General features: G+C 50.7%; 3 long non-coding RNA genes and 1 other non-coding gene across 6 annotated transcripts; 2 read left to right on the forward strand and 2 right to left on the reverse strand.

Annotated features, from left to right (window-relative positions):
• Positions 1 to 5,515: 5,515 nt before the first annotated feature.
• On the reverse strand, positions 5,516 to 12,589 carry LOC122421360. The gene is made up of 3 exons (XR_006263475.1): positions 12,305 to 12,589; positions 10,186 to 12,219; positions 5,516 to 5,559 (listed from the first exon to the last, which is right to left on the reverse strand). It is a non-coding gene; the product is annotated as an uncharacterized LOC122421360 (long non-coding RNA).
• A 43,851-nt stretch (positions 12,590 to 56,440) lies between these two features.
• Positions 56,441 to 195,781, forward strand: LOC122421361. Of its 2 annotated transcripts, XR_006263476.1 has the most exons (6): positions 56,441 to 56,567; positions 58,320 to 58,382; positions 59,524 to 59,633; positions 64,655 to 64,800; positions 156,338 to 156,380; positions 195,615 to 195,781. It is a non-coding gene; the product is annotated as an uncharacterized LOC122421361 (long non-coding RNA). The 2 variants fall into 2 exon arrangements; XR_006263477.1 differs by lacking the exons at positions 156,338 to 156,380; positions 195,615 to 195,781 and adding an exon at positions 65,880 to 66,516.
• On the reverse strand, positions 90,619 to 96,031 carry LOC122421362. 2 transcript variants are annotated; one of them, XR_006263479.1, is made up of 3 exons: positions 95,959 to 96,031; positions 93,754 to 93,927; positions 90,619 to 91,550 (listed from the first exon to the last, which is right to left on the reverse strand). It is a non-coding gene; the product is annotated as an uncharacterized LOC122421362 (long non-coding RNA). The 2 variants fall into 2 exon arrangements; XR_006263478.1 differs by lacking the exon at positions 90,619 to 91,550 and adding an exon at positions 91,598 to 92,524.
• An 84,428-nt stretch (positions 195,782 to 280,209) lies between the features above and the next one.
• On the forward strand, positions 280,210 to 280,281 carry TRNAC-GCA. The gene has a single exon. It is a non-coding gene; the product is annotated as a tRNA-Cys (tRNA).
• Positions 280,282 to 286,432: the final 6,151 nt, after the last annotated feature.

Below are 286,432 nucleotides of genomic sequence, written 5' to 3' on the forward strand. Positions count from 1 at the left end.
ATATTACACTCACCTACATATTGTTTCTGTGTGTGTGTGTGTGCGCTCAGTCACTGAATCGTGTCCAACTCTTTGGGACCCTATGGTTTGTAGTCCCCCAGTCTCCTCTGTCTGTGGGATTCTCCAAGCAAGATTTCTGGAGTGAGTGGGTTGCCATTTCCTCCTCCAGGGCATCTTTGCCCAGGAGCCTAATGCATGCTTGTGGAACTGAATTTAAATTTCTTCCAAAGATTCCATGTCTTCTGCGCTGAAGGGGAAAGTATAGCCCTTCCTCTACCCTGCTCGCATCCCCACTATAGAAGTCAGATGTATTAGTGATCTATTGCTGAAACAGATTATCCCCAAACCTAGCTACTCAATACAACAATAAACATTTACTGTCTCACATGGTTTCTGAAGGTCAGGCATTCAGGAGCTGTTTGGCTGGCTCACGGTCTCCCATGAGGCTGTGATCAGGATGGTGGTGGGGCTGCTATCTTATCTGAAGACTTGGCTGGGACTGAAGGATCCAGTTCCAAGGTGGCTCCTTACTGGGCTTTAGGTAAGAGGCCTCAAGTCCTCTCCTTTCCATGGTGCTGGGCACTGTAGGTACTACGTTGCAGCAAATATAGATTCTGCATTGTATTTCAGAGAGTTGTTTCATTTTGGTTTCTTTGAAGTAACTTTCTTGGACTTGAACTGTGAAATCCATCTCCCCGGTAGTGTGTTAGCCCCCGCTGGCTCTGCTCAGACTCCCTTGATTCTTGCTTTTGTTTTTCAGCTTTACCTCCTAGTAGTCTCTGAGTGTCTGTCCAGCTCAGTGTTCAGCCAGTGAGATTGGCTGAGGTTGTGCGCAGAGCCTTGTACCCAAAGGCTTCCATTGTATGTGGGTGCATCTCTGTGGTTGAGGAGCACGGTCATAGCTCTGTCAATCCCCAAGCCTCCTTTGCTTTTGTTGTCTAGTAGGCTTCTTGGTTTCATTTCCCGGATAGACAAAGAGGAGGGCAGATCTTATCCTGTCCTTCTGTGCTGCTCTCATTTCCTGGATCCTGGGTCAACTTCTGGCTGCCTTGATGCTCCTCCTATGAGATTACAGCCTCCAGTTGTGGGAGCTGGGTGTTCCCCTGCATGTCTCCAGCTCACCTCTGTTAGCTCACCCCACCCCAAGTTGAGTGTGCCCTCTGGCAGCCCAGATGCTGGTTTCCAAAGCCAGCCCCATGCTGGTAAAGCCACATTTCTTGCTGACCAAGGGGACTGGGTTGGGAGGGGTGGGTGGTGGCAGCTTCAGGTGAGAAGACTGCAGATTCTCAGTAACTGTACCCCTTCCCAAGGCTGTTTTTCAAGAATAGGCTCTTCCCAGTTTGCTGTGTGCCTTTGTTCAATTTCCAGAGCCCTGGAAATTTTTTTACTTTTTTTTCAGTGTGAATATAGATTTTTTATTTCACTTGTGTAGATGACATTGAGCAGGATTGCTGAATCACATGATAAGTTTATGCTTAATTTATAGAAAACCATCAAACACTCCCAAGGGGCTGCCCCATTCTGCGTTGCTACGAGTGCTGTATAAGCTTCTGTTGTTACCAGCTTTGTTAGCACTTGCGATGATCTGTGATTTTTTAAAATTCTAGATGCTCTAAAAAGCATGTAGGGGACTTCCCTGGTGGTCCAGTGGTTAAGAATCCTCCTTACAATGCAGTGGATGCAGGTTTGATCCCTGGTTGGGGAATGACATTGTTGCTTTTAACAGTGTTATCAGTTTTATGCTTGCTTTTTCCAGGTAGAATTTGCCAGCCTCTTCTCCCTGCCATAGGTAGGTCCTTGGTCCACTCGTGTAGCAGCACTGGGCTACATGGATTCTAAGGCCGCTGACCTTTCCCAGCCTCTCATGGCTTTGGGGTTCATTCCTTCACGAGAGGTAGTATTAAATATTAGGACACTATTCCTAGTGGCAGCTGAGTGTTTGTGCTGTCGTGGTGTGCCTGGGACTCCATCCTGAAGGCCACGTGACAGGGCAAAGGCTGAGCCCTCTTGATGTGGAAAGGCAAGGTGAAGGCCCAGGAAGGGGTCAGGGGCTCTAGTGGCCGCTTCAGAGGTGAACGTGAGTGTCCTGGGGCTGCTGAGACAAGTGGCTACAAACCAGGGGCTTAAGCAGAAATGACTTGTGCATCAGATTCTGACCATTCTACCTCTGTGCTGGGGAGGGTGCCATCCTGACCACCGAGACTGCTGTAGCTGCCCACTCTTGCCTTTGTTTGCTCACCCTGGTTTTGGACTTGTGGGACTGCATACTTCCTTGAAACATGTTCTGGTCATTTCCAGAACCATTGCCACATTGCCACTGTCTGACTGGTTGCAGGTGGGAACCAGCGCTAGAGGCTGCTTTCCCGCTGGCCCTGGATGTCTCTGTGTTGTGATGCATGTCCTAGGTGCTCAGTGACATTTCCTGAATGCTGAAAGTTTGGAAGGTCAGAAAATACATGCTCTAGGGGCAAGTGTGGACCCAGCTGTGACCATTAGAGGGTCACCAGAAGAACTGTTCAAGCAAATACATACAAAGGTCAGTTTCCAGGGTATAAGATCAGGGTGAATGGGCTCGACTGTGAAAAAACCTGCCAACTCCTCAGAAATGAATAGCAAGATGCTGGAACATCACAAATGTCCTTGATCACACTGACGCCAGAGAAGATCAGTCTGTCTAAAGCCGAATTCTCTCAAGTACATGGATGATTGGTCCCCAAATGCCTATTAATATACAACTTCTGGGGCCAAATTAGCAGAGAAAACGCAACAGTCTCTGGTTCACATTCACAGTGCTCATCGTAAAGTCACTAGAAGGCCTGTGGAAGACACCAAGGACACGTGCAAATTGTGTTAAATCAGTTTAACCCAGTGTTGCCAAACTTCTTTGAGGTGGAGCCTTTTAGTGGCACGATGGCTGCAAGTGTCCCATGGGATGTACTTCCATGGAACCCACTTTGGAGAACACTCATTCGTAGGGATGACACTTTCAGGAGAGGTTTGGAGATCAGGTTGAGATGGTGGTTTGGGGCCAGGGTGTCCAGAGCCCAGATGGTGGAGGGCCAGGGTCTCGAATGCAAGGCAGGGGAGCCCTGTAGGTTTTGAGAAGGTAAGCCATGCTATCCACCTGTCAGCTTATAAGTGCGGCCTGCCTGGGTGTGAATTTGGGCCACATGAGAGTCAGGGGCACTCCAAGGGGGTCCATGCCTCATCTGGCCTCATTATCAGCCAGTGATCCCACAGAGCCTTTGTCACTCTTGGCTACAGCCTGGTCCCACGTGTTTGCAATTGCCCGGGTCGCAGCCAGGGAGTGGCAGGCAAGATGATTGTGTGCTCAGGGGGTGCTGGAAGGTGGGGCAGGGTGAGGCTGGAAGGAAGGGGGTGTCCATGGGCCGGGCTGGAGTGGGGCTGACTGCTCACACCCTCTGCCCTCGCTGCAGGGTCCCTGTAAACACCCTTGGCCTGGCTCCCTGCCATCAGGATGAGTACATGTGCGGACCCCTCCGCCCAGCCTCACATGCTGGGTCCACAGCAGGGTATGGAATGGCCATGTTTTGGGAAGCGGCAGGGGCCTGTGACTTCCCTGGGTCCCAGCTAGGGGCATGTCAGAGCCTGCTCATCCAGAGCCCAAGTAAACACAGTGCAGAGGATCACACAGCACACCAGCTGGAAGGAAGCCTAGAGACTCTTCTGGTGCAGAATTTCTCCTTTGGACAGTGGGGAGACTGAGGCTCAGAGTGGGGAAGGAATTGGCTGCTGCTGAGTTAGGCCTGGGACCTTGGGTCTGGATGTTGATTCCAGGGCTCCTTTGCCCACACTGGGGTGTCTCCAGAGCCCACTGCCTGCAAGTGGGGTGCTGGGCAAAGTCTACCTTCCTGTTTGAGGTGGTTTATGTTGCTGGGGGAGGAAGGGCAATAGGTTTGTTACTTAGAGTCCCCTCAACGGATGAAACAGAAGGAAAACAGTGACGATTCTTTCTTTCTTCAGTTTTTAAAACACAAAAATATTTTTCTAGATACTTTATCATCTTATTTGTGAATTACTTTTGTTTTTATTGCCTATAGTTTTTTTACAATTATTTTTTTTAAGGTTGCCTTTTAAAAATGTTTTATGGAAAATTTCAGACAAAGTACCAAAGTAAAACAAAGCTCTACATGCTCATAACCCATCGTTAACACTTATAAGTTTACCAATCTTAATTCCTTTGTTTCTACCCACTCTCCCCAAGTCAGGATTAATTTGAAGCAAATTCCTGATGCTGTATCTTTTCATCTACAATTATTTCAGTATGCATCTCCGATAGATAGGATCTCACTCATTTTTTAAATTAAAATTTTTCTGTTGAGATAGCTATGGATTTACTCACATTGTAGGAAGAAATGCAAAGAAATGACTTGTATAGTAAGGATGATTTCTCTTAAACACAATCATAATATTATTATCACACCAAAATATTTAATAATAATTACTTAATATCATCAATATCCAAACAATGTTTACATTTCCCAAGTGGCTTATATTTTTTCTTTTTTTAAGTTTGTTTGATTGACTTGCTTTAATTAACTAGTTATTCAAGTCAATCTTGTGTATCCAAGATAATTGTCCAAAAACTAGTGAATTAATTAAAAAATTTGAGCTGCTTTGAGATATATATACCATATGATTCACCCATTTAAAGCATACAATTCAGTGATTTTTTGGTAGCTTTTGATTTAAAAGGTAATGTGCATCTATTGTAGAAAACATTAACAGTACTTCAGTTCAGTCACTCAGTCGTGTCCAACTCTTTGTGACCCCATGAATCGCAACATGCCAGGCCTCCTTGTCCATCACCAGCTCCTGGAGTTCCCCCAAACCCATGTCCATCGAGTCGGTGATACCATCCAACCAGCTCATCCTCTATCGTCCCCTTCTCCTCCTGCCCTCAATATTTCCCAACATCAGGGTCTTTTCAAATGAGTCCGCTCTTCGCATCAGGAGGCCGAAGTATTGGAGTTTCAGCTTCAACATCGGTCCTTCCAATGGACATCCAGGACTGATCTCCTTTAGGATGGATTGGTTGGATCTCTTTGCAGTCCAAGGAACTTTCAAGAGTCTTCTCCAACACCACAGTTCAAAAGCATCAATTCTTCGGCGCTCAGCTTTCTTTATAGTCCAAATCTCACATCCATACATGACCACTGGAAAAACCATAGCCTTGACTAGATGGACCTTTGTTGGCAAAGTAATGTCTTTGCTTTTTAATATGCTGTCTAGGTTGGTCATAACTTTCCTTCCAAGGAGTAAGCATCTTTTAATTTCATGGCTGCAGTGATTCCAGTCAGCCACTGTTCCCACTGTTTCCCCATCTATTTGCCATGAAATGATGGGACTGGATGCCATGATGTTAGTGTTCAGAATGTTGAGCTTTAGGCCAACTTTTTCACTCTCCTCTTTCACTTTCATCAGAGGCTCTTTAGTTCTTCTTCACTTTCTGCCATAAGGGTGGTGTCATCTGCATGCCTGATGAACTATGGATGGAGGTTCGTGACATTGTACAGGAGACAGGAATCAAGACCATCCCTAAGAAAAAGAAATGCAAAAAAGCAAAATGGCTGTCTGACGAGGCCTTACAAATAGCTGTGAAAAGAAGGGAAGTGAAAAGCAAAGGAGAAAAGGAAAGATATACCCATTTGAATGCAGAGTTTCAAAGAATAGCAAGGAGAGATAAGAAAGCCTTCCTCAGTGATCAATGCAAAGAAATAGAGGAAAACAATAGAATCAGAAAGACTAGAGATCTTGTCAAGAAAATTAGAGATACCAAGGGAACATTTCATGCAAAGATGGGCACAATAAAAGACAGAAATGGTAGGGACCTAACAGAAGCAGAAGATATTAAGAAGAGATGGCAAGAATACACAGAAGAACTATACAAAAAAGATCTTCACGACCCAGATAATCTCAATGGTGTGATCACTCACCTAGAGCCAGACATCCTGGATTGTGAAGTCAAGTGGGCCTTAGGAAGCATCACTATGAACAAAGCTAGTGGAGGTGATGGAATACCAGTTGAACTATTTCAAATCCTAAAAGATGACGCTGTGAAAGTGCTGCACTCAATATGCCAACAAATTTGGAAAACTCAGCAGTGGCCACAGGACTGGAAAAGGTCAGTTTTCATTCCAGTCCCCAAGAAAGGCAATGCCAAAGAATGCTCAAACTACCGCACAAGTGCACTCATCTCACACGCTAGTAAAGTAATGCTTAAAATTCTCCAAGCCAGGCTTCAGCAATTTGTGAACCATGAACTTCCAGATGTTCAGGCTGGTTTTAGAAAAGGCAGAGGAACCAGAGATCAAATTGCCAACATCTGCTGGATCATTGAAAAAGCAAGAGAATTCCAGAAAAACATCTATTTCTGCTTTATTGACTATGCCAAAGCCTTTGACTGTGTGGATCACAATAAACTGTGGAAAATTCTGAAAGAGATGGGAATACCAGACCACTGTGACCTGCCTCTTGAGAAATCTGTACGCAGGTCAGGAAGCAACAGTTAGAACTGGACATGGAACAGCAGACTGGTTCCAAATAGGAAAAGGAGTACTTCAAGGCTGTATATTGTCACCCTGCTTATTTAACTTATATGCAGAATACATCATGAGAAATGCTGGGCTGGATGAAGCACAAGCTGGAATCAAGATTGCTGGGAGAAATGTCAGTAACCTCAGATATGCAGATAACAGTACTTATGTGCAGAATTTAATGTGAAAGCTCTCTGCAGTCATCTCTACCCAGTGAATGTCCTCTTTTATGAATTTTATATATATATATATATATATATATATATATATACTTATATATATATAAGTGATAGACTCAGGGGAAAAAATGACTAAATTCTGTATCTAAGCATAGCCACCAAAACTTTCAAAATTATCCCCCTGTTTGAGGGTGTTCTTTTTTTCCCAACATGAAATTTAGAATGTCTTACACTTCATGTACTGGCTTGAAGGTGCTGAAGGCTTGCCCTGGGTGTCTTCTCTTTGCTGACTGTCTGGGTGAGAACCAAGGGGCATCCGGGAGTGACTGTCATCGTGGTTGTCACTGGGGTTCCTCATTCCTAACCAAGCTATCTGTGGAGAGGATTCAGGGGACTGACAAACCTAGAGGAAAAAACATTATTATACATCCTTATTTTGCCTGACCTAAATGTAGCATTTCCTTCTGTTATGGTCAAAGGCAACAACCCAGTGGCACTAACAGAATCTGAGACCTCATCACCAGTGAAATCATAGATGTTCCCCATCATAGTACAGTCACAGCTACTATTTTGAAATGTAATTTGAGCTCGGTGCTCCTATGAGTCAAAGAAGCTGTTAGACTCTCTGTGAAATCTATGTTTCTAAAAAAGCCCATATATTGACTATATACAATTAAAAACAGTTTGATCACAGTATTTCAATATAATTGTTTCCTTGGTAATCCTGCAAATTTTTGTGTTTATGAACATTCCAAGAAGGGGCTCGTTAGTTTCATAAGACTTCCAAGGGGGCCCAAGTTCCTCTTAAGGTTAAGAACCTCGGGATTGGAGAGAAATGCTTTCTTTGTAAGTCACTGATGATTTACTTTTAATCTTTAACTTTTTAAAAATTCAGGGCCCCTTTACAGAGCTCCACTGCCTCTGGCTTCCCAGCTGTGCCCTTTCTCATTTTTCAGGGTTAAGTGTAAACCTGGCGCCAGGGTCCGGGGGAGAGAGGCAGCAGGAAGCAGAGGTTTTGGGATGTCTCTGCTGCAGAGGGAACTGGGCAGGGCTGTTTTCTGTGGCCGCCTGCCCTTTGCCTCGATGAGCACACAGCTGGTTTTGTAGCGCTGGGCCTGCCCTCCCAGAGGGATCGTTTCAGGAGACGATCCATCTCCGTGTCCACATGTCCTGTTGCCCTGGAGCACAAGTTAGATGAAGCATATGAGCAGCCGCTCCCAGATGGATGGGATGAGGAAAACCCACACTCCCCCATATTCAGCAGGAGATTCGACCAGCTCTGTGCAGCTGGTCAGGGGGAGCAGAAAGCCTCGGGGGCTCTGCAGGTTTACAGAGCAGTGGGTCAGAGAGGCATAGGGGAACAGACATGGCACTGCCACATACCCCTCCTTCCTGGGTGATCTCCACCGTACCCCACACAGGGTGTGTGCTGACTGGTGCCAGCGGAAATTCTAACCCCGGCCTTCTATCACTAGCCCCAAGCTCAGGGCTTCCTTATTGCAGCATAGCTGTTGATGTGCAGTACATCAGCCAGTCTGCATACCAGTGCCTTGCCTGGTGATCGAGGGATCTATGGCAAACCATGGAGGATCATTTCAGATGACAGCCATTGGCCCTCTGAGCAGGAATCAGACCCATGCTATTGACCACAGCCAAGCCTAGGTGATAAGGGTTTCTCGTGCACCAGAGCTGTGCTCCGTGTTCACACCTGTTGTCTCCTCCAGTCACCAGAGCCACTCTGTGGAGGCAGCCGCTGGGCACCAGCATGAACTCTGGGCTCCACCTCCTGGTGCACAGCCCCACTCTGCCATCTATTAGCTCTGGAACCAGGCAACAGCTTTGTCCCTCTGTGCCTCAGTTTCCTCGTCCATAAAATGGGGACACTGACATTCCCAAGTACAGGACTGCTTCAGGAATCAAATGGTATTCGTAGAGAAAGCACTGCCAGAGTGAGTTAGTGTCCTGTGACTGCTGTAACTAAGGATCATCACCCTGGTTTCTCAGAACACCAACCAATTCTCTTACTGTTCTGGAAATCTGAAGTCTAGTCTGATGTGGGTCTCACTGGGCTAAAGTCAGTGTCGCAGGGTTGTGTTCCTTTTGGAGGCCCCAGAGGAGAATGTTTCTTGGCCTTTTCCTGCTTCCAGAGGTGCCCACATGCCTTGCCTTGTGGCCCCTTCCTCCAGCCTCAAAGTCAGCAATGTTGCATCTCTCTGACCCTGCCTCTGTCATCTCAGCTCTTTTTCTGACTCCTCCACCTTCTCTCCCACATTCAGGTCCCTGTGATTACACTGCACCCACCTAGGGGAATCCAAAATGACCTCCCCATTTGAAGGTCAGCTGATTAGCAAACTTACTTCCGTCTGCAACTTTCATTCCCTTTTGTCTTGTGAGGTGATGTACTCACAATTCCCAGGGATTAGTAGTGGATGTCTTTGGGGGAGGGCATCAAGCCCCCAATCCTGTGTTGTCTTTGGGGTCCAGCTGCCACATGTGACAATGGTTATGCTTTAACTGTTTCCCATTTTCCTGGTGACCACTGGATATTCCCCTTGAAGGCAGAGAGCTTCAGAAAGTCAAAATCATTGTTCATTTGCTAAATATTGAGCCTCTGGGCACGGTTCCAAGCTCTAGGACTGTTTCAGTGAACAAAACAAACATGGTACCTGCCTCATGGGATTTCAAGTTAGTGTCGATTGGAGAGGAAATAAATAAAAACTTCACAACTGACTGTGATGACTGCTCTAGAGGAAACAGACAGGTGCTATGCTAGAAACTAATGGACAGGGAAGCTAGCTGGTCTGGGAAGGCCTCTCTGTGCAGGTGACATCTGAGCTGTCCCCTGAAGGATGACAAAGGTCCCAACACGAAGGAGAGATGGACTGGACTGGACATTTGCAGTCAGGGTTCAAAGCTTCTAGAAGGGCCCACAGGTGAGAAGCGACTTGGTGTGAGGAGAAGCCAGCACAGGGGCAGGCGAGGGTTAGGGACCAGGCCATGGAGTGGTCGGCCTTGGAGGCCACGGGGGCAAGTCTGCATTTTGTCCTAAGTTTTAAGTAGGTTGTGTCATAATCCAAGACAGAGAGCTGTGAGATGCTGTGGAAGGGTGGACGGTGAGCTTCTGGGATTCTTAGCTTGCACTAGCACTAAGCGCTGTGTAGGATTAGAAGGCTGTGGCTAGGGACAGTTTTCTCCTGGTGTTAGTGTAGGTACCCCCGCTCCCTAGCTGCATATGCTCTAGGTCTGTGATTCTTAGTGCTTGCAGTTGCCACTGCCTGGCCCTCCTGCCCTCAGCACCCTTCTTCCCAGTACATGCTGATGACCTTCCGCAGGTACCCCAGACTTCCCCTGACAGCTCCTCTCAGCCCACACCTGGGTAGAGCAGAGATACTGGGGGTCCTCAGTCTATGATGGACAGAGGTGGAGGATGAGTGCCCCAGACTCCTCACCTGTGGGGGGTGGGGCTAGGCTGAGGCAGGTCCTGCACCATCTCCTCAAGGTCTCCAGCAGGAATGAGCTGGTGAAAAAACAAGATTGTTCAGAATTTCAAGATGGCGACATCAGAGTATTGAACAGTCACAGGGCCCTTCTGAGCATGGGGCCCCAGGCCACTGTTCAGGATGCATTGAACTCCCCTCCATCTCTTCTTATAACCATTCTGCTCTTTTGCTCACTTTTATTCTTTTATTTTCGTATTCCTAGCTGAAGCTTGTGTGTGTTTTTGTAACAGAGACAGAAAGCTTTGAGAAGGCAGGAATGAGTGTGTTCAGAGGTTTTTTTCCTAGGTAGCAATGTTCCATCTCACTGGGACTGCTTGGAAGACAGATAGGGAGAGGGCCTCTTATGGTGGAAGGTCCAAGTTGCAAGACTTCACGTCAGTGGATCTACCTGGCCAGTTCTGTTTGGCCCAAGGCTCCACTGGCCCTGGCGCTGGCCTCTCCAGGCTCTACACAGTCCTGGCTTGGTTTCCATTTTATTGCTGTCATATGCATACCTTTCTAACAGGGAGAGATAGGTCCCAGGGAAGGCAGCATTTGGTCCAAAACCCAAGGTCAACCCCTCAAACAGCCATGCTCCGAAGTGCCATGCCAGGTACGTGCTTTCTCGCGTGATTTGGAGAAGACAGCCTGCACTCAGGGCAGTGGGCTGGAGCTTGGCTGCAGGCTGCCATACGAGGCCATGGGCCCATGTTTGGTGGTCAAAAGGGTGGAAAGTTATGGCCATAAATAACATAAGAGGGGGTTGAGGAGGTAAAAATCACCTGAGCCAAGCATGTATAGCCAAAGGGTTTTGTTTCATGCATAAACTCTGATCAATTGCTAGAGACTTTCTGGAGAGCCCATGGTTGACTAGTGGTGTCTGACCAGGATGGAGTGAGAGGAATGAATGACAAACAGGTGCCATCCTTGAAAGGCGTTTTCTCACTTGTACAACTGCCTCCCCTGCAGTGAACTTCTGGCAACATTTTCTGAGGCTGGGGAAGCGGGCCGGTGGATCTCACAGGAGAGCTCTGCACACAGGAAACAGGCACAGGAATAGTCTGCTTCCCAGCTCCTTGCTTTGGCCTTCCAGGCTCTCCCTTCTGCCTCTGCTCTGCACAGGCCTGACACGTCTTCCTCCTGCATGTCCATCTCTTGTATCCCATCTCTTCCTTCGGCTCCCAGCTCCTTTCCGCCCCTAGAAACCTCCACCAGTCCCCTTTGGTCAGTGACTGGCCCAGGCCCTTCAGATAAAGGGAAGGCATTCTGCATGGCCCTCTCCTTGATGTCATTTATCCAGTGCGATGACACACACATGGCTGTGATGACCCGTGCTGGGTGGTCGTAAGCCCGCGGCTGCACGCATCCCTTCTGAGACCCCTCACTGTGCCTCCCGCTGAGGGAGAGCCAGGGCTGCCATGAGCCGGCCAGGCTGCGTGGTCAGGACTGAGGAGGAGGCAGGCCTCATCACATGCAGACGAATACTGTATGCCTGATGCTGTCTGATAACTAATGTTGAGACAGTTAACGCAGCTTAGTACGATGTTTGACGCTAGTAAATGCTCAATAAACTGTTAGTAACAGTTACACTAATAAATAGTGATAGGTGGAGTATTTTCAGTTTGGCCTGCCCTGGGAAGTCGGGGTGGGTGGTCCCCAGGGACCCCCTCATTTTGAAGTTAATTTCCCAGGTAACAGGGGTCGATGAGGGAGAAGAGAGCCTTTTTGGTAACAGAAAAGACTGCAGTCCACCAGTCTTGCAAAGAGCCATCTGAGTGCTGGTAGCTAATCAGTCTGGTGGGGAGACCTCGGCCTGGGGAATGTTTTCTTTCAATCCATCTCTCGGAGACATTTTCTTGCCAATCAGGGCCCTGGGAAGGCGGGTGGGAACAATGGAACGCGTTGTCCTGCCTCCCGTTGACTCGCTGCCGACAGAGTTCACTCAGCGTGTAATCCTTGAGGCATGCAGAGCCCGCGGCCGCCAGTGAGGAGGATAAATCGCCCCTGTATCAGGGAATTGGAAACAGATTGCTGGATGGGCCAGTGTGTCCCCGCCAGCCCCGCCCCCCACGGGCATCACGGCTCTTACCTTCCCCGGGAGGTGTCCACCTGAGAGGACGCCCCCAGCTGTCAGGCTGGCGAGGACCATGGTGGCTTGATGGCGAGAGGACACGGGCACCCTCGTGGGGCACTCTCCTTCTCGTCTGTTTTTTTGTCTTGACTCTCCTGTTTGTAGCACAGGCTGCTCTCCGTGGCAGAGGGAGACAGCGCCGAGTGGGTCCAGGCTGGAGCTGAGAGCCTGGAGGAAGGGAAAGGAGGGCAGTGAGCTCTGTCAGTAAGCCAGGGGATGACCGTGGCCCCGGCACTCTGCCGCTCTGGGTCTCAGCCTCCTTGTCTGCAACATAAAAATGAGATACAAGAAGCCTGCCTGTGTTGCATTGAGGAGGCAGGGAGGGGCCTGCCTCCCCAGAGGTGATGGAGTGGCCAGAATGCTGGAAGGGAGGATGCATTTAGAGATCACTTAATCTGGTATTTCCCTCCCCCTGATGGCAGGGCTGAATCACCTAGGAGTTAAGATACTGGTTCTCAGGCTCCCTCCCAATCTGCTCAGGCAGAGTCTCTCTCAAGCTTGGGTCTGAGGGTGCCAGGCTAAGAGCCTCCCTCCAAGACTCTAAGGCACAGCGAGTGTGGGAGACCATTTCAACTTTTTACTCCACAACCAAGATGTTGTAACAATTTAATGTGACTCTGTCCACCCTCTGCACTGTCTGCTTCACCTTCTTCCCCGCTTACTCCTCGCTCTCTGCGTGGGGTTCTGCATCCAGGCACAGCCTCAGGTTGAGTCTGGGCTTGTCCACGTCCTAAGGCTGGGTGGGCCCTGTGCCCTGGTCTCTTCACCTGTAAGTTGGGCACACGCGGCAGCCTAACTCACTGGGTGGCCGCGTGACGAAACGAGTCAGTGTGTGCGGCTCTCAGTGCCTGGCAGGGCCCCGGCCACCCCGTCAACCTACTTCCTCAGTGTTTGCTGGACTCCTGCAGCCATTTTAAACAGAGATAGAGAGACAGAGTATTCTTGCCTGGAGAACCCCAGGGACAGAGGAGCCTGTTGGGCTGCCATCTATGGGGTCACACAGAGTCGGACACGACTGACATGACTTAGCAGCAGCAGCAGAGAGAGAAGGCGAGAGAAAAGCACCTGCTCACCTTTTTGAGAAGCCTTCAGCTGGCAGGTTGGGAGGGAGGGTGGTGGAGAGGGAGGGGCATGGGTTTCTACTCCCCCAGGAGAGGAATCTTGTGGGACACTGATGGGTTGGCCTCTGCTTGGCTATGGGAAGTTGGTCCCGAACTCCCTCAACTTTCGCAGGAGGGGATTAGCTTTATTGCTGTGGAGTTTGACTGACAGGGACTGCTTGTCATTAGTGGGCTTCCCAGGTGGCACTAGTGGTAAAGAACCCACCGGCCAAAGCAGGAGATATAAGAGATGTGGGTTTGATCCCTGGGTTGGGAAGATCCCCTGGACGAGGGCGAAGCAACCCACTCCAGTATTCTTGCGTGGAGAATCCCATGGACAGAGGAGCCTAACGGGCAACAGTCCATTGGGTTGCAAAGAGTTGGACATGACTGAAGTGACTTAGCACACACACATGCACTTGTTATTAGCAGTAATTATTATCATTTAATAATAATGATAGGGCTGCCCCTACGATGTGTGGGGCTCCAGGCAGATATTTTTTGCAGGACTCTTATCTTAATAAACAATCTGAATGACTCCAAAATAGAGTCTATTCGGTGGCCTAGGCTCATGTGACCCTGCATAAAATATACTATATCAGTCAGTGGTACCAGTGGCCACAGAACCCCAGATGACCCACAGACACAGGTCTCCAAACTCAGGGCATCTAGTCAACCTCTTGGAGACTCGAGGGGGAATGAGGACCAAAGCTCAGATGGGTCCCATCCTGAATTGGGGTGTCCTACCTGGATGGTACTGCCTACCTGTCTGGTTCCGGTCACCAGAGGCAGTTCAGAAAAATTTGAGGACTGTTAACCAAACTGTGGGCCCCCCCTGAGGTGTGAGCTCAAGGTGAAGTTCTAGGTCTAAGTGATAGAATGTTTTAACTGTACATCATTAAGCATAATAGTAATTATAATTAGAATGCTGATGTTTATGACACTGAGTAATATCTTTGTTATCTACTGGTCACTGTGCTACTTAGGATTAAACTCGGCTATGTGTGGTGCAAGTTGAAAAAGAGAACAGCTTAAAATGATAGACATTGACGTTGCTGTCAGGTAATGGGAGTCCTGAAGTGGGCTGTTTGGGGTGCGTGGGTGCCTCTGCTCCACAGAGTCTTCAGGGCTCAGGGCTCCTTCCCGCTCACTTCTCTGCCACTCGAGTGAGTGGCCCGAGGACCAGGGTGGGACAGCCACCGTGTTTGTGTTCAGGCAGCAGGGTGGAGGGAAATGGGCTTGTTCCACTGCCAGGGGCACCCTTTGCGCTTTCTCATTAAATGGCAGTTACCCTCGATCAAGTCCACCAAGTGAGGACCGGGGTCTGGTGTGGTCCCTGCATCTGAACACTCGTGGTAGCAGCTATCTTCAGGAGCATCTGCACTCCTGCTCCTGGCTCCAGCCTCAAGCTTCTAAATGCCATGGAGCCTCTCCCTCGTCCCCACACTCCCCGGCACCCTCTCTTCCCTCTCCCATTCTCTGACGCAGGCTCTTCTCTCCCTCGCCTCCTCCCTCTCTCTCTGAGGGAAAGTCGTGGTGGTGACCCTTCCACCTGGTGGGAAGAAGAGACCTGGGAGGGGCTCCAGTGGAAGGAAGAGAATGACGACAGGGTGGCCACCCAGCAGGCAGGAAGGGATGTCCCTCCTCAGCCCTGGACCTGCTCTCCCGCCTGTGGGCTTTCACATTTGGTTATGAACCTCAAGGGTGTGTGAGTCATACGCAGAGCTCACTGCTGACTCTTCTTCTCCTCGTCCAGCTCCCTGGCTGCTTTGAGGTCCAGCTCAATTCAACTGAGTGACTATTTATTTAGCAACTTCCCATATGAAGTATTGAGAATTATTTCCCTGGGGCAGTTGGCCAGAACAAATTAAATAGTCAGTGTCCAAGTGTGGTCAAAGCTCTTGGGACCGGTTGCCAATTTGCTTTCTATTCCCGTGGGTAGAGCACAAGGGTGTTGTTTTACCACATCCTTGCCAGCACTGGGTATTGCATTTTATTGTGTTTTAGAAGATAATTGTTTATCTCACAGGTGATTATCCTCCAAGATGAATAGACTGGACTCTCCCAGGTCATTGACACAGAGGTGATGTCAAATTAAGCAAGGTTTTTTTTTCTTTTTCTTTTACAAATATAGAATGTCATTGTATTTTTTAAAAAATGTATTTTAATGTACCTTACTCATGGAAGGTACATTAAAATCTTGTGAATTTTAACAGGCATGTGCCTATGAAATATCATAGCACACAGTATTGAATTTTTCATGCTCATTGTTACTTTGCAGGCTGATTGTGCTGATCCTAATTTATGTCTGTTATTTTATATATAGTTCAGGATTAGATTCAGGGTGGACAAAAAGCCTTTTAAAAACATTGTTGTATTCTCTTAAGTTTTATCCTTAAGACATCTGTCACTTTTGGAATCCACTCCAACTCTGGGGAGATTCATTCCAATGCCTATGAAATGGAATCTGAGATTTTAGTTTTAAAAGTGGGACTCTGGAAGATTCAATCCATGATTGCAAAATCGTTATTTCTTAATATTTTGGTTTTTCACAAACCAGTGTTTTCGAAAGAGATATTGTTCGTTGGGCTGTTTTACTTTTGATGTCATTTTTTTGGGGGGGCAATGATAAATTTGGGTCCAATTCAGTATTCAGGGTGTAGATCCATGTGATTGAGCACAGTTCTTTGTGGGGAAGCCAGAGGGCTTGAAAGGAAGGAAGGTAGAGTGTGGGAAAACAGGAACCCCTGTGCTCTGCCGGTTGGAGTGTAAACTGGTGCAAACCTTCTGAGGCTCAAACTGGTTCTTTCTACTTGCACAGATTGAGTCCACACACACTCAGTATGGTAGGCAGGATATCTCACTCCCCCAGAGATGCCCAATGATCCAAGAACCCATGACCATGTCAACCTACAGAGCGAAAGGGACTTTGCATATACGATTCACTTAAGGATCTCGAGATGGCCAGCCGTGTCCAGGCAGGTGGCCAGACCCCTCCCAGATGGATAGTGAGGTCCCGCGCAGGGTGGCAAGTCCAGTGTCCCCCAGAAAGCAGAAAGCAGTGGGACACTGTTGCTTTCTCCTTGCCAAGGCCACCTGCAGAGGAGGGACAGAGACTTCTCTTGGGAGGTGAAACATAAGTCCATTCAAAACCTTCAGCCTCAGCAGAGCCTCCGCGCCCTGCGAGATAAACACTGCTGTGTTTGAAGACTCCACAGGAAGTGTCTTGGCCTGGAGAGAGGGAAGGTTCCAGGCTTCATTCTGAGCTGAGTCCATTCCTGGGGCAAATTATAACCACTGTCCACGGTATCTTGGTCCTGCCACAGGAGGCAGCCCTTGACCTGGAGCTGCACTGGGGAGTCTGCAGTCTTCTCCTGGGATGTGGGGCTTCACAGAAGAATCAAGCCTAAGGGTACACAGAGGAAGTTCCAGGGTGTGCGCTGACACCAGCCTGGAAGGCAGCTGGTTACACTGGCTCTGTCCATCCTCTCCTGCTACCCTCTGTCCTGCCCTCCACTCCCTGACCTCTCTGTTCCTCCAAAAAAGAAAAAAGATCCTAATCACACTGAAGGCACGTCCAAACTGAACAGAGAGAACCCTACTTAGTCAGAAAAATGGCACAGCCTCAAGGGTGTGAAACTACAGGACCGTCACAGTATGCTCGCTGCTCGACACAAGGTACCTGTGCACCCAGACTGCACACAGTGCTTTCTGAGCTGCTGTCTTCTGAGCCCCATGAGGAGCTGCACTTATTTTCTTCTTCCCTGAGGCCCGGCCTCGTTGCAGCTCAGCGCACTGAGAGCACAGCTCCATGAGTCATTTCTCAGCATCCCCATCCCACACCCTGTGCACCCATCACCCATCTCAAGACACAGAGCATTGCAGAGCCCTCGGGGTCCCCTCGTCCTCCTTCCTGGTTGACACCCATCTCCCCAGCTTGTCGCCGTCCCGACCTGTATCACGGTGAGTTTTGTAGAACTTGAACTTCCTACCTGTGAATCACACCCTTTGCTTGTTATAGTGTCTGTACTTGCAATTGTAACATGCTCACCTCACAGATGGGGAAACTGAGGCATGACTTTTAGTGCTGAGTCCAAAGTCCCAGAGTAAGGAGCAGGGTTGAGATGCCAACGAGATCCAAGCTCCTAGAAAGAGGCAAGGCACTTCAGGAGCAAAGTGGCAGAGACGCCCAGGGGTGGAAGCACTGGAGATGGCCCAGGGCAAGGGCCACCCTCCTCCTCTTTGGCAGAGGGCCCCTCGACTGTCCCCCATCCCCATCCTCAGTTCAGTTCAGTTCAGTTGCTTAGTCGTGTCCGACTCTTTGTGACCCCATGGACTGCAGCACGCCAGGCTTCCCTATCCATCACCAACTCCCGGAGCTTGCTCAAACTCATGTCCATCAAGTTGGATGCCATCCAACCAGCTCATCGTCTGTTGTCCCCTTCTCCTCCTGCCTTCAATCTTTCCCAGCATCAGGGTCTTTTCCAAGGAGTCAGTTCTTCACATCAGGTGGCCAAAGTATTGGAGTTTCAGCTTCAGCATCAATCCTTCCAATGAATATTCAGGACTGATTTCCTTTGGGATGGACTGGTTTGATCATTTTGGTGTCTAAGGGACTCTCAAGAGTCTTCTCCAACACCACAGTTCAAAAGCATCAATTCTTCAATTCTTCAGCGCTCAGCTTTCTTTATAGTCCAGCTCTCACATCCATACATGACTACCAGAAAAACCATAGCTTTGACTAGATGGACTTTTGTCGGTAAAGTAATATCTCTGTTTTTTAATGTGCTGTCTAGGTTGGTCATAGCTTTTCTTCCAAGGAGCAAGCGTCTTTTAATTTCATGGCTGCAGTCACCATCTGCAGTGATTTTGGAACCCAAGAAAATAAAGTCTCTCACTGTTTCCATTGTTTCCCCATCTATTTGCCATGAAGTGATGGGACTGGATGACATGATCTTAGTTTTTTGAATGTTTAGTTTTAAACCAGCTTTTTTACTCTCCTCTTTGACTCTCATCAAGAGGCTCTTTAGTTCCTCTTCGCTGTTTCTTGGTGGGTTGGTCTGGAACATCCCCATCCTGTCTGTCTCCAGTCCCAAGCCTGGCTGTGTGCTTACTGCCTGAGGGAGCCCCCCTGACAGCTGTACTGATGTTCTGGGGAAAGCCCTGCAAATCTTGTGACAGACAGCTCTCATCTGGTGCTTAGCGTGGAGCCTGATGTCGGCACCGGTGAGGCAGGGTCCTGGCTCTGGGAAACCTGATTGGTGCCAAGCCTGTGAGTACGTGTCCAACCCTCACAGCTGGTCAGCCTGCTGACCCCCCACCAGGGCATGGTTGGAGGTTGGACAGCGTTCCTGTGGCCGTATGGGTCCCGTTTGCTGACCCCTGGGTGGATGTGAGCGGTAATGAGATAATCCATGCGAAACGCCAGCATTGCCCCGTGAATGTGAGTGGGCTCATTGTTCTTAATTGCCCACAGTTGGGACTCATGATCCCAACAGTCTGTCCCATAGGTCTCTTATCTGAATCCTTATCTCAGACCCTGGGAGCCGGATCTGTTTCAGAATTCAGAATTTGTTAGATTTCAGAACTTAATCAGTGCTTATGTTGTATATCATTAACAGCCCCGAGGGATCCTGGGCAGACTGGGTCATGAAATTTGCTGCAGTTTCTGCAGCAAACCGTATGGGCACATAGCCACACCCCCTTCACGGCTCCGTTCTGGGCTGGCTCTGCTGCCAAACCTCGGGAGGAAACGTGATGAGAGGCCTGGGTCCCCCTGCCTCCTCTCCTGCGTGGCCTTGGGCAACACACCCTCCTGGGAAATGGGACAGCAGAGTCCTCAGGGCTTCACGACACTGTGGTTGGATGAGTTTGTCTAGGAGAAGCGCTCAGACAGGGCCAGCTCTGGGTGAAGATGGGAAGCGCCCTCCATGACCACAGTCTTACTCTTACTGACTCTGGTGCTGCTGGTCGCTTGCTGGCTCTCACTGAGACGTGAGCTGGGGGCCTCACCGAAAGTGCCCCCGCATCTGCAGGTTCAACTGTATGCCCCAGCAGTGTGTGCACCCGCGTGCATCAGGTGTGTGTCCTGTGTGTCGGGTGCTGTGGGGTGGGACTGTAGCGCAGGAGCCGCTGACTCAGATTCGAGTCTGTTGGACTCTGTAGCCTATTCACAGCAAACCACCCAAACTTAGTGGATTACAACAACAGCATTTATTCATTTTTTGCTCAGGCACATGCAGTTTGGGCAGGACTCTGTGGGGACAGCTCTGCTCTGTTCTGTGTGGCGTTGGCTGCGGAGGCGTGGCGGCTGAGGACACCTGATGGCTGGGTTCTGGAACTCTCTGAAGGCTGGTTCACTCCCCTGTGTTTGGGGTGGGCTGAGCCTGGTGTTAACTGGCCTGTTAGCGGGCACCTCCACCAGAACCTCTGTGCTCAGGCATCCTCACAGTGTGGGGGCGGGGTTCTTTGTCTCATCTTGGCGGTCACTTCCCCCAGAGCTTCCTGGGTTGAGACAGGCATAGAGTCTCCCCAAGTGCTAGAGGAGAGGACACAGACCCCACCACTGGATGGGAGGAATATCAACTCTTTTTATACTTTATATATAATATCAATAAATATAATAATGTTTATAAATGTATAGTATATTTATATATAAAATGTTTGTAATAGTTACAAAATTTACCACTTTATTTAGTGGCAACATGGTGCATCTCATAAATATTAGAATTGTAATCATATTGGTATGTCTGTCTAAATGTTGGTTTTTCACAGGTGGTTTCAGGAAGAGCCACATCTCTTCCAGGAGGAAGCATTTTGGGGATAGTTCTGGGAGACATAGGCTTTATTTTCAGCAGAAAAAGGAAGAGTTATTAGCCAAGAAAAGGGAGAAATTGGAAGATCTGATACCCAAAGCTTCCCAGCTAGTGAGTTATTCTAGATCAGATCTATTTTTTTCTGGTTATGGGGGAAAAAGCAGCTAGAAAAAAAAAAAAAAAACAAACACTTTACACAGGCTCATGGATTGCTTAAGTTCAAGGGAACTATCTAACTTAATTTTTTAAAAAGTCTTGCGCTTCCAGAGCTGGAAGGAAACTTGGAGCTCAGGTAATCCTGTGCGTCTTAAATAGAGGGGTACATAACCCCAAGTGTAGACAGAACAAGAGAGAGAGAGTTACAGCATAAACATGGTGAACTTTGATTTTTCCTAGATGCCAAGTAATCCAAAACATTTCAATATTCAAACAAACGTCTATATTTTGGAGGAGAACATAAAATCTCTATAAATTTTTATGGCAAAACAGGAGACTTAAAAGAAATTCCACACTGTCAGCAGACTGGCTTGAGTGAAGAGTGAGAAACCTCCCTTCCACCCGCTCCGAGGTCCTAGCTTGGACTCCTGGGTCCTAACCCACTTTCCCTGCCATGGAGGGTGTTTGCGGGGGCAGCACCAGAAGCAGTGTGCTAGCTGGCAGTCCTCCTGGAAACTCTCTACAATACTAGTTCTCAGCAGGAAGTGCTAAGGAAAAAAAAAAAAGAAAGAAGGCAAAGGAAAAGGCCATGTCATGTCAGTTTCCACATGGAGTCAGAGCTGCTCTCTCCAATAAAGGAGCCACCAGTCACATGTGGCCATTGACTAGAGATACAGCTGGTCCAGGTTGTGATGTCCCTAGGAGGAAATACACACTGGCTTTCAAAGACTTACTATGAAAAAGAAGACTGCAAAGTATCTCATTATATATATTGATTACATAATGAAATGATGGTATCTGGGGCATATTGAGTTGAATAAATGCATTTTCTTTCTTTTTATTTCTTTAACATGTCTACTACAAAATTTTAAACTACTTAGATGGCTCACATTATTGATATTTTCACTGGATGCATTGGGCTAGAGTATAAGGTGTCTGCTAATGTAACATACCCCAGAACCCTGTCCTTCCTGTAACATCTTGAGTGACAAGTCTGGGGGTAAAACAGGCTGCTGAAAACATGCCTTTAGGTTGTTTGTCTCTTTACTGACCTCTAAGTAAACATTGGATTTCCCACCTCCACACTTTTGTTGACCCCGTTCTGCTGAGAATTCCTTCTTCTCTTGATCATTCCAGACCAACCCACCCTTTAACACATAGCTCAACTCTCTTAAGTGTCAAATGCATTCTTTACTCTGCATCCCCTGCCCAGCTTTACAGAGAATCCCTGCTTCTAAAAGTCTTAACAGGTTCACTTACTCATTAATTAATGAGATAAATCCATACTTCACTGCCCAATAATCTTTACTCTCTTTTTTATGTTGTGGAAAGTACAAATGACATGACTTTTTCTTGTTTCTTTGAGAGGTTGCTTGAAGCCTCTCCTAGTTTAGGGGGTGCTCAGAGGGGTGAGGTGCTTGCTATGGCTTGCACCAGAACTTAGTGGGAAGGCTGGGGGAACAGGGAAGTTGGGTTGTGCCACATTTCTCCTCAATTCCCAGTTCATTTGGATGCATAGGACTGAAGAGTCCCAATTTCTCACCACAGTCCAACACCCTATAGCAGAAACTATTGGTCAGCCACCCAAAGCCTGTGCCAATGCTTTTCTCTTGCTCCAAAGGCCTGGATGATCTACATATGTGCTGTCTCAGCCTCTCTTGCAGTCAGGGGTGCCAAGTGACCCTATTCTGGTCAATAAGCCGGAGGGAAGTCAACAGAGCTTTTATGGAAGGATTTCCTTCCATGATAAAGGAAAGCAAGTCGTGTAAAGGGTCACATGAAGAAATTCTTCTTTACTGTCCTCCCCCTTGCTCTGCTTCCTGCTACTGAATATGGTTGAAGAGGCTGGCATTGCAGCAACCACCTTGGGACCATGAGGTGATAACGTAGGGGAGAAAAGTTAAGGATGGAAGAGTAGAACAATGGAAAGGGCCTGGGCAAAGATGACTTGATTGAGTTGCCAAGCCAACTGCAGGACCACCTACTTAGACTTCCAAAAAATGTGATGCAGCTGTATATTTTTATCATCTATGCCATCCTTAGCTGGGCATTCGGTTCCTTACCCCAGAGCGCCTTCTAACTGATATATGTGTGCTGTGCTGTGCTTAGTTGGTCAGGCGTGTCCAACTCTTTGCTGACCCCATGAATTATAGCCCGCCAGGCTCCTCTGTCCATGGAATTCCTCAGGCAAGAATACTGGAGTGGGTTGCCATTCCCTCCTCCAGGGGATCTTCCCAACCCAGGGATTGAAGCCAGGTCTCCTGCATTGCAGACAGATTCTTTACTGTCTGAACCGCCAGGGAAGCCCAACTGATGCATACGCCACATAATCACGCAGGAAAAGAACTCATACCACAACCAAAATATGTGATATAAATGAAAACTACCGCTGAATTAGAAAGCAGCATTCTCACCTTAAAGCATCAACCACATCAGACTGATTAGTCATAGCAGGGACAGCTTCTTGCAGTGACAGGTCTAGTGACATTTCACCAGCAACATCTTATTTAAGCATCCTGACCACTCTGTGAGGCAGACATGGTTACTACCTCTGCGTTACAGAAGAGAAAACTGTGGCTTGGAGGGGGAAGTCATGTGTCCAGGGTCACTCAGAACAGAATGGTGTTGAGTTGTAGGAGTCTGAGTTTGAGCACAGACCTTAACAGCTGACTGCCCATCCTTCTGTGACCCAAACTCTCTGTGTGCCTTTGGTTTGTAATGAGGCCATCATATGCTCCCAGCCTAGATCCTCTCCAAGTGACTCCAGTGAGACTTAAAAAGAGGAGAGAGAGAGAGATACAGAGAGAGAGAAGACCTAATGTGCTATTTCTCAAATGACATGCCTGCTATCCACCCCCAGGAGGGCTACCTACGTTTATTTGGGGCTGCACAAAAAATGTCAGTGTTGTAAGTTTTTCTTTCCTGGAGGTAGGCAGTTTCTAATGGACAAATCACATTCTTGATCTGAAAATAACAAATGAAAGACATAAAGAGAAAAAATGTCCTGCAGGTTTACAATCTTTCCCTTATGTCAATAAATAGAGGAGGCAAGAATGTCATAGTAAAGACAAGGTGACCAACCTCCAGCGTAAAATATGCTCATCAGGAAAGCTGAAAAGTGTGCGTGAAAGGAACTTGGTTCTGCTCAAATGTAGCTCTGAATTAGTCTGCTTAAATTTAGTTGACCTGGGATAAACTTGTGGAATAAATCAGTCTTCTTGAGAGAGATGAGGTGAATTTGCTCTTCCAGAAAATAACCTAATCTTACAAATATCTCACAGTGTGTGGTCTCTGTGGAGAAACAGATAAGTGAAATGGAATATTTTCAACCAGTGTTTTTCAGCATTTATTTTCTGTTATTGCTGCAATCAGATGTCCCCCAAACTGTCTTCCCCAACATCTTAGGTTCCAAGCAGAGCCACTGATGAATTTCTTTAAATACTCTCAAAAAACAGAAGAACTGTGTATATAAGATGTGAGAAACAGTTTGAGTTTTCTGTGTTGTAGGATGAACATAACTTGCTTCCAGACTTTGAACACCGAGTATAACATTGTGCACTTTGACATGCTGACTACAGGCCAAGCATTGTGAAAAGTGCCACGTGGGCATTAGCTTATTCCATCCTCAAAACCCTTGTGAGGTGGCTCCAATATTATCCCCATTTTACAGATGGAGAAACTCAAGTCTAAATCCCTTGTCTGAGATCACACAGCTGGTATTGGAAGAACTTGAATTTAGTTTTAGGTCTGTCAGACTCCAGAACTTTTCCCCTAACTGCTAGTCTCTTCTGAAGTGAAGGGTCTTCCTTTGAGTCCCCAAAAGAGGAGACCCTGAGACAGAATTTGGAGGCCTTCATGTCTCATGCACACGTGCCTGTGAAGAGAATCGCTGGGTCACATGGCAGCTATACACTTAGCTTTATAGAAGATGACAAGCATTAGCCAAAATGGTGGCCCCATGTGCACTGGCAGCGCGTGAGAATCCAGTGGCCCCAGTTGGCATCATCAGCCGTTCTTGGGGCGTGTCACTGTGTTATCTCAGTGCTCATATTTTCCCAGTGAAATCTCCCCCTTGGCAACCACAAGTCTGATCACTTATGTCTGTGAGTCTGTTTGTGTTTTGTAGATAGGTTCATTTGTGCCATAGTTTAGATTCCGCTCACGAGTGATATCACGTGGTATTTGTCTTTCTCTTTCTGACTCACTCCATTTAGTATGATAATGTCTTGTGGCATCCTTGTCGCTGTACATGGCATTGTCTTGTTCTTTTTGTGGCTGAGTAGTATTCCACTGTATATATGTACCACATCTTCTTTTTTCCTTCCTCTGTTAATGGACCTGTGGGTTGTTTCCATGTTTTAGCTCTTGTGAAGGATGCTGCTATGAACATACAGGTACATGTATCTTTTTGAATTATAGTTTTGTCTTGGTATATGCCCAGGAAAGGGATGCTGGATCATATGGTAATTCTACTTTTAGTTTTCTGAGGACTGTCCATACTGTTCTCCATAGTGGCTGTTACCAATTTACATTCCCACCAACAGTGGAGGAGGATTCTCTTTTCTCCACACCCTCTCCAGCATTTGTTATTTGTGGACTTTTTGATGATGGCCATTCTGACTGGAGTGAGATGGTACCTCACTGTACGTTTGATATACTAAATTGTTATCTTTTGATGAACACAGGTATTTAATGTTGACAAAGTCCAATTTATCCTTTTTGGTTAGTGCTTTTTTGTGTGTCCTGTTTAAGAAATCCTATCTCTCCATTGATCTTTAAAGAAATGGCCCCCAGATGCCTCCACATTTTCCTTGGGGGTGCGAGTTCAATGTGAATTCATGAAGAATAGAATAGCTTACTTATTCCCTGACCCCAGCACTCATTCTGAGTTTCCAGCTTTCGCTTTCTCAGAGGGAGCTCTGCATCCCTGGGGCCTTGGGGAAGAGGTGTGGGTTTATGGGTTTTGGATGAGTGGGTGAGATTCCCACCTCCACTGGAAAGTAGATCCATTTGGATGCAAATTCTTTTGAAGGACGACTTTGCTTCATTTTCAGATATAAAAGTGGAAAGTAGTTAGGTTTCACTAGAAAAGTGTGTCTTTGAGCTACTGGAGTTTTCAGACACTGTGTCTCTGTTTGTAAAATAAACAGTAAAAAGACGAAAGGAGAGAATGAATTTTAATGTGGTCGTTTGCTGGAAGGGGGAAGCCAGCATTCTTTGTATCACACTGCTATGCCAAAATGAAGTACGGAAACTTAGAGCTGCCACCTTATGGAAAGTGACAGTTTTCAGATGGCAGCCCCCCACCCTCTGGCCAAGATTGTTCCAGTGACATTTTTAAAGGAGAAGAAAAATTTGCCATAGAAGAACCCCAAGTTCCTTAATTACAGAGCTGAAGACAGTAAAATACATGAAAAGATTCCCCTTTGACTATAGAAGTGTCCATCTTTCCTTCTCAGTGAACTGCACCCTCAGCCTCTAAAAGGGAAGAAAAAGTGAGAAGCTTTGTCAAAACCTTAGAAGCCATTTATTTTCTCCCGTTTGTCTCTCCTTCCTTATTTTTCTCTTTCCTTTTGCTTTTCCTGCCCATTCCTTTCTAACTCAGTTCCCTCCTTGGGCCCTAGGTCTTGGTTTTCTCACCCTTAGAATCAGGTAACACCATCATCTCATAAGCTTGCTGAAGGAGTCGGTGAGTTAGTGCATGAAGGGCTAAGTATTCAAGAAACGCCACCTGTTGTTGTCATTTCTGTTATGGCTTCACTTCAGAAGCAGTTAACTTTTAATCATGTCTTTTTTGGGAGGACCCTTTTCAAATTATACACTACAGTGATTTGACTCACTATGAGCAGATCAACCCTTTATCTTGGCGTTTTCTGGCTGGTCATGAGGCTGACCTTTGAATCGACATTTTTCTTTTTGATTCTTGGAACTACTTTTTATCTGTAGAAATGAACCAAAGCCACCTCCTTATGACTCTTTACACCTGTCAAATTGTTCTCCAAGAAACACCCACTTCCAGAGATAGGAAGAGTGTTGAGAAGTAGCAGTAATTTGGTGTCAACACCATGCAGATTGAGGCATGGGTAAAATTCCCATTTAGTAATATAAGCAAGAAAATTAGAGATACCAAGGGAACATTTCATGCAAAGATGGGCACAATAAAAGACAGAAATGGTAGGGACCTAACAGAAGCAGAAGATATTAAGAAGAGATGGCAAGAACACACAGAAGAACTGTACAAAAAAGATCTTCACGACCCAGATAATCTCAATGGTGTGATCACTCACCTAGAGCCAGACATCCTGGATTGTGAAGTCAAGTGGGCCTTAGGAAGCATCACTATGAACAAAGCTAGTGGAGGTGATGGAGTACCAGTTGAACTATTTCAAATCCTGAAAGATGACGCTGTGAAAGTGCTGCACTCAATATGCCAACAAATTTGGAAAACTCAGCAGTGGCCACAGGACTGGAAAAGGTCAATTTTCATTCCAGTCCCCAAGAAAGGCAATGCCAAAGAATGCTCAAACTACCGCACAAGTGCACTCATCTCACATGCTAGTAAAGTAATGCTTAAAATTCTCCAAGCCAGGCTTCAGCAATTTGTGAACCATGAACTTCCAGATGTTCAGGCTGGTTTTAGAAAAGGCAGAGGAACCAGAGATCAAATTGCCAACATCCGCTGGATCATTGAAAAAGCAAGAGAGTTCCAGAAAAACATCTATTTCTGCTTTATTGACTATGCCAAAGCCTTTGACTGTGTGGATTACAATAAACTGTGGAAAATTCTGAAAGAGATGGGAATACCAGACCACCATGACCTGCCTCTTGAGAAATCTGTATGCAGGTCAGGAAGCAACAGTTAGAACTGGACATGGAACAATAGACTGGTTCCAAATAGGAAAAGGAGTACTTCAAGGCTGTATATTGTCACCCTGCTTATTTAACTTATATGCAGAATACATCATGAGAAATGCTGGGCTGGATGAAGCACAAGCTGGAATCAAGATTACTGGGAGAAATATCAATAACCTCAGATATGCAGATGACACCACCCTTATGGCAGAAAGTGAAGAAAAACTTAGGAGCCTCTTGATGAAAGTGAAAGAGGAGAGTGAAAAGTTGGCTTAAAGCTCAACATTCAGAAAACTTAAGATCGTGGCATCCGGTCCCATCACTTCATGGTAAATAGATGGACAAACAGTGGAAACAGTGTCAGACTTTATTTTCTTGGGCTCCAAAATCACTGCAGATGGTGACTGCAGCCATGAAATAAAAAGACACTTCCTCCTTGGGAGAAAAGTTATGACCAACCTAGACAGCATGTTAAAAAGCAGAGATATTACTTTACCAACAAATGTCCGTTTAGTCAAGGCTATGGTTTTTCCAGTAGTCATGTATGGATGTGAGAGTTGGACTATAAAGAAAGCTGAACGTCGAAGAATTGATGCTTTTGAACTGTGGTGTTGGAGAAGACTCTTGAGAGTTTCTTGGACAGCAAGGAGATCCAACCAGTCCATCCTAAAGGAAATCAGTCCTGAATGTTCATTGGAAGGACTGATGTTGAAGCTGAAACTCCAATACTTTGGCCACCTGATGCGAAGAACTAACTCACTGGAAAAGACCGTGATTCTGGGAAAGATTGAAGGCAGGAGGAGAAGGGGACAACAGAGGATGAGATGGTTGGATGACATCACCGACTCAATGGACATGAGTTTGAATGAACTCTGGGAGTTGGTGATGGACAAGGAGGCCTGGCGTGCTGCAGTCCGTGGGGTTGCAAAGAGTCAGACACGACTGAGTGACTGAACTGAACTAATATAAGCCTAAATAATGTCCTCTTTTCAGTCCATTTTGTGGAATGCTATATAAAAAAAATCAGTAAAAGAGAAATGAAAAATTTAGCCAAGATATTTGTCTAGGACATTTTATATTTATGGTCTTTCTTGAGTATCAACATTAATATCTTCAGTTTATGGATAAGAAAACTGAACTCAAAGTAGCTATGTGACTTCCTGAAGGACCTGCAGCTGTTTTAGGATGGTGTGGTAAGAAGGTGCCAAAATATGGCAAAAGACTCTTTTACTTAAGTGAAACTAGAAACCAGATCTTGTGGAAGAGATCAGAATGAAATGTGGTCAGAGTGAATGCTCATTCCTCTTCCGGGGGTTTCAGGACCCTCCTGGGACTGGGGCAAGTCCAAAGCTCAGAGCTGGATTATCTTGGTCTCTCATTTGGGCCCCACTGGCATTTCTTCTTGTTCGGTAAAGGCATCCTGGTCTTCCCAGGGGAGAGCCTCTTCCCCAGTGTCCTCCCTTGTAGCTGGATTGGGCTGGCCTCACCCTTCCAGATCCAGGCTGGAACACTTTCTTAAGACCTATTGATGATTGCTGTTCACCCTCTGAACACACAGGACTACTCAGGGGTGGTAAGTGACCCAGGGTCCTGAGTCAGAGCTGGCTATAGCATTGTTGTTGGAGTTACTGGGGGTGTCACCAGGGCAGAGTCTTGAGGACATTATTGAGCCTCTGTCACTGGAAGGGCCCAGGCCAATGCAGAGTTTGACTTGAATAGTTGGACCAAAGTAAGAGGAACACTGTGCTGATATTCTGTCACTATCCACCCTGTAATAACTGAGTTATTAAAATTTAAAGTGTTCAGATAATGCCGTTCCCTAGGGAAAATCCAGGCACTGTGATCCAGGCAATGTGCGGTGGCCATCTCAGGAGGCTTGGCAGTGACAGGGGACAGCCCTAGGCTCTGACCCCAGGTCTGGCTCTCCTTTTTCCAGGTGAGACTCTAGTCCCCTTGCCAGAGCTGTTTCCTCAGCTGTGAAAGGGAGACCACAGCATGATCTAGTATACTCCTTGTTAGGATTGAATAACAATACATGGAAAGTTCATGGCTGTGAGGGCTGTGCAAATACGTGTGGGGAGGGGCTGATTAACACTGTTAGTCAGATTATTACTTCTACTAAAATGACAGCAGTGATAATGACTCTTACCAATTACTGAATTGTTACTGTATCAGTTAGCTCTTCAGTTCAGTTCAGTCACTCGCATGGGTCCACATTCTGCAAACCCTATATGATCATGGTGGTTTCTTCAGATTTGTAGGAAAGAGAAGATGGCGGGCTGTAGCACGCCAGGCTTCCCTGTCCATCACCAACTCCCGGAGCCTACTCAAATTCATTTCATCGTGTCGGTGATGCCATCCAACCATCTCATCCTCTGTCGTCCCCTTTGCCTCCCACCTTCAATTTTTCCCAGCATCAGGGAATGAGTCAGTTCGTCACATCAGGTGGCCAAAGTATTGGAGTTTCAGCTTCAGCATCAGTCCTTCCAATGAATGTTCAGGACTGATTTCCTTTAGGATGGACTGGTTGGATCTCTTTGCAGTTCAAGGGACTCTCAAGAGTCTTCTCCAACACCACAGTTCAAAAGCATCAATTCTTCGACACAGCTTTCTTTACAGTTCAACTCTCACATCCATACATGGCTACTGGAAAAACCATCGCTTTGACTAGACAAACCTTTGTTGGTAAAAGTAGTGTCTCTGCTTTTTAACATGCTGTCTACGTTGGTCATAACTTTTCTTCCAAGGAGCAAGTGTCTTTTAATTTCATGGCTGCAGTCACCATCTGTAGTGATTTTGGAGCCCAAAAAGACAAAGTCTGTCACTGTTCCCATTGTTTCCCCATCTATTTGCCATGAAGTGATGGGACCGGATGCTGTGATCTTAGTTTTCTGAGTGTTGAGTTTTAAGCCAACTTTTTCACTTAGAGTAAGTGTAAGTTAGCTCTTACTGCATCACAGATGATCCTGAAACACAGCAGCTTAAAATCCCACCAGTTGTTTAACTCAAGATTCTATGTAGAATTGGGGCTGGGCTCAGTGGGGAGGTTGTTTGGGTCCTGGAGGAGCTCATTTAGGTTTGTGTGGTTGTTGGCTGGGCCAGCGCTGGGCTAGCTGACCTGGGTCGGGGACTGCTTAGTGGGGTGGCTCGTCATTGCCTGTGTGGCCTCCTGTCTTTCAGAAGCTGGCTGGGCTTGCCCACAGGTCCATGCAGGGTTCTAGAGAGAGGGGGAGAGGACCAGACTCCCCTTGGATTCCAAATTGTTGTGCAACCGTGTTAGTACTATTGGCCAAAGCAAGTCACAAAGCAGCCCAGATTTAAGGGGCAGGGAAATAGACTTCACTTTATGATGGGTGAGCACATCTCGTTCCTGAGGCTGCAGAAACTTGGGCCTATTTTTTTTTCAGTCAGTCATATTTACCTTGGTCCACATGCTGTTTAATTCTTGCAGTGATCCTCTTAGATAGTTTTGTTATGGATGTTCTTGTTATTATTATCCCCACAGAATATGAGATCTCCAGGTGTGTTTGGGTGAGCATGGCTGGGTGGTAGGGACTGAGACGTGAACTCCAGTTCGGTAGCCAAGTCTCACCCTCCTCCAGCCCATGAGATCCTGCAAGTGGCCAGGACAGGTGTTGACAGCAGCCATGATTGGCTGAGGGCTCGCTGTGAGTCCTCACAGCAGAGTTACTAGTGCCAGGACCGCTCTCATCTCCATTTACGAGAGGAGGAGACTGAGGCACAGAGAGGTTAAGCCCCAAGTTAAGGGCCTACGTCTGGTCAGAGACAAAGACGAGCCCCCTGTATTGGGTGTCTCCCACTTGCCCTGGGGACCCCGTCTCTGCCTTCCCACCCTGGTCTGGGCCTCGGGAGCCTGATGTGCCTGGGCTGCACTAATGGCTTCCTTACTGTCCATCTCTTGCTTGGGTTTGGCCAGTGGGAGGCCTAGCTAGGACTATGGGCAGGGAGGAGATAGGGAGTGTGTGTCCCTTCAGCTTTCTTCCTGCCAAGCACCGAGGCCAGGGCTCTGGTCAGGGGCCCCCACTCTGTTGCTTCTGGTACCTGCCCCCTGCCCTTCCCTCTGCAACCCTGCAGTAGTACCACCCTTGCTCTTACTACCTGGGGCTTCTGTACTACCCCTTGTTGGTTTCCTAAATTCCGCCTACATCTTGGCAGTCCCTTTGTTAGACTATTCTCAAATTACCTGCTTTTAATGTACCATCTGATTCTTGCTGGGGCTCTGAATGAAACACCAACTGACTCAGCAGTTTCTATATTTAATATTTATTGAAAAGATGAGAAGATTAGAATACTAATGAGAAAAGTGCTAGGTGATACCCAAAGCTTAGCGCCTTGAATAATGAAATTGAAAGTCTTAAGATGAAAATGAGGCATAATAAGGTTGCCTCCATACTGGCCAAAGGCAGGAGGCCATGTTTCTGTCTGGAGGGACACCGAACATTGAATACTGTTTCTGTGTTATTTCCAAAGAGCTTGGATTGCATTTTAATTAATTTGCCTTGAAATTAACATACCCTGCTCTTTCTTGAGCCGGGCTCAAACTTTCCAGCATATCCTGTTGCAAGGAAATGCTTCCATAAATCAGGTTGAATGTGGCATTAGAGACTGAGAGGAGAGAGGGAGTTATTTATATATGGATGTTTTATATTCTGCTCTTGTGCAAAAGTTTATATATATATGTGCATATATATAGAGGCACTTTTCCAGACTGTGTGTGTGTGTTAGTCACTCAGTCGTGTCTGACTCCTTTGCGACCCCACGGACTGTAGCCCATCAGGCTTCTCTGTCCATAGGATTCTCCAGGCAAGAATACTGGAGTGGATTGCCATTCCCTTCTCCAGGGGATCTTTCCAGATTGGCAGCCAGTAAACCCCGAGGACGTTCTGGGTGGAGTTGTTCCTCTGTCTCCAAGGGATGTGTCACAGCCAGCCTGTTCATGCTGGACCATGGGCAGAGGGCAGGAAAGTCAGGTCAGGCCAGGTTCCGGTCCAAGCTCTGCTGCCTATTAGCCCTGTCAGCTTGGCTGTATCATTTAGACCATCCTTGCCTCAGTCTCCTCCTGTGTGAGCTAAACCAAAGGGAGGAAGACAAAGGGAGCACACTTCCCCAGAACTCTCAGGCGCCCCTTCTACACCCCAGCCACAGTGTTTCTCACCAGGTGGTGCCTGGTGGGGTCTCAGTGGCCACGGGGACCCCCGAACCCTCAGACCCACACTTTGCCTGGAAGGATCTGGAAGAGCTAAGGGCCGCCCTCAGAACTAGATCTTTTTTTTTTTTTTTTTTTTATTAGTTGGAGGCTAATTACTTCACAACATTTCAGTGGGTTTTGTCATACATTGATATGAATCAGCCATAGATTTACACGTATTCCCCATCCCGATCCCCCCTCCCACCTCCCTCTCCACCCGATTCCTCTGGGTCTTCCCAGTGCACCAGGCCCGAGCACTTGTCTCATGCATCCACCTGGGCTGGTGATCTGTTTCACCCTAGATAATATACATGTTTCGATGCTGTTCTCTCGAAACATCCCACCCTCGCCTTCTCCCACAGAGTCCAAAAGTCTGTTCTGTACATCTGTGTCTCTTTTTCTGTTTTGCATATAAGGTTATCATTACCATCTTTCTAAATTCCATATGTATGTGTTAGTATGCTGTAATGTTCTTTATCTTTCTGGCTTACTTCACTCTGTATAAGGGGCTCCAGTTTCATCCATCTCATTAGGACTGATTCAAATGAATTCTTTTTTAACTGGCTGATAATATTCCATGGTGTATATGTACCACAGCTGTCCTTATCCATATCATCTGCTGATGGGCATCTAGGTTGCTTCCATGTCCTGGCTATTATAAACAGTGCTGCGATGAACATTGGGGTGCACGTGTCTCTTTCAGATCTGGTTTCCTCAGTGTGTATGCCCAGAAGTGGGATTGCTGGGTCATATGGCAGTTCTATTCCAGTTTTTTAAGGAATCTCCACACTGTTCTCCATAGTGGCTGTACTAGTTTGCATTCCCACCAACAGTGTAAGAGGGTTCCCTTTTCTCCACACCCTCTCCAGCATTTATTGCTTGTAGACTTTTGGATAGCAGCCATCCTGACTGGTGTGTAATGGTACCTCATTGTGGTTTTGATTTGCATTTCTCTGATAATGAGTGATGTTGAGCATCTTTTCATGTGTTTGTTAGCCATCTGTATATCTTCTTTGGAGAAAGGTCTGTTTAGTTCTTTGGCCCATTTTTTGATTGGGTCATTTATTTTTCTGGAATTGAGCTTGCAGGAGTTGCTTGTATATTTTTGAGATTAATCCTTTGTCTGTTTCTTCATTTGCTATTATTTTCTCCCAATCTGAGGGCTGTCTTTTCACCTTACTTATAGTTTCCTTTGTAGTGCAAAAGCTTTTAAGTTTCATTAGGTCCCATTTGTTTAGTTTTGCTTTTATTTCCAATATTCTGGGAGGTGGGTCATAGAGGATCTTGCTGTGATTTATGTCGGAGAGTGTTTTGCCTATGTTCTCCTCTAGGAGTTTTATAGTTTCTGGTCTTACATTTAGATCTTTAATCCATTTTGAGTTTATTTTTGTGTATGGTGTTAGAAAGTGTTCTAGTTTCATTCTTTTACAAGTGGTTGACCAGTTTTCCCAGCACCACTTGTTAAAGAGGTTGTCTTTTTTCCATTGTATATCCTTGCCTCCTTTGTCGAAGATAAGGTGTCCATAGGTTCGTGGATTTATCTCTGGGCTTTCTATTCTGTTCCATTGATCTATATTTCTGTCTTTGTGCCAGTACCATACTGTCTTGATGACTGTGGCTTTGTAGTAGAGTCTGAAGTCAGGCAGGTTGATTCCTCCAGTTCCATTCTTCTTTCTCAAGATTACTTTGGCTATTCGAGGTTTTTTGTATTTCCATACAAATTGTGAAATTCTTTGGTCTAGTTCTGTGAAAAATACCGTTGGTAGCTTGATAGGGATTGCATTGAATCTATAGATTGCTTTGGGTAGAATAGCCATTTTGACAATATTGATTCTTCCAATCCATGAACACGGTATGTTTCTCCATCTGTTTGTGTCCTCTTTGATTTCTTTCATCAGTGTTTTATAGTTTTCTATGTATAGGTCTTTTGTTTCTTTAGGTAGATATACTCCTAAGTATTTTATTCTTTTTGTTGCAATGGTGAATGGTATTGTTTCCTTAATTTCTCTTTCTGTTTTTTCATTGTTAGTATATAGGAATGCAAGGGATTTCTGTGTGTTAATTTTATATCCTGCAACTTTACTATATTCATTGATTAGCTCTAGTAATTTTCTGGTAGAGTCTTTAGGGTTTTCTATGTAGAGGATCATGTCATCTGCAAACAGTGAGAGTTTCACTTCTTCTTTTCCTATCTGGATTCCTTTTACTTCTTTTTCTGCTCTGATTGCTGTGGCCAAAACTTCCAACACTATGTTGAATAGTAGTGGTGAGAGTGGGGCACCCTTGTCTTGTTCCCGATTTCAGGGGAAATGCTTTCAATTTTTCACCATTGAGGGTGATGCTTGCTGTGGGTTTGTCATATATAGCTTTTATTATGTTGAGGTATGTTCCTTCTATTCCTGCTTTTTGGAGAGTTTTAATCATAAATGAGTGTTGAATTTTGTCAAAGGCTTTCTCTGCATCTATTGAGATAATCATATGGTTTTTATCTTTCAATTTGTTAATGTGGTGTATTACATTGATTGATTTGCAGATATTAAAGAATCCTTGCATTCCGGGGATAAAGCCCACTTGGTCATGGTGTATGATTCAGAACTAGATCTTGTAAAAATGGTCAGGAAGTCTAATTTGCAGAAAGACTGAGTAGACACCTTGTAGAAGAGTGTGTTCAAACTTGGGTTCAAATCCTGGTTTTGTCACTTGTCAGCTCAGTGCCAGTGGGGAGGTGACCTCACTTCCCTGATGTTGCCTCTCCTGCACTGTGGAATGGGAGCCCTCTGTATTCCTCTCAGAAGGCTGGTGGGAAGGCTCCATGAGATTCAGTGCACATGTTGGCCTCAGCCAGTGCCAGGCACGAAGTAAGTGCTCAGAGCTTGGCAGCAAAGGGCAGACAGAAAGGGAAGAATCTGTGCTCATGTGCTCATAAGTACGTGCTGAGCGCCTGCCTGGTGTGTTCTTTGCTGCCTTGAGCAGGCAGTGGAGTGATGCATGAGGTCATTACTGTCTCTGCCTTTAGGAGAAGAAAGACATTATATCAATGATACAAATAGTTAAAGAATTACAGTTTTTAACAAGCCTCATAAGATGGAAACAAATAAGAGAGAGAATCAAGGGAAGATTCCTAATTTAGGAGGGCGTGATCAAGAAAGGAAGTGGTATTTAAATTGAGTGTTGTATTGGTTAAGGTGATGGCAGCTGCTTTCCACATAAACCCCAATCTCAGTGCCTAACACAATAGGAGTCTCTTTCTTGCTCATGCAAACACTTGATTATGGGTTTAGCAGGCATTTTCCACCTTGAGAAACTTAGGCTCCTTTGATCTTGAATTCAGCTGTTGTAATAGAACAGTTCAGCAGGTTTGCAGAATGTAAGATCAGTCTACAGAAATCAGTTGTGTGTTTATATACCAACAATGAAAAATTTGAAAGTGAAATTAGGAGAGCAGTTCCACTGACAATAGCATAAAGAATAAAATACTTAGGAATAAGGAAGTACAAAACTTATATAATGAAAACTAAAGAACATTATTGGAATATATTAAGTGAAGTCACTCAGTTGTGTCCAACTCTTTGCGACCCCATGGACTATAGCCTACCAGGCTCCTCTGTCCATGGGATTTTCCAGGCAAGGGTACTGGAGTGGGTTGCCATTTCCTTCTCCAGGGAATCTTCCCGACCCAGGGATACAAACCCAGGTCTCCCTCATTCTGTGTAGATGCTTTACCGTCTGAGCTACTAGGGAAGCCAGAATATATTAAAGACCTAAATAAATGGAAAGCCATCCTGTGTCTATATCCTGAATGTTTACAAAGAAGGTACATGTATGAAAAATAACTTCTAGACAATAGGATAATGTGAGGGGTATTTAAGTTCAGTTCAGTTGCTCAGTTGTGTCTGACTCTTTGCGACCCCATGGATTACAGCACACCAGGTTTCCCTGTCCATCACCAACTCCTGGAGCTTGTTCAAACTCATGTCTATGGAGTCAGTGATGCCATCCAAGCATCTCATTCTCTGTTGTTCCCTTCTCCTCCTGCCTTCAATCTTTCTTAGCATCAGGGTCTTTTCCAATGAGTCAGTTCTTCACATCAGGTGGCCAAAGTATTGGAGCTTCAGCATCAGTCCTTCCAATGAATTTTCTGGACTGATTTCCTTTAGAATTGACTGGTTTGATCTCCTTGCTGTCTCAAGAGTCTTCTCCAACATCACAGTTCAAAAGCATCAATTCTTTGGCATTCAGTTTTTTTATGGTTCAACTCTCACATCCATACATGACTACTGGAAAAACCATAGCTTTGACTAGACAGACCTTTGTTGGTAAAGCAAGGTCTCTGCTTTTTAATATGAGGGGTATTTAGTGATACAATATGTATCTGATCATATGTATACAATTAATATATATGAAAACTACTTCTTAGAACAGAGGACAGCTTGGGGAGGAATCAGTGATACAGTATAATATCTGAACACATAGAAATTTTGTATATATCCCTCCTCTCTCTCTCTCTCTCTCTCTCTCTCTCTCACACACACACACACACACACACACACACACACACACACACATACAACTCACATGTGCACTTCTCCCTACATCATAGGATGACTGGAGCTTCAGTAATACAATTTGAATCTGACTATATATATATATATATATATATATATGTTCAATGCATGTGTATGAAAACTGTTTCTTATGTCAAAAGTTAGCTAGAAGTTTTATTTTAAATTTTATTTTCTTGGGCTCCAAAATCACTGTGGACAGTGACTGTAGCCATGAAATTAAAAGATTCTTGCTCCTTGGAAGAAAAGCTATGACAAACCTAGACAGCATATTAAAAAGCAGAGACATCATGTTGCCGACAAAGGTCTGTACAGTCAAAGCTATGGTTTTCCATAGTTCCTTGCCCAAGGTCACCCAGCCTGTTACTGGCAGAGCCGGGACGAACCGAGTCAGTCTGACACGGCAGCTCTCGGCACCAACTGCAAGGTAGCGTGGCCGTCAACATGTGCTGTGCTCCCCACTCGAGCCCCCGGGGAAGGGAAAGTGCTGGCATCGGCTGGGGCTGTGGCACACAGAGCCGTCACCCCGCCCAGCTGTGGTCATGTGAGTGTGACGTGATGGTTTAGGTCCGCAGGGCCCCTGCCGTCTGTTCTGACTGCGGAGGTGAAAGTGACGCCAAGGTGAAAGTGACGCTGGCTGCTGGCGAAGCTCTGGGGCAGCCTGAAGGGTAACCTCCTGGGGCCTCGGCCGAGCCTGGGCTCTCCCTCAGGCACATGATGCCGGGACAGGGTGCCTGGAAGATTCCCCAGAGATCACCACACGGGGCTGTGCTAGAAACAAAAGGGAAGAGCCAAGCTCCAAACAGCTGTGGACCCGGGGGTGCAGCCTGCGTATTGTTCCCGCTTCCCCCTCCTGTGGGTTAAACTTGGGAGAAGCTCCTCCTGACAGCTTTCCCAGGGGCTCTAAGGCAGGGAGGGGGGCACTGCTCAGCTGGGTCCCTCCTCTCCACCTGCCCTGCCTGGGAGGCGGCCCCGGGGGTGAGAGTCTCCTGGCTGTGGATCTGGCTGTCCCACGGAGTGGCCTGGTACCCTGGCACACCTATTCACGTCTGTGGACCTCAGCACCCTCAGCTGCGATGGGGGGCTGACTGCCGTCTTGTCACCACGTGGCAGCCGTTCGGGTAGTTAAGTGAGATCCGGGGTGCTCTAAGAGGTTGGCGTGTGGTGGATGTCTGCTTAGTCAGTGCCTTTTCTTCCATGGTTAACACGTCTGCAAGAGGAAGTATGAGTGACCTTGGGGGAGTGCATTGGCCCCTCTGTGCTGTGGAACACGCTGGGCCTCACACCACAGGGGCTTCCCCGCCTTGTACTCTAGGACACACTCTCCCGCAGGCTGGAATTCTCCTCCCTGGTGCTCTAGAATGCAGTTGCCTCTGGGCTCTAGGACAGCGGTTCTCTATCTGGGTTCCCCCTGTGCAGCACTCCATGCTCTGCAGTAGTGACGAGCGGCCGTCTCAGAGCGGGTGGGGGAATGGGCAGGCAGGCTGACGCTTCCCACACCTGACAGAGCAGCTCTGTCTTAAAGTTCTCTTTCATACCCCGGGAGAGATTTTATTGGAAGAAAGTGACCCACTCCTGGGTTATAGACTGAGGCTGCAGGGCTAACAGGTTTTATGAGCACCAAGGCACGGAAGTTTGAGAATAAACAAGTTACAAGGACTAAGTTACTGAGAGGGAGTGAAACAGGGCAGATAAAATGGAAATCGAGTCCGTTTTTCATCCAGCCTGGAGCTGACAAGGGCTACAGAAGTTCACCGTGTGTGAGCCTGCCTTTGTAGCCAGGATCCACTGGAATCAAGTACTTCTGAAGTCTATTGTATTGTAAGAGGGGGATTAGATTATGAAACTATTCCTCAGGATCACTCCATTTGGAAGAAAAAGGGAGTTTGATGGAACTTAAAATGCAAGAATTCTGGCACACATGCGTTTTTATAAAATTGTTTCTGGGTGTTTCAGCCCAGGAATCACCTGCCATCACCTAACAGGTTTGGGAGGTCACTCTTCACTGATAGGCACATATGGTGTTTGGAGGGGTGTTGTAGGACAGAGCGCCCTTACCTTTGCCTCTTGGTGCTACAAAGTAGCCATTTGCAAGGTTAGTTCTTGCAGGATAGCACAGAGAAGGTCTTTGCTAGAGGCTAATGGGTTCTTTTAACAGCTCTCCAACAGGTGAGAATTTCTGCTTTCTAAGGGAGTAAGCCTCAGGTCAGAGTCCTAAGAAGGCAACTGTAGCTAACATTTTTCATTGTTTATATTTTCTTATTTTTGAAGAAAAAAATGATACTAGTGTTTTATTTATGGCGTGGGTTTTGTTTTCCTCTTAAATAACCAGTTAAGCAAAACGTTAGAGTCTATTTAGAGAAAACATCAAGGTGACTCAGGCAGAAATCATTGGTGGATATTAAAGCACTGGGCAGCCCATGTCCCCACAGATTACATTTTAATTACGAATGAAAGGAAAGGTGAATTTATGGTGGGGGACCCTGGAGGACCCCACCTTTACCCAAGTGATCAAAATTTACCTCATCATTAATGGACCACAAATGACATCATGGATCCCTGATATGATGCCTTCAGAAGGACACAGCATCACGTCTCAGGTATTCCTGCACCCCAAGTGCATAATCTGAATCTAACAATGAGGAAACATCAGGCTATCCCAAATTGAGGGAGATTCTTCAAGACAACTGGCCCATGCCTCCTAAATCGCCAGTGTCAGGAGGAAAGACTGAGGGATGTCCCGGGTGTAGGGAGACGGGTCACAGGGCAGCTGGTGCAGTGCACCTGGGGCTCGTGGGGAGTTTGTATCTGATGACAGCAGGGGTCAGTGATGCCTTCCTGAACTTCGATGTGTCACGGTTCTGTGAGAGAACTGGGTGGCTTTTAGGAGACACACACTCAAGTGTGTCTACTATCAAAAGATTCAGCAGTGGCAGTAATGTGTGTGAGTGTGTGCGTGTGATGGGGGGGAGTGGTGTGTTTATCTAGGGAAAGGCAGATGGTTTCTCACTTCACTTGTGATTTTTCTATAGGTTTGACGTTTTTCAAAATGAAATCTTTTTAAAAAGGAAGAAAATAGCTGGTAATGAGTGTAGGTGTGACACTCCAGTGTGAGGAGGTTACAGCATTCCCCAGGCTGGGGAAAAGAAATGAACAAACCTCTTAGGAATCCCCAGGTTTCACATCCAAGGGTGCCACGCCCATCAGCAAATAAACTGCACCCCTATATTCCACCAAATAAAGCACATTTATAATTTAGCTGGAAAATAAAACAAACCATGAGATGCAGCACAGGGGCCTATAAACGTGCAGGTTCCTCTCGTAAATAGAGTGCATGGAAACACATCTCGGCTTCCTCCTTCACCAAATGCTCTTGCAGCTTGCAAATCACTCTGACCCAATTCTTTTCTGTGTTCTCTTCTTCTCTGTCCCCCTCTCCCCGTCTCTGGTGAGTTTACTAGAGAGTTCTGTTTACTCTTTGCCATCCTGCAGTCAGAGTCTCTCCAAGTGCCCATTGTCCTGCTGGTGGCATAATTGTTATTTCTCCAGCAGAATAAACAGCCCCCTAGAGATGTCTGTTTAGTGTCCAAGGGGTTCCTGGTGAAAGGCAGAAATCCTGGCCACAGCCTGCAACCCGAGACCGCCAGGCAGTCCCAGAGCAGGCAAAACCTGTGTCGTGGGCCTTGGGACGAAGCCCAAGCACAGTGCTTTCAGCAGTGAGCACCCTCAAGTGACAGTCTTCTCTGCTCCCCAGTCTGGCCGTGAGACCAGCCCACCCCAGGGCAGCCACCAGGTTGCCTGTGAGCTCCCAGGCCCCACTGCATACTTGGAGGTACCTTAGGGGAGGGGTCTAGGCTGCCAGGGATGTAGACCTGGGAGGGCTGGGGTCCACGTCAGAAGCCCTCTTCCCAGGTGCACCAACCTCTGCTCTGCCCTCCTTGACTTCACTGAAACCCTCCCCCAGCCCTTCTTCAATAGAGAGGCCTGCTGAGTAGTCAGGTGTGGGGCTCCTGGGGAAGTCAGCTTCTGCTGTGTATGGGGCAAAGGCGCACCCTACGTCGGCCTCCTTGCTATACCTGAAGGATGTGGTGGAAGCTAGGATTGGAGGTGTCTGCCACCAGGAGAATGGCTTCTGTTTCTCTGTTGAGTTTGCCAAGGAAAACAGACTTGGGGCTTCCCTAGGATCAGTTTAGCCACTTAGTCTGTGCCCTGCACAAGCTGCCTGGTCTCTGGCCTCTGCAAACTAGGGGTTGAACTGAACTGGTGGCCTGGCCCACTGTGTCCTGTGGAGCAGGGAGACGTTATATGATGGAATATCACACACCCATGATGGGCTGTTGCAGGATAGCTCCTGTTCTCCAGCAATACACGGAGGCTTTTTAGAAGTTGCTTGAATATGGATAGTAGTTTTAAGGGAGTAAACTTCCACAGACTTGATCTTGCTTGCTTTCCTCTTCTCCCTTTTGAGAATTCTGAACAAGTGATTACATTCTTAAGAACATATTGAAACATTGTTTTTATGCATAGACTCAGATGGATTCATATAATTATGAGTAAGATTTTAAACTTCACAACTGTCCAGAAGATTTTAAACTTCACAACTGTCCGGGGTACCTTTGAGGATTCTGTGGGACACAGGATGGTATATCACTGTAAACTGCTAAATTCGCAGCTAATTTGCAGCAATAAGATCTAAGACCCCTGCCATGCAATGACTCTAAAGCAATTGTTTATCAACATAATGGAATGCTTTGGGTGCCCTTTACTTGGTGCATACAGTATGCATGCATACTTGGTGCATGCAGCTTGGGAGGTCAGCGAGCCAGCAAGTTGTAGAAACCACTTCTTCTATTTTGCCCAGCTTCGCTGAGATATAATTGACAGATGACACTATGTCGTTTAAGGCGTACCAAATGATGATCTGATATGTGCATATATAGTGAAATGATCAGTATAAGGTTAGTTAACGCTTCCACCACCTCACGTAGTTACCTTTTTTTTTGTACATCTGGTGAGAACTTTTAAGGTCTACTCTCAGCAGCTTTCAAGTACATAGTGCAGTGTTGTGCATTAGCCCCCAGAACTTGCTCATCTTCCAAATGGAAGTCTGTGCCCTTTGACCAATATCTCCTCATTTCTTGCACCCCCAGCTGGTGTCACCACCATCTACTCTCATTTGGCAAAACCCACTTCTAACACTGGGGAATCCAGGGCCCTGAGGGAGACGCTATTTCCACACACCTCAAGCATTTCACCACAAAACATAGCTGCTGTGGCTTACGACAGGGCCCTAGGCCGAGTCCAATCAAACCCAACTTTCCAATCAGGTTTAATAGGCAGGAAAAATGAGCGCTCCCTGAGATTGGGAGGGAGGATACTTTGTCAGTAATAATAAGCTGTGCGCAGACAGGATGCTGCACAGGCAGGCCTGATCGGAACCACATGTGTTCTCAGGGACTGTCTCCAAAGTGCCCGGGCCATTTGTGTGTCTGCTGCCCCTGGGGGCCCAGGTGCTGGGGACTCTGCCATCCTGTGTGCCGGTGGGGTTTGCCGCTTTCCTCACACGTGCAGCGCCAGGCTTGCCAGAGCAGAGCCTCACGCAGACACAGTGCGCACTGTTCCCTGGCCCTTCTACGTGGTGCTGGCCACACTCCAAGGCAGGGGACCTCCCTGGAGAGCAGACGTTTTAGAAGGAGCCTGGCTTAACCCTGTGCGTGACAGAAGCCTAACTTGAGGCGAGGAGCTGGTCAAGAGACATTCCTGATGTGGACATGGAGAAGTTGGAGCGCTCACACATCACTGGTGGCGATGTCAAAGGGTGCAGCTGCCATGCATTCAGTAGCTTCAACATAGAGCTACCCTATGATCCTGCAGTTCCACTCCTGGATTTATACCCAGAAGAATGAAAATGGGTATTCAAACAAACACTTGTACACAAACGTTTGTAGCAGCATTGTTCACGATGGGTAAAAGGTGCAGACAAGCCAAATATTTAATGACAGATGAATGGAAAAGCAAATATGGCCTATTCATACAGGAATATAATTCAGCCTTCAAAAGGAAGGATGCACTGATGTATGCCACAGTGTGGCTGAGCCTTGAAAACATTGTGCTGAGTTTAAAACGTCAGTCATCAAAGGCCCTTGCTGTAACATTCCATTTATAGGAAATGTCTAGAATAGATGCACCCTTACCTTAGAGGCAGAAAGCAGATTAGTGGTTGCCAGGAGCTGGGAAGAAGAATTGGGGTGATTGCAACAGTTACAGGTTTCCTTTCAGGTAATGAAGTAACCATTACCTGATATGATTAGATAGTGGCGATTTAGTTGTACTAAATTATGCTAGTGATCAATTTTCATGTGTGTTTTGTGAAATTGAAGACAATTGAAAAGGAACAGCTGTAATCACAGCGGGGACTGAAAAAGAGCATTTCCCACTCACAGGTGCATGGTTTGGACTTACCTGCTATTGGTATCACTGCAGACAGCTGCGTTCCTCAGACTTAAAAGGAGGGTGTTGGGGGCACCCCAAGTGAGCAGAGGAAGCACTCATCATGGAGAGTGAACCCTGATTACACAGGTGCTACAGGCCAGGTGTAGGTTACATATTTACACACACACACACTCTTTTATCCCATGCAGCTGCTCAGAAGGAACCCAAGGCGCAGAGAGGTAAAACAGCCCTTCCGAGGTCCCAGAGCCTGTGATTTGCACAGCTGGGATTTGAACCAGAAGTTCACTCAGCAAAGATCTGTTGAAGTGTGACTGTTGTTGAGGACACTGAATGCCTGGCAAGGTCCAGGATTGGGGCTCCCACAGCCCAATGATGCTGGCAAGAAACCGTCACCTTTGGGACAATGGGAAGGTCTTGTAGCTGTTGTGCTATGGACCCACAGACACCAACTGTTCTCTGAGATGAAAAGCCTGGGTCTGAGAAAACCAGGGACCAAGATAGGGGCTCTGGGGGAGGACAGGCAGGGGAAGAGAGGTGACTCGTCCTGCTCATTCATTTTTCCCACAGATCCAAGAGCAGGCATGGGCACTGTTCCTGTCTGTGGCATAGGAACAAAGGCTCAGAGGGATAGCATCCCTTGCCACTCCTGGGTGGAGTGTCTGCACTTGGAACCCAAAATGTAGCTCTCCTGGCTCTCCCAGTGATACTTCGTGTCCTGTTTCCCCTGCTACACTAACATATGCTCCTGTGGAAAACATAAAAGTACAGAAAGAAAACCCCATATGGAATAAAATAGAAACCTTTCATCATGCTACCATCCAGAGAAATCTACCATTGCCCCTCTGATATATGGCTATTTTTGTCTACTTTGAAGCATAAACAAACACGTTTATATATCCTTATAAAATTGTGATTATGCTAAATATACAGTTGTTTCATACTTATGTAATATTTTTCTTATATTTTCTATTGATTCATTATGAGAAAACTTATTGATTGATTTTTAGTATCTACACAGTCTCCCATCACCCAGATCTTCCAGAATATCATTAACTAATGTTCGACTGTAGCTGGTTTCCCAACTATTGTTCATAAAATCAACACTGTTATGATGGTCCTTTAATGCAATTGTTGTATTTGAAACATAGTAGGTGCTCAATATTTATGAATTAATTAATGATGGATGAATGAGTGGATTTCTTTAGGATGGGTCTTGGATGTAGACTTATTTTGTCTAAAGTAGATGGTCCATATCTCTGGTTGGCCCACTTAGTCCCTGTTTTCTTCTGATATGGTTAGTAATAGTGCTTGTTTTTATTCTCAAATGTCCTGATTTGGGTGATAAATTGTAAGGTCACTCTAATCAAATGGCATGAATCCTTTTGAAGTTCTTGATACACATTTCTCTATGGCTCTATAGATGATTTGTACCAATTTACATCTAACCTGTAACCTATTCTTAAAGAAGAGGGATTGATGAAAAATGAGTTAATAAAAAATTTGGGAAATAGAATTATTCTTGAAAATGGATTGGTTTTGTAAAAATTGAACTGACTTTGCAAAATTGAATAATGACTCAAGTTGCTTTCCCCTCTAAGTTCTCATGTTCTTAGAATCCACCTTGGTCACATGTTAAGCTTAATTATTGTTTATAAAGCATTTTAATAAAAATATACTCATTCTGAATGATTATAGCTTTTTGATGGGAACAGTCTTGATCTGAAAGCTCTTTGGGTTTGAATCCCAACTGTATCACTTGCCACCAGCTGTGAAACTTTGAACAAGTCCCATAACTGAAAGTCAATTTCTTCCTCTGCAAAAATGAAAAGGATATTCCCTCATTTCAGAAAGTCATGAGGATTGCAAACATCAGTATGCAAACCAAGAAAGCCAATTTCATGCCGACTTTACTCCAATCCATTCTTAGCCTACCAAGCCATTCACCCCCCCTATTTAGCAGCAGCACCTGGCCCTTTCTAGTTTTCCACATGTATACTGACTTTCCATTCTCATAAGATTCTGACTTGCTCCCAGAGCCTGAACGAGTTGCTCTACTAGGTTACCTTGTTGGAGGACTAGTTAGGCACATGATAGTGGTAAATGGCTCCCTGCTTCAAAATGCATTTGATGTGCAGATTGTCAAGTTAAGACCAAGAGGACGGCATTATTAAGAACTTGGTTGCCTAGGAATTGTGGGCGTGGCATATCCTGTGATTGACTTATTCTGTAGCTAATTGATGTCATATTTAGGGATCTGTTGTAACTCCTGTTTTCTCACCTTTACGGGATAGTAGTCCTGGGAAACGGAATCTAGTCAGGATCAGCTGTGTTGTTGTTATTCAGTCACTAAGTCGTGTCCAACTCTTTGCAAGCCCATAGACTGCAGCACACCAGGCTTCCCTGTCCTTCACCATCTCCCAGAGTTTGCTCAAACTTATGTCCATTGAGTCAGCGATGCCATCCAACCATCTCATCCTCTGTCATGCCCTTCTCTTCCTGCCTTCAACCTTTTCCAGCAACAGGATCTTTTCCAGTGAGTTGGTTCTTCACATCAGGTGGCCAAAGTACTGGAGCTTCAGCTTCAGCATCTGTCCTTTCAACAAATACTTGTGGTTGATTTCCTTTAGGATTGACTGGTTTGTTCTTCTTGCTGTTCAAGGGACTCTCAAGAGTCTTCTCCAGCACCACAGTTTGAAAGCATCAATTCTTCAGTGCTCAGCCTTCTTTATGGTCCAAATCTCACATCTGTATATGACTACTGGAAAAACCATAGCTTTGACTAGATGGACCTTTGTTGACAAAGTGATGTCTCTGCTTTTAAATATGCTGTCTAGATTTGTCATAGCTTTTCTTCCAAGGAGCAAGCGTCTTTTAATTTCATGTCTGCAGTCATCATCTGCAGTGATTTTTGAACCCAAGAAAGTAAAATCTGTCCCTGTTTCCATTGTTTCCCTATCTATTTGCCATGAAGTGATGGGACCGTGACGTGATGGATGCCGTGAAGTGATCTCAGTTTTTTGAATGTTGAGTTTTAAGCTAGCTTTTTCACTCTCCTCTTTCACCCTCCTCAAGAGGTTCTTTAGTTCCTCTTCACTTTGTGCCATTAGAGTGGTATCATGGGCATATCTAGGGTTGTTGATATTCTCCTGGAAATCTTGATACCAGCTTGTGATTCATCCAACCTGGCATTTCACATGATGTGCTCTGCATATAAGTTAAATAAGCAGAGTGATGATATACAGCCTTGACATACTCCTTTACCAATTTGGAACCAGTCTGTTGTTCCATGTTTGGTTCTAACTTTTGCTTCTTGACCTGCATACAGCTTTCTCAGGAGACAGATAAGGTAGTCTGGTATTCCCATCTTTTTAAGAATTTTCCACAGTTTGTTGTGATCCACACAGTCAAAGGCCTTGGTATAGTCAATAAAGCAGAAGTAGATGTTTTTCTGGAATTCCCTTGCTTTTTCTATGATCCAGCAAATGTTGATAATTTGATCTCTGGTTCCTCTGCCTCTTCTAAATCCAGCTTGAACATCTGGAAGTTCTCAGTTCACATACTGCTGAAGCCTAGCTTGAAGGATTTTGAGCATTACCCTGCTAGCAGGTGAAATAAGCACATTTGTGCGGTAGTTTGAGCATTCTTTGTCATTGCCTTTCTTAGGGACTGGAATGAATATTGACCTTTTCCAGTCCTGTGGCCACTGCTGGGTTTTCCAAATTTGCTGGCATGAGTGCAGCACTTTCACAGCATCATATTTTAGGATTTTAAATAGCTTGACTGGAATTCCATCACCTCCACTAGCTTTGTTCCTGGTGATGCTTCCTAAGGCCCACTTGACTTCACACTCCAGGATGTCTGGCTCTAGGTGAGTGACCACACCATTGTGGTTATCCGGGTCATTAAGACCTTTTTTTGTATAATTCTTTTGTGTATTCTTGGCACCTCTTCTTAATCTCTTCTGTTTCTGTTAGGTCCTCCTTGCCATTTCTGTCCTTTATTGTGCCCATCTTTGTATGAAATGTTCCCTTGATATCGCAGGTTTTCTTGAGGAGATCTCTAGTCCTTCCCATTCTATTGTTTCCCTCTATTTCCTTGCATCCTTCACTTAAGAAAGCTTTGATCAGTAAGAGATGTGAATTTTGAGATGATCCCTTGACTGGCTTTCAGATATTAGAGGGCAGGGCATTTGCTAATGCCTGGGTAAGGTCTGGATGGTGGTTTTAGTGGGTGGGGAAGACTAGTGGACTCTCCTTCCTAATCCAAGGAAGGGGAGGAAATTTGACTATTCGAGAGAAATCAGCGGAGTTTGACTGTTCCATGTTGGCTGCAGTCCCTTGTGTTTTGGTCTGTGTTGGCCCCAGGAGCCTTCATTATAGCTGAGCTGAATCAGGAGCTCTGAAGTCAAATGCAGGTCATGCCCACGGGAGCAAACCCATGTTCTTTTGGAGGCTTGTATGTGCTGGCTTCCTAAGGGCAGTTTCCTGGGACAGTTATACACAAGCTTATGGGCAAAATAAGATCTTCCTTTCTGATCACAGTATCTGACCACAAGTGATGGCTTAGCCACTTCTCACTTGCCTGGCTTGGTCCCAGAATGGGCCTGTGAGGCCAGTCATTGCTGAGTTATACAGACTTCCATAGCTTTTGACATGACCATTTGCTCTCCTTGAAAAACAGGAGTTTTTCCTTTATCTAAATTAAAGACTGACTGAGCCCTTGGCCAGAAGCATTTGCCCTGGTCGAAAGAGGAAGAGTGGCTCAGTCCCCCAGAAAGGAGCTCAGGACCCTCTTCCAGCAGCCGAACCCACAGAACCTGGCCAGGCTCCAGGGCTCTCAGCAGAATCCCATCCTTTAGAACTTGGACTGGGGATAGAATTCAGCTGGCATAGAATACGTCCTGGCTCAAAGGGGAGGACTTGAAGAGCCTAGAGATTTAAATGAAGTGAACTGAAACCTGGCATGAATTTCTCTTGGGTACCACAGCACCCCAAAATGTTAAGGATGTGGACTGAATGAGCACAGAGTGCATTTGGCTATAAGAAAAATGTTCCAAAGCAGCCTTTGGAACCCTCTAGCAAGACCCAAGCTGGGGCAGGTCAGATGCAAGTGTGGACAGAATCCTCAGCTCTCCAAATTTCCCAATGTCCATTTGCCCTGTGGAGAAGGCAATGGCACCCCACTCCAGTACTCTTGCCTAGAAAATCCCAGGGACGGGTGAGCCTGGTGGGCTGCAGTCCATGGGGTCACTAAGAGTCAGACATGACTGAAGCAACTTAGCAGCAGCAGAAGCAGCATTTGCCCCAAGCGTAACCTGGCTAACTTGCTCTCTGTTATGAGACAGAAAAAGTTACCTTGGTGATTGCATAGGGGTAGGTATCTCCTACTTCAAAAACTTCATGTGAAAACTTAATTCCACTGGGTCTTTATGTTTCTTAAATAAATCAGGGAAACTATGGTGAGAGCATATCTTTTCCTCCCGCTCCACTCCACAGTCACTATGTGCTGTGTGTTTATAGCATAAAGGACTAACACGCATAATAAGAGGAAGCACAATATGAGGGAGGAATTGGGAGTGTACCACGTGTGAATCCATATAGTATTATTTCAAGGCAAACTCAGATCCAATAAAGATATATTTTACAAACCCCAGAGTAACTACTAAATTTTTACAAAATATGTCTATACATGACCAGGTCTCTCTCATTAAGAAAAGATAAATACACATCAGCCCCACATGGTCCTCCATCTGCCACTTGCTTACTGCCCTCTCCTTTCTTCTCTTGTTTCTCAGGAGTATGGTCTGTACTTACTCTTTTCATTCTCTAATCTTCTATCAATTATTATCTGGCTTCTACTTCCATTGTTCTCATCAAACAGCTTTTGCCAAATTCACCAATGACCTTGACATAACCATATCCAGTTAGACAACTGTTGGACCTAACATGCCCTTTCCTCAGTTCTCAGTTGGAGAAGCTGTGGTTCCTCACTTGCTCAGTGAGCTAATAAACCCAACTTGGTTGCCTGCAACCATAGGTCTAGTGAGCATGGGCTGGGGTCTGTAATATGATAAGGCACAAAATGGGTAATAGTGGCTCTGACCGTAAAGAATCTACCTGCAGTGCAGGAGACCTGGGTTCGATCCCTGGGTCAGGAAGATTTCCTGGAAAAGGGAATGGCTACCCACTCCAGTATTCTTGCCTGGAGAATCCCATGGACACAAGAGGCTGGTGGGCTGAAGACCATGGGTTGCAAAGAGTTGGATACTACTGAGCAACTAACACTCCACTTTTTTTTTTTAATGATATAATTCCAGCCACCCTTGTGATGACTTCCTTTACTTCTGTCACCCTGGTTTCTTTGGTCCTCAAACCTGCCATGTTCCCTCCCTCCTGCCTCCTGAGCTCTCGTGGGCTCCTTGCTCTAACATGCTTTACAGGTTGAACAGTTGCCATCTCCTCCTTTGATTCGCCTGTTTGACATCACTTGCTCGGCCAGCATCATTTCCCAGTTGGGGAGCCGCCCTGGAGTTCTACTGCAGGCTCATGACACCCCAGCCACTTGACTTCCTAAGGTTCATTATTCTGTGTGCTGGTTTGGCTAATGGCTATCTGTCACTGGACGGAGCTCCAGAGCTCCAGGAGGTTGCACATGGGTGTGTGGAGTAGTAAAGCAAACACGTGAGCACCAACCAGGAGCCCAAAAGCCAGGGGTGCTGCCTGGAGCACCGCTAGCAGAGGCTTCCACAGGGAGATGTCTCAGAGCCCCTGCCATCACGAATCCCTGAGAGTGTTGGAGGAAGCATTTCCCAAATTTAGCTAAGTAAGAAGCATTTTATTTAAGGCGTAACATTCATATCTTGGGGAGTCCTGTTTGAGAAGTACTAACTTATGGCATAGTTGATTATCTTTCCTCTATGTGTGCACACGTACATTTATTCACAGGTCATGCCTCCCTTGTGTGTGTGGTGGGTGGGTTTCGCCCCTTACTGTCCTATTACCTCTAACGGTTTTATTGAGGACAAATGGCCCAGGTGTGGCCAGAGCCAACTCATGGTTGGACTTGTGGGTTTGGAGGCAGGTGAAAGGGCCTCAGAAGATGAGTCCAATTGCTTTAAGTCCCTGTGGAATGAGGGGTGTGGAAAACAGCTAAACACACACGGGTCAACATAAGGTCCTATCCAGGAGCCCTGTGATGGCCACTGGGCTCCTCCAGACGTGACCTGAAAGGGAACTGGGACCACAATTAGTCCAAGGAGCAACAAGTGCTTCCTCTGGGCTCAGCTGTGAGAAAGACGTGCATTGGGGGTGATTCTGATGTAAAGTCATAAAGATGAGTGACTCCTTGCTGCTGTCCTGTTGCGGGCGGTCACCGTCGGGTCACCATGGGCTGCTTCTCCAGAGGCAGCAGGCTGGGGGAAGGTGGGACACCTGGCATTGTTCTGGAAATTTGGACCACACACACGATTGGACCCTGGGGCCCTACTTGGAGCGCCTGAGGTACGCAGGTGTGCTGACGCTGGAGGAAGGTTACCCCAGTCCTAGTAGGGACTGAGTCCTGGGACCACAGGGTCTTTATCACTGAGGGGCATGGTCGTGGAGGCACAAGCGCATCCCACCCCCGACCTGACACGAGCCGCGTGAGCAGCCCCGCCTGAGCCGAGGCAGCATATGTGCGGGTGCTTCAGTGACCCGGTGGCTGCTGCTGAGTCCTTCGGAACAAGGAACACAAGACCTGGATGGGTGGGAAATGTCAGAAGAAGTGGGGCTAGAGGTGGGGTCAGTGAAGAGACAGAAGTACCACAGGTTGGGGGAGAGGCAAGGAAATGCTTATTCCTATAAAAGACGGAGAAGAATCCAGGTTACAGTCCAGTGAAGTTGTTTTATTGCTGATCACATTCATTTGGTTGATAATTTGAGGGGAAAAGGAAATTTGATTCTCTGTTGTCTGCCCCTAGTCCTGCAGGACTGAGGCCCTAGGAGTGTCGATTCTGTCCCTTCAGACCCTCTGGGGTCAGAGCAGTAAGGGACCTCCTCCCACAGTGTCAGCAGACGTGGGCAGTCTGCCTGCCCCATCATTCAAGAGGCAAAGTCCGAGCTCAGCCAGGGGCTGGTGACTCCCAGTTTCCTCCCCAGCAATTTGGAGTTGATTTGATTGTGGTCTCGTCCTCAATGTCTGGGCCTCAGGTTTTCCATCTGTGAATTTGCTTTTGGTGCTAGGGTGCCTTTTTTGTTATTGTTTTGCTTTTTGTTTGTCTGTGGTGGTTATTTTTGGTCCCATGATTCTAGCAGGGGCCCTGCCATGTGAGGGACGGAAGATGAAGCCAGGCCTGCCAGCGCATGCTGGGCTCCACCCTCAGGACCAGAGAAGCTTGAACAAAGCCATGCAACATGGAGGCCCCAGACCCGCCCCGGCTCTGGCTGTCACTCACACAGGTTGCAGTGTGCGCTTGAATGTTATCCCCGACGTGTTCACCCAACACGCTAGGACACTGTGCACAAATGGAGCAGCTGTGTTGTTGTTTATAACTGCAAAAAAGGAGAAAGAAAGCCTTGGGGAAGCATGGATGTTCCACGGCAAGGGGAGTGTGGACTGGGTCTGGTTGGGGCAGATGGCAGCTACCAGCCTGAGGCTGTGTAGCTTTCCTCCTCCTAACCCAGACCCCTGTCTCAGCTCTCCCAGGGGCCAGGATGGGAGATCTGAGCTCTGTACATGGTACATGGGGCCTTGATCATCACCGACCATGTGGGAAATGAGTGTCGTTCAGGAGAAAAAGGCATCTATTTTCCTCTAAGCTGCATTTCTTTATCTTTTCCTAATTTCCTTTATTTATTACCCAAGTAGTTAAAACATTAAACATCATGGATTGAAAAAGAGTTATTGGTAATCTTATCGTCTAAACATCATCACCTAAACAGAGTTAGACATTTTGGTGTCCTGGCCTTTGTCTGAGCATTTGGATATTTTACAAAATTTTTTATTTGTTTTGTGCAGCCAGCATTTTATTATATGAATGGTCAATTGCAGGCTGCTGAGTAGTCAGGATAAAAGCCCGATGGGTCAGTAGGACCTTGTGGAGGGGACATGTTGCCAAGACCCCAGGGTGGGTGCTCATTGCTAAGGCCGTGTGAAGGGAACCGCGAGCCTGGTGACCTGGCCTTGCCGGGCGCTTCCCCCCACCTGATGCTGGATGGCACACGAGGACCCACAGACCAGGTGTGATGATCCCCATTTTGCAGGTGAAAGAGTTGAGGCTCTGCAAGGTCAAGCACTTCACCCCAAAGCAAGGGGAAGAGCTCAGACACCCAAACCAGGCGCTTCTGCCCCAAGTTCTGTGTGCTCACCCCTGCCTCATTTTGCACAACTTCTCGTTGGTTTGCTGGAAAGTTGTTCATTCTCTGGTGAATTATGCACATGGAGGGGTGACAACCTCCTGGGACCGCCAGTTCCAGGCTCCTCAGGATGGCTGATGCCAGGAAACGGCTCCCAAGGCAAGTGCATCTAGGAGCCGGCTTGTCCTGATCCTGCCTGGTGCCCACACAGGGCTGTTGGCCCAGCTGAGTCCCTTTTAATTAGAGTCTCCTCTGGTTTCAGTACTTCTCCTTGGGCTTTCTGTTTCCTGAAACAGCTCTGATGGGGAAGCAAATGGGGTGAAATCTGTTTCCTTCCCTCCCGGTTTTCATAACCGGCCTTGGAGCGGGCAGCCCCTCACGTCACCTGGGTTGACACAGGCAGGAGAGATGGGGCCTGGCTGCGGGCTCTGGAGCCAGCTCAGCCACTTGGGGGTGACGCGGCTCCCGTGCCTCTGCTTTCTGGTCTGCAGAATGGGTGTGCCAGCAGCGCCTCTGCAGAAGGGCTGGTGGAGCCTGTCAACAGGCGTCAGGTTCTGAGCTTGGCCTGTTGGAGACACCCTATAAATGTCAGCTCTGACAATTACTGCTTGTTTATGAGTAGTGCTCGCTGAGGTTTATTTTCAATGCCAACCACCAGTTAAGAAGTGCCATGAAAACATCTGTGGCTTGGTCTAAAGAGGAACACTGAGGAAGGATGGCGATGAAGGAGAGGGGGTGAGGCACACCTGGGCATTCCCCTTCCTGCCTTTGCCTGGTTCTTTCCCCCCTAATGCCCACAGCCTCGCCGAATGCTAAAAAGGCTCTTCTTTCCTGGAGTGTGTTTCTTGCTAGATATACTCTATTTTCCCCACCCTCTCAACCCTGTGAAGCAGGTATAATTTTAAGCCAGGTTTAGAGGCTTGCAAACGGGCTCTGAGCCCACCAAGGGCAGGAGAGAGGCTGCAGTCCCACTGCTGGGGGCTAACGCTCCCAAGCCCAGAGCTCGGGACTCATTGTTGCTGCCCTCCTTTGAGGACACCCGATCAGGTTTGCTCCTGGTGCTGGATTTAGGCCGCGCGTCGGGGTCATGCTGCCCTGGAGTCGGCTCCAGGCCGAATGGAACCAGTGGTGGTTCGGGTGTTCCCCTCTGCGTGTGCACACACAGTGTGTGAACTCATGGGCCCACCCAGGAGTCCAGAGCAGACCAGCTCTGAGCAGACCGGAGGGCAGGAATTCAAGTCTGTGCTTTCGCCACCTGGTGGCGCCACCGAGGCTGCAGGACGGAGCCACCTCTGCAGGGGGCCTGAGGCTCTGGGCGGACAGCCTGGGGGTGCAGGCCCCGTGCAAGTGTGTAAATGCAGCACGGCCCGCGTCCGCTCACAGTGGTCAGGGCTGCAGAAGTCAGCTCCCGGAGAGGAGGAGGGGTGGAGGAATTCTCTGACCCCCCTGGTTCTGTCTCTGTTTCTTTCTGTCCCAGTCTGTCTGTCTCTCTGCTCCCTCCCCTCGCCTCTCCCTCTCTGTCTCACTGTCTCTGTCTCTCTCCAGGAGGGACAGGGCCCATCTTTCCCTGCAGTGAGGCCCCACTGGGGCAGGAAGCTCCCCAGGCCAACTTTCCTCCTGGGGGTCTACATCCCAAGGTGGCTTCTCCTGCCTAACCCGTGCCAGGCTTGTGGGCTCACAGGCAGGCTCAGAACCCTTCTCTTTGACCTCAAAGGATAGGGGCAGAATGACCCTGGTAATCCTAGTTGATGGTCTGACATTTGACTGTAAATTGGATGGAACCAGCTGCGAAATGAAAGCAAGATTCCAGTTTATTTAACAGTGATCGTGTCACTGCGCTCAGCGCCATGGGACGTTAGAATAAAAATAAAAAATAAATGAGAATACTGTTCAAGTAACCTGGCTTTTATCACTGTCGCTACCACAGAGGCAGCAGGCCACCTCTGTCTGCGGAAACCAGTCTTGGAAAGCGTCCTCTGAGACTAGACCAGGCACAGGATGGCCTCGAATGGGGTGGATGGAAGAGCTGTGCGCTGGTAGGGTTTCTGTTCTATTTTGAACTTTTCTACTTTCTGAACATCCTTTCCCAGGAAATACCACACAGGGAAGAGAACAGCAAAGGAAAATTCCTAATGTCACTTTAGCAATGAGGTTTCTTTTATTAGTAGACTTCATTTTTTAGAGCAGGTTTAGGTTTACAGAAAAACCAAGCAGGAAGACCAGTCCCCATCTCCCTCCTGCACCCCACCTCAGTTTCCCTTGTTGCTAACGTCTGGCACGCATGCTGTGCATTTGGTGCAGTTGATGGGGCAGTATCGATGTATCATTAAATCTGTAGTTGGTGCTGTTCGTTCTGTGGATTTTCATAAATGGTGATGTCATATATACCACTATTACACTATCATCCAGAAGAGTTCAACTGCCCTAGAAATCCCCTGTAGTAATGAAATGTTAAAGCAACGTAAAAAAAAACAAAAAACAAAGATCCCGACTTTCAGAGTTGCACAAATACCGTAGGAGTTGGATAGCGGGAGCATGTGTAAATGAGATCCTGTTATTTGTGCACAGGGCCGGGGTGTGTGTATGTGTGTGTGTGTGTGTTAGAGGCTGGGACTGGGCCAGCGAGGACTGGACAGTATTCGTGCACATGTAGAGTGCTGGTAGTGTGTGTACATGTGTTATTAAGACAAGAGGAAGGGCCGTGGGAAGGCGGGAGTTGGCCCGCTGAGTAGGACTAGGAGATGGGGTTTTGGGCAGGGGCTTGTTGATTCTGGCCGATGGACACGTTGCCTGTTCACAAGGCCGGCTCGGAGCCTAATGGGGAATCGGGAGGAGGTGACTTTTCCCCCTCTGCCCCGTCCTCCTGAAGCATCTCCTGCTGAAACACATCCTCCCTCTGCGGGGGTGCCTGGTGAACACAGGCTGGCTGCAGCCGGGCCTCCGGGACCCAGGGAAGTAAAGCCGCCTTGCTTCCTGGGAGTGAGCAGCGGCTTGACCAGATCCCTGAGTAGAGCGGGCTATCGGGTCCACCAAGATGGCCTGAGCAGCACCAGAAGCCTGGGCTTGCGCTGGCCTCTGTCTGAGAAGGAACCCTCACCCTCCCATGTCCAAGTTGAGGGTCCCTGGAGGCATTTGTGGATAACATAGACCCTGTCACGTCTGCCTGCACTCGGCCTTCTGAAGTTTGTTGCAGGAACTCTCCCCTGTGAGGCTGCAGCCCTGCCCTTGGGTGCGATGGCATTCCTGAGGCCTCAGCCAATGTCCCTTTCTTTCTCTGAAACCCTTGTTTGCCCCCAAAGACGTTTCTTTGCCATTTCCCCCCTCTCTCCCTCCTGGGCTTTGTCATTAAATGTGATGAAAAACCCCTGGCTTCTTGGTTCTCAGGACCGTGGAGACAACGCATCCCTGGGTGTCCTAGGCCGCCGTGGCTAGTGGATAGCCAGTTGGCTGAAATCTGACGTTAGGAATGTGGGGTCTTATGGGGAACTGCCCTCAGCTGCCAAAATGGTTCTAAATACATGAAAAGTAGGTTAACTTGCTATGCTCCTTGCGTTTATTCTTCCAGCTGAAATTTTCTTGATTTTTTTTCCCTTTCATTTTATTAGGTTAATAAAACTTGGTTTTCGAGCGTTTCCCTGCCCCAGGAGGGCGGTGGGCCCCATGTCCAATTCATCAAGTGCCTAATGAGTGGCCTCGGAGGTCCCGGCCCATCCATTCCAGGAGCTCTCTCTGCCTCGTAAAGGTGAGGCCTACGGGCTGCTCTGTATATTTTGTCTGTTGGTTTCCCAAATTCTCCTACCAGCTCAACTGTCACTTTTCAGGATTTATACGAGGCCGACGGCACCACGGGGCAGCGGCCCTCCACAGCAGAACACCCCCTCCTCTGCCCGTTCTTCACACGCACCACACACCCCGCGCCATAAAACAGCGTTTCTGCAATAAAATGAAATAGAAATGTGTCGATGCTAGCATTTTAGCACATTCCAGCCAGAGGGCTGTGGGAAATGCCTTCCTCTACATGAAGTAGGGAAGTTCTGTGAAAGCCGGGGATAAAGCAGCATGAGAAAAGGCCTTTGGTGAGAAGAAATAGTCTGGTGTTTAAAATAAATAAATTAAAAATAAAATATGTGCATGTGTGTGAGTGTGTGCATGCACTGACTAAATTCTTTATACACATACATTTATGCGGCCCTGGTTTGTGTTTTGGTTTCAGAGAAAGAACAGTGAGGGGGAAAAGTGGATGTTGCTTGCCTCCTGGGCCCAGCATGTGGCTCTGTCTCCTTCTAGAACATTCTTGCCTTTCCTCTCCCTGCACTCTTTTGCCTTTGCCAAGTTGTCGGGACCCTGTGAGCTCCAGGCTAGGGTGGCGTCTCCCCCCAACATGGAGGGGAAGCTAGAATCTGGGCGCCAGGAACTCAAGGTACACACATCACCTCAGTGTCCGGGAACCCAAGAGATCCAGCGAAGGTTGAGAGAGTGGGGCAGTGGCTGGGTTGTGGGGTCCCCGGGGCCAGAGGACCCCCAAATTTCCATGCAGCAGCCTGGCTGGGTCTGGGTTCCTCCTCTCTGGACTGAGCCTCCAGATATCACCCGGCCTCTAACTAAGCACTCCAGCGGGGCGTGCACGGATGCTAAGAAGTGACTCCGCGTGACCTGTGGCTTTCTCTCCCCTTCCTTCCTTCCCGTGGCTTCCTGAGCACGGAGGAAGGAGTGTGGAGGGGAGCTCAGCTTGCTCTGCTGGCGGTGGGAGGGAGCTGGAGAGTGGCCTCAGAGGGCTCCCGGCATTCTATCACCACCGGCCCAAAGCCAGGACACAGGCCTGTCCACAGAGCTGGCTGGGGTGGGGGACTTCTTTCAGTGCCTGGGGTGTGCAGAGGTGAGACACTCCCAGGCTGTGGGGCAGAGGTGAGGACGATGGCCCCTCATCTGCAGGCTCTTTCTGTGGAGGAGGAGGATTCGGGACGGTCTCTGAGGCCGGGCCGGGCCAGTGCGGGGTGGGGCGGGGGTGGACATCCATGGCTGGCTCACCCCCGGGTGAGTGGCACTGGCCAGCACCCCCTCCCTCCACGTGGGGAACACACACTCGCATGGCTCTCAGCAGGGACCTCCATCACCAGGCCTTGCACACCCGCATATTCCCCAAGGGCTGAAGAATATCACATGGCTTAGGGAACCCACAGGGGAGGGAGGCCGTGAGCAGCCCGTTTGTTCTGATGGGGCTTGGGGAGCGGGTCCAGTTCATGCCTTGTGAAGACCCTCAGCCCAGGACTGGCCTTTCTCAGTTGGCCCCTGACCCAGCCCGAGGCGGCTGGAGCACTGCTCTGAAGCAGGATTTCCCATGAGGAGCTGGCCTTCTCCCCCGCACACCCCTCTTACCTACCGGGCGCTCATTGTGCATTAGATTATCTTCTGAAAATATACTTTGAAGGGTTTTTGTTTTGTTTTGTTTTTCCTACTTGACACTCTTGAATCAAGTAGGCCATTTATCTTTTAGGCAGAAGAATTTCAACAGTTACACTGCACACTTGCTGGAGCATCACAGGCTCAAAGTAAAGAGGTAGTTTAAAAATTTTTTTCATCATGGGTTTATTCTTGTCTTGGCTCCCCCCCCTAAACTTTGCAGCTTTCCTCCCCTCCAACTAATCCTCCCAACTGCTGCCCACCACCACCCCCCTCATGGATCCAACCCACCTCAAGCTACTCAAACTGAAAGGAGCATTCATACCCAGGCCATCTGTTTGTTTAAACTCACCCTGTGTTAGTCCGTGTTAAATGCAACAGAATGGAGAAAAAATGTAATTCTCTGTCGGCTTTTGATCAAAGAGAGTTTTTTTTTTAAAATTCAAGATGGATTTCTGAAGGGCAATGTTATACACATTCTGTGTGTTTCTGAGTTTCAGTGTTTAGTTGATTTCGGGGAAAATATTTTTTCCCTTTTTGATCCCAGGGAGAAAACACACACAAACACATCTCAGCGCCACAAACATTGCAAGACAGGCCCTTTTCTGTGGACGTCTCAACTGAAGAGTGGAAAGGGATGCCTTTAACTTATCAACACAGCAAGAGAATTTGAAATGCGGGGCGACTGCTGCATGCAAACCCTTTCCAGCTTCTGTGGGAACTCAGGCGAGGTCACTCTTGTCTGGGCAAATTCAGGGCCCAGCACACTCCACACCCCTCACCCCCCACCAGCTCAGAAACACACAGGTCCATGCTCACTCCACCCTCTGATTTCTGATTTTCACCACCAGTCATTAGAAGTACATTTCTCCCCTCACTCCCTCAGCTTCGGAGCAAATGCAAATAAAAAGTGCTTAAAATGGTTAACATTTCCTGTCACCGAAGGCTTTCGTTAGGGGTGGGGGTCGCTGAGTTTTAAAGTGTATTTTCATAGGAAAACTCATTTCAGGTTTGCGGCAGGAACTCGGGCCGTTTTGCACGGCGAATTTCAGGGTTTGCGATAAGCCTGTGTCCTTTACAGGCGGTTGAATAATGCTTTATATTACGCGGGTCAGGAGAGCAGTATCCAGATTCACACTGAGATTAACCTGGGGCCCAGCTCAGGTCACAGGAAAAAAAATTTAAATATGTCCTTTTCTGCCACCTTCCCCTCTGCTGCTCACTTTCTTTTCCTTTATTGGAGAAAAAACCCAAATTTGGTACTTTAATTTGTTGTGTTTCTTCTATTGATTGTTTAGCTAGTGATTTTGCCAACTTCCTGGATGTTCACTCGGGTTCTGCACAAAGAGCCACATTTCCTTCTGGAACCAGCACCGGGACCCGGACAGAGGAGCGGACGCTGGAAACTGTGAGTACTCCAGCCTGTCCTGCGGCTCTGGCCCTGATCATCCCCTCCCGTCAGGCCTCCCCTTTCTTTCTCTAGCGGTTAACTTTCTACGGGGCTCCCCGACTGAACCCGCTCTGTCGGCCCTCAGCACCATTCTCAACTTTTAGGAAAAGAGACTCTACAATTTCTACACAAACATCAGATAGGAAGGGGAGGGGGAGTGTGCTTACCGATGGCAGTGACTTCAATTTTCATTTTGAGGCTCCGAAAGATGGAGAAAGTAAACAGAAGCAGGCTGGTTTATTTCAGGGGCTAACAGGGAGTCCCTGCTGAATTTACCTAATAAAATGAATTTTTTAAATTTTCATTTTCTCATTTCATTGCAGCAGAAAATGAGTTCGCCTTTATAATATCCAGATCTTTCAAACTCTATTGAGTGAGAAATTAAGTTACAAATGTAAATATCTTGGTATTTATATATATATATATGAAATGAATATATATATATACGAAATGAAGTAATTTGTGACTGTAATGCAATAGCAAACCTGACTTTAAGGCTCTTAGGACACTTAAAGTTTTTTTTTATGATGCGTAATAAAGGAAAATAAAATTCAGTAAAAATGTTTCTCTTTTAAAATGGTGAATTGTGATATTTAACAAATTTAATTGTAATTTTCATTTAACATAAGTTATCTTTTAAAAAATTTATTTTTCTGAACATCTTGTCAAATGTTGGGAAGATGGTAAAGAAAATATATGTTAATATTCTAGGTCACAACTGACTTCTTTCCTTTCCATGAAACTTTTCCAAGGAGTATGGGAAATTGTAAAACAATGTTGTTCTCTCATGAAAAGAATACCCTGGCTTTAATTACCAAGAGAAAGTAATTAATGCTCAAATTTCAAGCCCAATCCAGTGATCAGTTAGGAGCAGGAAGAAGGGGGGAAGCAAGACTGTTACTTGCATAAGGAAATCCAGAAATCGACATCATGCAGATGTATAATCGGAATGTGATTGTATTTATAAGGAAAAGTTATATAAACTTCAAAAATGGTAGTTGTTTTGCTTAAGTGCCTGAAAAAAGAGTTTAGAATAATATTTGGGTTATCCCAGTTTTGTGCTCTTGTGTTCCCGAAGCCTTGTTAGATTAAAGAACTCCAAAGGAATTGTGTGTGTGTGTGTGTGTGTGTGTGTAAGTGCACGCGTGTGCATGTGTGCTCACCTCCCCCCACAGTTCCAGCACTGAGAAAGTGTGGAGAGACAAAGGTGGGGGCTGACTGGTGACCAAACAAACAAACAAACAAGCAAAAAAACTTTCATTCTAGAAATTCATAACTCTTAGAAATTAAAAATGGCAATTGTCTTTCTTTTTTCACCTTCTCTGGGGGTTGTTGCCTGGGAAAGGGGATCAAGAAGAACCAGTTTTCAAAACTGCTACAGACCAGTTTGTGCAAAATGGATATTGCCACTTTCCTGCACTTTTTATTATTTTGTTCTTGCTGTCCTGTCTCCAAAGTGGTGGCCTTGTACATGTTAAACACATTTTGTAAGTGGTCTAGCGTGGATTGTCGAAACAGAAAACCTTCCCCCTCTTAGGGAGGTTCCTTTGGTGTCCAGCAGATGGCGATGTTACTTCTAGAGTGACCCACGGGGTGGGGGTGGGGAAGATAGAGACTGAGATTTAGTTCCAGTTGTGTCAGGACCCCCTTCCCCTCTCCGGAGCCCATCCAGTGATCTCTAAAAGTAAGAAGAACAACTTTGTTGTGGCCTGGCCTGAAATGTGCCAAGCCATCCGAGAGTATTAAAGTGTTAAGGCAACTGTTAATTACCAAGTGTCTCACCTTCCCGAAATGGTCTGAGGCACCACCCAGCTAGAGCGCAAACACCTTCTGGAAATGTTCAGAATGAAAATGGAAGACAGTTAGCAGCTATTTCAATATTTTATCTGTTGCCCATCTATGTTTTATCAAGTAGAAGATCTCCTCATGGTTCTCCTGTAATGTTCATGAAGAATGCACTTGTTACAGTATTGCATAGACTCATATGTGTACCAGTTAAAATCGGGCATGTACAGATAGTGATACCAGAGTCTCACCTTCTCGAGAAAGTCTTTTCCTTTTGAAAGTGATGAATGCATGTGGGACTCCCATCCTGGACACTGTATTTTATTATATCAGCACCTGCTAAATGGTATCACCAGCTTCTTAAAGCTTTTAAACCTCCATCTCCCATAAATGAAACTCCTCTTCTCCCATTGGAAAAGTTTCTACTTTATTCCAAAAACAAGCAAACATATTTCTCTCCCCACTTCTTTGCTAGAGAGAATTTCAATAACGATGAGCATGTCCTTTAACATATTTAACGTTAAAATGACTTTAAAATATTTTGGGGAAATTTCAGTGTTTTGATTCTTCGTGGGACAACATGATTCCTTAATTTGTTTTATATAATAATTCGCCATATCTTATTTTAATTTAAAAAGAAATAGGATGTGTGTTGACAATTATTTTAAACAAATTGGAATTCAACAATAGCAACAAAAAGATTTATTTATTTTCCTAAAAATGATGTTATCATTTGTCGTTGATGGGGAGATAGGCAGGAATTCATTTCACTCCAAGTGTGAAATGCTATTTAAAGACATAGAAATATGTAAATGTAGCAGAGTACAATGACTTCATCCTACTGGTAGCAATTAATCATGTGTTGCTCTTTAAAAATTTAATTGAATGATATGCCAGCTTTTATACCTGTATGTATTTACAAACTGAGCAAGTTACCAACTATTCATGACTTCAATCTATGTATTAATAAAATGATTGTGCAAAAAACCAGCTGTTTAAATAAACTCTGTTCCGCTTTAAAGATGTTGCCCTTTGGGGAGAAAGTCATTTAAGTATTGAGTGGCAGAGGCCAGCGAACAATATAGTTAAAATGAAAATAAATCTTCATGAAACTTAGTTCTAATTTTCTTGAGCAAGATACTAAACCATAAAAAATAAACATTGTTTATGGAGCCAGGTTTGTATCAAGTGAACCTCTGTAAAATGATACGAGAAAATATGGGCTTGTCTGTCTCAAGAACTTTGGTTAGCTAGCAGAACAGAGAGAGCTATTTGATACGTAGAAACCGAAGAAAATAAAATTAGTGATTCTGGAGAGAAGTCCATTCAGATTTGTGCAGGCCCAGGGAGGTGACTGTATTAGAATTCACACACAAAAAGCTGTGTCACTTGGCACCTTGGCTTAAGGGATAATTTAATTACACCACCTATTAACGCTGACTTACGTTTCTGCTCCGGCCAGCCTACTTACGATCTTGTTTATTTCCAGAAATCACGTTTGTGACAGCTCTAATAGGCCATTCAACAGCAAACATTTTCTCATTTAGCTGAAAATATTTCAGGTTTCAGACACCCAACAAGAAAAGCACTTTTAGACTTCATGAAAATGAACAAACTTGTTCGGGGCAAGACTTTAAGAAAATGAATTCAGCAAACCTATGTGATAAACTTCAGCCTAAAATATTATGTTTCAGTTTGCCAGCCAGGCTGATAGGGCCTCAGCTGATGCAAAGATCATTACCTCTTCTGGGCTTTCTTTTTTGTTTTTTTTCTGGCAGACGGGCAGAAAGTGACCCTGGTACCATCTTTGCATGTGGGTTTACAGAAAGAGCATGGGAGGCCTGGTTGCCGGCAAGCATGTCGGGTTACACACATCCCTGACTTGGAGTGATGGCGCATTGTTGCAGATTCTGAGTCCTGTATTTGTAAACTTTCCACTTTTTGTTTTTTGAGAAATTCACGTTTGATCTCTGCCAGCAAACGGGGGGTGGGGGGTGGGGGGGAGATGTACCTCCCTCTTCACAGCTGAAGGCAATCAAAATGCTTATCTTGTGTTTTAGTTAAAAGGTAAAAGAGAGGAGAAAAAGACACCCAAATAAACCAGCAGACAGAGTTGGCATGGAGTCGTCAACCCAAAACTGGCAGTGCCAGGAATAAGCCCGCAGGACACAATGCATTTTACCCCCCTTCCACCCCCTGCCCTGAAATTTTCTTGGAGGGAGCTGGGGCATCATGGGGATTCCATTTAAGGGTCAACTAACGTGTTTAAGCTGCACGTCAGGAGAAAGACGGCTGAAATCCTTTGTGCAAACAAGCGCCAGAAACTCAAATCCCTGCCTGTCTTCTCAGAAACAAACTTGCCCAGCGTCTTCTGTGTGGTTTGGTGAAATGAGGTTGGAGGCCACTTTTCAGTGGCCTTGCATCACCACCTCTGCACGGAGGTGTCCAGGCAGGAGTGACGGGAGGCCCCAAACATTCCAGGCTGCTCTCCCCAGGTCTGTTCCCAGCCCGTGGTGGAGGCTGGCTTGGTAAGGAGACGGGACACGCTCTAGTCTGGGAGAGCTGAGACCAGTCCACAAAGCAGGCGGCCTCCTGGGCACCCAGTCCCATGGGGCTGGGCAACTTCTCGGATAGTGCAGTCGGTGCTGCTGTTCATTTCATTGCACACGTTTTCTTGGAATTCTAAGAAAATTGGACTTGCAATCAGATGACAGATTCTGTTTTGATAATTTGTGAGTTGTGTCTCCCCACCAGAATCTAAACGGCGTGATCGTTGTGTATCTATCTAGAGTTAGAACATGCCAGGATCGCACAGGATAATTGGATGGTGCCTCCCAACGTGATGATGCGATCGGGAATGTCCTCGTCCCTTCTTGACGAGGAAACCGAGTGGGGTTCCCAGGAGGGCCAGCGTGTGTGCAGGGCTAGGCAGGAGTGAGATCTGAATCCAGCCGGGGGGATCACAGTCCCCACCTTCCAAAGCAGGACCCCATGGGCCCTGCGAGTTCAGTATTGTAGAATGACGGTGGTTGAGTGTGAGAGGCAGGGCTGGGGGCTGAGCAGAGGGTTCAGGCAGGTTTGGGTTCCCGCAGGGCTCTGCTCTCCTTCCCTGGGGACTCTTGGTGAAGTGTTTAAGTTTCCAGAGTCTAGGTTTCCTCTTACTTAAAATGGAGCTGGTGATCTTTCTTTTTCAGGTCCTGAGGATCTGAGACTGTGAATGAGAAGGCTGGACCTCGCATGTGTGGGATGGAGGACTGGCTCATGGCCGTCTGTGGGATGGTTCCCAGAGCCCAGGAGCAAACCGGCAGAGAGAGGGGCCGCCTGGGAACGGGTGACCCTGGTGAGTCTCTTGAATTGCTGGCGTTGATTTTCCCTCCGGCTGCCATTCCTGCCTCAGAGGCTGTAAGAAGGGAAAGCCCAGCCGCAGTAGGCACTGACCGAGTGTCCTCTGGGTGTCTCCCTGTAGGCGTTCGTTCCTCGCGGGTGCTGCCTCAGGAGCAGCCTGGGCCTCCCTGGGAGCCTGCTTTGGGCATGCAGAGTCTCCCCTACCCAGCCCTCCTGGGTTCAAACCAGGGCTCTGCTTGTGTGCACTGGCTTGGAACCCGGGGAGCCAGAGGCAGCTTGTCCCCAGGAGGCTCCCTCTGTGCCCTCAGCCTGCCCCTCAGCCCTTCTGTGCTGCGGGCTGAGGGGCTACATTATTCCCCTGGCTCCCCGCTGGGTCCCCAGGCTCCCCGCTGGATCTGGCTGGTGAGAGGTGCTAGTGAGAGCTGGGAGGGAGGGCTGCAGAAGGGAGAAGCCGGCACCCCCCCTCCTCCTCCTTGCCCCCACCTCTCCCCCTCTCCCTCCGTCTGGGCTGCCCTATCAGCAGTGTGCTGCTGCAGAGGCAGGCTCTTGCCAGCTGGGGCCCCTCTCTGTCCCTCCAGCCCCAGGGTGCCAGCACTTCCTGCCCATGCGATGTGTATCTCCCAGCTCCACTGGTTGGCTTCTCCGTTTTCCATCGTCAGAGCAACCAGCTCCACATATTGAATTCTCTGTTTTAAATACTCAGCGAAGTTTCTGTTTTTCTTGGTTGGACCTAGTGATCCACCCAGGCTCACACCTTAAGGGGAAGGGGTCTTGGAGTCAGAGGGCTTGGACAAAGGCTCTAGCTCCCCCACTGCCTCCTGCTGGACCCTGGACAAGTCACTCTTTGCCCGGGGGAGGACCCAGGCTCAGAGAGACCCCTATCTCCCCCCATCCCCAGCGCCTCCTCTGGCCCTGCTCTGGGCCTTTCTTACCTGTGCAGGTGGGATGCATGCATAAGTGGCCTCAGGGCTTCAGCCTTTACTGAGGGCTTTGTAGCTCCTTCTGTTAAGTGGTGGGTAGATTTCCCTATCCCTGGAAGCTGGGTTTCACTCTGAGACTTGCTTTGGCCAATAGGGTGCTAGCAGATGTCACTCAGGCAGAAGCTTGGAGGCACACTTACCTGCCTCCACTAGTACTTGGGTGCCTCTGCCGTCTGTGTGAGCAGGGCCTGAGCTGCTGAACTGAGGAAGGACAGGAGACGCTCATTCACCCCAGCAGAACTTCAGATGTGTAAGTAGCCCAGCCAGTGTCAGCAGGGATGCCTAGCTGACCACCTCAGACGCAGGGTGTAAATGCCCCAGGTTGTGTGCTTTGGTTACACAGCAGGATGTGCTGGCTGATCCATATCACCAGGTGACTGAGCAGCTCTCTCCACTTTGCCCAAGGACAGGGGTTGTGGTGTAAATGGGCCTTGGGAATGATGTTTGTGGAGCCAGGAGCTGGGCTGAGATTCTAGCTCTGCTCCTTCTTGTTGGGTGTCCTGTGAAAGTCAGTTTGATTCTCTGGGCCTCAGGTTTGTCTTCTAAAGATGGGGATAATTGTAAGGGCTACCTCCTGGGGGTTGGAGGGAATGAGATGGTGGATGCAAAGTACCAGGAACATAGTTGGTGCTGGACAGACATTGTCATTATAATAAACAGAGTTAATCATAACCTCATGCTATAAAAACCAACAACCACTGCCGTCTAGCCTCAGTCCTCCTCGCTGTGCTCCCTGACACGCCCACGACGCTCATTCCTCAAAGGCCTCAGTGCTTTGCACCTGCTCTTCCCTCTCCTCCACTGTGGTTCCCTGTCCTCCAACAAGCGACTCACCTCCTTGCCCCAAGGCTGATGTGCAGGGGAGAACTGAAGGGGATTCTGGGAATCTCATGTCTCCCTCCTGTCCTTCTGGGCTGCTCTAGGTGACCTGGGGTGAGCAACTCTCCCATCACGACACCTGGGCCCACATGATGAGATGGCCCTCAGCCTTTCCCCAAGCTTGGGAGGTGTAAGGTCGTGGCGTGTGGGAGAGAAAACGCAGGCCTGGCAAAATGAGGCTTTGCTGTCCCCCTCGGCCCTCCACTGCAGCCACTGTGAAATGACTATGTCCCCCCTCTTGGTCAACAGGCAGTCGTTCCAGGGGCAGGATGTGTCTGTGGAGCCCGACTCTGTGCCCAGCACTGGGGTGGTTCTGGGTTTACAGCTGTGAGCAACAGGCAAGGTGGTCTCTGTTTCAGCCCACAGTCCACAGGGAGGCCAGGCATGTGCTGGACAGCTGCGGGCTTTGGGGGAGCGTTGGATGGGGCACTGGCGTGTAGGTAAGGGGTTTGGGGGGAGCCCTAAGATGGGCTTCTGAGTGGAGACGTGAGGGCTTAGCCTGTGGTGGGGACGGGGCGGCAGCGTCCCTGGCACTGGCCTGGGCAAAGGGAGCATGAGGACGGAACGGGAAACAGGGTGGACGAGGGGGGACGTGATCAGAGACCACAGCCTTGTCCAGATCACTGAGGTCGGGGCAGGTAGCTGCTTTCGGCTCAGTTCCACGTTCCCAGGGCCGAGCAGGCGCCATCTGGGCATCCCCGCTGCACAGAGAGAGATGCCAAGACCCTCTCCTGAGCGCCCAGCTCCCTCTGTCACTACCCCGGGAGGAGGCAACAGCTCAGGGGTGCCGCGGTCTGTGTCATGTTGTGTGTTGGGAAACCTGAAGGCTGGTTTCACTGAGAAAATTAATAGATGAACAAGCCCAAATAAATAAAATACTTATGTCAGTGAATAGAGGCACCTACTTTTCAGTGTCCCAAAGAAGACAGAGAACATTGTGATTGAATGGTATTGATGTCAATCCTCTCTGCTAGACACGAGGGAGGTGTGAGTTATTTCCATGGAGATGGCCTGTCTAACTTCTATTGTGTTTACTTTCAAAGATGAGGTCCTAGTATTCAGGTACATGTGGGTCAGCTGCTGATAGCAGAGGGGTGTTGTCCCAGGCGGGGGAGGCAGGAGTGGCGGACTGGACGGGGACCCTGGTTCTCTCTATCTTCGGGGCTCTGGAGGCGAATGGCACGCCTCTGAGACTCATGGCGTTTCAGGAACGATAAAGGGCCAGAGAGACGCTGCTCTGTCTTGTCCTCTGGAAGGGGCCCCCTCTGGGCCGCTCACCTCCGTCGCCCGGCTGGGACCATGTCACCTGACCACTCACTGCAAAGGAGTCTGGGAAACTGCATATTTTTAGTCGGGTCCCTTGCCAAACCAAACAAAACCAGAATCCTGTCAACAGGGAGGAATGGGGTGGGGAACAGATGCGGTTGGGCGACCAGCAGAGGGCCGAGGTGGTGCAGGTCACATCTGACGATTACGTGACGCTCTCCTGATGTGAAGCGGAAAGAGACACTTTTCTGTACAGAAACCCTTCTGATGAGATGTTTATCTCTTCACATTCTGGATATCTCACTCATGGCTTCTTTCAAAATAAAGTGAATTAATATGTCTCTACCAGTCAGGAAAATAAAGGATTGTTGTTTGGGGCCAAGGCTTCCCTTAAAAGCAGGGGGTTTCTTTTATGACTTTCAATTCACAGGGAAGGAATTCGAGGCACAGAGAGGTTGGGGGTTTGCCTAGAGTCACATAGTGTCAGAACCAGAGAGGGGTCCAACCTGCAAGACTCTCCCCAGGTGCCAGGACCCCAGCCCCAAGGCTCAGGGCTGCTGCTGGGGCTTTGGGAAGGTCTCCCCAAGGTGGGCGGAGGTGGTGTGTGGGCCAGCCTGGGGGGAGGGCAGCCTGGCCTCTGTGGTCACAGCCTGGGAGGCCCTTGAGATGGGTCTTGGGATGTCCACTGCTTCCTTTCTCTGTTTCCACACATCTCTTGGGTTCCTGGTCAGTCTGGGATTGTCTGTGAGTCGGGACCCTGAGCTCAGAGCCAGGCCCTGGGAGGGGCCTCTCTCTGCTCCTGCCTGACAGCTTGCTCCACCTCGCTGCACTCTGGGGCCAGGGGAAGGCTCTGCTGTAGCCAGTGGGGCTGCGATGTCACAGGTCAGAGCCCAGAAAGTGCCATCAGGCTGCCTGCATTCACACCTGTCTCCATGCATCTCAGAATGGTGGGTAGCACAAGGCCTTTCGCAGGGCTGTCACGAGAGGCAACGAGGAAGGTGGGTACCACGGTGAGGGGGTGCATCTGGTGGGGGCGGAGAGCAGTCACTCTCCTGCTGTCACGGAACCCTGCTCAGCCTCCGATTCCTGGCCTGGAGTGTGGGAATTCTCTCCAGACTTACCTCAAGAGCTGCCAGGAGTGCCGGAGAGAAAGGCATTTCAATAGTTAACATTTGCTGAGCGCTGGTCACCTGCCGGGCCTCTGCTAGACCTTTCACTGGACGTCTCTTTCATCCATAACCCGGTCAGGCCACGCTGAGCAGGAGCAGTGAATATCAAATGTCTGCCCACTCTGGCGCCAAGCGGCCCTCTCCGGAGTCCTGGCTCCCCTGCACCCAGCACAGAGGCGGCAGGTCCCCGACAAATGTCCCTTCCCGACTCGCAGGCTCTGTGTGTGTCACGGACAAGCAACGGCACCTTCCCACAGCCCGCTCCTTGAAACCCAGTTGTAAAGTGAGTGATAACATAGGTTAGCAAATGCAATTCAGAAATTACAATACAGAAAAGTTGTATTTCTGAAAAGGGCTCTCTGTCAGCGAGGTCACATCAATGATGAACAGTCTGCCATAGAAGTAAGACACAAGAAACCCTGTCCTGAGCAGCCATTAAATTGGAGAAATTGCATGCAGTCCTCTCAGGGGGGCCATTATGAACACGGGGACCCTGCCATGGAGTGGCCACAACGCCCAGACAAGGTCACTCTTCTATTTATTGCAGTCAGCTTTTTCATCTTAGGTCCACTTTATGGTTCAACAAACATTTAATTAACATTCCGTTTCTCATTTTAGAATGTTGAGGGCTTTAGGGTGTTACATGGAGGGAAAATTTTCTGAAGAGAGTTGCTCAGGGAACTCTGATAGCACTATACCTTCCTTTCTCCAGAAAGGTCCCAGGGCCACCCAGCATTCATTGTCAGACCTTGGGGTGCTGTCCTGGGGGTTCAAGTCACATTGTTAGCTGGCAATGCTGTTTCCTTCTCACAGAAGGAATTTTGAGATGAAAGCTTCCCTAGCTGACACAAATGCCAGTTAGAAATGTGTTAAGCTTCACATCACAAATAGTCCACCTTGAAGTGCCTTAAGCCAGCCTGGAGTCATTCTCCTCACACAACAAGACATCTGGAGGAAGGCAGCTGCTGGCCTTGGTTCATTTGCTCGACAAAGGCAAGCCAGCATCTCATATGGCTTGTGTCAGGGTCCTGGGGCTGCTGTGACAAATGACCACAGACTTGGCCACTTAAACCAACCCAGATGTTTTCGCTCAGAGTTCTAGGGGGCAGAAGTCTGACCTGGATCTCATGGGGCTCTGTTCCTCCTGGAACCCACTTCCTGGCCTATTCCTGCACCCCTTGGCTCCTGGCTCCTTCCTCCATTTTCCAGACCAGCTGTACTGCATCCCCACCTTTCTTTCGTCATCACAGCTCTTCTCTGACTTCTTCTTCCTTCATTTCACCCTCTTAAGAACCCTGTTATTACATTGGGCTCATGTGGGGGAATCCAGGACGTCCTCCCCATTTCAAGGTCAGCTGATTAGAAACCTTAATTCCCCTTTGCCATATTGCCTAACATTTTGGCAGATTCTGGGGATTAGGATGTGAGTATTTCTTGTGGGGGTATCATTCTGTCTGCCACATTTCCATTACCTGTCCTGTTAACAGTCTCAAGATGACTGTTGTATCTCCAGACATCACATCCATATTTGAGGGGGGTGGGGTGGAGCAGGTTTCCGGGACTGCACCAGCAGGGTCTCTGTCTTTTTTACCAGGAAAGCAGAAGGTTTCCCAGAAGTGTCCCAATAGATTCTTTTGACATGTCATGGGTCAGAAGTGGGTCACTGACTGAGTCTAGCTGCAAGGGAGGCTGGTAAGGTACATGGTTGGGAGAAGGTGGGCATCAGAGACTGTGGGAAGCACACCCACAAGGTCTGCCTCAGCCCCCTTCCCACGTTCCTGTTTATCTCAGCAGCTCCTCCCAGGGAGGGCACCAGGAGGGAGGAAGTGGTGGCTTCCAGGGCAGGGCTTCTAAACTTCCCAGTGGGATGTGGTTCACAGGAACTCTCAGAGCTCTAAACAGAGACCTAAAACCTCCCCTTGGAACTGTGAAGAAGGCTCTGGGCTTTGGAGTTGGCTTTCATGGGTTCCAGAACCTTCTAGACTTGGGAACAAGAGAGGAGATGCAACTCATGGGGCTCCTGGAGGTTCTCAGAGCTCAAGTGCCCCGGGGCATGTGCAGCGTGTCAGAGAGGCAGGCCCTCTTGGGGCATCAGCCTGGCAGAGGCAAGTGTGACTCCCCCGCACCCGCTCCCCACCCCAGGCTTCCGTTTCACGGGGTCAGCTCTGTCCTGACTCAAGGACCAGGTGGCCCCACTAGGGTTCTGAGGGTGTCAGTGCCTCCACTCTGTCTGGAGAGCAGAGACAGGTTCTGGGCTCCTAGCTGGGCTCTTCCTCTGACCCCTTATTATTGAGTTTCCCCCCAAGACACACTGGCTCTGCCCCCGGCTCATTCATTGTACCTGGCAGGAAGGAAGCAGACCTTGTAGGCAGCATGGGTCCCTCCAGAGGCGGGAGCCTCGACCTCCACAAGCATGGAGCTGCATCCTGCCTATTCTGGATAGCACATGCTCAGAACCACCTGGGAAATAAAATCTGAGTCAATTAGACTTTTGCTTTCTAACCACCCATCAACTAGTTGCTGTGCTGGCATGCTTTGGGGACACAGAGGGGAACAGGGGAAGGGAATTCCCAGAGAGGTCCTGAGGGCTGGGTCCCTGCACTGTGGAGGCACATATTCCCCTGATGACCGCTGGGTGATGCTGCACAGATGACTTGACCTCTCTGAATGTCGATGGCCTCGACTGTTGGGGGTCAGATGACAGAACCACCCTCCCAGGGCATCGTATGGAAAGTGTGTTGTAAGTACTGGCTTTCAGGCTTGTGGTATTTTTTTTTTTTTACATCATTTTTGACCTGTGCAAGCAAATACTCAGCATTTGGATTAAGCTGAGCTGCGATTGGCCGAGGGCGGGACCAGGTGACACAGGAAAGTGTTGAGGACGTGAACACACCATTGATCACCCCAAAACCTGGGGGGGGAACGGCAGTAGGCCCCACCTATAGCCCCATTTTGCAGGTGGGGAAATGGGGAACAGAGAGGCAAAGCCACTTGCCCAGTGCCCCACAACCAGCCAGAGGCAGGGTGTGCTTGGAGATTAGTCAGTCTGAGGGCTGACTTCAGGGATGAGCAAGGGGTGAGAGATGCAAGGTGAGAGGTGCGAGGAACAGGGTGAGGGGTGAGAGGTGAGGGGTGCAGGGTGAGAGGTTAGAGATGAGAAGAACAGGGTGAGAGGTGAGATGTGCAGGGTGCAGAGTGCCGTGTGGAGCTTCTGGCAGTGTTGGCCTCGGGCATCTTTCTCACGTTCCTCCAAGCTCCCTGCCAGCTCTTTTGTCCCCAGGGAGAGGCTGGGCAGTGAGAACCTGGGAATTCTCTTATCTCTGCCGAGCAGGATGCGTCCTGTATTGTGTCCCCACCGAGGTTTCCAGGCACCGTGATGAGCTTGCAGATTTTGGCGGGCGATTGCTTTGGGGGGGCTGTGTTTTGTTTGCCAGGCCCCCGCGCGCGGCCGGCTCCCGTCCCTGGCCTTTTCAGCTCCTCTTCGGGCCCTCCCCAGCGGAGCGCTGTGAAATGGCAGGGGTGAGTTCCTGCCTGCGGCCGTTTCCGCCCATTCTTTCTGTAGGGGCAGCGGGTGGGTTCCCTGCAGAGGGGGCTGGGGTCGCAGTGCCCCGCACAGCCCTTGGGGGCGCTGTGCAGGGCTGGGCGAGGGCCTGCCTGCCTGGCCTGGGCTCGGTTTTCGTCCTCCCACCTCGCATAAGTGGTAACATCTGAAAGATGCTCTTATCAAGCCACAGAACATGCATGGAAGTGGTAATTAATCTAGTTCTGTGATGGAGTTGGTCAGTACTGTTTGTTTGAAGATGCAAAACCTCAGGCTGCAGGTTTCAGAATCAGACTCATTCAAGTGGGCTGGGATCCACCATACATAGTTTACACCAGGCCCCAGGCAATTCTTCTGACCTGGAACAGGTGGGGAAAGGCTGGCCTGGCAGCTTGGGCAGGCTCTGGAGTCAGATAGGCTGAGATTCGTCTCTCCTGCTACCCCCCTGGTCATCCTGAGTCTGGGAGCCTCTCAGAACCTCAGTCTCCTCCACTGACTTGGGGATGATGTTATCAGTCTTACAGGGCAGTCGGGAGACATCCTAGGGTGCTCTGCACACAGCCAGCACAGACAGTGGGTTCAGGAAAGGATTAACTCCCACTGCCCATAGTGATGTTCAGCGACAAAACCTTCCTCACAAAGCTTCTGATAACCATAAACACAGGGCAGACCACTGAGCTCAGAGGGCTGGAGTCAAAAGCTGAGACGGGCTGTTTTGAGCACCTTCTGAGGCCTCATTTTAGAAGCCAGAGCTCTTTGCATTGGGACTTTCCAAATATCGACAGTAGTACAACAGACTCAAGTCCTTGCTGTTCTCTGGGGCCCTGAATTGAGAAGCGTGGAGTGAGCCTGGGAGTCTCAGAGCTGATGTGTTGGGGCCAGAGAGAGAATGGCCCCTCTTAGGACACAGCAAGTTAACAAAGTGAGTGAAGTGTCATACTCAGTCGTGTCTGACTCAGAAGAGACCAGGCAAATGCTCGTGTTTCCCTTACACGAGGAAACCTTACAACAGGGAGGACGAAATCCTGCCAGACCTGTCTGCGGCACTCCCATCAGATGGGGGCAACGAGCCCCTCCTGGGAACATGGGTGGCAGCAGAGAAGTGCCCGGGAGAGCCTTCTGAGGCAGCCTGCGTTCCAGGGCTGACTCAGCACCTCGCAGTCCCGCCGCATTCCTCCGGTGCCCCGGGTCCTCCTGCGTGAGGCGAGGCTCTAGTCCTGACGTCACCGGTCCCCGAGGAGCCAGTACAGTCTGATGCAGAGGCCCGCAGGCGGAACCAGGGGTGGTGACAGTGGTGGTGGTCCGGCTTTTCCGCAGCTAGAAAAGCTGCAGGGGCCAGGAGGGATTCCTCACTCGCACCAGGACCTCGTGATGTGTGGTGGGGCTGGGATTTGAATTTGGGCCTTTGGGAGATCTGCACCGCCATCCAGTCTGTGAAAAGACAGGCATGGAGCTGGCAGAAGAGGCCGGAGCTGGCGGCCTGACCGTCTGGCAGAGTCAGTAGGCTCTTGGGCGGTGGGGAGGTGGCGGGGGCGGGGGTGGGCGCCTCGGGCAGCCTCACTCCCTGTCTGTCCAGCTCCTGTGCCCTTTTCTGAGAGTCAGCAGGAAGGGGAGCCCAGTGGAGTCCTCAGAGTTTGGGTCCTTGTCTTTTATGAACTTTCTGCTTTGTTGTCAGAATCTCACAGTAATCTGTCATCCCAGGGTTTCTGTTAACCAAAGCAGAAAGCTGCAGGCCCTGAGCTGGGCCTTTCACGTTTATTGGCTATGTTTTCCCAAAGCAGGGGTGCAATAAAACGTGAAATATGGTGGCTGACCAAATGGTCTCATGCTGTCTTCCTGAGACTTTTTTCTCTTGAAGAGGAACACACACACTCACACGCACATACACGTATTCAATCACATCCACACACTTGGACACATAACACACACACACCCATGCACATGCACACCTGTGCATACCAGCACACATGCAGACACACCCTGGATGGTGAGGTGGGTCCACCACTGATGTCCCGTTTGTGAACACCTAGTTGGGCCAGGAGGGTTCTGAGACAGATTGGCCTTTTGCATGTGTCTCATAGCGGTGGCTTCGGAGTCCTAATGCTGTGGCCAGGAACCCCCCAGCTCACGCTGGAGTAAGTTTGTGACCTGCCAGGTGATGTCACCCCTGGAATGAACCACTTACATAATGTAGGCTTCCTCAAAGTTTTCTGTCCCAGAATCTGAACAGAAGAGACTCCTCTTCCCAGCAGTGTGGACCAAGAGCACAGCCTGGCCAGGCATGGTCCTTGGGTGTCTGCTCACCTCAAGTCACGTCATCTTTGCCCTACATTCCGTGCTGTTTGCAGAGACATTTTAAAAAGCCATTGTGTCCCTCCCATTATTTTAGCAAAAATGATGACTTTTCCATGCATCATGTTTGTCTTGAGTCTTCTCAAAGTGTCTTTATTTGAAAAGCCAAATTGACCTTAAGGTGGTAATCTGAACTGCAATCTTGTTTTCCTAAATGTCAGTCATTCACATCTTAGTAAGAATAGCAGTACAGTCTTAAGAGTAGGTTTTTGATGCCAACTTGAGATGGGACCATTAAAACCCAGGATGCCTGTGAGGGGAACGTTGATGCCCTAGAAAGAGTCAAATGCATTGAGGGAGTCAGAACAAAGACATTTTGCATTTTCCCTTTGGGCTTTGGCCTCCCCTGATTCTCTGAGGTCTGCGGGAACCAGACCTGGCAAAGGTTGGGGACAAGATTGTCCCACAGAAACCTCTCTCCCTGGCCAAGAGCTCAAGTGTCTGGCTCCTCTCCGGTTGCCCTCTGCGCCAACCCATCACAACGAAAGCTTCTGATTTGCTCTTTTCTTTCAATCTACCTGTTTTCTCGGGTTTGGCAGAGCACCGAGATTATCAGTGTGGGGGCTCTTCTTGGGCTATTTGCCATTTTCTAAACCTCTGCAGAAATCCTTAAACTTTAAAACATGTAGCTTGTTTTCCTATAGACATAACAATGACATATTAACTATTACTTGTTTACGCAAATGGGATTGTAGTTGTGTGCATTCGTGATGTCTGCCTGGGCTCAAATCCGGTTCCTGCCACTCCCTAACTGTGTGACCTTGGGCAGATTACTTACCCTCTCTGTAGTTTTCTAATCTGTAAATGGAGGATAAAAGCAGCACCTAGGTTGTTTGAGGATTAGATGAGTCACTGTGCGTGAAGCCCCGGGATTGGCGCTGGGTGTGGGCCTATCAGCTGTGTGTGCACCAGAGCAGTGTATTCCACGCTGGGGAAGAATAACTGACTTCTCAAAATGACAGCGAAATGTGACTCTTCAGTGCACGGTCGTGGAAAGCTTCACTCTGGAGTTACTCAGGCTCGAGGTATTCGAAGGGGCAGCATTGTGGCAGCAGGTGTCTCCCATGCTGGGCTCCCCCTTGATGGGGTGGCAGCATTGGAAGCAGTTCCTCCCTGATGGGCTGCCTGCGGCTTCAGAGGAGATGGCCAGGCTCAAGCCTCTGGTTTGCCAGAACTCAGCTCTTGAAACAGCTTGCCGGGGAGCTGCCTGGCCCCCTCAGGGTCTCTGTGATCTCCCCAGCAGGCCTCTGGGGGCCGTGCACAGGGGCCCTCCGTTTGTGGTGGGACACATGCCATTTGTCAGTGGCATGGGGTGACTCTCTGGGCGCCCCTTGAAGAGGGCTTGCAGAGTTCAAGGCTGGTGGCCTGGGCACTCATTATCTGATCTAATTGTGCGCTCGGATTTCACAAACCGGGGGGTGTGCAGGTGGAGCACAAGCTGCCAAGGTCACGCCTAAAAGCTTATTAAACTGCTGGTGTGAAAGGCGAGACCATCTGGATGCCATTTGACAACTTCAGTGGTAATTACACCATTTGGCGCAGGAATTAGTGAGAGCGGTGGCTTCCACTGTGGCCGGGACCACTGTGGCGGGAGTGGGGTGGTCTGGGGCCAGTCCGTTCTGCCATCTTGTGGTCCTCACGCCGACTCTGGCTTCTAGGTTTCCCGCGAGCTCTTGGGGTGGACGGTTGAATCGGCAGTCACGGTGGGCAGCCTCCTCCCTCCCCAGCCCTGCGGCCTCCATAACCAGGAACACCTGCCTCCTCAGTGCTCTCTGTCCAGGGAGGGGAGTGGGGGCAGCTTCCAGCGCATTCCACCCGAGCAATATGGAAGTGTTTAAGCGGGGTTTGCACCAGGCAGGGTAGCTGAGATCTGAACCTTTAAATTATAGCCATTCTCGGGCTGAGGAAAAGTAAATAAACAGTTCACAGCTGCAGCCAACTCAGCACAGAGCCAGCTATCTCTTCTGATTGCAGGACAAGTAATTAAGTGGGAAATGTGAGCCCTCAACGTCAGGGTGAGATGATAAAGGTCCGGGGGGCGGTAAATCCCCCCAACTCCAGAGACCTTTGGATTAACCCTCGGAGGGCTGGCAGGGGCAAAGCCCAGATCGGGAACCCAGGCTCAGAAATTGTCAAATGCTCTCAAGTGAGAACCACCCACCTCGTGGTGTGAGATTCTGGATTCTTAGCTGTGTGCCCAAGAAAGCCCTTCAGGACAGGTTCTGTCCATGTTCTGGGCTAAACTGTAACACCCTCCCCTCCCCCCGCCCCGAAAGTTCATGTATTGGAGCCCTAGCCCTGGGACCTCAGGATTGACTGTATTTGGAGACGGGGCCTCCGCAGAGGTACTGAGTTAAAATGAGCTCTGATCCACTGTGACCAGTGTCCTCATAAGGAGAGGGGACACAGACACACAGAGGGACGCCCGCAGGAGGACACGGGGCGAAGACGGCCGTCTACACGCCAGGGAGGCCTTGATCTCAGTCTTCTAGCCTCTGAACTGTTAGAGGATCAATCCGTGGATTGATCAAGCCCCTGTCTGTGGTGCTTTGTATGGCTGCCCGAGCAGACTGGTGCCAAGAGCTCCTGTGCTTTGTGATAGGAGCCGGCAGTGTGTGGCAGGCCCCTGCCGGCTGTGCGCACGTGAGGCTCCTTGCAGTCACCAAAGCCACAGTGTCCCTATTCCCCAGATGTGGAGGCTAAGGCCAAGAGGCTAAGCACATAGCTCAGGGTTGCATCGCATGTGTGCGGTGAGCCTCTTTCCAAGAGCTGAGGCTCTCCAATCTGGCGGCATGGTGGGGTCACCTGGGAAGTCTTAAAGAGTACTGATTCCTGGGCCCCACCCCAGGCCAAGTGGATTGGAACCTGTTGGAAATATTTAAAAAAATTTGCTGGCTTAGCAGGAGCTAGTGACCTATGTGTCACTTCCTACCTTCCCGTATTTCCAACATGGTCCTCACATCCTAATCAATCAGCCTGTGCTTATGCAACTACCAGCGAAGGCTCTGGAGCCCAGATATCTGATTTGGAATCTAGGCTGTACCATTAAGTCACTGTGTTACTTCAGGCAAGTCCCTTGACATCTCTGGGCCTCAGTTTTCTCATCTGTAAGATGCAATGAGTAAGAGTACTTACCTCTAAGGTTGTTATTAACGGAGTTAATGCTTGTAAAGTCCTTAGAACAGTGCCTAGCACCTGGAGAGTGCTTGAAAAATGTTATCTTAGAGACAAATGAACTGCCTAGGGTATTTACTCCTAGGTAGTACGGTGCCTAGGGGTGGGGGCAGGAATCAGAGACAGAAGCCAGACTGAGCCACTCTGTATCCCTCCAGGACAGAGGGCCCTTGGGAAGTGCTCTTGGGAGGGGTGGGGCGTCCCCCAACACCGTGCTTGCCAAGCACACACGGCCCCATGAGGGGCGCAGTGACAGCTGACTCCTGTTCCCCTGTAAACCGTGACACCCAAGGTCCGGGAGTCTCTGATGGACACACACAGCCCCTGGTGTCTGTCCCTATGGGGAGGGGCCACGTCCACCACCCTCTGTGTGTCGTCCCCGTGGCTTGGAGCATACACTCAGTGCATACACCCGCACAACTCAGGAGGATGAACCCCACGCTTTCTGGCAGAGAGGGGAGCCCGGTGGTTTCAAAGAGTGGAACTCAGCCCTTTGTGGGAGAAAACCAAATTCTACAAACAGCTCATCTCAGATACTGATGTCCTGGTTTCTGTTTAGTACAGTGAAGCCAGCTTGTAGCGTGGTGCAGGCTCTCATGGAGGGGCACAGCCGCCGGGGTCCCCCCCGACCCCGTCCCCGCTGTCCGGCGTGATTTGGGGAGTGACTCCTGGCCACTGCGCCCCTCATCCTGCTCTCCAGTGGTGGAGAGAATGTGAGCCACGCGTCCTCTTAAGTTGCCTTTTTCCCCTCTTCCAGCCCAGGGAGCTTCGGCTATGGGGGAAGTAATACCCCGTGTGATGCAGCCTTCCGGTGGGAATGCACCCTGTGCTGTTTCTCCTGAGAGCCTGGCCTGTGGACAGGGCGAAAAGCAGCACAGGAGACCCTTTCGGGCGGGGACCTCGTGGTGCACTTACTGGGATCTCTGGGACACTTCCGACCTGATCCTGGAGGACCCAGGCAGTAGCAGGACCCACAGACACTCAGAGGGCAGTCGCTGACTTCATGGACTGTTTGCTCACTGCGTCTTCAGGCCAGGGCTCCCACCACAGCGGCGGGCAGACACCAGCTCTCGGTGGGAGAGGGGCACAGCTTTTGGACAGTCCCCCCTTGAATCTGGTCCGAGGACTGGCCCAGAAGCAGCTGACTTCTGGTTCTGGGTTCCCAAGCGGTGGCCCCACCCAGCACGGTGACGCCACGCCACGGAGTCCCTTGACATCAGCGTGATGGCAGCCTTTGTGGGGCAGAGGCGGGGCAGTGGAGACTGCAGGGCAGAGGTCCCCCTGTGGCCGGGCTCCTCCCGTGCCCACCGTCTCACCAGAGCAGGCCGGGCCGCCAGGACCGGGGGCCGCGCCGACAGCACTCTTGTGCCACGGACTCGCTGGGCGCCACGGGCATGGCGGCACCTCGCCACTCAGCGCCAACGGAACTTCCGGGTTAAGTCTTGTTAGGGTAATAAACGGGATGAAAAAACAGTATTTCGCTGTATTTTTTCCTGGGGTGTCATGACAGATTGAGGGCCTATGGCTCGAGGCAAGCTGGCCTGTTCCAGCTGCTGTGACCCCGAGGCAGGGGAACAAATGGGCATGTCGCAGACTTCCCCTGCCTCTGCCGGGCCTGACTCCAGGCCCCCTGGCTCCGGCTCGCCGGCTGTCCTGCCAGCGGCGCCTGTGGGAATGTCTGTTCCTCTTGCCCTGACGGCCTGCTGGGCCTCGTGGGCCCCCAGGGAGCACGCCATGCTGATGGTGGGGGGGCTGCCCAGCCCCTGCCTGGCCGTGAAACAGACTGGTCACTACACTCGCATCCACCATCGACACTCTCACTGTTCCGACTCAGAAGCTGATCAGTTCAGGTAATGGGCCACTTGTGGCCATAATAAACATGACACTAGTGCTCACTCCTGGGCCCCGGTCTGTATATAATATGTAATATGTGTATTATCTGAGCAAGTTCCCAGAAGCTCCATGTAATAATAGTATTAGAAAACACACCATGCTTGCTATGTGCCTGTTCCAGTAACCTAGTGGAGTGAGTCTTTAAATCCTAACAACAACCCTATAAAGTAGGTACTTCAGTCATCCCTACTTTGTGTATGAGGAAATGAGGTTCAGAGGGGTTGAGTGACTTGCCTAAGCTGACATAGCTGGTTAGTGTCCAGAGCTCGAATTTTATTTTGTCAGTCTTCCTCTGGAGTTCATGCTTTTAACCAGTAACCTTTACTATGTCTGTGGCACTTAAGCAGTATTTGGGGCAAGAACATACATGGATCTTATCACTAGAGGCTGGTGCTCCAAGAGGAAAGGAGTAGATTCTCCAGGGAGTTTCCTGGAACCAACGGGTGAGATGGTAAAAACCACAGAGACCAACCTCTAGGTTTAAGAAAAAGCAAGTAAAATAACTGAAAAAGCAATCCTCCAGTGAGACCATCAGATGACATTTATGGATTTATATTCTACTACATAATGTGTTGTTGTTCAGTTGCTAAGTTGTGTTAGACTCTTTGTGACCCCTTGGACTGCAGCATGCCAGGCCTCCTCCCTGTCTCTCACTATCTCCAGAGTTTGCCGAAGTCTAGTCCACTGAGTTGGTGATGCCATCCAACCGTCTCATGATGTACCTGGGGCTTATCCAGCACTGTCCTGTGTGGGTTTTGTGCTCCACACTTCATGGTGCCTGTTTCACGGGAGGTGAGTTCACTTGTGCAGAGCTGTTTTCGTAGATACTTTCGATGTGTTCAAGAATCAAACCCAAGAGGTCTCTGAGCAGCCCCCCACCGACCCCATAGAGGGTCGGTCAGCCTGGAGATGGGCTCCCTGTGAGCAGGAAGAGGCCCCCTGAGACCCCTGTGGTGTGATTGGCGGGCAGATCCCCGCCCAAAAAGCTCTTCCCTGGAGCTGGCCATCCTATGGCCAGAGCTTCCTCCGCAGCAGAGAGATGAGCTGCAGGCCCTCCCCACCTCCCATCTCAGAGGCGGAGAGAGCCCTGCTCTTCTACTTGGAGACACGGCCACCACCACAGCTCAGCCTCCATAGCCCAGCCTCCCTTGGGGTTGGCTGTGGCCGTGGACTGACCCGCAGCGCCAGTGATGCACTGAAGAGGTCCCAGACACAGAGGGAAGCGCCCCGGTTACTGGGGAGCAGAGCTCTCCTCCCACACGCTGGGCTCGGATGTGAGCAAGGAAGTGGGTCTGCTGAGCCAAGACTCGGAGCTGGTATAGCTCCTAGTCTGTCCCAGGGAGGACTCCGCCCGGCCCCTGGGCCAAAGCGAGGAGGAGCTTGAGACCCTCCCCCAGCTGGAGAGGCTGTGTCATTTGGCTTTGTGGATCCTATCGCAAAGTCAAGAAAGCGGAGCAGGGGTTACCCTCCAGCATCTCAGCCCGCCTCTCCCAGCTCATTCTCTGACGGCACGGCCTCCTCTTAGACCCCTGGCCAGACGACTGCTCTGTCCTGCCTCAGGTTCTTTACACTTTCCGTCTGCTTGGCACACCCTCCTCCCTCACCCACCCTGCCTCTGCAGCTCATCCTTTGGATCCCCTCTGAACACCCCTTCCTCGGGGATAATTTCCCTGACCTGCAGAATGGGGTCCGCTCACCAGTTTTGTATTGCACTGTATTGGGCACACTTGTGGGTTGTAGCCCCTGGAAGGCAAGGACCATGGCTGCCCAACTGATGAATCTGTTAACATGTGGGTACTTCATATTTGTTTAATGATTAATAAATCAGTGCATAAAGACCTGATTTTTGCCTGTCTCGGCCTAAGAAGAGCCCCCAGTTTGTGCCTGGAGTAGAGCCTGTGGTGTTGCTGTGTCTATAGCTCTTTTAATTATTATATACCATAATATATAATAATTATATTATATAATTTAAATTACATAATGCAACAATTTAATTGCCTCCCATTGAACTCCATCCTGGAGCAATGAACTCTGCTCTCACTGTAGGCTGACTGCATGAAGTTTAGCCATGGGGCACTTCTCATAGCAGGTAGCTATGAGCTATCAGGTGCCTTTCACAAGCTCTCTGCTCAAAAGCCCTGTTGGCTGTATTGGTCTGATTGAGCAACCGCAACGAAGTGCCACAGTCTGGGTGGCTCAAAGGACATTTACGTTCTCTGAGTTCTGAAGGCAGGGAAGACAGATCACGTGTCGGCAGGGTGGTGCCTCCTGAGGCCTCTCTCCTCGGCGTATCAGGGTCATCTACTCCCTGTGTCCTCACCTGGTCTGTGCGCGCCTGTGCCGTAACCTCCACTTCTCACAAGGACACCAGTCCTATTGGATCAGGCCCCGCCCCAGTGACCGCATTTTGACTCCATCACCTCTCTAAAGACCTGTCTCCAAATACAGCCATGCTTGGAGGTGCTGGGGTTAGGACTGCTGCACGGGAATTTGGGGAGCACACAGTCTAGCATCTGCTTCCTCTTTGTTCCTCCTCCCCATGGGGACCTGCCATGAAGCTACTCATCTGATGTTTTAATAACAAGGAGACGTCTGTCTTGGAAACAGTCAAATCGTTTGACATCAAATTTTGTCTCCCTTCAAACAAATTGAGCCATTCTATTTGGGTGTGTGGCTGTGGTGTGGTTAAATCCATCTGCAGAGCTGGTTGTAGAACCACTTTGACAATGTTTTTGTGTCCACTGCCTGTTTGACCACCAAGTATCTGAAAGCATGCGTAGCGTTTCCCCTGTAAAGAGAAGATTGTGTTAACATGTCTCCTTCTGGCACACGCACACACACACACACACACACCCCAGTGTTTTCCAAAATGCGTGTGAAGCACATTCTATGAGAGGAATTGATGCATATCTCATGGGGGGAAAATGTTTTTATTTTAATCAAATATGCTTATGAAATACTATGCTAAGCAAAGTGGAATAGATTTCCTTGCTGTTGAATTTCTTGGAGTCTCTAGTGTGCTGATGTGATTTGTGAATCTCTGAGATGGCTTTCGAGCAGGGTCAGCAAATCATAGCTCTAAAGTACCAGCTAGTAAATATTTGAGGCTTCGCAGGTCACATGGTCTCTGTTGTGCCTATTCAGCTCTGCTGTTGTCACCTAAGAGCACCATAGATGATATGGAAATGGATGGGCATGGCCCTGTGCCCATAAAACTTTATAAAAACAAGTGGCAGGCCAGACTTGGCCCTTGAGCTGTAGTTTGCTGGCTCCTGTCTTAGAGTGTGAAGTGTTTTCCAAACGTATTAGGTCACGGGGCTCTTTTTCAAGGTGTGCTCATGTTCCTCAGACCACACTCTTCCTGCAGCCAGCTCTGGACCCTCAGCCAGCCGGCAGCTCCTCACTGCGCACCGTCCATTCTGTGTGCACTCAGGTCCTGACACTGTTTTATGAGGCTCATCCGTGAACTGGGCTAAATCATCTCAACCTCAGTTTAGACTTTATCCTAAGTAATCCAAACTGCTTTGGCTGGAAACTTAGCCAGGGGCCCACATGTGAGGTTGTTCAGCACCTTCAGACTCTTGAGATACCTTACCAGGTATGTTATCACAGTATTTAGTAACTCAGGGAAATTGTATGCTATGGAAAGGCTGTTTTTTTCTTCATTCAGATTAGCCATTTCCCCCATCCCACTGGCCTCTGTTTGGGTGCCTGTGCATTTGAGGAGGGTATGAGGGGAGATATGGAGGAATGGTTAAATTGCACCGGGTAGGGGGTATTTAATACAGGTTTGCAGTCATCAGCTACTTTCACTTACATTTAGAAAGTGTTTAGTCTTTGTCTTCAAGTCGATGGCTCTGGCTTCATTTTGGATGGAGAGTTTTGTGAAAGGGGGGGACTGTTTGTATTAAGACGGACGTGGATATAATCTTTCAAGGTATGAAATTTGTGCTGACTTGGTCCAAAACACAACCGCATCTGGTTATGTCTGGTCTCCACTACTCCAAAAATGTCCTGAATTCCAGACAACCTCTTGGGCTTAGAAATAAAAGTCATTAATCCTGCATTTGAATTTAATATTTGAAATTTTATCCTAATCTTTTTTTTTCTTCCACATGAATTAACTTTTGAAAAGTTGGAAAGAAACATGAGGGTTTTTTTTTTTTTTTAAAGGGAACATTCTTAACAAAAGGGTATAAAATTAAACTAGGTTTGACCTTTTGAGTTTAGCAGATTTTCCACCTGGTCTGAGCAGGAAATGGGCTTTGCAGTAGGAAAGCTTCTTTTCCTACTTTTGGAAAGGAGTACTGTATGCATTCTGGGAGTGGTACCTCTCTTGGCTGAGCAGGAATGTGGGTTCTTCATTGACAGTTAATTGATAAGTTGTGAGATGGAGCGTCTGGGTGGAGGGCCCATTCAGAGAAAGGTTCCTGCCAGCCCTGGTCCGGTCCCATCAGAAATATTTAAGCCCCCCTCTCCCCACCAAAAAATGCACATAATTCTGCAGGAATCTCACACGTGGGTGGACAGATCTATCTTGGGTTTCATCCACTCAGGGCCAACTTCTTTCTGGCACAGAGGGTGCAAGCTTGGGGCACAGACCCAGCCACACAGATATTTCAAGTGATCTGGTAAAAGAGAAAGTCTGGGAAGGAGGGGGGTCTGGGAGTCTGACGGTGGGTGGGAGGTGGGGAGCAAGAGGCCCATGGAAGGAAGGGGCCCCCGCTTGGAGGAATGGGGGTTTGGGGTGTTGGAACTCTTGGAGTCAGGGGTTTGGGGAACACACATCTGACCTCTGGCCCAGATTACTGGGGGCTTCTGACAGGCAGAGACGGTGGCACTTCTTCAGTTGGAGTTCTTGCCAGTCTGTTCAAGAGGGTCTGTGTAGGCGGCCACCTGAGCCTGAATCCTGATTCCATTTTCTGTTGAGGGAGAGACTTTGGGCAAATTACATAACTTCTCTTAGCCTCAGTCTCCTTGTGTATAAAATGGAAATGAAATAGCACCTTCCTCGGAGGGCTTAAATGAGGCGATGTGTCTCACGGGCAGCCTGGACCTGGCACCCAGGCCTGAGCTTAAAACAACACCCTTATAACCTGGAGAATTCTTCCTTCTTGAGCTGACTGTGTTCACCAAGGCAAAGGAGGGCTGGCTTCTCCCCTCCTACTACCCCCTGCCCTCTTTGTGACTTGTTTTTCCTTTCAGGGGTGGTCTCTGTGCTGTGATGTCACTGCCTAAAAATGCCGGGCGCAGGCGTGGGGAGGCGGAAGGGGCACTTGCTGTGACTTCTTCCCGCCAGGCTCGCACTCCCCAGGGGCCTCCCTGGCCATGGCTCAGGAGCTCCAGGCTCCTTCCCAGTGGAATTTATGATTCCCTCCTTGGCCAGAGATGGTTGGCTCCTCCAGGCATGAAGCAAAGCTGGCAGAAAGCTGAGGCCACAGCCCTGACTTCCTTTTTCATCCTCAATTCATCAGGCAATGGAGGGGCTGGGTGGAGGGTGGTGCTCGTCAGACCTGGGCCCTGGCTGGCGTTGCTTTCAGATGGCTGTGGGCCCTGGGCTTGGACACAAGGGATTTGGACCAGAAGACTCACAAAAGCTCATCTGTGTCACTGGTTCTATTTTAGGCAGGTGAAGTGAGTGTTTCTGACTGTGCAGGATGAAGGGGAGCTTAGGTGATACACGCCTGCGGATCTTAAAGCTTTGTTTAAATGATAATGCAGAGAAGGGGCTGAGGGAGGCAGATGAAGCATGAGCCATGGGTGCAAAATTTGAGGAGGCTCCAAACAAGCCAGTCATCAAGATAAATACGACTTGAATGCAGCACTTGAAAAATAAAAATGCAAAAAATAATGCAAGATGAACAAAACGAGGGCAGGATCAGTATTTTTGCCTCAGGCCCTAATGTGGCTGACACGTGCTTTTGCATTGTAAAAACATTTCTCACAGATCAAACTCACATTAAGGTTTAAAAAGTGAGTTTCTTAACAAAAGAAACTAGACGTTTTCCTGTGTGTGTGGTTGTGGTGTGCAGACGGCAAAGACTGCCCGATGGGAAGAGGTCCCAGTTGAGGTGGTGGAGGGTAGGCCAGGGGCTAGCAGGTGGGTGGGTGGGCATAGTGGGCCCCTGTGGCCCTTGAACACCTGCCCCCATGCCTGGGAAGTCATACTCATGCTATGAGTGTCCACCCCTTTGGCCAGAGGCTCCCAACTGGAGCCTCCTTGGGCCCCCCAGACTGGGCTGGTGTCCTCCCTGGGGACACTAGTGTCTTCTTTCTGCCTGAAAGGTGTGGAGTCAGCCCCTCCCCAGGGAAGATCTGGCTTAGCAGATGGATCTGGCTCCTTGGTTCTGCAGGGCTCTCTTCCTGTCCCTCTGTGGTGACCGTCACCTGGACACACTGCTCTTTCTGGACCATCTCCCCACTGCTCACCCACTGGAAGCCCTCCAGCCTGGAGGGTAGGTGGGCCTTTGCAAGATGCCTGGTTGGGCCCAAAGCCATCCTTCATGGTGCCTGGGAGGTCATCCTCGGTTCCATGCAAGCCCTCCAGATCCCACGGACAGTCTTTGCTGGAGCTCCTTGAGCACTCCAGCTGTCCTTGGGCTCTGATTTATCTCAGAATCTCTGCCATTCACAGTGGATTCGGTGGCCTCAGATGGGGCCTTTAGTTGGAATGAGAGTGATCTTGTTTTTTGCATGATGTGGGAGGGGGCATGTCTGGCATCGTTTCCTTTGGAGCTGACATTTTATTCCACAGTAATCTGTGTGTCTCAGGTAAGCCTGGCCCTGCTTCCTGGCCCTTGGATGGGGTGTGCCCTGGGCCCGACCACTCTGGGCACCCTATGCCCCTCGCCTCCCACAACAAGGGCTACAGAGATGGACATGGGGCAATCCCAAGCCAACCCTTGTCCTCCCAAGGCCTTTCCCAGCACCGTTGGGAGGCATGGCTCCCTTCTCAGGGACCCCCATTTCATGGACCAATAAGACCTGATGTTGCTGGGGTTCTTTTCTACTCAAGAACAAGATTAAGACACCTGGTGTCAAAGAAGGAAAGGGACAGACTCCCAACAGCTTCCAGTCCAAGTGTGACTGAGGCCAGACCTACCCTGTCAGTCCTCCTAAAGTTAGGAGGGTCAGTGAATAGCTTTTGGGGTTTCTGGCATTCACATCTAGGAGTCTGGCTAAATTTCTAAACAGGAGTGAAAAACAAGAACAAGGTTTAGCAGAAGGATACTTGAGACTCAAAAGAAGAACTAAACATTCAGACTCTGGGAAGGAGGAACCAGCCGGCAGCGGGCATCTTTGTACCCGGAACCAGGCATTCCAGGTGCCTAGGGAAGCATTCGTGTGTTGGCTCCATGCTGTCCACTCCCACACAGAATTCCAGGAAGATATCACCTGAGTGGTCCAATCTGCGGCCAGGGAGCTGGGTGGACAGATCCCCAGGGTCCTCCGGTCCCGGGGGAGAGGTGTCCTAGGGTGAAGAGGAGGCTGGGCACCACATGTCCAGGTGCCTGTGCAGCCTGGGACACAGCGGCAGACAACGTGAGAGTCGTTTTCTCTCTGTCTGGACTTGAATACCCTTGAAAGCTCAAAGGCCCAGCAGAGGGGCTACCCTGCAGCAGAAGGGATGTGGGGCTGGGGTCAGACGTTCCTGGTCCATCTTGGACGTGGGTGTCCTTCCACCAAGGGCATTTCTAACCAGTAGCTGAGACCATGATGGTGCCACCCTCTCAGGGCTCCTGGGGTGACTGTGTGAGATCAGGGCTCAGTAAAGCTGTTAACTTGGGCGTAAGCCTAGTCCTCGAAAGTACCTGTTTCCACCCAAACTGCAGGCGTGCCCCTTGGGAGCGTCCCTCTCGTCCTGACAGAGGGTGCAAGGCCATGTCAGGGAAGATGTGCTGAAGCCCAGGCTCCCCTATGACAAACGTGAAGACCTGTCTCTCCTGTGACATTAACTGAAATTCAGATACTCTGATAAAACCAATCAAAAATATGGCTGAAGGAGTCTTTGTAGTCAAGCTGCAACTGACATCCATGGGAATCCCAGTATGCAATCATCTTCTTGAATTGTTCTATAATAATTCGGAAAGCTAATTTTTGACTAAAAAAAAGAAAACACACTCCTCTCAATTAAAAAAATGATTTATCTATGCTTGGCTGTGCTGTCTTTGTTGCTGCGTGTGGGCTTTCTCTGGTTGTGGTGAGCGGGGGCTACTTTTACTGCAGTCGCTTCTCCTGTTGCAGAGCTCAGCCTCTAGGGCACTTGGGCTTCAGCAGTCTCAGTACGTGGTCTCAGTAGTTACAGCCCCAGGCTCTAGAGCATGGACTCAGTAGTTGTCGTGCACAGGCTTAGTTGCTTTGTGGCCTGTGGGATCTTCCCAGGCCAGAGATTGACCCCATGTCCCCTGCACTGGCAGACAGATTCTTAACCTCTGGACTGCCAGAGAAGCCCTCCCTCGACTTTTAAGTGTAATGGAAAGAGTAATGGAAGTGTTGGCATCTGACTCTCTCGGCTTGGAGATTAGACTTCATCATTGGCAATTATTTTCTGAGCAACTTTGGATAACTCCCTTTACCTTTTGAGCCTCAGTTTTCCCATCTATAAAATGGGAATAATAATAGCCTGGCTTCATGAAATTAAATGAGTTAATGCATTTAAAGTGACTAGAATAGGTTGGCATGTAGGAAGTAAGCAATAACTCTTAGCTGTTATTACTGCTCCCAGTTAGTAAAGATTTGGACATGTCTAGCACTTTAAATGCCTAAATGGTGTGTGCTCTCTCAGGAGTAAGCTACATCCTGAATATAAAAAGGTCCCCATGCCTAGGTCTGAGCCATTTATAGCAATTCCTGTTTCCACTGTGGATTTCAGTTTTGCTGATATGGGGGGAAAATTTCAGGCCCTCTGCTGTATAAATTTAGTTAACATTTTATTGCTCGTGACTCTTTTATCACATGACTTTTGTTTCTCATTAAGTCAGTGAATGAGATTTACAAATAAGCCAAGTGAAATCTAATTAGGGTAGGGGCTCTTTCCTGAGGAATTAGTTCTCCTGCCGACCCACAGATGTTGGGAATTCAGGGAGAGCAATGCAGAGTACCCTTCGCTGCCTGGAAATGCTGAACCTGCACGCACTCACTTTGCATGTTGCACAAAAGCTGGTATAATTTTCATAGGTTTGTTTCCTGAAAATGAATATTAGTTGCCTCAAGGATCAAAACCAAAAATAGATATAAAAGACAATGGAATTGCCCTGGCAACGAAATGCCTGTATTAAATGCAGCTTGGCAATCCATGCTCGATGGGTCTATTATGAAAAAAAAAAAGAAGAGGTTTTTAAGATTAAAGTTAGGGTTTTCATTTCCTTTTTGCTTATTGAAATGTTCTGCTTCCAAAGCATGAGAAAAATTAATTTATCTCAATCAAGTACCCACATATTGTTTACACCTGTCCAGGTGTGTGTTCACATACACACACATATGTATACTTGTTGGGACTAAAATTACTGTTGTGTGTTTCCACAACTGGCCTTTCCCTGACCGCTGGAGGGACTTCTGATTTTTTTCTCCTTAGGTTCTCTCTCTGTTGCCACTCTGTTTTGATCTTAGCAACCATTGGTACCTAATGCCTTTCCATTAATTCATGAGGGGCTGCACAATAATGATGTTCTGATAATGTTATTTTGTTTTCATTTATTAGCTGGAGTAAGTTTATACAGAGATGCTTCCCCTTGTCTTCCATTTGGTTACCCAGTGATGTGGTTCACACAGGAAAGAGGATACATGATTTAGTCTTTCATTTCGTTTACCTAGTTCCCAAGTTGATAAATTGCTTGCAGTTCTCAAAAAGTAATCAATTTGAATTTTAAAAAATGATTATGAATTTGCAGAGTTAAATATAAATAGTGAATTTCAACGTACTGCAATTCAATGACTTCGGACCCAGCTTTGGGTCTACATGAGCTTATGCATCCACGGGCCCATCATAACCTCCCCAAGCCCCAGTTTTCACTTCTGTGAAGTGGGACTGATAAGACTCACCCTCTAACATAATTGTTTGAAATGTGGCAATGTCTATGAGTATTTAACAGAAAGCCTGGCGTACAGTAAATGCTATATAAATACATATTTTTGTCATTGTCATCACTGAGATAGAAAGGCTAGGCACCCTTAGAGCAATTATTCATGCAATTGTTTTATTATCTTTCTCCCCTACCAAGCTGCCAGTTCCATCGGGCCATAAATTGTGTCTGTTTTGGACGAAGATGAAAGAGCAGCTTTCCCGCTGGTGGTGGACAGAATAATGGCCCCCACGACGTCCGTGTGCTAATCCCCACACCTGTGGATCTGCGACCTGACCTGGCAGAAGGGCCTTTGCAGATGTGATTAAGTTAAGGACCTTGAGATGGCAGAGCACCCTGGATTACCCGGAGGGGGGTGCGTGTATAAATAATTCCAGGGAGCACAGGGTTGACAGCAAGGGACACGGGGAGAGGGTCTAACAAGGAGATTAACCCAGTCTAGGGCTCAGACAGGCAGCCCTGAGAGTCAGGTTCAAGGTAAGACTCACAGGATGATGGAGTTGGCCCTTGAGAGAAGGGAAGGAGGAGCATGCCAGGCAGGCAGACCAGAGCGCAAACCCCAGTCTGATTCTCAGAACAGACGGTGCGGTGGTGTCAGTTCCTCATTATGCAGAGGGGAAGCCCGTGTCTCCGAAAGAGGCTGCCCACCAGCCCAGGCAGCACTGCACACCCTCAGAGGCTCCGGAAGGAAACTCTGGGGGTTTACACAAATCGTGTGTGTCTGTTTCCAGCCAGCCCAGATCCAGAAGTATTGGGGTCCAGTCTTTGAGTGCCATCACCCCAAAGCCACAGAGTCCAGCAGGGGACGATGTAGGCGGGGCGTGGATAATAAGGCCTGAGGAGCTGGTATGAGCAGGCAGACACCGCCCGGCCCAGGCCCAGCCTCGTCACCTGCAGCCACAGCGCTGAGCTCCTAAACGGGCCTCCGAAGAGGAAACATTCTCCCAGCTGCTTCAGCCACGCGAGACGTTTGTCCGTCTGTATTTTCCTTGCAGTTACTGAAATCCTCTGGCTCATGTTTAATGCTGGTTCCAGCTCGATTTTCCTTAAAATGTTGAAACCTCACTTTTTGCTGAGCGATTTTCAGTTTGAGGCCAGTGTCAAATTAGAGGCCTCCCCCCCACCCTCGGCAGGGCCCGGCAATGGGGACTCACACCTACTCAGGACATTCAATCCACTTTGTTCTGCTCAGTACAAGCAGCGCAGTCAAAAAATCCTGATTTACGGTGCTGCTCAGGCTTCCTGTTACTTTAAACCGCGAGCGTTTCAAGCCGCACCCTGTGTTCCTGGCCAGCGCAGCTGCCTCCCGCCGCCTCCCTTGTATCGCCAGCCTTGCACTTATATAATGTCAGGAGTAGGATAATGGACTTTCCAGGGCTTCGGGTCATCCCGAACTGCATCCTCCCTTTCTTGAAAAAAATGGAGGTTAATTCACATAACATCAAATAACTCCTCTAAAGTGAACAATTCAGTGGCAATGTAGTGTGTTTAACTCAATCAGCTCCTCTATCTCGTTCTAGAATATTTCTCTCACCCCAAAAGGAGACCCTGTGCCCATCGGCTGTCACTCCCCACCCCATCCCCACTTCATGTAAGTGGAATCCTGCAATACATGGCCTTCGGTATCTGGCTTCTTTCATTTAGCCTGTTTTTGCGGTTCAATTCTTTTTTATGGCTGAATAATATTCCACTGTATTGTGACTACAGTTTGCTTATTCGTTCATCCATTGGTGGACATTTGTGCCGTTTCTGTCTTTTTGGTTATTATGGAAAGTGTGGCTATGAACATTCATGTACAGATTTTTTGCTTGAGAACCTGTTTTACCTCTCTTGGATTTGTACCTGGGAGTGGAATGGAAGGGTCATATGCTGAGTCTGTGTTTGATTTTCTGAGGAACCTGCAGGCTGTGGAGTCTGGGAGGGCTTCCCGGGGCGGGCGGGTGAGGTCTAAGTTAGGACCGAGGGAAGAGCAGGCATCACCGGAGGTGGTGTGGGTGGACCGTGCCGCTCAGGGGTGGTGGCAGCAGCACCCAGCCCTAGAGGTTTGTCCCTGACCTCTGGGCTGCCCACGCCTCTCCCTCCAGTGCCAAGGGCACCTGGGTCTGACCACTTTTGGCCCCCGGCAGGACCCGCTCCAGGGAGGTCTTGGCATCCGCACGGAGGGAGGCCTCTCCCTGGCAGGGCGTCGGGCCTTCGGGGGTTCCCTGCAGCCGGCAGATGAGGGTTCCCGCTCTGCTGCATCATGTCCGCCCACCCAGTCCCAAGCTGGAACGGGAGGGACTGTGGAGCCCACGGGTTTGGCTTCCAGCCATGGCTTCGCCATCTCCTGAGCTGTGCGGCCTCAAGCCAGTGTTTCTGCCACTCTGACCCTGGGTGTCTTCATCTGGAAAAAGAAGAGAGTCACACCAGGGGGGGAGAGCTTGCCTAGCGGGGACCCGCCTGAGCTCTCGCAGACAGCGATGGCTCATTAATCCCGTGGCACGGGGAGGCTGTGCTGGTGTTGTCCACACCTCACGGGTGAGCACACCGAACCGCAGAAAGGTTAGGTCGCTGCCCAGGGCCTCACCCCTTGAAAAATGGCAGAGCCGGGCTCTGAGCCCTCATCCCCTGACTCTCATGCTGGGCATCTTCACCGAGGCTGTTAGCATTTGCTGTCATGATTCCTTATGAGACGTGTACTCAGAGGCAGACAGAACAGGATAATAAATGTGTTTATCACGCCCCACCCCGCCAAGCCCCAGAAACCCTCCTCCCATGCCAGTCCTGCCCCTCACACACGTCCAACCGCTTCCCTCTCTCTTGGTTCCTTTTGAAGCAAAGCCCAGACATCCTATCACATCATTGGTAAATACTTCAGTGTCTCTGAAAGGCGACTGCATTTCTGAGTGCGTGTCTTCCCCTCTGCTGTGTGTTCTTTCCTCCTCTGAGACCTGGAGCGCAGGCTTGGTCCAGAGGGCACTTGCCAAGTGTTGTTGAAGGGTGAGCGGGTGAAGGCGTGAATGAACCAGGGCCAGGAGTGATCGCTGTGGGTCCTCATGATGGGAGTCACTCTTACCTCCCCCGTGAGATAATCAGGAGGCCTCGCTTCCCTACTCCTGGGGAAGCGGAGACCTCCCTGGATCACTGGCCTGGAATCCCTCAGGGAAAGTAGGTGACAATTTATGACACGGATAAACGCTCATAAGCCTCAAAGAAAAACACTGTGTGTGTACCCAGAGCGTCATGTCCAGCCTGGTCGGAGGCCCTGCGCACAAGGCTTGGGAACCTGCTGCCCAACCGACTGGGGCCAACTTGGACCGAGGTGCAGGGGGCGGGGTGGTGGAGAACCAGCCCACGCACTCCCCAACCCCTGTGGCCCGCATGTGTTGGGGAGTGTGCTGGTGCAGCCCCTGTGTCTGTGTGGAGGAGCAGCCGCTTGTGAGACCTGAGTGGTCCCGCCAGACCGTGTCCCCACTTAGCGGCTGGTCAGGAGCTTGTGGTCCTGCCTCCCGCAGGGATGTATGAACTTGCAGTAGAGGGCAGATTGAGGGAGAGTGTGCATCTTCCAGCCCAAATATCTGCTGTGTCTCTGTTCTCTTAAATGCCCTGATCCCCTGTGCAAACACCAGATACCTCTGCCGCTGGCTTTGGCCACTGTCTCCAAGATGCATCTCTGCTTTGCTCCATGTCTTTCATCCTGTCCGCTTCTATCACCCATATTGGCTCCTGCTACTCAGGTTAGGCTAGAACTTCCAGATCCTCAGCAGATATTAATCTTTGGGATTCAGGAACAACATATCAAAGTTCCTGGGAAAATACAAGAATTTCTGAAATTGTAAATTACTTTACATTCTACGGTGCTTATAGTGTCTTGAATAACAGTGAAAGACCATAATAGTAAATGGTAAATCATTTTCTGGGGTTGGATTATATGAGAAGTTTCAGTTTTTTTAAAGTAAAAAATGCAATGGTAAAGCATAGGTTATTACTGTTTTAAATCAATATATTTTGCCAATATTATGTATTCAATAATAGCATTTCACATTAATTTGCACCTGATTCAGATGTCTGATAATAGAAAATATTAAAAGAAAGACATATTAACACAAAATAAAATGTCAAATAAAATCTTTAAACAATTGTGGCACCACACATATTTATTAATTAAAACTTTGTGGTCTTGATGTTGAAATCTTAAAAGCACAGTCTACTAATGGCCCTATCTGAAGATTTTGATGTTCATTTTTTCACAGATAATCCAGACTTAGAAAGTTTTCCTTGACCTGGTATCTACGTTGGTTGAATGGCTAAGACTGCATCCAAAAGCATTTGCAGTCTGGGCCTTAAGTGCATACTGCTTTATATAAATTAAATTCCCTTTTTTAGCACTGAAAAAGTTTTATCCACTGGCCTGACTGTGGTTTGCTGTTGCAATGGGCTTAGGTGCATCATGGAAGGTCAGCTTCTGATTTCACTTAGAGTGTCTGCAGTGACACCCCCCACTTCTGCTGGCATTTCTTCTGTTGAAGCATTTACAAAGATAGGTGCCCTGCCACAAAAACCCATGTACCAGAAATACTTCCAAATCCAGCTCGTCCAAATCCAACTTGTCTAGAAACGTTAGCAGCTCTGCACAGAATCATGTCAGTTACCACGTTAAGGCCTTGCTTTGCTTCCATAAATTGTTACTTCTTGGAACACCACTCATGCGACTTGAACATATATAAACTTACTGATATTTATGTAATTTGCAAGGACACCCGGAGCTCCCAGTTCGGACAGGACAGGGTGGGGCACCTCCTCTCCCCTTGCCTTCCTGCCGCAGTCCCCGGGAACACTGGCTTTACCTCCAGGGCTGCCCCTGGTGCGCGCCCGACACCTCACGCCTGGCTCCTGGTCACAGCCTCCTGGCCTCCTGCCTGCCCCTCCCCCGCCCAGCCCTACCCTTTCCCCAGCAGCCGGGTCCTGCTGGATCAAACCCCATAGTCTTCACACCCAGGAGACGCCAACAGTGACCAGATGGGTCTGCTCCACCCTGCAAAGTTCCCAGCCTTCTCAGTGGCGTAGCTGTCTCTGTCTCTCTCCCTTCTCCCTCCTACCCAGGACCCATTCCTTCCTTTTAAATTAATAGAGTTTAATTTTTAGTGTAGTTTTAAGTCTGCAGAAAGTTGAGTAGTGCAGGGAGTTCTCATACACAGTTTTCCTTACCATTAACATCTTGCATTTGTGTGATCATTTGTAACAGGTGATGAAGTAACCCTGATAGGTTATAACTAACAGAAGTCCGTAGGGTTCACTGTTGGTGCTGGATGTTCTGCGAGTTATCTGCTTACAGCCTCATACAGAAAGCTGCTGCTGTTGCTGCTAAGTCGCTTCAGTTGTGCCCGACTCTCTGCGACCCCATAGGCAGCCCACCAGGCTCCCCTGTCCCTGGGATTCTCTAGGCAAGAACACTGGAGTGGGTTGCCATTTCCTTCTCCAATGCATGAAAGTGGAAAGTGAAAGTGAAGTCGCTCAGTCGTGTCCGACTCTTATCAACCCCATGGACTGCAGCCTACCAGGATCCTCCGTCCATGGAATTTTACAGGCAAGAGTACTGGAGTGGGTTGCCATTGCCTTCTCTGCATACAGAAAGCTTCACCTCCCTAAACATCCCCTTTAGAAAGGTGGGAGGACCTTTTAAAACAGGCCATCTGTCCGTAAACATCCTAGCACAGCGCCCGGCATTCAGCAGACACTTATGGACATCTGGCAGCCCCTTCCTAATGCGGATGAGCCCTCCCAGGTTCTCGACCCACACAGGACCCACTCTGTCCGCTGGATTACTCTGTCCCCTACCTGGGCCTTGTCAGCAGGAAAAGGCCACGCAAAACGGCATTCTTACTGCTCAGATGCCACTGGGGAGCGGCCGCTGTGACTCCTCCCATGAAAGGGCGGCTTGTGTGGGTTGTTGACTTTGGGTTGGTCATTAACTACTGCCCCACCGGGTCCCAACATCGCAGCTCCCAGGCCGGGCAGCTCGGGCAGAAATCTGCCACCGATGATGGGGGCATAGAAAACAAGGAGTGACAACCGGGCCGTTGAGCTCTAGCAGCTCAAATAGCATCAACGGTGTCGGTTCTTGGTGGCTGCTCCTCCAGAAGGTAGCTGGAGTCTGGCCGTCCCCACTCCTGCATTCCTTTCCGAGGGAATCAGCCTGGAGCGGAGTTGATGGCATCTGCGGCCAGGCTGTCACGATTCCCAGTGCAGAGGTGGATAAAGAGGCAGGTGCCCGGGGCTGCAGGGAGTGGTGGACACCTGTTGATTGCCACTGCTGCCTAACGAGCCATCCCAGTTTAGTGGCTTTGGACAATGACCTTGTGTTTCTTACTATTCTGTGGTGCCCAGTGGTTCCGCAGCCCGCGTGGTATGTCGGGGTCACTGGCGGGATGTGTGCAGTGGATTAGACTTTGCAGGACCTGGCCGCGGTCGTGCCTGGGACTCCTCTGGATGGGCTGCTGCAGGGTGCCACGTCGGGCAGGCTGGGACTCGCTGCCTCAACGAGCAGCCCGCAGCCTGTCCCCCGCTGGGCGCCGGCTGGCCCGCGGGGCCTCGTTTCTTACACCCTGGTAGTCAAAGGCACGTCCGTCACCCGTGGTGTCGGGATGGGGTCGCTTGTCACTTGACAGCCCAGGAATGTAAGTGATAGATCAAAGCTTCTTCCCACCTGAGCTGAGGACACTGGCAAGAGAATAGAGTCTTTGTTTAAAAGGAGCATCGGAGCTGGTGTTGTGCAGAATCATGTGTCGTTTGAGAAATGCAAGCTCGCCGCCCCACGTGGTGGCCCAGGGAGGCGGCCCCGGTGCTCTGCTCTTTGCCTTCCCTTGAGGCATCCCTTGGAGGGAGCTCAGGGCAGGGGACTGTCCCTCCTTGGGCCCACACAGCTTGTGAGGCCACCTGTGTGTCAAATAGGAGTCCGGAACCACTGGGATTCATCACGTATGCCCCCGTGGGTGCATCACGCACCTCCCCAAACCTCAGGTCCCTCATCTGTCAGATGGCGTATGCACACGGCCCCTGCCTTGTGTGGTGTGCGGGGCTCTCTGTCAGACTGTCCGCTCTGGAGGGCAGGCACCCCTCTGTCTCGCCCGTCACTGTTCTCCCAGCTCAGTAAGTGTCCAGTAGTCAGGAGGCTGCTGTAACAGGGCACTGGTCCTCAGCATTTATCATCACCCTCATCATTACCTCGGTTATTACTCTTTCCTGTTCGCCGAGGACCTCATGTGGTGGTGGTTTAGTCGCTCAGTTGTGTCTGATCTTGTGACCCCATGGACTGTAGCCCGCCAGGCTCCTCTGTCCTTGGGATTCTCCAGGCAAGAATACTGGAGTGGGTTGCCATTTCCTTCTCCAGGGAGGACCTCAGACACCCTTCAAATCCATGAAGCCACTTGGTGTTCTCTGGCGGGGGGCCAGCAAGCCAGTGCCTGTGAGCCACAGGCAAGCCCCCGCTTGCTTTTGTGAATAAAGCTTTATTGGAGCCCCACTGCACGCATTCATTTCTCCGGTGTCCGTGGTTGGTTTCGTACTGCAACGGCAGAGACCACGGCCCTCAGAGTCTAAACTGTTTACTCTCTGGGGCTTTCTAGAAGAAGCCTGATGGCCCTGGTCTAGGGCCTGTGGCCAGGAAGGGGCGGTGAGCGCAGCCTCTCTGGTCCTGTTTTGATGAGACAGTGTTAGCCCCGAGGGCCGGCTGGGAGGAGGGGGGAGGGAGAGCAGGTTGGTGGGGAGCAGAGGGCTGCGTGGAACGCACCCAGAGCAGGATTCATGCCCCCTCCGCCTGCTGAGGACGCTGCAGAGCTGCCTGGAAGGTTCTCTCAGCTCCATTTAGTTGTTTTCATATGTGGTGTGTGCAGCTTTATCTAGAAGAAATACCAGGGAAACGCCAGGAGAGCTGTCCCTACTCTGTTCCACCCCTGAGCGCCTCTGCTCTCCACTGGCCTGTGTGGGCAGGTCAGCCACCCACCTGTGGGGGAATGGATGGACTCACCAGCCTCTCCCAGGCCCCGTGGGCTCTGGGCCTCCAGCCCCAGCTCAGCAGGCTGGGAACTCCTCCTCTCTCCCCGCTTCAGATGAAATATTAAGGAGGGAGGCTGTGATTGCTGTCACTGGGGGAGAAGACCGAGCTTGGCTCAGGGACATGCTCGTCCCAGCCCTCCCGGGGTCTCTGCCAGCTGCCCAGAGCTGCTACCTCGGTTTACCTGCCCCCACCTGCCACCGGGGGGTTGGGGGTGGGGGAGTGGCCGGGTTCCTGGCGCTCTCCTGGATTTTCCTCTCTCATGCTCTCCCTCCTGGAAGTCTTCCACGCTGTGCCTCCCCTGCCAAGTGGAATGCTGCTTCTGGCCGGCTGCGGGGTCAGCTTCTCCTCCGGCTGGCCAGTTCACAGACTGCTGTCTCTGCCGAGCCACCCACCACGATCCCGACACACAGGAGCTCGGACGTGTCATGTAAAATAAGAAATATAAGCCACGGTGACCCCTTCTCCCGAGGAGACGGGGAGAGAAAGCCCACAGTCCAGGAAACAAGAGCCAACAGCATTTCCAGCTGGAGTCTTACAGTCTGACAGCTTTAGGTGCTCTGCGGAGGGGAGGCCACAGGGCCGGGCGGGGTAGTGAGGCCCTGGAGGTGGGTCACTGACACGGGGGGGAATATGAGGGAGTGAGGAGCTGGTAGGATGTGGTGTCATGGAGATATGGGGTGGCTGAGGGGTTGGGGGCATGTTGACAGAGGTGGGGTGGTTGCATCGACCCAGGAGTGGAGGCTGGGAGTCCCTGGGCATGAGGATGGCAGGCATCCGGCGGCCGAGTCCTTATTTCTCTGGTGGACCCAGCATTTCATTTGCTGACTCAGGTTAGCATAGCTACAGACACTCACGGAATCTGTGATGACTAAAGGGGTGCAGAGTACAGATCATAATGGAAAAGACACTCGACTGGAAGTCAGGAGCTCTGAGTCCACACTCTGGCACTGAATTCCATGCACCAGTTACTTCCAATTAATTGCTGAAATAATTGAGGCTCAGAGAGGGCAAGTGTCTTGCTTAAGGTCACAGAGCTTACAGGGCGGTAAGGGGGATCTGAACATAAGATGGGCTCTTGGGATTAAACGAAACTCAAAAGATCCCTTATCAGGGTCTCTGACCTCCAACCACCCCGTCACCTCCTTGCTGGAGAGAACAGAGTTTCTCAGCTTCTCTGGGTCTGACCCTGCAGGAAAGGTCGTGAAGAGTGTTTCTTGCTGCCCATGGAGTTGAGGATGGAGACCTTGAGTCTTTCTTACTAAACTCAGGCATCCTGAGAATCTTTAAAACAACTTTACAGTTACCTATTTTACATACCATTCAACCATTTCAGATGTATGATTCAGTGATTTTAGTAACTTCACTAAAAAATGTGGTGCAGCCATCACCGATGGTGAACATTTAGAACACTAAATGGTGAGTTTACAACATTTAGACATTTTTGTACCTCAACCCACTCCAGTATCCTTGCCCAGAGAATCCCATGGACGGAGGAGCCCGATAGGCTACAGTCCATGGGGTCGCAAAGATTTGGACACGACTGAGTGACTTCACTTCACTTCACTTCAAACATTTTAGAATCTGCTTGTCAATGTCTGTTAAAAAACAAAACAAAAACAAAAACTGGCATTTTGATGGGATTACATTGACTCGACAGATCAGTTTGATAGAACAGTCATTTTAACAGTGGTGAGTCTCCTAACCTGTGAGCCTGGACCGTCTCTCTATAGGTCTTCTCTCACTTCCTTCTGTAGTTTTATAATTTTCACTCTCCAAGTCTTGTACTTAAAAAAAAAATTATTCTTCAGTATTTTATTCTTGTCATCTATTAGTAAAGTTAATTTTACTTCTTCCTTCCAATCCGGATGCTTTTTATTTCCTTTCCTGTTGATGGCGTACCCCTGGGAATTTGCCGTTGCACCTCAGAGAGGTGTGACCACTCAGTCTCCCCCTGGTCATTTGCTCCTCCTCCTGCAGCCTAATATTCACACTGAGGTTGCCAGCTGCACCCTCTGCCACCCTCAGGAGGCTGGGGAGTGGCTGGGTGTGCACCCTGGCATGATCATTTGCTGGCTGTGCGACCTCAGGAAAGCTGCTAACCTCTCTGTGTTCCAGCCTCCCGCCCCAGGCACAGCGGTGCCTGGCGCACAAGCACCCCTTGTCGCATGTGGGCTGTTTTCATCACCCTGTGGGCTCACAGCAGGTCGAGCTCACTGCTGATTTAGAATCCTGTCATCTCAGCACTTCTCACTCTGTACGTGAAGAAGCTGAGACAGAGAGGACGTGTCCGAGGCCCCTGCCTTCCTGACGGTCCTGAGCCCACCCTGGTGACTGCAGGGTGGCCCACTCTTCCCTGAGTACTTTTCGGATTTCACTCCTGATCTCCTGTCCAGCACCCCTGTCCGCCCATATTTAAAATGGATTACGCGGCAACACATAAACACAATTAAATTATAGCCGTCTGGGTACCTTTCCGTCCAAACAGGGGCTCGTTGTCTGCTGTGAAAGCCATCACCGCCTGCCTGACTGCGTTCTGGCTCACGTCTCCTGAGATACCGCTCCGCGATAAATCACTGGTTTGGCCCTTTTCCCTAAAGGAAGGCTTGCAGCCTCCTCCCGCCCTGGCCGCAGGCCTCCTTTGGCCCCGCGCAGGGTCCTGACTCTCACGCAGAACCCCAGTGGCCTCAGGAGAGTCGATTCATGCCCAGAGCCTCACTCAGGGCCCGCTCTTGCCAGCAGGTGAAGAGACGCCCTCCGCTCATATCCCTGGGCCTCAGGCAGGGTTTGGTGTGTGGTGGATGTTAAACAAACATTTGTTAATGGAAGGGAAACAAATTATTTTTAGACCTTCACTTCCCTGAAATTGCAATTTCAAGTAGGGTAGTCGGGAAGGCCACTGGAGACCATGTACATTAAGGTAGGATGCGAAGAGGGTGACAGAGGGAGCTACATGGGTTTCTGGGGGAGGTGATGGGGATAGACCTTTTAGGATGAGTCCCCACACTGGGATCCTCAGCCAACCAAAAGTGAGAGGTTTCACCCCCAGAGTGTCTCAAGGCAGTTGTTCTGGGCAAGGGTAGATGGAGAAGGATCCCAGGGGGCTCTGCCAGGGGTCTCGTGTGAAGAACAGCAGTGCCCGCTCAGTTGCGTCTCAGGGGGCCTCAAGCATCAGGAATCGAAAGAGGATGTGGGGCAAGCTCGGGCCTGGTCTGGCTTCTCTCCAGAGGCAGAGAACATAGAGCCAGCAGTTTCTAATAACGTGATAAGGGTGTGCACATCTGTGACACCCAAGGCGTGGCCTGCCCTTGCCTTATGGATGCCCAGGTGGGGACAGGTGTGTGGGGGTCCCTCTCACTCTAGGCAGCAGCTGAAGGGGCACGAGAGGCCTCCAGGGAGGAGAGCCGTGTGCAGCCTCAGCTTCACTCTGAGCCGGCAGGAGAGTTCAAAGTCAGGCCTGCTGGAAGCCCCGAGTGGGGCCCATGGTGCCTGCCGGGCACCTGCTGGTGCTCAGCCACCTCCCAGAAGAGGGGGTGCAGTTCCCATCCCGGCGTGGGAGCCTTCACGTGGGTGTTGCCATCCTCGTCAGGTGGTTGCGTTGCCCCCGAAAGGAAGAGAAGGCGATTTCTGACCCACCAGGGGTCTCTTCTTTGTCTCTCCTGGGCCTGCAAGTCAGCACCCGGCTTGGCTCAGGTCAGCTTGGCCCTGGACCCCGTTGGCCACTGGGAGGAGCTGCCAGGAAAGCGTAAGCGCTCGCTGAGGTGGAGTGTTCTTGGCCTGGGCACTTTCTGAGGCCCGTTTGTGGGGAGAGGAAGCCGGTGGCTGGCTGAAACCAGAGCCAGGGCAGCTGGGCGGTGGGAAGCAGACTTGTCAGGCACACAGGCCCTCAGTGTGGGCGAGGCCGGTGCCTCGGTGCCAAACGCCCTCCTGTTGGGTCGGGGCCTGGCGGCCTGGGTGGGGGTGTTCAGGTGGTTACAGGGCTGGGCCGGGAAGGAGACCGCTGGCGCTGACGACATGTCACTTTGGGGAGCGGGTGGGGCCGTGGAAAAGGACTCCTTTGGTGTCCCAGGAATAAAGAGGTTTTTGTGCGAGGGCTGACGACAGATGTTGATTCCCCGTCAGGTGGAAGGACACCCGCCTGCCCCTCGAGTCCAGGCTCGGTCAGAAGGTGTGGATTTGGGTCCCCTAGCTACTTCTGGACAGGTCCAGAGTTAAGGCCACAGCCCCTGGTGACCTAACCAGGACCCGCACCTCACAGGACTGTGGCCTCCAGCAGCAGGGCCATCACACTGTCGGGGTGGGTGGTTACGGCATCGAGGCCTTCTCTGGAAATGCAGAACATCAGACCAGGACACCCGCCTCCTCTCACCCACACCCAACATCAGCCGTAATTGTAAGACCCAAACACCTGGGGTTCATCTTTTCTTTTTAAAAAATACATTCTTTTTTAGTGGACTTTTATTATTATTAATTTTTTTTGAGAAGTTTTAGGTTTATAGACAGTTGGTGGAGAGAACAGAGTGTGTTTGGACCCTCCTTCAGTGCCCCTGTGCTGATGCCTTCATCAGTGGGTGCGTCTGTTACATGCTTTCTGGCTTTGCACACTTGATAGACGCCTAACATTGTGTGAGTGCCAGGTGTACCATGTGGGGGTTTGATGCATGTGTGTATTGCACAGTGATCACCACAGTAAGGTTAGTTGGCACTTCCATCACCTCCCACGGCTACCACTTCCTTCCCGTGGTAAGAACGTTTAAGATTCACTCTCTCAGCCGCTTTCGAGCATATCATGCAGTGTGGTCAACTGTAGGCCCCGTGCTGTGTGTTGGACCCTGGAACGCACCTCCTTCCAACTGAAGTTTGTACCCTTTGACCAGCATCTCCTCATTTCCCCCTCCCCCTAGCCCCTGACACCACATCCCACTGTTTGCTTCTCTGCATTGGGCTTTTTGAGATTCCATGTATGTGTGATGTCATACAGTATTTATCTGTCTTATTTCACTTAGCAGAATGCCCTCCGAGTCCATCCATGTTGCTGCAAAGGACACCATTCTTTTTCATGGCTTAGTACTATTCCATTGTGTATGTACGCACCACATCTTCTTTATCCATTCCTCCACCCGTGGACTCAGGCTGTTTCCATGTCTTGCCTGTTGTGAATTGGGCTGCTATGAATATGGGGTGCAGTATCACACTGGGATCCTGATTTCATTTCCTTTGCATGTATATGGTGGGTTCATTTTACATGTTAATGCTTTTCCAACCCCCAGGGAACGACTGGATAAAATTCATCTAGGTCGGTTGTTATACACAAGCCATCTCAGAGTCACATTTATAAATTAAATGAAAAAAGAGACTTAAGTGCTGCTAAGTCTTAAGCATGTTCTTTGTCAAGCAACAGTCTGCCTGGGGAAATTGCCTACATGTTTCTTATATGCTTTTATTTTAAAAAAAGAAAGGGGAGGATTGAAAAACAGAATTCAGAAATACCTAGTGAATTCCAGGTCAGTAATTTAGTGTCAAATATGAAGCCATTTTCCTATGGACTCTGGTCTGCCATGCTGGTTCTCTCCAGAGGACAGACAGTGGGCGATTCTGGCCAGACCTGGAACCTCTCCTTTCTGGCGACTTCCCCTGGAGGTTCATCACTCTGCCTGCAGCGGGTTCTGTTAGGGCCTGCGTGCTCGTGGAGAATTGTTTTGATCAGTTGCACTGCAAATGCAGTCCAGGGGAGACATTGATACTTTCTGTGCAATTCATTGCAGACAGTGGCGTCAGGACTGGACTCCTTACAGTGTGTTTTAAGGGCTATATCATTTTTTTTTCTTTATTTTTTTCATCTATTTTTATTAGTTGGAGGCTAATTACTTCACAACATTGCAGTGCATTTTTTTTCTAGATGAATGTGAGCAAGCAGATGAAAATAAAAATAAGGCAAATTAGAAGCTTGTGGCCTGAGCTGCCCCCTTAAATTCCAGGAGTGAGAAGGCCATGTCCAGAGAGGCCGATAAGTGAGTAGCACACGGACAGAATCCAAGGGTTCACCTGGAGCATGAGGTGGGGTCAGCCTGGAACCACTGATGGTAGAGACTTGGGACAGGCCAGCCTGAGGCTGTGGAGGGGGGCAGGGTAGAAGTGGCCATTTCTCTAATCCATGCTGTTTGTCCCCGAGTTGGGCACCAGTGTCTTCTCCATGGAGCCGAAGGTGCACAACTGCTGTCTCTGAGCATTTCCTCCAGGCCTTCCCCATCTCACGGGACCCTCTCAACAACCGCGCAGCCCAAGGAGGCTGTGGTTTGATCCTCCCGCTGCGGAGATGGGTAAACTGAGGTCAGAGCGCTCAGTGACCTGATCAAGGACACACAGCTTAGAGAGCTGTCCATGAGCGCACTCGAGGCTCTGAAGAGTCTCTGAAGAGCCCTGGGCAAGCCAATGGCGCACCCCGCGTAGAGGGCTGGAATCCAGCATCTCCCATGAGAGCTGCGTGCAGACGAAGTGCAGGCGGAGGCCAGTGTAGACTCACAGCCTCTGGACGGGGCCACTCGCCTGAAGGACAGTCTGAGGCGTCGGGGCCGGGTGGGGGCACTGGAGACGCCGCCTCTGAGGCCCTCAGTGCCAGGCCGCCTGTGCCTTCAGCCTTGCTGTGTCCCTCGCCGCCCTCCGCGGGCTGCTGTTTGCGCAGCGTTTATCACGGGGCCTCCGCGTCTGAGCTCCCGTCATGCAGCTGGCAGTGCTGCGGGCAGTCACGATCTCGGCCGCTTTGCCGAGGGGGACACTGAGGGCCAGCGATGCTGAGGAGGGTGCCCAGGGCCACACAGCTGGCCGGTGGGATTTGGACCTGGGCCGAGCAGGACATCTCGGCTGGATGAGCGGCGAGTTCCGTGCTCACTGCCTCCGCCACGGAGTCATTACTGGGCAGTCATTACCCCAGGACAAATCGCAGCCGGCGGTCCAGCTGTCAGCCTCGTGCACTCCAGAGAGGCCAGGCCAGGCCTGACTAAAATCCATTTAAGAAAATTAACCCTCGGCTCTCGCCCTATTTTCAGCTCGGGGGTGGCAGGAGCTGCAAAGTTCTTAAAAGGTGCGAGGGCAGATTAATGGGGTCCATATGCCTGGAACTGAGAGTATCTTTGTGCTGGGTGGGCTTATCGTCAAGCCTCTTAGGATAACAAAGGTGGGACAGTTCAAAGGCCTGGCTCTCCGGACGCGGAGCTCTTTCGGGGCCTCCATTCCGGCCCCGCTGAACAAATATTGTCATCTTGCTTCTCCACTTGGAGCCCAGGCCTCTGTCTCCCCTCCTTGTTTCTTTCCCTTTTTACTCTGACAGTGAGGCAGACATTCTGTGGGAACCATCCCCACAAAGGGACTGATTTATAAGTCCTCTTGGGAGTAAAATGATCTCTGATGATCCATCCCTGGGCCCGTGAGGGCCGCGGGATGAGCAGGGCAGGGGCACGTGGAGCCTGACAGCTCAAAGCTGACAGCCCAGCCTGCCTTGTCTACATAGCCCTGCCGGGGACAGACCAGTGGCTGGAACCTGGGCCAGGACAAGGTTCTCCCCCCAAACCCCCCACCCCAACAAGGCCCAAGTGATAGAAACTGCTGCTCACTGGCTTGTTCCGTGAGAGACCCATGAGTGGTTGTGTGCAGATGCCCCAGGGGGAGCACGCTTGTCCAGGTTAGATGTCTGTGGTGCGTGAAGATCAGACATCTGCCACTTCCCTGTTTGGGGCTGCTCACCTTCTTCTAGCTGGTGCCTGAGCTGTGGTCTGCGCAAGATGGCTACTTGACAACGCACCTGTCTTGCGGATCCTCCCGCCTTGGAGAATGAGCACTTAAAGACCCCCGCAGAGCCAGAGCCTGACTAGGGCTCACAGATGCCTACCAGACACCAGGCTTTCCGCTGGGCGGCGGGCAGTCATACCGGTCATAAAGATGATAACGATGTTGCGTATTTGCATTGGATTCTGACAAAGGGTCCGTGTTTGGAGGTGGACCCACCTCCTCCAGGAAGCCTTCTCGGTGCATGCTGACCTCTGAGTCAGCTTTCCTCTCCTCTTTGCCCAATATCCAATGGTCATCCAGTCCTGCAGCTTCTTCCACCAGAACATTGTGAGGGTGGGAAGTCGCCCAGTTCGGAGGAAGTGTGCCTCTCTGAGCCTTGGTTTCCAAACCCATGAAGTCAAGGCAGTAGTAAAAGTCTCTGCAGAGCTTGGAAATAGAGGGAAAGAAGCTTAGGTAGGTTGTGGCCCTGAGGAAGCCTGGTGACACTTGGCTTTTGTCATGAGCTGCTTTGGCTGATGTTTCTCTGTGGAGCAACATTCGCTTAGAAGTTTTATTTTCTGGGTCTGTTGCAAAACCCTTCAGAGATCTTTTCCCCAGATCTCTCTAGCCTTTTGCCCCTCTGGGCTCCTTTCATACATTCCTGGCCTTATCTTGGGTGTCCCCCGAGCTGCACCCTTGGGATCTGGTGGTTGATTTGGGAGGTGGTGTAGGGTGCAGGAGTGATAGAGCGGGGGAGGGAAGGGTGTCAGGTTGAGGTCCCTGGGGGCAGCGGGGGCTCCTAAGACGTCAGGACATCCCAAGGCGCTCACAGAACACCTCCCAGAACTGTCTGTCCCCCAAATGGGGGCAGGGGTCCCCCTTTATTCATTGGTCCCCTTCTCTCGTTGGTCAACTCCTAACTCCCAGACAGAGCCCCAGGAGGTTGGACGGATCCCCTCTGCAGCCTCTGTGTCAGAGTGAGGCCCTGCAGCCTCTGAGGCACGAGGTGGTCAGCAGGAAGGGTCAGCAGGAAGGGGCTGTGTGGATGCTCCACCCAGCGTGGGCAGAGGAGGAGCTGAGCAGCACAGGCATGGCATCCCTCCCAGGGGCTGATCACCTCGGGGCTCTGGTCAGGTCCCCTCCTGCTTGTAAATCTGCTGGTACCCCCTTCATAGCAGTGCTAGACCCAACAAGGCTGAGAAATGCTGTGTTAAGCAAGTGTGGCCTGGATTCTCTACTGTAGGAATTCTCAGAGCCTCTGTCTATTCACGAGCCTGGGATTTGTTCAGAGGGAGGCAGGCGATTAAGCTGTCCTGCAGTTTCCTGATTACAGAACTCTCACCTTACAGCTGCAGCTCAGGGGATGGGCAGAGTTTCCTGGGAGAAGTGCCGTTAGAAGAACCGAATCCAAAACCCTTCATGTTCATGGGGCCAGTGGTTTCTTCTAGCCTGAATTTCTGTCACCTCCTTCTGATGTCCTTAACTCTGACAAAACTGGCTCTGCTTCATACTCCTTAATTTCTTGCCTCGGATCCTTCATTCATGCTGTTCCTTCTACCTGGAATAGCATTTAATCTCCAAGCTCAAGCTTTCCTTCCAGTCTCTACTCGGTTACCATGGCCTCGCTGAGGCCGACTGAGATCTGGCAAAGCACAGAGCTGCCACAGAATGGTATTTACAGCCCTTAAGGTGCTCAACTCGCCCATTCTGGTTACTCGCACACACGTCTGGTCTCCCTGCTAAGCTGCGTATGCTCTGGGGAAGCGCTCATATCTGCTTTGTCAGTCCTTGGTCAGTCCTCTACCTGCTCTGCCACGCCGCAGTAACAAATAGCTCCCGGCTCTCAGTGACATAGCTCAGTGAAGACCCACCTCCCACTCCTGCCAAGCCCAGTGCACCTTCCTGGGCAACTGCCCTCCATGCGGTGACTCAGCGATCCAGGCCGATTCCATCTTATTGCCCCATCCTTCCAACGGGGGCTTTCCATCTGCCGCGGAGGGGAAGTGGGCACATGGCAGTTGGGTAAGGATCCCCTCCCACCCTGCTCTTTACAGATGTGGCCTGGGAATCACCCACGTCACTGCAGCTCATGGGCCTGCTAGAACCAGGCACAGGCTGCCCTCCCCAGGGGCGGGAGGGCAGTTTTCCTCGTGCCACCTATGGTGTCTGACACACCCACCTCCTGTCCCTCGCCTGCACCCCACTCCAGCAGAAAGCTCACGGCCCTGCACTAGAAGGCGCCCTCAACCCGTTTATGCAGTGGTGCATAACTGCAAGGTGACCTCTCCCTGTCTCTGGAATTCAGGGCCCACACAGCTGGAACCACTTACTGGGCATTTAAACACATGTTGTCTTGGCAGAGCCCTTGGAATGCCGTGTGTGGTTCAAATCTAGAACCGAAATGTGTCCCAGGAGATGCTTCACAAAAAGATGTTTCCTTCCCCAAATAACTGGGGAAACCCAGCTCTCCTCTATTTTCTTGGAGATGCACAGTGCACATCAGCATATTCAAGGCTCTGAAAAGTCCTGCGGTTAAACAGCACGGAAACCTGTATCAGTTTCCTTAAGCCAGTACTTCCCAAACCTCTGCCAGCCTCGTGGGGTGGTGGTGCTGGGGATCGTGATAAAGTGCAGTTAGCACCGTGCCTGGCAACTCACAGGTCTTCAGTGGATGACAGTAGCACCTCAAGCTCCCCGCTGGCCTCAGCTTTCCCACCTGTAGAGTGGGAGAGTTAGATGTGTGCCCCTGTGATTCTTCGCCTCTGACACCGCAGCACATGTGTTTGCTTTCATGTCTTGGGGCTCAAGTCGTTCTGGGGCAGGGGTTTCTTGCTCGAGTGCTTGTATTTCTTCTTCTCTCGTGGATGATCATATTTGAATTAGACTCGAGGTTTTGGTCATAGATTGACTTGCTGCGTGTCTTGCATAAACCACTTTCCTTTCTGGGCCTCGTTTTCTCCATACCTGAAATTGTGGGCTTGACCTCTAACATCCTTTCTGTTCCTAAAAGTTGCGATGCCGTGACTCTGTTCAGCAGTCCCTAACCAGTTTGATTTCTGAGTTATTAGCATACTTCCTTGTTTCCATTCCAGATTCTCTCTGCTTACTCGCTGAGCTCTCTCAAGAATCTCACTGTTCAATGAGGAATTCAGTCCCCGGGAGAGAAAATGCATTGTCGAAAATTCTTGCTGGAGTATAAATGCCCGATAAAGAAAAATCTGGCCAGAAGGCCATGTGATGGGGAGCAGAGGGTTCGAGTGGGGGAATGGCAGGGGGCTAGGCTGGGGCCAGGCCGGCCCCTGAGGGCTGCAGGTGGGATCTGCTAGTGTCAGTTAGAGTAAGTGTAGTTTATTCATTTGGGGATGGAAAAGTAGGAGGCAGTTCAGCATTGGTGATGGGGAGCCCCGAGCCAGGAGTGGGCAGTTTGGAATTAATGAACACTCCAAGCCTTTGGAAGTGGGCCTGGCGTGTTTTCTGCCAGCCTTACCACTACAGAAGAGCAATTAGAAAATGCAGAGGAAGCAGACAACGAAAGTGAGTTTTCTTGATAAGCCACTGCTGACACTGAATGTGTGTCTGCTTTATGTTTTACCTGGTACCTGTAGGAATAGGATGCTATGTGCGGTTGCACGGGGTGTGCACTGCACAGCTCTGTTCAGAGAGGTGGGGTTGAAGTGGCTCGCCCTGGAGGTGTACAACACATGAGCAGCAGTGCTAACAGCCTTGTCCCACTTTCTCAGCTGCGCTGTGAGCAGTTCTGTATTTCATTGCACACACAAGAGGTTGTAGGGCTACTTGGGGCCACGGGGCTTCTCTGGGTCTCCCCACCTCGGTTACCTCCAGGCCAGGGTTCTGGAAGAGCAGAGTTGAAAGGGATTTGTGATTATTCTGCCCAATGAGTCCTCTGATTAAAGGTTTAGAAGGTTTAAAAAGACAGGCATGAGGTGGGGAGCAGGAGGAAGAAGAGAGAGAGCAGGGCTGTGTTTATGGAGCAATAAAAGGAACGTTATACTCCGAGGCTCAGCTGAGCGTCTCCACAGAAGCTGATCCTCTTGCCAGCTAATTCAGGGCGTAATAAATACTAATCCTACAAAGGGGGCCCCTGGAAGCCATCGGAGCCCTATCTCCTTGTAATCAGAGCTCCATTAAACGCCCATCTTCCTGCACTCAGCGGCCTGGCCGACAGCCCCGCTGCAGGCCCCGCGCGGATGTGTGGCAGCCTCGGAGCTGACCCGGCTGGCCCTGCCTACGCCTTCCCGTCCCCCTTGCTGCCTGGCTGCAGCCCCGTGGGCCACCCGTCTCTGGGACACCCTTGTGAGGCCCAGGTGGCAGGCTGGCCCTCTGCCTCTGTCGCTGGGCACTCCAGCGCCAGGCTGGGGTGCAGGGTGTCACATGCACCCTGTGGAGCGTGGTGGCTCCAGGAGCTGTGCTAGGTCTGTCACCGTGGCCCCCATTCTCCCCACTGTTGGGGACAGAATCTCCATTTCACAACCCAGACAGCCGAGTGTACGTAAGCCAGCTGTCTTGGGATCACAGTGGAAGTGATGAGTGGGGTTTGGACCCAGGGCCCCTCTTTGCCCCTCAGCCACCCGCCCTGGAAGCTCCTCTTTGGAGAAGCCAGCACTCCCTGCTGCTATAGTGCATTCCATAATCGTGCATCAAAATGTGTTATTTTTCCACTCCACAGGCATCTGAGCCCCCAGATAGTCTCAGACATAAGTCTCCTATGGCCCAGGGGTCTGGAAGCTCCTTGCATAGAGCCCCTTCTTCACGCTGTACCTCAGTTTCCCCAGTTCTGAGGTGGGCTGGTGTGGCCCCACCCACAGGGCTGCAGTGAGGAGTAAGCGGGAGGGGACGAGTACTAGATCACAGCTGTTGCTCGGCCCTGCAACCCTCAGGCAGGCCTGGGTGGGCATTCTCTGGATGCCCGCCCACGAGCTCCTTCCTTCTCCACCATCTGCTTTGCCCCCAGCCATCCTGTGCCACGATGAAGTCGTGGCCCTCAGGGCTAAAAGTAGCAGCGGGCTATCTTGTCCTGAGGACCTTCGGGGTCTGGTCGAGGGTATGAGGTGTTCCTAAGCTAATTAGCCTGGCCTCTGACCCCTACACACTTGGATTTGGGTTCAAGGTGGGTGAGTGAGGTTCTGCTCCCTGAACAGCCAGACAGATGCAGCGGTTGACCTGGCACTGCTTTCTGCTCTGCTGGCCGGGGCACTCCGCTCAGAGCCCCTGCCTGGAAGCCCGGGGGTGAGGGGCAGGGAAGACGGCTCCACACATTGGGGCTCTCTCCCGCCCTTTCGCTTGGCACTGCAGGTGTCTCACCAAGGTGGTACAGGCCCACCTCTGTGCTGCCTCTCCTGGGGGTAGGGGAAGGCCGCCAGGGAGGTGACAGGCACCGTGATGTTGACGGGTCGAGACGGCATAAGTCAGAGCCCTCCCCAGCATCTGCTCAGGTTCAGTGCAGGGTCCTGGGGCCGAGACAGCCAGTGTGCATGCCAGGCGCTTACAACAGCAGAGGTGTCCTTTCCCAGGTCCGGAGGCCAAGGGGTGGGTGGGGCCGTGGGCCCTCTGGAGGCTCTGGGGAGGGTCCTTCCTGCCCCTCCAGCTTCCGGTGGTTCCAGGCGTCCCTTGACTTGCGGTCACATCACTCCGAGCTTGGCCCCCGTCTTCCCATGGCCTGCTTCCCCATGTCTCTCTGTGTCCCCTCGTCCTGTAAGGGCACAGTTCCTGTGTTTAGAGCCGCCCTCATCCAGTGTGACCTCATCCTAACTACTTACAGCTCACAGACCCTAATTCCAAATAAGGTCATGCTATGAGGTTCCAGACCCACTCCAGTGTTCTTGCCTGGAGAATCCCAGGGACGGCGGAGCCTGGTGGGCTGCCGTCTATGGGGTCTCACAGAGTCGGACACGACTGAAGTGACTTAGCAGCAGCAGCATGAGGTTCCAGAAGCATGTGAATTTGGGGGTGCACCATTCTACTCCCATACGCCTTTCTTCTATACGACTTTATTCCCACTTCCCAGAGGAGAAAACTGAGGTTTAGACTGGTAAAGCAATCATCAGGCCAAAGTGATGCTTCCTGCTCTCAGCCTGCACGTGTTCCATGGGCCCCACAGTGGAGCTTTCTGGTGGTTTGACCCCTGGAACCAGAGTTCCTGGAGGTGTCAGCAGCCAACAAAATGGCAAGGTCCTGGGTGGGCAGGAGGAAGCGCAAGAAAGAGAAGGGAAGGCCCAGCCAGCCTGGGGGTGGGGGGTGTCTCAGGCCAAAACCTGGGAATGTGAGCCTTTCTCAGCAAAGTTCAGGTTCAAAAGTTCAAGCCTGCCACTCTCCAGAAGGCAAAACAGAGGCCACAGACCCTGCAGCCGCTGTGGCCGACCCCCACCCCGCCCCCCGATTCTGACAACAGCAGACACTGCCTTTTTTCAGAGAGGGCTCGAGCAGGGGTGACTATCAGGACGATTCTCCTCCTGCCATTTCACAAAACGTTAGCCACTGAAATGGCACAAGGATCTTTTCTGTTTGTGAAATTCCGAAAGTAACCTGGGCTCACCACGCCTGTCTGCCATTCCCTCTGAGCACACTCGCCAGGGCCGCACTTCAGGGCTTTGGAATAAAACACCAGGCAGCTCTGTCAGTGCATGTGCTTGTTCACCATCGACTGAGCACCTACTGTGTAACTGACATGGTTCTAGAACCTGGGGATACAGCGATCAACAGCCAGTGACCCCTGCCCTGTGGCGCTTGTGATTTAGTGACGGGTCCTGTTACTTCCACTGGGTGCAGAGACCTCGTTGTGGGGGTGCCCCATGCAGAGCACTGGAGCAGGGCCCGGGAGGTGCTCTTAGAGGGGAGCCCAGTCCTTTACGTGCATCCCTGGGGCTCGTCTGATGAAGACGCAGGTCTTCCTTCTGTGGCGGGGGTGGGGGTCTGCATTTCCCCCTGCTGTGAGTGCCGCTGGTGCACAGACCACACCTACAGCACCCCCGCCCCCGACCTTGGTCCACAGGGAGGTCTTCCCCAGGGTGGCAAGGGCAAGCAGGCCTAGAGGAGGTTTCCTGAAGTCTGGTGTGAGCACGGGACCTGGGAGCACGGAGACCCTGTTTCTCCACACCCTGAAGCAGCGCATGTGCCCTTCTGAGGTGCCTGTGTGTCCTGTGGGCCGACGTTTCAGAGATTTTCCAGAAAGCCTTTGGGGTTTGGAGTGACCAATCGCCTGCATGGGCCAGCCAGGCTGCCTCCCAGGCTCACCCCTCAGGAACCCGCTTACATTCCAAAGGAAGGAGGTCTTTCTGCCCAAGGCATTTATTGCTGAGCAATTTGTAACTAATTAGCCAGTGTGCAGTGATTAGACGCTTGCATAATAATTGCAGGTAATTGCCTCTTGACACCATGAGCATCCACTGACCAGCTCAGAATGTCTTTTCCAATTAGCTCAACTACTCGGGAGGCCCTTGGAGGGAGGGAGCAAGCAGCTCCGTCCCGGTCTCTGACACTTACGGGTGAAGTCCTGCCTGGGGGATCATCGAGTGGGTGCCAGGCTCTGACAGCGACTCCAGCCCTCCTCAATTGGTTCCAGATGCAGCCACCCAGCGGGCCTCCAGTTCTATAAATAGCTCCCCCAGTCTGGGCGCCGACACAGAGATGGACAGCTCTGCCATTCCCCGGGGCCTGCACCAGGGGCCACACACTGGTGCCGTTTTCTCCTCCCCCTCCTCCTGCACGGGGCACACCTGAATTCTGGCTCCCCAGCAATCAGCAGTTTGCCTTTCCAGCTGCCTCTGGGGTGTTTTCTCTGGAGCTAGGAGAAGGGGGAGTTGTAAAGCGTCGGACGGAACAGAAACCACGGTGCCTGGCTCCAGACAGCATCCCTGGGTCCACAACCGACCCCACAAAGACGTCCTGTTGGAGAATTATCCCCCAGAGGAAAGAGCGGGGACAGCCAGCGTCCCCCACACCTCCTCTGTCTCTGGAGGTGACTCGGGGTGGCGGTCAGCCTTCTGGCACGTTCTCCGACTGCCTGTGTGCTGAGTGGGAGGAGGGCCGTTGGAAGCTGCAGCGGGGAGGCCCGAGCCAGGTCTGGCTGTCGAGAGGTGGGGATGAAGCCGCCTTATCCCCGGCCGGCCCCGCTCTGTTTTCTGGCCATGTTTTGAAGACAGCCAGGGCCTGGGTGGTACATGTGGCAGACATCAACTCTGGGGCCTGCTTTTGTAGAAATCGTTCGGAATGGGTGGTTTCCCTCATTTTCCTGCAGTGGTTTGCATGGAGCGGGGGTGGGGGGACCCAGAATGCTTTGAGTCGCTTCTCCCCTCACCGCTCCCCCCGCCCGTCGGATACGTGGATCCATAAACACGTCAGGAGGACAGTTGTAAAAGAGATGGATTTTGCTTCCCAACTGTATCCCCATCGGTCTGCCGCCAGATAATTCACGGCTGCTTTTATGGTCAAGGTCCCCGGCTATACGTCCAGCACCGTGTGACCCAGGGGTGAGGGCACGGCTCACTGGCAGCTCCGTGGCTTGGAGCAAACTTACTGCATCTTGCAGTGTCCCTGCAAGCAGAAGGGGGATGAGAGACAGAATGTCTGTGAGAGGGGTCTGTGGTGCAGGCTCTCAGTCTGGCTTCCTTGTTATCCGTTAGATGGAGACAGTTTGTAGAACAGGCAGGGTCCACACACGCTGGAGGCATCTGGAACCTGGCAGGCCTTGCAGGGAGCGAGGGAGGTAGGTGGCTGCAAATAAGGATGGGGTAAAGCTTCCCAACGTCGATCTTTTTATATTCGGGGCCACGTAAATGAACTTCCTCTAGGCGTTATAACTATCCTCTAAAGCCATCATCCTCCAATATGCATCATAGGATAGAGCCATCTTACTTCTTGTTGGGGTCGACATGTATTCAGTAATGGAAACACATTTAAGTGTACCTCTCAGTGCATTTTTCCTTGGCATGCACACACCATGTAATCATCACCCAGACCAACATCTGGAACTTTTCCAGCCCCCAGCAGGCACCTCCCTCCCCATGCCCACTACAGCCAATATAGCCCCCTTCCACAGAGAGGAAACTGCTGTCTGATTCCACACTCTGCGCGAGCCGTGTTGGTTCTTTCCTCTCCTTTCCCTCTCTCTCCCCCCTCACTTCTCCCCCGCTCTCTTCAATATATATTTTATTGTAGTGTAGTTGATTTATAATGTTGTGTTAGTTTCAGGTATATAGCACAATGATTCAGTTAAACACACACACATATTTCCAGACTCTTTCCCCTTGTAGGTTATTACAAAATACTGAGTTTAATTCCCTGTGCTCTACAGTAGGTCCTCGTTGGTTATTTGGTAACCATAAATTTATTTTCTGTGTCTGTAGGTCTATTTCTGTTTTAGAAATAAGTTCATTTGTGTCTTTTAAAGAAGACTCCACATACAAGTGATAGCATATAATATTTAGCTTTCTCCGACTTACTTCACTTAGTATAATAATCTCTAGGTCCCTCCGTGTTGCTGCAGACGGCATTATTTCCATCTTTTTATGACTGAGTAGTATTCCATTGTCTATATGTATCACACTTTATCTCTCCCTCTGTTGATAGACATTTAGGTTGCTTCTGTGTCTTGGCTATTGTGACTAAAGCTGCTGTGAACATTCTTGCCGTAGAGTCTGACGTGAGCCCCACAGGACTGACTTGCCGCCTCCACCATGGAGGGGCATCGAGGGGTCCAGCCGGGGCACGTTTGGGATGTGCGGGCCGTGTCTGGCGGGGGTGCACCCCGGAGTAGAGTTATGGCACAGGGCACACAGTCTGCATCACTAGAACGTGTTACTGCTCCGAATCCTCCTGCCAACCCTGAGAAGGGTTTCATGTGTCACTGGGTGTTGTTTACACTCGAGGACCCCGGGGCGCAGGCGGGTGAAAGCCATGGCCCAGGTTCACTCTCGTAAGTCAAGGAGCAGGGTTGCATCTCAGGCCGTCAGATCCCAGACTCCAGGGCTGAACTTTTAACCACCTCGATACGCTGGGACAGACTCACTGGCCCCACTCAAAGGGGAGACCCGGGTCACTCTTACTCTGAAAGCCTTGATCGTATCTTAAACTCACAACTTCCTCTCATGAAGGGGGTCACTCTCTAAGGACACAGCCCTTTTGTAGGAGAAAAAAATATTTTTAGCACACACACCCGGGATCAGATTTTGGCTCAGCGAGCCAGTAGCTGTGTGACCTTAGCAGCCTTGTGTGAGCAGATAAAGAGATAAACCACACACTCGGAGGCTGTGCGCAGGGCTCCTTTTGATACTCTCCTCAGATCCCACATAAAGAGAATCTCCTTATGGTTAAGGGAAAGCTCCTGAACCACTGGGAGCAAGCCAAGGTTTGTCATCTTTTTTTTTTGCTTTCTTCTTTTTGCATTTATTTGCGAAAATTGTTCCTGTAAGACTGCAATGAACAGCCAAACAGCATGAATGTAATAGAACGTGGTATTAACTGATCTGCCTAATGTTTTCGGTGTTCTTAACCTTTAATACCCTGAAACTATCTCCCTTCTCCCTCACAAGAGTTAGTATTTAAACTGATGAAAATGAACATGGCAAAATGGAATTCACTGTGGAAAAATTAGTCTTGCAGGTAACTTTTTCACGAGTGAGGCTTGAGGCTCTCTTGCTTGATTTCACACCAGGAAAGAGGGGGTGCAGAGTCCACCCGAACTGGGGGCACAGACTCTTAAGGATCCTGTGCAGGAAAATATGGGTGCAAGTCTAGCCTTGACACTGAAGGACAGGTGGGATACAGATAGCCAGGCATGAGAAAGAACAGCAATAGTGATGGAGATAAATTAAATCATCTGCTTATATCAGGACTATTCATGTGTTCATTCATTCATTCACTCAGTCCATCCATCCATCCATCCGTCCATTCATCCATCATATAGCCTCCCCCTCTCTCCCTTCCCTTCCATCCACCCATCATCCATTCATCCATCCTTCCTGTCTCCCACCCAATCATCTATATGACTCACTCCCTCACTGCTTTTAGGTTTATACACAAAGATCATCTTCTCAGAAAGCCCTTCTCAGTCCACTCTGTAGAATTTTCAACTCTCCTGGCCCCCAAATTTCATGTGTTTCTCCTCAGCTTTCTATTTTCTTCCTTTTTAAGTTGAAGCATACTTGACTTAAAATATTACTTTAGCTTCATGTGTACACTGTTGTGTCTGTTTTTTTACATTATACACTGTAAAATGTTATTACAGTATTATTGATTATATATCCCCTGTGATACACTACATCCCTGTGACTCACTTGTTTTATAACTGGTAGTTTGTACCTCTTAACTCCCTTCACCTATTTCGCTCATCCCTCCACTTTCCTCCTGTCTGGCAACCAGTAGTTTCTTCTCTTTATCTGTGAGTCTGTTTTTATTTTTTGAATATTTGCTCATTTATTTTATTTTTTAGATTTCATATACAAGTGAAAACATACAGTATTTGCCTTTCACTATCTGACTTACTTCACTTCTCATAATAACCTCCAGGTCTGTCCATGTTGTTGCAAAAGGCAAGGTTTCGTTCTTTTTATGGCTGCATACTGTTTCACTGTTAGTCTCTTTATACACCAATAGCAGTCTATCTATATCACATGTTCTTATCCATTCATTTTCAATGGACACTTAGCTTCTTTCCATATCTTGGCTATTTTAAAGAATGCTGAAATGAACACTGATGTGCATGTATCTTTTTGGATTGTTGTTATTCATTGTTGTTCAGTCACTAAGCTCTGCTTGACTCTTTGCAACCCCATAAACTGCAGCTCACCAGGCTTCCCTGTCCTTTACCATCTCCTGGCGTTTGCTCAAACCCATGTCCACTGAGTCGGTGATGCCATCCAGCTATCTCATCTTCTGGCATCCTCTTCTCATTTTGTCTTCAATCTTTCCCACCATCAGGATCTTTTCTAATGAGTTGGCTTTTCGCATCAGGTGGCCAAAGTACTAGAGCTTCAGCTTCAGCATCAATCCTTCCAAAGGATATTCAGGGTTGATTTCCTTTAGGATTGACTGGGTTGATTTCCTTGCTTTCCAAGGGACTCTCAAGAGTCCAGCATACAATTCAAAAGCATCAATCCTTCAGAGCTCAGCCTTCTTTATGGTCCAACTCTTACATCCATACATGACTACTGGAAAAACCATAGCTTTGACTATACAGACCTTTGTCAGCGAAATGATATGTTTTCTTTAATAAACTGTCTAGGTTTGTTATAGCTTTCCTTCCATGGAGCAGGTGTCTTTTAATTTCATGGCTACAGTCACTGTCCACAGTGATTTTGGAGCACAAGAAAATGAATCTGTTACTGTTCCCACTTTTTCCCTTACTAATTGCCATGAAGTGATGTAACTAGATGCCATGATCTTAGTTTTCTGAATGTTGAGTTTTAAGCCAGCTTTTTCACTCTCCTCTTTCACCATCATCAAGAGCTCTTAGTTCCTCTTTGTTTTCTTCCATTAGAATGGTATCATCTGTTTTTATATTCTTCAGATAAATACCCAGAAGTGGAATTGTTGGATTGTACAATAGTTCTGTTTTTAGCTTTTTGAGGAAATTCCACTCTTCCATAGTGACTGCACCAAGTTACACTCCTACCAACAGTGCACAAGGGTTCCATTTTCTCCACCGATACTTATTGTTTCTTGTCTTTTTGATGATAGCCATTCTGACAGGCATGAGGTGATCTCTCATTGTGGTTTTGATTTGTATTTCCCTGATGACTAGTGATGTTGCGTTAGTGGAGGCCAGACCTAGAGCACTGAGGGGCTCAGACTGACCACGGTTGATCTTACAAACAGGACAGAAACGTGTGGAGAAGGCAGGGGTGGGCGCTGTGAGCAGGAACCGCTCCAGCGGAGCTCCCTGACCTCGGCTCCCGCCCGCCCCCACCTCTGGCTCAGAAGCAGGTGTGGCTCCAGGTGTCCCTGCCTCCTTGGCTGGGCTTGTCCACGCAGCACACATGCCTCGGGCCCCTTTCCGAGGCCTCTCGTTTGTGCCTGCTTCCTGCTTCCGCTGCGCTTCCAGAGGCCTTCTGTCCTCAGTCCAAACTGCCCAGAGGCTGCCAAACAGCTGGGATGTGGCTGCTGACAGCCAGAGCCAGGATCAAGCCGGGAGCCATGGCCGTATTCACCAAGCACGTCTCCTGTGCTAAGATTGTGGCTGTTATTCCCAGCACCGTCCACTAGCGATAAATGAGATTACTCCCCCATCTTGAAGATGGGGAGGTTTAGCTCCGAGGAGTTAGGTAAGTGTCCCAAGTTCACCCCTGGTCAGTGGCAGAGGTCACGCTCCAGTGTGGCGGGCCACCCTGATGAGCCCTTGGCCATTGTGCCGTGTTGCCTCCTCCCCTTGGTGGGGCCTTGGGCCCAGCCCACCACAGCCCATGTTTCATGGGTGTCGGGTCCTGATGATTCCTTGCCTCCTGCTGAAGGCAGCAGGTCCACCTGGAGCCGGGCTCCTCAGCACATCCGGCGCTGGGAGCGGATGTGTGGCAGCGGGGGCGGTGGGTGCCTGCCGTGCTGCTGGACCAGACGGGCCTCCTCCTGCTGCCCCTCGCTGTCGGCTCCTGGCTACAGGGGAAGTGCATCCCTGCCCAGCCAGCGGGGCTGCTGCAGAGATGGGAAGGTTGCTGCAGAGAGGCCTGCGCTTGGCAGGAGTGTTCTGTGCCTGCCCGGCCCTCCCAGAAAAGGGCTCCCTCAGAGCCAGGCCTCCCGCACAAATTACCCTCATCCCGGGCAGGTCAGGGGCCTCCCCTGCCATCATCTCTGCTCACAGTTTTGTGTCTGGAGGAAGGACGTCTAACACAGACTTTTCTGAAGAGGCAGCTACATGCCAGGCTCCGGTCACCAGGCTGACACGTCCCTGTCCTCGGGGCTGGGTGGGCCTGTCTGTGCAGATGACCCTGCGTCACTTGTCCTGCAGTGTCCTGGGCTGCACACACTGGGGGCTTGAAGCCACACACACTTACTGTCCCACAGTCCTGGAGGCTGGAGCCTGGAATCAGGGCGTCAGGGCCGTGTCCTGCTGGAGGCTCTCAGGGAGGAACCCCCTGCCTCCCCCAGCTCCAGGTGCCCCAGGTATCCTTGGTTTGTGGCCGCTTCACTCTCTCTTCTTGTGAGGACACCTGTCATAATGGGTTTAGAGGTCATCCTGATCCACTGTGACCATCGGCTCCCCCTTCGTGGGCGCTCACACTCCCTGTCTCTGAGATGAGGACATTGGGTCAGGTTCAGGGCTATGTCCCTGGATGTCCATCCCAGTCCTCTGAGAGCATTTGAAAAATACAAATGCCTGGCGCCTCATCACTCCAGATCTACTGAGTCAGGAAGCCCTGGAGCTCTAGGAGGAGTGGGGCGGATCATATACCCGGAGGAGCAAGAGTCTCCCAGGTGACTGCAGAGCATCCAGTGTAAGGACCACTGTTGGAGAACTGCTGGTGCAGGTCTCCTCCAGGAATCTTTTCAACTCAGACCCTGGAACTCCATGGCATGCGTGTCTCTCACACCAGACCAGGCAGTTGGTATAAGTCCCGAGCCTGGAAACTGGATCCAGACTGTCCAGTATCCTGAATCCAGAATCTTTAAAGAAATGCTAGAATTTCAATAGGAAACACACACATCCAGCACAATGTCAAAGAATTTTTGATGTAACCAAAAAGTCAAAATTTGCTTTAAATTTCAGTCAGTTTGGCATGAAAACCACTGGCAAGATGTTAGACATGTTTCTTAAAACAATGTGACTACTGTGCTGGTATTTATACAATGTCTTTGGCTGAGGTCTTCTCTGTGGCAAAGGACCATTCATAGGGTGTACAAGTGATGTCACTACGGCTCTCCGAAGTACGAATAGCATTGGGCCCTACAGCAAAATGACAGTAATTGACCCCAAATATACTAATAATGAAAAAGTATATTTTTAATTTTTTATACAAATTCCATCAGTCACTTCAGTCACTTGATCGTGTCTGAGTCTTTGCGACCCATGGACTGCAGCACACCAGGCTTCCCTATCCATCGCCAACTCTCGGAGCTTGTTCAAACTCATGTCCATTGAGACGGTGATGCCGTCCAACCATCTCATTCTCTGTCATCCCCTTCTCCTCCTGTCTTCAATCTTTCCCAGCATCAGGGTCTTTTCCAGTGAGTCAGTTTTTTACATCAGGTGGCCAAAGTTTTGGAGTTTCAGCTTCAGCATCAGTCCTTCCAATGAATATTCAGGACTGATTTCCTTTAGGATGGAATGGTTTGACTCCTTGCAGTCCAAGGGACTCTCAAGAGTCTTCTCCATCACCACAGTTCAAACGCATCAATTCTTCAGCACTCAGCTTTCTTTATGGTCCAACTCTCACAACCATACATGACTACTGGAAAAACCATAGCTTTGACTAGACAGAACTTTGTTGGCAAAGTAATGTCTCTACTTTTTAATGTGTTATCTAGGTTTGTCATAGCTTTTCTTCCAAGGAGCAAGCGTCTTTTTATTTCATGGCTGCAGTCATCATCTGCAGTGATTTTGGAGCCCAAGAAAACAAAGTCTGTCACTATTTCCATTGTTTCCCCATCTATTTGCCATGAAGTGATGGGACCAGGTGCCATGATCTTAGTTTTTGAATGCTGAGTTTTAAGCCAAAATTTTCACTCTCTTCTTTCACTTTGATCCAGAGGCTCTTTAGTTCTTCTTCACTTTCTGCCATAAGGGTAGTGTCATCTGCGTATCTGCGGTTATTGCTATTTCTCCTGGCAATCTTGATTCCAGCTTGTGCTTCATCCAGCCTGGCATTTCACATGATGTACTCTGTATATAAGTTAAATAAGCAGGGTGATAATATACAGCCTTGACATACTCCTCTCCCAATTTGGAACCAGTCCATTGTTCCATGTTTGGTTCTAACTATTGCTTCTTGACCTGCATGCAGGTTTCTCAGGAGGCAGGTAACGTGGTCTGGTATTCCCATCTCTTTAAGAATTTTCCACAGTTTGCTGTGATCCACACAGTCAAAGGCTTTGGCATAGTCAATAAAGCAGAAATAGATGTTTTTCTGGAACTCTTTTGCTTTTTCGATGATCCAACGGATGTTGGCAATTTGATCTCTGGTTCCTCTGCTCTTTCTAAATCCAGCTTGAACATCTGGAAGTTCACGGTTCACATACTGTTGAAGCCTGGCTTGGAGAATTTTGAGCATTCCTTTGCTAGCGGGTGAGATGAGTGCAATTGTGTGGTAGTTTGAACATTCTTTGGCATTGCCTTTCTTTGGGACTGGAATGAAAACTGACCTTTTCCAGTCCTGTGGCCACTGCTGAGTTCTCCAAATTTGCTGGCATGTTGTGTGGCATGCTAATAGCATCATCTTTTAGGATTTGAAATAGCTCAACTATTCAATAGGATTTGAATTAGGATTCAATAGAATTTTAATTCAAATAGAATTTGAAACTGCTCAACTGGAATTCCATCACCTCCACTAGCTTTGTTTGTAGTGATGATTTCTAAGGCCCACTTGACTTTGCATTTCAGGATGTTTGGCTCTAGGTGAGTACCATTGTGGTAATCTGGGCCATGAAGATCTTTTTTGTATAGTTCTTCTGTGTATTCTTGGCATCTTCTCTTCATATCTTCTGCTTCTGTTAGGTCCATGCCATTTCTGTCCTTTATTGTGCCCATCTCTGCAGTCCATGGGGTCGCAAAGAGTTGAACACAACTGAATGACTGAACTGAACTTGCATGAAATGTTCCTTTGGTATCTCTAATTTTCTTGAAGAGATTCTAGTCTTTCCCATTCTATTATTTTTTTCTATTTCTTTGCACTGATCACTGAGTAAGGCTTTCTTATTTCTCCTTGCTATTCTTTGGAACTCTGCATTCAGATGGGTATATCTTTCCTTTTCTTCTTTGCCTTTAGCTTCTCTTCTTTTCTCATCTATTTGTAAGGCCTCCTGAGACATCCATTTTGCCTTCTTGCATTTCTTTTTCTTGGGAATGATCTTGATCACTGCCTCTTGTACAATGTCATGAACCTCCATCCATCATTCTTCAGGCACTCTATCAGGTCTAATCTCTTGAATCTTACTTGTCACTTCCACTGTATAATCATAAGGGATTTGATTTAGGTCATACCTGAATGGTCTAGTGGTTTTCCCTACTTTCTTCAGTTTAAGTCTGAATTTTGCAATAAGGAGTTCATGATCTGAGCCACAGTCAGCTCCTGGTCTTGTTTTTGCTGACTGTATAGAGCTTCTCCATCTTTGGCTGCAAAGAATATAATCCATCAGCTCCTGGTCTTGTTTTTGCTGACTGTATAGAGCTTCTCCATCTTTGGCTGCAAAGAATATAATCCATCTGATTTCGGTATTGACCATCTGGTGATGTCCATGTGTAGAGTCATCTCTTGTATTGCTGGAAGAGGGTGTTTGCTATGACCAGGGTGTTCTCTTGGCAAAACTCTGTTAGCCTTTGCCCTGCTTCATTTTGTACTCCAGTGCCAAACTTGCCTGTTACTCCAGGTGTCTCTGACTTCCTACTTTTGCATTCCAGTCTGCCATAATGAAAAGGACAGAGTTTGTTTATTATAACTCTCTGGATGTCAGAGAGTTACACTTAAATATTTAAGTTTTTAATCTCTTATTCAAAAGAGAGCAACACCTGGGATTGTGGCCACTGAGAAGAACTGCCTCTGCTGAGCCGTCAAGCACATGGTATCCCAGTCCTGGCGCGGCCATTCGGCCAGGCCCCCAGGCTGGCTGTCCAGGCTCCTTCGGCACCCCTCCCTCCCCGACATCTGTTTTAGCTCCACCACTGATCTGTCTTTCCTGAGTCAGGCCCTCGTGATGGATTGTACCACGTGTCCAGCCGTCAATCACCAGGCTGCCGGTGGGCTCGCGCAGGGCAACTGTAACTGGGCCGTCTTGAGGCTCCAAGTAACTTACCAGGTCTGGCTCTCTCCTCCGTTGAGTACCAAGTGGAAAAGCAATTTGCAGTGGGGTCAGCCGTGTAACAGGCTCCTCAGAGGACATCTGGGCAAGTCCCTCTAACAGAGAAGGCGTCCTGAGGTCTATTTAGATTCCATACCTCTTGCTCCTGTACCATCATCATCATTGTAATGTTGATTCTGTTAAATAGCAGAATATTCACTCTCACCCCTTGTCTTGGCACAGTTTCTGGTGTCTACTCCCCAGATTCTTATGTTGAAGCCATCACCTCCAACATGGTGGCATTTAGGGACAGGGCCTTTGGGAAGGACTTAGAAAGCTCATGAGGGTAGGGCTCTCTTGATGGGATTAGTGTGTCCTTGTAGGAAGAGGAAGAGACCCAGTGAGAAAGTAGCCATTCACGAGTCAGGAGTGGGGCTCTCACTAGAAGAGCCACCCTGATCATGGCCTTCCCTCTAGAATCATAAAGTAAATGTCTGTTGATTAAAGCGCTGGTCTCTGGTGTTTTGCTGCAGCAGCCCAAGCAGACTAAGACGCTATTTTTTTAAAACAGTTTTTAATTGAATGATAATTGCTTTACAATAACTATATTATGTTGGTTTCTGCCATACATCAACATGAATCTGCCTGCAATGCAGGAGATGCGGGTTCAATTCCTGGGTCGGGAAGATCCCCTGGAAGAGGGCATGATAACCCACTCCAGTATTCTTGCCTGGGAAATCCCATGGACAGAGGAGCCTGGCAGGCTACAGTCCATGAGGTTGCATAGAGCTGGACCCGGCTGAGTGACTAGCACCCTGTACATATGTCCCCTCCCTCTTGAACCTCCCTCCACCTCCCACCCCTTCCCACATCCTCTAGGTTGCCACAGAGCACCAGTTTGAGTTCCCTGAATCATACATCAAGTTCTCACGGGCTCTCTCTTTTACACATGGTAGTATATATGTTCCCATGCTACTCTCTGCATTCGTCCCACCCTCGCCTTCCTCCCCCCATCCCCGCCCATGTCGTAAATCTGTTCTCCATGTCTGCGGAAGACGTCGCTCTTTCAAGTAGACTCAGCTGGGTGTGTGAGCTGCTGCTCTCTCCGTCTCTGTGCCCAGCCGTCAGCAGGGGAGCTGGCAGAGCAGAGCATCGAGGCCCCCTGCGAAGGCTCTGATGTACCTGAGAAAAGCCCATGTAGCAACAAAGACCCAGAACAGCCAAAAATAAGTAAATGAATAAAATTATAAAAATAATTCATAGCATTTTAACAAAAGAACACAGCTACCAGTCATTGAAACGGGACAAGATATGGGACTTGTCCATCTGACCCGATGGACATGAGTCTGAGCAAGCTCTGGGAGCTGGTGATGGAACGGGAAGCCTGGCGTGCTGCAGTCCATGGGGTCACAAAGAGTCAGACACGACTGAGCGACTGAACTGACCTGAACTGGAGGTATGGGACTGGCAAACCCTGGCTCGGCTGTTCACGCCCAGGCGCCTCTTTGAGCCTTACTGTCCTCGTCACCAGCAGAGCAGACCTTATTCTCTGTGCTCTGTAGGAGTTTCATGTGGATTATATGGGTTGCAGCAGTCGTATTTTATCATCAGATTTTAAGTTTCTAGAGGGCAGAGAAAAATGTCTTTGTTTTTCTATATGACTACCTTGTCTGCCTACCTGGAAAGATGCCTTAATATTTGTTGAGTCAGTGAACACACGAAAGGACTAGCCCAATGTGGCATGTTCTCAGATTATTAATGCACTGAAATTACTTCATCTTCCAATGATGGATTTTCAGACAAAGGAAACAGGAGAGTGTACTGAAACGGACACAGGTTCTGGAGTCAGGTGGCAGTCGGCTTAATCTCTACTCCACCTCTGGCAAAATTAAATAACTCACTTAGTTTTTCTCATCAGTAAAATGGGTTTGTAGATGCTTTTCCATTTGGAGAGGAGGTGAGAGCCTTAAAGTAGATCACATATAGTAAGTACTTCACATATAGTACTTATTTGTTAAATAAATTTTCCAGGCACAGGGCTTGATAAACCAGAGGACCAAAATCAAATATTAATTTTTGTCCTTAGCAGTAGTAGCCACTTTATTTGGGCCAATGGCAAAGCACTTTTTTCACCCTGTATGTGTGCATGTAATATACAGAAAAAATGCCCCTCCCCCTGAAAAAAGACATTGCACCAAGTCCCTAGAACCTGTAGTGCAGTCTCAAAATAGAGAGGAGATCCATTTCTGGAGACGTTGTATGAATCCTGGAGCAAGCCTTGCCTGAAACTCCTAAACTACTCTTGGGCTGCTCTGATATATAAGCCAGTAAGTTTCTTTTGCAGAAGAACAGATAAGACTGTTGTCATTGCTCAAAACACATGGCAGGACAGACCTCAGAGCATGGGCTGGGGCCCAGATGTGAGGCTGGGGCTCACTCACCTCTTTGCCCCCGACTTTGCTAACTCCTGTGGTTAACGTAGCTTCCACCTGCCCACCCTCTGTGGAATCTTGCCCACCCTGGGGATGGGGCACCTAGATTAGAATCAGCAGCACAGCCCCTCATTGTCAGACCATCTCCTGGAGCCCAGGGATGGGGGTGGGGGTGGCACAGGCATTGGCTTCCAATCAGATAAGTCACCCCCTTCACGGGGCACGGCAGGTCAGGTTTCACAGGCTGGACACATTTATAACAGCACAGTCTCCGTGCGGAGAGTGGAGGGAGGGCAGGCAAAGGCCGGCAGGAGATTTATCTCCTTAATAGTGGCTCTGACAGGCCTTGGAGTGAGATGTCATGGTCCATGGGGGATGCGAGTGGGTATGGGGCGGGAGCTGATCTGAAACATAAATTTGGGGGAAGCCGCTCAGGGACAGCTGGCCCAGGTCTGCGGAGCCTCGAGCTGCCCTTGGAAATGACAAGAGCCGACGCGGCTCTGGGCGCCACGAGAAGCGTGTTGTTGGCGTTGATGTGTTTAACGCGCCTGCGTCCTCAGCGGCGGGTGCTGCTGTCAGGCCTGTTGTACACGTGAAGGGACTGTGGCACGGAGAGGTTGAGGGACTTGCCCCAGGCCACACAGCTACAAGTGGCACAGCTGGGTCGAGAGCACGGGTCTGTCTCATCCTGAGCTGTTCTCGAATCTGCCGCAGGAAGGTTGCTGCCATTCGGTGAAGCATGTCCCATAACTGCCTGTAACAGACCAGCGCTGGCAGCTCTGGCTTTCCCAGACAGCGTCGTCCGGGGAACCTGAGCCTCCATGGAGCTGACCGAGCCTAGGTTTGAGTGCTCCCCCATCCCCCGCCCCTGCTTGGCTGGGCAGCACTGAGTAAGTGAAGCTGCCTCTCTGAATCTTGGACCATACCCCCACACAGCGTTTAGGGTTGTGAGGTGAAAACCCAAAGAGCACAGAGTACTAATTTGGAAAACTGGTTCTCAGAGCTCAGCCCTGGGCCCTGCCCTGGGTGCTCGTCCTCCACGATGCAGACTAGAGCGCGGTGGTCCTGACTCCACTTTGCAGAGACAGTCTGTTGCTAAGGGCAGGGCATGAACCAGGAGGAGGGGACCTCAGCCGCAGGCTGCCCGTGCCTGCAGGTGACCATGGGCCTCTCTCTCCTGCTTCGGAGCCTCAGCTTCCCCACGTGCGACGGGCCAGGGCAGCAGCTCATGAGTCCGGCCCTGCCATCCCCCACCTCCCCTTACACATCCTGCTTTCCTTGATCCAGGCGTGGCAGGGCTTTGATGTGTTAGTTTAAATTAGGGGTTGAATTGTGTCCCTGCAAACAGATTGAAGTCTCGCCCCGTCAGTACCTGTGAAGGTGACCTTAATGCAAACAGTGTCCTCATCAGCAGATGAAGATCCAGTTAAGGCCAAATTAAGATCAGGGTGGGCTGAATCCTCTATGGCTTACAGGTGTCCTTATGAAACGGACACTCACAGGGAGACACCGCTGTGCAAGAATGAGGCCAGAGATCAGGTGATGCTGGGGACAGGCCTGGCGGGGCGTCCTCACAGACCCAGAAGGAAGCGGCCCTGATCTCAGACTCTGGGCCTCCAGACTGCGGGAGAGGACGTTTCTGTTGTTCAGGCCACCCGGCGTGTGATCCTTTGTCCGGGCCGCCTGGGACACACTCCCCAGGTGGTTCCAATGTGCTGGCTTATTGGAAACAGAAAACAGCAGGGTTCCTCCTCACTGGTGAATGTTCACATCCCTGGGGCTCTTTCTTGGAAGTTACAGGGTTCTGGAGCACTCGGGACAGCGCTAGATTCTAACAGAGGACAGGTCTTTTTGGGGTGACCCTCTGGAAGGCCCGGGTGAAGGGAGGGGCCTTGATCTTGGGTGCAGACAGGTGGGCGTGGGAAAGGTCACCGCGGGCCTCACCTCACAACAGATGCTGTGGCCGCCTGCTGATAACCACCGCAGGGCAGGGGGACAGGAGGCAATACTGGTGCAAAGCTCTCAGATAAGAGATGCAAACAGGGCCCGGCTGTCATTCCTGGCAGGCCATCAAAGCCCGTCACCCACCAGGGAGCGGGTGTTCCGGGAACCCGTCCCGGTGTGCATCTGGTCACGTGGCACAGTCACAGCCGTCCTGCCCCAGCACCCACCGTCCACACTGCTGGACACAGGAGGGGTGTCGAGCGTTCCGAGAGCACAGCTGCAGGCACCGAGGGGGCGTTGGGGGTACAGCTGGGGGCGTGCGGGGCCCCAGGGTGAAGAGCCCAGGGTGGGAGGCGCCTGTCCACACAGCAGCTCCTGTGCTACGCCGGGCCGTGATGGCCATCCTCCAGGACGGGGTTCCCACGGGCGACTACCCCAGACAGTGTGGCTGTTACAACCGGGGGCGGGGTGCTACTGGAGCTTAGTGTGAGGGCCAGGGGTGCTGCTCAGCACCCCACAGTGCACGGGACAGGCCCCCACAATCACCCGGCCCCAAATGCCAACGGTGCCGAGGGAGGGGAGCCCTGATCGCAGCCCGACTTCCCGTAAGATGCTCTGAGATGGGGCTGTTCACTGGTGGTTTCAGGGGCTGTGCTGCTCCTTGTGGGCACAGGGATGGGGTGTACGATTCCGTGTGATTCCCAAGAGGCCGAGTGTGGTCTGTGGGCCCTCCCCGTCCTCAGAGGTGGGGTTCTGCCCAGATGGGGTGCCGGGGCCAGAGGCAGGATTCGAGCTTCACCCAGAGCGGAATCACAAGCCACGCCTCCCACCTGTTCAGAGCCTCCACCGAGCACCTGCTTATTCCTCCTTGGACTCTACTGTCTGCTCACCATCCAGGGTGACCCCGTTGAAGGCAAATCCGCCTCTATCACTTGTTGCTGGAAACCTTCCAGCAGCTTCTGTGCGCAGTTAGGGAAAATTTCACAACCCCTCCCAGGGTTCCTTAGCCCCTGCCTGGTCGACCCCTGACCCCTGGGCCTCCCCGCTGCTCTACCGACTCCAGGTCTCCTGCAGGGCCCTTGCACGGCACTGCCCTCTGCCTGCAAAGACCCCGGCCATCCTCAGGACTCCCTTCTCAGCTCTGTAGCTCGGTTGTCAGTCATCAAGACCTCCAGTGAGCCTCTGTCTAAAGAGGCCCTCTTGCTCCTTCATTCTCCATCTTCACCCTGGTGTATTTTTTTTTTTTTTTGGTAGTGTTTAATCACCATATGATGTGTTTATTTATCCATTTATTCTCATGGTTGTTTACAGTCTATCTCCTCCACCGGCCTGAAGCTCAAAGGAGGCCGGGCACTGGTTGGCTGTGGTCTGTACTGTGTGCTCAGCGCTAAGCATGGGGCGGGTGGAGGACCAGGGTCTCCTTAAGGTGCAGACCTGAGACCACAGCGTGGGCCCCCCACCACCCGCCAGCCCAGTTCTTCTCAGGAACAGACCTGGGAGGTGATGGGCCTTTGTGCACTTGCTCCAAAGAAAGAAGAAAACTCACTGTAGCGGGGTGAATGGTGGTCCCTGCTCCCCCAGAAGATACGGCCATGTCCTAATCCTCAGAGCCTGTGGCTGTGACCTTATTTAGCAATGGCATCTCTGCAGACATGATTAGACTGAGCCTCGTGAGATCAGCCCAGATTGCCTGGTCAGGCGCAGAATCCAGTGACAGATTTCTTACATGAGACATAGGAGAGAAGCACAGGGAGAGGCCATGTGAAGACGCGGGCAGAGGTCAGAGGGACGCGGCCACAAGCCAAGGGTGCCTGGAGCCACCGGAGCTGGGAGAGGCAGGAAGGACCCTCTCAGAGGCCTTCCAGAGAGACTGCAACCCTGCCCACACTCTGACTTCACATTTCTGGCCTCCAGGACTGCGAAACAAGCAATTTCTGTTGAGGCAACTTCTTGCAGCCGCCTGGGAAACTCATATACCTGCCCCGGCAGATGCTCAGAAGTCTGCCTGTGCTCCAGTCGCACTGTAATCCGTGAGGTGCACCGGCTAGGGGGGGATGTTGGCTCCCAGCCTGTGTCTGCGAGAGGTGAGGGAGTTGCTGAGAAATCAGCCAGCATCACCTTCCTGCAGTGGAGGGCAGTGAGAGTGGAGGGGTCGAGATGGGGAGCAGATTGCCTTGTAATCAAACCCAGAAGCTGCCTCGTAAACCTCATTCCCAGAGACCCTCCGGGTCCTGTGCTTGGGCAGCCCAGCGGTGGGTTTGATTCCTTCAAGCAGGCAGATTCCTGGGGCCCGGCCATCCGGTGATTCTGGCTGAGGACGGCAGGGAGGATTCCAGGCATGTCACTGAAGCAGTGTCGTCTCCCTGGGGCCAGAGCTATCGGCGGGCCGTAGTCATTCTCTGTGCTGGGGGCCCTGTAGAAAGAGCGGGCCATGCGCTCTGATGGAAGGGCTGGGAGCCGCTCCTTGTTAACCCTCTGGGGGATATCAGAAGAGGGAGGGTGACCCCTAACTGTGCACTTGCCCCATAGTCACAGTGACCCCAACTGTGACTATGACAGTCCCATGAAATGCTGGGACAGAACCCCACATCCTGTGCTGGGCAGAGCAGATGGATGCGGGAACAGGGCCTGGTTGAGTCCTGATGGCTCACCGCTGGTGTTTCGGGTGCTTGGCTGTGTCCTTTGTCCTCTCTGAGTCCCAGTTTCTCCATCTATGTTGGGGGAAGGGGACAAAGAAGGCCACAGCTGAGGGAATAAGAGCCGGGAGTGAGGCCTGGGTTTGAACCAGACTCTGCCACGCGCTGACTCCGAGTGGCGCTGAGGATGTCACCGACTCCTCCAAGCCTCAGGTACTTTGCTGTAAGCAGGAACCCATCGTAGGGCCTGCCGATGGGGCTGTTGCGAGGTTCACAGAGAAAATGTGTGTCCAGCTTTTAGCATCTTGGTGTAGCCCACTCCCCGACAAAAAGGAAAGATTTTGTCACTCACATCACAGGAGTCTGGGTGTGGAATGATTTGAGTTCCAAATAGTCATTACGGCTAGCAGCTGTGTGACTTTGGCTAGTTCACTTACGCTGTCTGGTTTTCCAGTTTGCTTTTCTGGAAAACGACCGTTAGAGGACCCATCTCATGAAGGATAAAGTGAGATTTCGGCCTCGCACAGTGCTCAGCACCCAGGCGGTGGCCCGTACCTGTCGTCTGTCGTTATGGTGGTGCCCTGCCCCCAGTCACAGTGACCTTCTCTGCGTGTGGCCACCTGGCCAGGTGCTCTGTCGGTGGCAGTCTCAGACCCATTCCTCTTGGGTTCTTCTCCCTCTCCTCCCTATTCATCCCTGGCTCCCTCCAGGCCGTGTGGCCTCCCGTCCAGGCACTCCATGCTGGGCAGGCAAGAGCTTCTCTCCGCCCAGTCCCCGGACCTCTGCAGGCCTCCCTGATTGTCCATGAGGACCCAATGCCCAGCTTCTGGACAGCCACCGAGGGACCATCGTGTTCTACATCCCTGCTCCTTCTCCAAACACTCAATATGAGACGTGCTTTTTAAATTCTTCAACAGAATGCTTTTTACAGGGCCGAAGGGCTGATAAATCTCCCCCACGTCCTGGCCGCTGGGCCTCCGGGAAGTCTCAGTGGGAGCAAGCGGGCTGGGGGCAGCTGCTGTTTTCTCCTGGAGCCTGTAGGGGAGCTGAGAGGTGGGGTGCCGGGGCCCCTGTGGTCTCAGGAGAGCTGTGTTACCTGTCTAGAATCTCTCTGGAGGAGCCTCGAAGCTCCAGGGTGGGACCCCAGGGCTGGGGTGGGGCGCAGAGCAGTGCTGGACGGCGGGGGGTCTGTTCTGGGGGGTCCTTCCCTGGGGGTCCTGCTCTGGGTGGGGTGCAGTGCAGCTGGGAGACACACACTTGTCTTGCACACCATGGAAAACCTTGCCTGCCTGCGGGAGCCCCTGCGATGCCCCTGGGCTCTTCTGGTTGGGGGGTTGCCCTGTGAAGGAAGTGGGCTGACGTGAGTGAACAGGAGCAGGGCTTGTGGGGGGACAGAAGGAAAGTACCTTCATGAGAATGTGGGACAAACAACAGGCTTAGCTCACTCTACCGTCTGTGTTCATACTCCCCTGGACGTTGTCACGGGCCTGCTTAGGTGGCAGAAAGCCACTGAGCTGTACATTTATGCTGTTGTTGTTCAGTCGCTCAGTCGTGTCCTACTCTGTGACCCCATGGACTGTGGCACACTAGGCTTCCCTGTCCTTCACCACCTCCCGGAGTTTTCTGACTCGTGTCCCTGGAATTGGTGTACACTTATGAGGGTGAGTTTTCCCCTGTATTCATATTCAGTAAAAAGTTCAAAAAGCGTTTGTTGCCCAAAACATCTGAAATCGTACCAGCATGTTGAAAATGTGTGTCACTTGTGGGTGCTGGGATTCCATGGAATTTGCCCGCTCCCCTACCCCCATGTCTCCCGACCTCATTCCTTTAGTCTGTATTTGCTGTTTTACAATGAATATATGGTACATTAAGTGTTTAAAGATGGACACTCACACCCCTGGGGGAAGTCTGTCAGCTTGTCACACCTCATGTCCAGGTGCGGCTTCTCATCCGAGACCTGGGATTAGCATCCCTGGATGCAGGGCCTTCCATCGCATGCAGACAGCACCCTGATCTCAGTGGCTTTCTGCAGCAGAGCCTGGCAGACCTTCCTAAGACAGTGCTGGGGAGGCAGAGGCTGGGGGGGAAGGCAGGGTGATGTCACTGGTCAGGAAGCCCCTCAGTGCAGAGGCGGGGACGGGCATTGTCTGGCCCAGCCCCTTCCTTTAGAACTCAAGATCAATTGCTGGGCCTGTGGCCTGTGCATTCCTTCATTCGGCAGATACTGGCTGCACATCCACTCAGGGCCAGATCTTGTTCCAGGTGTCGGGGACACAGCTGTGAACGAGGTCCTCTCTTCCATGAAAGAACAGATATTGAGCCTCTTGAGAGCAAACCCCAGAATTCTGACCTCTGTTGTGTTTACCTTGGGTGGTTCTGTGCTTGTGAGTCCCAGCAGGGAGGACAATCTCCCCTCTCTTTCCTCTCGCATGCTTTGCTTACTGATGGAGAAAGTGGAATCAGACAAATTGAGTCTGAATCCGAGCTCTGGTGGTTGTGGCTATGCCCGTGGACACCTCACTCTGTGTCTCTGATCTCGTCTCTAGAGGGCTGTTGATGTCACCTAAATCACGAGACAGTGGGGAGGATGGAAGGGAAACCCATGTGAAAATTCCCGACACCCGCAGAACTCAGGCATGACTTCCTGGCCTCCTTGCTTGGTTTCCTTCTTAGAAGCTTTTGTGGATTTGGGTGGAGACGTGGGCTGCCACTTCCCTCCCTCGCTGTCTCTGTCTGCAAAGTCACATGACCCCCAGTCAGTGTGATCACCCTCCCCACAGCCCTGGCCTCAGCACTTTCCTCAGATGCAGCTCAGGCGAGTCGGTCCCCAGGTTCTTGCTAAGAGAGACTCAGCTGGGGTGGGAGCTCCTCACCGTGGCTTGTCAGCATCAGATGCCCTCTCCCCAGATGGCACAGTGGGGTCAGCCTTGCAGGTCTGCTGCAGTCAGCTGATGCTGCGTAACAAACTGCTCCAAAGCCGTGGCTCATGAGTATGGGGGTGCCTGGGCACTCCAGGCGGCTCTCACTCAGGCTTTCTCATGTGGCTGCAGGGAGCTGGGCCTGGGCTCATCTCAAAGCTGGAGCTACCTGGCCAACTCTCTCCCTATGTGGTCCCTCCAGGGTGGTCCCTGAGGGCAGCCAGACTCCTAAGTGCTTTACATGCCTGACTCACTGGTCCACTGTGTGATGATCACATGGAAAAGAATTCTGGGCAGAAGGAACAGCAGCTGCAAAACCTCTAAGCTGGGAAGTGTCACTTCAGTTTCCCTCTCTGAGATGAAAATGGTAATTCCTTGTGGGTGATGCTATTGGGTGAACGTGGGAGATGAAGCAGCTGAGGTCCCACGCAAGGATTGGGAAGCTCCCCCACCACAAAAGGCACACCTTCCCAGGGCTCTGAGAGGCTGCTCCCAAGGAGATTTACACACAGAGGGACCCCATTCTGCACACAGCTCGTCACCAGGGATGCCATGCGCCGACTCAGAGGCCTGGTCAGACTGGAATCTGGACGTGGCGACGTCTGTCACCAGATGTGGGCATTTCTTCTGTCCCTAACACCAGCGTTATGAATGGCTCTAGTGTGCTTCGCCGACACCAAAAACAGCCCTCCACGTGGTGCCCGTCAATAACGCTGTAGTTTTAGTGGCAGCCTGCACTGGGGAAGCTGAAAACCTGAGCTTGAAAGCACAGGCAAGACCTTGCAGCTGCCTGGACAGGGACGCGGGAGCCTGGATTTGGGGGCAGGTCAGAGTGAGCTGGAGGTCAGAGGACTGGTCACATTTGTTTCTCAGGGCAAGACACCAGGCCCAGTCTCTGGGGGTGGCCTGTCATTTGGAGGTGGGAGTCTGACCTGTGGTCCTGGTGTCTATGTCCCCGTCCAACCACTGCCCAACCGGGGCCTGCTTGGTGACTGCGAAGCCCGGGAGGTCAGCTTGTGGACGCAGCTGCTGGCAGACGAGGCTCAGGCTCTCCCTGAGGCTTGGCCCTGGCATCCTGAGAGCACCTGGCCCCTTACTGGGCAGCGGGGGCCTCTCTGGTCTCATGTTCGCCACTCCTGGTCTGGGGGCTCCGTGAGGGCTGTGACTGCCAAAGGGAAGACAGCCCCAGGGCAGGGGGCCCATAAGAGCTAGTCTTCCTCCTAGTAGGGCGAGGAAGCATCTAGAACCCGTGGACGGGGAGGGACTCAGAAGCCATCCCACCCACATGCCAGGGAGACAGGTGGGAGACAGGGAGACACACCCACTCCTCCCCAAGGCCCCTCTGCTCCTGGCTTCACTGGCAGGAGACTTAGAGGCGATCGTCAGTGAGTGTTACACTCCTTAGATCAAAGCAGTTTTGCCATAAGAAAGTGGTAGATGCTCATTAAACATTTTTTAAATAGTACAGAACAGTCTGAAGGGGGGAAAAAAAACAAACTGTTGCTATCAATCTGAAAGCACCCCTCTTTCACCATTTAGTACTTACAGTTGCAGACCTTTATGTATTTTGATTATTATTTCTTTCACTAGTCGTGTGTGTTTCTTAAACAGGCAGAGACTGTAATTCTGATTGGTGCTCTCCCTTTCTTGTCCTTCTGCCTGTTCCCAGGCCTGTCTCCCCTCTCCCGCCCTGGCCCCGCTCAGAATTTTGCCGAATTTCCCCGAGCGAGCCTTCGGCCGGGAGAACACCAGGAGAGGGAGGCAGCGGTGGGGGAGGCCGCAGGACAATGGTGCCTTGTTTCCCGTGCGAGGCCGAAATCCTGCTGGACCCCACTGGCTAGCGCGCTGGCTCCTTGCGGAGTCAGCATTCCGCCCCAGGAGTGAGGGAGAGGCTAATTAAGAGGGCTCGCTCCTGCGTGAGCGCTGGCCGCACATCAGAGGGCCCAGGGTGATGACTGTTTTGCTCAGGAAGCTGGGGACATTGTCGTAGGGGAGGACAAGCCAGGGCACACTGCCCTTTATCAGTTTCCTCCTCCCCCCAGCTGCAAACAAAAGGCCGCAGGTACCTGGGGGCCGGGGAGACACCGTGACACAGGATGTTCCCAGCATTTTGGATGTTTCCTCCGCCGTCTGACTGATACGTCCTAGAGAAAGCACTGGGGTTCTCCAGGGAGCAAGGGGCTGTAAAAACTCCAAAACACGGTAATAACAAAGCCATAAATCTGGGCCTGCCACAGCGGCTCCAGGCCCAGGGCGACCAGCCCAGGCCACACAGTGTGGCCACAGGAGGCCCAGGGACTCAGAAACGGTCAGAGTCCAAGGGACAGAAGGGGGCACGAGCGACGTTCCCCATGGGGGTTGGGGGGTGGCTGGGGCTGGTCTCCATCAGGTGCGCGAGCTCTTCCTGCAAGGCACGAATGGGAGGTGGCTGGGGCCGGGACTGGGGGCAGCTCTGGGGTCTGGTGTCCAGAAGAGAAGGTGTGGATCACATCTCTGTTCTGTCCGACCAGCAAGCTGCTTAGCCTTACATGCTTGACTTCCTTCCTCGTAAAATGGGGCTAATAAAGGCACCCACTTTCAGAGTTTTCCCGTGAGGGCGAAGTGAGCTGGCACCCGTTAGGCACGTAGGGTGATGCCACGGAGATGGTCTGTATGCACCGCACATCTGCCCTCCCTCCCGCCTGTTCTTCTCTTGAGCACCACATCCCTTCCACAAACAGCAGTCTCTCCAGGTGTTTTACAGAGAGGATTTAATCCAGTGGCATGGGTTAGTAGGTGGTGGTTGAGTGGAGACTTCAAGTAGGGACAGTGAGGTGCTTACCTGGATTAGCAAGAGCAGAAAGCCACCAGCACTTCCCGGGCTGGAGGAGGGGATGGTGTCACGGAACCCAGGAGCCAGGGCCACCTGGTGAAGGTTGGTGGGAACAGGGACCTTGGAAGGAGGGACATTCCCACAGGGGAGGAGCAGAGAGAGAAAGAAGGAGAAATACTCCAGGAATGACATAAGCTCTGTGCTGAAGGTGGCTTTTGGAGGGAGGGAAACAGGTTGAGGGCATCTCTCCCGTCACCCACATTCCTCAGGGATTAGAAAATCATTAGCTAATGGAGACATTCACCAATGGCCGCTGGTCATTGGAAATGCGGGCATAGCCCTGCTTCTCATTTCCCCACCCAGGGATCCGAGTGTTCCTGACACCCTGGCACAGCCTGTTGGTGTGACTTCTCATGCTGGTTGAGTACACTCTGAGCTCACAAGTGGGAAGAAAATGTTCCATTTCTGAATGGGGGCCTCCAAAGTGACTTCTTCACTTTCTGGGCAGATCCTGAGGGAGGCCACAGAGTGAGTAATTCTCACCACACCCTGGCCGACCAGCCAGTGGGGATCTCTGTTGCAGAGATGGGGCGATGGTGTCATGAAAATCTGCCCACCTGCTCCAGACTGCATGGCAGGACCCCTAGGAATCAGAGCATGTGAGGCACTGGCCCTTCTCTGGGCCTCCTGCCTGGGTCATGCTACTGACAAAGTGGGCTAGCTAAGCCGAACATGCTGGGGAACTGGGGAAAGCCAGATTTCAGATGTGTTTCATGTTGCTTCCCAACTGGCTCTAAGCTGAGCTGCAGAATCTGATGTGAGATAAACATCTGTCTCAGCAAAGTGTCCACAGAGAATGTGATGATGGTGTTGATGGTGATGATGGGGATGATGGTGGTGGTAGTGGTGATGTTGGTATTGGTGGTGGTGATGATAATTGTCATTTTTGGAGTGTTTGCTGTCAGCCCAGCACTATGCTAAGTGCCAGATACATTCCATTTAATCCTCCTCAGAGTCCAGTGACCCAGATGAAGACACTGAGGCTCAGAGGAGTGAGGTAAGCTGCCTGTGGTCACACCACCGACAGGTGACCAGGTCCAGAAGTAGCAGGTCTGTCTGATGCCAAAGTCCACATGCACCTGTCCTACGTGCTGGCCCCACGTAGGTGCACTGCTAAGCCTGCGGATGCTGTGGCCAGCAAGGTGCAGGCGAGTGAGACCTGGAACATGTGGTCCTGGCGCAGTGAAACCAGACTTGCTAAGGAGCAGACTACTGTCCCGGCAAAGCCGCCAGGGCCGTCAGACTCCGGGTACCACCCCCACCAAGGGCGGAGAGCATACACTGGCATCTTGGGCGGAGAGGAGCGGGGAGGCAGCCCTTCCCCTGGCGTCTCCTCACACCTTATCAGAGGGCGGCTGGGAGCTGAGTGGAGCCAGGGCCTGGCAGGGAAGAGGGGAGGAAGAGACACCAGCTTGGGTGTGTTGGGAGATGCGTTTGCTGGATTGGAAGGTGAGGACAGAGAAACATGGGATCCTGACTGCCAGCCCGGGAGGCGTGTGCACAGACCTGTGTGATGTGGGCTGCAGGGACTCAGGATTCCAGAACCTTCTCTCCCAGGACTTTGGACAGGAGACTGCTGTCTCCTAGCCTCGTTTCCTCGCTTTCGTCTGTACCCAGGTACTGACAGATAACTGCTCCTAGAGGCATTGGAGGTGTGAGTGAACCAGTGCCCAGGAAGCTTCAGAACAAGTCAGCTGCATCGGGGTGGGGGCCTTCCCTCCTCTGACAGGTCCGGAAGCAGGCTCAGAAAGGTCAGGTCTAAGAGGCAGGGCCAAGGCAATAACTCAAGGACCCTGAGGCCTATCCCGCAGCTTCCGCACAAGGCTCAGGCCTTTACCACCCCTGGGTCCTTGTGCAATCACCTGTTGTCCTCAACTCCAGCATCACCTCTTCATTTAAATGGAAAACACAGGCATCATGCGTGTGTGCATGCTAAGTCACTTCAGTCGTGTCCGACTCTTTGCGACCCCATGGACTGTAGCCCATTAGGCTCCTCTGTTCATGGGATTCTCCAGGCAAAAATACTGGAGTGGGTTGCCATGCCATTGTCCTGGGATCTTCCCGACCCAGGGATCAAACCCGTATCTCTTGCATCTCCTGCATTGGCAGGCAGGTTCTTTACCACTAGTGCCACCTGGGAAGCCTGCCAACACTATAGGTTTATGATTTATTATAATATCACTGATGTAAAGAGAATTGAGTTCTCTTTTGGTGTGGGAACTGCATAATGCCTTGTAAGATGGTTGGGGACCCCCCAGTGGGCTGTGACACCGAGTAGGGACGTGCTGGCCCAGCTGCCCATCTGTTCTTGAAGAAGCATTTGGTTTTAAGAACCATGGCAAGAAGAGCCAGTGCTCGGGGCAGGGGGCCACCGGCAAGCTGGAGGGCTTCCACCACCCTGCTGTAGAGCCCGTCCTATGACACCTGCACACCGCAGGTGAGAGAGGGCAGCTCAGGTGGGCCATGCTCCAGGATCACCGCTGAGGGGCCGGGATTCCCCTCCTGCTCCGACTCTGGGGCTCCTGGCTCGATTCCAGGCTGCCGCTCGAGAGATAAGAGTCCTGAGTGCAAAACCCAGCTCATCCTGTGGGATAGGAAGGAAAGACTCCAGACATAATTAGAAGTGCTTCGGAGGGAGTGGAACGTTCTCAGGAAATGTATTCTCATTAGAGCTGGCCCCTTGCCTCCCGAGAGAGTGCCGGCGTGCTGATTGAGCCCGCCCTCACCTCCCCACCGGCTACATGACATCCTCTTCATCGAGAATGGAGCCAAAAATCACGGTTGCTCCCCTGCATGGGCCTTTCTTTCTGCTGCAGGTCCGAAGAGAATCTGAGAGGCTTCCAGCTCCCCAAGGAGGGGATGTAGGTTCCCCTGGTTTAGGGCATTCTCATCGTAGCTCAGTTGGTAAAGAATCTGCTGCAATGCAGGAGACCCTGGTTCGATTCCTGGGTTGTGAAGATCCGCTGGAGAAGGGATAGGCTACCCACTCCAGTATTCTTGGGCTTCCCTGGTAGCTTAGCTGGTAAAGAATCCACCTGCAATGTGGGAGACCTGGGTTTGATTCCTGGGTTGGGAAGATCCCCTGGAGAAGGGAAAGGCCACCTACTCCAGTATCCTGGCCTGGAGAATTCCACGGACTGTATAGTCCACGGGGTCGCAAAGAATCAGACATGACTGAGTGACTTTCACTTCACATCACCCACTGGATTCAGAAACGTCGCCTACTTTGTTCTGTGCCTCAGTTTCCCTGTTGTCAGGTGGCCTGAGAACGAACAGAGGAGGGTATTGCGTGGCAGGCCTCCAAGGTCCTTGCTGGGCCCCCAGACTCCTCCTCCTGAGAAGAAAACCGAGAGAGGGCAGAGATGCCTTGTGGCGGGAAGCGGGGCTCTAGAGTGAGGCCGCTGGCTCTGAGGTTCTGAGTGCTGATCAAGGGGCATCGCTGTGGTCAGAGGTCACCGAAGAGCCTCAGCAAGGATGGGACATATGTCCCTGTATGCGTCTCCTCTGTATCTCACGCTTCGAAGTCCTCCTGGTCACACTCAGATGCGTATTCCAGGTCTGGGTCCCGTGAGACTCAGCGCTTCACTGACTATGACACGCCTTCCCACATGCTGATGGCAGAGGTGAGGTGGCGCTGGGAGCCTCGGGGTGCTTTCTCCCTCTCGCTGGCCCATGGCCGCAGCCGGTCTTGGTGCCGATGTCCAAGGAGACAGGCCCACGTCTTGTCGAGGCTTCTCCTGGAGGCTCTGCCTGGCCCGGGCTGAGCGGGCTGCGGCATCAGTGCCCAGTGTCGGTGGCAGTGCTGCCCATCGCGGGTGCTTGTGCGGCACGGGGAGGGGAGACCTTGAGCAAACTCCAGGAAGAAGAAGCCCCGTTCTCCCTGCTTTCCCAGAACCCAAGGGCTTCCACTTCGGGAACGTGTTGATTTTGAACCTGAGCCCGTCGTGGACCTGGACACGGATCAAAGAGGGTGTATTGTTTTTCCTAAAAGTGTTGGGACACATCAGATCAGCAGAATTTCAGGTGCTGTGACTCAGCGTTTCCTCTGCGGCTACCACCTTCCCCGCCCACCCCTCGAGGAGGAGGAATGCAGCTCTCTGCCTCAGGGAGGCGCCCAGTGTGGCACTCAAGGTCATGCGACTTGGCTTCCGCAGAACAGGTTTGAATGTGCCTTTACCAGCTGCTCAGACGACCACGGGCAAGCGCCTCTGCTTCCCTGGACTCCGGCGTCTCTTATTGACAGTGAGGGTAAGCGTGGGTGTTCCTCACAGCGTGCTGTGTTCAGGATTAGTGAGAAAATGGGAAATGCATGCAGGTCCCTCGCAAGGAATTTGGCACAGAGTGGCTGCTCGGTTAGTGACCACGTCCTTCTGTCGGCCCCTCCAGAGGTCGCCTCACACCCCAGTGCGTCGTCCTGACCTCCCCTCTGTAAACACCTGCTTCTCTTCTCTGAGTGCGCTCTTGGCGTGGAGATGGAGTGGGGCCGTGCAGGGGGTCAGTGCCCCCAGTGCACCCCTCCCGTGTAAGAACTGGGAGAAGGTGGGCAAAAGCCCAGCCCTTCTGTCCCTCAGGGCAATGATTCCAAGGTGTCTTCCACGGCTGCCCAAGCATCCCCAGCAGGCCAGCACCCTCTCCCCGCCCCCCACAACCTTTCTCATTATGCCCCCAGGCTGGTTCCTCCCTCCCGTTCGCATCCCCCAATCCCCTCCAGGCGCTTCCTGCATGCACCTCCAAAACAGCTCATTGTCCCCACTTGTGCTTGCGGGGATGGGGGGACCTGACCAAGACAGCACTGGTGTCTCTACAGTGCTGGATGCAGGTCTGGATGCTGGATGCTGGATGCAAGTACTCATGTACTTGCCGTGCAGACTTTCCTACAGGAGCTCAGAGGCATGCGGAGCGGGATGGGGAGCGAGGGGCCTGGAGGCCCACGGCAGCACCGGGCCTGGGCTCCACCCTGGAATGCTGGGCGCCATGGGTGTTTGGGGTGGGAGGCAGTAGAGCTTTAAAACTCACACCTGAGTTTTAGCTTCAGAGTCTGGAATCCAGGCATCAAGGTGTTGTCTGGACTTCCTCGTCTTTCTGGAAGGTGGACACATGGCTTTTGCAATAAAGAAAAAAGATATTTGGAAGCCCTAAGAGTGGCGTGACACAGAGACTTGTGCTGGTAGATGGGCGTTGTGGAGTCAGGCCAGCTTAGGGCAGAGAGGTCAGGCTTCGGGATTCCTGTAGAACCTGGTGAAGCTGATGGATTTTGGTGGCAGGAGAGTGGATTCCCGCATGGGATTCCGCACCTGGTGCAGGTGGGCTCACAGAACCACAGAGCAGATGTGGGCCCAGTGATCACTCAGCTTGGATGAGTTTTCTAACAACTCAGGCAGGACGTTCTGAGGACGTTGGAGCTGAATGCTCAAGCCTTGATGCTGGGGATGGGCTGCCAACCCACTCCAGGGAGAGCCTGAGAGAGTAGAGGCCTTTCTCAGCACGCGGGGCCCACAGAGGCTGGGCGAGCAGGGACACAGGCAGGACCTTTATTGCAGGTTGCCGCTTAGATTTGGGAAGAGCTTTGGAACCTGGGTACAACACTGGCATGCGGGCGAGTCGTCGTCAGCAACGCTGGGTGGCAAGGCCAGCCCTCTGATCCCCAGGCTGGCACTGGGTGGGGGGAGCTGGGGGTCTGTCCCTGCTCTGGCCGCCTCAAGCCACCACAAGCCACCACCCAGCCTGACTCCGGGGACACCGAGCGCCTTGTGCAGGAACATTCGAAGGCCCTAGAGTCTGCTGTTGATTTTTGAACTGCAAACAAGAATGTATTCATTCCCCGGGCTTCGCCATAGCCTTACATTATCCACTTAGAGTCACGTTACAAAAATAGCTTTCAACAGTCTTGCTTGAAATATTGGACACATCCACTCACTGACAGGGAGGTTTCGTTTGGTCGTCTAGCTGGGCTTCAGGGCATAACTTTTCACGCTGATGGTATACACACCCGTCACTTTGACACGAAAGGGGATGTTGGTATTTATTTTTCCCTTGAGAAAATGATGGGGGAACAGGCGGAATAAAAAGAATTTCCAGAACGGCCCGCACCAACCCTCACCATGACTCTGCGGGCGTGGAATTTTCCCGGGCCTTGAATTCCTTTGGTTTGAGAAAGAGCCCCTTTTCCACCCTAAAGAGCGGGGGCCTCCTGGCGATGTGAGCTCCTCTCACCCTGGCTGCCCACACTCCCAACATTTGGGGAGGCTTAAAAAAATGCCAGTACCGGAGCCCCACCTAAAGTCCATTCAGTCTTCATTCATCCCTGATGGCGCCGATGGGCGGCCAGTTTGAGAAGCCCTGCGTCAGCCAGCCCTGCCCTTGGGTTGGAGAACGAGGAGGTCGCAGTGGCTCAGAGTCGTGCGTGACCAGGGGTGCGTCTGTGTGATCACTGCCCGGGATCCCAGTCCTCCTGTTGCTGCCCCACCCAGGGCTCCCCCATCTCCCACTTGGTGACCCCCTCTTCTTCTGCCACCCTCACCCAGGGTGCCCCCAACTCCCACTTGGTGACCCCCCTTCTTATTTTATTTATTTTTATTTTTTATGACATTCAATTCAGTTTTATTTAAAAAACAAAGCAAAACTTTTAACTAGGAGGTAACCGTAGATTCACATGCAGTTGTAAGAAGTAATAGAGCGCGACCCCTGATACCCTCATCCAGGTCCCCCATAGCAGCCCCTGCATCCCCACAGTGTGGCAACACCAGCAGGAAACCCACCCCACCATGACCCCTCCGCCCCGTTCAGATTTCACCGGAGTTCACTCATTCGTGAGTGTGTGTGTGTGTGTGTGTGTGTGTGGTTTGTCCTGTGCAGTTTTGTGACACTGGTCCACTCATCCAGTCAGTACGCAGGACAGCTCCGTCACACCCCAAAGATCCCTCATACCCCATTCTGTAGCCTCCGTCTCTCCCTCCACTCCCCAGCAGACGCCAGCCCATTCTCCACCTCTGTCATTTTGTCATGTCAGCAGTGTTGAACAGATGGAATCACACCGTGTGTAACCTTTTGGGACAGGATTTTTTCGCTCAGTGTCATTTTCTTGCACTTCATCCGTGTTGTCTGATGTGTCTGCGACTTTCCATCACTGTGAGGTTCTCCCCACGGCCTTGCACCACTCCCTGTGTGATGCTCACCGTGGGAAAGACACTGGGTTTGTGTCAGCTGTTCTCTGCTTTGAACAAAACCGCATTCACAAGTTTTTATGTGACATAAATCTTCATTAAACATGAAAATTTTCATGACTTTCAGTGAAAATTTATGTGAACCCCATCTTCTCATCGGTCTTCCTGCTCAGCCGCTCATGCCTGGGAGCTCACAAGAATGAGCTTCTCATGTTCCCTTCACGACGCAAGCCTGACCCTTGAGAGTGTCGGGTGTGCTGTTCAGAGCCCAGACTCTGTCACCCCTTGGCTGGGTGCAAGCCTGCTCCTCACTCCCAGGCCGAGGGCTGTCAATTCCTTTCTCTCTCTCTCTGCTGGAGCATCCCCACCTGGAGAATACAAATAAGAATAGCGCCCACCTCCCAGACTGCCGTGGGGATGACGCAACTGCATGTGTGTAGTGCTCTCAGCTCCGTGCCTAGCACATGGTAAACATCCGATAAGCGTTAGCTGTTGCTGTCCCCACCTGCCGGGCCCTGTCCCTCCCTGAACTCCCGTCAGCTCTGCTCTTCTTCCATCCGCCAAGCTCGCTGTGCTCCCTCTGAGGCTCTAGTTCATGCCACCCTCTCTTCATGGGATGCTCTTCCTTTCCTCTCTTTCCTGGGTTAATATCACTTCCTCTAGGAAGCCTTCCCTGACTCACTGGCCAGGTCAAGGGTCTTTGAAATTCACTGGGGCACCTACTCTGTTTTCAGGTCACTCACCACAATTGCTAATCATCTGTGTGTCTTTCTAGACCCAGCTCCTACAAGGGAAAGAATCGGGTCTTCCTCGTCTGCTAAATGGTGGCACATGGGTCTAACAGGTGCGCAGTTGGTGCTGTCTCACGGATGAGTGAGTGAGACTCTCAGCGTTGGCACAGCGGGCAGCACTCTCAGGCCACTGCCTCTCAGTGCCTGCCCCTTTGGGCGGGGCCGTGTGGTCCACACCCACACGCCAGGCACATGGGCAAGAACAAGCCTGGACTCCTCGGCAGCATATTGACTCTGCCTCTGAGCGGGCCTGGGTGGACGTCCCTGCTCAGGGTGGACATTGCCTATTCCTACTCAGGGCCCTCCTCTGTGCTGTGGTACATAGACCTTGGCATCTCTGTAGCTTTTTCTGTGTAGCAGCCTCTTCCCTTTTCTTTCTTTCTGTTTGTTGACATGAAGTTCACATAATATAAAATTAACTTTAAAGCAGACAATTCCGTGGCATTTAGTGCGTTTACTGTGCCGTACAATCACCTCCTCTAACCGGGTCCAAATGTTCTAGTCACCCAAAAGGAGACCTGGTACCCAAGGTGACACCCCTCCTCCTGCCCTCCTCCATCCCTGGAAACCACCATCTTCTCTCTCTGTCTCTGTGGATGTACAGGTCCTGGACATTTCATACAGACAGACTCATAAATACGTGGTCTTCTCTGATGGGCTTTGTTCCCTCAGTGTGGTTCTCGTGAGGTCCTTCCGTGTTGTAACGTGTCAGAACTTCACCCCTTTCAGTGATTCAGCAGTGTTCCGTTTGTATGGAGCGGCTACACCTGTGTTTATCCACCATCAATGGGCGTTTGGGTCATTTCCACCTTCGTGGGTTCTGTGAATGGTGCAGGCAAGAACACAGGTGTATAGGTCGTTGAACACCTGCTCTCCGCTGTAGGGGCCATACCTCGGAGTGGGAATGCCGGGTCGTATGCTGATTCTGTGTTAACCTTCTGAGGAGCTGGCAGACGGTTGTCCGCTGTGGCTGCCCTGTGCTACATTCCTTCTGTGTGTATTTCTCTCCTGGTTTCTCCAAAGTGTGTCTGCTCTGGATGTTGCCCCCGGCCCGTGGCCCCAGCCGTCCTCCGGCCGTCCTCCCTGCCCCACCCCTGCTTCCCTTCCCCATGTGGACACCGAGGGGCTGCTTGTCTTGGTTGGAATCCTGGCCCGCTGCACGCAAGTTGGATGCTGCTGGGGCAGTCACAGCCTTCCTGAGCCTCCGTCTCAGCCTATAAAGCAGGGGTGATGGAGTTGTCACGAGGATGCAGTGAGCTGTGATATAGGCAGTACTGGCAGGGGGACTGCTCATCGTAACTGTGACCACGAGCTGTCCCTCCTTCACATGATCCCCCAGGAGGAGAGCCCGGCATGGCCCCTGCCCCGGGCCTTATAAGCAGTTGGAGAGACAAGGCTCCTCCACAGGGCCTAACCTTTGGAAGGTACTTGGTTACCACTTACTGGTTCTGAAAATGACATGAAATAGCAGTATAATGAATCCATGCTGGATTTTATGGTGCAGATGGAAAATGAGCTATTTGAGAAGCACTTGTAGTCCATTAGTTTGTGGTACAGTTACCTTTATAACGTGGACAGCTGCAGTACTGACCTAACCGTTCATGTAACTCATTTTACCTTCTCCACACCCCTCCAAGGTAGCCTTTGTTGTCCCATTTGGCCGAGAGGTAAACTGAAGCTCTGAGAGGGAAGGAATCCAGTTAAGTGGGGGCAGCAGGAATGGGATGCAGGTTCGCCTGGCTCAGAAGTCCCTCTCTGCATGCTCTGAGTTCTTTCTCACACACTCTTCCAGCCCCAAGACAGTCTCATGTCTTTCCATGAACAGAGGGGACCCCCCCTCCGCACCCCTTGGGAAAATGGACACTGCAGAGAGCTGTAAATCTCCTGGGTCCCAAAGTTCTGTTGGGCTGTCTGAAATGCTCCAGCCCCTGCACAGTATTTGTTTTTGCCCTCCTGCGAGTATTTCCATTTGCTTTGGATGGAAAAACAAACCTTTCTGTTGTTGTGAACATTTCAAAGGGACCCGCCAGGCCACAAGATATCCGCTGGAACGCCGTACCAGGAACCGTGCGTTGATTCAGATGTATTGATTTTTATCAGCTTTTGACCCTATTTATTTATGAAAAATATCTAGCTCCCAAATATGGTTGCTTTGAAGGCATAAGTGATAAGAGGATGACTGTGTCCCCAAAGTGACAAGGCTCTTCCATGCCCACGTTGGGTGCAACGAGGCTAGAGCACCGACTTGAGTCCAGGAATTGAGTGAAGTCAGAGTCTGCCATATCCACACCATGTAGTCTAGGGAAACTGGGATGTGGAAGCCATTCTGGTGTCTGTGATGCCCTGGGGTGCTGAAAGTGGGGGTGGGAAGTTCTGTGTCAGGAGAGGAAGGCTGTGAAATGGACCTAAGCTCAGGTAGGGTCCATCAGAACCATAAGCCTGGACTCTGTGCCCGGGACATTGCAGTGAGGAAATGGCTAGGCACCTGGGATGCTTCAGAGGGATGACCTCTGAACTGACAGGGGAGCTGTCAGGGTCCACGGAGGGAGAGTGGCCAGTACTGCAGCGCCATCAGGCAGGGCCCTCGCCATCTGGACACTGGGGGGCGGGCACCTTACTCTGCCTACCTATGGTGTTATTGGCAGCTGGGGCCTCCATGTAGAAAATATCGTTAGTGTAGGCAGGCATTGTGCCCTTTCACGAGTGCTCAGAGAAGTCAACTTCTGGAACCCGACTGGGCAGCACACCCAGTGAAAGCACTCAGAACACCTGAATCTCAGGACCATACTCTCACCTCAAGTCTAGAATCGGTGCACCAATGAGAAAACGCACCAGATGAATAAAGCAGGGTCCATCCGCACAGCGCAGTGTTACTCACCAAGAAAGGAGTGAAGCGCTGACACAGCCATTACCACATGGATGGGCCTTGGAAACACTGTGCTGAGTGAAGAAAGTCAGATGCCAGAGACCACATGTTGGACGAATCCACTTGTCGGGACATGCCCATAGCAGGCCCATCTGCAGAGCAGAAAGCAGACTAGTGGTGGCCAAGAGCTTGGGGAGATGGGGTTCAGGGGCGGTGGCTAACGGGTACTCAGTTTCTTTAGGGGTGACAAAAAATGTTATAAAATCGATTGTGGTGATGGTTGCCCAACTCTGTGAATAGATTAAAACCCATTGAATTGTATACTTTAAATGGGTGGATGGTCTGATGTATGAATGACTTCTCAATAAAGTGTTGAAAAGATTGAGGGGTGGGTGTTCCTGAGACCAAGTACTTTAGTCCAATGAGACTTCCCAAGAGGATGTTGTCGGCAACCCTCCCCAAACTCTCAGCCTGCTGACCTGTGTGCCTATGTGTGTGTGTGTGCATGGATATATGTGAATGTGTCCACATGTGTGTCTGTTGTATATGTGTGCACATGTGTGTATGGATGTGTGTGCACATGCATGTGTATAAGCACACATGTGCCTGTGTGCATGGATGCATGTGTGCACCTGCATGTGCGTACATACATGTATGTCAGCATGTGTTTATGTGTCTGTGCACGTGTGCATTTGTCTGCATGTGTGTGTGCGAGCACATGTGTGTAAACACATGTATGAGCCTATGTTTGTGCACGGATGTATGTGTGTCTGCATGTGTACACCTGCACATGTGCGTACACATGAGTACACCAGCATGTGTCTGTGCTCGTGTGTATATGCAAGCACGTGTGTGTAAACACATGAGTGTGCTTGTGTTTTCATGGATGTGTATGTGCATGTCTGCAACTGCACATGTGTGCACACATGTGTATATCAACACTTGTGTGTGTGGGTATGTGTGTGTATGTGTATGAGTGCACATGTGTCTGTGCACATTTGTGTGCATGTGTGTATATAAGCACATGTTTGTGAATGTGTGTGTGTGGTGCAGGGACATAACCTGGGCCTGCTGTTCTGAGGCACACACTGGTAAACCTTGAATAGGGAACTGGCCAACAGCTTCTTTTCTCTGAGTTTTTTGTGCTGAAATGGACGTCAGGCATGTGTGGAGCTGAACTCACACATTTGCGAAGTTTGCATCTCTTTGGGGGTGGTTCCCGCGCCCTCCTCCCTGGTCTGAGAACGTCTTTGCCATTTCCTGTCTTTGCTTACGGACACTGCATAAAACCCTGCTTCCTTGTTCCCCTGACTCTAAGCACAGTCTCTGATAACCTGTGACCCAGAGCAAATCCACCTGTGATGACCCTCAGAGCTCCCCAAAGTCCTCAGGTTACAAGTTAACCTCCCCGTCGCCTTTGCAGGCTGCCCGGGCTAAATGTGCTCTGCCCTTCCCGGTGCCCATGTCTGTGCACAAGCACGCAGTGTCGGGGGCAGGCACCCAGGCTGGGTTGCTGTACTGGAGGCTGTACCCCAGGCAGCTCTCTGCGTGGGGGTTCCGCCCGACCCTCTGCCCCCAGCTCTGCGTCTGTGCCCCCGGCGGTGTGGAGCGGTGCAGGGGTGGTTAGTCACGATGGACTTCTCTCTGGACACTTACTGACTTTTGGGTAAACCGCCTCTCAGGGTCGGTCCTCGTTTCCATGTTGTGCATTTAAAAGCAGCCAAAGGCCACCCTCCCCCCCACCCCTCCCCTGTGGGAAGTGGGTCCCTCCTCCTGTGTCCACTCTGTACCCGCTCCACTCCTGCAGGAAGTGGGTTCCTCATATGCCCACTGTGTACCGCTCCGCTTCTGCAGGAAGTGGGGTCCCTCCTCATGTGTCCACTCTGTCCTGCACCACTCCTACAGGAAGTGGGGTCCCTCATCCCGTGTCCACTGCGTACCTGCACCGCTCCCACAGGAAATGTGCACTCCTCTCCAGGGCGACAGTACCAACTGTAAAACTCAACCCCCCGCCCCCACAGAGCTCTCCTGGCGCTCACACCTCACAAACCGCAGGGCACCCCGTGCACCCATGCAGCCCCGCCTCATCCATACCACACAGCCTGTCGTCTCCACACGGGCTGCCCTCTGCCCCAAGCCCACATCAGCCCACGTTCTCTGTCCACGTCTCTTGGAGGGAAATGATGAGAGGAGGAGATTGCACAGGAAATCCATGATAAATTTAGACATTATCTGCTGTGTCCCCCTTAGAGTCTCATGCTGAAATCCGATTGTCCAGGATGGTGGTATTGGGAGGTGGGGCCTCTGGGAGGTGAGAAGTCACAGGGCTGGAGACTCGTGAAGGGGTTAGTGCCCTCATAAAAGAGACCCTGCAGGCCCCCTCCCTGCGAGAGTCTGTGACCTGGAAGGAGGCTCTCACTCAACTGAACTTCCGGCCTCCAGGTCTGTGAGAAAGGGACCTCTGTTGTCTATCAGCTGCTCAGTCTGTGGCGTTTGGGATAGCATCCCGAGGGGCTCAGACAGCAGCCTGATAATCACAAGACTTCACCCAGCCCTCCCAGGTACCCAGTAAGAGAGGTGTGTGGACATCACTTGAGAGGTGTATTGAGTGCAGTTCAGAGAGGCTGAGTGTCTTATCTAAGGGCACACAGCGGGAAGCAGCAGAACCAGGCCCTCGACCCTAGGAAGAGGGGCATGGTCAGCACAGTGGTCCCAGCAGACCCCAAGCTCCTCCCTCTAGCCCCAGGGATGCAGGTGGACCAGCCAGGACCCCAAACTGGCTGTTGTGCCCCCAAGCAGGGCAGGCCTGGGCCCACAGCGATCTTAGATACGAATCCACCTGCTCACTCCTCCGGGAGGGACGGTGCAGGATACCCATCCTGACTGGTCTGGGCTGCTCTTCAGCCTCCGGGCTCACAGTTTGTCTCCATGTAGCACAGACCCTTTAAACACTGTAGCATTGCTAGGAGAATCAGGATCGATTCTGGCCAAGACCTGACTCACCCATTGTTCCTGCTCACTGTCATTTTAGGAAATCCTTCCCAAGGGGGTCTCCTGTGGGTTTGGGCAGAGGGGCCTCACAGTGACCCTCTTGCCATGTGTCTGGTCACCCCTCACCTCCTGGGGAGGCACACTTTCCAGAATTCATCAGAACAAGCTGGTCTTTCCTGGAAGGATCCCGGCTCTCCCAACACTTCCTGGATTCGCAGGTTCCCGAATTCACCAGTGTTCTTTCTCAACCTTTATTTATTTATCTCACTTTATTATTTTTGGATTAATGTAAATGAAGCCTGTCTTTGGCTTGCTAAAATGGATGAAAGGTTTGCTAGGGTCGGAAGCTTCAAAGTGGGTTTTGATGGAAGAAAACTGATAAAAGAGTCTCTGCAGTGTTTTTTAACCCTCACCCCGTGTTGGTATGAGATGAGGAGCATGGGGAGGTGAAGATGGGAAGAGACTTGCTCCCATCTTGACCCACACAGTGGGATGAGGGCACCTATGGGCACCTGTCTGGGGCGGGACGTCACTGTGCCCCCATCCCACTGGCCGGAACATAGACGAGGGCGCGCACCTGCCTGAGACTCTGAGCCTTTAGTAAGAACAGACTCCAGGATGGTGGGCCTTTGGGAAGGACAGTCATGCCTAGTTGCAGTTAGTATTATCAGCTGAGAGGAGAATGGATATTGGTGAGCACTATTAATAGCAACCTCTGCCTTGACACCCGCCCATCAAGCTGGTTTTAATCTGGAGACCTGGGTTCTATCTGAGGCACCCAGGGAATTCAGCTCCTACAGGGTCAGCCCTTCAGGGTTCTGCTAACACGTATCTCCTCCTCCCGTCTCTCTGTGCTGCGAGTTATACCCTCCTATTGTCTTGGTTTGGATCCACAGCCCCCTACCCCAGGCAGACCAGGGTCAAGGTTGGGTGCGAGGGGTCTGTTTGAGAGGCGACCTCAGGGGACATCAGGAAAGGAGAGTGGGAAGAGAGGGGGCCAGTGCCTGGTGCTTTCTTGGCCCTGTGACCGTGGTGGGAGCTCGAGGGGACCGCGGATCACCCCTCGGAGTTTCTCAGCTGCTCAGCCAGGGCGCCGGGATGTTGCCCACCAACTCTCCCTGGTTGAGAACCGCTCCCAAGGACAGTGGTTCCTGGCAGTTCTGGCTTGCCTGTCTGCGCTCAGGCTGTGCTTGTGCCCGTAGCGGAGATCGCTCCCATGAGAGGCTGCAGGCGCCAGAGGAAGCCACAACTGTGTCCAGGATGACGCCTGCCGAGGCCGGGCACCAATAGTGATGCTACAGCCCGTGTCCTGAGCTGACAAACCCCTGGTCTCCACGGAGTCACTCCCCCCACCCCCCCACCAGCTGTGAGCTGCTGACATGACAGCTTCGTGGCTTGGATAACTCCACGGAAGCTCTGCTGCCGGGAGCCTGAGGGGCCGCTTATAATTTAGGGGTGACCTCTTTCCTGAGGTCCCCAGGCACTCCTGCGCCTGGCCCTGTCCTTCAGGAAGGTGGCTGTGTATTAGTTTGCTGGGGTTGCAGAAAACAAAGCGCCACTCACTGGGGCTTCGACAGCAGAAACGTCTCCCACGGTCAGGAGGCCCCACGTCTGAGACCAAGGTGTGGGCGGGGTGGCTCCACCTGAGGCTGTGAGCAGGAACTGCTCGGAGCCACCCCCACTCCCTGTAGGGAGGGTTCCCTGGCCACCTCATGCTCCCTGTAGACGTGTCCCCACCATCTCCACCCCGCGTGCCCTCTGTGCCCACAGTCCCCCTTTTATCCAGACACCGTTGTAGTCAGTTGGAGGCCCACCCTCGCCAGTGTGACCTCATCTTGACTAACACCATATTTCCAAATAAGGGCGCATTCTGAGGTGCTGGGTGTTGGGACTCCTGCATGGGGATTTGGGGAGGACACAGTTCAGCACGCAAAGGGTGGGAGAAGACGGCAAAGGGGCTGCCACACAGCGTGCGAGAGGATCTGATTCAGATCAGCGGAGCCCCCAGGCAGGTGGAGGTGTGTGCTAAGGTCACCCTCCTGGCAGGGCACAAGCACTTCTTCTGAGACACTTGGGGTCGGAATGAACGGGCTCTGTCCATGCATCGTGTGGCTTCACCACCGCCCTTGTGTTTTTGAACTCGAGTGCCCTTTGGGCTTCATCCAGCTCTGCTGAGGCAGCCCCGAGGGTCCTCCCTGAACCAGGACCGGGGGGGGGGGGGGGGGGGGGGGGGGGGGGGGGGGGTCCCACTGACCGCCGGGTGGAGCAGACCCTGCGGCCTGCAGCTCTTCGTTGTCTGCTTTCAACCTCCGGGCAGTGGGGGTGGGGGAGCAGGCAGAGGGAGTCGGAAAGTGGTCCGGTCCCCAGAGCGGTCACTGGCCATCCTCCACCCCCTGGAGAATAATCCATTTAAAACTTCTGAGCTGTCTAGACTTGTTATCTGGCCCCTAATTCCTGAGAGCCCGGAGCGGGCAGCAGCGGGACTGCCGAGATAGCAAGAGGGTGAAGTCATTGGCGTAAATCCTGCGGCAGGAAGTCGGCTCCAGGAACGATGGACGAGCGTGGGCCGGTGCCCGCACGGGGGGCAAGATAACGCGTCTAGACTCCGCTGGCCATTTCCTCCTCTTCCTCTAGGTGTCCTATCGGCCGCCCCGTGGCCTTCCTGCTCGCTCTTCCCGTGCCCCGCAGGAGAAACCCTCTCAGGAAGACCTCACTTCATTTTCGGTGTGAGGGGCTGGGCGTGGGTGCCTTCTCTATGCCACGGCGACAGCGGGGAAAGCCAGGCTGGCCTCCGCCACCCTGTCATTTCTGAGAGTTCAACGGGTTAGGGGAAAAATGACGTTTTCTCGCCAGCATCCAAAGGTCAATGGAAGGTCATTGGTGGGATCAGGAGGACACAAGTTGATGTCAAACAGACCCAGAGATTTCCACAAGTCCTGGGGAGAAAAGAGCCTGGAGCAAGGCTTATCTGAAAGCCCCTGGGAGCTGTGGAACGCTGCTCAAGCTGCATAACCTCCCATTTCCGGAAAGAGTGGCTCATTTCATTGGCCCCTGTGCATGCTGGGTGATCCTGAACCCTGAAGTTAGGGTGGGGAGTGAGGTCAAAAGGTCATTTGGTTCACTCCCCTGCCTCCAGGCAGGATTCTCCCAGCAAAGAGTCATCGTGTGTGTTCCATCAAGCAAGGCTGCAAGTGGGGGCCTGGGGAGGAAACAGGCCTGTGAGCACCTGCGAGCAATGATGACCTGGTAATCCCCACCAGCTGTCTGAGTCTGCGAGCCCCGCCAGTGCCTTGGGGTTTGAACAACTGCACTGAGACCTGTGGGGGGACATCAGTGGGGAAGAGCGCAGTGTGTCCGGAGATCAGCCAGCACCACTAGGGCAACAACCAGGGAACATCAATGACAACAACAGAAGCGAAAATGTCTTGAGCACTTGCCATTCGCCGGGTTATGTGGAGTGGCTAAGTGCTTGCACTTCATCTCTTGAATCATCACGTAAGCCTCTAAGCCCACAAGGGGGTCCTGTTGTAATTGTCCAAACTGAGGCTCAGAGACGGAACATGCCTGCCCAAGGTACCCTATTCTGTAAGAAGCAGAGGTAGAATTTGGACCAGCTGGAGCTGACTTCAGAGCCCAGGACTGAACAGCTAAACGCTCCTGCCATGTGAATGTACCACATGTGTTCTGTTCTGATGGACAGGTGGGGAAGGCTGAGGGTGGCCCAGGTTAATAAATGGGGCAACTGGGGTGCCCACCCGCAACCTTTAGATCCCAAATCCTCTATTGCTTCACTGGGCACCGCACCCCCTTCTCACCGCGTGCAGTGCCTTCTTACAAAACCAGTTGCTCTTTTATCACCCGTGGGGCAGGTAGAGAGGGAGTCGCTCCACTAGGACTTATCTTTCCTGCCCTCCTTTAAATGAGGACGATCCCGCACCTACCATGCTCCTGTCATAGATGTAAGGGAAAGCTATGCTATGTGAAAGGAGGTCAAAATCAGCAAGAAGAGTGCATCTAAAGATGTAGAAGGATCTTGAGTCTCACCCTGGAGCCTCAAGCTGGAGTTGGACCCCACCAAGGTGGCTGCAGAGATTGTGAGGAGGAAAAAGACCAGACTGAGAGTGACCGGGAGTCCCAGGTTGCCACAGCAGGGGAGCTGCCTAATACCTGAGTCCATGGGAAATGTGACGTTTACCATTAAGGCCCTATCAGTAGGGGGCTAGTTAAATAAACAGACAATGAATGGGCCACCTGATGGAATAGTATGCAGCCTTCAAAAGGAATGCAAGGCTCTTTATGTAATGATGTTGAATGATCACCAAAGTAGTTGAATGAAAAGCCACTCGATTTTATGTGAGTGTGTGTGTACTTACATGTGTAAGTGTATGTACTCATATGCTTACATGCACATAATGATATGTTTATATTCCTGAAAGATCTCTAAATACTAGTAGGCCTAGAAAGGTGACTGTGGGAAATGTTGGGAGGGAGATGCTTGCTTATATATTGAATTTTTGACCTTGTGACTATCTGACCTTAAAAAGAAAGAAAAAAAATTTAAAAAGACCCATCCTGTCCTCTAAACTTGGGTGGTCTCTTGAATAATAAGTGACTCCCCTTTGTGCCCAAGGGCTCTTGATCTCTCACATGGGTGTCACAGAGGTACATGAGGGGTGCATTTTCGGGCTGTGAGAGTGAGCTCTGGTGAGAGGTGCTAGTGCATGCCTATTCCCGCCCGGTCCATGGGCGGCCCTGCCCAGCTTGGTACAGGATGGAATTCTGCAGCACAGGAGTTCAGAACCTGCAAAGAAGCCAGTGCCCTCAGCTCCACGAGTGCCCAGGTGGCCTCCCGCAGGCATAGAAAATGCCTTCTCCCAGGCAGGGGCCAGAATCCTGAGAGGGCAACACAGGATTTATGGGCCTTCACCGGGCTCAGACTTGCTGATGGCCCATGAGACAGGCGAGGGGTCAGGGGTTATCGCCGGGTGGGCAGCTGGGGGCTGCCTGGGGCCCCCTCCCTCCCTCGGCATCTGCTAGAACCATCAAGGGGTCCGTCCCTTCTTGTGCCCGGCTCAGGTTTCTGACCTCGGAGCAGCCCATACACTGTGCAGACCTCAGTGGGGTGAAATGGACGTTTTGAGAGTAAAATGAAGAGGAACAGTGGGCCAGAGGGACAGATGGGTAGAGGAACAAGGGAGGACAGTCCCCTGTGGAGATAAACGTGAGGCCCCTGGAACGTGAGGCTGTGGGGGCCATGGGAGGGTGAGGGGACCTTTGTTCCTGCCGCTGAGGGCTGGAGTCAGTCCTAACAAATGGTAGCATGAAGTCTGAAGGAGAGGTCCTAGGACCCGCCCATGAGAAGGCAGAGACAGGCCACGGGATTTCCAATTCCCTATTCAGGCTGCCAGAAGGCAGTGTGGTGAGGGGCGGGTGGTCCCCACTGGGGAGCATTGGAGGAGTGAGGCTGTGTTCTGGGCCTCTGTTTTCACATCTGTAAAATGGGACTATAATAATTCTTCTTTCTTGAGAGTATACAGTGGCCCCATCTGAGATGCTGCTGGTCAAATGCATGGCCACATACATTTGTAGCAGCCGGGCTCCCCCCAAAGTGCTTTGTCCAGGTGGCCCAGGCAATCCCCACAAGAATACCATTCTGGGGATGGGGTTGGGGGTGTCCAGATAAAGCAACTGAAGCAGAGAAATTGAGGGCCTCACCCAATGTCTCAGAGCTGGATTCCAACCCAAGCCCAAGTCCAAGCCCACGCTGGCTGGTCTTTACCCATCACAGACTGCAGCCAGGCCTCTCGCCCAGCATGTCACTAACCCAGGGCCCTTTTCCTCTTGTTTCAGGCCCACGTTTGAGCCAGCAGGTTCCTGTGTGGCTCAAGTGCAGGTAAGCTTTGATTTAACGTCCGCGGTGGTTTCTCAGACTCCAGTGAACCTGGAGGATGCCCTTTCTCAAGGCCCAGTGAGGGAGGAATCCATCCTTTCTGCAGTCCCCAGAGAGATTTATGCTGCTGGCGGGCCGGCCACGCATTATTACATTTCCTTCTCTTTCATTAATCATCCCCCGGCCCTCAGTCCTCCTGACAGCCAGGAGCAGCGGCCTGCGAGCCCCAAGTCCTGCCGATTAGGACGCTGCCGGGCAGGCGGCGCTTATCTCTGGGAGAGAGCCCAGAGTTGCCTCGACGGAAGCGCAGTGGCTGTGCCCTCGGCTCCCCCATCACCACCCCTCCAGGAAGGAAGCCCACCCTCCCCAGGAGCCAGGTGCTGACGGAATGGCTCAGCACGCTCGATCGGCGCAGGAACAAGCGCTGATGCTCGGGGCAGCTGGTCCAGATGCATGCCGGGACAACCACAGTCACTCTCTTCTTGTTGGTTTTCTTATTCAGTCTTGAGAATTCCCCAGGGTTCTGTGTCAAGTACTTCCCTCCATCCCCTCATGTTTTGATTGTCTCAGCATGCTCTAAGGAGCGTACAGCTCATCACCCTTCCTGCATGAGGAAACGGGGGTCCAGGGAGGTGAGAGGACAGGTCCCCGTCAGCGAGCAGGGCGCCTGGCTGTCCTGCCCTCCTCTGCCATCCATCCTGACAGGTCATGGGTTTCTGTTTTCAAGACTTTTTTTTTTTAAAAAACAGCTTCATGGGGGTATAATTCATGGCGTTACAAGTCACCCGTGTGAAGTGTATAATTCAGTGGTTTTTCTTTTTTTTCATAACTCCATCCCCCCCGCCCCCCAGGAGAAGAGTGAGATTCAGTGGTTTTTCAAATATTTGCAGATGTGTGCAGCCTCCCCCAGTAAATTTCAGGACAGTTTCGTCACTTAAAATCATACCTCTACCCTTCACCCCAGGCCTCTCCTTCCTGAGACCTATGACCCTCAAGTTGCTCCCCATTTCCATCCAGTTAATAGATAGCCGTGGACTGGACCCCAGCTGCCACCCTCATGCGCCCCCTGGGTCCTGGTTCTGAGTCATTACTCTTTCCAAAGCCCCTTGGTGTGCTTGGCTAGCCCAGGTGGGGTGTGTGTCTGAGCCCTGGGGGCCACTCTTGCTGGCATTCTGGCTGGCACTAGTGTCCTGGCAGATGGGACCCTGAGATAAGTGATGGAAGGGGCAGAGGCCCTCAGGGAGCCTAAGGCCCAGTGCGGGTGGGAAGGACAGGGGTGACATGGGCCCGTGGGCAGTGAGGAGGCAGGCAGACCACAGGCACACACCATATGTTTGAGCTGAAACTTGAGGTTAAGTGGGAGTTGGGGTCCATGCGAGGGGAAATGGCTGAGGTCAGAGAACAGAGTCCCTCTGCTAACTGCAGGGAACTCAGTGTGAAGCCCAGGAGGACCGGGTTGGGGTGGGAGGAGGGCAGGAAAGCAGGCAGGCAGCCTGGAGGCAGGACCGGAAATGGGGGGCCCGGGGCTCAGAGGGGAAGGGGTTTCCTGTGAGCCCTTCAGTTACAGAACATGCTTCTCTGTGCTCTTAGGTCCTGCTGCAGAGCTGTCAGGGCAGAGAGGCCTGCCTGCTCCTCTCAGTAAATCCTACCAGTCTTCATCCACTCCAATGACTTTTGATACTTAGAAATCAGGAGAAGTCCAGATTTGTCTTCCTTCTCAATGAGCTGAGTCCCTCCTGGCAACCACTGGAGTGTGTGCCCTTGGTGGGCATGTCCCTACAACACTCCCTCTTGCCCCTGACTCCAGGCCAAGGGTGCCTTTTCTCCCCCCTGCCCTGCCCCACTCAGCTGTGTCACCTCCCGGGCTTAGGGAGCTCAGAACTCCAGAGCTTTGTCCTTCATTTGAAAGTGTTTAGAGCAGACATTTAACACCTGGTTAAATGTGTTAGGGCTTCCCTGGTGGCTCAGATGGTAAAGAATCTGCCAGCAATGGAGGAGACCTGGGTTTGGTCCCTGAGTTGGGAAGATCCCCTGGAGAAGGGAATGGCTACCCACTCCAGTATTCTTATCTGGAGAATCCCATGGACAGAGGAGCCTGCTGGGTGACAGCCCATGGGGTTGCAAAGAGTCGGACACAACTGAGTGACTAATACTTTAACAACACTGAAATGTGTTAGAGAACCTGCCAGCACGATAGTACCTTTGTGCAAAATATAAATGGACAGATGGTTCCAAGATGCCCCCTCTGGGCAGATGGATTCTGAAAAAGTGCGCCCTCCCTGGGAGCAGGGTGCAGGGCAGGGCGAGCAGAGCTTGTGTGTGTGGAGCAGCAGCCCCCCCCCACCACCACCCCAGCAGCCCCTCTCTAGTGGGTAGACAAGTCCAGGAGCTGAGCTGAGAAAAGACAACAGCACTTATTAAGCTCCTACAGTGTGATACCAGCATGAAGGCCAGGGGATGAGGATGGAGCTGGTTGCCTTCCAGCATTCCAGCGTGGAGGGGGAGAACAAACGTTGCCCTGGCCCCTCGCGGGCTGGATTTCCTGCCTGGCGCTGGGGAGCCGAGAAGGGGTGGGCGGGTAAGGCTCCCTCTGCCCCCTTCCCCCACTGGCTCCCAAACCATCCATCAGCCCACGGCTCACCTGTGAAACCCAAGGCTGGGAACTGCAGCGCTATTCCGTTACACAGTCAAGATTTATCGGAACATGACAGGCCTGCAGGGCTTTTATGACGCGCATGGCGCCAATCCCTCCTGTTAACCTGCCTGTCCCCGGTCGGGGCGGAGGCGTTTTACGACTGCCGACACCACTCCATCTGCTCCTGAGCTTGCGGCCTTCTGACAGTGAGGACAAAACGTCCAGCTTTGTCCAGGCCCCGCGGGCTGGATTATCACTTCAGCACTTGAGAGCTCAGCCCGCTTCCCCCTGGAGCGAGAACCCCCGGGCGGGCAGGATCCGCGCCCCCACCCCTCCCCGGGCCTGGTGTGAATGAAATTCAAATCGCGCTCTGACAGTCCCGTGAATTATCTGTTTTCCAACCTGCCTCCCTGGCTCTTTCATCTCCACAGCAGAAGCCACGTTGGGGTGTAAAGGAGGGGGGCAGGGGTGTTCTTCCCGTGAAGTAATCCATTGACGTCTCTACAAAGGCCCCCGTGACACCCAAATTGCCCAAGTCTCAGGAAAGAAAGATGCGATGAGGGGACCGTTTGGAACCTCTTTAAAAAGGAGCTCAGCACCTCCCAGGGACACGGGCAAATTGCCATCCACCGAGGTGGGAGGCAGTCCGGGCCCAAGACACTGGGCCAGCGCTTTTAATGACCTGGTTAAAAGTTAAGCCATGTTCACGAGAAACGGAACCCCCAGCTGGAAGCTCGCAATGTGCTGAGCGTCTTCCTTGCCCAGCACGTCCCACTGGTTCTGTCCAGACCGAGGACGAGGATGGATTCTTCCAGTGCTGCTCACTCTTCCTCAGCTGGTACCTGGCTCCTGGCTCTGGGACTGGGCAGCTGACAGGTGTTTGATGTTCAGCAGAGGAGGTCGAAAAGGGCTTCTCATGACGGGGTGCAAAGGGCAGCCCCCCTCAAAGCTCACTTCCCACTGAGGAGGATCCCGCCAGCGGAACTGGTCTCTGTCCACTCTAATATTCTGGGCTCTCTGTGCCTGGGCCTGGGCTGGCCTGCTGATGAGGCCGCTAAGTCACTAACTCACCAGTGAAATGAAGATGGGGCTGGGGGGTCCTGGAGCAGGAGCTCGACTGGTGCCAAATGCACATTCCCAGGTAGAAACAGTTCTGGCTGCTAATAACCAGGTCTTATTCAAGTGCCCCACTTTCCAGGTGACTCAGCCATAAAGAATCCGCCGGTCAATGCAGGACACACAGGTTCGATCCCTGGGTCAGGAAGATCCCCTGGAGGAAGAAATGGCAACCCACTCCAGTATTCTTGCCTGGAGAATCCCATCGTTAGAAGAGCCTGGTGGGCTACAGTCCATGGGGTTGCAAAAGAGTTGGACACAACTGAGCAACTAAACAACAATTCAAGCGCCCCGGCTTCATTTGCCGCCTCCTTACATCGGGTTAATGACATCTGCCTTACAAGGTTTTAAGTCTAAATGCGAGAAGGTGCATAAATGTACTGTATGCAGTAGGCACTCAACAGATGTTCATGGACTCCAGTGTGTTGTGAGCCCTTCTGTCAAAGAAACCTAGGTCTGAACCGGCCTTCACAGCCCGTGATCCCAGGCAGGTCACAGGACCCCTCCCAGCCTCAGGTTCTGTGTCTGTAACAGCACCTGGGTCTCAGGGCAGCTCGGAGGCCAGGCAAAGCATGCCGTAAGCACTCAATACACATTTGCCCCGATGGTGGCGAGGACCACCATCACTGCTGCTCTTCTGTAGGTCTGTCCCCACCTGGGAAGTACCTCCTGGGCCCTCAAGGGCAGGCCTCCCCTGGACCCTAAAGAGCAGGCCTCCTGTGGGCCTGGCTGCCCGAACCCTGGGATTGGCAGGTGCCCCTGTGTCCTGGGCCCCAGGGGCCTGCTTATACCGGGGTCACGGTGTACAGCACAGGAGGGGCCAGCCCACCGAGCAGCCCAGAGGTGGCCCTGCCTGCTGGCCTCGGATGGCCCGATTGTTTTCATTTGCAAATGAAAAATAAGAAACACTCGCCCAGGCCAGAGCAGCATGATTTCTTCCTCGGTGCCTCCTCCTGCCCGCCCCCGCCCCCAACTCCCGCCCCCGTCGGGAGGCCGGCAGGACATGGATGCCTGAAGCTGCTTAAATCACTGAACTGGCCGTGACCTGGGCTGCAGTCGCAAGGGGGTCTGCTGGGGCAGCTGCCCAGAGGCATAGAGCGCCATCTACCCCCAGGAACGTCTCAGCCAGCCTGTGCAGCCAGAGAGAGCAGAAATCGGGGTGGGGTTGACTTCTCCCCCCAGCCCCCACCCTCAGGCAGGAATGATGTGTGGACAGACTCCCACAGAGGGGCCCCTGTGTAGGGCAGGGATGATCATAGCTCACCTGTGTGGGTGCCACCTGTATACCCACCCCATGCCGTGCCCTTCCTGGAAGGAGGTATTACTAACAGTAATAACGGTGGGGAGGCAAATGGTGCAGATGTTCGGAGGACAGCCTGGCAGTTCCTTCCAAGGCTGAGTATACTCTTATCACGTGATCCAGCAATCATGCTCCTCGGTATTTCTCCAAAGGATCGAAAACTTGTGTTCACACAAAAACCTGCGCATAGATGTTGGCAGGAGCTTTCTTCATAATCGCCAAAAAACTTGGAAGCAGCCAAGATGCCCTCATGTAGGCGAGTGGGTAAAACAGTGGCATATCCAGATGATGGAATATTACTTGGCACTGAACAGAAATGAGCTGTCCAGGCCTAAAATGACATGGAGGGGCTGTCAGGGCTGAGGCATGGAACAGCACTTAGCACACTGCTAAAAGGCAGGAGCCCATCTGGAAAGGATACATCCTGTATGATTCCAGCTCCCAGCTGCCTTTCCTAGGGGTCATCCCTGGGCTTCTGGACTTGTCCGGCCAGCCCAACCCATCGCTGCACCAGTTCTTGAGCTGTGTCTTCTTATCTGTCTCCCTCTGGTCCTGTTTCTCTGGTGTGGTAGATGGATATAGTCACATCATGGCTGTGATGTCTAGGGCATGTTGTCTAAGTTCTCTGCCTCAGTTTGCTCATCTGTAACATGGGGCTGATAAGAGCGCCCGCCTCCGCAGACAGGCGCTAAGTCACCTCGTGGGTGGCAGTGATACTGGCTGGCACAGGGCAGGTGTGACGAGCAATGCGTGCTGTGCTGAGAAAGCGATGGAGTCGGGAAAGTCCTGTTACCCACCCGGGGCACCACAGCCCAGGGCAGGAAGGCAGGGCCAGCGAGGGACGCAGCACCCGTGGCCCAGCCCCGCTCACACGGCCTCCGCTCGCAGGCGGTTCTGATGGCAGCTGTGCGTGGAGGGGCCTGGACGACCTGTGTATTCTGCACTCTCTGCAAAAAGAGCAAACAGGCTCGCAAAAGTCAGTGCCTGTTAGTAGTCACAACAGCCCTTCAGATGCAGGGAGGGTGACTGGCCCATCACATGGCACCTCGTGGCCCGGCCAGGAGACGGAGGTTGGAGAAGCCCAAACCTTGCCCAGGCCCCCAGCGCCCAAGGCCTCCAGCGGGTGCACTGTCTTCCCAGGGGCCTCGGAGAGCTTCCCATGGGTTTTTATTAGAAACAATTGAAGGATCCAGCTGCCCTTCAGACACTTCGAGCTGCACATTTTCCACATTCCTCCTCGACCTGGCACGGCCGGGACACCGTCATTAAAAAAAAAAAAAACAACAAATCTGGTATTTGAAATTAAAAAAAAAAAATCACAGCCTTCCTTTCTTTGACTCATTTCCTGTGGTGTTTCCCTGGCCTAATGGAAACCTGACAGGCTTCGTGGCAAAGGAAGCCAGGCCCCCCCTGCGCAGGGGCAGAGTGCAGCGTGGAGAACGGTGCTTTTGTTCAGGGGGTGGGAAGAGGTGATGGCGAGGGGCCTTCCCCTGCCGAAACCGAGAAGCAGGGCAGAGGCCTGCAAGGGAAACATCCTCCTCTGTGCACTCAACGCGGCCCTCAGAATCAGGCTTGAGATTTGAGCCGGCAGCATCGGGGTGGGGTGAGGGGCTCTGGGCCTGGTCTGTGCCAGGGCTCCTCCTGGGCTTTGCGGGGACCACCGAAGCCCTTGGAGAGGAGTGCGGGGCCCACGGGGGCCCCTCCCAGCGGTGGGCAGGAGCAGTGTTCTCACTAACTCTCGGCATCCACGGAGCTGGGTGAGAATAAGAGACTCTGGGCAGCGACATGGAGCCCAGAATTCAGGGGGTGGGTAGTAAGCATTACGGAGCACTTGCCACACCAGAAAGCGATCAAGCTGGCAATACCTGCTTTACTGGTGTTTTCATGCCAACGCCGACATCATCACTGGCTTGCATGGGGCACTTACTGTTCTGCTTGCCGTACAGATATCACTGTGTTTTCTCCCAAGACCACCTTGGAGGGCAGAGGACATGGTGGCTGCTGCCCTCTACAGAGGCAGAGTTTGGGGGGAAGCAGAGCATCTGAAATATCACCCCGCTGTGGAAGGAGCCACATTCCCAGAGCATTGTGTTCTGCTCATTTCAGGGGGCAGCTGGCAGAGAGAGGGGGGCTCATATGGAGGTCACCTGGGATGTTCAGCAAATGTTCACAAATAGGCATCAAGGAGCTTTTGAAAAGAAAGAAGATGTGGCTTTAATCCCAAGAGACTAAAGGGTTAAAACCAGCTATGGATGCCTTGTCTTCAGATACCTTGGAAAACCAGGCGGCAGTACCTTTAAAACTAAGCATCCGCTTATTCTATGACCTAACGCATACTCCCAGGAGAAATGAATCTGTGCACCCACCAAAGACACATGCAGGACAAGAATGCTCACAGCAGCTTTATTCAGAAGAACCGCGAGTGAGAAAAAACCAAATGTGTTTCAGTTGCAGAACAGATTAATAAACTAAACCACATCCACAGAAATGATTCCACAGCAGTAGGAAAGAACAGAAGTCTGCACACACGTGAGCGATCTCACAAGCCAACAACCAGGGAAGGAAGTTCACAAGAGTACACCGTGTGGGGCCCTGCTCCTCTGAGCCTGCAGATCAGGCAGCGCTGATGGTCTCCATGGTGAATGGGGCGCCTTTGAAGATGTTGGTGGGGACGCAGCACGGGAAAGACTTCTGCTGTGAAAATACTCTGTATCTTGATCTGGATGGTAGCTACACGAGGGTTTACCTACTTAAAAATTCATTCAGCTGTTGCACACTTCACTGTATATTTTTGACACCTGAGTTAAAATTCAGGAAAAAGCACAGGCCTTGTCCTCAGCCCACTTACAGCCTGGTTTGGGCGACAGTTCTCTCCAGGGAGTGCAAAGAAGAAATGCCTCTGTAGAGACGGACCTGGGGCAGAATGGTGACATCGAAGCCAGAGTTAGACAACTTCAGAGTCTCTTTCAGACCCTGGTTGAGGGTTGTCTCTCCTATATGTGTTGTTTTCAAGGTGCATGTCCATGTGTATGCATACACACGTGAATATCTCTTTATGTGTGTGTGTCTGATTTGAACTTTTATATACTTGCACCAAATGCAAAAAGTTTAAACCAACAATATCATTGGCATTGTTACCACCTGTGATCTAAGGATGAGAGGCAATTATTCATTGGTTCTTGTTTCTCCTAAACACCTAAACCTCCAGTTTGGCCTCTGACCCTGTCCGTGTATATTTAGGCAGAGGGCAGAAGCGGGAACTCCCACCTGTCCTGGGATGAGGGTTAGTGAAGGCAGCCACTGGGTGCTGTCACTTTGACAGTCACACTGCAGTTGTCACACACATGTGACAACCCTTAGTAAGGGTCCTGAGCATGCCACTGCCCCCGCCCCCGAAGCCCCTCTTCCCAGTTAGCTATCTCAAGAGCCCTTTGCAAAATAATAAAATATTGCCACAGAGAAGTGTGAGTGGTGGGTTGATTACTCGGCAGACCCAGGATGGCCAGTCCTTAACTGCTCAGAGCAAGGCAGACAAGAAATGGAAAGCTGTCAAGTGTGGGAGAATACTGGAGAAAATAAAAACAGAAGGTGGCCTCCATTGTCTTTCTAAATGAAAGTTCTGTGTGTGTCTAAACCTAAGGTTGATTCTTGAGGGAAGATGGTCATCACTGGAGAACTCTACAGCAAGCTCATGTCATCCTGTTTGGACTACAAGAAAAAATGACTCCACAAATTCAAATGGTTTGGTTGTCAGAGTTACTGCATAGAACTCACATTGATAATTAATGTTGAGAGAACTCGGTTAAATCAAAGCTTTTCAAATCCACATTTAGTGAGAACCTGCTACATCCTGTGTTCTGTGTTTAGCATTGTTGGTCATGAATGAAAATGTCCCAATTGTGCCCTGAAGGAGCTCTCGGTTGTATTAAAATGTCTCAGCGATGCAGTCCTCTTACCCAGTAAGGCACGGTGGCCAGCTGACGCAGCAGTTGGGGCTTGGATGTTCTGAATCATGACTGTGGACACTAGTATCTTCATACTGTATACACACAGAACCAGCCAAGGGAGCTCCTTGTGGCCGGAAGGTGACAAGTTCACACATGTGAACTCATGAGTGGATGCCATGCTGGTGGGTGGATGTCACTGAAGAGGCTGGAATCCACGTGCATAATTCAGGAAATGTCTTAGAGACAAAGGCAGTGGCTTATCTGTTTGTGTCCCATGTGCACCTTCGGTCCACCTGAATTATGGAAACTATAGAATTATATTGCATTTATTTATTTGATTTTTAAACTTTTTATTTTATATTGGAATATAGCTGATTGACAATGTTGTCATAGTTTCAGGTGGACACAGCAAAGGGACTCAGCCATAAGTGTACATGCATCCATTCTCCCCCGAACTCCCCTCCTACCCAGGCTGCCGCGTAACATTGAGCAGAGTTTCCCATGCTATACAGCAGGTCCTTGTTGGTTATCCATTTTAAATATAACAGTGTGTACATGTCAGCACCAAACTCCCAAACTACCCATACCCACCATCCTTCTCCTCTGGTAACCATAAGTTCTAGAATTATATTACATTTATTGATATGCATGACTATTCAACCAAATGATGAAACTCTTGAAAGCCATGACCATCAATCAGTTCTGGAACCCCAGGCCTGTCACCTGGTAGATGTGTGTGTGTGTGTGTGCGCTGTCACTTCAGTCGTGTCTAACTCTTTGCGACCCCAAGGACTATAGCCCACCAGGCTCCTCTGTCCATGGGATGCTCCACAAAAATACTGGAGTGGGTTGCCCATGCCCTTCTCCAGGGGATCTTCCCAGCCCAGGGGTCGAAACTGCATCTCCTGCAACTCCTGGATTGCAGGTGGGTTCTTCATTGCTGAGCCACTGGGGAAGCCCCACCTCGTGGATGCTTAATGCTTATTGAAAGACTCAAGGGATGATGGAGGGTGAGAGATTGAATGTGCCCTTGGGGAAATTAGCATTTCCAAGATTTCCTTTCTCATTTGAAAAAGGAGACAGCGATGGCACCAGCTCTCCATTGTGGGGTCATTGGGAGGGCCAGGTGAGATGATGCAGGTGGTGACGGCAGCAGTGACAGCAATCCTGGGGGAGGAGGGTGGGAGGGAGAAGGGCCAGAGCAAAGGAGTTTTCTTCACTAATCGTTGGAATTCCTTGTCCAGCCCTGACTTGGGAGCACTTTCTCTAGAAGCAGAAGACAAATGAGGGACCTGCGCTCCCGCCTTGGAACTCCACGTGAACTCCCCCTCGTGGGCCGGGGTCAAACTCTGGGCAGTGGATTGGCTCATTAAACAAATGACCTAATTTAGTACTTAAGACACCCAAAATTTACTAGACTAATTTGTCAAGTCATCCAGAACAACCAAACCACAGACGGCCTTGTAGGTTTTAATGGAATTATAGACAAAATTCAGATTGACTACTCAATAAAAGTTTCCGTGAAAGCAGGACTGACAGTTTAGTCTACGGAACACTGAGGAGACTTTTATGGGCCGGCGTAAATCTTTTGACAGACCCTTTCATCTCATCCTTTCCATTTTTACCGCCTCTGAAGGAGAATCATTTTTGGAACTGAGGGGCAGGAAGCAGGAAGTAGGAAACAGGAAGTAGAAATGTTCTATTTGGCTGCTGATAAGCAGGTTAAGGCTTGGTGCCCTGGGCGAGCTGCTGGTGGTGGGACTGAGCAAGTCTGTCCACCACCCAGCATCAGAGGTTGTCTATAGAAATGTGAAGGCATTGAGAAAAGAATGGCTGCCACAGAAACCTGTTCCTTTAATTAAGGCTTAAAAACCAAACCTCTTAATGACACCTTCTCCCACAACCGAGGCAGTGTGTGTCCTTTTTCAGCAGAACAACCAGAGAGGACTTGGACAGACGCTTTCCGTTCCGCTGTTCCCAGAAGGACAATGGAAGTGGTTACTAATGCCCGTATTCTTGGGGACACTTTCACCCCTTACATCCTCCGGACAGCTGTCTATTTACATGGTGAGAGCTGCAAAGCTTCCACTTTAAAGATCCATCTGGTTCTTACATCAGGCTAAGCCTTGATCTTAAGGCGCAAGCCCAAACACACTGGGGAGATGCGAAAATTTAGGAATGAGCGTGTTTATATTGTATTTGCATTAATGCTTCCTAAAGTTTATTTTCAAAGTGAAGAAAGAACAATGCATAGTAGGCTATTAAACCCAAACACGATCAGTTTAAAGTTAGGGGCGTGCTCCGACGAATATTTTTCTCCTGTTTTGAAGGGTCCACTTGAGGAGGGAGTGGGGGACTGGGGTTGGGAAGGCAGGCAGGGGCGGAGGAGGGGCTGTTGTGAATTCTCCGCAGGGCTGGGCCTCCCCTGCGGGCCACTGCTGTTTGTCATATGGAATGGATTAGGCCTTCTCTCTCACACTGTCAACTTGGGTGTTCTGTGCACAGCCTGTTTTGCTGGGGTCTTGGTTTTGCTTTTTATAACGGCAGGAAGTGCCCCTCTCGGACCACATGTGAAACCGTGTGGGAACAGTTGGGAGGGGGTGGGGGACCGAGAGGCGGGCGAGTGGGGCGTGCAGATGAAAAAGCCTCCCCTGAAATGTTCGGCGGTTGGGGGGGGGGGCCCGGGGGGTGGGGCGGAGATGCGCCCTGGCCAATTTAACTTTATGGGGCCTGGCTGGCAGGAGGATGAGGAGGTGGAGGCTTCCTTGATGAAACCCTCCTGTCCCTAATAGACCTGCCCCTAATATTTTACAATACCGCACAGAGTCGTGGAGGGATCATTAAAGCATGAGGGATCGCAGCTGCTGTTTAATTTGTTCTAAATTTCCTGCCGGCCTCACCAGACGTGTACAGGAAATGGGCGGTAAATGTTTAATAGGTCATACCTAACCAGACAATTAACAGGTGCTGTCATTTAGAAAATCTCAACCTGTGTGCATACCCAGGGCCGAATCAAGCCCCTGGTTTTGTTTTTCCTTCTGCACAAAGGCTCGCTCTGATGTTACAGGGAGGGGCTTGCAGGGGTGTCGTAAGAAACCACTCAGTCGTGGGGATGACCCCGCGGGCTCACCTGCGGCCCGCCCTGCCCGTCTGGGTCTGGGGACGCTGCCAGTGGAGCCCGAGCCTGGGGCTGACCTGCATGGGGGGAGGCTGGTAGCTGGGGTTCTGGGCTCACCAAGAAGTTGCTTCCCTGCCACCGCCTACCACCTGCTCCCTCTGGCTGGGGAGGGGGTGGAGGGACAGACAGAAGCAAGGAGGGCAAGGCCCTGTGATGGCACCCACCTCTCAGACAGGACTGGGGCCCAGTTGAGCTTGATTTGTGTGTGTGGGTGTGTGGGGGGGTGGGTGGGTGCCTGCAGTGCCTGAGCGGGTATTGAGGAGGGGTCTGAGCCCCCCGTGTTTGTCCTGGCCATGGGTCCTTGCAGCTCCCCAACAGTTCCTAGGCCACTTAGCTCCTGCAGCCCTTCCCCAGACCCCTCCTCCAACCCTAGGGTGGGCGGTGCCACCCCCATATCACAGAGGGGAAACAGGCTCAAGGTGGGGGGCTCAGCCCTTGCCCAGGGCCACAGAACTAGTTGGTGGTGGCGCTGGGATTTGAGCCCAGAAATATGCGTTCTGTTGACTATGTCACCGAAGGACAAGTTAGAAGACAAAATACCGGCCCCATACCCAGCATCATCAACCTGTTAGGACCAGGCTGCTCCTGAGGTGTGTTTGCTGCTGAGCTGTGACAATGAGAGGGGCCCTCATGTTCCCTGGTCTGGTGGGAGTTTAAAAGTCAGAGCTGCAAATGAGGTGGCTGAGCACTGGGTGTGCCTGGGACCACGAGGATTCCCGAGACGTGGGCCTTTCAGTGACGAGACCAGGAGGGTCCCAAGCACACCCGGATGCAGGTCATCTCAGCCTCGCTGTCACAGTCGCCGGTGCGATGCGCCTGACTACAGAGAAACGTGCTGAAGCCTGGAGGTGCTCTGGAATTCCTCTCGCTCCCGTAGCTGGTTAGACATTGTCCTGAACGCACCCACAGGTCTCCAGACCCCAGGCACCAAGCCTCGAAAAACCCATGCAGGTGTTGATGGAGATGGTTGCAGTGGCTGCCAGGCGACCCTCAGGTCCCACTTGCTCTGATATTACCTGCGTGAAGTTCATGTCTGACGGGGTTCAGAAGATAGTTTGAAAACAACATCTGAAACATCTTCTAATAGTCCATGACTAATGGGCTGGACTGGGCTGTCCAATAAATTGTCTGCTCTATGGAGCAGTTACCGTGATGGGCCTCAGACGCCCTTATCAGCACTCGGCGCTCGTGTAAACCGACTCTCGTTAATGACAGGATGGGAACGGCGACACTGTGCAGGCCTCTGCCTGCTGTCCTCATCACGCTTTGAAGCCCAGCTGCGAATAGCCCTGCAGAGCGCGGACGTGAAGGCGGGCGGCAGGTTGCACAGACATGCCTCATTTCGAGCAGTTGATGTTGGTTGTCATTTCGGCCAGAGGCTCCTCCTGCTGTTCTTGGCCACGACAGAGCAGGCCTCGTGGGCCTGGCACACGGCTCAGGGGCACAGTGACACCCCCGCCGAGGGATTTTTATATTCTGAAGCAGAGGGTGTAAGTAGTAGCTTGAGGGCTGAATCAGTTAGTAGACATATTTAAATCTTTTAAAACTCCTTCATAAATGCTTAAAAACAGAATATCTTATTTGAAAACCTAACTCTCTGGCTTTTCTTGATGATTTGGAAAACCCAGCTCTAGTTGGGTGTGGCAGTGATTGCCTGGGTTTGGGGGACTCTGCGTCCCCTGTGGACGAAGCTGTGCTTGTCCACGTGCCCCAACCCCACCGCCCCCTGGCGACTTGGGCTCAGCCCCAAATCTGGTCATTTAAAGCACATGCCTGGCTGCTGTAGGCATTTGAACCTGTGATCCTGTGTCAGGGTCTCTCATTTTATCCTTTACGCATCCTTGAAAGGCTAGAAGAGGTGGGTTGCGAGGGTACAAGAAATGAAGAAAGGACTCCTGAGCGGCAGTCAGGCATTGTGGTTTGTGCCTGGGCTCTGCTGACCCAGCTCGGGGTTGCAGGTCTGTCTGATGCTCGTGTCGCGGTAGGGCTGGCAAAGCCACCGCGGGAGCCCTACCAGTGCTTGGTCCTTCCGGTACCGAGTCCCTCCTCCATACCCCAGAGTTTGGAGTTTCACGTCCCCTGCCTCCCTCCCTGTGTGGGGAGGTTGAAACCGATGCAAAATGATGGAAGAAGGACTGACTCGAGGGCTTCCAGGTCTTCTGGCACCCAGGACTCAGAACAAGTCACCTCGCCTTTCTGGTCTCGGTTGGCAATGCAAGAGCGTTGGGGGCAGGCTCTCTGGGGAGCCCTCTCTGGTGTCCAGTCTCTATCTGTCGAGTGGGGCTAATGACACTAATCCTGGAAGACTTCTTGCTGAAGGATGTAAAGGACTTACGGCCCAGCACTGACTCTGACAAAACAGCAGTCAGCACCACAGTAAATAGTAGGGCCCTCGATGCGGCAAAATTCCAGTTCCATCCCTGAGACTGGAGTGTGCTGGGTGGTTGTATAATAAATAGCCAGACCAGGAAACCCCCACACAGACCCTATGAGTTACAGGTGGCTGATGGGGAAGAACCCTTGCTCACACAAATCCCAGCCTTGGACTCAGAACCATCTGGTATTTCACCTCCAGTCCCCAGGCCTTGCCTGCAGCCCACTGTGAGCCAGCACTGAGTGCTCAGAGGAGCCTGCAAGGGCCACAGTCATCCAAAATCGAACCCTTATTCTGGGGAAACATCTGGCTTCTTGTGCTGAGAATAAAGGGAGAAAGAGGAATAAAGAGAAGGAAAAGGGAAGGAAGGAGGCGAGAGGGAGGGAGGGAGGGAGAAGAGGTGGTTAAGTGGGCAGGTTAATGCCCTGGGATCTTCTCTGTGAAGGAGGAGATTAGCCGGTCTGCCGAGAGAAAGGGCATGTGGAGATGGATGTTAAGTACATATGCTGTAGGACTGAAAGGAAGCCGTCTAGGGGCTGCGTGTGTTTGCTGAACTGTGCTGGTTTGGAAAGGCAGGGGGAGGCTGAGGAAGGAGTCCTAAGTGATGCTGGCAGTTTTCTGTGCAGGAGGAGGAAGCCTGGTGCTGACATTAAGCAGCGTAGGTGGCAGTGAGCTCAGGCTGGTGAGGGGTGAGGGGGTGTGTGAGGCTCGGGGTGTCAGCCAAGATCCAGCTTAAGAACCCCATCGGGCTTCCTTTGGAAACCTCAGTTGAATTTACATGGAAAGACCTCACACTCTTCAGGTGGTGTGAAGTCACCATTTAATTCAAAGTGGGCGCTCACAAGGATCTGCTCTGTGGTGAGTCAAGATGGACCTGGTGGGGCACGCTGAGCCACGGCCCGGCCAGAGTGGTGATGTCAGCGCATCTGCCCCTCAGCGCCGTGGGGGGCGGGGGTGGGGTGGGGATTGGAGAACTAGCAGAGGCATGGCCATGACCATAGTGCTGGGTGCAAGGGCGGAAGGTAGATTCAGGTTCTAGAAGCATGTCTCAATAAAGCCATCCCAAGTGTGGGGACTTAACGTGGAGATGAGGGTCAGAAGAGGGGTGACGTCTTCTGTGCGGGTCACAGCCCCGTTCTGCATTTGCAGGGATGACGTTTGCTGGGGAGTCAGCGCGGGAGTATGCTTCCCCAGGGTCGGGGATCTCACACCTGCCTTCACTTTGGATCGTCTGGGAGCTGTTTAAACGCGGGCGTGTTCCTGGGGCCGTTAGTACGTGCCGTCCTTACGTCGTGAGTGTTGGTTTGCCGGTCCGTGTCCTCCATCAAATTGTAAATCGTGTCTTGTCCTCTGTCTTGTGGGTGGACTCGGGACTGGCCCCTGAGGAGGCCTTGGCACGTTTGCTGACTGTGTGAGTAAGTGAGAGACACTATGGCTAGGTCCTACCCGGGAAGTGGTTCACGGAAAGACAGAGAGAGAAGCCGCAGCGGCAGCTGCTGCAGAGGGGCTCGTCCTCACAGGGGCCTGCGGTGTCCTCCCAGTTTCCTTGGACTTCGAAGGGCCTGGGTGGTCCCGCTACCCCTCAGCCCTCAGGGCATCCCGGCTCTGAAGACAATTCCTGAACCCAAGAGGCCCCGCTCAGGGCTCCCCTGCACTTTGGGAGCCCGCCTTCACAGGAGGGTAGCCCGACCGGGTTTTCATTTTCAAGGGGTCCCCTCCTCTCCAACTCCCCCAGCTCCAGCTGGGATAGATGCTTGGCCCTGTCATTAGGGTAGGGCTGCAAGTGCTGGCCTCACACCCGGGCAGCCTCCGCGTCAGTGGGCCCTGCGTCCTCTCTGCTCCAGCTTTGAAGTCAATGGGGCTCTGTGTGCAGCTGAGAAGGCCCGGGTTGTAGAGATGAAGATGCTGGCTCGGGCAGTTCTGGGCAGGATGGAAGGCAGGGTGCCAGAGTCTCTGGAAAACTGGGGAATGGAGAGCACCTCCTCCCATGTGAGGGGTCTGGAGAAGCGTCAGATAGCCCCCTGACACCCTGGACTCAGAGCCGGCTCAGCCTGGAGGACTGCCTGCCCCGCGGGGCAGGTGAAGCCTCAGGCCTCAGAGCCTCTGGTGAAGGTCACACCTTTCCACGCCTTCCCAGTCTGAAGGGACTTGCAATGTGTCGCTAAATGGATTGAGTTTGGGTGTCTTCCTGCGGCCTCTAAGGATTGCAAGGTGAGGCCACCTGGCCTGGGGTTGGCAAGAGACCTGACTGTCCGCCCAGCCAAGGCTTTGGGCCTGCAGGTGATCCAGCTGCTTGCATCCCGAGGGCGGGTGGCTTGGGGCTGGAGAAGAAGGAAGCCCAGGTGCCATGTTGCTGCAAACACCCTCGTGTCAGGCAGGACGAGGGACGTGGCTGGAGGAAAGGCAGCCTGTCCTTCAGCAGAAGTTGAGCGGGCCATACATCTGCCGCCTGGGTGTGCGTGTCTCTAAACGTCTCAGTCTCCAAACGTCTCAGTCTCCCAGCATGTAGATGGAGGAGGGGGAGACACAGGGCAGAGAAAACACACAGAGAGAAAATGGGTATGGGACACAAGCACAGAACATGCAACTGTAAAACGCACTGACCCATCCAGTTACTTGTCACATATTTTGTGAGCATCTGACCTGTGTACAGAGCTACGCTAGGTCTATAGCAGACAGCCAAAAAGCAGTAGTTTCCTCCTTTAGGAGTGTCTCAGAACAGGGGATTGGATGGGGCAGGAACCTGACATCAGGCGTTTACTCCCCGTGGGACCCGAGGCAGGGGTTTGGACCTCTCTGAGCCTCTGTTGCTTCATCTTGGAGGTATCCTGACGGTCCAAGGAGCTAAGCCCGTGAGGCCTTGAGCAGGGGCTGGCCCAGGGTGAGCTCTGGAGACGGCAGAGACGTGGTGATGGCAGCAGGAGCTGTTTGCCTGGAGGGGATGTACCAGGTGTGATCTCTGTGCTGCATCCCCCCCACCCCCAGGGCTGCCCCACTCTGAGACCCCGAGACTGCCTGGGAGCCGACCTGGACACCCCCCTGCTGCCACATCCCCGTTCTCACCTCCAATACAGCTCTCCTCCCATGATTGTGGGTGCCATGCTGGTCCCATGCAGAGCCGTGACTTCTTGTCTGCATGACCCTCACACTGTTCACATGTTAATCCTCACCTTCAGGCAAAGAGCAGGCACGTGATAGATCCACAGGCCTGCCCTCCCCTAGCCCTCTGAACCCCCATCCTCTTCTGTTTTTTTCTTAGCGTGCTAAGATTCATTTTTAAAAATCTATTTATTTTTGGCTGCGCCGGGTCTTCCTTCTGTGGGCTTCCTCTAGTTGTTGGGGGCAGGGGCTGCTCTTCCTTGCAGTCGGCGGGCTTCTCACTGCAGGGGCTTCTCTTGTTGTGGCTCACGGGCTCAGGTGGCTCATGGGCTTAGCTGCCCCACTGCACATGGGGTCTTTCTGGACCAGGCATCGAACCCGTGTCCTCTGCATTGGCAGGCAGGTTCTTAACCACTGAGCCACCAGGGAAGACCTGACAGATAGTATAGCTACTCAGTAAATACTCCAGCGGATCAATGCATAACTTTGCGATGGTTAGTGAAATCACTGAGCAGACTGGTTATTGGAAGCACAGGGCCACTAAGAGAGACCAGCGTTCAGCACAGAGGACAAGCCGCCCGAGAGTCAGGCCACTGGGCGGCCTGCTACCTGTCCCTCTGCTTCCCTCTGTGGGACTCTGCCAGTTACTGAGCCTCACTCCACCTCAGCTAGCACAGAAGTAGAACGGGAACAAGAGCAGGGCCACCTGGTGAGATGCTGGGAGAAGTAACTAGAAAGCTGCATGCAGGTTGGTTAGCACCTGGCACGTGGGCCACGCCGCCGATGCTGACAGTTGTTACAACCACTCTTTAGGCTGATGCTGGGCAGAGAGGGCAAGAGACACGTCCTTCTGCCGGGTTCGCATTATCCTGTCCTCCAGTTGTAACCAGCATTGCTCTCTGTGTCTCCATCTGACTTGGAACCCAGGATGGACGCGTCCCTCACACCAGTGATGGCCACAGACCTCAGACCACAGCGCTTTTAGTCTGCTGCTTAGTCCATGATCAACATGGCTTCCATACTTGCTGCAGAGGCTCTCCACTACCCCATGCACCCGCCAGAGCGGGGCTCTGGCCTGGGTTCAGATCCCGAGACTCCGAGGTCCACTCACAGGCCTGTGTTGACAGAGCGCCCACTGCTTGCTCCATGGCTTGGTCCACCGTCCCCTGTTCCCGGGCGGCCTGGAGGAACCCCCACCCTCTACCTGGCTGCATCTGGGACTCATTGGTGCCGTCACGACAGTTTGTTTATGTGTAATTTCTGGCTGAGACTTGAAAGTTGAACTACCGCTCCGTTCTCTAAACAGCCACTACTGTTATACAAAAAGCAGGCCATCCCCTGGCTTGGATGTCGGACTGAAATATCTCCTCCTGGCACACCTCGTGAGGGAAATCAAAGGGCTCATTTACTCCCTAGTGGAAACCATGAAGCTCAGGGTCCCACGGGACTGGCTGGTCAAGCAGAGAAGTTCGAGGGTCCACGGGTCTGTTTACAGAGACGTGCACCCCACTGGAAGTGCCAGGTTCTGGAAGCGGGGTCCTCCAGCAGGGGACGGGAACCTCGCGGAAGGCGTTGGTCCGCGGTCTCCCATGCAGCGTCAGAGGCCATCCTCCTCCTCTGTCCCCTCGCCCCTTCCTCCAGGGAAGCACCGGGCCTTCACAGAGAGTTTCCTTTGTTTCTCCCAGGCGTGTTTCATGAGGCTGGGAGTTCTCCTGGCCTCTGGCCGCCTCGGTGGGTCGTCAGGTTTCAGGACAAAATTTGGACCGCTGAAGTGCTGATCAGTTCCGGCACAGGGGCGGGGCTGCGGCCCTCACCCCTGGGAGGCTGGTGCTGCCCGCCCCCCGGCCCGCAGACGCAGGCCCTGCAAGGCGGCCCCGCCATGGCTGGCTGTCTATCAGAACAGGTCCGGCTGGGGGAACTCAGACGTGGCCCCCAGCTTGGAATTTGTGCAGTTGTGCCTCCAAGGAGGGGAAGGAAGGGAGGGCCTGGTGGCTGCAGGGCTTCTGTTCCTCCTCACTGGGGACAGGAGGGTCCAGAGGACTTCCGTCTGACACCCTGGGGGCTGGGGGGGATGACGAGCACTGGGAAGCCTCACAGATAATGTGCAGTCACTTCCGAAATGAGGTCAGGCGCCCCTCAGTGCCACCAGCCTCCTGTCTGCTGTGCATCCATGCAGAGTCTAACCCTTCCTACGGGCTGGTGTAAGGTTGCCACCCTAAGTAAGTGCCCCACACCTCTGGCTTCACACAGCAGAGGTTTAGCCTCTCAGTCTGGAGGCCAGAAGCCCAGGGTCAACGTGTCGGCAGGCTGCACCCCCTCTGAGGGTCCAGAGGTGGACCCCCTCCCCACCTTCCTGTGAGCCGGCACCTGCAGAGTCCTTGGCTCGTGCCTGTATCGCTCCAGTCTCTCTCTGCCTCTGCTTCACGTGTGCATCTTCCCTGTGAGCCTGTGTCCAGATGGCCCCATTTTTCAGGACACCAGCCATTGGTCCAATTTCCAGATAAAGTCATGCTCACAGCTTCTGGGGGTCAGGACATGAATGTACCTTTCCAGGGGACACAGTTCAACTCAGAACAGAGCTAGTCTCTGCAGGGGCCCTTTTTGCTTTGATGTCTCAGTTTTCTCATCTGTAAAATGAGGATAATAGTCCCACCTTCTTCATTGGGCCCATGTGAGGATTAAGTTGATGAGATGGAGAGATGCAGAGTGCCGAGCACGGTGTTGACATGGCAATGAGATATTAGGCATCCTGTTCCTACTCTGATCATCAGCCACGGGCTCCCAAAACCACCGTGGAAAGAGAGAGAGTCAGGGTCGGGCACGTCGCACACTTCAGTGGTCCCCAATCACTTTTAGAATACAGTCCCTGTGGCCCCCAGGCCTCATCCTGCTCACTGGCCCGGGTGTGTGGGTCGTGGCTTCCTCCCATGTCGCACTGACCACCACCTCGGGACCATCTCACACCCATTGTCCATCCTGCTGCCTGGAATGCCCTTCCCAAGTGCCCTCAGGGCTGGGCTTCTCCCCATCTCCCCGACTTCCCTGTCCAAAGCTGGCACCCCCTCCGGGGTCGTGCTCAGCCACAGCATCTTGTCATGTGGTTGCCACTTTGCTTTCTTCCCAACATTAGCACAGTCTGTCATTTTATGCAGGTTGTTACCTGAATGCATCCAGGACACAAACCCCATAAGGGCAGGGACCTTGTTCCTCCCATGGTGTGGCTGGCCCTCTGCAGCCTTGAATGACCTGAGCCCCTCGTCAAAGTGGGTGTTTTATTTCTTGGGGGGGGTGGTTTCTCTCTGGGGGCCCATGATGAAAAGTGGACCATGAGAGAGCTTTGTGTGGCTCACTCAGCCTTGTGTTTCCTCTTCTGTTTATTTCTACTGAAGGCTTTATTTTGAAAAAATCGTTGGGGCTAGCCATAGAAAAATTGCCAGCTATTACAATGAACTTCCATATGCCCGTTACCCCCTGTCAATTTTTAGCATATTTGCTGTTTCACTGCTTTTCTTACAGTTAACATCATGATCGTTACTCACTTATTTTTGCTGAACTCTTTGAAAATAACTTGTGGCGGCTGTGTCCCTTTTTGCCCCTGAGTGCCACAACACTGGCCCTTAGGAACAGGGATATTATCCTACACACCCACGTGGTCACAGAGCCTTTGGAAACTTTCATGTTCAGATCTCGATCTCTTTAAGAATTTTCCATAGTTTGTTGTGATCCACATAGTCAAAGGCTTTAGCATAGTCAATGAGGCAGATGTTCTTTTGGAATTCTCTTGGTTTTTCTATGATCTAGCAGATGTTGGCAATTTGTTCTCTGGTTCCTCTGCCTTTTCTAAATCTGGCTTGTATATCTGGAAGTTCTTGGTTCACGTACTCTTGAAGCCTACTGTGAATGATTTTGAGCATTACCTTGCTAGCATGTAAAATGAGTGCAATTGTGCAGTAGTTTGAACATTCTTTGGCATTGCCCTTCTTTGGGATTGGAATGAAAGCTGACCTTTTCTAGTCCTGTGGCTACTGCTGAGTTTTCCAAATTTGCTGGCCTATTGAGTGCAGCACTTTAATAGCATCATCTTTCAGGATTTGAAATAGCTCCACGACTTTCACTAGCTTTGTTCTTAGTGTTGTTTTCTAAAGCCCACTTGACTTTACACTCTAGGATGTCTGACTCCAGGTGAGGGATCACATCATCATGGTGTGATGTTTGTATACTTTGCAGAAATACATAACTTATTGAATAAATGCAAAGTAACTGTTTTTCTTCTTCTCTGCTAACTCTCTGACTTGGTCTCCACAGCAGTGTTTCTCCACCTTCTTAGATGAATGTCACCTTTGGAGAAACATGCCCCACTCATGGGCTGATTCCTGTGCCCACTCCCCCAAAGGCCTGTGAGACTGTGTTCTCATTAATAATCACAATCCCATCTGAAACTCCAAGACCTGAAGTGTCTTCTCACAGTATTTTCAAGTTCTGTGTAAAAAGCGTTCCACTCATAATTTTTTAATATTGCAAGATGGAGAGATCCTTTCTATTCTATGTCACTACCATTGTCGTTTCTGGTTGCCACCCCCCAACAGGAGAGCAAAAGACACCTCTCCCCAGACCATTTCTGACTTAAGGCTTTAGGATGGAGACCCTATTGGGGAAGCACCTGGCCGCAGATGAGTCAACATTGTGGTCACTGTTCTGGAATCTTCACTAGGAGCCTGGTCTCAAGGCCTAAAGAAACCAGTCTCCTTGTAGGTAGGGCATGGCCCCAGATGTCCCGGTGGCTCTGAATCCCATGTCCTCTCCCATGGAAGCAATGCTGACCCGGGGAAAGGAAAAACAGAATACCGAGAGTGCCAGCCACAAAATATGCCCAACTTCAAAGGAAATCATGAGTGTTCTTAAAAAGCAAACAACACAAAAGGCATTTGGGGTGAACCGGGCTGTTTATCTCCGTATCCACAATGTGCTTGCTGATAAAGATCTAACTTGGAAACTTTCTTTTGTAGAGATTAAGACTAATTTTCCAGTTAATAATTATAGGTATTCGAAAACTGTCAGCTGATCTGGCTACAAGACAACACAGAAAGTGTTTCCTCTTCATTTTTAGTCATAGTAATAACAGCATCAACCAATTTCAAGCAAGATCAAATAGAATAGCTGATTTGGATTATCCAACATAATGGTCCAATGTGCTAAATTAAGTGTGAAATCTTCTAATTTTATTCAGGCATATAAGTAAAGTTTTTATGCCTAACTGCATTTAACAGCATGTTTTCAACTAGCTTTAAATAGCTTTTCAACCTAGTTAAGAGAGTTTGGAATGCTCTCTTAACATACTCTGGGGCTAGATGCTTGGTTCAAATCTTGCCTTTGCCACTTCCTGCCTGGATCAGCCTCAAGTGTTACTCACTCTCTCTCTGCCCCAGTTTGCTCCACTGAACAAAGGGAATAATGATCATAGTACCCACAATGGGTTGGGAGGCTAAGTGGGTTAATTTACAAAATCTCTTAGTTCAGTTCTTGGCACATGGAAAATATATAGTGGAAGTTAGAGAAGGTGATGGTGGCGATGATGGTGATGGTGGTGATAGTGAAGATGATGGTGATGATAATGGAGATGATGATGATGGTAATGATGGTGGTGATGATGGTGGTGATGATGGTGATGATGGTGGTGATGTTGATAACGGTGATGATCATGGTGATGGTGGTGATAGTGAAGATGATGGTGATGATAATGGAGATGATGATGGTGTAATGATGATGGTGGTGATGATGGTGATGATGGTGGTGATGATGGTGGTGATGATGATGGTAATGATGGTGATGATGGTAATGATGATGGTGATGATGGTGGTGATGATGGTGATGTTGATAACGATGATGATCATGGTGATGGTGGTGATAGTGAAGATGATGCTGATAGTGGTGATGCTGACTGTGATGATGGTAGTGATAATGGTGATGATGATGGTGATGATAGTGGTGATGATAAGGATAATGATGATGGTGATTATGATGGTTATAATGGTGGTGATGATGATGACTCCATTAATGTACACTGAATACTTGACACCTCTGAGTGCCATACTAGTATAATACATACAGATTTGGTTAATTCTCCTAGAACCATTATTGTCCCTCTTTTCTGATGAAAATAGAAGAGGTTTAGGAAAGTTAAGAAACAGGAGAGACTCTGGACCCAGGCCTCCCAAATGAATGGGGATGTGAAGATGGACAGGACATGTTTTCTGCCTCAAGGGGCCCATCCCTTCTCCTTACCATCTGACAAGCAGAAGAGTACACTGTTCTAGCACTGACATCGGAGAACAGCAGGTGTCATCTGACCCTCAGAGGCACCTGTTCCCTGGTTGGGGCAGACACTGTCACATCCGTATAGTTAAGGATAAATTGATACTCAGAGAGGTTACGTGGCTCATTCAAGGTCACACAACTGGACTTGAGAGGGCCTCCCGACTTTGATGTTGTGGCTAATGCTGTCCATGGAGCCATGTCTCTTCCTCCCCCGGCTTGGGGGAGCGGCACAGGCCCTGCTTAGCAGGACAATCACAATGACCCAAGAACACAGAGTTAGAATGGCTGCCATGCCTGGCTGAGTTAAGATGACAGCTGGACAACTGGCCCACTTGCTTGGCCTTTATGCAAACATAGTTAGCAGTTGTTTGAAATGGGGCAGAGACCAGACTACAGGCAGAAACAGAGGGGCAGTTACTGTGTAAAAAAAAGAATGCTGGATGGGGAGCTGGGACTGAAGCCAGGGATTCTCCCATTAAGTCACATGCTGAGCTCAAGGGTCTTGCCCCAGACCACACAGCCAGACTGTGATGGGTCAGACTCATCACAGGCTCATCTGACGGCAAGGTTAATGCTCTGACTTTGAAGGAGACCCATGGCTTGAGGCAGAAAGTCCAGGAAATATATATAAAATGGTCTTATGACCTATGACTGTTAGATGCTGGTGGTTAACATTGGCTCTGGGACGACCAGCTCTATCTACATGTTTGTGTCCTAACTTAAGTCTGTCCACCCACTGATGATTCCCTATTTGGTTTACCTGAGAGGACCAGTTGTCAGATATCACTTCTAGTCTCTGCTCAAAGCTTTGCTTATTTAACTGAGGGTTGCTGTCCTAAACAGTGGCTCTTAACACATTTTGCCTCCTAAGGCTAATTGTCATTAGTCTTCTCATAATGCCTTTGATTGTCCTATGTGTTCCTTATAAGATCACGTTTTTTTCTGTTATGTATGTGTCTATCCCCACCTCCTCCCTCTCTCTTTCCCTCTCTTCCCCATCCTTCTTCTGCAAAAAATTGGGAGACACTTGTTAAATAAACAAACCAATAGGTGCACATCCCTAGTCTGCAAAGGCGCCATCAACATTAGATTAGTCCTTGACATCTGAGACTCAGATCCACCCAGGTATTGCTGAATCCAATTGTGAAATTGGTTTTGTTTCTTCACTTGGAATGTAACCCATGCTTGTTAAATCAGTGAATCACTGATTCAGTTCTTTCAGAACTGATTCTGAAAGATTTTTGGCTATTCTAACATTCAAACCAACTTCTAAAAATAAAGATTTGGTATCCTTAAAGATGATCAAGGATAGAGTTCACATATAAATATTTTTAAAGAAGCAACAAGCTGGCAGTGTTCAAAGACTCTTTGTAGAAGTACAGTGAGGACTCACAGAGCCGTCCGAGTGGTTAGATTCCATCTTAAGGGCCAACAATTTAGTAACAATAATAATCAAGGGTATTTTTAAAACCATGATTTATTGAGAGTGCATTCTTCATATTTAGTCCATCATGACTTATACAGATCACCCACACTCCTCACAACAGCATACAGATAAGGAAACAGGTTGAAAGCATGCAGAAGTTTGCCCCAAATCAGGCAATCATTGAATGCTAGGGTCAGGATCTGAATGAAGGTGTGTCAGGCTCTGAAATCCAGGCCACATTCAATCCACACTCACATCTGTTATCTGACTGGATGTGCGTCCTCATGAGTGAGATGGTCAGGTGGGGAGGGGTGGTGAGAACACCAATGTGGCTGGAAAAGGGGGGTGCGGTGGGCATGGAGGGGCCAAGGGGAGGAGGTGGAAAGTTATAAAGAGGCCATGGTCTCCATTCTGCTTATCAAGTCTTTGGGGGAGCCTTGAGAAATATAGGTAATGCAGTCCCACCCCAGATCACTTAACTTACAATATGTGGGGGTGGGACTCCCAAATAAATATCAGTGTTTTTTCAAAAGTCCCCAAAGGGGTTCTAATGTGTGGCTGGGGGAGGATCCACTGGGGTAGATTGTGAAGGGCTGCACTGGCCACAGTTTTGAGGGTTCCTGACTTAGTCTGTCCTGAGATATGCTTTTGTTTATAACTCTGCTCCCAGGGAATTTCCTTTGTCCCATATCCAGGCTGGAAGCAGGGGGCCGCCACACAGGGTCCAGGCAGGGTGGAGGGCCGGGGGCTGAGTGACACCCGACAATGTCTTCCTGGTCAACTTGAGAAGCAGCATAAACAAACCATGAAACTTAGCTTCTCCTCCGCCTCGGGACTCTTGGTTGGCTGCCACGGAATTGTCAGCCTCTTAGAAAGTGTCTATCTGCTCTCAGAGGCCATGGGAACACAGAAGGCACTCACAGCTCCGGCCCAGAGCCTTCTCCCACCGGAGCCAGCAACACAGAGCAGCCCACCCCTCGGCCACCTGGTCAACCAGCGGGGCTCTCTGGGAACCCTGGGCCCCAACCTGAAGGCTGCAGCAGGGCAGGGGTGGGGTTTGGTCAGAGCTGCGTTAATTTCTTTATGAGTTTCCCTGGGGGTTACAATCAACAGGCGAGGGGGAAACCCCACACTTCCAAAGCAGCTGGCTCCTAGACGCTAATCTCGGCAGTTTTCCCCCACAAGCTAACCCACGCCAGGGAGAAGCTCCCCTCTGACACTGAGATCCCCACGGAAATTCAGTTCCCTTAGAACAATAACCCCTTTCCTCTTCCCAGGAATCCCTTTTCCCTAGAAGAGGATTTTCACAGTAAGCCAAGGTGTTCGGGGATCTCGTTAAAGCATAACTTCATCATTGGACTTGTGGGAAAGTAAAAAACATCCCCAAAATATAAATCTGGTTACTAAATATTCACCGTAATGAAATTAAAGAAGCCCTCAAGTATCAGCTCTGTGCTTCCCACGTTAACCCCTAACATTCTACACACTGACATTCAGTGCTTATTTGATTGCAGTGAAACTAGAGCGTTCACTGACTTCTGCACAACATGAGGGTAAAGGCAGGGAAATACCAAGCATTGCAAGGAATGTTCGTTCCCTCTAGTCTACCAATTCCATCAGTGATATTTTATACCACAGGGAAGTAGCATCAGAATTTTAAACTCAAATGTTCAAGAATGTTGTCTGCATGGTTATCTAAGTGCCAATATCTGGAAAATATCTAAATATCCTAGAACAGGGGTTGGGGGCGCTTTTTCTTAAAGGGCCAGATAGTGAATATTTTTGGCTTTGCAGGCCACACGCTTACGATGTCTGCCATAGCTCCTCAGTTCTGCCAGGGTGGCACAAAAATGGCCACAGGCCACACATAGACGAGTGAGTATGACCGCGTTCCAAGGAAACTTGATTTACAAAATTGGGTAGCAGCTTCTGTGGTAAAGAACATGCTTATCCGATTCTGAAACAATAGAATACAGTAGGCTATTTAACAGCTAAATGAAGAGCCTGTAGAAACTTGGGAACATGTAAACGATGAAATATTAATGTAAAAATGCAGAAAAGCACATGTTCAGGTGCAATCATAAATAGTGTGTGTACAGAAGGGAGAAGGCTGAAAGGAGATGCGTCAATGAAAAGGGAGTGGAGATGGGGGTGATGGGGACCTGTCTTGGTCAGTGTCTGCAGACGTGTCCTGAAATGCCAGGACAGAAGGCCAGGGTGCTGGCCTGTGACCAGCCGGCTTTCACTTTAGCACATTCACCCACTGCCCTGGACAGATGCCATCACTCGTTCACTCAGCTGTTTGTGAATTTACGTAAAACTGTCTGCTCACAAACTGTGAACTGTCTACTAGTCAGAGTTTCTGACCTGGGAACACGTGAGCAGGTGTGACGAGGGCAGGTGGGCAGGGGCCAGCCTGGGGAGTCCTGCTGACGAGCCCAATCACCCCACTCCACAACTGTAGTCCCCGAAAAGCCTTAGGCGGGTCTGAGAACAACCTTTCCACTGTGCCTTGCAGGGGCCACAGACCTGGAGGGAGGTGATGGTGGTCTGGGCTCACCTGGCACAAACGGGCCCAAATTAAGGGGGAGAGAGTTGGGCACGGTCTCCGCCCGCCCCACAGAAGGCTGGAGTCTCTGATGAGCACCGGGGACCCATGACACCACCTCCGTGCCACCGGCCACCCCTTCCGAGGGCCTCATCTTGCGGACTCTCAGGTTCAGGTCCAGATTCCGTTCAGGTTCAGGTTTACATCTGAGAACAAGCCAAAGGGCTGCATGTAAAACTCCAGGTGTCCTCCCTGCAGATGTTTCCTGAGCAGTTTGGGAATTTGGGATCGCTCGGAATAGCATTTGCCCGTAAAACTGCCTAAAACGCTGTCCAAATGTCCATAAAGAGTAACCAAATAGCTGTGTGTTGTTAGCTAGTTCTTGTACTCCGAGCTTCCACTTTGGGCATGGATCTAGGGGTTCTGGTCACATTGGGGTGACCTCAGGGGTGCTTCTCGGTCACCTCGAGATCTGGTTTAGCCTGAAGCCCACAGTCACTTGGCAGAGTGTCCCCTTCAGTCTTGACAGCTGACCAGGACACATGGGGGAAGCCCCGGGGGCCTTCCTTAGACATTTTCCTTTAGGTAAAGTCCTGAAAGTGTTTCTCAGGGTCCAAGCCGGCTCATAAAAGATTTGCCAAAAGACAGAACAAAGGAGCTTCAGGAGACGGTGTGGTCACCCCCAGGAAGCCTCCCCGGAGCCTGGACAGGCCTTGGTGCTGCCCTGTTGCGGTGAAGCACACCCAACACAGAGACCCCCACTCCTCCCGTGTGTTTGCTTCAGTGACCATCTCCCCTGCTTCTTGGGGACATTTTCACGACTGTTGTTCAGTCGCTAAGTTGTGGGCTCTTTGCGACCCCATGGACTGCAGCACACCAGGCTTCCCTGCCCTCCACTATCTCCCAGAGTTTGCTCAAATTCAGGTCCATTGACTTGGGGGTCGACATGCTGTACAGATGTTTCAGAGGCAGGGGTGGGGGCACCGGGGTGACAGGGTGGTCACAGGGAGTGGCCATGAGTGGGAGAAGCTCACCCTCAGGTCACTCGTCCCCTTCCTTGGGCCACTCTTTGGTCCGATTCTTACTGAGTTCCTGCCGTGTGCAGGGCACTGCTCTAGGCCCTGGACAAAATACATGGACATTCCTACCTCCCATAAGCCTGCAGCCTAGCAGAGGGAAGGCCCCACAGACCCATTAACAGGCCTTTTTGTTAATGCTGGCGGGGCAAGCACTCTAGGGAGACCCAGCGAGTGAGGAGGCAGGGCAGGGCAGTGGGCAGGGTGGACAGGGCAGGCCTCTCTGAGCAGTGACACTTGGCAGAGACCTGGGTGAACGGGATGGGCCAGCCACACTCTTAAGAGGTGGCCTAGCACGTGCAGGGGTGCTGTGGCAGACGGGTCTCACGCGTCTGAGGACGAGGAGAAAGCCAGTGGGCCTGGAGTGGGGACAGAAGCGTGAGTGCCTCTGAGTTTGCAGCTTTCCAACCTTTTCATGGGTGTGTCCAACTCTTTTATTGTTCAGTTGCTCACTCATGTCCAACTCTGTGACCCCATGGATGGCAGCGCACCAGGCCTCCCTGTCCATCACCATCTCCTGGAGTTTGCTCAAACTCAAGTCCATTGAGTCGGTGATGCCATCCAACCATCTCAGTCTCTTCACCTCCTTCTCCTCCTCAATCTTTCCCAGCATTGGGATCTTTTCCAATGAGTCAGCTCTTCACATCAGGTGGACAAAGTATTGGAGCTTCAACTTCAGCATCAGTCATTCCAAAGAATATTCAGAGTTGGTTTCCTTTAGGATTGACTGGCTTGATCTCCTTGCTGTCTAGGGGACTCTCAAGAGTCTTCTCAAGCACAAGTCAAAAGCATCAATTCTTCAATGCTCAGCCTTCTTTATGGTCTAACTCTCACATCTGTACATGACTACTGGAAAAACTATAGCTCTGACTATATGGACCTTTGTCGGCAAATTGATGTCTCTGCTTTTAAATATGTTGTCTAGGTTTGTCATAGCTTTTCTTCCAAGGAGCGGGCATCTTTTAATTTCATGGCTGCAGTCACTGTCTGCAGTGATTTTGGAGCCCAAGAGATCAAAGTCTGTCACTATTTCCATTGTTTCCCCATCTATTTGCCATGAAGTGATGGGACCGGATGCCGTGATCTTCGTTTTTTTAAAGTTGAGTTTTAAGCCAACTTTTCACACTCCTCTTTCCCCCTCATCCAGAGGCTCTTTAGTTCCTCTGTAGCCATGATTTAGTGTCTCTAGGGGAAACGGGGCTCCTCAGGGGCCTCAGTGTCCCCACGTGGAGGGTGGCACCAGGCGCCCCTCCAGCCTGACTGTGGTGCCCGGGGGGAGCTCCACGGCAACTCCCCTGCCGTGTGCTGAGCCCGTGCCTTCAGGCCGCTCAGGGGGCGCCTGTTCAGAAAGGGGAGCAGCTGCGGGGAAATTTGAGGCTACAATTGTGGGCTCATTTTTCACGGAGATCTGTGATGACAGTCACGGCTCAGGGTCGGGAGCCACAGCCAACGTCCCACCCACGGCTCGCAGCCTGTCTCCACCACTGGGAACCTGAGGATGAAGACGAGGGCACTCCTGGGGGTGGTCCGCGTGCTCGACAGAAGGACAGAGGGGGCCACATGATGGACAAGCCCCCCTTGTCCGTCGGCCCCTCTGCTGCATCCAAGTAGGAGGCAGGAACCCTTGACAGGAGAACCTGAAAGATGAGTCCCCACGGGACCATGCTGACAATCTGCTGGGGGCCTCTAACCCCCAGAAAAGGCCGCAGCCCGACAGGGGCCTCACCCCACGGGTCCCAGGGGCCCCGTCAATCAGGACAGAGGCCGGGGCACAGGGACGGGTCAGGCGGCTTTAGAGAAAGCCCCACATTGTTTTTGAAGGGCAACCTTTTGCATCCTGGGTTTCACCGGCTGTGTGGCCACCCGGCCAGTTTAGCGTTTGCTGGGAGCTAGGGAAGAGAGGAGGGAGGAACAGCCCTCCCGGGTGAAGGTAGCCTGCGGTCATGCCTTGGGGAGCCTAGGGAGGGGAGGGGGCACATTTTTATCCCATATTTGGTGATATGGTGGGCTTCAAGTTCTTCTCGCGCCCTCATTTGTCAGGACTTAATGAGAAACCCCAAAAGGATTTAGAAATTTCCCTTTCCCAAGGACAGGAAATAAATGGGAATGTTCTAGGGAATTAGGGGAAAACCCATCACAGGGAGAGACAGTAGCCTTTGTTGTCTGCTTTTGTGAGCATGTGAGTGTATGAGTGTGAGTGTATGAGAGTCTGGCTGTAAGGGGGTGAGCGTGCATAAGAGGTTTAGTGTGTGTAAGGGTGTGTGCGTGTGTAAGAGCAAGGCCCTCACCTCCAGGACTTGTGTGCTGGGCCTTGAGGCCATGAATTCTCTGTCCATCACCAACTCGCAGAGTTTACTCAAACTCATGTCCATTGACTTGGTGGTGCCATCCAACCATCTCATTCTCTGTTGTCACCTTCTCCTCCTGCCTTCAGTCTTTCCCAGCATCAGGGTCTTTCCCAATGAGTCAGTTCTTCGCATCAGGTGGCCAAAGTATTGGAGTTTCAGCTTCAGCATCAGTCCTTCCAATGAATATTCAGGACTGATTTCCTTTAGGATGAACTGGTTGGATCTCCTTGCAGTCCAAGGGACTCTCAAGTCTTCTCCAACACCACAGTTCAAAAGCATCAATTGTTTGGCACTCAGCTTTCTTTATGGTCCAACTCTCACATCCATACATGACCACTGGAAAAACCATAGCCTTGACTAGACGGACCTTTGTTGGCAAAGTTATGTCTCTGCTTTTTAATATGCCATCTAGTTTGGTCATAACTTTTCTTCCAAGGAGCAAGCGCCTTTTAATTTCATGGTTGCAGTCACCATCTGCGTGATTTTGGAGCCCAAAAAAGTGTGAGTGCAGACCAGAGGTGCAGGGGAGGCAGCGCCTCCAGAGGCTCATAGGTCAAGAAGGCTGGAATTCTTGTGTCCAGATCTACTTGGGTTTTCTAGGACCATTCCTGTTACCGGACTCCGATAGAGGACGGGGACACGGGCCCGGTGGGCCAGGTGGGTCCAGCCCTGCAGTGACCATGGCCTGGGCTGAGGGTCAGCTTGGATTTGCAGGTGGAGAGAGTGTCCCCCACCCCATGCAAGGCTGCCCAGTGCTAGACAGGTGGGCAGGATGGATCCTAGGGGACACGGCTGGAAGGAGGTCAGGGAGAGGGCTGAGCCCTGCTGGGCTCAGACAGATGCTTGAGGGGATCCTGGGATGGATGAGGAGGCCTGGTCCAGCCGTGGAGCAGGAAGTGGGCCAGCCGGCCTCTGGGGATCCCTGCTATTTCAGGGTCAGGCGTGGACACGGCAGCCTTGGAGGGAAGCTGGAGGGCAGGGAGGGAACCAGGATAGCATGGGGGATAGGCAAGACCACTCTTGCTCCGAGACCATCTGTGGGCCGCTCTATGGGGACAGGGTGGGTTCACCCATCCACCATTATGTCCCCAGAACACACAAGCACGTGCAAGGTGGCAGCAGCTTCTGCTGAGTGAGTTTCACGGGGCCGACGTGGCTGATGAGGCAGGAGCCCTCCAGGACGGTGGGCTGCCGAGTGTGCTGTGGGCCTCCAGGGAGCTGCGCTTCTCCAGCCCACGCAGCGGGGACTCGGCCATCTGCCACCCACCACGCATCTCGTGGAGAGAGGGAAGACGAGACGTCCCTCCATCTCCTGCAGATGTGGCTCAGGGGCCGCCTCCCCGGGACCTTCCGTGGCCTGGGAGGGGGGGGGCCCACTTTTGCTTTGCATGCGCTTTGCTCTCCCCTTTTTTAGCAAACTGTTTTTATGTTGTCATCAAAGAGACACAGTTGGCACTCCTGTGTCAATGCAGATAGAGCCCACCCTTAGATCCCATCTCAAGGCTGCAGTCATAGACCAGGACAAATTAACAAAGCAAAACGTGTCTGGCCCGATAGCTGACTGCATGTGCAGTGGAAAAAGCCAAAAATAAACGCTGAGAGTTGATGACCTCCATGCCATCCACGGGCATGGTGCCCAGATGGGGTGCGAGCGGGGGCAGGGGCCATGTCCACACCCTGCACGCAGGGCACTGGCGGGTCCCTGTGGCGGTGAGAAGTGGGTCCCAGAAACTGCCCTCCCTGGGCACCTTGGATCTTGGTGCCCAGGGCAGACTACACGCCTGTCACCAAGGCTTCCAAGTTCCCAGGGGATGCCCATTACCTGCTTCTGTCTGTGTGTCTGAGAACCAGCCCATGGGGCAGCCTGCATCTCCCCATTTTATTTTTCTTTTCTTTTTTCCCTCACTCAGACGCTCTGCAGGATGTTTTGAAATTGACTTTGATCTGGATGATAAGCAGTCACTGTGCCACTGAGTGCATAGGGCATCTGGTGGTTGAGAAGCTTTGTCCTAGTTTCAAGGGACCTAGGAAGGTTGGCACCAGGGAGCTGGCAGTGGCCCTTCCCTCCTACACGCCTGGCGCCACCTCCCTCCCGACTGCACGGGGACTAACCCTCCTGTCATGTCTTCCAGGATTCCTTTCTTTCTTTCTTTCTTTAATTAAATCATGCTTTATCTTCATGAAACTGATGGCTGGAGATGTCAGAGCAGAAGTCAGCTGACTTATCTCTATTTTTCAATAATTTCATTTATTTATTTATTTATTTTTGGTTGTGTTGGGTCTTTTTTGCTGCACAGGCTTTTCTCTGGTTGCGGTGAGTGGGGGCTGCTCTCTAGTTGTGGTGTGCGGGCTTCTTCTTGTGGTGGCTCCTCTTGTTGGGGAACATGGGCACCCCAGAGGGTGCACAGGCTTAGCCATTCCACGGCATGTGGGATCTTGCCAGACCAGGAGTCGAACCTGCGTCCCCTGCATTGGCAGGTGGATTCGTAACCACTTGACCACCAGGGAAGTCCCTTCCATCACTCTTTTGATGAACATTTCTTGGAATCGACTTGGAATTGACACCTTCCTCTTTACCTTTTTACTCACCTTCATCATAAACAATATAATTATTTGTGTTGTTTATGTACTTTTTTTCTTAAAGTATATTATTACAAGGACAAACCAGTTAATAAGTCGGAGGGCTGGTGGCAGGGGAGGTGGTCCTATTCTGCCCCCCACCCCCCAGGGGACTCGCCCTGGGGGCACTGCCAGAGCTTCGTCTGGAATACGGACTGCCTGAGTGTGCTGAGCACTTTGTGGACACACGACCCACACGCGGAAGAGAACCCAGAGCCCCCACCCATGTCCCCAGCGCCACGTGCGTCTCTGCCTGAGAGCTCCACGAGGACAGGGCTCTGGGTCTGTCTGCTCCCTGCAGCATCCTCAGTGACCAGCACGGTGCCTGGCAGGCAGTGGGTCCTCAGTGCGTATCCGCGGAGTGATGTGTGAGTGGGTGAGAGAAGGCGCGCACGGGGCCTCCCCTCCCTCCGGTCTGTCCCTCCCCAGGGCCCAGGCCACACGGGCTGCCGTGCGGCGTGACTGTGTCCCCCCTGCCCAGAGCGTCTTCATGACCCTTGCCGTCTTTACAGCGCCCTGTGATTGTGTCGCCCCCCACCTCGCCCCGTCCCATGCACCTCTGTCTGTTGAAGCCTTGACCCCCACGGTGCTGGGATTTGCCAGCAATTCCACAGTAAGAGGCCAAGGCCCTCATGATGGGGTCAGTGACCTGAGAGAAGAGGAAGAGGACACAGAAAGGAGGCCACTGTCTGTCAACCAGGACAAGAGACCTCCCCAGGACCTAACCTCCAGAACTGCGAGACGCCCTCAGTCTGCAGTCCTTGGTCCTGGCAGCCTGAGCCAAGACCACAACCTCAGGACGGTCTTCAAGGTCGCAGGGCAGCCCCACCGACCGTGAGCCACACCTGCGCCTCCTCGCCCTTCCTATTGGACCGTCCGCGTCTCCCTGGATGCACCAAGTTCTCTCCTGTCGGCGTTTCCGCAGGCTGCCGCATCCTCTGCCAGAATGCTCTCCCTCCATTTGTCACCCAGCTCCTTCTGGGCTCAGTTTACCCCTCAGGTGCTCGAGGACGGCCTACTGACCCCCGTCTCTGCCCACCACCCTCCCCCACACCCCAGGGCACTGCAGGGTCGCCCCTCTGTATCAGTAGGACTCCCCCACGCCCCAGGGCACTGAGGGGTCTCCCCTCTGTATCAGCAAGATGGGTCAGTGACATCTTAACCCCAGAACCTTGGTGATGTCACACAGTGAAGGTTTACCTCTCACTGGCATTCAGAGAGGTTCCTTGGGGCCCTGTCTAGATTGCCAGTTAGGGTCCCAGGAGGATGGTGGCTGCACCCTGGGCTCAGCCAGCAGTGTCGGGAACTCAGTCCTGACCCAGAGTGCCAGAGATCACTGCTCATGGTCCACTGGCCAGAACTAGCCACCTGGGCTCAGCCTACATGGCAGGGGGAGAGAGGAACATACAAATCCCTCTTGTTGCTCGGAAGAAGAAAATATTAATACAACAGAGTGGTCTCTGCCGTTGCCCATCATAGAATGTTCCCCACGATGTGTAACTGCTGAGTTATTGTCTGCTCATTCCCTGCCTGAGACGGAAGTTCCTCTGGTCCCTGGCTTTCAGCTTTCCCCCTAGTTTACCCTGGACACCTAGCAGGACCCCCAGCCCGGAAGGACCGTGAAGGTTTGAGAAGGATCTAGTCAAGACTCGTGGCTGCTGCTCCAAGTGGACACCGGCATCCCCCGGGGACACCCTGATTTCTCAGATGCCCTGTGCTCTGTGCTGACTGCAGTGGGTCTTTTCCTCACTGTCTCCCCTTCACTTCCCCATCAGTGGACGCTGTCGAGGACCTATGAAATATCCTAAACACATTCCGTCTGTCTTGTCTGTTTTCCATTTTGTGTTTGTGCTGTTTTTTGGTACAATAAACAAGGTAAAAGCAATGAAGTAAACAGCATGAGGTTTAAAGTGTTTTCAACAAGTGAACAATACCTAACTGTTCTGAGAATGTGAATCCTTAGTTTATACTGATAGCTGGAAAACAAAGTATTTGGATGGCAGCCAGTTTTCCAGGGTGAATAAACACCTCGAAAGGGACAAATATTTTTCACAGACTGTCAGTGAAACAGAGGCTCATATGTTTAAAAATAAATACCTAAAAAGGGAAGAAAGAAAAGAAAGAGCAAAGAGACCCTGCTAACCTTCAGTTTCCAAATGAGCTAAAAAACAAGGTTTTATAGTTATATTTACTTCATCCAAAGAAACAAAACTCTTTTAACTCCTCTGTACCACTACTCTCAATGAGTTTTTCTAAAATGTCACTCTTGAGATTGAACAAGGGACTTCACTCTTTAGGTCTTAATTTCCTCATCTGTGAAATGGAGGTAATTATAATTCCTCATTCACAGCATAATTATGAGAACTAAAGAGGTTAATGTATGCAGAGGGCTCAGACCAGGGCGTGGCACCTGTGACATCCATCCATATAAGTGTTAGTCATCACCATCACCACCACCATCATCATATCATTATCATCACCATCACTATCGCCATCATTACCATCATCATCATCACCATCATCCCCACCATCATCACCATAGTCATCATCACTATCACCTCATCACCATCACTGTCACCATCCCCACCATCATCCCCAACGTCATAACCATCGAAATATTATCACCATCATCACCATTGAAACATTATCACCATCATCACCGTCACCACCACCATCATCATCATTATTACTGGTAGTTACAAACCTCATATGATGAAAGCAGTGAAAACAAGTGTCAGGAACCCATCCTCTGGTTGGTATTAGACAGTGGCCATCCAGTGGGATGCAAGCTCGACTGCTGAGCATAGATCTGAAATGTGAGTATATTGCAGGTTTTTTTGGCTATCACCCCAGTAAGTCACAGGCATACATGTCCACACACTTAATATACCCATGCACTTGACTCCTTTCTGAACATTCTCTGTACTGGTACTGTGAGGAAGGCGACATAAAGGCAGTTGCTTGACTGGATAGTTCTCAAGAATTCACAAGTTGGCAGAATGCTTCTTCTTGACCCACCATTGCCAGGGCTGCAGAAGCACATACTCCAGAATGTTAGCAGGGGTCACCCCTGGGAGCAGCATTAGAAGTAGGCTGCCTGCAGGTCCCTAGTTTGTGCCTGGTTTCCCCAAGTGTCATTGTTCGCAATGCCCCAGTTATGAAGTATATGATCACTGTCATTTTAGTGGTTTCTGATCTTCTTCTTGCTCATCTGTATTTTCTAAGCTTTCAAAAGGGAATTTTTGTTGTTGTTCAGTCTCTGTCATGTCCAACTCTTTGCAACCCCGAGGACTGCAGCATGCCAGGCTTCTCTGTTCTTTACCAACGCCTAGAGCTTGCTCAAACTCATGTCTGTTGAGTCAGTGATACCACTCAACCATCTCATCTTCTGTCATCCCTTTCTCCTCCTGCCTTCAGTTTTTCCCAGCATCAGGAGCTTTTCTAACGAGTCAGCTCTTTGCATCAGGTGGCCAAAATATCGGAACTTCAGTTTCAGCATCAGTCTTTCCAATTCAGGATTGAGTTCCTTTAGGATTGATTGGTTTGATCTCCTTGCAGCCCAAGGGACTCTCAAGAGTCTTCTCCAACACCACAGTTCAAAAGCATCAATCCTTTGGCACTCATCTTTCTTTATGGTCCAACTCTAACATCTGTACATGACTACTGGAAAACCATAGTTTTGACTAGACGGACCTTTGTTGGCAAAGTGATGTCTCTGCTTTTAAATATGTTGTCTAGGTTTGTCATAGCTTTTCTTCCAAGGAGCGGGCATCTTTTAATTTCATGGCTGCAGTCACTGTCTGCAGTGATTTTGGAGCCCAAGAGAACAAAGTCTGTCACTATTTCCATTGTTTCCGCATCTATTTGCCATGAAGTGATGGGACTAGATGCCATGATGTTCATTTTTTGAATGTTGAGTTTTAAGCCAGCTTTTTCACTCTCCTCTTTCACTTTCATCAACAGGCTCTTTAGTTCTTCTTCGCTTTCTTCCATAAGGGTGGTATCATCTGCATAGCTGAGATTATTGATGTGTCTTCCAGCAATCTTGATTCCAGTTTGTGCTTCATCCAGCCCAGCATTTCATATGAGGTACTCTTCTTATAAGTTAAATAAACAGGGTGGAAATATAGAGCCTTGACATACTCCTTTCCCAATTTGGAACCAGTCCATTGTTCCATGTCTGTTTATAACTTGCTTCTTGACCTGCATACAGGTTTCTCAGGAGGCAGGTAAGGTGGTCTGGTATTCCCATCTCTTTAAGAATTTTCCACAGTTTGTTGTAATCCACACAGTCAGAGTCTTTAGCGTAGTCAGTGAAGCAGAAGAAGATGTTTTTATGGAATTTTCTTGCTTTTTCTGTGATCCAGTGGATGTTGGCAATTTGGTCTCTGGTTCCTCTTTTAACCAGAAAAGTCATTCCTGGTTAGGAACTTCTGGTTCCTTCCCCTGCCTTTTCTAAATCCAGCTTGAACATCTGGAAGTTCTTAGTTCACATACTGTTGAAGCCTAGCTTGGAGAATCTTGAACATTACTTTGCTAGCATGTGAGATGAGTGCAATTGTGGGGTAGTTTGAACATTCTCTGGCATTTCTTTTCTTTGGGGTTGGAATGAAAACTGACCTTTTCTAGTCCTGTGACCACTGCTGAGTTTTCCAAATTTGCTGACATATCGAGTGCAGCACTTTGACAGCATCATCTTTTAGGATTTGAAATAGCTCAACGTTTGTAATTAAAAAGTAGAACAGTACCAGTGACAAGGCACCAACAAGGTGCCACCTTCCCCAGAGATGGTTTCCTGCTCCCCTAGCATGAATCTCTCCAGGCAGAATCTTCTCCAGCCTGTCCATAGCAGGCTGGTGTTAAATATTAGCTACCAAGCAGGAAGCTGACCAGCCCCACCCCCAGCTCTTTGTGTAAAGATGATCCTACTAGTGTTGGTGGAAACTGAAGCACTCCTACGGTAGACATAACACAGAGACCTCCTCCGGATTGTGGTCCCCTTTGGTGGGGAGCGTAAGGCAGGGCTTGCACAGGAGAACTTGGGCTGGCTCCGTCAGCTTGGTGCTTCCACCCGGCAACATCTCTCTATATGGAAACGGAAAAATATTAACTCAGGAACCCATGCCCATTACTGAATCGCTGTGTCTGCAACTTTATGCTCATTAGAGTTTTAATAAACTCCTGCCTGTTTTTATAGGGATTTTTTTCCACCACCTTTGAACTACTTGAAAACAATAAAGTGCCCTCTTCACACAGGTTGGCCCAATGGGAAGACTGAGCTTATTTCCACTCTCCTCCTGAGAGTGACGACGCAGCTCCACGAGCCAGGGACGCTGTGATCGGATGAGAGATGGACTTCAGCCTCTGTGGTGACCCCTGGAAGAGGAAGCAACTGGACGTTTCCTCTGTACATTGTCTTTTGCAAAGATACAAGTAAGGAATATTTGTCCTGGATTGTTTTTCCTTCTTTGAATGCCAGAAAAACTTGCTAAGTTCAAGGGAAATAGAGGGGAAAAAACAAACAAACCCTGCATTATTAAGTTTTAATGGATAACGGTGGGTCTTTGGTCAAACCAACCAAAGACCCACGTCTGCCGTGGCCATGACTATTTTCACACCTAGAGGCCTGAGCATACTTTGGGGTGCAGGTTTCAGATAAGCTGACTCTTGGGGCTGACACGTTGAATGCTCCCCATTCCCTGGGTAGTGGCGCTCACGTGGGTGCCCCTGTGCGTCACGAGTGCCCTCACTGTTGCCGGAACGCTCATTCTGCCTCTTCCCTGAGGTTTGACTTCATCAGGAACTTCTGGAGACACCTTCCCCGATTGCCCCGCGTGGCACTCTGTTTCATCACCTGCTTTTCCTGCTTGTTTACCTGTTGATTTTCTGTTTTCCCACCTGGAGTGTAAACCCCATGAGGGCAGGGATTTGTCATTGTAGTTTTGTTTCTGAATGAAAGAAATGGTAGGTTATAGTGTAAAATGCTCCCATTCTTAAAGGCACAGTGTTCCATGCATTGCAGGGGACCAGGCTGGGTAGTCTCTAAGTCCCCTTCTGGTTTTGTGATCCCAACATTCAGGTCCCAGGTCTCATTTAAAACCTCTTTTCTCCCTCCTTCTGAACAGAATCCACAGTACTAGACTCAAATCCACCTCCCTCAGATAACCTCTCCTCACCCTCTCTGATCTTGCATCTGGTGCTCAAACATATATGGAGCACCACTGCGTGCCATGCTGGGCTGCAGGGTCTTCATGAACAGTGTCGTCTCAACACACAGGCCGCCCCCATGGAGCAAAGCGCAGGTGTAGGAAGTGAGGGCCTCTCGGAGCAGTGTGGGTTAGGACTTCCCTCCCGTCACTGGCTCCTGTTCTAGACTGAGGGAGGGTCTTGTGAATGGTACCCAAACCATCCTGGTGCTCATTTCCCCAAGCCATCTCTGTGTTTAAGACACTGTCCTTCATTCCAACTGCAGCCCTACAGAGCATCTCCCAGGCCAGAAACTACTATGTGGGGCTTTCTCTGCTTCAGATAAAATCACGCTGCCCCCACGGTCCACAATTCCATCCAGCGCGGGGGTGAGGAAAATTGCTGAGTCACAGCTGCCTTCAGAGGGGGCTGACCAGCAGGCAAAAGGTAGATGTTTTGGAAGAAAGAGCCCTGTTAACAAAATGAGGGAGGAAACATCCCTGTTATTTATTTCTTAGATTCGTAGTCCTTGTCACCAAGGGTGCTAACAATATTGCATAGACATATTAGATGTTCTGAAATCAAGGCCTAATACCCTGCCAGACAGACCCAGCTTCTGACTAGTCCATCATGCACACTCACACACAAGCACTCACATACTCACACACACACTCCCACACTTATCCAAGCTGTTATACACACACACACGCACACACTCCAAGAGATATTATCAACCTAAGTCATCACCCCCCATCTTTTTTCAATCTCTGAAAAGCTGCATTTACCAAAATAAGCAAAACATGTGAGGTATGGAATCCACCTTGTTGAAGGCCTGGGTTTTATTGGTCACCCGGTAAATCAAAACACATGGAAAAGTGCTACATTTAGGAACACGCTGCGACTGTATTACCCCTCATCTTACTGGTTCATCTCTAATCGGAACCAGCTGGCAATAAAGACGCGAGTTCATGGGAATCCACCCTTTGTTGAAAGTGGGGCCGGGTGGATGCTGGAAGCCGATGAGCACAATGAAAACAGCTGTAATTGACTCTTGAGGTCAGGCCCTGGGTAGAACCTGGGGACAGAGGTGACGCTACAGCTGGTGCATAAAATGCTGGACTCCTGGTTACCTGTAACTGTGTATAGAGGATCCAGAGAGAATGGCGCCGCTTAGGAGGCTCCCCGCCCCCCCACCCCTGCCAGTGTCTGCCCCCACCAACCTGGCTCAGGCAGCTCTGGTATCTCGTAGTTACTCTGGGCTGCTTGTTGACCGTGGTCACCATAGTGGTAATGATGGCGCTCATGATGGTCGTGATGATGATAATGGTGATGGCAGTGGTGGGATGACCATCGTGGTGGTGACTATGGTGGGATGATGCTGTTAACGGTGATGATGGTGATGACGATGGTGGTGACGGTGGGGTTGATGGTGGGGTTGATGGTGGTGACAGTGATGGTGACGACAGTGATGATGGCACCAGTCAGGAACTGCAGACAGGCTGCCCAAAGCACGTGGAACATCTCCACATCAAAGTGCTGTAGTGTTAATTCTGTGAGCCTTGTAACCTTGACAGCATTAATCGAACTCTTCCCTTTTTTCCTTGTGATTTATCTGTTTTAAACACTCTTTCCCCCAAACAAGGAAACTGACTTCTGGATTCTAGAAAGGGAACATGCACACGTGCGACCCCAACTCCCCTTCCTGTTGCTAATCAGCTCAGGGCTCCACCCTTTGGAAAATGGTGATGTATTAGGAGGGTCTGTGGGATATTTTTAGCACCTGACACCATCCTATCTCTTCCTCTCCCTGCAGGCTTGTGTGATGTGTACTGTTTAATCAACACACTTTAGTTAATTGTACAGACAGATTTTTTCGACAAGTCTGCTAATGCTTTGAGATCTGCAGGGGGTTTAGCATCAGGGTTGGGACTGTCCGTCTAGACCTGGACCAGGGCACACACCGTACACACGGGCTGCCCTTCCTCCTGGGCCCAGGGCAGGCCTCAGTGACAGTCTCACAAAAAAATCTGCATCTCATTTCTTGACACAGGATGTCTGGGATTCAGTACCAATTGCTGGAAGCTGGTGAGATGAAATTGATCTGTCATCCCTAGAGATGTTGTAATAAAAATAACACCAGGCCTTTTCATTTCATACTTAATCCCTTGGCTCCCACTGGCCCCATAGTGAAAGTCAGGGGCTGATTAGAATGCACCACATTTCTGCATCATGAACATAGGAGGATTTAACCGTTTTGGTGGTCAGCACTCTGAACCCTGCTCATTAAATCTGTCTAGGAGAACTACTGTTTGGGATCATACATCAGACTCACTTCTCTCTGGTGATAAAGATGGTGACGCTGTTTGCACAGACCGGCCTTGAGGTCCCTACGTGTGCCCTGCTCACAGCTCCTAGCCAAGGGAATGACCTCCCCAGAGCACTGCCCTCCCTGGCACCGGCGACACTCTACTTTGCTGCTGGATGTGAGCTCTGCGAGGGCAGGGCCTTAGTCTGCCTGGCTCCCTGCCACACTGCCTTGCCTGGATAGTGCCTGGTGTGTAGAAGATGCTCAGTATTTTTATAGAATCAGTGAATGAATGACCTAGGCCAAAGGGTGGTATTCCCTCAGGGAATGCATCCACCCACAGTGTCCCCTGGCCGGCTCCCTGCATGTGGAGAGAACAGCCAGGCGGAGAAGCCAGCCTATGTTTCTAGGAAGAGATGAGTGGTTTTTCTCTCATTTTCACCCTTGTGACCATGGGAGCCCCTTCTGATGAGCCGCCTGCTAATGGAGGCGGAGCCGCGGACACCAGGGCACCAAGGGACCACAGGAAGCCTTTCCCGTCACGTTTGCACTCTGCGTCCATGTTGAGGAGACCGGGGGTGGGAAGGGGGTGATGAGCATGTGCCTGGGGTCTGAGTCGCCCTAGTGGCATTTTCCTCCCCGCCGGGCTCAGTGATGACCGGGCTGGGACTCCTGTCTTTTCCGGTCCCACCTTTGGCACAGTCTCTGAACCCAACTCTGTGACAACCTGGAAAGGCACGCATGGAGCGCTGCGTGTCCTGGAGGCGACACGGCAGGGACGCGGGGTCTGGGACCTGCAGAGGGAAGAACACAGTCAGGTGCAGCCACGTCTCCAGCTGATGAACCACACTGGCCCTGCTTTACAATCTACTTGGAAAGACTCTCCAGGGGGCCTGAGAACGGAGTTTCCTTGATGAGTCTGGTGGGTCCCAAAACTGAACTTGGCTCGTTAAATGTTCTCTCAAGTGACGTGGACTGTATTCTCTCGACAAGGACATAATGGAGAATTTCCTTCGAGGAAATATCTTAGAGGACCCATGTCGCTGGGGGAGTTTAGAGAGAGAATGGGTCCCCCCAGGAGTTCTAATGAATGGAAACTGTCTTTCCCACACCTCCTACCTGAGCTTCCGGAGGCATCACATGAGTCACGACAAAGAACTCAGGCCACAGTTTTGGAATGAATTACAAGACTGAGATTTTTCTTGCCTTCATAAAAGACCCAACCTCTCTCCCCTTATGCCTGCGCTTCCCTCCAGATACATGCTTTAATACCATGGTCCCCAGAGGGACGGTGGGGCTGTGGTCCCAGCTCATGCAGGCCTTCTGTGGGGAAGGCAGGGTCATAATGACGATAGTGCAAACCAAAGTCATGTTCTGAATATCCAAGGAGTCCTAACTCCCAACTACCTCCCTGCTTTCTTTCTAAGAGGACTTAAGATGCCCAGCTAAAAGACCACTGTATCCAGCTTCCCTTCACCACCCCGTTCACTAACAGTGAGTGTTCAGGGCTGATGGAGAGTGGGTGGTGCTGATGTAGCTCTGGAGTCAGTGTGGCTGCACCCACAGCTGAGGGTGTCGGCTGTGAAGCCTGCTTCCAATCTCAGCGCAGCCAGGAGGCAGAACTCAGGACAGGTTACTCTCAGGGCTTCAGAGGTTCCTTTCTGCCAAGTAGTAGAAGTTCCTAGCACAGCAGATCCAAAGGTCGGATGGTGATGGTGATGATGATATCTTATTATCACCATGACTTATTATCACTATTATGGATAACAAAGCAACTTCATCTGCAGTCTGAATGTTTCTGGAAGTCAGATAAGAGTGTGTCCTCACCTTAAATCGAGGAAGATGCTAAAGAGAAACCCATTGCCTGACCCCAATCGGTGCAGTCCAGCAAGCAAATGAAAAGAGTAGTCTGGTTGTTCCAGAAAGGAGGTGGGGCCCCAGGAGCTGTGAGAGATGCCAGGGCTTGGAAGCTGTGAGGCATCCCCATCTAACTGGGTTGATGCATCTTACCCAGCACATGATGTGCACACACCTGCCACCTGGCCATCCTTTCTCCTGAAATGTCCTTTACCCTCTCTGCTGAATCACACTCTAGGGTTAAAGGAGGAACAAGGGCATCTAGCTGTCATCATGCCTAGACAGTGGTTTATTCAGTCCTCAAAATAACTCCACAAAGCAGCAAAGTGGGCACTGTTTCCTCCGTTTTATAGATGAAGAAAATAAAGGTCAGAGAAGGGAGTTCTTTGCTCAAGGTTGTCCAACCAACAACTTCTTCTCATGGGCTCCTTGAGGCACCTCAGGGCTCCCTGGATCCCAGGTTGAAAACCACTGCCCGAGCTGCTCTCTTGTGGGTCCTCCCAGTGAGCCGTGTGGTTATTTATACGACTCTGGTCACCCTTTGTGGTCCTGAGGTGGTGAGAAGTGGATGGAATTCAGCACGCGCTGTACCCGGTGGGGCTCACCAGGTGCTTTGACAGCAAGATGTTTTCTTTCTTAACTCTGGAAATGGCTGGTCTCCCCAACAGGCACATTCTTGCCCACCCACGAAGGCTGAGGCCTAAAATTCTCCCGATTAACAAGCCCCTGCAGGCGCAGCGCACAGCGGAGTGGGCAGCCGCTCGGAGCCTGATGAACACTTTCTGCTGGTGCGTCCAGAGGGGCAGCTTGGCTCGGTGTTCACCGTGAGAGCATCAACAGGAAACGGAGCCGGGGCCCCTGCTGTCCTGGGTGGGACAGGTCCCCGCTTCCCTCCAGGCCTGGCTCGGCTTCACCAGTGGAATCAAAATGGAACGCGGGATATAATTACACTGGCCACGCTAGCAGCTGAGAAACTCATGGGTTTGCTTTACATGTGCACAAAATGAAATCTCGGCTCACGAGCAGGCGTTTTATGATTATTAAATGTGCATTGGCGGAAGGTTTGGCAGCTCTCTGGTCTCAGGCGTGGAGCTAGAAGTTGACTCAGAGTCCCAAGTGGTGGCTCCTCGCTTGTCCTTGTCCATCACTGGTGTTGCCCGTCTGCCTGGAGGAAGAGGTCCCCTCCCGAGGCAGGAGGGTGCAGAGGAGATGTTGGCAAGGAGCCAGTGGGGGTGGCGCTCAAGCTCCCCCTACGCCCAAGTGTAGGTGGAGCCAGGCGTTGACCAAACCAGAGACTTCAAAGCAGGGTCGCCCTAAGTCCTGGAGCTCCAGGAGAAGATGGGAAGATGCACACGCAGAAAGCAGCCAGACCCAACTTCCTGGTGTCCCCTGACTCCCCAAGCCCAAGCTTTGAGAGGGGAGGGAGGTAGGACAGATGGCATTTATCTGAACTGATGTCCCCTGACTCCCCAAGCCCATGCTTTGAGAGGGCAGGGTGGTGGGACAGATGGCATTTATCTGAACTGCCGTTGTATCAGGGCACCAGTTACCACACCTCCATGAGCTTGAGAAGCACCTGGGAAACTGTTTATAGAGCGTGTGTCCATCTCCCAGCTCTATACAGGTGAGCACCTCCCGCCCAGACTCCAAGTCATTTGCACTGAAAAGGGTCAGGAGTCCATTCGCAACACGTGGCCTTTCTGGTGTGACTGTGGGTGAGTCACTGTGGGAGACAAATTCCAGAGCAGTAGTTCTCAGACCCCCGTCCCTCAGGATCCCTGAGGGAGGTCGTGTTAGAGCCCCGGCTGCCAGACCCTCCCTGCAGCTTCTGATGCGTGGTTCACGGCCGGAGCTCCAGAATCCGCTCCTCTAACAAGTTCCCTGGCAAGGCCCTGCTGCTGCTCCTGGGACTCCACTTTGAGAACTAGTCTTTTCCTGTCTTGGGGAAAAAAAAAAAAAAAAAACTCAGCTTGGTCATGTCAGTGGTCTAAGGAGAGGAAACCAAGCCTTGCTCATCTTTTCTTCCCCAGCACAGCAGGCTCACGCTTGGCTAATCAAATGCACCTGGAGATCTTTTAGAACGTTCCAGTGATGTTCTTTTTCTTTTTACTGAGATGCGTTTGATGTATGATATTACAGAGTTTCGGATTGTACAACACAGTGATTCACAATACTTACGAATATACTCCACTTACAGTTATAAAACTTGACTATATTCCCTGCGCTGCGCAACATGTCCTTGTAGCTTATTTACTTTGTACGTAGGCATGTCTATCTCAGTCTGCGCCCCATATCTTGTCCCTCTCCTTTACCTCTCCTCACTTGTGACCACTTGTTTGTTCTCTATATCCGCAATGTCGTGGCCATCTAAGTCTGAGATGGAAAAGAATTTCCAGACACAGAGCATTTCAGAGGGGAGTGAGTTTATTAAGAGCAAGGAGCAGAGATAGTGAAGGTGCTGCAAACACAGTGGGCCGACCTCCTGACAGACCAGGGAGAGTCAGTGCTTTTTGTGGGTTAGCAGCGAATTTTTATAACCTCAAGACAAAGAAAAGTCCTGCTGGAAGGCTGGCATTAGGTGATTGGTTAGGGCACTATAGGGTGACTACTGGAAAGTGCTTTTTTTTGCCTAATTTAGGGTCAAGAAATCTGCTGGTGATGATCAAGGGGACTTTGGCAGTGGTTACAAAGGGGCTCAGTCAGCTTCGGTGACCTTGGTTCTGGGCTCCATGTCTGTGGCTTGGGGCAGGACTCCACGTGCGGGCTTGTTTCTTTTTTGTTATATTCACTAGTTTGTTTTATTTTTTGAGATTTCACATACAAGTGGTAGCAAATGGTATGTGTTTTTCTCTTTCTGACTGACTTAGTGCGATCATCTCTAGTTGCATCCATGCTGCTGCAAATGGCATCCTTTTTTTCTTTTTTACGACTGAGTGGTACTTCGTTGTGTATATGTAGCACGTCTTATTTATCCATTCATCTGTCATAGGGCCACACTTAGGTTTCCTTTTATTTTTATTGTAAACAGTGCTGCTGTGAATACATGCATTGGGGTGCACATATCTTTTTGAGTTAATTTTTTTGTTTTCCTTCAGATAAATTACCTAGGAGAGGAATTGCTGGGAAGTTCTATTTTTAGTTTTTGGAGGAACCCTGACGACACTGCAATCTGGGGTGGGGTCCTGGCAAGTTGCCCTCCTCCAGCTGCAGCCAGGGCTTAGAGCCCTCACCCCCGCTCCTTAGCACAGAGCGGGCAACCAGTTTCCATCTCCACGTTAGTATCTGCTGAGCGCCCATAGTGTGCTTTCATTCAACAGTTACCAAGTGCCCGTTGTCTTCCAAATGCTGTGTCAGAGGCAGTGGGAACGAAAGAAGAAGGTATATCTGTCTGGTCTCAAGCAGCTCGCAGCCCACTGGAGGGGACAGACGTGAGTCACAGGCGTGCGTCATAGGCAGGAGCTACAGGCCACAAGGCAGAGGATCCTTTTCGCTGGAGTTGGAGCAGGGCGTGGAAACTTCCAGAGGGTAGACTCTAAGCCGGGTCCTGATACATGGCGAGGGAGAAGGCCAGCACGCTCACTCTGGCGAACGGGACGTTCTTCAGTGTTGGTTCCTGAGGCCGCACAGAGCCGTCAGGGAAGCCTGAGCAGAGCGGCGTGGAAGGAGGACAGAGAACAAGAAATGAGGTCAGCTGAGGAGCATGGAGATTAGAAGTGAGCTGCCTTTGGAGCATCGGGCTGTAATTCATTGTCCCCCAGTGAGAGAAGGAGGTCTGGCCATCAGCCCCATGCTGCCACGTGGTGGGAGATGTTCTCTCGCATCCCACTGGGAAGCACAGCCCTTTAGATCTGCGCTCCTTTAAAAAGCACGGATTCTCATTTCTTCCCATGTGCTTTTGGTGCCAGGATTCCTGCCAGAGCCCCAGCGTCTGTCTTCTTCCAGGAGCAGGAAGGCAGGGTGGGAGATGGGCTGCTTGCTGGGAGAGGGGCCCCTGGACCAGCCTCTGCTGGTCATCCCTGGGTCCCTTCTCACTGCTGCACCTACAAAGTGAAGTTGGGCAGAAAATCCGAAGACCAGTCTAGCCCTGATTTTAGAAAGTTTTCTCCTGCCGAACAAGTGAGCCCACGGAGAAGAACAGGAAGGACACCTGCAGACCCCCCTGGCTCCCTCTGACGCCTGCCTCCCTGCCTGCATTGTGCTCTCACCGAGCCCAGTCCCCGCATGTCCTGGGCCAAGCCCAGGACTCCGCAGAGCAAGGTGCTGGCACTTCCCGCCAGGGCGCATTCCATCAGTCACCTCCCCAGCCTCCAGCCAAGAGAGAGAGCACCCCAGGTCACCAGTCCCTGAAGAGAAATGGTTTATTCAACCGTGTTTCGGAAATTAAAACCAGGGCCTCACTCTTGTGTTTGGCACATCTGATGGGAAAAGTCAGACATGAAAGAAAGAACAGGAGCATCTTGGGTGTGGAACTCTCAGGAGCGGCTGGGGATGAAACAGCTGAGCCAAGCCTTGCTGGTCTCCTCCGCTCCTGGACCCCGAATCCCAGAGCAGGGGTGCTGGGTGGTGCCCAGGCCAGCGCCCCCATCCTCCAGGCGGAGGTGCGGGAGTGGGTGGGGACAGGTACAGTGAAGGGAGTTGTGGTTTTGACTGTGGCTGCAATGACTGTGTGATGAATTGTCCAGACTGAAGAGGAGCTTGTGATGACTCCACTGGGACGTGGGTGTGAACCAGAGCTGTCCAGGGCAAGCAGGACCCACCAGAAGGAGCTGAAGGAACCGGGGATGCTTAGGCAAAGAAAAGATAAAGTGGCAGAGGCATAAAGCCTGCATTTTATGGAGACTGAGCGCCTGTTATGAAATCCTGGCACCATCACTAACCACCTGTGTGACCTCAGACAATGCTGTAACTTCTCTGAGCCTTGATTTCTTCACTGGGACAGTGGATAATGGTGCCTGCCCCTCTGGGCTGCTGGCCAGAGGAGTTAGGACGCAAGAAGCCTGGTGTTTATTTGTTGCTCAGTAGGCTTGGTGCTCAGTAGGCAGTGGCCCTGGGCACCTCTCCCAACCCCACTAGTCCTCACTCTCCCCTGCTGTGGGGTGAGATGAACTTCCCTCCTGGTTAGTCATCAGGGTAACTGGGACGAACAAATGAGACAACTGATGTGGAAGGCTTGGAAAACCATGGGTGAGCCAGGCTGTGTGAGGAGCAGACCCACGAGAAGGGAACCAGAATAAAATGCTCCTAGGACGTGTGGCCCCTCGAGGATAAACTTCACCTCTGAGGGGAGATGCAGATGACATAACCAGAGAGATAAACAACCAGTTGCCCCATTCTTTTGGTCGGGTGGCCATGCCATAAGTAAGCAAAGGACCCTCTGTCCCCCCAGCAGTGATTACCTCCCGTACTTCCCCTTTCAGCCTGTGACTTTGGGTGGGTTGATCCCCACCTCCTGGCTCCAGGCCTGGTCAATTAAAACATTCTGCTACTTGGGCTGTAGTCATTGGTGCAAATACTGGCCAGAGGTCCAAGCAGAGCAGCAAGACCCAGTTCCAGGGCTTCAGTTAGAGCTGTTGACAGAGGCCCCTCTTCCACCAAGGTGTCTGAGAAGAAGAGTCTCGGGCCTGCAGCCACCATCTGGCTCACCCTGAAAATGGAACCCACACAGAGGAAAGCAGGGCTGAGAGCTGACAAGGTCTGAGCGGGAGCCTGCTTCCTGTGTTTGCGTGCCTGGATCCAGCCGTACCTGAGTCTCAGAACTGGAGTTTGCCATTAGGCAAACCGATGCTCCTTTCCTCTTTAGGTAAGCTTCTGCCGCTTGCGATCGATGAAAACTAGATGCAGCTGATGAGAAGCAGAGACGTGCAGAAACAGAGTGAAGGCTTCCTGAGTAGAACGCTTCGTCCACCTTCTGTCTGGTGGCCCTCGGGCTCATCCGCTGCCCTCCTCTGTCTCTGCTGCCTTGTCTCACGGGCTGGCCAGCATCTGCAGGCTGACTCCCAGCTGGCTCGGCCAACGGCCCTGGGAGACAATCAGAGACAGGGAGGGGGAAGCCAGGGGGAGTTGCCTCCTCCCTCCCTGCCTCAGGTAGCAGCTCCTCTCCCTCCTTCACCATCCCCGCTGTCTGCCGGGCACCCCATCCCTCAGGCCTTAGCCTTGGGACGCTGGAGGCTCCTGCTCTTGTTCATCTGTGGTGGCCTCACCATTCCCTGCTTGACTTCCTCCCAGTCCCTTGACTTGTATTAAATTCTCTCTGTCTTTGGTATTTAGAGCTTCTGCTTCTCTCCTGCTTGGCCCCTAAGTGACACCAATGGCGGATCTATTTCCTCATGTGTCCTGGCAGTAGAGAGGACGGGGACATCCAAGGAACTGGAATAAGTTCAGAGCTACCGGAGGTGAGCGGTGCGGCTGGGCTGGATCCACAGGGCCTAGTGAACCATGTGGAGGGGCATGGCTGTGGCTGGGGGCAGCAGGGGCCCCTGGTGCTCTTTAGGACGGATTAGGGTGGTGTGGTGTGCGGAGACCGTCCCCAGGGTGGGAGGCATGGGACTCGCACGCCCCTGTGGACTCTAGGCCACATCCTGAGATGAGGATATGGCTTCTGCAGGCCAGCACGTGCCAGGGGCCCAGAGAAATGCGATCTGGGACTTCCAGGAGCTGCCGCTCCTTGCCCGCACATTTCAAAGGCTGATCTCTTCGGGGGCTCCTCTTGCCCAAGTGAAATGGAATACTGTATGAGGGCTTGGGCGTAGAGGGGCGAGGACTCCAGGAGCCAGCAAGGCGGAGGGGCCGGGGGGCTTCAGCAAAGCCGGCAACAAAGAGCCCAGTGACCCAGCGAAGCCTGTAGCAGCCCAGACATGAAAGGAATATGCTGGAAAAATTAACTCAGTGTTTGCTTTGGGAACCAGTCTGACGGCTCTTAATCCAGTGGGCGTGTGTGCACTGCAGCTCACGGGACGCCCCAGATCCCGGCGGGGTGACAAAGGGCCGTTTGTGAGGTTCGCGTCCACCCCTCGGAGGGTGCCTGCCGCCTGGTCCCCGCCCAGCCTCCAAGCAGCAGCCCTGCCGTCGGGGCCCAGCCTCCCCTGGCGGCCGCTCCAGGCTGGCCGCTCGCTGGTGTTTCCTTTTCTTGCCTCCTTGATGTTCCCGCTTTAGAAAGACGAATGGCGTGGAGTCGTCGCCAGGCCCCAAGGCTGGAATGCATGGAGGGTCTGGCTTCTTAACAGTGCATCTGTCTGATGGAGCAGACAAGAAAAAGTCGCCCTTGGCTCCTGGACGGAGGGTCTGGGGTGGGGAGGGGGCCGCCCCCTGCAGGGAGGAGTGACCCTCTTCCCGTGAAGGACGTCCAGGGGAGTCACATGTGCACACATGGGCAGACAGGTCTCGGACCAGAATTTGATTAGATGTGCTTGAAAAGAAATCCTGTTTTAAATTCCCTCCCTCCTGTTTTAACTAGACGAGCCCCAGGGAGAGGGAATCGGTGGCCAAAACTCAGACAAACCAACGAAGTAACTGCTGAGATTCTTGAGCTCCCTAAGGCTTGGGTCCTGCCATCCCAGGGGGAGTTAAATGCCCCTGGAGGGCCCTGGTGACCACGCGGTTTCACCTAAACCACTGGATTTAGAAGTGAGCCCGTGCTAGGTGTTGACCCACAGGCACGCTGTCTGCAAAGCCGTCACCTACGTGGTCCAGTCTCAAGACAGGCAGTCATCAGAGAAGCTGAGTCCAGCAACTAGAGCAAATTTACAAGTAACCCAAGGTTCTAACTCACTTATCAACCACAAGAAGGGCGTCCCTGGACGTACTCAATCGATTCTTACACCTCCTTTTGCTGTTCCCCCCGTCCCTTCACGTCACTGCCACTCCCTGATTCTCTCCTAAAACAGAGACAAGACCCGCCGCTCTTGGCTCTTGTGACTGAAGTGGCAGTCTGGGAAGTTGGGGTCCTCTTTAAGGGTGAGGCCGGCTGAGTGCAGAACCCCTCTTCTTGGGTGATGGGTGTTGGGGGGCAGCTCTTGGGCGATGGTGATGACCACTCTGGAGTTTCTCTGTCATCGATTGTAAAAGAGGGTGTAGGTGTGCGAGCCCCTGCCTGTGCTCCATTCCCCGGGGACACCCCTTTAGGCAGCCATCAGCCGAGGTGGACCCTCAACCCGCCCTTCAGTCTAACATCCTGTGTGACCCCCTTGGTCTCTTGTCTCCAGCCCAGCAGGACACTCCCTGGTCCCCCCTCTTGCCCACAGGTCCCCACACCCCAGAGCCCTCCTTCCATCCCCAGCCCCCTCTGCCAGCACCAGCGTGCACACGTTCCAGCTCTTCCTTTCTTCTTAGAAGCCTGGATGTCAGTATCACAGAGTCACTGGACACTCCCTGGGCTTCCTTCTTGTGAAGAAAGAAGAACCTCTGTCTACTTAAGTCACTTTCATTTCAGGGCTTTATTACCAGCAGCTGCACACAATTCTAACTGAGAAGATCAGTTATGACTATTACTTTAATATAAAAATAATATTTGCAACAGCGCCTGTCCCCCGTCTGTCCACGTGGTCCAAAGTGAGAGTGGCGGATGTGGCAGGCACTTACACACGTGCCCCGTGCAGCCCCCGTACCCCTTTCTACCTTCTGTTGGCATGACCCCAACTCCAGACCCCAATGCGCTCGTCGCCTGGTTCAGAGTGGCGTTCAGCCTGGCTTGGAGACTGAGCCCTAGCAGTGACCTGGTCCTCACGTGCACTTGGCGGCTGTTGGACCAAGTGACCTTGCACCTGTTTTGGGACCTATTTGGGCCTCCTTGTCACTCTTGAGGCTTCACAGTCAGAGAAAGTTGAGGTCACATCGTGACTGTGTCGTTCACTTGTTATTTGAACTTGGGGAAGCCACTTAACTTCTTTAGTTTCTGCGACCGCAAAAGCTTCCCTCCAGCCCAGCATTTGTAAAACAGAAATAGTGGAGGTGCCCAGACCTGGCACACTCCCCAGCCCTGGAGACCACAGTCTGAGACCCAGCTGTCGGCAGGGCCGGTCCCTTCGGGGTCAAGAGGGAGAGTGTGTTCCAGGCCTCTGTCCTGTCTTGTGGTGTTGTTCAGCCTGTCTACACAGCGTCTCCTCCATGCATGTCTATGAGTCCTGTCTACACAGCGTCTCCCCCATGCATGTCTATGAGTCCAAATTCCCCCTTTTAATAAGGACCCCTGCCAGGTTGGACTGGGGCCCACCTAGCAACCCCATCTGAACTTGATCATCTGCAAAGATGCTCTTTCCAAATAAGGTCACAGTCATTGGTGCAAAGGGCAAAGACTCCCAACATATTTGCAGCCTCAGTTCAACCATGAGTTGACAGAAAATTCATGTTAAGAAAGCCCTTTCCTGCAGCATCTGCAAAGGCTCACCGTTAGCGTGCTTATGGTTGCTGGGTTGGGTTTTGTAGCTGTCTTTCTGTTTCATAAAGCACAGACCAGGTTCCCCTGGTTTACAGAGACTAGAGTGGAAAGGTTGACCCATCCTGCTAATTCAGCTCTGGGGGTCTAATGGATGATGGTGGCAAACCCCATCAATGCGCTTAGGCCGTCCTTGGATTTCAACTGGCAGACTGGGAGCCTAAGCTGACCTCCTCATGGCCACTAGCTGGACAGATAGGAGACCTAGCCAAGGGGCCAAAAGTTTCAAATCTCTCTGAATTCCTCCAGCCTTGAGATTGGATTTTACCACAGAATGAAATCCATTCAAAGGCATCTTCATTTTCCATATAACTTGCCAGCTGCAGAGAGGCAAGGCATAAAGAGTGGCTGGAAATTCCAGCTCCGCCCTCCCACTCCTGCTTCTCTGGAAATGGGTCCCTCGTCTTCTCTTTCTCTCCTCTCCTCCTATCTGTGAGCAAGAGATGAAAACAGTCACTGCTTCCAGCCGTCCCCTCTGCTCTGAGGTTGGGCGCTGCCTGTGAGGGGATGCAGGATTCCCCGGGAGTGGACGCAGCAGGTGGCTGTTCAGCTGCTGGTGGGTGAGTGGGCAACTGTCCTTGTACATGTGAGCAGAGAGGGGCCCTGAGAACAGGCTCACTCCAAGTCTAGCGGGCCAAACTTCTTCCAACATCCTCGATAAGGAAATCATCTTCCAATGAAGCAATCTCCAAATAGCTGAGCGGTGACCTAAAAAATTAGCACTCATAGGAAATGGGAAACACATCCGCCTCTGAGTAATTGGTTCTTTTTTCATATATGAGCTGAATCTGTGTGAAATTCCTTCCCCCCAATTATAAATAGAAACCAACGTGCTTTTCGGTTGGGCTTTTCTTTTTTTTTTATGAGGTTTTTTCCCACAGACAAAAGGGATTTTCACTTTCAGGAGGAACGATTGCCAAGGGCAAGAGGCTTTTAGATAGAGGTGGCCCGGGGCCACCAGCCTCCGTCCTGTCCTCGGTCTGACACCCTGGGCTGTTCCCTTCCTTAGACGGGAGCACCGATAGGCAGGAGGTGGAGGGTGGGATTCCAGCCGCGGCTCTCCCCGGCTGGCGGGGTGAGCCCACGGGCCGCCTTTGCCCACCTGTGCCAGTTTGCTCAGCTGACGCTGGTGCTCCAAGTCGGGAGCCGCATGGCCTTTGTGCTCTGGATGCTGCGAGATACGCAGACAGGGAAAGCCATCCACGGCTCTCAGAAGCCTGGAGGGAAAGGTCAGAGTTGAGAGGAGGAGACCAGAGGAGGCGCCTTGTCCTGGAGAGGCGCCGGGGGCTCTGCCACCACCAGGCAAGGGAAACCAACTTGAGGTAGCACGTTTCCTGGGATCTGCCCAAGAGACTGAAAACCCTCCCACACAGATCCTCTGCGTGGATGCCTCCCCTGCAGTTCCAATGCCAGAACTGAACAGTCTGAATTCGGAAAACCTCCGCTGGCGACAGCATCTGCCCTTAAGTGACTGCTCAGTCATTCACGGGAGAACTGTTTGAAGATGCAGGGCAGCCCCAAACCTGTGGGGAGATAACAGGGTGTAGGGTGCAGTCACCCTATTAATCTTCCTGAGACCCATGAAGGTGCTGAGTTCTACATGCATCTTTCCCAGGGCTCCAAATCAGGGGCTGGGGACCTGAAATGATCTCAGTTAGAATTGTCGCCAGCAGGCTGGTGTCCCCAGGAGACGTGTCGGAGGCCACAGGCTGGTGGCCTCTGGGAAGACCTGCTGGCGCATTTTGCTCAGTGACTTTAAACATCCAGTCTTCCCTGTGTCCTCCGTGGGGAGCAAAGTGACACCCGAGTCCCTCCTGTTTCTTTCCTCTGGGCCCCCTGCCTGCCTCCAGAGGCATTCGCGCTGACAACCTGCCAAATCAGCACCCTTGGAAGTGCTTGTAGGAAGAGCAGGAAAAACCGAGCCGGGCTCCCCGGATTGCCGGCCCCACACCCACCCACCCACTCACTCATTCAACAAGCAGTGGCGGGGCCACGCTTGCTACCGCATGGATCAGTTAACAGTTGTGGTGAAGTGGCACATTCTCCAGAGAAACAGAACCGGTAGGAGAGTTTATGTAAAATATAAACATGTACACCTATGTATGTTAATCCTAGGAATTGGTTATGGAGGCCGAGAGGTCCTCTGGTCTGCTGTCTGCCAGCTGGGGACCCAGGAAATCCAGGGGTGTGATTCAGTTCAAGTCTGGAGGCCTGAGAATTGGGGGTTTCTGGGGTGGAGGCTGATGGTGTATTTCACCACCTGAGTCCAAAAGCCAGGGAACAGGGAGTGTCTGAGGGCAGGAGAGTTGGATGTCGCAGGTCAAACAGAGAGATGGAATTTGCCCTCTGCCTTGTTTGTGTTCTGCTCCGGCCTCACCAGGTGAAAGGTGCCCCCCCCTTGGCGAAGCTGGCCTCTTCATTCAGCCCGCGAGTCAAGTGCTGGTCTCACCTGGAAGCACCTCCCAGACACATCCTGACACAATGTGTTATAGCCCCCTGGGCATGCCTGAGCCCACATAGAACCAGCCGTCCTGGGGAGTGGGACCCTGGAGCATCTAAGGGCTCTGTAGCACTTGGCATCCGATCTTGTCCCTTAGCTGCGTTTCCGGAGCACTTTCTCTGGGGCCAGCCCTGGGTTATATCTTCAGGTTCGCATGTAGTATCCAGAGCACCCAGGGGGTGGGGCACGATTATAGGACCCAGTTTACAGACTGGGAAGCTGAGACTCTGCTATGTCTCATCTCTTATCCCAGCGTCTGCAGCCAGAAAAGACAGAAAGTAGATTCCAAGTCACCACCTGTGACTGCCCCTGCCCAGTGTGGAGCAGAACAGTAATGCTCAAGGAGGTGACATCAGTGTGGCTCAATGTCCCCATGTAAGACCCCTGGGTGGCAGCACTGTCCTCTCCTGCCTGAGGGTATTCTTGTGGGAACTGTGTGAAAGGATGCCCAGGAAAGGCATTCCCAAGCAAGGCAGAGATGGAAGGACCCATCAGTATTACCAATGTCTTTGCCATCGTTAATGATGGTAAAAGCATCCCCAATGTGGCTCCTTAAAACGTGAACATAACGGTGACTGGGAACATCTCCAGACAGCCTTCAGGTACCCCGGCTATGAGTTCAGATGGGAAAATCTGAACTCCAGCTACGTGTCCATCTGATGAATCAGATTCTCAAGGCTCCTGTGGAAAAGCAGGTTTATACTCAGCACGTTGCCCCTGGATTCCATAGTGACGTCGGGCAAGATGCTTAAGCTCCTGCACTTTGGTGCGTCCCCCTGGGCACTTGAGAAGCATTTGGAGCAGATCATTCTTGAGTGCCCAGCCAGCTTCAGTAATCTGTAATAGCTGATCCTGCAGCCCCGAGCTCTCCCCCGCTGTACCCCTGCCCCCTTGCTGAGCCCTCACCCCATCTCTGAAGCACCTGGGAATGCCTCACTCCCAGGAACTGACCTGTGAGGCTGAGCGCTTGTCACCACCGTGGTCACCAAGGCGAACCAGCCTGTCCATCCTGCCCAAAGCAGCGCAAAGGGCGAAAGCACACGTTCTAAGTGGGACTCTTCCTCACGAAAGGGTTGCCAAGTCTCCGTAAATGCAGCTCCTTCTTTCCTGACCCTCTGCCCTTCTTCAAAAGAGCCTTTAAACCTTTAGAAAACATGCGGTTTCACTTTCAACTGTATCCGAGCTTAAAGCATGTTATTTTGGCTCCAGGACAGAGCTCCGGGTGGGAGGCGTCGACTTCATAGATTTGAGCCGGGGAATATTAATGAGCGGACGGGCTGCAGAGGCCCCCAGAACTGCCATCCCACCGTCAGAGCCTTGTTAGTTCAGCTGGAGTCCCTGACAGGCCCCGAGCCTGAGCTCGGCGGCCGGAGCATCACATCTCAGTCTGACCCCCAGTGACCTCTGGTTGGTCTGAAGTTACAGGTTTTCTGGGCTCCAACAGTATACAGTTTAGGGGTCCTTCTCTAAGAAAATTACTTCAAAATCTGAACAGAAAGGCAGTTACAATAGTATTCAGAAAAGAAACGGCAGATTTTTAAAAACCTGGAAAATGGACAGACTCCACTAAATACACAAATTAAAGTAATACTTTTACTAATTAGCTGCCTGAACCACACCTATAACACTTTCTTTCCCTGCGTTTTTTTTTGGTGGGGGAGGGGCTGCATATACTTTGATCTCCTTTTCGAATGACATGAATTTAGCCGCCTCAATTTCTATAGAGAGAACAGAAAGATAGCTTAGTGTTCCCTCTGACGTCTTTGATTGAGATTTGCTTTTGTGTGCATGTGCTTGTTGGTAGCTCAGGAAAAAAAGTCTTTCAGTTTCACAATACATAATTATGCTTCTACCTGGCCCATAGATACCAGTTGCAACAGTTGTGTGTGGAAAATTTTTCAGCCTTTGGTCAAATTTGGGGAAAAATTCTATTTAATTTCTTTCAGATAGGACCTGTAAGTTTTCACCATTTCAAGTTTTCTTGGAAAATTAGCACTGCTTTTATTTGTGAATTTCATGCTGTCTTCCTCAATGTCAATTGTTTTGTGTCAAACTATCCAGTAATTTAAATCTTTTTCCAATGTATTTACATGATTCGCTTCTCCATGTTTGTTAGGTTTTCAAACCATCCAAGTGCTTCTTCATTGCTTGTATCTGAAATTGACCCCTTCTTAATTAATTAGTATTTTTTATTATGATCTGAACATTTTCAGTTACAATTCACTTCCCAAGCCAGAATGTTTATCTCTTTCATTGCACATTCTGTTACTATCTTCTCACAATTTGTCTCTTGATTCTTTAATAATGAAATTTAAAGGTGACAAAGGAAGATACCGTTCAGATACATCCATAATTTCTCACTTGTTTCCTTGGAGTATTCCAAAGCACCTTTCTAAATTCCATTTATGATGGCATACTCAAACTCTATCAAATATGCCATTGCCACCAAAAATGGTTTAAAAATGGTTTAAAAGGTGACAGCATGTACGTCACTACGTGTGCTGCTCCTCACGGAAGTGGATTTCCATTTTGACCTTGAGTCTGAGAGAATCGAATCCGCCTTTTACAACTGCATGCAGTTTGGAGGAATTTTCCACAGACCAGCGGCTGGCTCCGTGCCTCCTGAACTCACAGTTCTCCATCAGGCCTCACGGGCCATGTTCATCCCCCTGCACCTTCACATCGTGACATGGGACAGTCAGCACCGGAAGCAGTGCCCCCACCAGAACAGCTGAGCGTCCTGACTGTGCCAGAGCGACGGCTCCACAGCTGTCCATCCTCCACGAGCCAGCTGCCCTCAGCCACTCCAAGCCTGCGGACGCCACCCAGCAGCAGCGAGAGCAAGAGGGCAAGCCAGAGGGAGGGAAGCAGAAGTCCTCGCCAGTTACAATGAGAGTACCTTGCTTCTACAATTTTCCCCTAACCCATGGTCTTGGGGATTCATTGGCAGAGTCCAATGCACGTTCAGGCCCCAAAGCTTAAACTGCAGCAGCATCATGATGAACCCACCGCTGTGTGGCCCTGGATCCCATGGGGTGCACACTCAGGGATCCGACTGGCAAGTGGGTTGTGCCCCAGGCCCGATTCCAAGTCACAGGGTCAAAGCCCTGCTTGATCCACATCTGAGTCTCTTGGACCTGCTTCATCCCTTCCTTTTGCAGTCACAGCCGGGCCACCGGTTCACGTCTCAACTCCTGTTACTAACTTGCCCTGACCACTGTCTAACAGGAACCCCTGTTCCCTGTTGTCAGATGAGGTCAGCCTTTTTCAAGTGCCACAACCACCACAGAGGGAACAGTAGCACCCCTGGAGTTATTCAGTGCCCAGCCTGTACAACCAGACATGGCACTCTTGCCCCTCTTCCCAACCTGTCCTCCCTTTTGCGGTTGGAGTGACCTTTCTGAGATAGAAACCAATCACACTACCTGCTTACAAAAGGCCACCAGGCATCAACACTACCCTTGCCCTGAAGCCTAAACTTTGTATGGAGGAATCCTGGCCCTGACCTGCTAACAAGCCACATCTCTCACCACCCTCCCAATGCTACTCAAAGAGGCCCCTGCAGACCCTCACCCCCTGCCTCTTCTGACAGATTCCAGCTCATCCTGCAGCCCGTCACCTCCTCCAGGAAACCTTGCCCAACTTGCCCATCCCCCACACTTGGTTGACATCCCCTTTTGTTTGCTTCCACTGGATCTGGACTTCTCTGAGAGACAGCTGACCAAACTGTCCTGTCATTTCATCTCTTTTGGCCTCAGCCATTCCCTTCCTGGTGAGGCTCTGGAAACAGGTGAACAGAACAGGGGCCCTGCCCTCATGGGGCTCTGGAGATAAAGAGAAGTCAGATTTATACACAACCAGCCACGAGGGGGACACAGCCATAGGCACAGTGTCCACATTGCAGGGACCCCTCCAAGGAGCCCCAGAACATGCTGGGTGGAGAGAGGAGCCAGGGCAGGTAGATCTGCAGCGGGGCGTGGGGGGATAGATCCCACGCCAGCAGAGGTGGTGGGGGCTCCTTGTAGGGAGGCAGGGAGGCGGGAGGCTGCAAAGGTCACCTGGGTCAGCTGGACTAGACCCAGCCCAAAGGGTGCCCCTAAAAAATGCACAGCCAAGTGGGGAGGTGGCAGGTCACATGTGCATGTTGGAAAGATGTCCCTGGCAGCAGAGCGTGGTCTGTAGCGGGTGGGAGTGGAGGCTGGAGGGCCAGTTAGGAGGCTGTCAAAATATTGTAATTCCAAACCGATTTGTCACACGCTGAGCATAGAGGAATCTCATTAGAGAAAAGAAAAGGGACCTGAGCCCGCCCCTGAGATTGCAAAAGCCCAAGTTCAACAGAACGGCTCCTCCCACACATTTCATCAGATTTTACGATTTCATCTTTCCCCCCACCCTTTGTCTCTTCTAATTTCCATCCTTCTCCTGCTGTTCTATGCTTTCTCCTTGTTCTCTCTCTTGGGCTTTTTGGATATTCTTTGCATCTGTCGTTTTCTGTTTTTAATTTTTCTATTTTTCTCTGGAAGATTAATGACTCAGCCTCCCTGAGGCTGGACAGTGAGTGAAAGTTGCTCAGTTGTGTCCGACTCTTTGTGACCCCACGGACTATACAGTTCATGGAATTCTCCAGGCCAGAATACTTGAGCGGGTAGCCGTTCCCTTCTCCAGGGGTCTTCCCAACCCAGGGATCGAACCCAGGTTTCCCGCATTGTAGGCGGATCCTTTACCAGCTGAGCCACAAGAGGGAGGCTAGGCAGACCGGGGTCTAAACCCAGGCTCTACCCCTTGCTCCGTGGTGTCAGGGGTGCCCCGGCACATCCGAGAAAGGCGAGGAGAGCCGTCCTGTGAGAGCGTGTGGTGAGGAGGTAGCGCTGGGGGAACATTTAGGAGAATGTGCTGTGCTCGGTAGCTGGGACTATGGTTTCTAACGTTTCCTTTAAAAAAAGAAAAAGAGGCTTGTTTTAGTGTTAGTTCTTTTAAACAACCCAGGCCAAGATGAAGTGCCAAACTAGCCAGCAGAGGAGAAACCGGGGCCGGGGGTGGGGGTAGCTCTGAGTTGCTTCCGGCAGAGGACGGCACCCCCAGGGCATGGTGACCCCGGCATCATGGGGTAAGAATGTGTGTTTTCCAAATGCTGCCCCATCTCTACTTTGCTGTTGAAGGGGACAGTTCGCCTGGACCGCAAGATCCTACTCTCGTCCCCAAAAGCAGCCACTGTGATGGTTTGAAACTCACGCAGTAGGAGAGCACTGAAAACGCAAATTAAAGTCTCACTATTTGATGAAAATATCGGACCCCGCCCTGTGTACACCATCTCATCCCCCTTTGTCCAGCCTGGTTGAATGAAAACCGATTCTGTGAAACTTTGACCATCTTCTTTTCCACTTGTACTGTGATCATACACCTCATAGTTCTTCTTTAAATCAGGTCTTGTTTTGTTTTCACTTGATTTTGTTTTGCAAGAAGTTTGCACTGTGGCCGTTAGTGGAAAGGGTTATTTCTCCTCACCATTAGAAGCTAACATAAAGATAAATGCAATAAACCATAAGGGTGTCATTAAACTCTAGCTGGATGCTGGGGTGTGCCAAAGGCTTCAAGCCACAGCCTGTTGCAGCCTGTTGAAGGGGGTGACCTGCTGGGTGTGAGAGGCAGGGAGACGGCTCCACGGCCGGGGACCTCCTCCCCACACCATTGGGGTACCCAAAGGAGCATCGCCAGGGGGTTTCCAGTGGCCCTGGAGTCCTGTCAGGTGGACCTTCTTCAGGGTGGGCCATGTCCCCCGCGGTGGTGGGGGCGGAGACCGGGGCGGGGGCAGGGGCTGGGGCCGGGGTGGGGGCGGGGCACGGGGCAGCTGCCACCCTGCTCCGTTTTGTCAGCAGCTTTGGGTCCAGTGCAGAGAACGCTCTCACAGCCAAAAGAACGTCTGGTTCTGATCCTGTAAAAATGCATCCTGGAGCGCTGTTTGTAGAGGGGTTTGTTTCGGAAGGAGGACTTTTTTCCCCTCCTTCTTTCGTAGAAGACACAGGAAAGGACCAAACCAGCCACCAGCCCGCCGTGCTGTGTGAGCCCCACCGCTGCCGCGTTCCCACACCCACTGCCCAGAGCCGGGGGCCCGGGATCAGGCGGGGCACTCGGGGCGAGCTGGTCTTGGCTCCTGCATGTGGCTTTGTCGGCAAAAAGCTAGCATTAGCGTCTTCGGGGCCGTGGCATCACTAATGAAGATGTAACTGTCCAGCCAGGAGATGATCCACGAACATCTACGGCAAAACGAAAACACATTCATTCGGGGGGTGGGGGGAAGTCAAAACCAGCAGATTGGCAGAAAGCCCTTCTCAGCTTGGAACTAGCTGCCGTGCTCAGCATCCCTGCTTTGCAACAGTCAGAGCCCTGCGACACGGGTTCCCTTGTCCCCATTCTCAGGGGGATGTCGAGACTCGCGGGTAAAGGGTCTGCGCCAGACACTCTCAGAGCATAGAGTCTGGACTGATCGCATAAATCCAATCGAATCCTGCCTCTCCCCTTCCCCACCGCTCCTCCCTTGCCTCTCCACTGCCCTGTGGCCAGTGCTCAGGGCCCACAGGCTGAGAAGAAGCTGGGAAGGCACCAGCTGTCTGCTCCCTCGCCATGGCCGTGAGAGCCCGGAATGGCCAGTGACAGGGGTAGAAGTGGTGTGTCTGGACACACATTTGCCTCCCTGGCTGTGAAGGTCCCCCTGGAACGTGCTCCCGCGCGAGACGCTGGGCCCTGCCGCTCATCAGGGGGCAGTGAGTGGACAGGCCTGGCCGGGCTGTGCTGCCATCCACCTGGGGCCTGGGTGGTGGGGATTTATTTTGAACCTCCCAAAGGCTCAGTTTATTCATCCATGGGACACGCCACCTGTCGTGAGCTTTTGCCAGGTTGTATCTTCTCAGCAACAACGCTGAGACAGGGCTCCCCTTTGTCCTGCCTCCTGAAGCCATTTCCCACCCTCCTCGCAGGAAGGCTGGTGGCGGGAAGGCCCTGTCCAGTGGTGGCCATCAGGTCGTGGCGTCCCCTCCCGGGGGCCTTGGCTGTAGGCTGAGTGTCACTCCTGGTGGCAGTGCCTCCTGTCTTGCCTGACTCTGGCCCAGAGAGTCTGGCACAGAAATTCCCAAACGTTCCCTTTCTGCGTAAGCTCAATATGCCCTGACTCATGTGCTGTCGCAGGGGGTTGTCCTAAAAATTAAATGAGATAATAACTGCAGATTGCTTTGCACGATGCCCAGCACATAGTAGGTGCTCTGTCTGCAACTGGCATGAGTGAAAGAATGAGTTCATGGAAGCATGTGGTGCAAGCAGTATTCTGCACCTAATGACTGAATGTGTTATCATAACCGTGACCTAGTTATTATAAAATAATAACAATGCAGCTTGGAGAATACCCACCACCCATGTGCACATGGACAACCCCCACAATGAGAATAACTGTGGGGTGACCAGTGGGGCTGACCCCCAGCTTCCAGCCTGTGTGGACCTGCATCTCGCCGTGCCCTCAAGGTGAGGCCAGTTAAAGGCGTGCAGAGGTGACATACCTCCTTTCCTGAAACCCTTGCCTGAGCCTTGGCAAGGTCACACATGGATGGTGGTGAAGTCAGCATAAGAGAGCCCCCAGCCGGCACACGGGTGATCAGAATATCACGTGACAGAAACTAGGCTTTGTGTCTGAACCCCTCAGCTTTGTTACTGCAGCCAAGCCCGTCCATACTGGCTGATGGGAGGACAGAAATCACGAGTGAGCACGTGCTCAACACTTAGGAAGATTCTGTCTTTTGCTGGAAGGCACCCTTGAGGACCTTCAAGGTCACTTATGCCTCCCATATGATGTCTTGGGGAAGCATTTGCCTAAAATATGTCCAGGGATGGGGGCTCCCTCCTTGAAGGCGTCTCCAGCCTCAGGGATGCCCCCGTTGCTTTATATTCAACTAGAGTTCTCCTGTCTTTGATTCACTTGCTGGTCCCACTGTTGCCCTTAGAGCTCCAGGGTTGCAGACCCGTGGGGCGGCTCTGGGCCTGGGACAGGCCCCTCTCTGTCTTACATAGGAGGACCCTGAGGTGCCGGCTGCGAACTTGAGGTGAAGGCGTCTGGGTGGTAACTCAGTGTTCATTCTACTAAAATCTTAGAGGACAAGTTCAAAACCACACTCCTCCTATTCCCCAGATGCTGGCACCACTGAAAAGTGGGGTCTAGGTGCAACTCTGGGCACACACACTCACTATACCCCACTGCCATCTGGCTCAGGGCCAGGCATGGGGCTGCAGAGATGAAAAGCACAGGCCCTACCCTTAGGGGTTCCCTACCCTGGTTGGGGAGGTTAATGGGTGCGGAAGGCTTAGAGGGCTTCCTGGAGTCAGTGATAATGTCGGTCAATGTCTTCGACCTCGTCACCTGATGGATGGGCTAATGCTCCGTGCTTTCAACCAAGGGTTCCACTCCCTCTAGTATTTGCATGCAGTCTTCAGGACCTGATCTTCCTGCAGGTGGTCCTCGCCTTGGCATGAAGGTGAACTGAAACAGCAGCCTTCGGGATGATGAAATGTTCTCGCCGCAGGGAGCAGTGATGCCTACAGACTCTAGGAAGGTGCTAAAAACCATTGGTGGTGCACAATAAGTGGGTGAATGTTATACTATTTGAATTATATCTCAATAAAGATGTTTCAGAAAGAATCTCATCATGAGATTTTATCCACGACTCACCTTTGGTGCTCACCCACAAGACCGAGCCCCATTCAGCCCGGGGACACCTGCCTGGGAGGGCACACAGCTGCCCCACCCCAGCTGCAGCAGGGCCCCAGGCTCCGAGCTCTTCTCTCCCGGGTCAGCAGCAGCTTGAGCACGCCTCATCCACAGAGGAGAAGCCACCCCACTTCTGTCAGCATCAAGGAGCGCTGGGGCGATGCTGGAGGCATCTGAACAACAGTCTGCTCAGCTCGTTACCCTCTGTGTGGTCTGCAGACCAGCCTCTTTGGCGTCCTCAGGAATATGTCAGAAATGCAGAGCCTCAGGCCCCGCCCGAGACTTACTCCGTTGGAGTCTGCACTTTAACCAGATCCCCATGGTCGTATCACACGTGAGACTTGGAGAAGCATTAACCTAGAGCGCAGTTCTCACGCTTGGCTGTGTCACTGACACCCGAGTTGCACCCCCAGAGTCGGATTCCCTTGCTTGGGTGCAGCTGGGTATGAGCAGGTGCCCTGAGGATTTATGACGTACATCACGGTTGAGAAGCCCAGGTCCTCTGCATGTAGAAGTTTTGTTTTGTGTGGTTATTCTATCCAGAGCTGAGCCGATTCACCAGGCCTCACTGTCTCCTGCCGTCAGACCAGCCTCCCAGCCCCTGCCGTGTCTCTTCCTGGCACACAATGCCAGCCGGCCGCCTCATTTCACTCGGTTTCATCTTCACCGAGCAATCACTGCCATCTCCGTGGTCACTGTTCAACTTGGCCCCGACCACACCGGGCCTCTCAGCGATTGTCCAAACACTGGACTTCAAACAAACAAAGAGAAAATAACATTTGCTTATCCTCTGTGATAAGCCCCCTTTATCAGCCTCCGTGGCTCTCAGCTGGCATCGGCTGTTCAGATGGTCTCTTTTACATGCTGTAAATAAACATCACCTGTTTGTCCAGGATGACACGGGGGCAGCTCCTGCTACTGGTGTTATCACGGAGGAAGCACTAGGTTGGGTGTGAGTGTTTGGATGTGACCCAAGAGAGGACAATAACAGCGGCCTTGGCCAAGCCCCATGGTGACCAGACCGCAGCGTCGGGAGCTCTGCTGAGACCCGTGGGGCTATTGCTTCCTGGAAGGTGCAGCACCCAGAAGGGGACTTTCACTTCTTCCTGCCTCAGTGGCCACCTCTCCTGTGTCTAGACGCGGTGCTCACAATGACCAGGGCCTTCCGGATTCCATTCTCTGTCTGCTGCCAGTTTCCAGAGCTGTGTATCTAAATTGGGATTTCCTGGATTCCCAGAGCCTTCTGGTTGGAGGGAAGTGAAGCCGACCCCTCTCTTTTTACAGCCAAAATGCAGAGAGAGAGGGCAGAGGTCACTTAACCACGAGGATGTGCCAAGCGAGAACCTTCTAGACCGAGCTACCCCTTCTGCCCTTGTGTCAGCAAGGACAGGACACGTCCTATCCCAGGACACATGCCCGGGAGCAGAAGCTGGGCCGGATACCAGGACACGTCCACAGGAGTCCTGGAACCGAGTCAGTGGCACCGATTGGCCTCACCGGGCCACGTGCCATGAACCATCACTCGGGCAGGAGTGGGTGGCACTTTGATGGGCCAGACCCGAGTTGCTGGGACTAGGATCCAGGGTGGGGTCATCCCTCTTTCACTTAGGGTGGAGGAGGGTCCCCGACAAAACCTGGGCTCTGCTTGGAAGATGGGAATGGAAGCAGCGGAAGCACAGAAGACGCTCCCAGCAACACACACGGTCCCCCACGTGCCTGAGCCAAGCATGGCCACATGCCACAAAGGGTGGACGATGACCACAAGGCTCCCACCTGAGCCGCCAGCAGCAGCCGAGGTCATTGCCAGAGGCCTATGGGTGGTGCTGGTGAGGGCTGGGTGCCTGGGAAGCAGCTGGAGGTCCACAGCTCATGGAGGAGCCAGCCCTCTCCTGAACCTGGGACTGCCTCCTATCCCCTTGGTTGGGACGCCCCTCACCTGTCCCGGCGTCCCCACTGATAGTCCAGTTATCCGCTGCTCACCCATCACGGCTTAGCTCGGTAGCGTGGAGCAGGAGCTGTCCAGGGTGGCCTCCATGCTGACCGTGGCTATTGCAGTCAGAACTCAGAAGTCGACTGGAGCTGCCTGACGGAAGGCTCAGCTGTGCTGGCCCCAGAGGGTCAGTGTCCACCCTTGGCCTCTCATGTGGCCTGAGCTTCCCCTGTTGTGGCAGCTGGTGCATCTCAAGTGAGAGGAAGACTGTTGTGCCCTGGGAAATACAACCAACCACACTTACCCGTCACCTCTTCCAGGAAGGCCTCCTTATCACCCCCCATCTTGGTGCACAGAAGGATTTAGCTGATAGCTGTGGAGTCGGCATCTCTCAACCCTAGCTATGCAGCAGTGTCATCTGAAGCTTTCTCGAACTTCTGCATCCTGAAATTCCAACCTAACTGGCCTGTAGGGGGGAGGGCTGGGACGTCTCTTGGAAGGTCCCCAGGTGGTTCTTCTGGCAGCTTTGTGCCAAACAAGTGAACTGACAAGTGATTCTGGCTAAACAGAACAAGAACAGTGATTTAGAAACTAAATATTTAGAAACTAAACATTGATGGAGCAGCATCACAAGGAAGAAAAAACCAGCACACGGGAAAAGAAGAGCGGTAAAAGGAAACGAAAATCCAGAAGGGCAGGGAGGAGACAGCTCAGGGAAGGGCTGTATGGGGAGGTCTGCTCGTCGGGTGGGAGGAGAGGCGAAGCCCACTGTGGGGTCTCCTCTGCATGAGGTGAAAAGTAAAGCGGGGAGACTCTCCCCAACAGGAGGCTGTCGCGGGGTTACTCTTTCTCCCATAGCAGTGTCACTTAGGTTTCATAAACAGACAGGAAAAGATCCATGCCCAACAAAATCTTTTCTGTCTACTAAACGAGTAAATAATTTACAAATGCTTCAGGATGCTTCTCGGCCTGAATTGACCATGGAAAACTTGTGCTGTGTTTCTGTAGGTGAAAGGTAGTGTGTACAGATGTGCACAGGTGAATGCATATGCATTAGCTTGGTTAGGACGTAAAGTTAATCTCACAGAAGTCTATAGGGACCTGCCACAGGGCTCTGCATTTAACATCGTCCTACTTACTATTTTGGGGGTTGTTTTTTTTTTTTTTTTGGTTGTAAAAAGTACATACCGTAAAGTGTACCATTTACACTATTTTTAAGAGTGCAGTACAATAGTGTTAAGTATATGTACCTTGTTTGGGAGCAGATGTAATCACTATTTTTATAAATAATTGGCTGAAAGAAAAGCCATTTCATCCAACAGCAGAATTCCCAGAGCTCTGAAGTAATTCTCTTGAGACAAGTGAGAAAGTAGTGATTCAAGACAGTAGACAGTTATGCCCACTGCCTCTCTAAACAACTTAAACCCCACAGCTTCAGTCAGTTCAGTCGCTCAGTCATGTCCGACTCTTTGCGACCCCATGAATCGCAGCACGCCAGGCCTCCCTGTCTATCACCAATTCCCGGAGTTTACTCAAACTCATGCCCATCGAGTTGGTGATGCCATCCAGCCATCTCATCCTCTGTTGTCCTCTTCTCCTCCTGTCCCCAATCCCTCCCAGCATCAGGGTCTTTTCCAATGAGTCAACTCTTCGCATGAGTTGGCTGAAGTATTGGAGTTTCAGCTTCAGCATCAGTCCTTCCAATGAACACCCAGGACTGATCTCCTTTAGGATGGAATGGTTGGATCTCCTTGCAGTCCAAGGCACTCTCAAGAGTCTTCTCCAACACCACAGTTCAAAAGCATCAATTTTTTGGCACTCAGCTTTCTTCACAGTCCAACACTCATATCCATACATGACTATTGGAAAAACCATAGCCTTGACTAGACAGACCTTTGTTGGCAAAGTAATGTCTCTGCTTTTTAATATACTATCTAGGTTGGTCATAACTTTCCTTCCAAAGAGTAAGCGTCTTTTAATTTCATGGCTGTAATCACCATCTGCAGTGATTTTGGAGCCCCCAAAAATAAAGTCTGCCACTGTTTCCACTGTTTCCCCATCTATTTCCCATGAAGTGATGGGACCAGATGCCATGATCTTAGTTGTCTGAATGTTGAGCTTTAAGCCAACTTTTTCACTCTCCTCTTTCACTTTCATCAAGAGGCTTTTTAGTTCCCCTTCACTTTCTGCCATAAGGGTGGTGTCATCTGCATATCTGAGGTTATTGATATTTCTCCCGGCAATCTTGATTCCAGCTTGTGCTTCTTCCAGTCCAGCGTTTCTCATGATGTACTCTGCATATAAGTTAAATAAGCAGGGTGACAATATACAGCCTTGACATACTCCTTTTCCTATTTGGAACCAGTCTGTTGTTCCATGTCCAGTTCTAACTGTTGCTTCCTGACCTGCATATAGGTTTCTCAAGAGGCAGGTCAGGTGGTCTGATATGCCCGTCTCTTTCAGAATTTTCCACAGTTTATTGTGATCCATACAGTCAAAGGCTTTGGCATAGTCACGCAGAAATAGATGTTTTTCTGGAACTCTCTTGCTTTTTCGATGATCCAGCGGATGTTGGCAATTTGATCTCTGGTTCCTCTGCCTTTTCTAAAACCAGCTTGAACATCGGGAAATTCACGGTTCACGTACTGCTGAAGCCTGGCTTGGAGAATTTCGAGCATTACTTTACTAGCGTGTGAGATGAGTGCAATTGTGCGGTAGTTTGAGCATTCTTTGGCATTGCCTTTCTTAGGGATTGGAATGAAAACTGACCTTTTCCAGTCCTGTGGCCCTGCTGAGCTTTCCAAATTTGTTGGCATATTGAGTGCAGCACTTTCACAGTGTCATCTTTCAGGATTTGAAATAGCTCAACTGGAATTCCATCATCTCCACTAGCTTTGTTCATAGTGATGCTTTCTAAGGCCCACTTGACTTCACATTCCAGGATGTCTGGCTCTAGGTGAGTGTTCACACCATCATGATTATCTGGGTCATGAAGATCTTTTTTGTACAGTTCTTCTGTGTATTCCTGCCACCTCTTCTTAATATCTTCTGCTTCTGTTAGGTCCATACCATTTCTGCCCTTTATAGAACCCGTCTTTGCTTGAAATGTTCTCTTGGTATCTCTAATTTTCTTGAAGAGATCTCTAGTCTTTCCCATTCTGTTGTTTTCCTCTATTTCTTTGCACTGATCACTGAGGAAGGCTTTCTTATCTCTCCTGGCTATTCTTTGGAACTCTGCATTCAAATGGGAATACCTTTCCCTTTCTCCTTTGCTTTTCGATTCTCTTCTTTTCACAGCTATTTGTAAGGCCTCCTCAGACAACCATTTTGCCTTTTTGCATTTCTTTTCCATGGGAATGGTCTTGATCCCTGTCTCCTGTACAATGTCACGAATCTCCGTCCATAGTTCATCAGGCACTCTGTCTATCAGATCTAGTCCCTTAAATCTATTTCTCACTTCCACTGTATAGTCATAAGGGATTTGATTTAGGTCATACCTGAATGGTCTAGTGGTTTTCCCTACTTTCTTCAATTTAAGTCTGAATTTGGCAATAAGGAGTTCATGATCTGAGCTACAGTCAGCTCCTGGTCTTGTTTTTGCTGACTGTATAGGACTTCTCCCCCATGACTTAGGCCCTGCCATTTAGAAGGTACTTTCATAAATGTTTATGAACTAAGTGAACTTTAGCAAGTTACAATGAAGGGCTCAAAGTGATGACATTCAACAATATGTAAAATCCTTAGCTTAGATTTAAAATCCAAATGATCTAGAATCTAAAGTCCAGCTCAGTAAGAAAGAAATGTCTGTCCCTTTAAAAATTTGAAATGTGTCAAGCATACAGATGAATACAGAAGATAAAGTAACCAGTAACCATACACTTCCACCAGACTTACCAATGTTAACATTTCCCCTGTTTATTTGCATGTCATCTTTTGAAAGGAAACCCTACAGAGGTATTAGGGCCCCGCCCTGCACCCCTCCAGGCCCCACCGTCCCTCCTTCCTTGTCCAGGGTGGACCACTATCCTGAACTCGATTCCATCATTCCCGTGCATATTTTTATATTCTGGCCACATGTAGGCTCATCCATAATCAATGTGAAGAGTTGGTTAGCATTTTTTATGCCAAAATGGTTTCCTGTAAATGGTTTCCTACTGTGTATTTCATCTGGCAGATAGCTTTGCTGACTTTGCACGGTGCTTGCAGATTCACCTATGGTGACACCATGGCCCTGTGCCTCTATTCTGCTGCTCAAGAGTGTGCTACTGAATGTGTGTGTGTGTGTGTGTGTGTGTGTGTGTGTGTGTGGTCAGTGGCTCACTCGTGTCTGGCTCTTTGTGACCTCATGGACCATAGCCCACCAGGCTCATCTCTTGCATCTCCTGCACTGGCAGGCGAATTCTTTACCACTTCACCACTTGGGAAGGCCATGCTATTGAATGCATCTCCCCCAATTTTGTTATCTGGTCTACTGTGGATGAATGTCTGTGTTATTCCAGAGTTTTGGCTGCAACTTAGCAGCAAAGGGCTGTCCCACGTGTAGATGGGAGTTCCTCTCGGATGCACACACTGACGTGCCAGGCTGGTGGAGGGCTGCACAGACTGCATTTCGGCAGAGACAGTGTTGTTCTCAGAGCAGGCAGTGGTGCTGCCGCTTCTCAGTCTCACAGGGTCAACACCTCCACCGTTTCCTTCCTCCGAACCCGTAAGTGGGGACCAAATGGTACCTCAGTTTGGCTTTAACTGGCATTTCCCTATTACTGGTCAGTAAGGTTTCCTCTTTTGTGCATCACTTGCTCATAACTTCACTCCTTTATTCTCTACTATATAGTTTTACATTTCTTATTGATTCATAGGTGTTCTTTATAAATATAGTTTGGATACCAATTCTTTGCCACATGTATGTGTTGCAAATATATTTCCAGAATACGGATCATCTCTTCATTTAGCTCATGGTAATGTTTACCAGCATGGTATTTAACAATATAGTTCTTCATGATTGGTGATTTTTCCATCCTGTTTAGAAAAGTCCTTCTCTATCTTAATATAATCAAGATAGTTGTCTACATTTTCTTCTACAGGTTTTTAAACTTTGTCTTATCCTTTTTAGGTCTTTAACTGCCTAGAAATGATTTTTGTAAATGATCTGGTGACTTATTTCGAAGGTGGGGTTGATGGAATTTGCCGTTTGCTGGATGTGGAGGTGAAAAGGAGTCAAACCCAACCCTGCACTCTTATCTGGAATCTTGGGACTGACTTTTCCTGGCATGGGAAGCCCTGGGAGGGGCAGGTTTGGGGACAGAGAAATGCACAGCCTGGTTTGGACTGTCCAATCCTGTGATCTGGCACAGCTGGTGTGTAAGAAAGCCTCAGCAACCGTCAGAAAGACGAGGGAATGAATGGTGCTGGTCCTGGCAGAGCACGTTGGAGAAACAGCCAGTTGTCTGAGGTGGGGGGAGCCTGCAGTGGCCCGGGGACAAGCTCACCTCTGTCCCCTGCACCAGTGCCAGCTTCCACAGGCAAGCGCCCCACGGGACCCTCTCCACTGAGGCTTAGAAGCCAGAGGCGGCTCTGTTTGTAGGTCCATCTCCATGTGGCTCTGGAGAAACTTTTTTATTATTTTGTTTGATTTGAAGATGGTTTTCGTCAAACAAGTGATTTGGTTGATTTGTTTCTCAGCAGCTGGAACCGGCAAGTTGGTGACCTGAGCAATGGGTCATCCAGCTGGTTCTCCACCCTGGCTGCACATTAGCGTGACCAGGCTCTGTCAGCACACGCCAGTGCCCGCACCCCAACCCCGGAGGGTCCAGCCCAGCATCTCTGTGCTGAGGCCTGGGGTTCTGGGATGAGAGGGGCCAGGGTCGAGACTGCCACAGACCCCGTGACCACCTGCTTCCCGTGGAAGATGCTATTGCTACCTGCCGCCGTGGAGCTCTGGGGTGTGCACTGGGGTGGGAGTTGGGCTCAACCGTGTGATGGCCATTTGGCCTTTTGGGTGAGGAAAGAGCCCGCTGGTCAGTTGTCCGGAGTGTCATAGGCAAAGATTGATTGGGTGACTGCGTTGGGTCCAGATGTCCTGGCCTCCTCTGGTGGGGGCAGCCTCCACTGGGACGAAGACAAAGAGCGAGAGGGCGGAGCAGCTGGGATGTGCACAAAGCTCCGCAGATGCCCCCCACCCCCGGCAAACAGGAGCCCTCACAAAGGCCAGAGCAGAGGTGCGCATCATGCCCTTGGAAATGTGTGCCGCTCTCAACAGCTTGCAAATAATTCTCTAGACTCTCATTTGGGTCTTTCACCCTGAGGACGGGGACAGGGAGGTCAGAATTCTTACACTCATTTTTCAAAGGAGCAGAACCAAACCTCGGTGTGAAGAGGGTCCAGCAATGTCACACAGTCAGCAAAGAGCAGATGAGGCCAAGAACTAAGTTGTCTGTTAAGTATCTGGCACACAGGACGTTTGAATCCATCTCCCTAAGCGACTTAGAAACCAGAGTTCCCTCCGGACTGACCACACCCCGGGTGCACTCTGGGCACAGCCTCACCTCGGGCCACCTCTCCTAGAGCAGCTCAGTGGGGGAAGAACAGAAACCGCATAAGGAGAAAGACCCCCTTGGCTTGCTGAGCTATTCCCGTTGCCATTTCCATCAGGAGAGGGCCTGGGGAGAAATCCCGGTCATGGCCACAATGAAGTTTTATCATAGTTTCTCATCCTTTTCACATTTGAAGTCAGACTACTTGGGATAGCTATTGTTACTTGTAATATCTGTGAATTAAGAAAATATATTTCCTAACAACAATGCCTTCTGTGAATTTCTAATACTCTTTGTTGTTGTTGTTCAGTCACTAAGTTGTGTCCGACTCTGCAACCCCATGAACGCCAGGCTTCCCTGTCCTTCACTATCTCCCAGAGTTTGCTCAAACTCATGTCCATCGAGTTGGTGATGCCATCCAACCATCTCATCCTCTGTTGTCCTCTTCTTCTCTTGCCTTCAATCTTTCCCAGCATCAGGGTCTTTTTCAATGAGCCAGCTCTTCACATCAGGTGGCCATTGTATTGGAGCTTCAGCTTCAGCATCAGTCCTTCTAATGACTATTCAGGGTTGATTTCCTTTAGGATTGACTGGTTTGATCTTCTTGCTGTCCAAGAGACTCTCAAGAGTCTCCTCTAGCACCACAGTTTGAAAGCATCAATACTCAATTTTAGAAAATAGATCATTGCAATAACATGCACTTTAGAAATTACCATCCAATTCATATGGGCAGAGAGTATTTTTTCTCAAGATGCTTTTGCTATTATTAGAAAAAAAATCTGTACTTTTTAAAAGATGCATGTTTAAGTAGGGAAAGAAAAGAAGGAAATGGCATGAACTCTGGGGAACATGGCAAAGCCTTACACTGATAAGATAGCTGGTAGGTGTGTGGGAGCTTATTAGACTTTCACCTATTTACATATTTAAATCTTCATGATAAAACCTTTAAATAAAGATACTACTTGGCCCAGTATGAATTCACATTGTTGTCCCTTAGAGCAATGTTGTCCCCTCCACATTCTAATCACCTATAGCCCACAGACTGGAACCAGTGGTCTGACAAAATGTGCTCCCACTGGAGAAGGTAATGGCAAACCACTTCAATATTCTTGCCTTGAGAACTCTGTGAACAGTGAAAGTGAAAGTTGCTCAGTTGTGTCAGACTCTTTGCCACCTCTTGGACCATTCAGTTCATTGAATTCTCTAGGCCAGAATGTCGTTTGATCTCTCAATTTGATCTCTGATTCCTCTGCCTTTTCTAAATCCAGCTTGAACTTCTGAAAGTTCTCAGTTCATGTACTGTCAAAGCCTTGCTTGGTGAATTTTGAGCATTACTTTGCTAGCGTGTGAGATGAGTGCAATTGTGTGGTAGTTTGAACATTCTCTGGCATTGCCTTTCTTTGGGATTGGAATGAAAACTAACCTTTTCTGGTCCTGTGGCCACTGCTGAGTTTTCCAAATTTGCCAGCATATTGAGTGCCGCATTTTCACAGCGTCATCTTTTAGGACTTGAAATGGTTCAGCTGGAATTTCGTCACCTCCACTAGCTTAGTTCGTAGTGATGCTTTCTAAGGCCCACTTGACTTTGGACTCCAGGAGATCTGGCTCTAGGTGAGTGATCACACCATCTTGGTTATCTGGGTCATGAAGATCTTTTTTGTAGAGTTCTTCTGTATATTCTTGCCACCTCTTCTTAATATCTTCTGCTTCTGTTAGGTCCATCCCATTTCTGTCCTTTATTGTGCCCATCTTTGCATGAAAATTTCCCTTGGTATCTCTAATTTTCTTGAAGAGATCTCTAGTCTTTCCCATTTTATTGTTTTCCTCTGTTTCTTTGCATTGCTCACTGAGGAAGACTTTCTTGTCTCTCCTTGCTATTCTTTGGAACTCTGCATTCAGATGGGTATATCTTTTCTTTTCTCCTTTGTCTTTCACTTCTCTTCTTTTTTCAGCTATTTGTAAGGCCTCCTCAGACAACCATTTTGCCTTTTTGCATTTCTTTTTCTTGGGGATGATCTTGAACACTGCCTCTTGTACAATGTCATGAACCTCTGTCCATAGTTCTTCAGGTTCTCTGTCTGTCAGATCTAATCCCTTGAATCTATTTGTCACTTGCACTCTATAATCGTAACTATAATCATAAGGGATTTGATTTAGGTCATACATACATGGTCTAGTGGTTTCCCCTTCTTTCTTCAATTTCAGTCTGAATTTGGCAATAAGGAGTTCATGGTCTGAGCCACAGTCAGCTCCTGGTCTTGTTTTTGCTGACTGTGTAGAGTGCCTCCATCTTTGGCTGCAAAGAATATAACTCATCTGATTTCAGTATTGACCATCTGGTGATGTCCATGTGTAGAGTTGTCTCTTGTGTTGTTGGAAGAGGGTGTTTACTATGACCAGTGCGTTCTCTTGGCAAAACTCTTTTAGCCTTTGCCCTGCTTCATTTTGTATTCCAGGGCCAAACTTGCCTGTTACTCCAGGTATCTCTGGACTTCCTACTTTTGCCTTCCAGTCCTCTATGATGAAAAGGACATCCTTTTTTGGTATTAGTTCTTGAAGGTCTTGTAGGTCACCATAGAACTGTTCAACTTTAGCTTCTTAGGCGTTAGTGGTTGGGGCATAGACTTGGATTACAGTGATATTGAATGGTTTGCCTTGGAAATTAACAGAGATCATTCTGTCATTTTTGAGATTGCATCCAAGTACTGCATTTCAAACTCTTTTGTTGACTATGAGGGCTACTGTACTTCTTCTAAGGGATTGTTGCCCACAGTAGTAGATATAATGGTCATCTGAATTAAATTCACCCATTCCAGTTCATTTTAGCTCACTGATTCCTAAAATGTTGATGTTCACTCTTGCCATCTCCTGTTTGGCCACTTCCAATTTACCTTAATTCATGGACCTACATTTCAGGTTCCTAGGCAATATTGTTCTTTACAGCATCAGACTTTACTTCCACCACCAGTCACATCCACAATTGGGTGTTGTTTTCACTTTGGCTCCATCTCTTCATTCTTTCTGGATTTATCTCTCCACTCTTCTCCAGTAGCATACTGAGGACCTACCAGCCTTGGGAGTTAATCTTTCAGTGTCAGATCTTTTTGCCTTTTCATACTGTTCATGGTGTTCATGTTGGATCATAGAAAAAGCAAGAGAGTTCCAGAAAAAATCTACTTCTGCTTTATTGACTATGCCAAAGCCTTTGACTGTGTGGATCAAACAAACTGAAAAATTCTTAAAGAGATGGGATACCAGACCACCTTACCTGCCTCCTGAGAAATCTGTATGCAGGTCAAGAAGCAATAGTGAGAACTGGGCACGGAACAACAGACTGGTTCCAAATTGGGAAAGGAGTACATCAAGACTGTATATTGTTATCCTGCTCATTTAACTTATATGCAGAGTACATCATGTGAAATGCCAGGTTGGATGAAGCACAATTTAGAATCAAGATTGCCAGGAGAAATATCAATAACCCCAGATACGCAGGTGACACCATCCTTATGGCCGAAAGCAAAGAGGAACTGAAGAGCTTGATAAAGGTGAAAGAGGAGAGTGAAAAAGCTGGCTTAAAACTCAACATTCAACAAACTAAGATCATGGCATCTGGTCCCATCACTTCATGGCAAAGAGATGGGGAAACAATGGAAACAGTGACAGACTTTATTTTGGGGGGCTTCAAAATCACTGCAGATGGTGACTGCAGCCATGAAATTAAAAGATGCTTGCTCCTTGGAAGAAAAGCTATGACCAACCTAATCAGTATGTTAAAAACCAGAGACATTGCTTTGCCAACAAAGGTCCATCTAGTCAAAGCTATAGTTTTTCCAGTAGTCATGTATGGATGTGAGAGTTGGACCATGAAGAAAGCTGAGCATTGAAGAATTGATGCTTTTGAACTGTGGTGTTGGAGAAGACTCTTGAGAGTCCCTTGGACTGCAGGGAGATACAACCAGTCCATCCTAAAGGAAATCAATCCTGAATATTCATTGGAAGGACTGATGCTAAAGCCGAAACTCCAATACTTTGGTTACCTGATGGGAAAAATTGACTCATTGGAAAAGACCCTGATGCTGGGAAAGATTGAAAGCAGGAGGAGAAGGGGATAAGAGAGGATGAGGTGGTTGGATGGCATCACCAACTCAATGGACACGAGTTTGAGCAAACCCCGGGAGTAGTGAGTGATGGACAGGGAAGACTGGCATGCTGTAGTCCATGGGGTTCACAAAGAGTCAGACACAACTGAGTAGCTGAACTAGCTGACTGACTGACTCGGCCCAGTATGAATTCACATTGTTGTCCCTTAGAGCAATGTTATCCCCTCAGCATTCTAACACCTGTAGTGCACAGACTGGAGCCAGTGGTTTTAGATTTACAGGTGAATACGTATCATCTAGGGTTTTCTGTTGTTTTTAATCTCTTGGGTCAAAATGTCACAGAGTGGTGTGTGTCCTCATTTACTTATAAACCCAGGTTTTTCCCATTCCGTTCTACACGGGACTGCTGACAGCCAGTCAATAAATACTGTTCTGTCTCCTACGAGGCACAAGGCTCTGGGATGGAGTTAATGAATCCAAAGTTTGGGGCCTGCCTCCCCAGGACACTCAGTCATGTGGGAGATGAGTGCTGAACATGTCACAAGAGAGGCTTAATAAAATCAACACAGATGCCAAGTTTTGGAGGGAGAAGGGCAGGTATTCCGTAAGAGCAGAGCGGGGGCTCCTCAGGCTGAGGCAGGAAGGCTTCCTGGAGGAAGGGACATCTTAGTTGAAACCTCAAAGGTCAGCAGAGGCTCCTCAAGCCAAGAGGGCCAGCCAACCACAGGGTCTTTGCTCAAATTCCAGAATCCCAGGCCCCGGCTCACATAATCAGATTCTGGCCAGAGCAGCAGGCTTCTCTCTCTCCCTACTGCCTTCCACCTTCCTTGTCAGCAGCTGGCCCTTAACAAGTGACTAATCTTCAGCACGTTTGATATGGAATGGGCAGCGAAAATAATCACCTGTCAAGGATTCCATCTTCATGAAGGACACGGCAGCGATCGGGTTTCAGGATGCGTGGGCGCGTGAACCCTGGGGAGCTCACCCTTCAAACAGGACATTGATCTTCCCCTCTGTCACCCTGGATGGCCCACGTCGAGCCGCAGCTCATATTTCCTGGAACTTTAGGGGGAGATGAGTGCAAGGAGGCCAGCAATGGCTCAGAGATACGGGGGCCCCGCCCACTGTGAGGTGTGCAGGAAGTGGCCAAACGGTTACTATTCCTGAGTATTCCCCAGGTGCCAGGAACCACACTCAGCATGCTCACTGCGCCAGCTGACTTCCTCCTTCAGATCCTTGGATTTAGAGATTTCTCATGTTCAAGCCTGAACTCTGGATCCCCCGCCCACCTGACCCCCTCCCAGTCCATCAACAAATCCACCTTAAACACCCGGCCATCTGCCACCTGGGCTGCTGCCCGCTGACCCATAGGTTAGAATGGGTGGCATTCACTCATTCTGACAGACTGCCCCCAGGGCCCTAGAGCTGTCCAGCTTCCCGACCACTCCAAGACCCAGTTCTGGGACTCTCCTGTTCAATCCCAGAACAGCTCAGGATTCCTTTTTTCTTGAGTTAGAAATGTTCTCACGGCAGTGACAAATCCCTAAGTGAAGGAGCTTTGTTTTCTTCCTTCCTGGTAGTATAATGCTAGTTAACAGGATTGCTTGAATGGCCCCAAATACAACAAAATCCTTTCCCTCTTAATGTGTCTGGATGAGCAGGGACAGCAATGCTTGGCATTCCCTTGGTGTGATTTTTCATCTCCTTCTATCTTCTCGCCTTCACTCATGGAGACAGGGAGAGGGAGATGGATGGGAATGATTCATTCTCCAGCTTAGCCTGGCTCCAGCCTCAATGGCAAATACATGGATTTTGTCCAAAACTAGATGAACACGATGGCCTCATATTTGGGATGAAGCCAGCAACGCCCTTGGAACAGGGCTATTCTGTCACTGTCACAGGCTCCCAGGGAAATGACTGTTGTTTTTATTTTGCCGGGGGATGGTCACTAACCATGAAGGGTAGGGGGCCATGTGAAGGTCATTCCTTGTGCTATTTTGCTTTTGCAGTGCTAAATTAGTAATGGAAGAGCCTGACCAAAGAGTTTTTCCTCCCAGCATTTAATGAAAGGCACAGGTGTGGCTGAGGGGCATTCAGCCATGTGTGGCTTAGGGCAGCGGGAGAGTGGGTTCCAAGAGTTCCTATCTACGCGGAATCAGTCCTGTTCTGATTTAAGACGAGCTGGTTGCCAAGTAGAAAATACAAGGAACTCTTTTCTTTCCCAGTCTGGATGCTTTTTTTGGGCTGTGCGTGTGTGTTGCTTTTTAACGAAGGTCAATCTGAACACTGGCTCCAAAACCTTTAGCCAAATCTAAGGAAAAGTGTTGAACTTGAGAAAAGAAAACGTGGGCATGGCTTAGGCATCCCTGCACTCCAGTTAGGATGGCTGAAGTGTTATTTCCAAGGACGGAAGCAGATGAAGGCAGGGAGCTGGTGTGGCAACAGGGTTTCAGAAATCACCACCATCATCCCTGACACCACTATCACCATCTTCATCATCACTGTCACCAATTTTCTCACCACCACCATCATCGTCTCCATTACCATCATCATCACCACCACCATCATTACTGTCATCATCGTTGTCATCACATCACTAACTTAATTTGACCGCCTACTATGTGCCAGGCACCATGTTAAGCCCTCAATGTGCACCTCCCTCTTATTTTTCTCCCTACGCTCTGTTCCATTTTTCTTCTTGGCACTTAGCTCTAAGGGGCATTGCATCGTATCTTGGTTGGTATGCTGTTTCCTTTTTCCCTCCCTTCCCTGCTCGGAATGGAAACTCCACAAGGGCTTTATTAGCTGTATTGACACTAGAATTCCCAGGACCTAGCCCAGTGCCTGTGAGTGACCTAGTAGGTGACTGACAAATAGTATTAAATAGTTGAATGAAAGAGTATTATTAATGACAAATTAGATACTTTCACTGCTCTCACTGTGGAGATGGGAGGAGTGAAGCTCAGGATCTAAATAGCAATAGCTTGCCCAAGGCTGTTGGTCCCAGAGTCAGGACTCAGAGTGAGGTGGTTAACACCAATCTCAGACTTCAGCCTCTAGACAAAGCTGTGCCTTCGTCTTTGCTCCTGAGTTAACAAGCTACAGATGCTTCAAGACTTTTAAATCTCCACACCTCTGGTTATTTTTCTGAAGCAAATGGACTGCATCACCACTCTCCAAAAGGAGGGAAAAAAAAGTCCCGTAAGAGTGAAAAACCACCCACATCTGCTTCTCTGCTTGACATGAAAACATGAGCTTGTGTCTCCAAAACTCTTAATTAATGACTTGCCAAAGTACGAACCATTTGCCCAGACCAAGGCAAGGATAAAGGTTGACTGACAAGGCTCTAATTAAACCCCAATTTATAATCTAACAGCCTGAGATCTTTCAGGTCAAAAAGGGCTTTGATCCTAGAAATTGTGCTAATATGCATTCCCCCACCCCCAGCTCCTCCATCTCCGTCTGGTGCACCTCCCCCCACTCCCCCACAACCCCCCCACACACCCCCTACAGCCCTCAGACCCCCCAACCCCCTCCACCCTGGACTTCAGGATGGGTGCTGCAGTGGCAGGGCAGTAGCCCTGTTGAAAAGAAATTAGTTCCCTGCCGTGGCTGAATGAGCTGTCTTTAAAAATAACAACAAACCAACATGGGACCTTGAGATAGCAATCTGGCCATGGGCTCCCTCAGTGGGGATGTCGTTTGCATAGCAAGCAGGCCAGATGGTTCTGAGACAAATTCCAGTATCTGTGACGATGGGGGAGCTGGGCTGCCCAGGACAGGGGAGAGGCAGGGTGTGGGTGGAGGTTGAGTTGGGGGTGGGGGTTGCCCTTGTGGGACTCTAGGGAACTGACTTTCTCTAATGACATGCGGGGAGGGGCATCCAACTTAAAAAACGAATAATGAAAGTGAAAGTCACTCAGTCGTTTCAGACTCTTTGTCACACCATGGACTATACAGTCCATGGACTTCTCCAGGCCTGAATACTGGAGTGGGTAGCCTTTCCCTTCTCCAGGGGATCTTCCCAGCCCAGGAATCAAACCCAGGTCTTCTGCATTGCATGCGGATTCTTTACCAGCTGAGCCACAGTTCAGTTCAGTTCAGTTGCTCAGTCGTGTCCGACTCTTTGCGACCCCATGAATCGCAGCACGCCAGGCCTCCCTGTCCATCACCAGCTCCTGGAGTCTACCCAAACCCATGTCCATCGAGTCGGTGATGCCATCCAGCCATCTCATCCTCTGTCGTCCCCTTCTCCTCCTGTCCCCAATCCTTCCCAGCATTAGGGTCTTTTCCAATGAGTCAACTCTTCTCATGAGGTGGCTGAAGTATTGGAGTTTCAACTTCAGCATCAGTCCTTCCAATGAACACCCAGGACTGATCTCCTTTAGGATGGACTGGTTGGATCTCCTTGCAGTCCAAGGGACTCTCAAGAGTCTTCTCCAACACCACAGTTCAAAAGCATCAATTCTTCTGTGCTCAGCTTTCTTTATAGTCCAACTCTCACATCCATACATGACTATTGGAAAAACCATAGCCTTGACTAGATGGACCTTTGTTGGCAAAGTAATGTCTCTGATTTAAATATGCTATCTAGGTTGGTCATAACTTTCCTTCCAAGGAGTGAAACCCAAAAACGAATAATAGGCAATAACGTTTAGGAAATAATCAGGCCACACAACTGGAGGAGTGGGTGTGTCTGTGATGGTTTGGATGTGAGGCAGCCAGCAAGCTGAAGCCAGGAGCCTTTCTTTCCCTAGTCAGTTGGAGAGGCCAGATTGAGGGATTTAGACAATCTGGGAAATTTTAAAAATATTGGATGAGTGATATAAAAAATATCGGATGAGTGACCCACTTTTACTGTGTCAATTAAGTACTTGAAAAATAACAAGCAAACAAATGAATCAACAAAAATAACATAACCATATTAGCTGCCCTTACAACCAATTAATTTATTTTAAAAAGATTATTTTAAACACACACCCAAAGTGGGGAGAACAGCATCCTAGATGAAGGGTGGGCATTCTCATGCAGGGGTAGTGGGTGTTGGTAGACGCATTTCTACACACTTACATTGTCCTGATTTTTTCTCACTTATCCCTTGGTAAAAAGGTCAGTTCTAAATCAGCCAAGCTCAAGGTCCAACATTTGTAGGGTGACCATAAGTCCCTGTTGGGCTGGGACAGTTAAATTGAGGCAACTGTTAATTAATTAATGTCCACGAATTTGTTCTAATATCCCCTTTCATTCAAATGAGCCCTGGTTTAGACAATCAGTTATGTGGTCCCCTGAGCACTGGGGCACCTCTAGTGCACCTCTAGTGCTCTTTCAAAATGCTTTTGTTCTGATTTCAGTAGAAGGAAGTGGGCACGTGATGCTCTGAGATGGCTCTCCCTTTGCCATCAAGCTTCTCTCTTACACCCCACTCTTAATAGCTGTATTGAGAGATCATTGACACATCAAAATTGTGTGTATTTGAGGGGCATACATAACCTGACGTTTGGTATATGCATACGTGATGAAGGTCTTCCTTCATCCTTTCCTTGTGCTGCATGATGGTCTGAAGCGTCTTTGTGTAGAGGAGCAAGAAGTGGATCGAGATCAAAGATGCTATGTACGTGATTCTGTCAAAGTGTATCACATTGGCTTAGAAAATAGAGAGAGAAGTCCCAGTCTTCCCACCCCCAGCCCGAGCACCTTGCCGCAGCTTGTCTGCCTCCTTGGCTGGATTTTGCTGCTCATCGACTGCATCTTGCTTACAGAAGCACCTCATTCCAGGATCAGATTGTCACCTTGACTATCACGCTTCCCACATCATCTGTAAACCCTATGCATGCACTCATGTGCTAATGGAGATGGGACAAGGAATTGGATGCAAAGGGATGTTGTCAAGATGAAACATCCTTATTTCAGGCAACATAAAACACAACTTTACATTCACTGGGTGAGAGGCAGTGTGCTGTCTCTAGAAGGACCACCAACTCCTGAATGTTATTTCTAGCTAATGGTCCAAGAACGCTAGGTGGTGGTGACAATGATGATGACTACGACTATGATGAGAGCAACGGCCACCTGGGGGTCCGCTGGACACCCCAGCACCATCAGTGCTGACTTGTGTGCACCAGTGCTCCGCAGACTGTTCTAGGAAGTGGGGGCAGTAGGCATGGTTTGGTGACCCTTCCTCCAAGTCACCAACTTGCTGCTGAAGAGATTAGATTTAATAGGAACTTTCAAGATCTTCTGGTCCAATCCACCCCTTTTGCAGAGGAGAAAATACGCAAGGCCCAGAAGGAAAGCTCCATGTGTTAACATTTGTATTCCTACCCAAGGCTATAGGTACTCAGCACTTTTTTTAAACTATCAGGAGGGTGGTCCTTAGGTTTGGCCAAACAAATGAGCTCTTTAGTGATGTGGTCTTCATCCTCCTCTGAGCTATTCTGTCCTGCACTACACTGGAGCTCCACACACCTGCCCAGAGCTGTGCTTTGCCAGAGCATTTTATGGGCCAGGCCTTCTGCCTTCTCTTCGATCAAGGACCCAGCTCCAGTGGCACCCCCATGGCCGCTGGGGAGTTGTTGTGGGAGGGTGGAGTGCGCCCCTCCTCAAGAGGAACCTCTGGGCTTATAGGCTCGAGTTCTCATTTCTGAGCGACCAGATCATTGAACAAAAACAAATGCCTGCTTTGTGTGTATTTCTTTCCTTTTTTTTTTTTTGCGGGGGGGTTGTTCAGGAAGAATTGATGTCGGAGACACAGTCAGAGATGCTGCCAAAACAATCAGAAGCCCTCTGAAGGAAGCGAGAGCCAATGCCAGCATCCAAAGCGGCAGCCAAGATTTAGGAAGCTCAAATACCTCACCCGCCTTGATTTAGAGCCCTTCTCAGCTGACATTTAACATGCGACTTGCCTGGTGGGCAGGTTTCTTGCAGTGTTTGGGGAAGGCTAAGTGGATTGGAATAGCACTGACCTCATCGGCGTTGGCACTCTTGGGATCTGGCGCCATCACTGAGCTCAGAGCAGCTCCATCTGTATGACTCCACACCCGCTGTGGGACTTGGAAAGCCCAGTGCCTATCCCGGGAAGGAAAAGTTTGGTTTTGGTGTGGGGGTCCAGGCCCACCCAGGGAGAGCTATGCAGACCGTAGAGCAATCATCGGTTTTACTGTGAAAAGACGCATAGTAGAGTTTGGCCAACCAGAGGCCAACATCAGACTATAGAGTGGAAGTCCTGGGGAATTAGGTTCCATATGTTGATACAGTTTGTAATGATGAGAGCCATCCAGAATGGAATACCTTGATTAAAGAATCAGTCTGTCCACTATAGGAGTTGCCCAGAAAGTTTAGAGGACCACTTGGTTGAGGATGTTGAAGATTTTAAAACTCTGGGGAGGGTAGAGGTGAACTAAATTAAATCTCAGGTCTGAGACTTGATCAAGCAGAAAGGATGGTGCCGTTACTGGCTTCTGGCATACAGGAACACCTCAGTTACCCGGGGTTTCAAGGGTCAGGCACTCTTAACTTGTTTCTGAAAAAGAACCAAATGTGACAAGAAAATAGAAAATGGCTCTGAGAACCCTGAAGTGATGCTGTAGAGTTCATGAATTTTCTAAGTAGGAGAGCACCCAGGGTTCTCGTTTATGACCTAACAGCTCCTACTTCAGACACAGTTCTAACAGACTTGCTTGTGTGATCCCCCTGCTGGAGCTGCTAGAGAAAAGTACATTAAGGAAATTGGGGAAGAATATTATAATTTTTAATACATTAATAACAAGGAGTACATGTGGACAGTGGATCACTAAGGGGGAAACCAAAATAGCAAAATAGAGAAAAGTACTCGTAAGTATGGCAATTTGAGGCCATTTAATGAGAGGGCAAAGAGTTGTACAAACTTGAGGAGCATTTGAAGAAGGGCCAGGTTATGGTTACCAAGAAGAAGTTAAATATGTGCAGTGGTTTCTGTGAAATAAGACAGGATGATATACAATATGTCTTACAGAAATTTGTAATAAAAGATTGAAAGATAGACAATTACCTGGAAGTTTGCAATACATAGGGCAGATATATGATTAAGATTCATACTATAAAATCATATCTATGTACCAGTATATAACATATAAACCACTGAAATAGAAAAATGGGCAAAGGGCAGGACAGAAACAGATATTTCTGAAAAGTACCGTATGTTGTCTTTGGCCAATTTACATGTAAAATATGCCCAACATTATTAGCCATCAAGTACAAGCACACATTTTTAAAATGAGACCTTATTTTTGTCTGTTGGATTGTCCAAGACTTTAAAAGAACCAAAATGTTCCAAGTTGGTCAGAATGCCAGGAAGAAAGTCCTTTCAAACACGGCTGGTATGCATTTTGGAGAAGGCAATTAAACCCTTTGTATCAAACTGTTATTTATCCATTTGTCAAATTTATCTAGAAATTCCATTCCCAGCAACTGACCCCTTAAGAAAGAGAATGAAGATCTATGTCCAAGGATATTCATTGAACTTAGAATTATAAAAAAAAAGAAAAAGAAATAGTCCAAAGTACATTAATAGGGGATGAGAAAACATTATGGAATGTTCATGTGGTGAAGTATTATGGAAACTTCTAAAAATGAGATATCTTTGTAAATTGATGTGCTGTGAATAATATATTGTGAATGAAATATCCAGTTAAAGAGAAAAGGAAGTTGTAGTATTTAATGTGAAATATGATCCTTTTAAGGCATAAAGATGATGGTATTATTGTTTAAACCACATTCATACCAAACTGTGAAGTGACTCTCAGTTCTTAAAAAGCAGTTTTCACTGCAGAAACAAGGCCAGGTTAGGGAGGGTCTTTTAACTTTTTAAAAAAATAAAAAGCCTTGTTTACCCCACCAGTTGAACAAGCACTGTTTGGTGTTTTCACCTCTGTCTGACTGTGCAGCATTATTCCTTGCCGTTCTTTTCAGCTCATCTAGTTGTTTCCTCATTGCACACACTCTGTTGGGTCTTTACCAAGATTCTCTAATTTAATCTTCACTACCACCCTCAGGGGGCTTCCCTGGTAGCTCAGTGTAAAGAAACCGCCAGCCAATGCAGGAGATGCAGGTTAGATCCCTGGGTCGGGAAGATCCCCTGGGGAAGGAATGGCAACCGACTCCACTCCGGTATTCTTGCCTGGGAAATCCCAGGAGCAGAGAAGCCTGATGGGCTACAGTCCACGTGGTCTCAAAGAGTTGGACTCAACCCATACCGCCCTCTGTGGCTCTCCTTCCTTCTATGAGACTCAGAGTTATTAAGTAACTTGCTTGAGGTCCCCAGTAAATAAGTGGCTTAAACCAGGATTGGAATCCAGGTCCATCTGCCCTCAAAATCTGGATTCTGCAATTCAGTCATTTATTCACTTATCAGATACTTATTGAGGATTTTTTTTTTTTTTTGAGCCTTTGCTATACCATTTTGTTTGAAAACGTAAGGACTGAGGATGTTTTCAGCGTTTTGCTTCACCATTTTGTTTGAAAGCATGACTAAGGCTGGGAAGTGTGCACATAGAATCACATCCGGAGCGCACAGGAAGGTGTCGGTCCCTCTGTGAGTACTTCACAAGGATAAAGGACGAAAACTCCGTTTCTCCAGTGTCAGACTTGGAATCCCCAAGCTGGAGCTGTTGTGCCTCATGCTAACCGTTTTACAGTGGAGGAAAAGTCCTAGGAATAAAAACAATCAGGAAATGGAAACCCAAACTGGGGGGACCCAAGGGGACATTGGGATCAGTTAGAAGTAAGACAAGCGGAAATACAACAAGACAGATCTTGGAAGAATCATTGTCGATCAAGCCTGGGAGCCCAGGTAGGCGGGTGGGTCCAGGTCAGAAAGAAGTTTGGGGAGGTGAGGGAGAGGCATTGTCCTGGATGCAGGGACCCTCAGCTTTGGGGTGGGGGCTGGTGAGGAGGGCAAGAAGAGAGTGAAGACAGGACCAGGAGGTCCAAATGACAGGACTGGGGGTGGGTGACTCAGGTCTCTACTTGCAGACCTAGACCACAAGAGAGCCCACACTCTCCCCCAGGGAAGGGGCCGCTGAATACAGTGCCCGGAGACCACGGATGGACTCCTGGGGGGTCTGCAGGAGGCCCAGAACAGCCCCTCGTCGAAGCTCCCTGAGCCACAGGTGGGTTGTTCACCAGGCTCCATGGGGGCTCGGAGAAGGCCTGGTGCCCACGTGCCCTCTCTAAGCCATGCTGATTGGGCCCGTCTGGGAGAGGCCCGGGACTCTTTCCTTCTTTACATCCTGTAAACATCTCCAGGTTAAATCTAAGGTGCATCCAGGGTAGAAGTGCTGTCCAAGCTCTTTTTAAATCTGATTTGCAATAATAATAATAATAATAATAATAAATCCGATTTGCACATTTCCTAGGAGTGCTGATTTATTTGATCTTTGTAAGTGGGGTGCCCTGGGGAGCCCCCATGTGATGGTGAGGCTGGTGTCTGGGTCCTGAAGACGCCACCTGGGTTTGCTGTGTAGTCCTAGCCGAGTCCTTTGCCTCTATGGCCCCCAGTTCCTTCTCGGGAGGACTGTCTAAATCCCCATCCCTGGTCTGCTGCCCACTGCCTGCTGCCCGCTGCCCACTGCCAGCCCAGTAGAAACAGACACTTATGGAGTGAGCACGTGAGCTGATGCAAGGGTCATTTCACACAACCAAGCTCAATCTCTACCTGCTCTAATCCTTTGTGGCTCTAGGTTTCTTAGGAACTCACGTTTGACAGAGTGGTGGGGTTAGAACATGGGACTGTGCTGCAGCCGTATTAAATTTTTATTTCATTTGCAAAAGCCTGAATATTTACAACGACTCAAAACCACCGTTTCATCATCGGCTTAGAACATGAACAACCCACCTACTCACATTTAACCCATATTAAACCAGCCAGCAGGCATCTCCAAAATGTCAGCCTTCAGCTCAACTGACCCTTTTTTTTGTAGCAATTTTGCAAGAAGGGACCTGGGGCTTGACCAAATCACAAACTGTCTGATTTGAGCTTTTCCCCACTAATTAAATTAAAACCATTAATCAGATGAGAGACTGTTTTTTCTTGCCTTTGACCTCAAGTCGATTTGCTCTTCACATCTGTCACCTTGGAAACTTTACCCTCTGGGAGAGGGTTTGCTCCAGCTTTTGAAGTTGGCAGAGAAAAGATAAGCCCAAAGAGACCAGCAAAGGAACTGTGAGGGACTCCTGGAACGCCATCCACACAGACATGCTACTTCCGCAGCCAAAGAGATGGTGAAGTGTTGTTCCAGTTTTGTTTGTTTGCCAGTCAGTGAATGTTTTCATGTTGTGTGCCCAAGGAGGACGGTGATTTGTCTTTAAAAGCTTGTTACTCTTTAGTGGACTCCCTGGTCTTTCCTACTGGCATTGGTTTACAGCTGTTTTGCCTGCAAAACAAGAAAGTCCTGGACAGATTTCAGTAGCTGTGTGTTACTCACTTAAAGATCAAGTTCTGCAAGGTAAACTGGAGGTGACAACTGAAAAATAAACACTGACCACATGCAGGTGGGCCTCGATTTTGCTGAAAGGTGACCCTGGCCCAAGGTGAAGTGGAGGTTAAGCCGTGTCCTACCATAAAGAGAAAAAAAAGCTGGAACAAAAGTCAGCCTCTGGGATTTGAACCTTGGGACTGGGGAGAGTTCAGGGCACAAGCCACTGCTCTGTAATGAGTCCCCGTGTCTGGTTTCCAGAATGTCATGGTTATCAGCCGTGGGGGCTTAGGTGGATTAACATCTGAATGCGTGGCTGCAGCCGGTCCTGTTACCCAGGCGGCTTTGTCTGCTCATGTATCACACCCTCTGCAGCACGAGGAGTTGTAGTTCCCAACCCAGGGGGATGTGCTTCCCTCCTAGGGCAGAGATGACGGCTCCAGGGAGCTTGCCCCATCTTCTAGGGTGGTCAGACCCTACCATGGTTCTGCATCTTTTAAGTTCATGTGGGTTTCAAAGTTTGAGCCTCTCTAAAGGGATATGCTGTTAGCTTTTTAAACCAGGTGACTGATGATTTTCTCCTAAGGAGAGCTTCACTCTGATAAACATGGTCAGTTTGGAAGTGGGGACATCGGCCGTAGCCCTTCCTTGGACAACATGCTATCAGAGGTGCTGAAATGTGGTCCCTGACCTTAAGGGATCATCTCTAATTTACTCTTTTTTTTTTTTTGGTCCTGAGTATCAAATGAGCAGAAACAAGTTTGGGACATTTTGAGGGAGAGATGCTCGTTGAATAAGAAGGTTTCACAGAAGTGCTCAGGCTTAAAGGACCATTGATATCACTGGGAGCTTTATAAATATCCAGTTGCTGAGACCCCACCAGAGATTTGCATGCACCCACCCATTCATGCATCAGACTTGCATCAGCTTCACCGGGTGAACTGGAAGCAGAGCCAGCGCCAAGAGTCGTGTTTTCAGTCAAGGCCACCATAGAGCACAGTGTCCAGACCATGAAGGAAGGCATCTAGTAAATTCTGGTGGGTGGGAATGAATAAAAGCTACCTTGGAGAGGGACCAAGTACTGGTCCAGGGTGGATGGACCTCCCAGCCATAGAGCTGAAAGCATCCACATGGTCAGGAGAAGACTCTTTACACTCTTAAAAACCCCACCTTGTGCTTTCATACCCACTTGTGCTTAGAGAGGGGCAAAAAGGGCCTCCCAGCACGAGGCATGGACTGGGAAAGGTCAGGAGCGAGGTGCTCCCTGGCCCAGCCAGAAGGCAACGGAGGGACCACAGGCCTGTATTTTGCCTGACACCAGAGGCTACCCCTTCATGGTCACGGCATACAGAGAAGTCACTGTCATTTCCTGTGACTTTAGTCCGGAGTCATCAACTGCTGCGGGACATCTCACATGTTAAATCCATATCGCCTGGTGCTCCCGATGAACTCAGAAGACCCGGCCACACCAGGCCGGTGTTCCCCTCCAGAACAGGAGCCCAGAGCCCCGCCGGGGCATCCACTTCGGGCAAGTTCTGGGCTCTTGGTTCGCCCCAGTCCCCACTGCCCCTCATAGCCTGCTGCATCCGCTTTACTGGGACACACTGCCTGCCTAGTCTCTGTAGGCCATTGGGTTTGCGATGTTTCAGACAGCGGGAGAATCACATCCTCTGTGACGTGTTCACACATTGTGTGGAAGCAAGTCATCTCCAGTCGGAATTCTTTGCCGGGAGACTGGATCAGGTCACCGATGGGGGAAGCCGATAGCCCGTCACAGGTTAACGAGCCCTGTGCTCCGGAGAGGATATATAAATATGCCCCAGAGAGGGTCTGAACTTCCCCCCACCTATCTGATCCAGCTCTAATTGTTACCAATTGGTATTCCCTTACGCCCATGCTTTCTTTGTAACAGAGACGGTTTCGGATTCTCCTTCAGAGTGACCCCTTGTTCCAACTGCCCATCCACGGGGTCACTGACTTCCTGGGATAAGAATTTAGGGGTTTTGGTGTTTGAAACATCCTATTTTCTTTCTTCTCTAACCCAGATCCGTTTATTTTAAAATCACCAGGTGTCCCCATACTTTCAAAAGCTGTTCTTACCACGTCCGTATTGCTAAGCAAAGCCAACCCAATTTTACCCAAGTCCTGACACAGGCTTTTTTTTTTATTTTATTTGTTTGTGCATTTGTAAGAAGTGAGCCCTGACAGGAGGACACATGTGTTGACAAGGTTCTGTCCTTGCTGGCCTTTTAACCCGCGTCATGGATAATTGTCCGTAGAATTGTGAGCTGGTGATTGGTTGAAATCCCACGCCGTGCCCTCTGGCCTCCGACACAATAAGCAAACTGTGGGCCAGGGTGGATTCGCCACCCCCCACCCCGGACTGCCCTGCAGTCTGAGCTAGAGTAAGCATCTGAAGCATGACTTCTTCCAGATAGGTGCCAGACACCTTGGTGCAAACCTGGCCCTGATCTGCTCGGATACGCTTGGCCACGTACACAATGGGCAACAGTGGAGGGTGGCATGGAAGAAAGACCCCTTCTCCCCTCCGTCTCCCCCAGCACCCAGCCTCTCAGCCGAGAGACATGAGCCGTGCGCTGGGAGGAGCAGGTGTGTTGGGGCTCGGGGCTGGGCAGTGACAGCCAACGAGCCCAGGGTCCTTTCAGGTGATGAAATTGCTCGGGCACTGGACCAGTGTGAAGGGTGCTCGTCATTGTGAACATACTAGACATGTCTGAACTGTACACCCTTCAGTGGTTAGGAGGCTAATTTTGTTATGTGTATTTTACCACAATAACACAAATGACAATGGGAAGGAAAGGGAGGTGATTCACTGGGAAGAAATTTTTAAATGAAAAACGACCATGGATAACCTCAGGGAGATAAGAGAAAGCATCATGTCAGAGGAGCAAGAGCGTGGGTCTCTCACCTTCCTTGTGGGACGAATTATATGCACCTGTCTCACACGCAGGCACACACATGTACTTACCCACACACACACACACATGCACACCACATCTGTAGCCAGCATACTCGTTGTGGTGCCGACATCCCAGGGTGACCTGGGCCTGGCAATTTCTTCTCCTGCAAACGGAGACCAAGGTTCCCCAGGATGCAGTGAAAGCACCCCTTCAGGTCCAGGGATCCCAAACTTTGTGCTGCCTGAAGGGAAAGGGAGCTGTCATGTTGGAGCCATCTTGGTTTTCCAGAGGAACCCCAGACCAGATCAAACCCCAGGAACTCTTAGAGCGCCCCTAGCTGCCTTCCTATCATCAATTACCCGGTGTATTGATTCCTCCAGATACATAGTCTTGGACCCTAACTGAGTCCAGGTCTGGGTCCGACCCAGGCTGCCACAGCGCAGAGCCATGCACGGGATGCCTTTGATGTGCAGGCAGGCCTGCTGCTGGGGAAGATGGGACCAGGGTTCAGATGTAGGGAACGGGGAATTGCTGCCTGCCCACCCTTTCCTTGGTGCAGTCGAACCCGAGGAGATCCAGCCAAACCCCATGTATTTGTTTGTGGGGCGTCACAACAAAGAACCGCAAACCGTGTGTCTTAAACTCTTGTCTGGCTGTCCTGGAATTCCAGAATCAAGGTGTTGGCCAGCCCCGCTCCCTCTGCAGCCTGTAGGGGTCCTTCCTTGACCCTTTGCTCCTCTGTCTTCTCATAAGGACACCAGCCGTATTTGGTTAGGGCCCGCCCTACTCCAGTGTGACCTCATCTCTAATTACATCTGCAATGACTCTTTCCAAGGAGGTCACATTCTGAAGTCCCGGGTGTTAGGACACAATTCAGCCCATGACACCCAGCAGTCCCTCCTCACCCCAGCCCCTCTGGGGACCTCTGGGTGCCTCCTAAACTCCACGGCAACCCTTTTCTGCTGAGCATCATGGCTCTCCACAGGGACCTCTGCAAAGCCCTGGCTTTCACGGTTTAAAGGAAGCCTAACATTGCGGCCATGGTTTTAATTAAAGGTTGATGGGCCATGTCATGACATCATCAATAAAACCAGCAAAATAAAAGGAAATAACTTAATAAGAGGCGTGGGAGGGCAGCCCGGGATTTGTCATGAAATTGCATTATGTAGCAATAAAACGGCGTTTTAGAGAACACTGGCAGGGCTCAGGCTGCCCAGCGCTGTCCTTTGTTTACTAAGAAGTTCCACCCAGGCTCATCCACTCTCTGGGGCGCCTCTGGCCCAGACACTGCCCTCCAGTGTAGAATCTGATTTGTTCCCGAGCTGGGTGAACTGAGCAGGTTAATTCCAAACCGCTGGGTCTGAGTCAAGTTCTTTTCTGGAAATCGTGCACTGAAATTACCGGCATCCTCGCGCAGTGGTGGGGGGGCGGCGGTGTGGGGTGAAGCCGTCTCCTGGAGCCAGCGTGTCACTCTGCCGCCCGCCTGGGCAAAGCAGCCTGGGGCTCCAGAGCGCAAGCCTAATGGGGGCTCCAGGGTTGGAACTAGGTTCAGCCTTAAAAGTGGGGTTGGGGACATCCCTGGCTGAATTCATCCAAGGCTGTCATTTCCTTGAAGTTCATGGAAAACAGAAATCTTGTAATATTTTTCAACTCCTTATCTCCATATTTGTGGCTTAGAGAATCTACTTTCTTGGGAACTAGAAAGATTTGGGGAGTCACGTGACCTCCTGAGTGCTGCTGCTGAGGAAGAACGTTGACCAGCAGGGACAGGTGTGGCTGTCACGGGGGAGGCAGGTGGATGCCAGGCTGCCCCCACAGGGCTGAGCCCTGCTGTGGTTGTCACCAAAGCAGCAGGCCATGGGTTCTGGAGCCGGCTCAGGTGAGGCTGGCCGTGCCGTGAGCCCTGGGATGGCGCCTAGCAGAGCGGTGACTTTTTGCAGTTTGCGCGCCCAGAGCGGGTGTCTTGACCTAATTCGCACAAAGATGCCTTACAGGCGAGTGTCACCCTGGTTGAAAGGATGTGACCGTGAGAGACAAAAGCGGGGTGGACACACCACTCTCCAGTTGAGCTGACGCGCGCGTTCACTGCACAGTCATTCTGAGCATCTGCTCTGCCCCGGGCGCCCTGCTGCCTGAAGGAAGGAGGCAGGAAGGAGCCGGGCCCTTCTGGGTCTCAGAGGACACCGTGAACCAGTGGGTGGACGTCACACGGAGGAGGATTATGAGTGGAAAGCACACGGACCAGGGCGCCTCCTGCAGGGGCATTTGGAAGCGTCTTGCAAGTTGTGTACATTCCATTCCCTCTTGACTTCTCAGAGTCTGTTTTTTTCAGATAAATGCGAATCATAGACCCTCCAGGTGAGGCTGTCAAACAGCTCTGTGTGTAGCTGGGCCGTGCCAGCCTGGTGCAGGGAGGTGCGCGTGGAGCACCTTTCACGGAGCAGCAGAGCTGGTTAAGGAGGGGACTGACCTTTATTTTGTTTTCTAATATGTCTTATTTATGTAGCTGTGTCACATTTTAACTGTGGCTCACAGGATCTTCACTGTGGCACCTGGGCTCCCTTGGGGCTCAGGGGCTCAGTTGCCCTGTGACATGTGGGGTCTTAGTTCCCCGACCAGGGGTTGAACCCTTGTCCCCGGCATTGGGAGCACAGAGTCTTATCCACCGGACCACCAAGGAGGTCCCCCAGTTGACTTACTTTTAAACAGACCTTCACTGAGTGCCCGGCCGTGTGGTATGTATGATTCCAAAGAGGACTTGGGCAGAGACAGAGGCTGTCCCATCAGTGGGTAACACAGCTGGCCCGTGGAGTCCCAGCTCGGGCCCTTCCCTTCCCACCCACCTGGCCTGTGAACTTCAGATCCGTCAGCCAGCCCCACAGTCATTAAGCCAGTTCCTGGTTCCTTGCAGTAACCCCTTGCAAGCCCACATCTTCATACTGGTTCATGTGCTTATTAATCAGATCATTTTGGGCCCATCCTTTCCCTCCTGAACGGGAATAGTCACCTCAGGGAGAACTAAATGCGAAGAAGGGTGTAAAGTTCACCGACCCTGGCCATTTCCATAAAACGGTTCTCAATAAATGTTAGGTATTATCATCATGATTGTTGTTCATCATGCTAGTTTCTGAAGGATACTGTTGCTCTGGTGAGAAAAGGAGACGGAGGGGCTGTGCTGACGGTCCCCACTCCATCACCACCTCCCCTCACACGACCGGAAGGAAGGAATAGTTGGGAAACCACAGCAAGAAGTAGGGGAATGGGGGACCAGGCATTATTTTGGAAGAAACTAGTTTTAACCGAGAGATCAGGTTGAAGATGCAAAGTCCCCTGAGAGGTGGACATGCAGACATATCTCTCCTTATTCAGCCAGGATATGTCTGCCTCCCCTACCCCCACAAGGTAACTTTGCTTCTTCTCCACCAGAAGCCAGGCTCCAGACCCCTCCTTCTGAGCCAGGCTGGGCCTGGTGACCCACCTGACTGGCGGAAGGCTGCAGAAGTGACCTGGGACTCACAGGAGTGAGCCACAGGACTGGCGGCTTCCTTCCTCCTGGGTCTCTCTGGTCACTCCCACTTGGGAGGCTCCTTCTGGTGACCCCCAGTGCCCTGCAGTGATAAGTCTGGCCACGGGGTGGGGCCGTGTGCAAGAGCCAGGGACTCCCAGCACCAGCTGCCAGCATGCCCCAGGTGCACACCATCTTGGATGTCCACTCAACATCCAGTTGAGAGCAACCCAGCTGAGCCCTTCCTGAATGTGCTGCCCCCAGAGGTGGAACTGATGCTGGGCGAGCCTGAAGAGGGCGGCCTGGTCAATGCTCGAGTGCAGTCTGGCTCCGCGGCTCCCTAGTCAAGGTCTCCAGGAAGGTTTATTTTCCACATCTATTTACAGTTTCCTCATCTGTGAAATGGGATCAGGGCAGCAGCCACGTCTCACGGGGCTGCCCCGAGGAATGGATGGGGAAACGCGGACTGCACTCTCATCAGCTGGCAGCCTCCAGCAGTTGCGGACACAGGACAGACACGGGGGCCGGTGATGTGGCAGGAACGTCTGAGGCTGCCTCCTTGGCTCTTGGCACAGGGGAGGGCCTCTGGCCAGCCTGGTCAGGGCAGGCAGAGCTGTGACTCAGCGCGGCCTTCTCCTCTGCCTGGAAAGGGAAAGTGTGAGGCCGTTTCTGAGGCCGCTTCCAGACCTGGGCTGCCTTGTCCCTGTCTCCAGGAGGCAGAAGGGGAGGCAGGGGCCACAGCAGGTGGGAAGATCTGATGTCCCATTTGGGGCAAAGGGGCTTGGAGAGGAGGCAGGGCTGTGTGGAAACACTCCTTTCTCGGGGATCAGCCACACAGCTCCCTTGGGGCCCTGACATCCCAGGTGAACCTGCTCCCTGGACCAGCTCACAAGGTCTTGCACTGGGTGAGTCCCTTCTCCCCTGGAAGTCCTTCCTCATGAGGTAGACTCTCTCCTTCTGGCTGAGCCTGCTGCTCTAAGACACCCATCTTGTCAGAGACGCCAGCCAGGCCCCAACCACGGCACTCACGTGGGGCAGTGCTCTACACAGACATACCCACAGTCCTGAGAGCCCCCCTGTCGTTAGCTGTCATTGTTGTGTTAGCTCCAAAATATCTTCTCTTGCTAATCCTTCATCCCACCTGAAATCTACTCATTTCAAGCTTTGACGTTTTGAAGCATCTAGCATGATGGCACTCATCTCATGCGCTAGTAAAGTAACGCTCAAAATTCTCCAAGCCAGGCTTCAGCAATACGTGAACCGTGAACTTCCAGATGTTCAAGCTGGTTTTACAAAAGGCAGAGGAACCAAAGATCAAATTGCCAACATCTGCTGGATCATCGAAAAAGCAAGAGAGTTCCAGAAAAACATCTATTTCTGCTTTATTGACTATGCCAAAGCCTTTGACTGTGTGGATCACAATAAACTGTGGAAAATTCTTAAAGAGGTGGGAATACCAGATCACCTGACCTGCCTCTTGAGAAACCTATATGCAGGTCAGGAAGCAACACTAGAACTGGAAATGGAACAACAGACTGGTTCCAATAGAAAAGGAGTATAAGGCTATATTGTCACCCTGCTTTTTTAATACATGAGAGTACGGATGAAACGCTGGGCTGGGGAAACAAGCTGGAATCAGATTGCCAGGAGAAATATCATAACTTCCAAGCTGACAGTGAAGTGAAGGGGAACTAAAAATCTCTTGATGAAAGTGAAAGAGGAGAGTGAAAAAGTTGGCTTAAAGCTCAACATTCAGACAACTAAGATCATGGCATCTGGCCATCACTTCATGGGAAATAGATGGGGAAACAGTGGAAACAGTGGCAGACTTTATTTTTGGGGGCTCCAAAATCACTGCAGATGGTGATTGCAGCCATGAAATTAAAAGACGCTTACTCCTTGGAAGGAAAGTTATGACCAACCTAGATAGCATATTAAAAAGCAGAGACATTACTTTGCCAACAAAGGTCCATCTAGTCAAGGCTATGGTTTTTCCAGTGGTCATGTATGGATGTGAGACTTGGACTGTGAAGAAAGCCGAGCGCCGAAGAATTGATGCTTTTGAACTGTGGTGTTGGAGAAGACTCTTGAGAGTGCCTTGGACTGCAAAGAGATCCAACCAGTCCATCCTAAAGGAGATCAGTCCCGGGTGTTCACTGGAAGGACTGATGCTGAAGCTGAAACTCCAGTACTTTGGCCACCTCATGCGAAGAGTTGACTCATTGGAGAAGACCCTGATGCTGGGAGGGATTGGGGGCAGGAGGAGAAGGGGACGACAGAGGATGAGGTGGCTGGATGGCATCACCGACTCAATGGGCATGAGTTTGCGTAAGCTCCAGGAGTTGGTGATGGAGTTCTGCGATTCATGGGGTCGCAAAGAGTCAGACACGACTGAGTGACTGAACTGAACTGAACTGAGTTAGAAGTAAACAGCCCCAGCTTCTCCTCTGGACGTAGGGAGGTCAAATAGGATCTGGATCCTCCGTCAGTCTGGGTCCCAGGAGCTGGACTCATGTTCAAAAGCAAAGAAAGAAATAAAGACGATGGCAGAGATGTCTGTCTCAGCACAGGCAGGAGCCCCAGGGGTCAGGTGAGATGCAGATGGCAGGATGAACATAAAGTGGGCTGGATGCACCCTGTGAACTGAGGAGGCTTTCATATGTGGGGACTCCCTCTGGAAAGACCCTCGAGGGAGTGGTGGCTATGCTCACCTCCTCCAGAGCAGGCTTGGTGACTGGAGAAAGTGGTGGCTCTGGGGTTGTTTTCATTGAAAACACTTTTGTACCTGCTCTGAAAACCCTTGTACCTTGGGTGCATGCAGTAGCTATTTGGAATACATGTAAGTAGTCAACAATTTCTGTATGTTGATCTTACATCCTGCTACCTTGCTGAATTCATTTAACTGTTCTGGTAGTTTTTACGTGGAGTCTTTAGGGTTTTCTATATATATTATCATATCTGCATATGATGACAATTTTTCCTCTTCCCTTCTAATTTGGAATTTTATTTCTTTTTCTTGTCTGATTGCTGTGGCTTGGGCTTCCAATACTATATTGAAAAGAAATAATGAGGGTGGGAATCTTTGTCTTATTCCAGATTTTAGTGGGAAGGCTTTCAGCTTTTCACTGTTGAGTATTATGTTGGCTGTGAGTTTGTCATAGATGGATCTTAATGTGTTGAGATACATTCCCTCTATACCCACTTCAGTAACTCTTTTTATCGTGAATGGATGTTGAATTTTATCAAATGCTCTTTCTGCATCTATTGAAGATGGTCATTTGACTTTGGGCTTTTGTTTATATGGTATATGTATTGATGTGGTGTGTACATTGACTTGCATATGTCAAACCATCTTTGTGAACTTGGTATGAATCCCATTTGGTCATGGTGTGATCTTTTTTATGTGTTTGCTAATATTTTGGTGAGAACTTTTGCATCTACATTCATCAAAGATATTGGCCTGTAATTTTCTTTTTTGGTGGTATCTCTGACCAGTTTTGGTACTAAGGTGTAGACAACAAAATATTTTTAGGTAGACGCCAATGACAACCTCTCATGAGGTCCTATTCTATGGAGCCATGGCATTTCACAAGGATTTACTGTTTCATGGTGAGATCTGTAGTCATATAGAGCCTTGGGTCTAAAAAAGAATGTTAAAGGTCTGGCCCAACACCCACATCATAGGGATTCAGAGAAGTTGGAAGTGCTTCTGAGGCCACACAGCTGGTTTGGAACACAAATGGGATTAACATCCAGGCCTTTTGTCAGCAACCTCTGTTCCTGGAAGATGCTCTAACAGGCTAGATGCTCTCCGTGGAATTTTCCATTTCTAAGTTTCTAGAATCCTCTAAAGAAAAAAGGTAACCCATGCAATGGCTTCCATACTTTCAGAAAGAAAAACAGATTTATAATCTGAGTGGGGTCTGTGGGCAAATTCTACTGCAAACATCTGGCAGACCACATGCCCTGATGGATGAGGTGGTGACGTCTGGGGCCACGTTCAGAGGATTTTATGCAAAATAGCTGACTAAGATTTAACATAGTAATTAATGGAATGAATGCAAAATGCTTTCGTAATTTATTCTTAGTGAGCCTTGCTTATGTAGCAATTACCTTGTGTCAAGTTTCCTTGTGTCTGAGCACATCACAAGAATTGATCTGTGTAATATGAGCACTGTATCAGGTACTTTCAAGCGGGAATTTCAAGTCGTGTAGACATGGACTTAAATACTGGTTCTGCCATTGTTATCAACTATGTGACCTCTCTGAGCCTCTGCTTTATTCATCCATAAAGTGGGGATGTTACCAACTGTGTAAGAATGGAGGCAAGGACATAGTCTGAATTGTAAAAGAGTAGTGACTTTCAACCTGTTTTGATTCACAAAACTGGCAGTTTCATATGGTTCAAATATATAAAGAGCCTAGCCGAATGCCAGCACTTGGAAAGCACTCAATAAATAATAGGCTTATTTTTTTAACTTTAGCTTGAGAAAAGCTAAAATACAAGAGCCCTTTCTGCCTAGAAGACTCTGCATTACTATATTCATTTTCCCTAAGTGCTTTGACGGACCGTTTTGCCCCAAATTATTCTTCAGTAGGACTCACTAAAATAACTGAAAGGCTTTCACTGGGACCCAGCCTTTGAAAGAAAGAAAATTTTGATGGTGATTTTTGAGTCTCTGTAAGCTCTCGTTTCCAACAGCTTCAGCTCCGGTTGAATGAAGCTGCTCAGAGCAGGCGTCTGGTGGGCAGCTTAGGTCATGAATCAGGAACTCAGGAACGAACAGCCCCCACGGTGGGCCCCTGGTGATTCGAATTCCTCAGCCCCATGTTGCCCTTGCAAGGTGGGGGGTCCTATCACAGCCCTTTGACAGATGCTCAGCTCGTGGGCCAGGGAACCACAGGAGGTGAGATTCACATGGGCTAATTATATTAGAAGACAGATACCCTCCCCCAGAGGGGGACCCTTTCTAGTCCCTTTCCTGCCAAAACATCGTAGAAGCCAGCATGGAAATGCCATCCTGCCCCTCAGATGTCAGCGCCTTCCTCCAGAGGTGGGGTGGGGTGGGGGTGGGGGGGCAAGAGCAGATGTGTGTGCAGGTTGCGACCTCCTACCCGAATGGAGAGGTGGCCCACACGCCCAGGTCACACCGCTCACTTCGAGGGAAGAGTGTCAGAGAGCATTGACATTTGGGGGCTCAGGAGGGAACCACAATTATGGCCACCTGAATTCAGTGATCACTGGTCAGGAGTGAGATAAGAAGTCTTACAGTCCCGCAGGAAAGAACCATGGCCATGCTGTGAGTTCTCAGCACCATTACCAACACTGGCTGCATTTCCCCATGTGTTTCGAGTAGCGTCACGGGTCTAAATCATCATCACTAAGTTGTATAACTATCCACTCAGTACATCACCCGTGTTGAGATGGTATGAAGAACAGTCTAATGGACAGAATTCCTAGGGGTTATATTTGAGAGTTCCATCTGCCAGCGCAGTCACCCTGGGTGATTGCATTGCTTTCTGATGCACTAATGGCTAAACACTGGGTGAAGTGACCTGGTCAACACACGTCGCATCAATCACGGAGAAACCTGAAGTGTCTGTGCACTCAGCCACGACCGCCCACAGCCCCGCTAGCCACTTGCTGACTCCAGCATTACATACCTGCAACCACAAGGTGCCCCCACCACGCAGCTGTCCTTACCTGCTTTATAAATTAGCATTATTGCTGTGAAAGGAAGTTGCCAGGAAAACGGAGACTGGACTGCATTTTAAAGATAGAGCATAAAATATGCATTCCACCAGTGATGACACAAACATTTCATTTTTACCTTTTGGAAATAAAAATATCCTATACAATACTCTCCATGTGTAAGTAATCAGCATAACGTCAGAGAAGGTTGAAAGGAAACTGGTTCAAAGCTCCTTGAAGATCCGTTTCAAAGGCTGGGCTGGGAAAACACAAGATGAGCGTGGAGCATCTTGTAGTGCCAGAAATTAAGTATGTGTGTTTGTGTGTGTGTGTTTAAAAAAAAAAATAGATGGGCAATGTCAGAAGGACTCCGGAGTCAGTCCAAAAGATCCTCCAATGGCCAAAGTGGAACAATCTGAATAACAAGATAAATAGCAGAGTATTGGGTTATTACCCAAAGGAAAAAACAAATGTCCATGAGCCTGTCCTAGTATAAGTAGATGCTTGGATAAATGAACAAATGGAAGAGAAGGGACAAGTCCTTCCTGCAGAAGAACTCCAAATAGTAGACATACAAGAAGTGGAGGAATAAGAGATCCTTGTCAGTAAGAAGCACTGTGGCAAGACCCGCTGACGGTGCTAAAGTTAGTTGGTAGAACTTTAAGAAGAAGCAGAATAGCTGCAGGGCCGCGTAGTGTCTCCCCTCAAATACTTATCGATCACTGTTATGGCTGTACCGTACATCGACGAATTCTCCCATACTCTGCCCTCTAAGAGGTATGGCTAAATGTGGGCTGAACTTGGTGACCTAACCAGATAGAATATGGGAGGAGTGAATGGGTGGGGGAGTAGTTTCGGTGGAGGAAGCTGGCAGGCATCCCCCAAAGTGATCAAGGTCAACATCGCCCATGATAAGCTGTGCAGACAGCACATGCCTCCTGATGGGCGGGGTGAGAAGGGCACATCTGTTCTGTGATATTCTTCCCCTAAATCCATCACCTCGAGTCTAGTCATGAGCAAACATTAGACAAACCCAATTTAGGGAACGTTCTGCAGAAGATCTGACCCAGACTCTTCAGAGCATCATGGTCACTAAAGGGAAGGGACGTCTAGGAAACTGTCACAGACTGGGTAGCCTAAGGAGACGTGACAGCTGGGTGTGATGTGGTCCCCGGATGGAATCCTGGAGCAGGAAGAGGGCCCCAGTGGGAAGCGGGGATTCCGGTGAGGTCGTGCCTTAGTTAGTGCTATAGTGGCGCTGGTTTGTCCTGACCAAGGTCCTCGGGTAGGGTGAGAGGTTGACTTTAGAGAGTGGACTTTATTCAGAAACTAATCTTGTGACTCTGAAAACCTAAAATTACTTTCAAATAGAAGGTTTTAAAAATGTACCCAGCTCACAAGTTTTCTTCCCCTCCATCGACTATCACTGTGTTGTGATGAGATTAGTTACTTTCATTAAAGAAAAGTGAGCTGGCACCCTCAGACGCTGCCAGTTCGGGGCTACCGTCTGCAAAAACCAGTTTGAGAAACAGTTTGGATAGAGCTGCTAGACCTAGTATGAGCTGCCCTAGGATGCCATAATCCCACTCCTAAATATGTGCCCAGTGTCTTCAGGGGGAAGAGGGGTGCAGTTTCTATCAAAAGACACGTGCAAAAACGTCCATAGTAGGTTCATCCACAGTGGCCCCAAACTGGAAACAGCACAAACATCCATCAACACAAGGATGGAGAAAAAAGCCATGACATGCTCGCACCCTGGAACAGTATCCACCAGAGGGTCTCAGAGTGGGGTCCAGGGACCCTGGGAATCCCCAAGACCCCTTTTATCAGAAAAGCTGAGAGAGCTTTTTCACATTACCAAGTTCTCATCTGCTTTCTTACGCCCATCGCAAGACCGTGTGAAGAACTCCAGGAGCAGCTGACAAGACATCACAGCAGGCAAGATGTAGGGGCAACACAAGAGCTCAACTCTCTTTGTTGAGTGAGACACAGAGAGATTCATCAAAAAGGCAAAGCAAGGCACTCCACTCACTGCATGTTTTGAAAATATAGTCTTTTTATTAAAACATGTTATTTATAATAACATGTAATGAATTTATTACTTTTCCAAATGAGCTCATAAATGGTGCTGGTTGCTCTGTTCTATCTGACTCTGTGACCCAGTAGACTATAGCCTGCCAGGCTCCTCTGCCCTTGGGATTCTCCAGGCCAGAATACTGGAGTGAGTTGCCATTTCCTTCTCCAGGGAAATCTTCCCAAACCAGGGATCAAACCCAGGTCTCCTGCATTGGCAGGAGGATCCTTTATTGTCTGAGCCACCAGAGAAGCCCAAGCTCAGAAATAAACATTTCTGAATTTCTCTGTTTTGTTAAATTTCAGTAAATATTCATAGACATAAAGACAGTGAAGGTGTGCTGAGGCCAAAGACTTTGAGAAGTGCTGTTTACAGTGGGAAGGTCTGGGCTGCGCCCTGTGGGCTGGACGGCATCACAGCTGTGTTTCTGAGAGAGAGAGAAACGCCACTGGAGGCCGTTCAGAAGCTCAGACATGGCCAGACCCTCTCCTGTGGGAGTGATCAGAACCGGGGGCCTCCTCAGTGGGTGGGGGGACGCCCGGGTGGGGCACAGGACGGCCTTGAGGTCTGGTGGGGGTCTGGCTCTCACACAGGCATGTCTGGTTTGCAGAATTTGTCAGACTTACGATTTGTGCCCTTGGCCTTGCCTCTGTTCTCCTTCACTCAAAGGTTCCCCCAGAGTTGGAACAACGGTGCTTCTGGACAGTTAGCCCTACATCAAGCTTCGGGATCAGCTGGCCCGGAGTCCACTGACTAACCTAAGTCCCTGGCCAGGCCCCCGGGCTGGTGTGAGTGGAAGGGGTGGGTGGAGGGGCGACCCGGGAATAAAGTCATGCCCCCCACCCCCGACCTGGGATCCCCTGGCACACAGTAGAGTGTCTGCCTGCAATGTGGGAGACCTGGGTTTGATCCCTGAGTCAGGAAGATCTGGAGAAGGAAATGGCAACCCACTCTAGTATTCTTGCCTGGAAAATCCCATGAATGGAGCAGCCTGGTAGGCTACAGTCCATGGGGTCGCAAATAGTCGGACACGACTGAGCGACTGCTCTTTCTTTCTTTCCCCCCACCTGGCTTCTTCCTTTCTTGTGTGAGTGAGCATCTAGCCTGTGGATGTGCCTTGACTGAGGGCCCTGGCCCCCACTGCCCCCCATATCAAGGGCACCCTTGGCATCAATGGCCAAGAGTGTTCACTTACCACCCCCAGAAAACCGAGCCAACTCTCTGCCCCTAAACTGCATGGGACTCATTGACCTGGGCCCCCCAAAACGCCCAAGCCCCTCACTTGTGAGTGTCGCTCAGGAGTTCGGGAAACATGTTGCTGGATCTTTCCTCTCCTGACAGGAGCGCCCCAACCTCTATGGGCCTCTCTGCGCTCCCCCCCCGCCACCCCCACCCAGGACGAGTTATACCAGCTCATTAGCACATGACTGTCACTCCCCCTGCTCATCACAGCTGGGGCCATATTTCAAACAGTAATTAATTGGCTACAAATAGTAATTAATGGGCCACATTCCTCCTTTGCTTAAGTGCACAGCCCATGCTCCTCAGGCTGGGGATGGCCCTCACTCTTGTTTTCTTTTAATCTGATTTGAAAGATGAGCCCTCTCCTGGGCGGCGGGGACAGAGCTGGTCCCCCGTGAGTTCATCGGTGTGGCATGCACGGCCCCCCTGGGCTCAGAGATGTGAAAAGTCAACTGTCACAGCACTGCGGGGCCTCGGGGGCGTGGGTGAGGAGCCTAATGAGCTGTGCTCCCGATTTATTAAAAATCATAAATATTCTTGTTGGAGGCAAGGTGGAGTCGGAGAAGGAAGGAGGCAGTTTCTGGCTGATGTGTGTGTGTGTGTGTGTGTACATGTGTGTGCAAGTACATGTGTGTGCATGTGTGTGTGTCTGTGGGGTTGTTTTCAACAAGTGTTACCAAGCAGGCAAACCTCACTTGGAAGCAGGGTTTTGGACGGGGTCCACGTTTAAGAGCCTGGCCAGCATGTCCATTAAGAAGTCCTCTCACCTTGCTTATGACTGTGTCACAGAGTAAATGCATGGTTCTTATTCCCTCAATCCGATATTTGCTCATCTTCTACTGGATTCTCAACCCTGTGCTCAGTGCTAGAAACAAAACGGGTCAGACATGGCCCTTTTCATCCAGGAGCTCCCAATCTCCTTGGGAAGAATGACAGGGACATTTAATATTTGGGGACATAATGGTTATCTGCTAATGAGCTATCAATGATTACCTGCTAACGTAGTTGCTGCTGCTAAGTCACTTCAGTCGTGTCCGACTCTGTGCGACCCCATCCCTGGGATTCTCCAGGCAAGAACACTGGAGTGGGTTGCCATTTCCTTCTCCAGCACATGAAAGTGAAAAGCGAAAGTGAAGTCGCTCAGTCGTGTCCAACTCTTAGTGACCTCATGGACTGCAGCCTACCAGGCTCCTCTGTCCATGGGATTTTCCAGGCAAGAGTACTGGAGTGGGGTGCCATTGCCTCCTCCGACTAATGTAGTAACAACCAGCATATTCAGCTCACCGAAGAGCATTGCAACAGTGATATAGTAATGTGAGCATTTCTTGACAGACACATTCAGTAACAAGCTGTCAGCTGTCGTTCGGAACGAGGATAGACAGAATTTCAAGGTGTCCTCGACGACTGCAGTGTGACATGAAAACACCTGATTTCTGCAGGGCAGAAGGTTCCCAGATGCTGTGGCATTGCTGTCTCTTGCTGCGGAAGCAATAGCTGCGACTTAGCGAGAGGTTAGTGCAAAGAGTGGTAGAATGCTTTGCCATCCCATCTCACGGACCTCCTAGGTCCCCTGTGGTTCCCTGGGTGCAGGTCTCAAACCCCTGCTCGGGAGGGGCCTGGGTCTATGAGTCACGCTGTGGAGGGGAGGGGGAGGCGGGAGGCAGGAGGCGGGAGGGGGAGGCGGGAGGCGGGAGGCAGGAGGGACCCTCCCGCTGGACTCCCCGGCTTAGCTTCTGAGTCCCCAGCTGCAGCAGAAGGGGGGAGCAGCTCCGAATGTCTCAATACAGCCAGTTCCCAGTTTACACTCAGCCCTGCAGCCGGGGCTCGAGAGCTCCGCGGCATTCCAGATGGGTTAGTGTGTCACAGACTCCGTCTCAAGGGAGAAATAAAGGCATTGTATTAATATTTCCCAAGGCATGCAATTACTTGAAAAAGCCCCAAACAGACCAGGCTAATGAGCTTGTTTCTCTGTGAGCAGTCTGGAAATCTAACTTTAGATAGTGCAGCTGATATTGTTATGAACACAAAAGGGACGGCAGGAAGGGAAAACTGAATTTTCAGTGGAGCGCCCTGAGTGTTCAGTGCTGTTTGAGATGCTTTCCACGGTCACTGACTCACTCTACACCATCTTGTTTAACTTCCCTGGTGGCTCAGAAGGTAAAGAATCTGCCTGCAATGCAGGAGACCAGGGTTCTATCCCTGGGTCGGGAAGATCCCCTGGAGAAGGGAATGTCTACACCCTCCAGTACTCTTGCCAGTATTCACGGTCAGAGGAGCCCGGCGAGCTACAGTCCACGGGGTCACAAAGAGTTGAACACAACTGAGCGACTAACACTTTCACTTCCTTTCACTCTGATGCTGCCTCGCCTCGGAAAGGCGTGTCAACGGGTTAGAGTGCAAGCAGCACAGATCCAAACTGATCTGAGCATTAATGTGGATTTCTGCACCCATAAAGCCGGGAAATCCTGAGACAGGGGGAGCTTCAGGCTCCGTTTGTTCCAGCAGTGGACAGGATGGCCACAGCTGTGTTTCAGAATGACTTCTCTCGAGGTGGTTGGGTGGCTGCCAAATGCGCCATTTGGATACTTCCTTCTCCACCTACAGAAGAGTCAGGCTGTCTTCCCCGCCTCACCTAACTCAAGTCCTGAAACGTGCTCTGATCGGACAGGTTTATGTTTCAGCCCCTCCTTGAATCCGCAGCAGTGTCAAAGCAGGTGGAGTATGCGATTGTCCCACCTGGGGCCTGCACGAACACCTGACTAGGAGGTTCAGGTTCCTCACAGGCAGGCAGGCAAGAAGGAAGAGGGACCACAGACTCTGAGAAGCAGTGAGTTCCACCCACTGCAAAAAAAAAAAAAAAAGCACACTATCAATAACAGCAAACTTCCTGTATCACACAGTGTGGGTCCAGCACCACAGACGTGACCTATCCCATCCCATGTGTGTCTTGCAGGCATCACCTTGCTTCAGTCTCAAAACCCCTGAACTGTAGACACCTAACCTCCCCATTTTGTAGATGAGCAAACCAGGACCCATGAGGTGCAGCGCTCTAAGTGTCTAAGAGCCAGGTCCAGCTCCTTCCCAAGTGCGGGGTGGGGAAGAAACTCCCATCTCAGGCTGCCCTTGCCCCCTCCCTGCATTTTAGATGCGCTTATTCAGATGAGCCTCAGTGAACCAGTCACCCAACCAGGGGGCGACCAGGAGCAACCTACTGCAGCTGTTCTTTCTGAGAGATCCTCTGGGGCTTTCAGCATGGCTGAGGCACCGTCCCACAGTGACTGGGTGGACACAACCAAGCTGGTGGACGAAATGTGAAAAGCACACCCAGAGCCCGGAGACTCTGCTTTCACAGCATTATAACCACCGAGGACCGGGACAGACCCTGGCTTAGCTGGCCATTTTCATGGGTCAGTCGTGGAAGAACTAGAACACTGATTCTGTGCTGGAATGGGGACCCCTCCCAGGGTTCAAGAACGGACTCTTGTCTAACACTCAGAAATGAATTATCATAGGAGACACACATGCTGACAAAGCAAGAGACTTTACTGGAAAGGGGAGCCTGGGTGGATCGCAGTCTCGGATTTTATGGTGATGGGGTTAGTTTCTGGGTTGTCTCTGACCAATCATTCTGACTCGGGGCCCTTCCTGGTGGCATGTGCATCTCTCAGCCAAGAGGGATGCCAGTGAGAAGGTTTCAGAGAGGTCGGTAGGACATATGGACTGGTGTCTCCTCTCTCCTTCTGTCCTTTGCTGAGTTCTTCCGGTTGGTGGTAGCTTGTTGGTTCTGCGTTCCTTATTCGGACCTCCTGTTGTAAGACAACTCACGGGAGTGGCTACTTTCTTGCCTGGCCAAGGCGGGCAGTCTCAGTCTCTCCTAACATTTATACTTTAACAAGCACTCTTGTTTTTCAGTCTGACATCCAGATTTCGCTGAGCATCTTGTATCTCATCTAGAAATCTCACGGAGGCATTCGAGCTTCAGAAACCTAGACTAGAGTCTTCCAGCTGTGAAGGTTCATAAATACTTCTGTCCTCTAACTCATTCAATAAGCATTTACTGGCTACCTTCGGCATGTACATTTTCTTGCCCCCTGGAAAACACAATTGAGTCCTTGTAAGCCAAGAATCTATGTAATTCAGTCTCAGAAATCCACTGCAATCAAAAAACAGAGTTTACCAATCAAAGAAACTTCAGCATAACTCCAGTCCTTTACTTATGTTTCTCCAAAACCACAAAGGGACTGGGCCCGCCGTCCCTCACAGCACTCCTGGGGAGACCCTCCTTGTCATCCTTTCCCTGTGAGGCCAGACCCCGCTTCAGAGTTGTTCACACTGAAACCCCTTCTCAAACTCCCTTCTGAGCCCTCAGCCACTTCCCCTTCCCTCCAGCCCCTCAGCCCAGTATTGTGCTAGAGACCCAGCTGCTCATACACTGGAGACTTTCCTTTGGGAAGAGAAAGGTGGGATTGGGTGCTTTTAGAATATTCTGCTGTGACCCTAAGGGTCAGAAGAAACCCGAGAACATGTCTGTGTTTGGAATTTGTGTCCTGTTTCCTGAGCATTTGGAAACCTCCAAGAGAACTTAGCTCCTAAACAGGGCACGAGGTATGCCCAGTAAAACAAGCTGAAAATACAGCTGTGGAGCAGCAGAACTTAAGCCCTGGGAAAAAAAATACCTAAGGAATAAAACCAGAGGAAGAGGTCAAGGCAGTCTGGAGGAAGGACACACAGCAGGTTGGGAGGAGCAGCCTGGCTCCAGAGCTCACACTCCTGAGATGCCAATGCCAAATGGACCATGACCGCGGAGACAGTAACTGCCCAGAGTCAAGCAGAGGCAACCGGAGGGAGTCCACTGTAGCTGGCCTTTCCTGGATGAGCCCTTGGGCGCAGCTGGCCAGAAAGCAGGTGTTAGCCTCTAAACTCTTCATCCAATGGAGGCTTCGACCTCAGCTATTTGGAGGTTCCAGACAGGGAAGCCACACAGGCTCTGTTGGTCTGAAACACATGCTCAGGGATTTCTTGCTAGTTTCCCATTATTTCCTAGTTTATCCTGGAGAGAAAACCCGTGAATGGGGGAGGTAGTGTGGAGGTAGCCCCCCATTGCCTGATCAAATCTGCAGGGCAGAAACGCAGTGGGAATTAGAGAAGGCCAACCCCTCCTGGAATCTTCCATGGAACGGATTCAAGCTGCTTCTCATCTTACCCACGTCTTTCCACCCACTGCTGGTACAGAACACGACGTGTCACATTTTTGAACCATTCGACCCTATAATCTGTTGATGATACATACGTGCTCCGTGCCGGCCTCACACACCGGCTGGCCGGCCTTCTTCATCTTTCCCAGTGACAGAGGTACCGCCCAGCCGGCTGCTGCTGGCAGGGGAGGCGGGTATTTGTGGGGCCATCTCAAGGCAAGATGTGAACTCAGAAATCTCACAGGCTTTGTGTTCACACAGCTGCCTTCTTGTGAACTTGCAGCACACTTCTGTTCAGCTGACCCTAAAATTGCCTGCATCACAGGCCTGAAAGCTATGATGACAGCCCTGGGCCTCCAGCTACAGCCCAACACATCCAGGCTCAGAATCCTGAAGGGTTATGGGATGAGCAAGTAAAACTCAAAATTGTGCAGACAAGCTGGCACCCCCATCCCACTGGAGTGTGTGGGAATGAAGAATCAACGTTTGAAAATGGCCTAAGAAAATGGCCATGAGGACATTCTGACGGAGCCTCCTGACTTGAGATGGTGCGTGTCAGCCCTGTTCGGAGTTCCAGCTGACGGGAACTAAGACATCTAGAGGATCATCATGCCTCGAACAGAGAGGACCCTGAAATGGTCTCTTCTGGGGGAGGGTCAGCAGGGCACCCAGGCAGGGAAGGGACTCCGCATGCGGCACCCATTGCCTCAGCCCTGGAGTCGGTCTACATGATGAGGAAGTGATAACAGGGCACTAGGAGCCTGGGGAGAGCCCGAAAGCAGCTCACAGTGGACACTGTCCCCTTGTCACCATGTAAACCTGGGCCAGTCGCTTCCCCTCTCTGGGGCTGGGTTTGCTTGTCAATAATAGTCATAATAGCAACAACCCCAATAATAATAATTGCTGAATTTTATAACATTAGCAATCAGTGCCCTTGTCCCAGGACTTGACCGCATCATCTTCTTTGAACATCCCATCAATAGTTCTGTGAGGGAGGCATTAGAGTCCATCTGTTTTTATAGATGCGGAAACTCAGATTTTCATGTGCTTAAGAGTAATCTGCAGCATTTGTTTAAACAAATGTGGAGTCCCTTCCATTCATTGTGACAGGCGTTTAGGATTCCACTCAAACAGTCTAAGAGCTTCTGAGAAACGCCGCCAAACGGAATCAGGAGACCTGCCCGTCCTGCCGGCCGGCCCCCTCCCCAAGCCTGGGAAGCACCACCTCTTCCCGCCCCCCACCCCGCCGCCCACCCCCTCTTCAGGTTGGGAAGCTGCAGACTCCTGTGAGACAATGTGGTCGCCATATGCAGGGCACCCAGCACAGGGATGCAGGGTAAATATTATTACAACGATAACAATGATTCCACTTAGGATAACAGTGATGGAAATCTGCATTAAACAACTTTAAACCCCAATACCTGCCCCTTTCCCCACTCGCAGAGAAGAAAGGGATGCGAATTTGTCACTTGAACCGGCAGCTGTGGTTCATCTGGACTTCATCTTTTCTGCTATCATCTTTATTAGCAGGGTTTTTTTTTTTAATGAGTAAGTTTCGAACTACCAGGTGTTTTGAATTTTTGTCTTGTTCACTTGCTTACAGGAGGAAATCCAAATAGAGAGCACTGTATTAATAAAAACCCAGCGGGAGAAAAGTGCAGCCTCTCACCCATGGGGAGGGCCCTCTGCTCTCCCTGCGGGTCCCCCAGTCTTGGCTGAAGTTCCCCAGCTCAGCCACTAGGAGTCGATCTTGGGGGGCGTAATCTCTTTCCCCAGACACCCTACTCCTTCAGGCTCTGAGTCCACTGTGAGCTCACAAGGCCCCGGCGCCGCCCCCTCCCCGTTAATCCCCACTGACGGTAGACTCAGTGTGATCGCCCCACCGCGGGGCTGATCCCCAGCAAGGGGCGGGGTGGGGCACAGGCTCACAGACCCGTCCTGGTTGTTCCTGCAGAATATGATCCCCATGAAAGTTTGGGAGAGGAAAAAAAGGTGCAGTCTCAAGTGGGACACCCAAAAAAGGCCTGGAACAACCCACCTCCCTGAGGAGTAAACGCGACCAGACATCTGCCCCACACGGGAGATGGTGGGCGGGTCTGCGAAGTCCTCAGGCCCACAGCATGGCCCTGGTCTCCCCAAACCAGCCAGACTCAGAAAACACCTGACCCAGGGAAGGGTGAGGCCCAAACGCTGCATGTCCCTGCCCCACGTCCCATTGCTCGCCCATGTAGGTGCTTGTGTCAAAGGCCCAGTAACAGGCGTGGATGGCCCCTCTGCATGGCCTGGGAGAAAAGGGGAGGATGTGGGTCTTTCCCAGGGGAACTCTGTCCCCTCCCTGAGGCTTGGGGTCTAGTGGGGGCCTCTCAGTTCTCCTCTTTGTCTCTGAAAATCTGGGCAAGGACAAGAGGATGAAACAAAACCTGACTTTTTTTTTTTTTCGTCTCTTGCTGGTAGCTTTAGGGAAAGGGTCTGTACAGGAGGTTGAAATTAACTAAAATGAGGTGGGGATTACCTCGGGACCCCACTGACCGGGTAATCCTGGGAAATGAGGGCCGACTTCAGCTCGGCACAGCCAAGCCTCCTTTCTGGGGCAGAATTAGATTTAAGCAGTCACTTGCTGATAAGGGCTAATCCATGGCTAAACGGGACATACCAGAAGCAATTAACATTCCTTGACTCAGTTTCCCTTTGTCTGCAGAGTACTCCCTCAGGAAACACAGGTCCCATTTGCTGCCATGAGTGCATCCACCTGGTCTCCCTTCCAACATTGTCTCCATGGGGTGGAGGCGTGCTGGGGCTGCCTTTAAGCTGCTGTGTCAGCCAAGTGGCCCCTTTCTCCCCAAGTCCTTGCCCTAAAACAGTGAATCCAAGCTGCCGAGAAAAGCCTGCAGGTCAGTAGAAGGCAGCGGCGGGGATTTGCTATGATCGTCTCCAAAGCAGGAGTGGAGTAAAGAAGCCATTTATGGACTAAGAGTCTGTGAGTGTTGAAAGAAAGACACTTTTGTCCCCCCCCCCTTTTTTTTTGGCTTTTCTTTTTTACTGACACTCACCCCTCACTACTCCCAAAACAGACTCCAAATGTCTTATCTCATTGAGAAGAAACGAGAAGGCCAAAGAAGATTCCAGAATGCAAAACCCTCAGAACATTCAAGTAATGATGAATGAGGAGGAAAAACAAGTCAAAGAAAAAAGGGGGGGTCCTCGTGCAAGCCTTGGACAGAGGCATGGTTTCAGCACCATTAGGGTTTTGCATCTGATTTTGTCTGGGAAAAGAGAACTGGGGATTGGAGGATGTTCTGGAAAATGCATTCTTAGTGGATGCGAAAAGTCAAGAAGGTGGGGAACCTTCTATTGTTATAGCTTATTATGTATTATTTATAGATATTGCTCATTATTTGCTTATAATAGATTGTTTATTGTGCTGTGCTTAGTCACTCAGTCGTGTCTGACTCTTTGTGACCCCATGAAGTCCACCAGGCTCCTCTCTCCACAGGGATTCTCCAGGCAAGAATACTGGAGTGGGTTGCCATGCCCTCCTTCAGGGTAGATTACTTATTTTTAAGCTCCTCCTTTAAGTGAACACATCCTGTCACAGTGCCTGATTCCAGTTATCTTGGTGTTGTTTGGTTGCTCAGTCGTGTCTGACTCTTTGCAACCCCGTGAACCGCAGCACACCATGCTTCTCTGTCCATCACCATCTCCCAGAGTTTGCTCAGATTCATGTCCATTGAGTCGGTGATGCCGTTCAACCATCTCATCCTCTGTTGCCACCTTCTCCTCCTGCCCTCAATCTTTCCTGCATCAGGGTCTCTTCCAAGGTAGACTATATTCATCATTGTTCTGAGATATAGCAGGCTGAGACAGTCACCTTGGTCCCAATGACCCACAGTGGTTGTAACAACAGCCCCTGTCTGACCAACACCTGCCATTCTGCAGGCTGTGTCCTGCCCCCATGCTCCCTTCTCTGCCCACGCCCGAACACAATGTCTCCCACTGTCTGGCTGTGAAATTACCAATTGCCAGTATTTTCTCTGCCTGGTTCCGCCTGGCTTGCCACGTGGCCCTGTCACCATTTCCCCTAATAGCTGTTATGTGCAGAACTTCTTGATACCCAGCTCGAGTTTCCTTTGCCTCATTCATTCCATTCGTCTTCACCATGCTGCCCAGTACCACAGAGTAAGTAAGCTCCCACTTTCCTTGGAAGGAAAAGGTCCTTCTTTGTTCATCCATCCAGGGCACTCATTACATGTTAATTCCAGATGAGAAATGTCAACAAACAGAGGGCATTTCAGTTTAGCAGTGGCCACTGTGAGTCAGAGCTGAGAGACAAGTGGGGAGCGTGGTGTCCACTGAAACCGAAAGGTGAGGACCACAGTCCTAACAGCCAACACTGTGCCCCAGTCAAGGGGCTGGCGGCCTGGACACGCTTGTTCTTGCAGTGTGTTCACCACAGCCTTGTGAGGTTGGCATTACAGCACTGACATGTCACAGATGTGGAAACCAAGGCTCAGAGAGCTTGGGTCACACAACTCAGGGAGGAGCAAGCCTCTGGCAGCAGATCCCGCTCCAGAAGAGAACTGTGAGCTGCTCTCCTAGGTCAGGAAATAGCTGAAGTCATGTGTCCGTGTGCAAGGTCAACGTGAGAAAGCAGGCGTAGCACCAGCGGGCTCAGGAAGGCGTCCAGGACACCTTCAGAGCGGCAGGTTCTCTCCCAGAGTCCTGGGACCTGCTGTTAAAGCCACAGCCAGGCCCGTGCCCTGGACTCACCCTCAAGTTTCCTTTGAAACCTGGAACACTCCGTAACAAAGTCAAGCCTGTTTCCTTCCCAGTCCTCATTTTTCTTCCACGCTTATACCACAAAGACCCTTTCAGAAAGCCCTGTCGGGCACAAACCCACCAGCCGTACCAAGAGGATTTGAGATAAGGTTGAAAAAGCCCATTCACTGAGCCACAGACTTTTTGCCATTTTCCACATCCCTGGCCCAGACTCTCAAACCTGTTGCTAAGCTGTAGTGTGAGCACCTCGTGCTGTTGGGCGGGGAGGGTGAGCAGGCTGCAGGGCCCCAGGGGAGGAAGGAAGGGAGAAAGAGGAGGGGCTGCATAGAAACTGCATCTAAAATAGGTGTCAGAGCGGTCATGTTCATGGGGGCTGCCCTGAGCCAGACACCACACTAAAAGCATTCCACACATTATCTCTACCCCTGTTATTGCAATGATGTATGAATCAGTTAATGCTGTGGTAATGCTGCATAACGAACAGCCCCAGCCCCAAGATCACAGAGGCTTCCAATAACAAGTATGTGTTTCCCTCTCTCAGATTTGTAAGCTGGTGGCTTTGCTGTGGGCCAGGCTTAGATCTGCTGCACATGTTTCCTGTTCTGTGACCAGCAGCTTCATGGGCATGCTTTTCCCGTGACATTGGCAGAAATGCTAGAGGGTGAAGGGGAATCCTCTGTGGCTCTCCAGGTCTTGGTTCAGAAATCATACACAGTCACCCCTGCCCACGTTTCCTGGGACAGAGCCATCACTAAGGAGGCAGAGAAGTACTCCCCAACCACAGTGATGCCCAGTAAGATACAGAGGAGAGACTGTTATGAGTGGACAGGTGCTGTCATTTATGCCCATGTTAGGAGGAGGAGCTGCAGGCTTCCAGAGGTGACCCATGTTGAGCAGTGGTAGGGCCAGTGGACGGCTCCAGAGAACAGTGCCAGGGTTTACACTCTGAACTGGAGGGAGAGCTACTCCAGGAATCCAGGCGGAGGCTCTCACTACCTCAAGGTGGCCCTCCTCCTAGACCAGAGCAGGTCCCTTTGTCACTGGAGGCAGCAGATTACCAAGCTTCAGCTGGAACCAGAGCAGAGGTCCACACTGCAGCCTCGTGTGGCCTCAGTTTCCTCATCTGTAAAATGGGAGCAACACTGCACCAACAGCACAGCATTCCTGTGATGATTAAAGGGGTTGGCACTTATGGAATGCCCAGAGGAGTGCCTGCCCCAGGAAGTAAGTGCTGCATGAATTTGTGGGATCTCACAGAATCAGTTAAAAACACATGGGTCACTGAAGACCACACAGTGAGAGACAGGACACATGATCACCCAGGCTGCAGGCATCAGATGGAGGGATACTGGGGGCTCACCGAGCGCCTTCCAGGAAGCTTTCATAGGAGATCTTAAGGAGCATGAGACCCAGGCCCTATCTCATCCATCTACATGGGAATCCAGCCTAGAGGTTGAGAGTGCTGGCTTTTAGAGTCAGTCAGCCGAGGCTCTGGTGCTCTCGGCTGTGGCTTTGGACGGTGCCCACCTTTCCACCCTCGGACCTCCACTTCCTCTTCTTCTGTGAGTTCCACGTCTGGTCAGCATTGCTGGGGGTGAAACGAGATGGTGAGCACTGGTCAGATTCAGGGGCAATGTGGAGGCCCCACCACATCCTTGTCACACAGAGGATGCTCAAGGTGCAGACATGGAACAGTGTTTCGTGAGAAGGTTATTTTTCATAAAACGCGTTTTCATGTTAACATGAAATGGATGTATAACTTTTAAATGAATCAATAAATGATTTTTATATTACCTGGTTGTTTTTTGCAATGTGATAAAGTGAAGTCGCTCAGTCGGGTCTGACTCTTTGTGATCCCATGGACAGTAGCCTACCAGGCTTCTCTCTCCGTGGGGTTTTCCAGGCAAGAGTACTGGAGTGGGTTGCCATTTCCTTCTCCAGGGGATTGACCCGACCCAGAGATTGAACCTGGGTCTCCCGCATTGCAGACAGATGCTTTACCCTCTGAGCCACCAGGGAAGCCAGTGTGATATATATGATAGGAAAAGCTCTTCAAGGTCCTGACTCAAAAGACCTACGGTATCGCTCAGGGGACTCCACTCAGTGCTCTGTGACGGCCTATATGGGAGAAGGGTCTGAAAAAGAATGAACATGTGTATGTGTAAAACTGAATCCCTCTGCTGTGCTGTGTGCCTGAAACTAACACAATGCTGTGACTCAACTCCACCCCAATAAAACCTTAAATAATAGAAAAGACCTGAACCAGGTCAGGTGTGTCAAGCGCTCCTAGGATGAATGGTTTGAGACCTGCTTGCTCTGAGCATGGATCCTGAAGGCTGGTTCGCACACACTAGAGTCACCGGGGCCCTGCCCCAGGGCGTCTGATTCAGCGGGTCTGCAGTTCAGCTCAGGCAACAGAATCTTCAAAGCGTCAGGTGAGAGGCCAGACCCAGGGAACTTGAGACAAGATTTCAGGTTGGACATGCAGAGTCCTGAGCCCCACACCAGACCTTCAGGTGAGTGTCTGCAGGAAGACTGCCCCCAAGTGCAGTTCAGGAGGCGCTGCTTCAGATGGTCCCTGAGCTCCTCCCATGTGAAGACGGAGCTCCGACGGCTGCCGTCTGCTGTGAGCGCTCTGTTTTCTCCCACCACTGTTGCCGGGGTTCGTTTTTCCTCTCTGCAGCCAACACATGGGTTGTTTTAAAAAGAATACCAGGTTAGACCCTTCAGAATAAATAAATAGAAATGATTTTGTAGTTACAGATTGTATAGATTACCCACCACTGGTAAACTTCTCTCTCTTTACATTCTTGTAACTTAAACACAGTCCCAATATATTTACTCTTCAGCTGGGGGGAAAAAGAGAAAGGGCTGCTGGCTGGTTTTCAGGGTCTTCTCTCAGGAGAGCAAGTTCCTACCCCTGGGCTCCTCAAGAGGAATGCTTCTTTCAACCTGGGCTGCGTGCCTTCATTTCAAAGATGTATCATCTCAGCAATATTTTTCCCAAGAACTTTTCACCATCCAAGGAGGTGACTCTATTTCAATGATAAGCGCTGTTCTAAATGAAAAAACACCCATTCACTCTCCAGCTGGTCCCCTTAGGAGTTGTGTGACCCTGCGCAACTCACATCACCTCTCTGAGCCTGTGTCCTCAGCTGTAAAATAGCACCAACCTCAAGTGTCTCACAAGCCAGGGATGGAAATGAAACAAGCTATCGAATGTAGATGTCTCAAGAGCAGAGTTGAACTGTAAAATATGATTTTAACTGTAAAATATGATTTCAGAGGGAATGCATGTTCCATATACAGACTCCAGGGGCAAAAACACAGAGAAGTACAAAGGATGGAACAGAATTTGCCAGAAATCCCATTCCTGTGTTAAAAATCTTGTCAGACCCGTGAGGGGGAGGAGAAGTGTTTACATATCACTCCATTAGGACTCCTGACTTCAGTGGCTCCACGTTCACAAACACACGTGCCCGTGGGTCTATGCGTGAGCTGGGTTAACACACCGTTGTACAAAGTGAGGACTCATTGAGCTCTTCTGTATAGTTGAATAAGTTCATTATTACAAACAAATTTTGAAAATTAGTCTGTTGATTTTGAATAACAATTTTTGTAAATAGCAAAAAAAAAGACAGCAGGCATTCTCTGTTCTTACTCTCTTAGACAACTCTGAGCAAATCACATGCAAGCTTTCTGTTCCTGTAGTGAATGTTTCTTGGGACTTCAGGTTTCAGGGATGTGGCTGCTGGTGACTTCGAAGGCTTGTCGGGCTCCTGGGAGCCTCCTCATTTGCCCGCTATTTCTTGCAGGGAATGAGTCTGAGATTTCTTGAGCATAGGGAGGCAGGGACAAAACATGTGGGTGCCCCGGGGTGTTGGGGTGTCCCTTTCCTACGGGAGGTGGGTGACAGCGGCCGGAGGTTAGGGAGTCCCCAGCAGACATGAGGCACCAGGCTGGGCCGCAAAGCCCGGGGTCCATCACTTGCACAAAAGTTCGTGATGACGGATGTTGCTGCTTGGCTCACAGGTGATGTTTCAGCTTGTCCAGCTCAATAACTGGCCCAAGTTTGCAGTGAATTAGTGGTAAAGGGGGCAAGCTGGTCTGGAAGACAGTCTGCAGGCTCCAGAGGCCTGAGCGACATGTGACTCGGGCTGTGTCTCAAAGACTCACCTTGGGACTCTGGCTTTCTCACAGGGAGGCTCAAGCCCGCCAGACGCACCTCCTGCCACCCCGCATGGCGATGCCCCGAGGGAAGGGACCGTTGCTCTGCATCTCTGCGCTTACTCACCCCACCCACACGTGGGGCCCGTGATTCCCACGTTCCTCCTGGAGGAAGCTGCCTCTTTGGTGAGTAAGATTCCGGTCGGTTGGCATCACGTGGGGCGTTCCTGCCCTCTGCGTTCACATACACTTTAGTGTTGTGGTTCCTGCTGGTCTAGAGAAAAAGTTTCGGAGTAAAACACAGAACCTGGGACAGACCCAGACCCACAATTTTTAAAAGAAAAACTGGTGAGAGAACTTGTTTTTCAAACTAGAAAATGCCGTACAAATAAAGAGAGGTGAACGTAGAACTGCTGGCTGTCGTATCACTTCCTAGGACATCCCAACACCGGAAGGGTGTGGTGAGTGTTTGGACGTTGGCTCTGCTGCGTCTTGACTAGCTGGGAAAACTGTCCCTGAGGAACCATAAACAGGTCTGAGCGCGAACATCATGGGAGTCCTTGCTGTGAGCTTTTTGGTCTGGTGTCAGTGTCCCAAGGGACCACTCTGAATCAAGCGGAATGGCCAAGTCACCAGACCCAGACTTGTAAAACCACAGGGTCAGAGGGGCCATGGATGATGTAGCAGTCAGGAAGGGCCAAGTCAGGTTGAAGTAACAAACAACCCCCGAATTCTGAGGTTTGTGCTTTTATTTTTTACTTTTTTTAAATAAAGGCTTATTTCTCTTCATGTGGGAGGTCCATTGTAAGTTGGCAGGGGCCTCTGGTTGGTGACTCAGACTCAGGAAGTCGTGCCATCTTGATCATTCCAGTTGCCCTGTGAGGGTCTCATGGCAGCAATGAGCCACCCCAAGCCCAGAAGTGACCCATTTCTCACCGGCTCATGACTCATTGGCCTGAACTTGTCACCCAAAGGGGCAGGCAGTGCAATCCTACCAGCATCCTTGACAGGAAACTCCTGGAAATTATTGGCAAACACAACACATGTGGGCATGCCTTCTGACCAGTGGCTAATGGCTCACAGTCAGTGGGGTTAAGAAGGGTCCAGAGGTCTGCCAGGCAGCGCGAGCTGACCAGTAAGCCATGCCTGGCAGGGGTGCTGGCCGGAGACGTGTTCCAGGGAACTGCCACTCTGGCCAAGGCCAGCACCCTCAACTTGCCAATGAAAAACCTGGGGTCCCAGAGGGAAAGCAGCAGTCCTGGGTGACAGCGGGTTAGGAGCAGGGCCAGTGGAGTCCAGGGCTTGTTCCTCCTAGACCAGCCCTGCTTCAGCTTACATAGCAGGCCACTACTACTAGAACTTGGCCAAAAAATCAGACACCTCCTCCCTCTAAAACCTACCAAGGTTTCTTTTCACTTGTTGAAAAGTTAAAAAGCAGGTCAATTTGTGACCCATTCCCCTCTCTTCTCAAATCTGGAGCCACTGACCTGGGTTGGTGGGGTGTGGAGGGGGGGGGGTCACATTGACTGTTGGGTGTAGAGCTGTTGATATAAATGAAAAAAAACAAACAGAGGAAGAAGATCTGGCCGAGTCTCCACTGTTGGTTCACAAGAACTGAAACTACCCTGTCTTTATTTTTCAGTGGAGGGTCGTGTGGGTCAGCCGCACACTGGCATTTGGGTTTGTAATTCCCACCAAATGAGTCAGCAGAGAGAAGAACACAGAGTTTTTTCAGCAGACATCTTTGAGCTGGTGCCCACTACCATTAGAGAAAAAAAGCCCTGTTTATAGAGTAACCATGTAATAAGCACAGAGCCCCATACACCCCATACCCAGAGTCGTCAGTGTCCCTAGGGGCCTGACTCCCTCCCCTGTTGGGGGCAGACATGGCCGGCTTGTTCCAGCATGGGAACACTCACTCCTTCCTTCTCTGAGGGCAACCACGACAGCATTTCTCAGTGATGGAATGCCCATAAAGACCTGTGGAAAATGTGACTTAAATTCCACCCTGGAATCCTGGAAGAGTGTGTGTGTGCACCTATACAGATGCATGCCCACGCACATGTGCCCAAGCGATGAGTATGTTGCTAGAAACACGTTTGCATCCACCTCAGGCAGGAGCAGCTTCAGCTACAGACAGAGCCAGCCCCAGGCCACCTGCCAGCTCTAGTGCTGAATAACAGGGGCTTAAATGCCACTTCCAGCCCAGAAAAGGAGCCCTTCCTTGGCTTATTCATACTAATTTGTAAATGACTGACACTGGTTTTATGGAACAAGTCTTGGTAGGGTGGGGTTGCCAAGGTCATAGAGGGTTAAAGGTATGTCAAAGGGGAGAGGGAGGTGCATTCAAACAAAGGAGAAAAAGCATAAACAGAAGGTGGTGTAGGACAGAAGCATAGACTTTCCTCCTATCAGACATTTGCTGAGAACCAGCATGGAGCTCATCGTAACTGTGATCTGAGCTGAAACCTGCCCGGTGTCTCCTCTGCTCTCCATGCTTGCTCGGCTGGAAAGTGGCCAGTTTGGGGCTGCACTGGTCCATGGGCTTGGGGCTCCGCGTTGTCCTCAGGTTTCTGTTTCTCAGACCACCCCCAAACCACACCTGCATCTCCCCATCTCAGTTCAGATCTGTCACTCAGTCGTCTCTGACTCTTTATGACCCCATGGACTGCAGCAGGCCAGGCTTCCCAGTCCATCACCAACTCCTGGAGTTTACTCAAACTCGTGTCCATTGAGTCGGTGATGCCATCCACCCGTCTCATCTTCTGTTGTCCCTTCTCCTCCTGCTTTCAATCTTTCCCAGCATCAGGGTCTTTTCAAATGAGTCAGTTCTTCACATAACGTGGCCAAAGTATTGGAGCTTCAGCTTCAGCATCAGTCCATCCAATGAATATTCAGGACTTATTTCCTTTAGGATAGACTGGCTGGATCTCCTTGCAGTCCAAGGGACTCTCAAGAGTCTTCTGCAACACCACAGTTCAAAAATCATCAGTTCTTCAGCTCGCAGCTTTCTTTATAGTCCAACTCTCACATCGATGCATGACTACTGGAAAAACCATAGCTTTGACTAGATGGACCTTTGTTGGTAAAGTAATGTCTCTGCTTTTTAATATGCTGTCTAGGTTAGTCACAGCTTTTCTTTCAAGGAGAAAGCATCTTTTAATTTCATGGCTCCAGTCACCATGTGCAGTGATTTTGGAGTCCCCCAAAATAAGGTCTCTCACTGTTTCTGTTGTTTCTCTATTTGCCATGAAGTAACGGGACCAGATGTCATGATCTTAGTTTTCTGAATGTTGAGTTTTAAGCCAACTTTTTCACTCTCCTCTTTCACTTTCATCAAGAGGCTCTTTAGTTCTTCTTCACTTTCTGCCATAAGGGTGGTGTAACCTGCATATCTGAGGTTATTGATATTTCTCCTGGCAATCTTGATTCCAGCTTGTGCTTCATCTAGCACAGCATTTTGCATGATGTACTCTGCATATAAGTTAAATTTAAAAAGTGAAAGTGAAATCACTCAGTCATGTCCGACTCTGCAATCCCATGAACTGTAGCCTATGAGGTTCCTCCATGTATGGAATTTTCCAGGCAAAAGTACTGGAGTGGGTTGCCATTTCCTTCTCCAGGGGATCTTCCCAACCCAGGGATTGAACCTGGGTCTCCTGCATTGCAAGTAGATGCTTTTACCATCTGAGCCACCAGGGAAGCTCAAGTTAAATAAGCAGGGTGATAATATACAGCCTTGACGTACTCTTTTCCCGATTTGGAACCAATCTGTTGTTCCATGTCCAGTTCTAATTGTTGCTTCTTGACCTGCATACAGATTTCTCAGGAGGCAGGTAAGGTGGTCTGGTATTCCCATCTCTTAAGAGAATTTTCCACAGTTTGTTGTGATCCACACAGTCAAAGGCTTTGGTGTAGTCAATAAAGCAGAAGTAGATGTTTTTCTGGAACTCTCTTGCTTTTTTGATGATCCAACGGGTGTTGGCAATTTGATCTCTGGTTCCTCTGCCTTTTCTAAACCCAGCTTGAACATCTGAAAACTCATGGTTCACGTACAATTGAGGCCTGGCTTATAGAATTTTGAGCATCACTTTGCTAGCCTGTGAGATGAGTGCAATTATGAGGCAGTTTGAACATTTTTTGGCATTGCCTTTCTTTGGGATTGGAATGAAAATTGACCTTTTCCAGTCCCATGGTCACTGCTGAGTTTTCCAAATTTGCTGTCATATTGAGTGCAGCACTTTCACAGCATCTTCTTTTAGGATTTGAAATAGCTCAACTGGAATTCCATCACCTCCACTAGCTTTGTTCATAGTGATGCTTCCTAAGATCCATTCGAACTTTCCAGGATGTCTGGATCTAGATGAGTGATCACACCATCACGGTTTTCTGGCTCATGAAGATCTTCTTTGTATATTCTTCTGTGTGTTCTCACCGCCTTTCCTTACTATCTTCTACTTCTGTTAGGTCCGTACCATTTCTGTCCTTTATTGTGCCCATCTTTGCATGAAATTTTCTCTTGCATGAAATTTTATCCCCATCTAGACATTGCTTTGCCAACAACCAACCCAAACCTTCTTCTTTGAAGTAGCATGTTGAAGCAGCAGAGGGGTGTTGGGGGCAAGAGCAGGATGGGATGGGACAGACCAGATGCAGGACATGGGGGTGGGCATCCCGGGAAGGTGGGGAGGAGCCCACGGGAGGGTCCTGCCACAACCGCAGTCAGGGTTACTCGAGTCTCTGTGCCTTTTCCCCGAAGTGCAGCATCTCTCAAGGCTAAAAACATATCATGATTCTCAGGCATGGAAAAATAAAGTGAGCTAGTTTGGCTAATGTAACTCAGATGCAGTGCCTCTCCTCCTCTCTGCTGGAGCCACAAGGCTTGGCTGTATCTGATCTGGAAGAAAACCCATGTCTCAGGGGCTCTGATACACATCTCCGTTCAAGCCTGTGTATGTGAGCGTGCCCAGCCGCCAGCTGGTGCCCAAACTCGTGCTTGGAGGGAGGAGAGGAGTTCTGCGGGGCAGTCCCAAGGGGTGAGCTACCCATTAAGATGGCCCAGGTTGGGTACAGGTGAGCCGGGCCACACTCTTGTCATCCGCCTCCGGTAGAAGCAGTCCCAGCAGCATTTCACCTCAGCCCTAGGTGGGGAGGTCTGCAGAGACCCTGCTCCAAAATAAAGTCCCAGGTCCCAGGGCTTGAACACATCTTTTTGAAGGACACTATGGAGCTCTCAGGGGCTTCCCTGGTGGCTCAGAGGTTAAAGCATCTGCCTGCAATGCGGGAGACCCGGGTTCGATCCCTGGGTAGGGAAGATCCCCTGGAGAAGGAAATGGCAACCCACTCCAGTATTCTTGCCTGGAGAATCCCATGGAGGGAGGAGCCTGGTAGGTTACAGTCCGCAGGGTCACAAAGAGTCAGACACGACTGAGCCACTTCACTTCACTTCATTTCCATGGAGCTCTCATAGATATTCAGTCAGTACTCAGAGAAGCCTGATGAGGTGGTTGCTGCTGTTACTTCTGTTAGACAGCTGAGGAAGACAGGCTCAGAAAGGTTAAGTTCCTAACCCAAGATCACACAGCATTCTAACACGCAGAGGTGGGACTTGAACCCCGGCAGCTTGCTCCAGATAGCTCGGGGCTGTTAAGAAAAGTACTGCTGTGCTCATCCATACACAGGACTTTGTATGGACACATGTTCTCTTGGGGTAACCTCTACAGATGGGTAGTCCTGGGCCATATGGTGAGTCTGTATTTAACTTTTTAAAAAAACATATCTATATAATTATTTGGCTGCGTCAGGTTTTAGTTAAGGCCCAGGGATCTTTCATTGCAGTGTGAGGGCTCCAGAGCACGAGAGCTCAGATGATCAGAGGCACGTGGGGTCTTAGTTTCCCCAACCAGGGAGCAAACCTGAGTCCCCTGCATTGCAAGGTGGAGTCTTAACCCCCGGACCACCAGGGAAATCCTGTATTTAACCTTATAGGATAGGCCATCCTGTTTTCCTCACAACATGTGACACTTCTCACTGCTCATGTGTTTTGCCAGGATTTGGAATCATCTCTCTTCTCCACCTCAGTCATCCTTGTGGCCGCACGGGGATATTTCATTGTGGGTGTGATGTGCATAAAATAAGTGTACAAAAATAAGATGCAGAGTAACCAGAGAGAGAAAAAGAAACAGAAATCTGAAACACTGAGGTCAAGCTCCATAGCCAGGAGTGCTGTGCAAATATTGAATCCTGACAGTCTCCTCTGTGATGAAGTGAGAGCTGTGAGAAGAAACAGCCAAGGGGGCAAGAGAACCAACAGGCCCTCACCGCCAGCATCCCCTGTGAACCCTTTCCCGCCTTTGCTCCCTCGAATCCTGGCCCCAGGTATAGAGGCTTACTTTTCAGTTCTAGCCACATCGTGGTCACAAAGTGGTCCCTCACCTTCAGAAGAACCTGCAGCCTCAGACAGCTGGAGAAATGGACCAGTTGGCCTCACAGTGCGCTCTGAGAATCCTCGACTCTCTGGTGGTCTTAGCTCTGTCCTGTCCCTGCCTCACTTGCCCCCACCCAGGGGTGCTGGCCGGACCCACCTCCCACAAGAACAATGCACATGAGTCCTCGTGTGGGGATTTGCTAACCCGGGCAAGCCAAAACCAAGTCAGGACCGACTGACCTCAAGAGAAAGGATTATTTGAAACGGAGCCATTCTGAACAGAAATCCACAACCTACGATCATAGTCAGAGAAGGTCCAGGATACAGGCAAATGAGCACGTAAAACCCCCTGGTGTCTCGTGGACACCAGCCACGCAGCCTCATATGGAGGTCACCAAACATAATGACGCGTCATACAGCCAAGCGTCCAAGCGTCCTAACACACAACACATTCTCACCCTCAGGAGGAAGTGGTAGCCTTCTCCACTGGGTGTCACTCGGAAGGAAACTCTTACACTATCTGAATGGAGAGCCCCCCGGCCTGCCCTGGCCACCCACAAATCTCCACACGGCGTCTACCGCCAGTGTCTAAAAATAGAAGCCCCCACCCCCAGCGCAGTGGGGGAACCACAGGAAGCAGTTCAAAACCACTTCCGGCGGCCACTCTGCGGCGGTTGTGAAGCGGGTCTGCTGCGGCATTCATAGGCCGTTCGCCGGGGCCGTTTGCAAAGATGGAGCCGTCCTGCACCGCGACGAGCTGTGGGGGTGGACGCGCGTCCCACGGGCCTGGGCGCCGGGTCCATTCCCAGGCCTTCAGACCCTAAGCCGGCACAGGCAAAGCTCCGGAGCTCACGGGAAACAGACTTCGGCCTCCTCACGTCAGGCAGCAGCTCCACGGCGGGGCCCGCAGCCCACATCCCGGGTGGCAGCTCCAGGCAGATTTCTTTCGGTCCTGGGCCTGACCTGCCCTCTCTCCGCCCCCCACAGCTGCTTTTACTGTACTGCCTTTCACTGTATTTTACATGGAGAGAGCCTCAACAGCTGACCTCGGCAGCGTGGTTTCTTTTGTCGTGTGATTTTGTGTTGCAGCAGAACACTGCCGCAAACCTGCGGCTTGCCTCACACTTTGGCGAAGTTCGCAGCAGGCAGCCTAATAAGAAAATGCCGCGTTTGTCAGCTCGCCCTGCTCATGGCGATAGTGACGTCCTCGGGGCAGCCAGCCGGGGGTTCCCAGCAGCCCCCCACCCATCTGGGGCTGGAAGGCCGAGCTCAGGCCCCACCCCCACAGAAGATGCTGTGGCTTTGGCTTCCAAGGTGACAGGAGACGCGAGCTCCTCACCACCCGCTGCTGCTTCTCTCAGGATAGAACGCAGAGGGAGGGAACATCTCATGGGCAAAAGCCACAGAATTAAAGCCCGAGTCCTCACCATGGCTGCTCCCCACAGTCTCATGGGCACCCCTCCCCACGTCAGCCGCCGCTTCCTGGAGTCCAGGCGCCAAGACGCTTCCGTGAGAATGACAGCTCAGGCCCCTTCTCTCCAGGACCTGATGTCTGGGGCGTGGCCAGGAGACCAGGAAGGCATGCATTAAACCACTCCTTAAATAAGCCTCAAAAGCAGCCATGCAATTAACCAGCTCAACCCAAACAAAACAAGCATCCCTCAGCGGGCTTCCCCTGGGTTGGCAGGGCTGGATCTCATGGTCTGTGAGGACCGAAGGCAGGGCTCTCATCTGTCCCAGAGCATATTCTGGATCCCTAGCCTGAACTGAGGAAGGGGGAGGTGAAAAGGGAGCAAAAGCATTTCCTGAAAACGGCGGCCAGTCCCCGTCCCCACGGCCCTGTCGCTGTGCGTGTTCCATTGCCGCCTCACATCTGGCCCTTTCCAGGTGGGAAGTTCGGGGCACTTTCCTTCCATTTGTCCCAGAGGTGCTCCTCTGGGGGAGGAGCTGCCTCTGGCACATTCAGACCCGAGCTTATGGAATCGAGGCGTGGCCTCTGGCTCTGATGCACAGGAGATGCACACCCCAGGTGCTGGGGGGAGAGGGAGGGTGGAGGACAGACCCTCTGAGGCCTGTCCTGGGCAGTGGGACCCGAGGCAGGTCCTGCAAGAGCAGCGAAGTCCTGGCCTCCCGCTCTCCGTGGGCAGTGCATGCAGCAGGCACACACTGATACATCTGTTACTCACATAATGTGTGTCTGTATTTTCACCAAGACTTAAGTCATATTTGAAGTCTTAGCCCAGGTTTTCCACAGGGCAGTGGGCACTCAGGGACAAATTTAGCCTCCATTAAAGGAGCAAGTCTTCCGAAGCTGGATGTGCAGCCAGCATTGCCCCGCAGAGCGTGTGTAGCCAGACGGGAAGCCTTCTCAGTCTTTGCCGTGAGGTTTCCCATGTCAACTGCCTTTAATGATGTCCTTACGATGTATTACCAAGCCCGTTTTATTTGTACCGTTTGTCACAGATGCTGGGATGTGGTGTGGATTGGGAAGGCTAAATCTGCCCCCTGGTTCGGGGTTTTGGGGACCTTATCAGACTGGGACGGCTGGCCGCTCTCCACCCCTTGTCCAAGTACCCACAGGGGCCTGCAGGCGCATCAGAGTCAAGTGTAGCTCTTTTCTCCTCACACTCCCCCCTGCTGAGATATTTACAGTCAAGGAGGCTAGAGCCAGAATCCAGAGGGGGTATTCTGAAGACAGCAGACTCAGGAAAGGCCCTTCTCATTTTCTCCTTAAGATGCTCGAGGCGAGTTCTCAGACTGGTGGGTCAAGGCTAGTCGACTGGGCTGCAGCTCCTTACAGGTCAGTCCAGAGCTTAGCGTCCTGCCTCCTCCTAGCATCTCAGCAGGAAGTGGCTGGGGAGAATCTAAGGCACACCCAACAGGGTTATGACAGCGGGGGTGAGGCTGGAGCTGGTTTAGGGTCCCCAGACTGCGAGGGCCCCTGCAGTGTTGGCAGGACCCCTTGGGGAGGGCAGCCCTGGAGCTGGCAGCAGGGGGCTGGGAGCAGGACTTCGGGGTCCCTGCAAGCTGGCAGGACCCAGTGCTGGGCTGGAACTAGTCTGCAAGGAGGCCAAGGTTCCACAAAGATCCAGCCCCTGAGATGCAGGAGGAAGAAGCAGTGTCTGGGCTGACTCCAGCCTGGGGTTTCCCTTTTCAGTACAATTTTTGTTGTGTTGCATACAACTATATCCAATAAGTCCAACTACCAGTGCTTTTCTGTCGCCTGGTCTTCTAAAAGCTGACAGACCCTCTTACAACTGTGCTTCTGGCTCCTCCTCTTTGTCCTTTTGACAGATTTACATCTTAGAAGAAGAGTAAGGTGTGGTAGAAGGCGTGAATGTTTATGGCAGTTACCGTAACTTCTTGCAGGAAAGTGAAGTGAAAGAAAGTCATTCATATCCAACTCTTTGCGACCCCATGGACTATAGTCCGTGGAATTCTCCAGGCCAGAATACTGGAGTGGGTAGCCTTTTCCTTCTCCAAGGGATCTTCCAAACCCAGGGATTGAACCCAGGTCTCCTGTATTGCAGGCAGATTCTTTACCAGCTGAGCCACAAGGCTTTCTAAAGCTTCCTTGTGGGCTAAAGAGACCTGATGAACCTCCAGTGATGGCAGTCTCACTTCTACTTGGTCTAAATGTAACATTGTCATTCATTCAGAGGAGCCTGGGGGGCTGTCCTCAAATAGAAGAGACGTGCTGGGCACAGAGTAGGTTACGCAGGCAGCTAGTTGAATACGCGAACGTTGCTGTGTTGTGAGTTGCTCCCAGTCGTGTCTGAGTCTTTGTGATCTTGTGGACCATGGCCTGCCTGGCATGCTTTCCTGAGCTCCCCACCGCCATCGGGACGGCTGGGTGGGCAGGGTGCAGAGCTCACATGGCAGCTGAGTAGATGCAGGCTGTCCTCGGGGGCAGGGGCCTTCCTCATATCTAATTGCCTGGTGATGACAGGACCACCCACCGTCCTAAATTACCCTCCACTTGCTGAGCCTGGCGTCCAGCCCTCCCGTGAGGAACTTCACGTATTATGTATTAGCAGGTCTCTGGTCCACCCTGGACGCACGCTCAAAGCTGACCCGCAGGGCTCCGGTCACACGGTGAATGACTAATGCCACACCCTCTGCCCCAGGAATCTCACTCAAGTTCTTGTGACAAAGCAGGCATCGGTGCCCCAGAGAAAGGTGCCAAGGGGTCCCCTGAAACCTCTCATGCAACAGCCCCAAACCCATAGATGCCTGAATCAGTGTTCTGCACCTGGACATGGTATACCACTGCCGCTAGGGACCCTGCAGATCAATGGGCAGCTGCCGGCTCGTGTGCAGACCTGATGGTCAACTTGACTGTGCTCGGGGTGCCCAGACAGTGGGCGAACACTCTTTCTGTCCAAGAGGGTATTTCTGTCTGGGAGGTTGTCTCCATCCGGGAGAGGGGGGTCCCCGTCCAGGAGGTTGTCCCTGGGTGAGATGAGCGCTGAGATGTGACCCTCTGAGAGCAGGTGGCTCCCCACGTGCAGACATCACCAGTCACCTGAGGGTCTGGCCAGAATAGAAGGTCAGCGGAGGGCGAGTCTGCTCTCTCTGCTGAGTCAGGACACCCACGCCCTCCTGCTTCCCGATGTCAGAGTTTCTGCTTCTCGGGCTTTCGGATTCAGATGGAGGCTGACACCACAGCCCGCTTTCCCCTGCCTTCACTGAGCAAGTATCTGGCCACTGACAAGGCCGAACGGGCGCCTTTCGTCGTCCTAAGTTGTCACTTGTTGGATGTGTTGTCTTGTTTCTAATTTGTGGTCAATGGGTGATGCCAGAGACATGAACAGAAGCAGCGCCTAAGGCCCACATTCCTCGCAGGTGCTCTCCCATTCACGCCGGTACGAGGGGGGCTTGGGCACAGGGAGGTTCCACACATGACCAGGGCCCATCCATAGTCAATGGGCAGGGGGCTTGGTCCCCTCCTGCCTGGCTGCAGAGGCCTGGCCTGAGGCTCTAACCATCTCACCCACTGCCACAGTGCACCTGCACGTCAGGGTCTGCAGGGTCCTCG

This window comes from Cervus canadensis, chromosome 18 (genome assembly GCF_019320065.1).
Source record: "Cervus canadensis isolate Bull #8, Minnesota chromosome 18, ASM1932006v1, whole genome shotgun sequence".
NCBI classification, from domain to species: Eukaryota; Metazoa; Chordata; class Mammalia; order Artiodactyla; family Cervidae; genus Cervus; species Cervus canadensis.